This window comes from Podarcis raffonei, chromosome 1 (genome assembly GCF_027172205.1).
Source record: "Podarcis raffonei isolate rPodRaf1 chromosome 1, rPodRaf1.pri, whole genome shotgun sequence".
Taxonomy (NCBI): Eukaryota; Metazoa; Chordata; class Lepidosauria; order Squamata; family Lacertidae; genus Podarcis; species Podarcis raffonei.
This window is the reverse complement of record NC_070602.1, coordinates 3,485,566-3,770,410: the sequence shown is the minus strand read 5'-3', so window position 1 is coordinate 3,770,410 and position 284,845 is coordinate 3,485,566. Positions and strand designations below refer to the sequence as shown.

The 284,845-nt window shown below is 47.6% G+C and overlaps 4 protein-coding genes and 1 non-coding gene across 27 annotated transcripts in view; 4 read left to right on the top strand and 1 right to left on the bottom strand.

Annotated features, from left to right (window-relative positions):
* Positions 1–112,319, top strand: part of NIN (ninein) — a 131,843-nt gene extending 19,524 nt beyond the window's left edge. For 2 of the 17 annotated variants that reach the window (XM_053385893.1, XM_053385977.1), the window contains 28 exons: positions 5,199–5,405; positions 20,574–20,655; positions 33,056–33,225; positions 52,958–52,997; positions 55,842–56,029; positions 57,855–58,001; positions 59,358–59,525; positions 60,812–60,948; positions 62,906–63,046; positions 63,700–63,874; positions 66,971–67,081; positions 67,798–67,887; positions 69,537–69,669; positions 70,900–71,021; positions 72,623–73,146; positions 74,709–76,727; positions 79,483–79,608; positions 81,128–81,197; positions 82,412–82,615; positions 84,754–84,855; positions 86,009–86,131; positions 87,637–87,750; positions 88,962–89,144; positions 90,063–90,212; positions 93,306–93,407; positions 99,029–99,223; positions 107,423–107,536; positions 108,429–112,319. In XM_053385893.1, coding sequence (XP_053241868.1) covers positions 5,220–5,405; positions 20,574–20,655; positions 33,056–33,225; positions 52,958–52,997; positions 55,842–56,029; positions 57,855–58,001; positions 59,358–59,525; positions 60,812–60,948; positions 62,906–63,046; positions 63,700–63,874; positions 66,971–67,081; positions 67,798–67,887; positions 69,537–69,669; positions 70,900–71,021; positions 72,623–73,146; positions 74,709–76,727; positions 79,483–79,608; positions 81,128–81,197; positions 82,412–82,615; positions 84,754–84,855; positions 86,009–86,131; positions 87,637–87,750; positions 88,962–89,144; positions 90,063–90,212; positions 93,306–93,407; positions 99,029–99,223; positions 107,423–107,536; positions 108,429–108,638 — 6,126 coding nt within the window. In that variant the 5' untranslated portion in view covers positions 5,199–5,219 and the 3' untranslated portion in view covers positions 108,639–112,319. Of the gene's footprint in view, positions 1–5,198; positions 5,406–20,573; positions 20,656–33,055; positions 33,226–52,957; positions 52,998–55,841; positions 56,030–57,854; positions 58,002–59,357; positions 59,526–60,811; positions 60,949–62,905; positions 63,047–63,699; positions 63,875–66,970; positions 67,082–67,797; positions 67,888–69,536; positions 69,670–70,899; positions 71,022–72,622; positions 73,147–74,708; positions 76,728–79,482; positions 79,609–81,127; positions 81,198–82,411; positions 82,616–84,753; positions 84,856–86,008; positions 86,132–87,636; positions 87,751–88,961; positions 89,145–90,062; positions 90,213–93,305; positions 93,408–95,960; positions 96,022–99,028; positions 99,225–102,073; positions 102,681–107,422; positions 107,537–108,428 lie in introns of those variants that run through there. The other 15 variants (XM_053387018.1, XM_053387099.1, XM_053386241.1 and 12 more) reach the window with 14 other exon arrangements.
* On the top strand, positions 105,187–105,256 carry TRNAT-UGU (transfer RNA threonine (anticodon UGU)). The gene has a single exon. It is a non-coding gene; the product is annotated as a tRNA-Thr (tRNA).
* A 4,236-nt stretch (positions 112,320–116,555) lies between the features above and the next one.
* SAV1 (salvador family WW domain containing protein 1) lies at positions 116,556–128,545 on the top strand. Of its 3 annotated transcripts, none has more exons than XM_053387892.1 (5): positions 116,556–116,682; positions 120,401–120,847; positions 125,045–125,315; positions 126,274–126,417; positions 127,830–128,545. In XM_053387892.1, the coding sequence occupies exons 1-5, from the start codon at positions 116,589–116,591 to the stop codon at positions 128,032–128,034; spliced, it is 1,161 nt and encodes a 386-aa protein (XP_053243867.1). In that variant the 5' UTR covers positions 116,556–116,588; the 3' UTR covers positions 128,035–128,545. The 3 variants fall into 3 exon arrangements, with proteins under 3 accessions (XP_053243867.1, XP_053244051.1, XP_053243958.1); XM_053387983.1 differs by having other exon boundaries at positions 116,559–116,647; XM_053388076.1 differs by lacking the exon at positions 126,274–126,417.
* Positions 128,546–130,995: 2,450 nt separating this feature from the next.
* On the bottom strand, positions 130,996–183,863 carry ATL1 (atlastin GTPase 1). 4 transcript variants are annotated; one of them, XM_053387503.1, is made up of 14 exons: positions 183,676–183,863; positions 180,172–180,402; positions 160,881–161,128; positions 156,397–156,531; positions 153,443–153,547; positions 152,629–152,679; positions 150,421–150,477; positions 148,268–148,360; positions 146,109–146,247; positions 144,348–144,475; positions 143,052–143,108; positions 140,382–140,453; positions 137,361–137,834; positions 130,996–131,853 (listed from the first exon to the last, which is right to left on the bottom strand). In XM_053387503.1, the coding sequence occupies exons 2-14, from the start codon at positions 180,281–180,283 to the stop codon at positions 131,740–131,742; spliced, it is 1,785 nt and encodes a 594-aa protein (XP_053243478.1). In that variant the 5' UTR covers positions 180,284–180,402; positions 183,676–183,863; the 3' UTR covers positions 130,996–131,739. The 4 variants fall into 4 exon arrangements, with proteins under 4 accessions (XP_053243478.1, XP_053243561.1, XP_053243648.1 ...); XM_053387586.1 differs by having other exon boundaries at positions 137,403–137,834; positions 183,676–183,862; XM_053387673.1 differs by lacking the exons at positions 180,172–180,402; positions 183,676–183,863 and adding an exon at positions 169,251–169,409.
* An 86-nt stretch (positions 183,864–183,949) lies between these two features.
* On the top strand, positions 183,950–280,439 carry MAP4K5 (mitogen-activated protein kinase kinase kinase kinase 5). Of its 2 annotated transcripts, XM_053387354.1 has the most exons (33): positions 183,950–184,100; positions 192,406–192,701; positions 219,598–219,655; positions 231,677–231,767; positions 232,497–232,561; positions 232,832–232,887; positions 236,030–236,077; positions 236,172–236,214; positions 236,680–236,752; positions 239,159–239,290; positions 240,335–240,397; positions 243,504–243,585; positions 245,280–245,396; positions 245,655–245,733; positions 248,658–248,716; positions 250,358–250,425; positions 258,952–258,996; positions 260,536–260,578; positions 261,284–261,494; positions 263,364–263,461; positions 264,055–264,096; positions 266,031–266,115; positions 266,217–266,296; positions 267,885–267,945; positions 268,259–268,373; positions 270,004–270,062; positions 271,434–271,537; positions 272,817–272,994; positions 273,263–273,331; positions 274,234–274,326; positions 276,193–276,263; positions 278,076–278,131; positions 278,760–280,439. In XM_053387354.1, the coding sequence occupies exons 2-33, from the start codon at positions 192,594–192,596 to the stop codon at positions 278,845–278,847; spliced, it is 2,640 nt and encodes an 879-aa protein (XP_053243329.1). In that variant the 5' UTR covers positions 183,950–184,100; positions 192,406–192,593; the 3' UTR covers positions 278,848–280,439. The 2 variants fall into 2 exon arrangements, with proteins under 2 accessions (XP_053243329.1, XP_053243400.1); XM_053387425.1 differs by lacking the exon at positions 258,952–258,996.
* The last annotated feature ends 4,406 nt before the right edge of the window (positions 280,440–284,845 follow it).

Genomic DNA, 284,845 nt, shown 5'->3' with positions numbered 1-284,845 from the left:
CCTGATCCACTGAAGACCTGTTTTTAATTCTGCATGCATTTCAAGGCTTGCCTCTCCCCACCCCTCGATCTTATGGTTAATTTTGACCAGTTTGTCTCTTTATTGTATCCTTTCCATCTTGTTGTGCACTGCTTAATAATAATAATATTATAATTTATTATTTATACCCCACCCATCTGGCTAAGATTCCTCAGCCACTCTGGGCGGCTCCCAACAAAATATTAAAAATAGAATGGAACATTAAAAACTTCCCTAAACAGGGCTGCCTTCAAATGTGTTCTAAACGTCAGATAGCTGCTTATTTCCTTGACATCTGATGGGAGGGTGTTCCACAGGGCGGACGCACTACCGAGAAGGTCCTCTGTCTGGTTCCCTGTAACCTCACTTCTAGCAGGGAGGGAACCGCCAGAAGGCCCTCGGCGCTGGATCTCAGTGTCTGGGCTGAACGATGGGCTTAGAGGCCAAGGGGTTAAGTGGTACATAAACTGTTGTAATAGGTAGAATGTATAACCTGCATTTTTCTATCCCGGAACCCAAAACAGCAGTCATGTCCTCTCCAGGAGGAGCTGCAGACCAGCTTAGCTTTAGCAAGGGAGCTGCATCATGAGCTTTTGGACCGGGGTAGGTAACCTAAGGCCCGCGGGCCAGATGCGGCCCAATCGCCTTCACAATCAGGCCGCGGATGGTCCGGGAATCAGCATGTTTTTACATGAGTAGTTACAGGTGGTAGCTGTGTTGGTCTGCCATAGTCGAAACAAAATAAAAAAAATTCCTTCCAGTAGCACCTTAGAGACCAACTAAGTTTGTCCTTCGTATGAGTTTTCGTGTGCATGCTGGGTTATTTGTGGGGCCTGCCTGGTGTTTTTACGTGAGTAGAATGTGTGCTTTTACAGTGGATGCTCGGGTCGCGAACGTGATCTGTGCGGGATGCACGTTCGCAACCCGCAGCGTTCGCATCCCGCAGCGTTGCATCTGCACACGCACATGTCGCGATTCGGCGCTTCTGCGCATGTGCAAAGCGCATTTTAGTGCTTCTGCACATGTGTGAGCACTGAAACCCAGAAGTAACCCGTTCTGGTACTTCCGGGTCTGGCGCGGTGCACAACCCAAAAACGCACAACCTGAAGCGTCTGTAACTCGAGGTATAACTGTATTTAAAATGCATCTATGGGTTTTTGTGGGGCATAGGAATTCGCTCATATCTTTTTTTCAAAATATAGTCCGGCCCCCCACCCTGATTATACCAGCCACCAAGGACTTACCATCCTGTTGAGATCCAGGGAATGTCTTGATGCAGGTAGCGGCTAGTAGTTAGGAGGGGGCTGGTTCTGCTTTTGTCGGAGCAGGTCAGGTGGAAAAAGTTTCCTGCCGCTACTCTCAAGTTCTTGCAAATGTAGAATGGGTATTAGGTGGTACCTGTGAGAGTGCCACTTCTTCAGATAGTGGATAACTTTTGGAAGCAGCCCTGTAAGCATGTTCCTAGTAATTGTTTAAAGCATTTGTGCCTCACCCTTTAGCCCCAAAAGACTCCTAGGGTGCGGCTTGCAAAAGTCAGCAGTAAGACAGCCCCTGCCCTCAGATATGCAGTCGAAGAAGACATGACACAGCGGCATGGGTGGTGCTGTGGGTTAAACCACAGAGCCTAGGGCTTGCTGATCAGAAGGTCGGCGGTTCGAATCCCCACGACGGGGTGAGCTCCCATTGCTCGGTCCCTGCTCCTGCCAACTTAGCAGTTCAAAAGCACGTCAAAGTGCAAGTAGATAAATAGGAACCGCTCTGGCGGGGAAGGTAAACAGTGTTTCCGTGCGCTGCTCTGGTTCACCAGAAGTGGCTTAGTCATGCTGGCCACATGACCTGGAAGCTGTACGCTGGCTCCCTCGGCCAATAAAGCGAGATGAGCACCACAACCCCAGAATTGTCCATGACTGGACCTAACGGTCAGGGGTCCCTTTACCTTTAAGACATGACACACGAGGCAAAAGAGGTGGGAGGGAGAAGGAAGAAAAAACACACTCAGGTACCAGTGACCATTCTTATAGCAAAGATACATAGTTCCATGTGTGCAGTTTTTGGTTGTCTAGAATAGCAACCTACCCACCCATCAGAAGAATCTGCACCCCTATCAGATCTGAGAGTGGGTGGCAATCTCTGCACCAGGGAGACAGGGCTGTTTACATTTTTCCCCCCAGACAACTGACTAAGAAAATGTGGAAATATACAGGGTAACAGAGTCTGGAACAGCTGGGCTCTTGATATGTTCTTAGTTTATCAGTGTCTTTCAGCTTTTGAGAAAACCATGCTTCTGATCCAGTAAGAAGCTAGGACCCTGGTGCTGGGGGGAAAGTTGCTCTCTGGTAATCCATCCTGCCACAATTTCTGCAGAACTGAAACGCTCATGGGAATAGCTAAAGTTCTGGTGCAAACGCCAGTTGTGAGGCTTGGCTTCTCTGTCTCGTCTCTTTAGAAGCGTCTTTCTAAAACTGCCTGGAGCTTGTTTGTTCCTGCAAGTCAGGTTGTTTTTCTCCTTCCTAATACCCTTTGACAAAGCATTACCTCAAGCTCCCAGGGGTTTGGTGGGGCTCTGGGGAGCCTCGCACCTCGCCTGGGCCATTTGTCTGTAGTGAAACTAAGTCGAGCTGCTCCTTGATGAATGGAGGCGGTGTAAGCAAAGGGACTGTTTACGTTGCGGCACTGGAGGCCGGCTTGCATCTGTTCCCCAGTGGCCCCTGCGTGTGTTCGCTGAGCAAGATTACAGGAGCATGTATGCGCTGCTCTGAGAACATGCGAGGAGCTCTGCTGGATCCAACTGGGGGCTGATCCAGTCTAGCAGCCTCTTCTCTCAACCAGATGCCCAAGGGGAAGCAAGGAAGCGGGACCCGGGCACAAGAGCAACCTTCTCTTCAAACCGGTTTTGGATGATATATCTATATAAATCCCAGCTGCAAACTTCCTTCCAACTCTGCAGTTATATGATGCATTTGCTGTATGTCTTGGAATCGTGAGAAGTTTACAGCAAAACAAGGTTCTTTTTTAAAATAATAATTTTTATTGGTTTTAACATATAAATTATAAAATGTACCACGAAACTTATCACTTATACATTCTTTTTTGACTTCCATCAGCACCTCTGATCCACCGTTTTATCCACTTCTTATACATTTCTTTATATTACCTTTAAATCTTTTAACAAATTATCCTTCCCCTTATCTGTTTTTGCAATACTTCCAATAATACTCCTCACAGAACTTCTTGCAAACCTACAAACGTCGTCTGATCTTCACAAATACTTTTCAAATAGTCCGTAAATTTACTCCAGTCTTCCGTGAATTTCTGATCCCGCCGGTTTCGAATTCTTCCTGTTAGTTTATCTAATTCTGCATAGTCCATTAACTTCATCCTCCATTCTTCAGTCGTCAGTAATACAGCAAAACAAGTTCCTAACTCTCATAGTTGCAGACATTAAAAAAAGCATTTGGGGAGGCCAGGTGCAAAGGCTGTGGTGCTGATGAGGTGGAGTTTCTGTGCTCTGTAGACTGGCTTTCCTTTCTAGCCAGTTTTAACGCATCCATCAGCTGTGCATCCTTTGTTGAATATGGGGAAACTGAGCCTGGGATGGAAAGCAAAACCTGGGCCTTTGAGGACCCCATCATCATTATTCCAACAGGTAGTTTAGAGAAATGCTCAAAGGAGGTGAACGGAGGAAGGGGAGGGAGCCTGCACAGAAAGAGGCGAGGGAGAGATAAGAGATTTCTTACTGGGCTGTGTGCTATCTGCTGTCCTGGAGCTTACTTTTGATCTGGAAGCTGCTGGGGGACATTATTTCTTCATGGAGACATTTCAGGTTTTGTTGTTGGCAATTAAGATTGTTTTTTCCTGGAGCCGAACTGCACAATGGAGGGATTCCTTTGCCAGAGGAGGCCAGCCGTTCTGCAATTCAGATAAGCCTGGCAATAGATGGAGGCAGAGTCGGTGCCTGGCTGCAAGGCAATTAAAACTGGACCCGCCGTTGAGAGCAGCACTGTGGAATCCCAGAGTTGGAAGGGATAAATGTATATCTGCCAAAACTATGAGATATAATGTGGATCTGAAGTTTGCAAGGACAGTTTCTGGGAGTGGACCTGAAACCACAGTTTGCAAACCTTCTGTTTGGTGTCTCATCAGAACTGGCAAACTACGATCACTGTCAAGGATCTTGTTGTTTAGTCGTTTAGTCGTGTCCAATTCTTCGTGACCCCCTGGACCAGAGCACGCCAGGCACTCCTGTCTTCCACTGCCTCCCGCAGTTTGGTCAAACTCATGCTGGTAGCTTCAAGAACACTGTCCAACCATCTCGTCCTCTGTCGTCCCCTTCTCCTTGCGCCCTCCATCTTTCCCAACATCAGGGTCTTTTCCAGGGAGTCTTCTCTTCTCATGAGGTAGCCAAAGTCTTGGAGCCTCAGCTTCAGGATCTGTCCTTCCAGTGAGCACTCAGGGCTGATTTCCTTAAGAATGGATACGTTTGATCTTCTTGCAGTCCATGGGACTCTCAAGAGTCTCCTCCAGCACCATAATTCAAAAGCATCCATTCTTCGGCGATCAGCCTTCTTTATGGTCCAGCAAGGATAGTTTGCTGGAATTCTTGGGCAAAGTGGGGAGGGGGAACCCCAGAAACCGCAGTCTGCTTCTACACCTGGAACACATAGCTTGGTGTACAAACTGCAGTTAGGGCAACCATGGTTTGGTGTTAAAAGGTAAAGGGACCCCTGACCATTAGGTCCAGTTGTGGCCGACTCTGGGGTTGCAGTGCTCATCTCGCTTTACTGGCCGAGGGAGCCAGCGTACAGCTTCCGGGTCATGTGCCCAGCATGACTGAGCCACTTCTGGCGAACCAGAGCAGTTCAAGGAAATGCTGTTTACCTTCCCGCCGGAGTGGTACCTATTTATCTACTTGTACTTTGACGTGCTTTCGAACTGCTAGGTTGGCAGAAGCAGGGACCGAGCAATGGAAGCTCACTCCGTCGCGGGGATTCGAACCGCCAACCTTCTGATCGGCAAGTCCTAAGCTCTGTGGTTTAACCCACAGCGCCACCTGCGTCCCATTGGTTATGTCTCAACAAAACTATGGTTGCAAGAGAGAGAGATGCATTATCTTCAACATCTCTGGAGTCCTTGCAAGAGTAACTAACTATTTGTGGTGTTCTTCTGTCTCCCTTCGACAGTTGAGCGCAGTGGGCTATGGGATGGATGAAGCTGAGCAGGACCAGTCTGAAGCCCGCCTCAAAGAGCTCTTCGACAGCTTTGACATCACCGGCACTGGCTCCCTGGGCCACGAGGAGCTGACCGAGCTCTGCCACGTCCTGCAACTGGAAACGGTGGCCCCGGGGGCGCTGCAGCAGACACTTCTGCAGGGCGATCTCCTGAGCCGGGTAAGAGAGGCAGATGGTTTGGGTGCTGAGAGGACATGCTCAGGAAAAGGGAACCGTGGGGAGATCGGGAGAAAAGGGTAAGGGCAGGGTGGAAGGGTGGGAGCAGGCCAGAGACGACTAGAGGAAGCTGAGGGAGAAGAATCCATGTGGGAGTAAAGAGAGACAGTCAGCTGAGCTATGTCTGAGGGCCCAGAGGACCAGAAAATCCTAGAATTACAGTTAAGGACTTAATTCGTTCTGGAGGTCTGTTCTTAACCTGAAACTGTTCTTAACCTGAGGTACCACTTTAGCTAATGGGGCCTTCTGTTGTCACTGCGCGATTTCTGTTCTCATCCTGAAGCAAAGTACTATTAACCCGATGTACTATTTGTGGGTTAGCGGAGTCTGTAACCTGAAGCGTCTGTAACCCGAGGTACCACTGTATAGAGTAAGAAGGGACCTGGGGGGTCATTTTTAAGCAGAGGGCCAGTCCACTGTCCCTCAGACCTTAAGGGGGGCCAGACTGTATTTTGGAAATAAAAAATGAATGAATTCCTATGCCCCACAAAGAACCCAGAGATGCATTTTAAATAAAAGGACACATTCTACTCATGTAAAAACACACTGATTCCCAGACCGTCTGCGGGCCAGATTTAGAAGGTGATTGGGCCGGATCCGGCTCCCCAGGCCTTAGGTTGCCTCCCCATGATCTATCACAACCCCGCTGCAATGCAATGCAGGAATCTCAACTAGATCATCCATGACAGGTGGCCATTCAACCTCTCCTTAAAAACCTCCAGAGACTTTCTGAGGCATTCTGAAGGTTGAACAGCTCTTGCCATCAGAAAGTTATTCCTAAGGTTTATTTGGAATCTCCTTTCTTGTAACTTGAATCCACTGGTTCAAGTCCTACCCTCCAGAGCAGGAGAAAACAAGCTTGCTCCATCTTTCACGTGACAGTCCTTCGTCTGTTTCAAGATGGACCAAAGCGAGGATCACAGGTTGGGTTGGAGTTGTTGGACTCCAACTCCCATCAGCCCTGGCGAGTGTGGCCAGTGGTCACAGATGGTGGGTGTTGGAGTTGAAGAACATCGGGGGGGGGGGCACAAGGTTGGCGATTCCTTGCCTAGCCTGGTGTGAAAAAGGGATGCCTTAGTCAGGCAGGGCAAGAGGTCTCAAAGGTAATTATTACAGTGGTTTGCTACCTTCCTTGAGTCATGGAACAGAAGATTGTAGCATGCGTGGGGTTCCCAGGTGGTCCCCTATCCAGACCCAGACCACCATATCTGCAGCAAGTGCAGATATACCACTGCTCATCTTCCTAGGTCCTTGAGATACATAGCCCTTTCATAAACTCCTCCCTTTTTCATTATCTGTATTTTAATAATTCTTTTTATATGTATAGTCTCCTAGTTACAGGTAGGTAGCCGTGTTGGTCTGCCTTAGTCGAAACAAGTAATAATAATTAAATTCCTTCCAGTAGCACCTTAGAGACCAACTAAGTTTGTTACTGGTATGAGCTTTCGTGTGCATGCACACTTCTTCAGATAGTATATTCTCCTATTAGAGTTAAATTACTTTTAAATGATTCTCTTTTATATGTTTTTAGCTCTTCATATTTTATCTGCTTACTTTAATTTGCATAAGCTGCCTTGAGTCCTGTTCTGGGGAAAAGGCGGGTTATAAATAGCAAATAATAATTATAGTAATACTAATACAGTGGTACCTCGGGTTAAGTACTTAATTCGTTCCGGAGGTAGGTTCTTAACCTGAAACTGTTCTTAACCTGAAGCACCACTTTAGCTAATGGGGCCTCCCACTGCCGCCGCCACACGATTTCTGTTCTCATCCTGAAGCCAAGTTCTTAACCTGAAGCACTATTTCTGGGTTAGTGGAGTCTGTAACCTGAAGCGTATGTAACCCGAGGTACCACTATAATAATAATAATAATAAACCGTTACACAGGCACTTCATCTGTCCTAACGATGGTCACTTTTGCTGTCATTAGACGAAAACTATCTTAAAACCAATTCAGATCATGGCCCATGGAACTTTTGTTATTTGTCCCTCAATATTCCGTGCAAGGTAATTTCTACCTAATACTGGAATTGCAAAAAATGCTCGTACGATTGCAAAGCGCCACAGTGGCAAGCCTATTATTCCTCCCTCTTGCTATGAATGCAGAACCCCCCAACTTCCCCCAGAACCCCCTTTTCCATCTCTTGCATTGGAATTCTTTTGAAGGTAGCCTCTGCATCTGACACTGTGCGAAGCTCTCCTGGAAGCAGAAATGAGCTTTATTCTGCTTGAAGTGAAGAAAGCCTTCTCCCCCCCCCCAAACTCAAGGACAGGGAGGGAAGTGTTAGAAGCCAGCTCTTTCTCCCAAGAGAAGAAGATTCCCCCATCTTTAAGGGTGTGTGCGGACTTCCATTGTGCGGGGGGGGGGATATGGGGGGGAACCTGGTGGAAAATAATGAGCAGCTTGAAACGGGATGCTTTATTGTGCTAATAAGAAGACTCACTCGCAGAAAACCTTCCTTCTCAAATTGGGTACCCGAGTCTTCTCTGCACAGCATCAAACGGAGCCACCGACCTGAAGTTCAATTAGCCCCTGACTGCGGTGGGGGCAGAACAAGGCAAACTCGCTATGCAGAAGTTGTCCCATTCTGGCTGTGGCTCCTTTTGATTTGCATGTACGGCTGTTCTTTGACTTCTCCAATTATGGCTCCTGGGCTCGATGTTTTCTCAGCACCGCCACGTGACTGTAGCTTACCTACTCAGGTGGGGTGGAAAAGACCTTTTTTTAATAATATTTTTTATTAATTTTAACATATAAATTATAAAATGTACCACAAAACTTATCACTTATACAATCTTTTTAGACTTCCGTCAGCACCTCTGATGATCCACCGTTTTCACCACTTCTTATGCATTTCTTAATTTTATATTGCCTTTACATCTCTTAACAAATCATCCTCTACCTTGTCCATTTTTGCAATAATTCCAATAACACTCCTCACAAAACTTCTTGCAAACCTATAAACGTCGTCTGATCTTCACAATTACTTTCCAAATAGCCTGTAAATTTACTCCGGTCTTCTGTGAATTTCTGGTCTCGCCTGTTTCGAATCCTTCCTGTATCTAGTTCTGCATAGTCCATTAACTTCATCCTCCATTCTTCAATCATCGGTAACTCTTCTTGCTTCCATTTTTGGGCCCAAAAAGGGGGTGGAAAAGACCCAAAAAAAGGGATGGAAAAGAAAATGTGGGTTTCCTTCCGTCTCTCTTATGCCCCCTTGCCATGCTGCCCCATGGCTCTATAGGGAAGGGCCTTAGTTGGGTTGGGAGAGCAGGTGCTTTCGGAAGGCCCCTGGTTCAAATCCTGCTTCACCAAAGGCTGCTGCCGGTCAGCGCTGATGATTAATAATAATAATAATAATAATAATAATAATAATAATAAATTTTATTTATACCCAGCCTTTCCCGGTTCAGAAAACCGGGCTCAGGGCAGCCAACAACAAATTTAAAACACTTAATTGTAGAAGCAGCATAAAATACAGTATGAAAACATGAATAACAATAAAATTAAAAGTTCAGTAATCAATTTGGGGGAAATCCATCCAATAAGCATTAGATAGTCCCCAGGGCTAGCTGGCTGAATTGGTCCTACTTGGGCCAGCGAGAAGGCCAGAGGAGAATGAGCTGTGGGGTCTCAGAGCGGGTGATCTTCATAAAAGGGGAGGGGGAGGGAAGGGAAGGGAAATAAAAGATCAGGCTGAATTCAAATTAAAGGCCAGGCGGAATAGCTCTGTCTTACAGGCCCTGCGGAAGGAGATCAAGTCCTGCAGGGCCCTAGTCTCATGGGACAGAGCATTCCACCAGGTCGGAGCCATCACTGAGAAGGCCCTGGTGGAGAATAGTCTGACTTCCTTAGGGCCCGGGACCTCTAAACTATGGTTCTTCATGGACCTTAAGGTCCTCTGCGGGGCAGACCAGGAGAGGCGGTCCCGTAAATATGAGAGCCCTGAGGAGAATTGCTCAGCTAAACATCACGATATTGTTATATCATGATGTCTGAAATGAGGATGTAGCTATGAAGAGGCAAACAAGGTAATGTCCTGGCAACTGTTACTACTTAGGGGTCTAAAAGTTACACATTTTACTTACCTTTAACACATTGTTACAACTGTTATTTTATAGTACAGTGGTACCTCTGATTACGAACGGGATCCGTTCTGGAGGCCCAGCCGCGTCCCGCAAACTTCAAAACTGGAGGCGCCCTTCTGCACACGCATGCAAAGCGCTTCTGCGCATGTGTGCGCTGCGAAACCGAGAAGTATACACTTCTGGGTTTGCCACGTTCACAAACCCAAGTTTACGTATCCAGAGGGATACGTAAGCAGAGGTACGACTGTACAGAACAACAGGGGCAGCAGGAATCATGAGAAATGATGACCAGCTCCACAGTTTCTCCCATATTGCAATTTTTTACATCACACACACATTTTGATTCACAATATATCACCCTGGCAAATATTATGAAATGTTATCACAGTGTGTGGACTTCAGACCGATTTTGGACTATGGATCAATACATCACCTGGCCCTAGATCCTCATTATATTTACTCAGAGGTTGGTCTGCTGAATTCAGTGGGGTTTACTCTAAAGTAGGGGCTCAGCTACACTTCCGCTTATCCAGCCTCTTTCCCCGGGGCGAAACCCACTTTTTTCCCGCTGAATTGGAGCAAATCTCAATTGGTTTTCTGCAGACTGGTGCTTGCTCCAATTCAGCTGCAAAAAGCAGGTTTCCCCAAGGACAGAGTTGGGACAAACTGAAAACCTCTTGGCCCCATGCGTTTTAGGCATAGGACAGACAAGCCCTAAGTGGATTTAGGATTGCAGCCTCTGTTGGGAGTAGATTGGACACCCTTGCATTTACTTTCTCCTGCTTTACAACCTAAACATCGCCTTCTGCGTTATCAATTTTTAAAAACCACGAGACTCGCAGAGTTCTCTGTAGGTTCAGAAGCTGAGCGCGACATCAAAAGCACTTTGAAAAGAACATTAAAAATGTAACTTGACGAGGAGGGTTTCAGGTTTCTTCGCTCTCATCTCGGTTTTCCCTACCACACAGCACCTGAAATCCTAATCCAGCCAGTGTGGTCTGCAGTTGACTGTCCTGCCCGGCCAAATCTGGCAGGCAGATAGTTGTTTACTCACTGGACATAGCAGACTGTTGTCTGGCGAGTGTCAGCTGACCTGTGGGTCACGTGACCTCCTTTGGTTGAAGCTTAGACCACTAGAAGGTCCTCTAGTCCAGGGGTCGGCAACCTAAGGCCCGGGGGCTGGATCCTGCCCAATCGTCTTCTAAATCTATCCCGCGGATGGTCTGGGAATCAGTGTGTTTTTACATGAGTAGAATGTGTCCTTTTATTTAAAATGCATCTCTGGATTATTTGTGGGGCATAGGAATTCGTTCATTTCTCCCCCAAAAATATAGTCCAGCCCCCCACAAGGTCTGAGGGACAGTAGACCGACCCCCTGCTGAAAAAGTTTGCTGACCCCTGTCTAGTCTGTAGTCTACCATTCTCCAGTAAATCTGTTTTATAACTCTAGTTTTCTTTGCCCCAAGCTGCATAGATTTCCCCCAGATTGGTTGCTGCATATTGGAGGAACCACTGGCATTGCAAAGAAGTTTGATCCCTGCCCACTGCCAGTTTTAGAAACAGGAAGATGCATTCAAATAGGGAAGGAGCCTTAAGACCTCTTTGCAAATTACATTTCCCCCGGTGTGATTGCTATTATCAAAAGGAAAGATGTAATACCCTATGTGGAAAATGGTACAAGTTTAGGACTATTAAAGGTAAAGGTACCCCTGCCCATACGGGCCAGTCTTGACAGACTCTAGGGTTGTGCGCCCATCCCACTTAAGAGGCCGGGGGCCAGCGCTGTCCGGAGACACTTCCGGGTCACGTGGCCAGCGTGACATCGCTGCTCTGGCGAGCCAGAGCCGCACACGGAAACGCCGTTTACCTTCCCGCTAGTAAGCGGTCCCTATTTATCTACTTGCACCTGGGGGTGCTTTCGAACTGCTAGGTTGGCAGGCGCTGGGACCGAGCAGCGGGAGCGCACCCCGCCACGGGGATTCGAACCGCCGACCTTTCGATCGGCAAGCCCTAGGCGCTGAGGCTTTTACCCACAGCGCCACCCGTGTCCCCTTAGGACTATTAGAAGCTGCCTTATACTAGCTCAGTATGGTCTGCACTAACCGGAAGCGATTCTCCAAGGGTTCAGGCAGAAGATATTCCCAGGTGCTTTACTGTTGGACTACAGTCTTTCCCGTTTGGAAGGACTTAAGAGCAGGGGGCAGCAAGGCCCATGGGCGGTTGTTTGACCAGCCCACAAGCCAGCCCCAAACCTAGCTGCCCACTCGCACGCTGCGCTAAACTGGCACGGCACAGATACTCACTTCTGCGGCACCAGAAATCGCGTCTGCACAGACACAGACACTGAAAATCACAGGCGTGCATGCTCACACATGCGATCCAGCCCAGGCAAGATAAACCTTTGCCAACCCCTGACTTAAGAGTTGTTGCTGTTTAGTCGTTTAGTCGAGTCCGACTCTTCGTGACCCCCTGGACCAGAGCACACCAGGCACTTCTGTCTTCCACTGCCTCCCGCAGTTTGGTCAAACTCATGCTGGTAGCTTCGAGAACACTGTCCCACCATCTCGTCCTCTGTCGTCCCCTTCTCCTTGTGCCCTCCATCTTTCCCAACATCAGGGTCTTTTCCAGGGAGTCTTCTCTTCTCATGAGGTGGCCAAAGTCTTGGAGCCTCAGCTTCAGGATCTGTCCTTCCAGTGAGCACTCAGGGCTGATTTCCTTCAGAATAGAGAGGTTTGATCTTCTTGCAGTCCATGGGACTCTCAAGAGTCTCCTCCAGCACCAGAATTCAAAAGCATCCATTCTTTGGCGATCAGCCTTCTTGATGGTCCAGCTCTCACTTCCATACATCACTACTGGGAAAACCAGACTTAAGAGTCTAGCTTTCCAAATAAACTTTTGGCGAGTCTTGCTTCAGACTGACCACAAATGAGGGCGCTTTCATGCGGTACGGCCAAGCTAGCAGGCCCATCATGTACATCCAAGTTGTGCCACTGAAGACAAACACAGAATCTTTTTGCATTTCTGAGCAGCGGATCCCAACAGCACATGTTTCCCCTGGGGAGTAGCGATGCTACTGCGCCATCGTTCATCCGACCTTGCCTTGCTGAATTGTGGCATTCATTCATTCTCTCTCTCTCTCTCTCTCTCTCTCTCTCTCTCTCTTTCCCTTTCCGAACTTGATTTAAACTCACTGCTCCTAATCTCCCTTTTCAGCGCCGGTCACGGTAAAATTGCTTCGTGCGACGCAAACCCTGGCCATCTGTTCTGGCTGCAGCTGCTGCTCCAAGACTGTAGTTAAAACCCTAAAGCAGAAATCACCACTTTCTCCACCTCCTCCTCCTTCCCATCGCCGCCTCCAAAATGAGGAACCTTCTGCATGCTCTTTCCTTTCTCTTTGTCAACACAACTTGTACAACTTCAGTCCGGTTCCACAATCAACAGTGACTTGGCAAAAGCGGGGGCACTTATGGGGCGGGGAGGGGGGAGGAAATGAATCAGCCTGCCTCCGAGGCTTCTGGGAGGAGGTTCCTGCTGCAGCCTCCTTTGAGGACAATGAGTGTTTTGTTGAAGACAAACAATATGCCCAGATCTGAGCATCTCTCATTGATTGACAGGATGTAATGCTATCAGGATCTTAAGGTTCCCCTTGATGAATACTGGGGGAGTTATAGGCACGGTGCTTGTTTGCTTCCTTCCTTCGGTGGTCGATTAAATCAATCTCTTCTTGTTGATTAAAATGTTCCAGCAGATGAAAGGGGATCAGACCGCAATAGCAGAGCTCGCAATTTGCATCTAGAAGGCTCCATGTTCAATCATTGTCATCTTCAGTTTTTGTGGGGGTTTTTAAAGAGATTTTGGGGTAGCTGAGTCTGCTGCCAGTCAGAGTGGGCATTCTAGGCTTGATGGGGCAGAGGTCGGACCCTGCAACAAGACAGCTTTGTATGGATCATATGACCCAGAGGTTCTAACATCCCAAGCCTATAAGTGGTAGAAGGGCAGTCCTGACCCAGAGCTCTCTGGATGATGTTGAATTTCAATGGACAATGGCTAGGAACGATGGGAGTTTGGCTAGCAATGTGTTGAGGTGCTGCAGGCTGTTGGTATGTTGTATTTTTAGTAAAGGGGAAAATACTAGATGTTGTTGTTGTTATTTAGTCGTTTAGTCGTGTCCGACTCTTCGTGACCCCCTGGACCAGAGCATGCCAGGCGCTCCTGTCTTCCACTGCCTCCCGCAGTTTGGTCAAACTCATGCAGGTAGCTTCAAGAACACTGTCCCACCATCTCGTCCTCTGCCATCCCCTTCTCCTTGTGCCCCCCATCTTTCCCAACATCAGGATCTTTTCCAGGGAGTCTTCTCTTCTCATGAGGTAGCCAAAGTCTTGAAGCCTCAGCTTCATGATCTGTCCTTCCAGTGAGCACTCAGGGCTGATTTCCTTCAGAATGGAGAGGTTGGATCTTCTTGCAGTCCATGGGACTCTCCAGAGTCTCCTCCAGCACCAGAATTCAAAAGCATCCATTCTTCAGCGATCAGCCTTCTTTATGGTCCAGCTCTCACTTCCGTACATCACTACAGGGAAAACCAGTAGTGTTTCCTTTACTGCCAATCCATTGGCATGTTAGCTGCGATTCCTGCTTTTCAGGGGGTTGGACTAGATGACCCTCGGAGTCCCTTGCAACCATTCTATGATTCTATGATCTTCCAAGCATAAGAAGCAAGTCTGCTTATAGAGGGAGAGGGCCTCTCCCTAGTCAGCTCCTAAAACTGATCTGTGCCCCTGTGCTTGTGGGCGATCAAGATGAAGCAATAGTGATAATGCTGGCCAACTTTGCAGGTTTGTTGTGATGGGTTAACAAGATAACCTGTTGAAGTTCTGTAGATCCCCGGTAGCGCTTTGTGGCCGGTTTGCGTGGGCTGCAGTTTTAAGTATTCTGTGTTTTATTAGCTGTGACAGTTGGTTTTATTGCTGATTGGATTTCTGAAATATTGTCGGCGCTCTGAGTGGGCCTTCTTGATTAAATGGCACGTAAATCGCAGAGCAGCTAAATCGCGGGTGTACCTGATTTCCTCCGTCAAACGTTGGCAGGTGTGCCGCCGTGATATATTTTGAAGAGCCGGTGCATTGTGGGGGGAACTGGGGGGGGGATGGAAGGCCTCGTGATAATTGCAATGCGCTCATCTCTCTCTCTCCCTCCTCTGCCAGTCGAACTCCTTTAGCTTAAATGTCAAGGCGTTTTTTTTTAATCAGGGGGAAATTTCCTCCTCGCTGCAAACTGCCCTTTTTGTGGAGAGCGCTTTGCAATATTTGTAGGATGAATGGCAGCAATTAATGTGCAAATGAGACCCTCTGTCTAAAGTTTCCTGGCTGAGCAGGTTTTCTGAGGCTGCTTTTAATTACTGCTTGTGATAACGGGCCAGCGAGGTCTCTATTGCTAGATGGCAACAGCCTGATACAGAGAAAACAATGATGGGCTCTGGGGTGGGGTGGGGAGCGAGAGCGAGGGAGCAAAGAAATGCTTACATATTTTGGGGCTCAACATCAAAAAAATGAAGATCATGGCCAATGGTCCCATCAACTCCTGGCAAATAGAAGGGGAAGAAATGGAGGCAGTGAGAGATTTGACTTTCTTGGGCTCCATGATCACTGCAGATGGTGACAGCAGCCACAAAATTAAAAGACGCCTGTTTCTTGGGAGAAAGGCGATGGCAAACCTAGACAGCATCTTAAAAAGCAGAGACATCACCTTGCCAACAAAGGTCCGTGTAGTTAAAGCTATGGTTTTCCCAGTAGTGATGTATGGAAGTGAGAGCTGGACCATAAAGAAGGCTGATCACCAAAGAATGGATGCTTTTGAATTCTGGTGCTGGAGGAGACTCTTGAGAGTCCCATGGACTGCAAGAAGATCAAACCTCTCCATTCTGAAGGAAATCAGCCCTGAGTGCTCACTGGAAGGACAGATCCTGAAGCTGAGGCTCCAAGACTTTGGCCACCTCATGAGAAGAGAAGACTCCCTGGAAAAGACCCTGATGTTGGGAAAGATGGAGGGCACAAGGAGAAGGGGACGACAGAGGACGAGATGGTGGGACAGTGTTCTCGAAGCTGCCAGCATGAGTTTGACCAAACTGCGGGAGGCAGTGGAGAACAGAAGTGCCTGGCGTGCTCTGGTCCATGGGGTCACGAAGAGTCGGACACGACTAAATGACTAAACAACAACAACAACACCCCCCTGTGTAGGTGGGAAGACCACTAACAGAGGCGACGAGGTCACTTGTGACACATTAAAAAAAATAATTATTACGGCATAAGAGCTTCCACAAAGTAGAACCCGCTTCCATCAGTTGAGTGCTGCTTGGAGCCCCCCTCCCCTTTGAGTTAATAGACTTTTCACAGAGAATCTCTATATTCTAATAGTCTCTCAAACCTTTCAATTAATAACTGGCTGCCACGTACCTACGGGACCGCCTCTCCTGGTCTGCCCCGCGGGAGGACCTTAAGGTCCACAAATGACAACACTTTGGAGGTCCCAAGTCTCAAGGTGGTTAGGTTGGTCTCAACTAGGGCCAGGGCCTTTTCAGTACTGGCCCCAACCTGATGGAATGCTCTGTCACAAGAGACCAGGGTCCTGCAGGACTTGACATCTTTCCGCAGGGCCTGCAAGACAGAGCTGTTCCGTCTGGCCTTTGGTTTGGGCTCAGTCTGACCCTTATGTTTCCCTCCCCTTATGGTCTATTTTAAAATGAGGCTGCATTTTAAATTGCATTTTAACCTGTATTTTAAATTGGTTTTTTCTTTTTCTTTTTCTCCCCCCCCCATTTTGTTTTTACTGTGATTTTATTGGTGTTAGCCGCCCTGAAGCCGGCTCTGGCCAGGGAGGGCGGGGTATAAATAAAAATTTTTATTATTATTATTATAGTTACTGTATATAACTTTGGGTACCTCCAAATGGGCTTTGATTGTGGGATCGGGGTTCTTCATGCATATGGGCTTTTCAAAGCAACCACACGACCATTGTTAGCTTCAAGATGCCAGCCTGTATCATAGAATCCTAGAATATTAGAGATGGATGGGACCCCCAGTTGCATCTAGTCCACCCTCTGCAATGCAGGAGTCTCAGCTAAAGCATCTATGACAGATGGCCACCCAACTTCTGCTTAAAAACCTCCAAGGAAGGAGAGTCCCATCCTGCCTAATGTAATCCAGATTTATTATTCCTGAGGAAATTTTTCATAAGTTTTTTTAAAAAAACCTGTCGCCATCAACCCATTTGTCAAAATGGCCTGTTTTGCAGGATTAAGCCCCCATCCTGAAGACCTATTGTACATCTTCTTGTTGTTTTTAAATTTAATTTTATTTAACATAATTATTACAAAATACAAGCAAAATACTACAAATACATACATACATATATATTTCAGATAAGCACACATATATAAAAAAGAACAAAAAAGGAAGAAGGAAGAAGAAAAAATAAGAAGAAAAATTGGAAGAAGAAGAAAGGTTGGAAGAATTTCTTCCAAATTTATTCTACAAATATCTCGATAATAAAATTTCATTGACTGACTTCCATCACTTACACTGCCCTTACTATATACATTATATACACAGAAAAACAGATACAATTTTGCTTAAAATGTATATAGACCTATTGTACATCTTGAATGGTTTGGGGAAACACTTAGGAACTCATACGTTTAATCAGTTTGTCAGTTCACGATATCTTATATCAGCAAGGAGATTCCTTCCTACCAGAATGAACGCAAAGACATAATAATAATAATAATAATAATAATAATAATAATAATATTTTATTATTTATACCCCGCCCATCTGGCTGGGTTTCCCCAGCCACTGTGGGTGGCTCCCAGCAGAATATTAAAAAGACGATAAAACATCAGACATTCCCTAAACAGGACTGCCTACATAAAGCGTGTACAGCTTTCTACAGGACTAAATCACTTCCAGCAGCCAAGCTGAGCTTTCTGGATAATTCCTAATCTCTGGGAGTCTCCAAAATCTACTCTAGGGGCTAATTTAATGTGACACTATTAGCAGACCCCTCCATCTCTATGAATTTTGTTTGACGCCATGGACAAGAACTCATCCCCCTCCATCCCATAAACTTGTCCAGTCCCCTTTTAAAGCTGCCCAGGACCGCGACCTCCAGTGCTGCAAATTCCATAAATTAACTCTGCATTGTGTGAATAAGGGCCCCCTTTTGTCTGCCCTGAATGTGCTGTTAATCAATTTCATTTAGCCTCTCTATCTAGTCTATGGAGCATAACAGAGCAAGTGCAGAATTCTGCTTCATTTTTAACAAGTTACAATAGAAGTGGAGCGAGATCTAATTATTTCAGGAGGAAAAAGGGAAAGTATGAACGGATGATTAGTAATTTATTTCAAGTATTTTTATTCCACTCTTTAGCCAAGAAAGGGGGGAGGCTTCCAGAAGGCATAACAGATATCAGTAATAAGACACTTGCTGCCATTGGGCTAATGATCTAAAAGACATGGCACCAAAGGAAAAGGTTTTAGGAGGGAGAAGGAAAACACGGGCACTTGCTCTTAATCTTACAACCACCAGAAGGACTGGAAACATAGTCTCTGTCCCAAGAGACTAGGGCCCTGCAGGACTTGACATCTTTCCGCAGGGCCTGCAAGACAGAGCTGTTCCGCCTGGCCTTTGCTTTGGGCTCAGTCTGACCCTTATGTTTCCCTCCCCTTATGGTCTTGATTTATTGGCTACTTTTAAAATGAGGCTGCATTTTAAATTGCATTTTAACCTGTAATTTAAATTGGTCGTCCCCCCCGCCCCGTTATGTTTTTATTGTAATTTTACTGGTGTTAGCCGCCCTGAGCCCAGCTCTGGCCAGGGAGGGCGGGGTATAAATAAATAATATTATTATTATTATTATTATTATTATTATTATTATTATTATTATTATTACAGTGGTATCTCAGGTTACAGACGCTTCAGGTTACAGACTCCGCTAACCCAGAAATAGTGCTTCAGGTCAAGAACTTTGCTTCAGGATGAGAACAGAAATTGTGCTGCGGCAGCAGCAGGAGGCCCCATTAGCTAAAGTGGTGCTTCGGGTTAAGAACAGTTTCAGGTTAAGAACGGACCTCCGGAACGAATTAAGTACTTAACCCGAGGTACCACTGTATTATTATTATTTTATTATTATTAATATTATTATTTGTCCTGGTGACTGTGGGGCATTGCAGATTGCTCCTGCCAGAGGAACATAAGAGAAGTCCGCTGGATCAGGCCAGCTCTACAATTCTATGCTTTTATTACTGCAATGGTTGTTTCCATGTTGCTTATGGAGAGATTGCTAGGGCACCAGTCTCCATAGCGCCCCGGGGCCCAACAGGGCAGCACAGCTTTCAGCTGCCGCTATGCTAGAGCTGGCAATCTCCAGCGAGCAAAGTGATTCATTCATTCGGAATAAACTTGAAGCTTGCCTGGGCAGGGCTTTTGATAACTCTTTGAAGAAGAAGAAGTGGAGCTCAGGGAGGGGTGGGGAGGAAAGTCCTTGGGGAAAAGCACATAAATATGTAACCCGAGCAAGAGGATTTCAGGTTGCTTCAACCCCGTCTTGCTTTCCGCCCCTCCAGAACCTGAAATTCTAAGCTGGACAGCATGGTTTGCAAAATAATAATAATAATGGTGTTAGTTAAAGCAGGGGAGGGAGAGGAGGTGAAAAAATTAGAGGCTTTGGGAACATGGGGTGCTGGAACTGTGAGAGCTGAACTACAGTGTCTGGAATTCTTTGGGGGAAAAGGTCCTTTAAAGGTTTGATGTGGAGGCAACCACACTTGTTTCAGCTGCAGGAGGCTATCATAGCTGCAAATCTGGAACAGAAGAAAACCATTGTTTTAGACGACTTAGTCAGCGTGCATTGTGCCGTACAGAGAACGAGAGGGCAGATGCCTGCCCCAATGAGCTTACAATTCAAAATTTGACGCAGATGAAACAGTGGAAGAAGGGGAGGCCGATGCAAGCAGGGGAGTAAGGTCTAGCAGTGGTTTGGTTGCATATGTTTAGGCCCCATCTGCTTATTGTTGTTGTTTAGTCATGTCCAACTCTTCGCGACCCCATGGACAGGAGCACGCCATGCACTCCTGTCTTCCCCTGCCTCCCGCAGTCTGGTCAAACTCATGTTTGTAGCTTCGAGAACACTGTCCCACCATCTCGTCCTCTGTCGTCCCCTTCTCCTTGTGCCCTCCATCTTTCCCAACATCAGGATCTTTTCCAGGGAGTCTTCTCTTCTCATGAGGTGGCCAAAGTCTTGGAGCCTCAGCTTCAGGATCTGTCCTTCCAGTGAGCACTCAGGGCTGATTTCCTTCAGAATGGAGAGGTTTAATCTTTTTGCAGTCCATGGGACTCTCAAGAGTCTCCTCCAGCACCAGAATTCAAAAGCATCCATTCTTCGGCGATCAGCCTTCTTTATGATCACTGCCTTGCCGTGGCGAAGGGGCTTGAATAACTCAGAGAAGCTATGAACTATGCCGTGCAGGGCACTCAAGATGAACAGGTCATAGTGGAGAGTTTTGACCAAACGTGATCCACCTGGAGCAGGAACCGGCAAGCCACTCCAGTATCCCTGCCATAAAACTCCATGGACAAAGACAACAGGCCCCATCTGCACTAGCTATTTAAAGCAGTATCATACCACTTTGAGCAGTCAGGACTTCTCCCAAAGAATCCTGGGACCTGTAGTTTGTTACAGGTCCTGAGAGTTGCTAGGAGAGCCCTGTTCTTCCCAAAGTGCTTGAGCTCCGTGACAGCGTGGCACAGTGGTGCCTTTGCAGTGGACATCCTTTGGCTGGCTCAGGGTGGTGGATCTGGGAAGTATTGGAATATAAGCATGGGGAGGTAATGCGGGAAAAGGCCACAGGATGCTTTGAAGGTCAGGCCAAGGCACTATTTGCTAGATCTGGGTGCATATTACACTGCAAAGGTTTGTCCAGACTGAGTTGCTGAAAACATTGTTTTTTCTGTCCTTTTTTTTTTAAAAAGGTCCACTTTGACCAGTTTAAAGAAGCCCTCATCCTCATCTTGTCCAGGACATTAACGAATGAAGAGTCCTTCCAAGAACCAGGTAAGAACCAGATCACTGATAGGCTTGGATTCTGGCAACAGTAAGGGAAGTGGATTGCGGAAAGCATGACGGAGCTCAGATCCATGTCTGAAGGTGTTCCAGAGCTTCTCGGTTTACACTGTTTTGCTCTAAACTCAGGGGCCTCGCTTTAGGCATCTTCCCGCCCCAGCAACAGTGCAGAGTTTCCTAAACTTGGGTCCCCAGCTGTTGTTGGACTACAACCCCCATCATCCCTAACTGGAAGGACCTATGGTCAGGGATGATGGGAATTATAATCTAAAAACAGCTGAGGTCCGAAAACAGCTGGGAAACACTGCTCTTGAGTTATTTTTGCAGCACATCCTGAGCCAGGCTCTCGATTTGTCTAGTTCAGGGTTACCTACACTGGCAGGCAGCAGCTCTCAGGGGTTTCAGACCAAGCCCTGCCTGGACATGCTGCCAGGATTTGAATACTTCTGCATGCAAAGCAGGTGATTAACCTATTGAGTCCCACCCTTCCTCCAAGCAGCATACCTGGGAGAGTGCTCTCTTGCTCCTAAAATAGCTACCCAGGTGTACCAAGCCTGGCCACCGTTCACAATGACAGGAATGTGCACAGAGGATTTTCTTCTGCCCATTTCCCAGGGCTACAGGCGCATGTCTGTGCTTGCAAAGCAAACATTTTTTAAAACCGACTTGGTTTAGTCACGCAAAACAAATACTTCACTGCAGGGTAACTAAAGGAGACATCGCCGACAAGAGGCACTGAGGCAAAAAATCCGGAGTTCCTGCAGCTTCTGTTTCTTTTCTATTTTCCATCTAACTTGCCGATGCATTTAGGGGGAAAAAGAGATGGAACTTCTGCAACTTTTAGTGAAGACGTGCAGAGATGGGCGGCCTGTTTGGCAAGGCTTGGGAGGGGGTGATGCCAAACTCTCGGTGGTGGGTGATTTGTCTATCCATTGAGGTTCTGGTCATCCTACCAGCTAGAGCAGAGGTCAGCAAACTTTTTCAGCAGAGGGCCGGTCCACTGTCCCTTAGACCTTGTGGGGGGCCGGGCTATATTTAGGAAAAAAATAATGAACGAATTCCTATGCCCCATAAATAACCTAGAGATGCATTTTAAATAAAAGCACACATTCTGCTCATATAAGAACACCAGGCAGGCCCCACAAATAACCCAGAGATGCATTTTAAATAAAAGGACACATTCTACTCATGTAAAAACACGCTGATTCCCGGACCGTCCGTGGGCCAGATTGAGAAGGCGATTGGGCCAGATCTGGCCCCCGGGCTTTAGGTTGCCAACCCATGAGCTAGAGCAATGATAGGGAGTCTCTGGCCCACGGTCCTAATTTGCATCTCAAGGTTGCTTTCTTCAAGGTACATCCTCCTGCCCTACAGTTGGTGTCCCTATAAGATGTGAGCTGTGGGGCAGGTGTGGCGGCACCTGCGTAGCCCCGAGTCCTTTCCCTGAGTGGTTCAATTTCAGGGGGTGCTGTTGGCGGTTGGCCGATGTGCCTCTGGGTACCAGGAGAGGGCTGTCTAAGGACATCTTGGAGGCGTTTGGTTGGTCACTGTGGGAAATGGGTTGCCAGCCTAGAGACATGTTTCAGGCCTTTTAAACCATGACTGTGGCAATTGATTTCCATCATTTTCCTGTGCTTTTTTTTAAAAAAAAGGACAATGTGATTTTATTTAATGATTTAAGGCTGCAGTCCTAACTCCATTTCCCTGGGGGCAAACCCCATTTAAGTCAATAGGGCTGACTCCCGAGTAGACGTGGTTAGGATTGTGCCATAATTGTCTGTTTGTTTGTGTGCATTTATGTGTTGCCCTGGGAGTAGCCATTGCTGTTGTTTTTTGAATGAAACGATTGAAGAATAATGAAACACAAAGCTGGTCTCTGGCTTCCTGCCTTGGAACAAAACCCCGGAACTGTTTACATCTCGCTGGTGTAATTGGTTCTTAAAAGTTTGTAAACCACTTGGAAGCCTATTTGGGCATTAAGTGGTGTATATTTATTTTATTGCTATCATTTATTATTACGTTAATATCCCACCTCTTCTCAAAGTGTACCTTGGTCTCCCAGGTCCCAGTCCAGCATTTTAACCAATGTTATTGTTGTTGTTTAGTCGTTTAATCGTGTCCGACTCTTCATGACCCCCTGGACCAGAGCACGCCAGGCACTCCTGTCTTCCACTGCCTCCCGCAGTTTGGTCAAACTCATGCTGGTAGCTTCGAGAACACTGTCTAACCATCTCGTCCTCCGTCGTCCCCTTCTCCTTGTGTTCTCCATCTATCCCAACATCAGGGTCTTTTCCAGGGAGTCTTCTCTTCTCATGAGGTGGCCAAAGTATTGGAGTCTCAGCTTCAGGATCTGTCCTTCCAGTGAGCACTCAGGGCTGATTTCCTTCAGAATGGAGAGGTTGGATCTTCTTGCTGTCCATGGGACTCTCCAGAGTCTCCTCCAGCACCATAATTCAAAAGCATCAATTCTTTGGCGATCAGCCTTCTTGATGGTCCAGCTCTCACTTCCATACATCACTAGTGGGAAAACCATGGCTTTAACTATACGGACCTTTGTTGGCAAGGTGATGCCTCTGCTTTTTAAGATGCTGTCTAGGTTTGTCATTGCTTTTCTCCCAAGAAGCAGGTGTCTTTTCATTTCGTGACTGCTGTCACCCTCTGCAGTTCACTTCAGGATGCGAACGGGGCTCCGGAACGGATCCCATTCGCATCCAGAGGTACCACTGTACATGTGAAAAGGATCTAGGGGACTTAGTGGACCACAAGCTTAACATGAGTGTGATGCTGCAGCAAAAAAAGCTAATGCCATTCTAGGCTGTATCAACAGAAGTCTAGTGTCAAGGAAAGTCATAGTTCTGCTTGATTCTGTCTTGGTCAGACCACACCTGGAGTACTGAGTCCAATTCTGGTCTCCGCAGTTTAAGAAGGATGTTGAGAAGCTGGAAGGTGGGCAGAGGTGGGTGACCAGGATGATCAAGGGTCTGGAAACGAAGCCTTGTGAGGAACGGTTGAGGGAATCGAGGATGTTTAGCCTGGAAAAGAGGAGACTGAGAGGAGATAAGATAGCCATCTTCAAATAATTCTATGATTCTATGAGACCCCTGCGGGCAAGGGAGGGGAGGTCGATTTTGGTCTCTGTGATGTCAGGAGCCTGAGAGGTGGGAAGGAGGAGATGGTAGCTTTGCCCAGGGCCGGATTTAGGTTTGATGAGGCCCTGAGCTACTGAAGGTAATGGGGCCCTTTATCTGCCCAGCTGTCCTTTGTCAACAACAAATTTTCACTGTTTTTTGTGTTGAATATATGCTATATGGTCATTTGTGGACCTAATAGGTATCTCAAGCCATTTGCACATAACAGTCCATGCAGAATGTAGGCACCCTATACAGTGGTACCTCTGGTTGCGAACAGGATATGTTCCGGAGGCCCGTTCACAACATGAAAAGAGCGCAACCCGCAGCAGCGTGTCTGCGCACGCACGGGTTGCGATTCCTCGCTTCTGTGCATGGACATGATGTCATTTTGCGCGTCTGCGCATGCACGAGCGGCGAAACCCGGAAGTAACCCTTTCCGGTACTTCTGGGTCGCTGCGGGATGTATCCTGAAGGAATGTAACATGAAGAGGGCGTAACATAAGGTATGACTGTATATAGAAATGAGCAAAGCAGTGATATATGAGGGAGCAGGCCAGCAGGCGGGGCCCATGACTTACATCATAGGAGCCTACACAACACAAAACACTGTTGCTGGATGTAGGTTTTATTTTATTTGTTTTTTATCTTATATTTTGGAAATGTACAGCCAGGTTTTTTTCCTCTTTAAATTTTTCGGGGGGAGCCCCAAGAGAGTGGGGCCCTAAGCTAGAGCCTGTTTAGCTTATATGTAAATCCGGCACTGGCTTTGCCCGCTGGCCAGATCCAGCTCCTCTTTGAATTTCTGTTTTTTTCTCTACAATTGAGAGGTATACAAATAAACAGATTGCCAAGATTGCTGCACAACGCTCAAATCTAGCAGGTTCCCACCCTGGGCAGGGCTCTGTGGCCCATCAAGGGGAATTATGTTGGCTCACTGAGGAGCCAAGGCTTGCACCCTGCAAGTATGGGGCAGAAGGTACTAGAAGGGAATTCATGCAACTCCTGTTTGTTCTTCAGAGCCAGGCCAGAAACAGCCCCTCAAGTGGCGCTGAAGAATTTGGAACTGACGGGCCTTCAATACTGCATGGAATGTGAAAAACCCTAGGTGTGGTTACTCCCAGAATCACAATTGCATGCCAAATCTTTAATATTCAATGCTGTATTGTTTTTAACACTCGATTGGGAGCTGCCCAGAGTGACTGGGGAAACTCAGCCAGATGAGCGGGGTATAAACAATAAATTAATGTTATTGTTATTGTTATTATTAACACAACATCACACTAGCGGCAGAAGAACACCTCTCAGTTTGGTCCAGAAATAATCCCATTTGACTGATCGCTTGGCAGGATGTACACTGTTAAGAGATAACCCCAGTCAATCTGGATTATTTTTGGACCATGAGGTCTGTGGTTGCGTCTGGCGTCCCGACACAAAGAGGGGCTCACTTTCCCTCCTTGACAGGGATGGCAGCAGCTAGACCTGGACTGAGGCCTCTTGTGCCCGTTCCCAGAGGGCAGGAAAAAAGGTAAGAAACAAAACAAAACTAGGAACTCAGGTCAAGACAGAAGCGACGGAGCAGCCCTGATCATTCAAAACATGACAAAAAATGTGACTATGTATTTAGGAAGAAGGCCCTGGGATATCTAGGTAGAGAAAGACAAGGCAAATTCAGTAACAGAGGTCCTGGAGGCTGTTTATTGAACCAAAGCCTTTGGTTCTGTTATTACTTATTTTATTATACTAATATTAGTGTGGTGTATGCTGAGAAAGGTCCATTTAGTTAAAGCCATGGTTTTCCCAGTAGTGATGTATGGAAGTGAGAGCTGGACCATAAAGAAGGCTGATCGCCGAAGAATGGGTGCTTTTGAATTCTGGTGCTGGAGGAGACTCTGGAGAGTCCCATGGACTGCAAGAAGATCACACCTCTCCATTCTGAAGGAAATCAGCCCTGAGTGCTCACCGGAAGGACAGATCCTGAAGCTGAGGCTCCAGTACTTTGGCCACCTCATGAGAAGAGAAGACTCCCTGGAAAAGACCCTGATGCTGGGAAAGATGGAGGGCAGAAGGAGAAGGAGACGACAAAGGACGAGATGGTGGGACAGTGTTCTCGAAGCTACAAACATGAGTTTGACCAAACTGCGGGAGGCAGTGGAAGACAGGAGTGCCTGGCGTGCTCTGGTCCATGGGGTCACGAAGAGGCGGACACGACTAAATGACTAAAGAACAACACCAAAAGGATAACATGCTATGTTAAAAAAAGAGACTGAAACACAAACTTGCCCCTTGTGTCCTTTGACATTACAATCATGCCATTTATTTAAAAATAAAGGAAAAAACACCTTAGCACCCTAAGGTGGGTGTGTATTTCAGAAGCACACACTCGCAGCCTTCAGAAATCGAGTCACTTTCAGGTTTTATTACAATCCGCCGGCCTACAGGTTTTGTTAAATAAATAATCAGAAATCAAGAGCGTCTCTATTCCACAGACACACATCCCCGCTCAAATCTGAGTTGTGTGTATATGTGCAAAGAAAGTCAATATGAGGTTTCTTTTCCCCCCTTGCAGAGAAGCCTTGCATCTGATGTCGATACATAACAAAGCATAGCCCCTGGCGATGGCTGGTTGTGGGGGGGCCAGCAGTTGGGCTGGCAGGGGAGGGGGCAGGTTACAGCTCTCCGCCTGCTGATTCCCTTCATTGAATGGAGTCAGCCGCAGCATCTGCAGGATCCACAGCAGCCCAGGGCCTCCGATATCCAGAGCGCTCCCCCCATTTTTTAATGGCTGCAGACTTTGGCTTGAGCCATAAAAATTCATGCATAGCCAACGGCATGGAGGTTGCCTTCAATGGACCTCTCTTCTCTTCCTTCCAGACTTGCTCAGGAGGCTGAAGAGGCAAGAGGTTTGTGTGTGTGTGTAGAAAATGATCTTATTTATTTATTTATTTAGCTGTTCGGTTCCAATTACGCGTTGCTTTCCGTAACATATCTCGAAGCGATCTTGCAGCAAAAAGCAACAGCGAGCGCCATTCCATACGTCAACAAAACCAAAACTGCAATTTTGAAATCCACCGCAGATACAGACTGGAGGAGATAGTTGTTTGTATTTATTGATATCTTTCTAAGGTTTCGTGCCTGTCCTTCACCGACGGACTGCAGCAATTAAAAACGAGGGAAAGAATTCCAGACGAAAGCAGCGCAGTAGAGATTAAACAAAAGAGAAGAGCTGGCCCCACAAAAACCCCTTAATAAGGTGTGAGCATGGCTACCAGCTTGGATATTATTTAAAAGGGGGATCAGGAAAGCTCATGAAGGATAAGGATACTAGCTATAGTGGTTGTGTTAGGAAGCTGCCTCATATTACGAGTCAAGCCATTGGGCATATCGAGCTCAGGGCTGTCTGCACGGACTGGCAGCCTCTCCCAGTGGTACCTGGAGATGTCGGGGATTGAACCTGGAAACTTTTGTATAATAATAATAATATGGGATAATATGGGACGGGGCGATATGGGATTGGGGGGACAACTCCCATCTCTTGCGGGGGCGCAATTAGTGCCAGCACCGTCCGTTAAGAGTTTGGGTGTAATCTTCGACACCTCCCTTTCCATGGAGGCACAGATTGCAGCTATAAGAAAGGTGGCATTTTTCCATCTCCGCCAAGCTAAGCAGTTGGCTCCTTACCTCTCTCGCCCTGACCTAGCCACTGTGATCCACGTGACGGTCACCTCCAGACTGGATTATTGTAACTCGCTCTACGTGGGGCTGCCCTTGAGACTGACCCAAAAACTCCAGCGGGTGCAGAATGCTGCAGCAAGACTCCTTACGAGGTCTTCGCTGCGAGATCACATTCATCCGGTGCTATACCAGCTGCACTGGCTCCCGGTGGAGTACAGGATCAGGTTTAAGGTGCTGGTTTTAACCTTTAAAGCCCTATACGGCCTAGGACCCTCGTACCTATGGGACCACCTCTCCTGGTATGTCCCACGGAGGACCTTACGGTCTTCAAACAAAAACATCTTGAAGGTCCCAGGCCACAGAGAAGTTAGGCTGGCCTCAACCAGAGCCAGGGCTTTTTCGGCTGTGGCCCCGATCTGGTGGAACGCTCTGTCACAAGAGACTAGGGCCCTACGGGACTTGACATCTTTCCGCAGGGCCTGCAAGACAGAGCTGTTCCACCAGGCCTTTGGCCAGGGCACAACCTGACTCCCTCCTATGGCAATCTTCGCGGAGCTCTGGCCCAATGGTTGCCAGTGGCTTGAATTAATTAATTTTATAATGAATGATTTTAGAGTGTTGTTTAAGCTGTACTTTTGTACTGTTTTATTGTTGTTAGCCGCCCTGAGCCCGGCTTTGGCTGGGGAGGGCGGGATATAAATAAAATTTATTATTATTATTATTAATTAATTAATAATCATAATAATATTTATTTATTTACACCAGGCTTCCTCAACCTCGGCCCTCCAGATGTTTTTGAGACTACAATTCCCATGATCCCTGACCACTGATCCTGCTAGCTAGGGATCATGGGAGTTGTAGGCCAAAAACATCTGGAGGGCCAAGGTTGAGGAAGCCTGATTTATAGCCCGCCCATCTGGCTGGGTTTCCCCAGCCACTCCAACAAAAAATTAAAAATACATTAAAACATCAGTCATTAAAAACTTTCCGAAACAGGGCTGCCTTCAGATGCCTTCTGAACGTCAGATAGTTGTTTATTTCTTTGACATCTGGTGGGAGGGCGTTCCACAGGGCGGGCGCCACCACCGAGAAGGCCCACTGCCTGGTTCCCTGTAACTTTGCTTCTCACAATGAGGGAACCGCCAGAAGGCCCTCGGCGCTGGACCTCAATGTCTGGGCTAGACAATGGGGGTGGAGACGCTCCTTTGGGTATACTGCACCGAGGCTATTTAGGGTTTTAAAGGTCAGCACCAACACTTTGAATTGTGCTTGGAAACATATAATAATAATAATAATAATAATAATAATAATAATAATAATAATAATTTATTTATACCCCGCCCATCTGGGCGGCTTCCAACTGAATATTAAAAACAATACAGCATCAGACATTAAAAACTTCCCTAAATAGTTGTCTTTTGTTGTCAGTTGTCAGTTGTCTTTTAAAAGTAAAATAGTTGTTTATTGCCTTGAAATCTGCTGGGAGGGCGTTCCACAGGGCGGGCGCCACTACCAAGAAGGCCCTCTGCCTGGTTCCCTGTAGCTTTGCTTCTCGCAATGAGGGAACCACCAGAAGGCCCTCAGCGCTGGACCTCAGTGTCTGGGCTCAGCAATGGGGGTGGAGACGCTCCTTCAGGTATACAGGATATATATACAGAGATGTATAAAAGAGGGTGCTCCACCTCTGAGCCACAGCACTTCCCCTGACGGTTATGCCTCCTCTGTCAAGTCAAATGACATCATTCTTGCACTTGGCTCCTGCTTTCGGGCTTCTCCGAGGTATCTGGCCACTAGGAGATCAGGATGCTGGACTACACGGGTCATTGGTCTGATCCAGCGCAAGATTTCTCCTTTTGCAGTTGACCACTTCAAATTGTAGCGTGGGGCTTCTGTGAGTCAGTGCTCTTCTGTGGGGATGAGTGGAAGGAAGCCAGCGTGTCAGGGAGAATATAAGAGCAGCAGGATTTTTCTTCCTGTCTTCTAGCTTTATCTGGAAAGGTGTGTGCAGGTGTGGGCATTCAGTCACCTGGCTTACTAGTCATACATGTGGCTTGCTAGCAGTACATGGGTAAAGGGATCTAGGAGTCTTAGTGGATCACAAGCTGGACATGAGTCAACAGTGTGATGCTGCAGCAAAAAAAGCTAATGCTATTCTAGGCTGCATCAACAGAAGTCTAGTGTCCAGATCAAGGGAAGTAATAGTCCCATTCTAATCTGCCTTGGTCAGACCACACCTGGAATACTGTGTCCAGTCCTGGGTGCCACAATTTAAGAAGGATGTTGACAAGCTGGAAGGTGTGCAGAGGAGGGCAATTAACATGATCAAGGGTCTAGAAGCCAAGCCTTATGAGGAACAGTTGAAGGAGCTGGGTATGTTTAGCCTGGAGAAGAGAAGACTGAGAGGAGAGATGATAGCCATCTTCAAATACAGTGGTACCTCAGGTTACATACGCTTCAGGTTACAGACTCCGCTAACCCAGAAATAGTGCTTCAGGTTAAGAAGGTTGCTTCAGGATGAGAACAGAAATCGTGCTCCAGCGGCGCGGCGGCAGCAGGAGGAGGCCCCATTAGCTAAAGTGGCGCTTCAGGTTAAGAACAGTTTCAGGTTAAGAACGGACCTCCGGAACGAATTAAGTACTTAACCCAAGGTACCACTGTATCTAGAGGCTGTCACATGGAAGATGGCACAGGCTTGTTTTTTCCTGCTCTGGAGGGCAGGACTCGAACCCGTGGCTTCAAATTACAAGAAAGGAGATTCCGACTATGATTCTATGTGGACCCCCACTTGTAATCTGAACAGGTGCAGGCAAACCCATTCCTTCAATAGTTTGCGTTGCAGTATCTTTAAAGTTGTTGTCACAAGGGGATGCTGGCATAGCTGAGCAGGACTTCCTTTGTTGCTTTGGCTGAAGAAAACCTGGGCTAAGTAATAATAATAATAATAATAATAATAATAATAATAATAATAATTTATTATTTATACCCCGCCCATCTGGCTGGGCCTCCCCAGCCACTCTGGGCGGCTTCCATAAAAACCAAAAATACACTAAAATATCACACGTTAAAAACTTCCCTGAACAGGGCTGCCTTAAGATGTCTTCTGAATGTCAGGTAGTTGTTTATCGCTTTGACATCTGCTGGAAGGGCGTTCCACAGGGCGGGCGCCACTACCGAGAAGGCCCTCTGCCTGGTTCCCTGTAGCTTTGCTTCTCGCAATGAGGGAACCGCCAGAAGGCCCTCAGCACTGGACCTCAGCGTCCGGGCAGAATGATGAGGGTGGAGACGCTCCTTCAGGTATACTGAACCGAGTCTCGCAAGGAGGTCTGTTGTCACAGTGCCCTGGCAATTCCCCCCAGATCTCTCCTGGCACAGGACACACACACGTACACACACCATGGTGGGTTAGCTTCTCTCTGCTTTGGAGAAATCTAATTGCGCTTTGCTGTGATGAAATAACCCCCCCACCCCAATTTTTCAAGGCAAAGCAAGAAAATGAACGGGCCATAGAGAATCTACCAGAGCTAACATGGCAGAGAGATTCTGTAGGCTACCAATTGCCAGCAGCCCAGCTTTAATGGTGATGATAAGGTTTGCTTTTGTTCTTCTGGGTCTTATTTAATCAGCCTGTCTCGTTTCTGATTTTCCCTATCTGCGCACTTCATCGTATGGCTTTCATGTCCAGGCTCCAGCTGCAGGAAATCTTGTTAAAATTGCCTTGTTCAAACACCCGCACGCCCGCCTGCGTTCCCCAGGGTTTGCAATATGCATGGATGGGGTGCAAGTCCGGGGAAGTCGGGGAGGGGGGATAGAGAGAGGATATCAAAGGGTTCCTGGTCCTGTGTATTTTATAATTCATTGCATAGCTAAGCTGCCGAATACATTTGCACTAACAAGCTCGGAGAGGGAATTTGTATAAAAGGGATCGCCACGGCGACACTGGAGGTGCTCTCAGTCTGCGCTTCCAAAGGATTTCTCGGAGTATTCTAATATGTGCCCCGTCTTTCTGTCTCCTCATCTCATGCTGCTGAATCCTTGCAATTTTACGATCGGTTTATTTTTTGCTCTTTGGAGAGGCCCCAGAATAAAACCATTCTTAAAAACATCGGATTTCAACAAAAAGCCTAGCGGGGAGGAAATCAGGTTGTAGCCACAACAGCATGAAGGGCCAATAACAAGGCCTGGCTAAATAAAAACACCTTCGCCTGATGCCAAAAAGATGTTGGCTCCGGGGAGATGGTCACATTTCTCCCGCGGTTTCTTGCAAGTGAGGTCAGGCATACGATGGTGCAGAAAAGTAGCCTAGTTGGTCAAAGGGCTTGTTTGGTAAACAGGAAATCCTGGGTTCAGATCCCGTTGGTGTCTGTTGGTTGGTTTGGGCTTAGCTCAGCTCAGTTTGGAAGCACCTGCTTTGCATTGCAGTGTAGCCTTATTAGACTTTACCGATTGGTGGGGTCTGCGTTGCTCCTGGACGGGAGGAAGGAAGTCAAATGACACCAAGGTCTGGTTCAGAGAAAGAGTTTATTCTGCTCTCCGGATAGCAGAAGGCACTTGCGCGGTCAGTCCATAGCAAGTCCAAAGAAATGAGAGATTCCATGCAGTATATATATCCTCCAGGCACCCTCTCCCCGCTTCCCCAGGAATCCAGCCACGTGAGCTTATACACGTAAGTTGACATCACAGATGTTCCTGTTCCTGTACTCTTGACCATAAAAGGGTGTTCGTGTTCCTGTATTCCTTATCTTGGGGTAAGAAGGTCACCAACTCGAAGAGCACTCCTGGCACCGTTCCCAGGGAGCTGACAAGGTCTGTGCGTCAGTGTGGTCAGGATGTAAGATAAGACCCAGATGTGTCATCTTTGCTCCACTTTGGAACTGACAAGGCCATTCATTAGGAGTCACAGACTGATAAAGGAGAGAGCTTTGTTTATACAGCTGGGTTCCTGTTATACATTTGCTCAAGAGCTCAAGTTAATGTTTTTTAGCTAATGCACCCTTATAGAAGGAAAAATGGGATTTTGGGGCCCGTTTCAGACTGACTGCACAGTCAGATTTTAGATTTGGGAAACCCATTCCTTCAGCAGAAGTTGCACAATTCAGTTCCTGGCATCTTCAGGTACGACTGGGAATGTCTGCTGCCTGCAGCCCTGGAGAGCAACTGCCAGTCCGTGCCTGCATTACTGAACTAAGTGGACCCAATGGCTTGACACAGTATAAGGCAGCTTCCTCTGTTCCTAGAGGAATACGAAAACTCTTGCATCACTCCCAGGGCAGGGGCATCTCTTCCTGGAGAGATTATCATATTTTTTGCTCTATAAGACGCACCAGACCACAAGACGCACCTAGTTTAAGGAGGGGGAAAATAAGAAAAAAAATATTCTGAATCTCAGAAGCCAGAACAGCAAGAGGGATCGCTGCGCAGCGAAAGCAGCAATCCCTCTTGCTGTTCTGGCTTCTGGGAAAGCTGCGCAGCCTGCATTCGCTCCATAAGACGCACACACATTTCCCCTTACTTTTTAGGAGGGAAAAAGCGAGTCTTATAGAGCAAAAAATACGCTACCTAATGTCTCGGATTCTGTCTCTTGCTTGCAGATTCTTCCCCAGAAGCCCAGCCCAAATACATCAAAGGTGGGAAGCGCTATGGGAGGCGATCTCTGCCGGAGTTTCAGAAATCCGTGGAGGACTTTGCGGAGGTGACGGTGATTGAGCCTCTGAATGAGGAAGCCCAGCCATCTTGCATCTCCAACAATGACTGCGAGGAGGTAAAGGATTTTAATAGCAACCTTGGTGGATAAAGAGAGTCGAGATGGGAGCTCAGATTGAAAGAGGGAGTGTGTGTGTGTGTCCCTGTCCCTGTGTGCATTTAAGGTAGTTTATGGTCTCCATAAACTTAAACTCTTAAGCTGAGGCTCCAAGACTTTGGCCACCTCATGAGAAGAGAAGACTCCCTGGAAAAGACCCTGATGTTGGGAAGATGAAGGGCACAAGGAGAAGGGGACGACAGAGGACGAGATGGTGGGACAGTGTTCTCGAAGCTACCAGCATGAGTTTGACCAAACTGCGGGAGGCAGTGGAAGACAGGAGTGCCTGGCGTGCTCTGGTCCAGGGGGTCACGAAGAGTCGGACACGACTAAACGACTAAACAACAACAACAACATGGTCTCCAATTGTTGTGTCAAGTTTATCACCCTGTTGACAGAACTATATTTAAATCCCCTGGAGACATGCCTCTTTATATGGGGGTTTGCTTGTTTCTGACATGATTGGTCTTGAGCAAAAGCATATAGAAGAGGCTGCCTCACTAGGGGAATCATATAAATGTAGTGTTGGAAGGGACCCCAAAGGCCATCTAGTCCAACCCCCTATAATGCAGGGAGGACTGAGAATTACTCCTGACAAGCATGTGTGAAGCCAGCTGTTTTCGTTCTTATTTATTTATTGAATTTATATACCGTCCTATACATGGAAGTCTCAAGGCGGTTTACAAAAAGATCACATTATATAAAATCAGAATAAAAACAAGAACCCAATAATACACACACACACACACACACACACACACACACCGCAAAAAAGAGCCACATTTTAAAAGGGTATAGGATGTTGATCAGGTCAACCAAAGGCCTGGTTAAAAAGGAACATTTTTGCATGGCGCCTAAAGCTGTATAATGAAGGCGCCAGGAAAACTTCCCTGGGGAGAGCATCCCACAGACGGGGAGCCACTGCAGAGAAGGCCCCGTTCTTGTGTTCCCACCCTCCAGACCTCTTAAGGAGGAGGCACACGAAGGAGGGCCTCAGAAGATAATCTCAGGGTCCGGGTAGGTTCATATGGAAAGAGGCGGTCCTTGAGTTCCCAAGTTCTGTAGCCTTTTTCTGCACACCAGATGTCTGTGTTGGAGAACGGACCTTGCAAAAGTGCTGTCATATTTCAATCAATCCTCCCCCCCCCCCATTTGCCCCGGTGTTGGTCCTGATGGGATAAGGCAGGCTCAGAAATTTCAGAACCATGGAGAGCTCCAACTGAGCAAGTTGCTCCAACAAAGGCCTCTGCTTGTCCCACCTCCTGTCTGCCAGGCTCCACAATCCTTGGCTCCCAGGCCTCCCACCCCTGTACTTCTTACGCTGCCACACCAGTGAGATGCTGTGGGAGGCATCTGCTTCCCCAAGATCGGAGGAAGGTGCCCACGAGAGTCCTGGTTTTCCCCTGGCAGTGTGGGAGATGGTTCTGTGGACTCCTTTCTGTCCGCTCCAGGCTCTGTGACCTCCTGATCTCCAAGAGCCTCAGTCTGATCCTCGGCCAGTGACTACAGCCTCTGACTCTGTGTCCTGCTTGCTGCTGGACTCTGGACTCGCGACACCGTCCCATGTGCCCACTGCGCCCTCTCTTGATGAGTGACAACCTTGGTTAGTGACTCCACAGCGGGAGGCATCTAGGGCAAAGGGGGCACCTTCAGCCCTGGCATGTGAGCAGGATGCTGCGTTCCCCAGAATTGTTACAATATCTGCTCACTGCCAGGATCTTCAAAAAGCAAACACCCTGTACTCTTGGCTGCTGATTGTGCTTTCCACAGTGCAGTCATTTGTGTGTGTGTTCCCTCTTGCATGCTGATACCTCGTCCCCTTTCCCACTGCTGTGTGGTCCCAAGTCCTTCACCTTGTTGCCATCTTCCAGTCTCCCACGACAGAACTTGTGTTGAATCTTGTCTGCAGAGGTTCCTTTTTAACAAAGGGCAGAAATAATAATAATTTATTATTTGTACCCCGCCCATCTGGCTGGGTTTCCCCAGCCACTCTGGGCGGCTTCCAACAAAAATATACATCGAAATGTCACACTTTAAAACCTTCACTGAACAGGGCTGCCTTCAGATGTTATCTAAATGTCAGGTAGTTGTTTATCTCTTTGACATCTGGTGGGAGGGCGTTCCACCGGGCGGGCGCCACTACCGAGAAGGCCCTCTGTCTGGTTCCCGGTAGCTTTGCTTCTCGCAGTGAGGGAATGGCCAGAAGGCCCTCAGCACTGGACCTCAGCGTCCGGGCAGAATGATGGGGGTGGAGATGCTCCTTCAGGTATACTGGACCAAGGCCGTTTAGGGCTTTAAAGGTCAACACAGAAAGGTCTGTTGTTGTTGTTGTTTGCTCAAAGAGCAACAGAGCTGGGTCTTCCCCATCATGTTACAGTCAGTTTTTCTTTCTAACGCCCAAGTGAAATGCCAGCTGTCATGACAAGTGGCAGGAACAGAAGAAAGGCCTTCTGGACCACGCCAATGGCCCACCAAGTCCAGCCTCCTGTTGTCAGGAGTGCATACAGGAGCCAGGCCCTGTGACCAATAGGACTTTGCAGGACTGGGGCCTTCCTAAGTTTGTTCTGAAGAGGCAAGGTGAAGGGATATAAGGTCAGCATTTCCCTTTGGCTCTTTGCCACAGCAACATGCTTCCTGCCATGCGCATTCTGAGCTGAGCAGCAGAGCTACTGTTGGAAGAGCAGAAAGGGCTTGAGGATCTGAGAAAGCGGAAATACATTCCCCAGTCTTTGGAGAATTCAGTTGGTATCTCTTCATCATAGGTGTCCATCTTTGGGGCCAGGGGGAACCTTTGCAAACCAGAGGAACTGTTGTGGATGCCACTTGTGAGTTGCAGCTATGCCCTTCACAGATCTAACCTAACCCCTGCCAAAAAATCTCCCCCCACTATGTGAGTAAAGTTGGCAAAAAGAGATTTCTCTTGGCTAAAGTAGCTCATGTGTTTGTTTACTGAGATGCCAGGACAAGAAAATTGGTGCGATTGCGCCTGGGGGCTGGAGGGTGTTCTGCGCACATTGACACATTTAGACCATGTTGGCTGGGGCTGAGAGTCCCAGCTTCTGAATCAGTGAAAGCTGGTAATTGAGTTGTGGATGGGACTGGCCTTGGTGCCTGATAAGAAAGTGTCATTTTGATGAGGAGGAGGAGATTTCTTCCAGCTCCCTCAGTATGGCCTGATAAGCGCTGTGCACGAGATCAATCGCTGGAAATAAATGTGGTGTGAGATCACTGGCCTGGATAGCTTTGCTGGAAAGTGGAGCAGAGGACAGGTGTCCCACAAGCCATGTGCCTTGCTGCTGAACATGTGAGCGGAATCGCATTTGCACATGCATGTAACTGCTTGATGTTGCAGGCCCCAGGGGGTTTGCTTGCAGGTGTGAGCAAGCCTTGAGGATTGCCTGACCTTGAGTTGACACCTCTTTATGACTTTTGTTTCATTGGGCTAATTTCATTGGACTGTGAATGCCTTGACACAAAAGGCGTTGAAGAAACAACACAATCCCTTTTAAAACTGGTGTATCTGAAAATAAAGGGCTGTTAGCATCATTGCTGCGCCCAAGGCATTTTTCCTCTCTTTTATGGACTTAAATTTCTATACCACTTAATTACAATCATCTCTAAGTGGTATAGTTTAGATTTAGGTCAGGGGTGTCCAAACCTTTTTCAAAGAGGGCCAGATTTGATGAAGTGAACGTATGTGTTGACCTTTTTAAAGGATTAAAGTTGTTCAGCTTTTTTAAGGATTTTACCCCAGGAAATAAACTGCCACAGGGGCTGGATTAAACCAACCGGTGGGCCGGATTAGGACCCCGAAATGGACTTTGGACATGCCTGATTTAGGTAGTGGTTTCCCTCCCTCCCTCCCTCTCCCCCCCCCATCTATCTATCTATTGGGAGACATTCTGCACAGAAACATGTTTGTACCTTTAAGAACAGTTTTCTGTAAGGTCTGGGCTGATTGGGTACAGCTGGCCATGACTACAAAAGGAGAAAAGCTTTGCTGTTTGTTGTTTTGAAATAAAGTCCTTATTTAATTTGGTTTTACACCGGTCTCATGGTGTCACAATCTTCTGTCATTTGCCACCAGAGGAAAATCCCCCTCTAACACTATCATCTATCTATCATCTATCTCAACTCACCAAAATCCAGTCCTGAACATGGTTGTGTTTTGAGACCCCCATATCTCGGCTAGTCTTTGGGCCTTCAGATGAGAGATGAGTTGTGGCCAAGTGGTCTTTCCAACACTGAGGGGTATCCATCGTGCTCTTTCTGCTTCGATGAAGATTTGTGCTTGCCCAGTGCTAATCTACTCCTCCTCAAATCTGATCTGGAAGATTGGGGAACCCACAGAACAGATTTCAGGGTCATGTGGGGAGAGGAGAAGGGGAGGAAGTTCTACTGCGCAAGTGTGAATCCTGGCATTGATGGCGCAAGTTATTTAGCACTCCATCGGACGCAGTCCACTGACTCCCCCTCTGTGCCCCTCCAGTTTGGCATATTCCTTCCTCTCCGAAGCTGATCTTGTGTAAGCGGCCTTTGCCAACCAGCGGGGTCTCCGAACAAGCCCTTGTAAAACTGGGTGAACAAGCCGGTTCTTACAGCTGTGCCCTCGATAATGGATTTTCTTCCCAACACGGAGAGACTAATCCATCTCCCCGGCAGGCCCTGTGGACTGCGCTGACCTTGGAATTAATGGTGAGACGCCTCCCAGAGGGATGCTCAAACCGGGAGCCCTGCGCTCTGAATTTTATTCCTCTCTCTATTAGTTGTAAAAATGGGTGTAAAAGGTTAGTCAATTAACAAGGCCAGTCAATTAAGGGAATTGGTTGGCGGCCCTGTTCCTCCCCCAAACCCAGCAGGCTGGTGCCAAGCGATTCCCCCTTTCGCCCGGCGAGGATTTATTAAGTGCCTAATGAGATCTCATCAATACGTCGTCGAAAGGTCCCTATGTTTCTTCCTCCCCAAATTTCATTTGGACGTTTTTAGACAAAGCGGCTGAAAATGTGCTGATCCCCCTTCTGTGAGTGATGGAGGATTGGGAGAGATAAGCGCCCTTTGGAGGAGAGAGTCTGTTTATTATTATTTTTATTATTATTTGTTTGTTTGTTTGTTTGTTTGTTTGTTTATACCCCGCCCATCTGAATAGGTTTCTCCAGCCACTCTGGGCAGCTTCCAACAAATATAAAAGCATAATAAAACACAGAACATTTAAAACTTTCCTATACAGGGTTCCAATGTCTTCTAAAAGTTGTATAGTTATTTATTTCCTTGTCATCTGATGGGAGAGCATTCCATGGGGTTCTAATAATCAATCTATTTAGCAATATGCAGGTAGCTGCTGTCTCCAGAATTTGAGTGGGCAGGTCCTTGGGGAGAGATGTCATTGAGCAGGAAAGGGCCGTATCTCGGTGTTGGAGCAGCTGCTCTGCATGTAGAAGGATGTAGACCATCTTTAGCATCTTCAAGTAGGACAGGGAGGGATACCTGCATGAAATCTTGGGAAACTTCTGCCAGTTGGTGCAGACAGTAGTGAGCTACATGGACCAATTATCTGACTTAGTGTGAGGCAACATTAGGGTTTCAAAAAGTGAAAATCCAGATTTTTTGCAAGATCTCTTAAAAAGTTTTTGAGCTATTTTTTTTTTTAGGAAATTCACCCAAAAATCAACACTGGGTTGCCATATGGCTGGGTTTTCCCAAACATTTTTACCGATTTTTGAAAATTCTGCCCAGACGCTATTTCCGACGGACGAATCTCAGATATGTCTGGGAAATTCTGGACTTATGGCAGCCCTAGGCAACATCCATATTAAGGGGCATCATGGACAGGCCAATGGTGATGAAGGTACTTCCCAAACAAATGTTTCCCTTACCCAACTGGTGTGCAGAAGGAAACACATCACCGGCCGTGCCAGTATAGATTATTCAAACCCATAATGCCGCGCTACCAGGGCTGGCTCAATATATTTTGCTGCCTGAGGCAGAATCAGAAATAGCAGCCCTCGTTACTCCATCCTGGGGATTAGGATCCAAGGCTGGCCAGGTTAATTTGGCCCCTGAGGCAGGAAATCCCACAAGAACATCTCCTTGTCCCTGAAAGTAAACATGGAATAGAAAAGAATAAGTGTCCGTTCATGACACCAGAAATCTTAGTCTAACAATAGGGCCGGCTCTGCGATGAAAGCAGATCTGACATTACTATGGGAGTTAATGTTAACCCTAGATGGAGTAAGTTGGCCTGGGGAGGCTGCCTGGAAAGGGTGCAAGTTGCGGAACTCCTCTAAAGTAACTGGGTTTCATTCATCATTCTGGAGGGCCCCCAAACACTGCAGTTGTGTGGGGAACAGCCGAGAAGAAAAAAGACCTTGGCGATGGACAGTTGCGGGTCCTTCTCTGCAAGAGGACCAAAGCAGAAAGGGAAGTTTCTCAGCAGAGAGGTAGAGTTGTATTCCTTGAAAATTGTATGCCGTTTTGGGGAGGCAATTGGACGTTGAAGCTTGAGGTCTAACGTTGATGTTGGCCAGTTGGCAGCTTCTGTGAATGACTCATTGGAAGTCCTTTGCGAATGCGATGCTCTTCTGGATATCCACCATCTATGAAAAATGACTTCATTCATAGGATGTTTCCAAGTGGACAAGTCCAAAATCCCTTGGGGAATGTATTAATTAAGGAGGCAGGTTTTCCTTTTAGTTGGGAACTCTCCACTTGCCCATCCATAGTAAGGTAAAGGGTAAAGGGACCCCTGACCATTAGGTCCAGTTGTGACCGACTCTGGGGTTGCGGCACTCATCTCACTTTATTGGCCGAGGGAGCCGGCGTACAGCCTCTGGGTCATGAGGTCAGCATGACTAAGCCGCTTCTGGCGAACCAGAGCAGCGCACGGAAACGCCGTTTACCTTCCCACCAGAGCGGTACCTATTTATTTACTTGCACTGGTGTGCTTTCGAACTGCTAGGTTGGCAGGAGCTGGGACCGAACAACGGGAGCTCACCCCGTCACGGGGATTCAAACCGCCAACCTTCTGATCGGCAAGTCCTAGGCTCTGTGGTTTAACCCACAGCACCACCCACACCCCGTTCTCAAGTAGACAAGCACAAAATACCTTGGGGAATGGATTAATTAAGGCGGCGGGTTTTCCTTTCAGTTGGGAACTCTCCACTTGCCCATCCATAGTAGTATTGTTCAATTTCTTTCTCAGCATTTTACTACAGTAGTTGGGTGCCCTAGGAACGATTTAACCATTGGGTCTACTCACATTGGGAACATCCCAATATTTTCCCTGTTTTGGGGGGGTCTCCATGCTGGGACATGGGTGGTGCTGTTATCTAAACAACAGAGCCTAGGGCTTACCGATCAGAAGGTCGGCGGTTCGAATCGCCGCAATGGGTTGAGCTCCCGTTGCTCAGTCCCTGCTCCTGCCAGCCTAGCAGTTCGAAAGCACACCAGTGCAAGTAGATAAATAGGTACCACTCCAGCAGGAAGGTAAACGGCGTTTCCGTGCGCTGCTCTGGTTTCGCCAGAAGCGGCTTAGTCCTGCAGACCACATGACCCAGAAGCTGTACATCGGCTCCCTCGGCCAGTAAAGTGAGATGAGCGCCGCAACCCCAGAGTCAGTCACGACTGGACTTAACTGTCAGGAGTCCTTTACCTTTTTTTTAATGCTGGCTTTAATTGCAAAAAGAGAGCAGACCCCTAATCCGTTCATGCCAGGACAAAACAGAACAGCCTCCGATTTTGAAGTCCGCTCTTTTCTGTTCCCTCTTGGCATTATTAGCAGCTGTTCTGAACCGTCGCTCACTTTTTCCTTCTCCCAGGATGCAGGATTATTTTCTGGGCTCTGTGCATGCTTGGCTTAGAAAAATAAATCGAGATTCCTTGCCAAGAAAACAACATTCTGCAGTACATGGAAGCAATGCTCGTTAAGGAAATATTTGCATATGTTTGCTTATTTCTGATATTGACTCTGGATCCATGTGCAGTGGTAAAAAGGTAAAGGGACCCCTGACCGTTAGGTCCAATCGTGGCCGACTCTGGGGTTGCAGCGCTCATCTCGCTTTACTGGCCAAGGGAGCCGGCGTACAGCTTCCGTGTCATGTGGCCAGCATGACTAAGCCGCTTCTGGCGAACCAGAGCAGCGCACGGAAACGCCGTTTACCTTCCCGCCGGAGCGGTACCTATTTATCTACTTGCACTTTGACGTGCTTTTGAACTGCTAGGTTGGCAGGAGCAGGGACCGAGCAACAGGAGCTCACCTCGTCATTGCGGGGATTCAAACTGCCGACCTTCTGATCAGCAAGTCCTAGGCTTTGTGGTTTAACCCACAGCGCCACCTGCGTCCCTCATGTGCAGTGGTGCTCTAGCACAATTCCCGATCATTTCCATTCCTCTGGCATAGAGAAAGATGCTGTCTCTGAATGGGAAGGTTAGCTATGCTCTGCCTCCTCCATTGTGCCTCAAAATATCAGTTGCTGAGACGTGTGTGTTGTGTTCGAATCCTGCTTCCAGGCTTCCCACAGGCATCTCATTGGCCATTGTGAGAATGGGGTGCTGGACTAGATGGGCCCCTGGTCTGATCCAGCAGCCTCTTCTTACATTGAAGGTTTTATTTGAGGGTGTTAAGTTGTCATTATGGGATGGGTGGGGCAGCCAGAGTGTGACTTGCTAGGCACCAGTGGCAACTAAGGGCTGTTCACATGTTCCGTTCGACTGTATAATCCAAGTACACAATAGTTGAGCTGTACACTTGTACGCTTATTCACATGTAATGTTCTTTTCCCCCTATCCAGTCGTACCTTGGTTTTCGAACAGCTTAGTTCTCGAACCCTTTTGGCTCCCGAACGCCACAAACCCGGAAATGGCTGTTCCGGTTTGTGAACTGTTTTTGGAAGCCAAACGTCCGACAGGGATTCCGATTGGCTGCAGGAGTTTCCTGCAGCCAATCAGAAGCCGCGCTTTGGTTTCTGAATGTTTTGGAAGTCAAACAGACTTCCGAGCAGATTCCGTTCAACTTCCAAGGTACGACTGTATAATTTTTATTGAATTTCCAAATTTTTACAAATTAAATAGTTACATTGTTTCAACTAGTGTCTTCCTTATATTAAGAATGCTGCAAACCCGGAAGTAGGCGTTTTGGTTTGTGAACTTTGCCTTGGAAGCAGAACATGTTGAGTGTGTTCCATTTGTAAATTGAGTCCCCCGCTGCTATGGGAAAGCACGCCTTGGTTTAAGAATGCTTTGGTTTAAGAACGGATTTCTGGAATGGATTAAGTTCGTAAACCAAGGTACCACTGTATTGTTGTTATTAATTAATGTTAAATACTATTTATAAACTTATTCATACATTTTTTTAAAAGCAAAGTGGTGTGCAACATAGAATATATGAAACCTAACAAGGACAATAAATCAATATAAAGCCATAAAACAGGATACCAAATCCCCAAAGTATGTCACTGGTCCTGTTGCAGTGTAAGAATATTGTAAGAAATCAATATTTTAGTGTGGCAACACCCACATTTTGGAGCTCCTTACCTACTGACATAACTATACCCTTTTTGTCTTGAAACTTCTTGTTGTTGTTGCAAGCCTTCCACACTTAGAGAATTCTGGCATGTCTTCCAATCACTTTTGCTCACTCCGGATTTCAGCTTTTTGCAATGTTTTTACATACTTGCTTTCAGCTTTCTCTTACCGGTCATTTTAATGTTGGCGGCTTTCTTTGTAAGCCACTTAGAGGATTTATTGCAAGCAAGCAGCATCTAAGCTCTGCCATGAAAAAAAGAAACAAACAAAAGCAAATTTGCACAGTCCAGCAAGAGGAACAGCCCAGCGCACGTGCCTCCAGGCCTGCCACTCGAACCGATAACCGGGCTCTTGATTTATCGCAGGGCCTCCCCCCCAAAAAACATGTGTGTTTGTGCTGTGAGACAAAGTCCACTGGGGGTGAGCTCCCCAGCCCCACCCCGGCCGCTTTTAATTGACAATATATATTCCTGTAGAGAAGAAAAGGTCCGTCTTCCGGCAGCAGATGGCCGGGTGGGAGCTGGGAGGGTGAGGAGATTTCTCTGGGCGAGAATGCCGAGCTGCAGATGCTTCCACGGGTCTTGAGCCTGGTCATTGTGCAACTTGGAGGCCATCTGTTCTTCCAGGCAGCGAGGGCTGGGCGTCTATCGGAATAATGCGCTCCTGGAATCCAGGGCGGCGGAGCTAGTAATGCACGTGACCTTCATCCAGCTGCAGAACAACGGCCATCTGGGCCAGGATACCTGGAGTGGCAACAGAGCCCCTGGAAGCGCCCCCTTTTGTCTCCCGGCCGACGGCTTGCCTTCTGGGGCGCCATTTTGGGGTGGCTTGACCTCTCGCCTCGTTTGCCTCCTCTTCACAATGGGCTCTTGTCTTGAGCCTGGGCTATGGTAATGAGGATGTGTGTGTGTGTGTGGAGCTAAGCCAGCCAAGGAGGTTGGTGTCTGGATACAATTGGGGGCCCTTAATCTGAGCGGGCTTAGAGGGGATGCTTGCAGAAGCAACTGGATTGCCATTGGGAGAGCTTTGATGGCCAGCTCTGCTCCCGGCAATTGGCCGTCAGAATTAAACCAAAGTAAAATTACACACTTCATTTGAATAGGAAGAGGTACATTAAAAGTATAGTAAGTTGCCCCTCTTGTGACTGTTGCCTAACGTGACTATTAAATTGCATGTTGTGTTAGAATTGTTCAAAGCCAAGCTTGTAATAATATATCTATGCAAATATTGTGAATTTTAAAAATTAGAAATTTGAGGGGAGTGATTAATTTGGACGTTCCTGGAAGAAATTGAAATTAGTGCCTACGCAGCTGTATTCTGCACTTTTGACTGCAGATCAGATTGGTGAACCATTGCCTTTTACTGCTCCAGCCCAATGAGGCATTTATTTTGTAGTTTTTGTATGGGAAAAGCTTGAGAACTGGGATTTTCATTAAAACAATGTCAAATAAATAAATAAATAAATAAATAAATAAATAAATAAATAAATAAATAAATAACTAACCGAAGTTGGCAGGTGCTCACAGAATCTTTCTGCAGGTTCTGGATTTTCGGAATGTTTTTGCGGGTTTTTTTGAGAATGGCCTTTTTGTGGTAGGGGGCGGAGAAACGTTGTGCAAAAAGGCCTCACGGGGTTTTTTTGTATTTCTCCCCTGGTTTCCCCTGCCCCCTCCAATTCTCCTTAAAACTTTTGTGGCTGTTTGTAAGGTGTATGATGATGATGATGATGATGATTAATTATTATTAGTCTCCGCTGTGTTCCCTTTCCCTAAACCTTCAACAGTTGCATCCTCCTAAGGTTAGAGGACAAAGAATCTTATCTAGGGAGGGAATTCTAATAAACTGGGCTACACCCCACAGGGTTTATTTGGAAAGATACTATAGCATTTGTAATAAAAGTGAAACATATACAGTCATACCTCAGGTTAAAGTTGCGCTTCGCGGTGACCTGGAAGTAACAGGACATGTCACTTCTGGGATTCGCCGCTCACGCATGCGCAGACGCTCAAAATGACGTCACACGCATGCGCAGACACGGTGAATCGCGACCCGCAGACAAGGGTTGCGTTCGCTTCAGGATGCGAACAGGGCTTCGGAACGGATCCCATTCGCATCCAGAGGTACCACTGTATATATACATACACTGTGATCATACATTTATATGCACTCTTTCAGAAATTATTGCTTGTGAAGCCATTTTAATTGGTTTGCTGAGAGGCACAGCATCTATTTTCCATGCAAAATGTCCCTGCTTCAATTCCCATCATCTCCAAGAAGGACCAGGAGAGCCCTGAGCTGCTGCCTGTCAGTGTAGACAGTCCTGAGCTAGACGGACTCTGTGGTCCGACTCTGTGTACAGCAGCTTCCTAAGTTCCTTGTTATGCATTGCTACTATTGCAGATCCATATAAACCATACCCAGCCATGTATATACACATATATTTCAGAACAGCGCCTTAGAAGCAACTGGTGTAGGTGAAAACCAGCTGAATCATCTGCTCTCTTGACTTCTACACACCCACATATTTTTGCGCTTTGTGCGCACCTATGTGACTTCCAGCCCATACCCTTCAACTGTTCCCATGTGGGAAGGTGCAACCATTGCCTGCCATCTCCCTATGCATACAAGTTGCCATCGCAGGCAGAATTTGAACCTGGTGTCACTGCTCAGGGGCCCAGCTGTAATAATAATAATAATAATAATTTATTATTTGTACCCCGCCCATCTGGCTGGGTTTCCCCAGCCACTCTGGGCTGCTTCCATAGAAAGCAAAAATACACTAAAACATCACAGATTAAAAACTTCCCTGAAGAGGGCTGCCTTAAGATGTCTTCTGAATGTCAGGTAGTTGTTTATCGCTTTGACATCTGATGGGAGGGTGTTCCACAGGGCGGGCGCCACTACCGAGAAGGCCCTCTGCCTGGTTCCCTGTAGCTTTGCTTCTTGCAATGAGGGAACCGCCAGAAGGCCCTCAGTGCTGGACCTCAGCGTCCGGGCAGAACGATGGGGGTGGAGACGCTCCTTCAGGTATACCGGGCCGAGGCCGTTTAGGGCTTTAAAGGTCAACACCAGCACTTTGAATTGTGCTCGGAAACGTACTGGGAGCCAAGACCGATGTTATGTGGTCTCGGCGGCCACCCCCAGTCACCAGTCTAGCTGCCGCATTCTGGATTAGTTGTAGTTTCCAAGTCACCTTCAAAGGTAGCCCCACGTAGAGCGCATTGCAGTAGTCCAAGCGGGAGATAACTAGAGCATGCACCACTCTGGAGAGACAATCCGCGGGCAGGTAGGGTCTCAGCCTGCATACCAGGTGGAGTTGGTAGACAGCTGCCCTGGATACAGAATTGATCTGCGTCTCCATGGACAGCTGTGAGTCCAAAATGACTCCCAGGCTGCGCACCTGGTCCTTCAGGGGCACAGTTACCCTATTCAGGACCAGGGAGTCCCCCACACCAGCCCGCCCCCTGTCCCCCAAAAACAGTACTTCTGTCTTGTCAGGATTCAACTTCAATCCATTAGCCGCCATCCATCCTGTGTAATAATAATAATAATAATAATAATAATAATAATAATAATAATATTTATATCCCACCCTCCCCGGCCAGAGCCGGGCTCAGCACGGCTAACACCAATAAAATCTCAGTAAAAACATAATAGGGGGAAAAGAGAGGAAGGAGAAAAAAACCAATTTAAAATACAAGTTAAAATTCAATTTAAAATGCAGCCTCATTTTAAAGTAGCCAATAAATCAAGACCATAAGGGGGGAGGGAAACATAAGGTGGGACGGAGTCCAAACCAAAGGCAGGCGGAACAGCTCCGTCTTGCAGGCCCTGTGGAAAGATGTCAAGTCCCATAGGTCCCTGGTCTCTTGGGACAGAGCGTTCCACCAAGTCGGGGCCAGTACTGAAAAGGCCCTGGCCCTAGTTGAGACCAGTCTAACCACCTTATGTTGTCATCCGCGGGACATACCAGGAGAGGCGGTCCCGTAGGTACGTGGGTCCTAGGCCACATAGGGCTTTAAATGTCAAAACCAGCACCTTAAACCTGACCCTGTACTCCACCGGGATCCAGTGCCGCCCAGGCAGTGCGCATATTCTGCAGCTCTTTGCAAACATGCTGCTGCTGTGTTCTGTCTAGGCTGGATAAATGGATTGTTTACTCCAGAGGCTGCCAGTCCCTTTTGGGCTTGTGGAAACCTCTAGATTTTGAGTGAGTGCTATGGATGCGACTCCACATCTGGCTCCTTCTCTCACTTCTTCCATGAGCACAGCCAGGATTTTTTAAATTGGGAGAAACGCCCCCCCCCCACAGGACATTACGGGGGGCAGGCTTCTGTTAGGGCAGCAGAACCTCAGTTAATTGAGTATTTTTAACGCTTTTCAAGACTTCTTGAGGATTTGAGGGGCAGCTGCTCCCACCCTTGGCTACTCCCATGCTCCTTCCCCAGTGAATTCTCCTCCCACCAGAAAAAGTATATACATGTAATGTAAAGGTAAAGGGACCCCTGACCATTAGGTCCAGTCGTGACCGACTCTGGGGTTGCAGCGCTCATCTCGCTTTACTGGCCGAGTGAGCCGGCGTACAGCTTCCGGGTCATGTGGCCAGCATGACTAAGCCACTTCTGGCGAACCAGAGCAGCGCACGGAAACGCCGTTTACCTTCCCGCCGGAGTGGTACCTATTTATCTACTTGCACTTTGACGTGTTTTCGAACTGCTAGGTTGGCAGGAGCAGGGACCGAACAACGGGAGCTCACCCCGTCGCGGGGATTCGAACCGCCAACCTTCTGATCGGCAAGTTTAACCCACAGCGCCACCCACGTCCCTATATACATGTACATCCCCCTTTTTCACGCAATCTTGTGAAAGATGGAGCCAGCAGAATTAATCTGAGCCTTTTCCAGGGAGAAAAATGTATCCATGTTCACTCAAGGATGTCATGGGGTCCCAAATACCATGCTGGGCAGCCCCATATTAAAGGATTTGTTTGTTTTGAACCACAGTGGACAATGCCATATGGAAGCTTCTCTCTGTGTGTGCTCATTTTTACTCCCAGTTTCACCTTGTTCATGAAATGAAAAGCAAACGTCCCTCGTTCCTTTTTGTCTGGTGCCAGAAAGAGTTGCTTGCATTCTTCCTTTCTGCATTTCCAGACATTTTTTTTTTATCATCACAGGTCATTTGAGGGAAACGAGAAACCAGTTCTCCCTAATTCCTTAATTCCACTGCCTCTAAAGCAGAGCAGGCTGATCGACACAATGTTTAGCAAATCTTTAGGCTGCTTAAAAAAATTATTATTAGGATTCTTTGTGAACTTGGTTGGCCAAATCAGCCCCCAGTTTCTGCGCTCAAATCTGTGACCTTGGAGAGAGCGTGTGTGGTTTTTTTGCAAAACCCTCTGTGCATTCAGTGCGTCAGGCATCAGACAGTCACATGTTGTGTTTACATTTTACTTCCTGGACAGATGAGGGGAGGCTGAGCTATCTCCTGGAAATACCCCCCCCCCATTTGAAAGCAATGGAATTTGGTAGGTTTGCTCTGTGTCAGGGCCCAGGTTCCATGCCAGGAATAAATTAATTAAAAAGTTCTGGAAGAACATGGTTAAAAAATATACTGCTTCACGAACTGTAATCTTGGTGCATGTTTAAGTGTTTCCAAAATCAGCCCCTTGAGGCGAACCCCAAAGTCACTGGGAAATCATTGTGAAAACCTGTGAAAACCTATGACCTGCCCTCTGGGATTGTCCCTGAGATGAAATCAGGAGTGGACCTCAGTCAGGTACACACCCTCCCTCGATGCAGGTGGGAGTTGGTGCCTGGAGAGCCAGCATTTTGGGAGGAAATTATGCCTGACGAGTTCCCATTGGGGAGCTTGTGGGCTGTGCTATAATCAGTGATGGAGTTTTGCGTGTTCCAGGCATCCCTGGTGGTTGGACAGGGAATGTGCTGTCTGAAATTCTGGAGAGTGGCTGCCAATCAGCACAGACAATACTGCTCTTAGAATATAATAATAACGATGATGATGATGATGATGTTATTATTTATACCCCGCCCACTCTGGGCAGCTTCCAACACAATATTAAAATACAGTAATGCATCAAACATTAAAAGCTTCCCTAATAATTTTATTAAATAAAAAAATTCCTTCCAGTAGCACCTTAGAGACCAACTAAGTTTGTTATTGGTATGAGCTTTCGTGTGCATGCACACTTCTTCAGATATGAAAGCTCATACCGGTAACAAACTTAGTTGGCCTCTAAGGTGCTACTGGAAGGATTTTATTATTATTATTGTTTTGTTTCGACTACGGCAGACCAACACGGCTACCTACCTGTAAATAAATTTGTTATTTATACCCCACCCATCTGGCTGGGTTTCCCCAGCCACTCTGGGCGGCTTCCAACAAAATATTAAAAACACAATACAGCATTAAACATTAAAAACTTCCCTAAACAGGGCTGCCTTCAGATGTCTTCTAAAAGTCAGATAGTTGTTTATTGCATTGACATCTGACGGGAGGGTGTTCCACAAGGCGGGCACCACCACCAAGAAGGCCCTCTGCCTGGTTCCCTGTAACTTCACTTCTCGCAGTGAAGGAAGCGCCAGAAGGCCTTCGAAGCTGGACCTCCATGTCTGGGCTGAATGATGGAGGTGGATCTCAGCCCAAGACCTGTGTACTTCCCTGCTTGAGTTTGGGGTCTCCCTCACCCCCCCCCACTTCCCAATCTTTCAGATTATGGAGCAGGAGCATGCAACAGGAGTTCTGAAAAATAGAGTGACCTAATCCAGTTTCCATGGCTACTCCAGTAGATTAATTGCATTTTTAGCCGTAATCTGAATGAGAAGCATTATTATTTTCGTGACGCCAGAGCTTTTGCCAAGCGCTCGGTGGCTCTGCTTTCAAATGCATCAGTCACATGAATGCAATTTTTAAAAAAATGAGCATCTTTTAAACGGAGGAATGTTAACGGCCAATTCCGCCCTTTTGGAAGCTTGAGTCTGGGTTGTGTGTGTGTGGTTATTGTGGGGGGGGGGCGGGTTGCAGCTTTGTATAAATAAGGAGTGAATTGTTCCGTGAGCGGCTGAGGGGGTGGATCTCCCAGTGGAGGAAAGGGGATGTTGTATCAGTTCAAAAACGCGTATGAACTGCTTTGATGCACATTTTAAAAATAAACCAGCCATTATCGTTGCCTGGCACTTGGAGAGAGGGGAGGAGCCGCCGCTGCCTGATTCCTACAGTAGCTAAAAGTGTTGTGCATGGAAAGACAGATGTTTAGCCGGAGGAGAGAGACGCAAGCTGGTGTGTCCTTGGAATGACACCGATTCTGGCTTCCTAGATATAGGCAAGGGGTTCCTCCTTGTCCTCATCCCCCTGCCCTGGGCGCTGCTCATCGCTGGGTAAATCCATGCGGCTGTGCAGGGAGGTTTTGAGGCCTCTACCTCTGCCCATTTTCTAGAAGAATCACAGAATCCTAGAGCTGCAAAGGTACCCTGAGGGTCATCTAGTCCAACCCCCTGCCGTCGCAGCTGAGAAGAAGCTCCAAGTTGCTGCAAACAGCGTGTGATTGTGCAGGGAGGGAGGCATGTTTCAAGCACTTGGAACGCTGTGATTTCAGTAAATATTTCAACTCCCCCTGCAAGGTTTGTTGTAGTTGTTTAGTTGTTTAGTCGTGTCCGCCTCTTTGTGACCCCCTGGACCAGAGCACACCAGGCACTCCTGTCTTCCACTGCCTCCCGCAGATTGGTCAAACTCATGCTGGTAGCTTCGAGAACACTGTCCCACCATCTCGTCCTCTGTCATCCCCTTCTCCTTGTGCCCTCCGTCTTTCCCAACATCAGGGTTTTTTCCAGGGAGTCTTCTCTTCTCCTGAGGTGGCCAAAGTCTTGGAGCCTCAGCTTCAGGATCTGTCCTTCCAGTGAGCACTCAGGGCTGATTTCCTTCAGAATGGAGAGGTTTGATCTTCTTGCAGTCCATGGGACTCTCAAGAGTCTCCTCCAGCACCATAATTCTAAAGCAGCCATTCTTTGGTGATCAGCCTTCTTTATGGTCCAGCTCTCACTTCCATACATCACCACTGGGAAAACCATAGCTTTAACTATACAGACCTTTGTTGGCAAGGTGATGTCTCTGCTTTTTAAGATGCTGTCTTGATTTGACTCTCAAGAGTCTCCTCCAGCACCATAATTCAAAAGCATCAAGGTAGCTACCCTGCAGGGTAGACCAGTACATTTGTTCCTTTCCGTCATACAGGATGGCAGAGATGGGAAGCTGGTTATTCTGCTGCATTTGTGTAACAAGGAACTGGGGACCCCTCGGGAACCCCTTCTTCATTGTTATAAATGGCCCCAAGAGTAGAGGGGGACAATTGACACTGGAAAATAAGGGTTGGGGGGTGGACTTCGTTGGACTGGTCATGTTGTGTGGATGCCTGATGATCGTCTTCCAAAGCAACTACTCTATTCCGAACTTAAAAATGGAAAACGTAATGCTGGTGGTCAACAAAAGAGGTTTACAGACTCTCTCAAGGCAAATCTTTAAAAATGTAGTATAAACACTAACAACTGAGAAACACTGGCCTGCGAGCGCTCCAGTTGGAGAACAGCCTTTTCCAAAGGTGTCATGGGCTTTGAAGACACTCGAACTCAGGACTCAAGGGAGAAACGTGCTAAGAGGAAGGCACGCTTGGCAAATCCACGCCATGATCAACTCTCACCAGGAAACCTATGTCCCCACTGTGGAAGGATGTGTGGATCCAGAATTGGCCTCCACAGTCACTTACGGACTCATTGTTAAAACCGTGTTTATGGAAGACAATCTTACTCGGCTACAAGTGATCGCCAAAGAAGAAGAAGAAGAAGGCATAGGCCTTCCCCTCCCAGGACCACAAAAAAGGGTAGTCACTCCCAGCACTGGGGTGGAATTTTTTTGTGGTCAGGAGCTGTCAAATACATGGAGGCAGTCACCTGAGCACATAATACCTGTCTGCAGGGCCGGATTTAGGTTTGATGCGGCCCTAAGCTACTGAAGGTAATGGGGCCCTTTATATGTCCAGCTGTCCTTTGTCAACAACAAATTGTCACTGGTTTTTCTGTTGAATATTTGCTATATGGTAATTTATTTGCATTACAGTGGACGCTCCGGTTGCGAATGTGATCCATGCGGGAGGCACGTTCGCAACCCGCAGTGTTCACAACCTGCAGCGCCGCATCTGCACACACGCAGGTCACAATTCAGCGCTTCTGTGCATGCACGATTTAGCACTTCTGCGCATGCACAAAGTGCCAAAACCCGGAGGTAATCCGTTCCGGTACTTCCGGGTTCGGCGTGGTGCACAACCTGAAAACGCACAACATGAAGTGTCTGTAACCTGAGGTATGACTATACAGTCATACCTCAAGATAAATACGCTTCAGGATAAGTATTTTCGTGTTGCGCTCTGTGGCGACCCGGAAGTAGCGGAGCGCGTTACTTCCAGGTTTTGCCACTCGCTCATGCACAGACGGACAAAATGACGTCACACGCATGCGTGGAAGCGGCGAAACGCGACCCACACACATGCAGACGCACTGTCGTGTCTTACATTCTGTTCAGGATGCGAACGGGGCTCTGGAACAGATCCCATTCACATCCTGAGGTACCCCTGTACTTTCTATGGAAAAGCGCACCTTGGTTTTGGAACTCTTTGGTTTTGGAACAGACTTCCTGAACGGATTAATTTTGAGAACCAAGATACCACTGTAGATAGAAAGGAGCAAAGCAGTGATATTTGAGGGAGCAGGCTAGCAGGCGGGGCTATGACTTACATCATAGGAGCCTACACAACACAAAACACTGTTGCTGTATGTAGGTTTTATTTTATTTGTTTTTTATCTTATATTTTGGAAATGCACATCCAGTTATTTTTTCCTTTTAATTTTTTGGGGACCCCCAAGAGAGTGGGCCCCTAAGCTATAGCTTGTTTAGCTTATACGTAAATCCGGCACTGCCTGTCTGGCTTCTAAAACATCTTCTGCAATAAATCTACTAGTCCCTAAGGTGTCAAAATCAGACTCTTGATTGGTTTTGTTGTTCTGGGCTAACAATGGGGTTTCCCCATCCTTCAGACTATCCACACCTGCATTTGAAAGAGGAAACTGATTTCTGTTTCTCTCTCTCTCTCTCTCTCTCTCTCTCAGCACTGGAGATCCCAAGACAGCGAAGAGTATGAGGCGGAAGGTAAGAGAGGAAGGCGGTAGCCCCTCTGCGGATCTTGTCTTAATTCATGGAGTTAGGGAGAAGGTGTTTCCCTCCTCCTAAGTTGATAAATACAAATAAGTGTTTTAAGTATAATGGACTCTATAGCGAGGGCAGCTATAGAGTGAGAAATGAATGGGTTTTTTTAGTGCTCTTGCGCTTTCAAATCAGAGCTGCAAAACGGGCAACTAGCACACTCTCGCTGTTTCAAAATGTGGGATTTCGGATCAGAATGCCAACGTTTCTGCTGGGTTTGCCATTTAAATTGGGTTCCAGCATTTCCACAGGGATAGGAGCCAACCCAGAAGTCGCCCTGCCTTCAAATTGTATTTATTCATTCATGTGCCTTGTTTCTGCCTCTCTCCCTCTCTCTCTCTCTCTCTCTCTCTCTCTCACACACACACACACACACACACACACACAACCACCCCCCCGCATCATGCTTTATTTCCCAACATGCTCTTGGGTTGCTTCCACATACTAACGCTTGCTGTATAGATTTTTATGGAGAGCTCTGATCTGTCCCAAGACATTAGCTGCCTTGAGCGGCTTCGCCACGTGGTCTCCAGAATTTCTTTTGCAAACTCGCAAGGGATGCCAGAGTGCAAAGCTCAGAATCAGGCTCCAGTGCAGAGTTCAGCCCTAGGTTCCTCTCTCTGAGCAAGGGAGGGTGGAGAGAAATATATTAGAATCAATTCCGTTGTTGCTAGACAAACAGATATTTTCTTCCTTTCTTTCATATCAAGGCAGTGTTGTTAATCTCTTTGGGGAGGGGTGAAATCCACACTAGAACTATAAAACCCTACAGGCTGTGAGTGAGCTTTCACGTTCTCCAGAACTCTCCGAAAAGAGAGAAGAAAAATAAAGCAAGTTTTTGGGAGAGGACACGACAGAGCTTCAGTCTGCACTTCATTATAGTCTCAGGGTGATGGCAGAAGTACTTTGCAAACTAATTAAATTAATGCAAGCTTCTCCAACCTGGTCCAGATGTTTTGGACTACAAATCCCAGCTGGCTGGGGCTTATGGGATTTGTAGTCCAGAACATCTGGAGAGCACCAGATTTGCAAAACTGAGTTAGAGTAGACCTGGAGTAAATAACCTCCGTTTGCAGGGAGGCCTACTGAGGCAAAAAAGCAGCAGCCACGCTTCTGAAGATATAAAAGCCAGAACTTATTTGAATTAGTCTCTGATGCTAGTCAGAACTTGCACATCCTGTTTCTGGGATTCCCTCCCCAAAGATGTTCTGCGGGCACCAACGATGCTTTCGTTTAGGCTCCCGACAAAACATGCTTTTCTTCATCCGGCAACATTGATTTCAGTAGATCAAGCAGTTATAATAATAATAAATAATAAAATTTTATTTATATCCCGCCCTCCCCAGCCGAAGCCGGGCCCAGAGCGGCTAACAGCAGTAAAATAATACAGGATTCTAAAATCAATTCATTATAAAATCAGTTCAAATCAAATTGATGGCAACCATTGGGCTAGAGTTCTGTAAAGAATTACCGAAGGAGGGGGTCAGGCTGTGCCTTGGCCAAAGGCCTGGTGGAACAGCTCCGTCTTGCAGGCCCTGCGGAAAGATGTCAAGTCCCACAGGGCCCTAGTCTCTTGTGACAGAGCGTTCCACCAGATCGGGGCCACAGCCGAAAAAGCCCTGGCTCTGGTTGAGGCCAGCCTAACCTCCCTGTGGCCTGGGACCTTCAGGATGTTTTTGTTTGAAGACCGTAAGTTCCTCTGTGGGACATACCAGGAGAGGCGGTTCCCTAGGTACGAGGGTCCTAGGGCGTATAGGGCTTTAAAGGTTAAAACCAGCACCTTAAACCTGATCCTGTACTCCACCGGGAGCCAGTGTAGCTGGTATAACACCGGGTGAATGTGAACCCGTGGCGAGGACCCTATAAGGAGTCTCGCCACAGCATACTGCACCCCCTGGAGTTTCTGGGTCAGTCTCAAGGGCAGCCCCACGTAGAGCGAGTTACAATAATCCAGCGAGTTACGAATCTCCCTCATGGATTTGCCTTCTGCTTTCAGCAACTAGTGCTCTGCTTTTGGTCCCTTACCTTTCCCGCCCCGATGTGGCCACAGTGATCCATGCGACGGTCACGTCCAGGCTTGACTACTGTAATTCGCTCTACGCGGGGCTGCCCTTGAAGCTGTCTCAGAAACTCCAGCGGGTGCAAAATGCTGCGGCGTGGCTCCTCACGGGGTCTCTGCCATGGGATCATATTCACCCAGTGCTTTTCCAGCTGCACTGGCTCCCGGTAGAGTACGGGGTCAGATTTAAGGTGCTGATTTTGACCTTTAAAGCCCTTCACGGCCTAGGACCCTCGTACCTACAGGACCACCTCTCCCAGTATGCCCCACGGAGGACCTTAAGGTCCATAAATAGCAACACCCTAGAGGTCCCGGGCCATAAGGAAGTCAGATTAGCCTCAAACAGAGCCAGGGCCTTTTCAACACTGGCCCCACCCTGGTGGAACGCTCTGTCTCATGAGGCCAGGGCCCTGCAGGATCTGATTTCTTTCCACAGGGTCTGTAAGACAGAGTTGTTCCGCCTGGCCTTTGGCTTGGAGTCAATTTGATTCCCTCCCCCTCTTTCCCCGGTCTTGGCTGGGGAAGGCGGGGTATAAATAATTTATTATTATTATTATTATTATTATTATTATTATTATTATTATTCTTATTATTATTATGCAACAATTCTTCTTAAGATATGTTTTGAAAACTTCCTGTTGTTGTTGTTGTTGTTTTGTTATTATTATTATTTTCTTCTTAACCGTGTTTCTTTTTCAAGACAACCTTATTCTTCTTTTTCCCCCTATAAGGTCAGTTGAGATTCTGGAATCCCGACGACCTGAATGCCTCCCCAAACATCTCCCCCACTCAAGACTGGATAGAGGAGAAGCTGCACGAGGTCTGCGAGAGCCTAGGCATCTCCAGAGACGGGCATCTCAGCAGGAAGAAGCTGGTCTCCATTTGCAAACAGTACGGCTTGCAGAATGTTGACATGCAGGTACCCATTCTGAGCACCTTCCCCTTCTTCTCAATTCAGGCTGGCTGCCATGGCTGCAGATATAATAATAATAATAATAGTAATACAGTGGTGCCTCGCAAGACGAAATTAATTCGTTCCACAAGTTTTTTCTTCTTGCGAGTTTTTCGTCTTGCGAAGCACGGTTTCCCATAGGAATGCATTGAAAATCAATCAATGTGTTCCTATGGAAACCGCCTTCAGACCAGGTCCGGGGACAGTCTGTCCCCTGACCTCTTCTGAAGGCTGGGGGGGGGGACAAGGGCTTTTCTTCCCACCGCCAGCCTTCAGAAGGCTGTTCTGAAGGCTGGCGGTGGGAAGAAATCCCTTCTCCCCACCTCCCGCCCCGCAAGCTCCGGGGACAGGAGGGCTTTGCTGCCGACCGCCAGCATTTTAAAAGCCCCCGGGACAGCGGAGACTTCTCCGCTGTACCGGGGCAATCTTAAAATGCTGGCGGGCGGCAGCAAAGCCTTCGCTGCCGACCCCCAGCATTTTAAAAGCCCCCAGGACAGCAGAGGTCTTCTGAAGGCAGGCGGTGGGCGAAAGTCTTTGCTCCCCCCCCCCCCCGCCTGCCTTCAAAAGCTGTCCGGGATAGCGGAGAAACGCGCTGCGCTTCTCCGCTATCCTGGGAAGGCAGGCGGGGGGGAGCAAAGACTTTTGCCCCCCGCCGGCCTTCAGAAGAGGTCCAGGACCTCTTCTGAAGGCCGGCGGGGGGCAAAAGACTTTGCTCCCAACGGCCAGCATTTTAAAAGCGGTCCGGGATAGCGGGAAAGTGCAGCGCGCTTCCCTGCTATCCCGGACCGCTTTTAAAATGCTGGCGGTGGGGAACAAAGCCTTTCGGCCCCCGCCGGCCTTCCTGGACCTCTTCTGAAGGCCGGAGGGGGGCGAAAGGCTTTGCTCCCCACCGCCAGCATTTAAAAGAGGTCCCCGGAGATTTCCCTATGGGCTTTCTTCTTGCGAAGCAAGCCCATAGGGAAATTCGTCTTGTGGAACGACTCAAAAACGGAAAACTCTTTCGTCTTGCGAGTTTTTCGTTTTGCGAGGCGTTCGTCTTGCGAGGCACCACTGTAATAGTAATTTATTTATACCCCACCCTCCCCGGCCAGAGCCGGGCTCAGGGCAGCTAACACCAATAAAATCACAGTAAAAACATGATAGGAGGAAAAGGGGGGGCAATTTAAAATACAGGTTAAAATGCAATTTAAAATGCAGCCTCATTTATAAAGCTAAAGGTGAAGGGACCCCTGACCATTAGGTCCGGTCGTAACCGGCTCTGGGGTTGCGGCGCTCATCTTGCTTTACTGGCCAAGGGAGCCGGCGTACAGCTTCTGGGTCATGTGGCCAGCATGACTAAGCCGCTTCTGGCAAACCAGAGCAGCACACGGAAACGCCGTTTACCTTTCCGCCGGAATGGTACCTATTTATCTACTTGCACTTGTGACGTGCTTTCGAACTGCTAGGTTGGCAGGAGCAGGGACCGAGCAACGGGAGCTCACCCCGTCGCGGGGATTTGAACCGCCAACCTTCTGATTGGCAAGCCCTAGGCTCTGTGGTTTAACCCACAGCGCCACTCGCGTCCCATTATAGTAGCCGATAAATCAAGACCATAAGGGGAGGGAAACATAAGGGTCAGACTGAGTCCAAACCAAAGGCCAGGCGGAACAGCTCTGTCTTGCAGGCCCTGCGGAAAGATGTCAAGTCCCGCAGGGCCCTAGTCTCATGAGACAGAGCGTTCCACCAAGTCGGGGCCAGTAGTGGTTCTCCCCTTTTTCTGCTCTATCTGAGGGTGTATTTTGATTCTTCTCAGGTGGCAGAGGACGTCTTCCGAAACCTCGAGCACGACAGCACGATGAGCATCGAAGACTTTTTCTACGGCTTCTTCAAAATTGGGAAGCCTCTCCCGCCTTCAGCTTCGACTCCCTACAGACAACTCAAGCGCCATCTCTCCATGCAGGTGAGAAACCTCAGGTGTACTCCCCCCTCCCCACCCCCATCTCAATTGTCTAAAATCAGTTGGATTTCACAAGGGTGGAAGAACGAGGAAATCCCAACGAAAAAACAATGGCAAGAAAAACTGGTGAGCTATGCGGAGTTGGCAAAGTTAACGTATAAATTATGTGAGAAGTGTAGCGTTCCCAAAGGAAGGAAGGATTGGACTCTGATTAATAGAATACACATGAGGCTTGACCAGCAAGACTCTGGGAGGAGGTGCTGATAATAATTCCTGTCCGCCCCTCGGCCCAGGTCATTTTATTCACAAAAGAACTTTTTACACAGTGTTTGTAAGAACCAATCAGATTTCCTCTGAGCATTTCAAAACCACCACGTGGGACAAAGTCAGATCAGAAGAAATTCTTTTAACCACAAAGAAACTATTTCCTACTTGAGCATGCATATGTGTTGTTGTTTAGTCGTTGAGTCGTATCCGACTCTTCGTGACCCCCTGGACCAGAACACGCCAGGCACTCCTGTCTTCCACTGCCTCCTGCAGTTTGGTCAGACTCATGTTTGTAACTTCGAGAACACTGTCCCACCATCTCGTCCTCTGTCATCCCCTTCTCCTTGTGCCCTCCATCTTTCCCAACATCAGGGTCTTTTCGAGAGAGTCTTCTCTTCTCTTATGAGGTGGCCAAAGTCTTGGAGCCTCAGCTTCAGGATCTGTCCTTCCAGTGAGCACTCAGGGCTGATTTCCTTCAGAATGGATAGGTTTGATCTTCTTGCAGTCCATGGGACTCTCAAGAGTCTCCTCCAGCACCAGAATTCAAAAGCATCAATTCTTCGGCGATCAGCTTCCTTTATGGTCCAGCTCTCACTTCCATACATCACTACTGGGAAAACCAGAGCTTTTACTATACGGACCTTTGTTGGCAAGGTCCAACTACAAAGAAACTATTTCCTACTTGAGCATGCATAGTAGTCCAGAGTAAATAAAATAGGAATATAATTATTTGGAAATTGGAATAGGAAATAATTGTTTGGGGTTTTTAAAAAAAAAAACAAAACCAGAATATATGTACTGCTTGATTGCATTAAAAAATCCAAGTGGTTGTCAGGAAATATTAAAGTTATACCTCTGCTACGTCTCCTCCGTCAAAAACAATTCCCTTCATTGAGAAATCTAGCATGTTAGGAAGCAGAATTCCAGACCAGTCTTCTCCCTGACATGCCAGTTTTCTAGGTGGAATGGAATTTTGGGGGGCTGGAATTTCAGCACAACCGATTATTGCAGGGGGCTGGACTAGATGACTCTAGAGATCCCTTCCAGCTCTACATTCCTGTGGTTCTCTTTCTCTCTCTCTCCCATTCTCAGTCCTTCGATGAATGCGGGAGGCGGACCACCACGCCTTCGGCCATGACAAGCACCATCGGCTTCCGTGTTTTCTCCAGCCTGGATGACGGAATGGGCTACGCGGACGTAGAGCAGATCCTTGACGCCTGGCATGAAGAAGGAATCGAGAACAGCCATGAGATCCTGAAGGTAAGCGCTTCTACTGCCTCTTGGCCACCGGGGCACGCTGTGCTGGTCCCAGGGGGTTACCGTGCGGCGTGGTCCGAGTCCAGTCCGAGGTCGAGGGTATGGTATGGAGGCTGTCCATCAGGCTGAAGCTGGGTCCAAGGCAAGGAGTCAGGTGAGGTCAGGAACTCTGGCAGAAGAGTAGGACAGGGTGCCAGCAGGAACAGGTTACCAACAATGTTGCTCCCGCAACCTGCGACTGGGGCTGGCCAGCTTTTATCTGCCCCGAGGCATAGGGCGGCCGCGGTCCACAGGTGACTCGCCTCTCCTGGCCTGGAGGCGAGCACTCCTCCTGCAGGAACTGAGTTCCCTCCGCCTCTCTGCCCTGAGCCTCTGCAGCTCAGGAGAGGCTGGAGGGTTACCGGACCCAGAGGCAACCTCAGCTTCCCCTGACGGGGCTGAGAGTGGAGCACCTGCAGGCAATGGGTCCTCCATCACCTCAGGAGCCAGAGCGGATTCAGCTGGTGCCTGCACCTGAGGATCCAGTACAGGTGAGGACCCTTCAGGCTCAAGCCCCAGCCCCGGTTCAGCCGGTCCTGGAGGCGGGGAATCCTGTGCAGGCTGGGATTCCTCAGGTTCAGCCTCTGAATCCGATCCCAGGCCATCACACATGCCCAAAACGGTGAATTCAATGCGGCGACGGCTGCCTTGGCGCTTCCACATTTTATTGTATATCACTATATAACACCCAAGATAACTGGGTGGAAACCTGAAAACTACCGTATTTTTCGCTGTATAAGACACACTTTTCCCCTCCTAAAAAGTAAGGGAAATGTGTGTGCGTCTTATGGAGCGAATGCAGGCGGGAGGCTCTGCTCAGCGCTCCCTTTACAGAGCCGTGTGGAGTGTGTGTGCGGCTCTTGGGGGCTTTGCCCTTCTCCCTCCTCGAGGAAAAGCCCCCAAGAGCTGAACACACACTCTGTGCACTCTTTAAAGGGAGCGTGGCTCTTGGCGGAGCCTTAGCCACGCGCAGCCTCTCCCGGGCAGGGGATGAAGGCTCCCCTTTTCCGGGAGAGGCTGTGCGCGGCTATCCCATAAGCCAGGACAGCGAGTGGGATTGCTGCGCAGCGATCCCGCTGGCTGTCCTGGCTTCTGGGATTCAGAATATTTTTTTTCTTGTTTTCCTCTTCCAAAAACTAGTTGCGTCCTATGGTCCGGTGCGTCTTATAGAGCGGAAAATACGATAATCAGCCAAAAGAAGACGCAGCTTCTTAACTGATGGGGAATTCTTTCCTCTTGCTTTCTGGCAGGCCTTGGACTTCAACCTGGATGGAAGAATTAACCTGACGGAGTTGACTCTCGCCCTGGAAAATGAACTTCTCATAACAAAGAACGGGATATACCAAGCTGTGCTGGCCAGCTTCAAAACAGAGATCCGGCATTTAATGTAAGTTTGTAATTTTTGAAGAATATGTCCTTTTATGTTTCTGGACCCACCCACATTTTCAGATAGAATCATAGAATCAAAGAATTGTAGAGTTGGAAGGGACCTTCTGGTCAATGTGGGAATCTTTTTGCCCCATGTGGGGCTCAAACCCACAACCCTGCGATTAAGAGACTTACACTCTACCAACCAAGCTATCCAGCACAGTTGTCCCATTCATTCAAGGCTTTCCCCCTTGTGCAATGGAACCTGTCCTTCCTCTTCTCCTGTCTGTCTCTCCCAAATCTGTCTGGGGGTTCCCACAAGTCTCAGAGCAGAATTGGGGTGGGGGCATATGTGGAGAGGACAAGCAGGGGAATTTCTGCTGCAGAAGTGAGATCCCATATGCAAATGGCATGACTTTTTTAATAATAATAATAATAATAATAATAATAATAATAATAATAATATGTTATTCTTTTTTCCATATAGAAAGTTACATTTGTTACTCAACAACTATATTCCAATTCAACAAAACGAATGACTTCCCACTCGCCCAACACCGAAATTTATAACTCAAATTACATACAAATTCGGTCTCGCCTTTTCTAATTTCATCCTCTCTAACATGTTTCTTAATATATTCTGCAATTTTCTTACACTTCAAGCCCCACTGTGGTCTTTGCAGTTGGGAAATAACTTTTATGTAGACTAGAAAGGGCTTCCAGTTTTCTTTAAAAGATTCCAAATTTGTATCTCTTATCGGTGGCGTCAGTTTTGCCATCTCTGCTTATTCCAAGATTTTCACAGCCCAGAGGGAGACTCTGAAAAAGCAAGTGCCTTTGCTCTAGACTGCCTGCGCTCAAAGGCAACTTAAGCAAAAGTCTTGAAAAGTTTGTAGAAGCTACAATTGCCAGAAGGAACGGTCCCCAAGTTCCTTTGGGGGAAGCCAGGTGTTCTCATTGAATTGTGGCTGCGGCAGCCCAGTCAGATGGGTGGAGTACAAATAATAAAGTTGTTGTTGTTATGCGTCTGTGACCCTTGTGAGTTTGTGAAAGAGACGAGGCTTGAACCCAGAGTTTCCTGATCCACAACTCAGTCTCTTCGCTACTTTTTCTTTGGTGATCCCCCGTAGCCGAGTAAAATTGTCTTCCATAAACACAGTTTTAACAGTGAGTCCCTAAGTGACTGTGGAGGCCAATTCTGGATCCACACGTCCTTCCACAGTGGGGACATAGGTTTCTGGGTGGGAGTTGATCACGGTGTGGATTTGCCAAGCATGCCTTCCTCTTAGCACGTTTCTCCCTTGCGTCCTGAGTTCGAGTGTCTTCAAAGCCCATGACACCTTTGGTCAAGGCTGTTCTCCAACTGGAGCACTCGCAGGCCAGTGTTTCCCATTTGTCGGTGGTCATACTACCTTTTTTAAGATTTGCCAGTCTTTGAACTCCTTGCCACTCAAACTATTTGATTATTTAGAATTGGCAAAAATGACACAGAAAATAAGAAATCAAAAAGACATAAAGTTTAACAAAGAATGGAATAAATTTATGACATATATGGAAACAGAGGTAAAAAATCTAAAAATCACAGTAGGTGTGACGTAACACTTGTGATGTAAAGAGTTTTTTAAGGAAAAGAAACTGCAGATAAAAAATCATATAATATATTCTGAAACCGAGATGAAGGGAAGTCAATTAGTGTGTGTTATTTAGCAAATGTAACCTAATTTGTTGGTATTTTATGTTAGGAGATGTTTTTTCTTTTGTTTTCTTTATTATTATTTCTCTTTTTTTATGTATTTCTTTTTTGTGTGTATGTGTTATGTATGTTTTTTTTCGTTTGTTTTAATGTTTGATGTAGCAAAACGAATTAAAATCAATTTTTTTAAAAAAAGAACTCCTTGCCACTAATACAGGCCCAGCTGGGGTCAGGCAGGCCAGGATCCCAGTCTGATAATGCAGAACTTTTTTCCCTTTCCTAGGGAGCAAGTGGACCAAGAAGCCCGAGAGAAGGAGAAGCTCCGTTTGGACTTGGAGAAGGCGGAGAAATGGAAACTGTTCATGACCTCCGAGGTGGATGAGCGGCACTCTGCCATCGAGCGCCAAAATGAATACAACCTGAGGTAGCTTGCCCTTCTCCATTCACAGCATCTCAGTCACTTAAGGGTCCCTAAGACCTACTGGGAACATAGAAGCAGAAACTTCTATGTGTGCCAGTGTGGTGTAGTGGTTAAGAGCGGTAGCCTCGTAATCTGGTGAACCAGGTTCGATTCCCTGCTCCTCCACATGCAGCTGCTGGGTGACCTTGGGCCAGTCACACTTCTCTGAAGTCTCTCAGCCCCACTCACCTCACAGAGTGTTTATTGTGGGGGAGGAAGGGAAAGGAGAATGTGAGCCGCTTTGAGACTCTTCCGGGTAGTGATAAAGCGGGATATCAAAGCCAAACTCCTCCACTCCTCCTCCAAACTGGCCAGGCTGGGCAACTGGAGGGCCATCAATGGGCAGCTTCATTGAGCTGGTCCCGTTTCTGATCTGCTTTTGGCACATGCTCAGAATATCCATGGGAGTGGGTGAGAACTCCTTGTGTTTAGCCTGAGAGGAAACAGACACGAAAGCCGTCGTGTTGAATGGGAGGTGTGGAACGAGCTTGTATCCCGCTCCTCCCGAGGAGTCAAGTGACAAAGGAGATTCCGACTCAACTTCAGGAACCAGGCCGCTGGTCCCTGGTGAGCCGAGGGCTTGATCCTCAGCAACCTCTCTCGATCTGTGTGTGCAGCAAGCTGGAAGAGGAGTACAAGGAGAGGGTGGCAGCGCTCAAGAGCGAGCTGCAGAGAGAGCGGGAGCAGATCCAGCAGCAGGCCAGCAAGCAGCAAGCCGACCTGGAGGAGGAGATGGCGAAGCTGAGGACCGAGGAGAACGACTTGCGGGACTGCCTGGCTCTGACACTGAAGGTGAGCGGGGAGGGCGTCAGAGGAGAGGCTTCGCAGGAGACACGGTGCCTGGCCAACCCACGTTCCTCATTCTCAATAAAGTCAGTGGGTCCTGTGATCCAAGGGCTTTTTTTCAACAGGGACTCGCCAGAACTTGGCACCTCTCAGGTGGGCATCTTTGCCATTCTAAGAGAAAGAGGGAGGCATTCACGGTGAATTCCGGCATCTCTCTCTCTCTTTATATAGAAAAATAGCACTGACTATGCCACTCATGCACAGGGACACGGGTGGCGCTGTGGGTTAAACCACAGAGCCTAGGACTTGCCGATCAGAAGGTCGGCGGTTCGAATCCCAGCGACGGGGTGAGCTCCCGTTGCTCGGTCCCTGCTCCTGCCAACCTAGCAGTTCGAAAGCACATCAAAGTACAAGTAGATAAATAGGTACCGCTCCGGCGGGAAGGTAAACGGCGTTTCCATGCACTGCTCAGGTTCACCAGAAGCGGCTTAGTCATGTTGGCCACATGACCCAGAAAAGCTGTACGCCGGCTCCCTCGGCCAATAAAGCGAGATGAGCACCACAACCCCAGAGTCGGCCACGACTGGACCTAATGGTCAGGGGTCCTTTACCCTTTACTTTTTATGCCACTCATGCGCTCTTTTGCGTCTGCATTTATAACCAAGAATCTGCAAACCTACTCCCAAAACGCTGGTTAAAAGTACCGCATTTTTCGCTCCATAAGACGCACTTTTTCCCTCCTAAAAAGTAAGGGGAAATGTGTGTGCGTCTTATGGAGTGAATGCAGGCTGCGCAACTATCCCAGAAGCCAGAACAGCAGGAGCGAGAGCTGTGCAGCGCTTCTGGGTCACTGGCTTCCCAGCGAAGCAGGAGGGATGGAAAGGAGCCCGTATGGAGCCCCTTCCGTCCCTCATCCTGCTTCGCTGAGAAGCCAGCGACCCAGAAGCGCTGCACAGCTCTCGCTCTCGCTCTGCTGGCTTCAGCGATAGCTGTTCAGCTTGCTCTGGCTTTTCAGGGAGGGGGGAGAAGAGACGGAGGGCAGCCCGTCAGTCCCTTCTCCCACCTCCTGGAAAAGCCAGCAAGAGCCGCCCTATCTTTAAAGAGCCGTGCCGAGCGAGCATGTCTGCGGCTCTTGCTGGCTTTTCTTGTTTTCCTCCTCTAAAAACTAGGTGCGTCTTATGGTCGGGTGCGTCTTATAGAGCGAAAAATACGGTAGGTTGCCAGAGTTAAAGGAGAGTTCAGGAGGTAGTTGGGTGGTAGAGCGTCTGCCGTTATAAGATAACAAGGGAGGCGTTCGTGGTGAGTTCCGGGGCCTCTTTTTCTAGAAAAATAGCATTAGGTGCAGCTGGGGCTCGTCCACCTGGGAAGGAAGCCCGTCTAGGAGAAGGAACACTCTGGTCCTCGACCTCTGCTGCCTTGTGGGACATCTTTGGGAGCTGAAAAAGTTAAGGAGTAAAGCCCACACAAATCTGGATTGGAGTCCCTAAAACAGTTGGGAATGGAGCCTTGCACGTCTCCTTGTGGCAAATCCTGCAGCCAAGCTGGGCCCAAACCTCTTGCTCTGCTTTCCTTTGGAACACATCACCGAGGTCAAGATGGAGGCAGCCCAGGACCTCCAGACACACTTGCCCAGGCTGGCACACGAGGGAGGGCACTTCAGTGCTGCTAACATCAGTTTAACTTCACCCCTCGGAGGCACATTGTCTCGTGGGACAGACGGATGCCAATCATATTTGTTGTACCCTGACAAGACCGAAGTACTGTTTTGGGGGGACAGGGGGCGGGTGGGTGGGTGTGGGGGATGCCCTGGTCCTGAATGGGGTAACTGTGCCCCCGAAGGACCAGGTGCGCAGCCTGGGAGTCATTTTGGACACAGCTGTCCATGGAGGTGCAGGCCAATTCTGTGTCCTGGGCAGCTGTTTATCAGCTCCATCTGGTATGCAGAATGAGACCCTCCCTGCCCGTGGACTGTCTCACCAGAGTGGTGCATGCTCTGGTTATCTCCCGGTTGGACTACTGCAATGCGCTCTACATGCGGCTACCTTTGAAGGTGACCCAGAAAATACAACTAATCCAGAATGCGGCAGCTAGACTGGTGACTGGGGGCAGCCGCCGGGTCCACATAACACTCTAAGAGATCTGCATTGTCTCCCAGTACGTTTCCGAGCACAATTCAAAGTGTTGGTGCTGACCTTGAAAGCCTAAACGGCCTCGGGCCTGTATACCTGAAGGAGCGTCTCCACCCCCATCGTTCAGCCCAGACACTGAGATCCAGCTCTGAGGGCCTTCTGGCGGTTCCCTCATTGCGAGAAGTGAGGTTACAGGGAACCAGGCAGAGGGCCTTCTCGGTGGTGGCGCCTGCCCTGTGGAACGCCCTCCCACCAGATGTCAAAGAGAACAACTACTACCAGACATCTGAAGGCAGCCCTGTTCAGGGAAGTTTTTAATATTTAATGCTGTATTGTTTTTAACACTACTCCCCGGAGTAGCTGGGGAAACTCAGCCAGACGGGCGGGGTATAAATAATAAATAATAAATAATTAACAAATAACAAATAACAAATAACAAATAACAAATAATAAATAATAAATAATAAATAATAAATAATAAATAATAAATAATAAATAATAAATTATTGTTATTATTATTATTATTATTATTATTATTATCCCACCTTTTTTCTCTCCAAGGAGCTCACACGGTTCTCTCACCCTCCTCATTTTAATTCCCACAACAGCCTCGCAAGGTAGGTTAGGTTGAGAGACAGCTGCTGGCCCCCAGACTCACCCAGTGAGCTTTCCTTGACTGACTGACTGACTGACTGACTGATTGATTGATTGACTGACTGGTAAACTGCTTACTGCCAAAATAGCTTTCTAGGTAGTTTACAGGACTAAAAACCAGTTTCGCAAAAAAAATTGAGCTATAAATGCCGATAATTAAAACCCGCAAGAAAATAATCCCATTTTAAAAGGGCGCAGTCACTGAATCAGGCGCTTTGGGTTGGTTGCCTTCACCACATATCTAGAAAACCTTCCCTGTTCTGTTTACCGTTTTGCAGTACGGCTCTCAGCCTCTTTATTTCCTTTGGCTTTTCCTTAGGAGAACAGCCGCTTGGAGAACGAACTCCAGGAAACCGGAGAGAAGCTACTGAAATACGAGGGCACCATCAGCAAACTGCAGAAGAACTGGGAGAATGTCCTAGCGGAGAAGGTAGGCTGGGCCTTCCGACCCAACGGGGCGCTGGCCCGAAAAGGTTTGGGGACCACTCTTATGGAGGAAGAGGGTGGTGACAAAGTGTTATTTGACTCTAGGTTTTTTTTTATTGATTTTAACATATAAATTGTAAAATATACCACAAAACTTATCACTTATATAATCTTTTTAGACTTCCATCAGCACCTCTGATGATCCACTGTTTTAACCACTTCTTATGCATTTCTTAACTTTATATTGCCTTTACATCTCTTAACAAATCATCCTCCCCTTCTCCATTTTTACAATACTTCCAATAATACGCCTCACAAAACTTCTTGCAAACCTACAAACGTCGTCTGATCTTCACAAATACTTTTCAAATAGTCCGTAAATTTACTCCAGTCTTCCGTGAATTTCTGGTCCCGCCGGTTTCGAATCCTTCCTGTTAGTTTATCTAATTCTGCATAGTCCATTAACTTCATCCTCCATTCTTCAATCGTCGGTAATTCTTCTTGCTTCCATTTTTGGACCAGTAATATTCTTCCTGCTGTTATTGCATATAAAAAGAGCTTAAATTCCTTTCTATTTATATCACTCCCCACAATGCCCAGTAAAAATGCTTCTGGTTTCTTTATGAATGTATATTTCAACATTTTTTTCATCTCATTATAAATCATCTCCCAGAAGCATTTCACCTTTTTACATTCCCACCACTTGTTCTTTGGCTCTAGTATGGCGATCTCGATCCTGGCAGCGCAGAGTTCTTCCTCCAAGAGGAGCGGCTGATGCAGATGAAGAATACGTACGAACAGCAGTGCAGGGTAAGTGAAGGAGGTCTGGCCCAGGGGGTCCATTGTCAACATGCAGAGGGCCGAGAGGCCAGCTGGCAAGCCCAGCTCGGACGTCTCTTTCCAGTAAGTTTCCAAGCACAATTCAAAGTGTTGGCGCTGATCTTGAAAGCCCTAAACAGCCTCAATCCAGTATACCTGAAGGAGCGTCTCCACCCCCATCGTTCAGCCCGGACACTGAGATCCAGTGCTGAGGGCCTTCTGGCGGTTCTCTCATTGCGAGAAGTGAGGTTACAGGGAACTAGACAGGAGGGCCTTCTCGGTAGTGGCACCCGCCCTGTGGAACGCCCTCCCTTCAGATGCGAAGGAAATAAGCAGCTATCTTCTTTTAAAAAGACATCTGAAGGCAGCCCTGTTTAGGGAAGTTTTTAATATTTAATTGCTGTATTGTTTTTAACACTCGATTGGAAGCCAACCGGAGTGGCTGGGGAAACCCAGCCAGATGGGCAGCGTATAAATTATTATTATTGTTATTATTATTATTATTATTATTATTATTAGCCCATGCTCCAACGTAAATCAGCAACCCGGACTTTAAAAGCCAGGGCATGCAATTAGCAGAGTGTGGTTCACACACAGAAGTAGGTGTGAGGCGTAAGTCATGCTACAGTTAAAGGTAAAGGGACCCCTGACCATTAGGTTCAGTCGTGGCCAACTCTTGGGTTGTGGCGCTCATCTTGCTTTATTGGCCAAGGGAGCTGGCGTACAGCTTCCAGGTCATGTGGCCAGCATGACTAAGCCGCTTCTGGCAAACCAGAGCAGCGCACGGAAATGCTAGTTACCTTTCCGCTGGAGCAGTACCTATTTATCTACTTGCACTTTGACGTGCTTTCGAACTGCTAGGTTGGCAGGAGCAGGGACTGAGCAACGGGAGATCACCCCATTGCGGGGATTCGAACCGTCGACCTTCTGATCGGCAAGTCCTAGTCTCTGTGGTTTAAGCCACAGCGCCACCCGCGTCCCTGTGGCAACACTAAAAGGTAAAGGGACCCCTGACCATTAGGTCCAGTCATGGCCAACTCTGGGGTTGCGGCGCTCCTCTCACCTTATTGGCCAAGGGAGCCGGTGTACAGCTTCCAGGTCAGGTGGCCAGCATGACTAAGCTGCTTCCGGCGAACCAGAGCAGCGCACGGAAACGCCGTTTACCTTCCCGCCAGAGCGGTACCTATTTATCTACTTGCAGTTTGACGTGCTTTCGAACTGCTAGGTTGGCAGGAGCAGGGACCGAGCAACGGGAGCTCACCCCGTTGCGGGGATTCGAACCACCGACCTTCTGATTGGCAAGTCCTAGGCTCTGTGGTTTAACCCACAGCGCCACCTGCGTCCCAGTTACAGATTTATTAAACATAAATCAGAACAAAGAAACATGTCGTCTCTCTCTCATGTCGCGAAAGCAAACGCTGTACGCAAACGGAAGTTCCCGGCATGCTGTGCTGGAATGTAAACAGCCAGGTGACACACAACAGTCTCATGTCTGTTCCTTAAGGTGGAACGGAATTCTCAACATCCTTAAGTCTGGCCCAGAAGGGGTACATAAGTACTAAGAGATTGCCATTGAAGTCCTGCGTTTGTGTGCCCTGAGTTTGGCTGTAGCGCCGCAACGTCTGTTTTGCTATGCCCAGGAACTCCAAGACCAAATCGATGAGCTTCAGTCTCAGCTGGAAGAGTACCAGGGTCAAGGCAGAGTCGCCCGGACTCCTCTGAAAGCCTCTCTCTACGAGGAGCTGGACGATGGCGGGACAGAGGGCACTCAAGGTAAAGTGATGATCAGCTGTGGGGAGAGGAGGAGGGGTCTTGGTTTAACTGCCCTCGGGGTCCTCGGAGCCGTCATTCCGTAGATGTTTGCAGATGTTCCTTAGACATTCGGAATACTGAATGGCGTGTAAATGCCAGAGATAATCAAGAGCCAGCAAAATAGAAGCCTTGCTAGGAGGGAGCGTAATAAAGGTTGGCTCGGGTTGAGAGGATGCATTGCCCAATCAGAAGCAAGAGAAGAGCGCTCCCATGGGAGCCATGAAGGGTCGTAGATCAGTTTCAGAGCATTGGTTTTGAATGCAGGTCCCAGGTTTGATCCCACGCTTCTCCAGATGGGGCTGGGAATAGATTCTGCAAAAATGGAAGGCTGCTGGAAGTGAACTAGCGGCCTCACTTGTGGGGTGCCTCAGGGTTCTGTCCTCTCCCCCATGCTTTTCAACATCTACATGCAGCTGCTGGGAGAGATCATCAGGGGGTTTGGGTTGGGTGTTCATCAGTATGCGGATGATACCCAGCTCTACCTCTCTTTTAAATCAGAACCAGTGAAGGTCCTGTGTGAGTGCCTGGAGGCGGTTGGAGGATGGATGGTGGCTAATGGAGTGAGGCTGAATCCTGACAAGACAGAAGTACTGTTTTGGGGGGACAGGAGGCGGGCAGGTGTGGAGGATTCCCTGGTCCTGAATGGGGTAACTGTGCCCCTGAAGGACCAGGTGTGCAGCCTGGGAGTCATTTTGGACTCACAGCTGTCCATGGAGGTGCAGGTCAATTCTGTGTCCAGGGCAGCTGTCTACCAGCTCCATCTGGTACGCAGGCTGAGACCCTACCTGCCTGCGGACTGTCTCGCCAGTGTGGTGCATCCTCTGGTTATCTCCCGCTTGGACCACTGCAATGCGCTCTATGTGGGGCTACCTTTGAAGGTGACCCAGAAACTACAACTAATCCAGAACGCGGCAGCTAGACTGGTGAATGGGAGCGGCCGCCGAGACCATGTAACACCGGTCTTGAAAGACCTACATTGGCTCCCAGGGAAGCTTTTAATGTTTGATGTATTAAAGTATTTTAATACTTTTTTGGAAGCCACCCATAGTGGCTGGGTAAGCCCAGCCAGATGGGTGGGGTATAAATAATAAATTATTATTATTATTATTATTATTATTATTATTATTAAGGGCAAACGTTGCGTAGAAAATCAAGAAGGCCTGCATTTCTCTTGCTGATTTTGCATTTTAGGACCCGGTTCTGAAGACTGCAACCCACTAAATATGAGCATAGAAGCCGAAATGGCTATCGAGCAATTGAAAGATCAGCATCAACAGGACCTTTGCAGCTTGCAAGAGGAGCTTCAGAACAGGGTAAGCTGACCTCTTCCCCCGCCCCCCATTTGAAGAGCAGGGTCTGTATCAAAGGCCTTAATCCGTGTTTGCTCAGGACGCTTCTGAGGGGGTTGGTCCGGGTTCATTGTGGTGGTGGAGCCAGTGTGGTGTAGTGGTTAAGAGCGGTAGTCTTGTAATCTGGGGAACCGGGTTCGCGTCTCCACTCCTCCACATGCAGCTGCTGGGTGACCTTGGGCCAGTCACACTTCTCTGAAGTCTCTCAGCCCCACTGTTTGTTGTGGGGGAGGAAGGGAAAGGAGAATGTTAGCCGCTTTGAGACTCCTGAAGGGGAGTGAAAGGCGGGATATCAAATCCAAACTCTTCTTCTTCCACTCCCAGCCCTGGAGTGCTGTTTATAGCCATCCCACTTCCACTTTCATTTTGCTGCCTCTCACAATTTGTACAAAAAATAATTGTCCGTTAACATGGAAACACGCGAGCCAAAACTGCAAACAGTATTCCAGACTTCCCCCCAGATGAGATCTTTGTTGAGCAGCCAACCTGATTTTCTTGCCCAAAGCTGGCCTGGAAATTAGATTTATCTCCTGATTTTATTGAGCAAATCCTTCTGATTTGCTTGCAGGTTAGTTAAGCGACAATTGAGCAGGCATGTTATTATATCCCTTTGGCTCAATTGAGCCTAATGACTCCCCTCCGTCTCGCCTACCGGTTTACAAAATTAAATTTTGCATCTTTGCATTTCACTTCCTTTCGTATACTTGTTACATTGTAACCTAACATATTAAATTCCTCATCCTGAATAGCTAGCAATGTCTTACAGGACTTCAGATCACACTGCTAATGATGTTAATTGCTTACAGTTGTCTTTCAAATATAATATAAATTTATTCCAGTCTTTTTGGGACACTTGATCTCACTGGATCCAGATTCTTCCTGTCAGTTTTGCCAGTTCTGCAAAGTCCATCATCTTCATCTGTCACTCTTCTTTCGTTGGTACTTCATGTTGTTTCCATTTTTGGGCTAACAAAATTCTTGCTGCAGTAGTTGCATATAAGAACAATTTTTTATCTTGTCTCGGTAACTCTTTACCCACTATACCCAGTAAAAAAGCTTCTGGTTTTTTTAAATAAAAGTGTTTTTAAACATTTTCTTTAACTCATTATATATCATTTCCCAGGAAGCTTTTACCTCTTTTAAAAAATTTCTTTTACTCATTATAGATCATTTCCCAGAAAGCTTTTACCTCTTTTAAAAAATTTCTTTTACTCATTATATATCATTTCCCAGAAAGCTTTTACCTCTTTTAAAAAATTTCTTTTACTCATTATATATCATTTCCCAGAAAGCTTTTACCTCTTTTAAAAAATTTCTTTTACTCATTATATATCATTTCCCAGAAAGCTTTTACCTCTTTTAAAAAATTTCTTTTACTCATTATATATCATTTCCCAGAAAGCTTTTACCTCTTTTTAAAAATTTCTTTTACTCATTATATATCATTTCCCAGAAAGCTTTTACCTCTTTGCATGTCCACCACATATGGAAAAAGTACCCTCCTTTTCTTTACATTTCCAACATTCATTTTTTGCTCCTTTCTCTCTCTTCCTCCCTTCCTCCAGCTGTGCCATTACCAGAAGCAGCTGGAGGAGAGCAAGACTCGCTGCGGCCAGGAGCAAGAGATCCTCCAGCAGCATCACGCCCAGGAAAGGCAAGCCTTGGAAGAGCAGGTTGACCGGCTGCAAGCCCAGGTGTCTGAGCTCCAGGAGGAGCTGGAGAGGCTCAGGCAAGAGTGGCAGGAGGCCGACTCACAGCAGAAGGTGGAGACCGGCAGCCTGCAGGCATCCCTGGAGGAAAAGGCCAGCCTGGTGGACCAGTTGAAGCTCCAGCACCAGGAGGAGCTGCAGGCCAGGCTGCAGGAGGCCCGCGAGGGTTTCGGCCGCGAGCGAGAAGAGCTGGTCCAGGCCAGGGTCCGGCTGGAAGAGAAAATGAGAGCCATGGCGCAGACCGTCCAGGAAGAGAAAGCAGAGATGGAGGGCGGTTTCCGCGAGCAGCTGCGGAGGCTGGAGGAGAAGCTAGTCGTGGAGAAGGAGGCACTGCAGCAAGAACTGGCGCGGAAGTATCGGGAGGAACTCGAGGAGGAAAGGTGAGGGGGCTGCGTTAGGGCCCTCGTATCTACGGGGCCGCCTCTCCTGGTCTGCCCTGCAGAGAGCCTTAAAGCCCATGAATAAGCATAGTTTAGAGGTCCCGGGCCCTAAGGAAGTCAGACAATCCTCCACCAGGGCCTTCTCAGTGATGGCTCCGACCTGGTGGAATGCTCTGTCCCATGAGACTATGGCCCTGCAGGATTTAACCTCCTTCCATCGGGCCTGTAAGACAGAGCTATTCCGCCTGGCTTTTAATTTGAATTCAGCCTGATCTTTTATTTCCCTTTCCTTCCCTCCCCTTTTATGAAGATCACCCGCTCTGAGACCCCACAGCTAATTCTCCCCTGGCCTCCTCGCTGGCCCAAATAGGACTAATTCATCCAGCTAGCCCAGGGGATTATCTAATGCTTATTATCCCTAAATTGATTTCTGAATTTTGAATTTTATTGTTATTCATGTTTTTATACTGTATTTTATGCTGCTTTTATAATTAAGTGTTTTAAATTTGTTGTTAGCCTGGTTTTTGAACTGGGAAGGGCAGGGTACAAATAAAAAATTATTATTATTATTATTATTATTATTATTATTATTATTATTATTATTTAATTATTATTAGGTGTTCTGCAGCAGCTGCCTGCCCCTGAGGCTGGCCCAGGGGGGGCAAGCTAACATAGGAACATAAGAAGATCCTGCTGGATCAGGCCAGTGCCCCATCTGGTCCAACATCCTGTGACCAACCAGAACCCAGCAAGCAGGACCCAAGAACAGGAACAGCTCTCCCTTCCTGTGGCTTTGAGCAACTGGGATTCAGAAGCATGGCAGAGCATGGCCATCCTGGCTAGTAGCCATCGATAGCCCTCTCCTTTGTGAATTTGTCCAGTTTTTTTCTAAAGCCATCTAGGTCCTTGGCCATCCTGTGGCCTCCTGTGGCAGTGAGTTCCATAGTTTAACTCTGCACTGTTTGAAGAACTTAAGTTGAACTATGGAACTCACGGCTGAAGGCCACCAACCTCTTAGATGGCTTTAGAAGAAGACTAGAGAAATTCATTGATGACAAGGCCGTCAGTGGCCGCCAGCCATATTGGCTCTGCTTTCTGCTTCCATAGTTGGGGGCAGTGATGCTTATGAATTCCAGCTGCTGGAAACCACAGGGGGGGAGAGTGTTCAAATGCTGCTTGTGGATTTCCCACAAGCTTCTAGTTGGCCACTGTGAGAACCGGATGCTGGACTAGATGGGTTGCTCGCATGACCCAGAAGACATTTCTTGTAATCTTAAGTTGAATTGCCTCCAATATATTGGACTAAGCTGTAAACAAGTCCCCCTCTTGCTACGTTCTTGGTCTTCAGTAGCTGAGGAGTGGATTTAAGAGGAGGCGGGAGGAACAATATTCGAAAGGAGAGAGGATTAAAAATGAAGATACGAGACAAATAAACTGAGTTTGGACCTCCATCTTGGCCTGTGGTCTTCAAAGGCTGAGGCCTAGGGCAGTCAGTGTTCTGCCGCCGCCTGTCCCTCGCTTGGCAGAGGCTTCAGTAATGTGTTGTGTTGACCACCATCCAGGGCAAAAATGGAAAATGAATTTAACGGAAGAGTTTCTCGGATGGAGGAGCAGTTTGCCGTGGACCGACAGGCGCTTGTGAGCAAGTACGGGGAGGCCCTGAAAGGCCTTGAGGAGCGCTACCAGCAGGAGTTGCGCGAGGCCTCTGAGGAGAAATCCCAGTGGGAGTTTGAGAAGGATGAAATGGCCCAAGAAGACGCCGAGACCCAGGAGAGGTGGAAGGAAATGCTGGCGCAGGAGAAAGAGGCTTTGTCGGCCCTCACAGAAGAGAAACAGCTTCTGGAGAAGCATTTTGAGGAGTGTGTGAGCTCTCTGGTCCTGGAGAAGGAGCAGTTGCAGAAGCAGCTGGAGGATGTGACGAAAAGGGAGCGCGAGCTCCACCAGGGACTCCTGCAAAGGCAAGAGGTCCACCAGCAGGAGTTCCAGAAGAGAGGAGACGAAGGAGAAATGTCCAGAGCTCAGGAAGATCAGGAGCTGCTCCTCCAGAAGCTCAAGAGGCAGGAGGCTGAATTCAAGGAGGAGAAAGGCAAGCTGACTTTGAGGCTCGCCACCGTAGAACGCCTGAAGCAGGAGGCGCTCAGCAGAGCGGCTGAAGAGAAGGAGGAGTTGAGGGCCAAAGTCTTGACTCTTGAAGGCAACATTGAAGAGCTCCAGCAGGAGCTGCAATGCCTGTCCAAACTGCAAAGAAATTTAGCTTTTTTGAACAGAGAAGCAGACACGAAGAGGGGCGATTTCCCAGGGCCAGCGAAGCCCCAGGAGCCAAGAGAACTGACGGACTTTCTTTCGGACCAGAGAAAGGACCAAGAACCCTCAGCCGAAGGTGGCTCAGCAACTGTCTCCACAGAGAGGAAGCTTCTGAGAAGCCCAACTCGCTCTCCTAGTTTTATCACACTGGTTCCACAATCGTTGGAAGACTCGCGGTTGCTGATCGTAAGGGACCAAGACGACGCTCAAGTAAAAACGGACAGTGGCGTCAGAGAGTCAGGCAGCCTGGCGATGGAAATTGAAGAGACAATACTAGAAGGACCCATGGAGACGACGCTTGTCTTGGAAAAGGCCTACGAGGAGATCTGGGTGGAGAATGATACCCTCAAGCGGCAGCAGCACCAGCTTCGAGAGCGAATCAGCCTCCTGGAGGCCGAATGTGACCAGGCCACTCTGGACCGGCAAGACATGGCTTCCCAGGTGGAGAAGGAGCTGGAGGAGATCCTCAAGACCATCCCCCAGCCGAACGCCTTGCCCTGCAGAAGTGAGGAGCACGGGGAAAGTCTCGGCCGGGGACAAGCCAGTGTCACAAAACCGCACCCAGATTGCATCGGAGGCAGCAAAAGGCCCTCGGACGGAGCCCCAGAGGCTGAACTCCAAGCTGTGGAGATGGCAGACTACAGAGGGGCAATTGGGACTGAGAAGGCAGAGCTGGAAAACCAGGCGCCAGAGCTTTGGGGTGCAGCCGCCGAGAGAGATGTGAGCTCCAGGGCGCAGAGCAAAGGTTTTCCCGCGCCGGAAGAACTTGAGCTGCAGAACCAGGCCTTGAAAGCCGAGGTGGGCAAGTTGCTTGAGCAGAATGCCAGGCTGGAAGACCACTTGCCCCAGCTGCTGCGTCTGCAGAGCAGGCTGGAGGAGAGCGACCGAGAGAGTCTCACGCTGACGCAGGAGAAGGTGCGGCTGCAGGAGAGGGTGGTGGAGCTGGAAGAAGCCCACGGCCAGATGTCCGCGGAGAACGCCGAGCTACTGAATGCCAACCTGGTCCTGCAGAGCCGGCTGGGCAAGATGGAAGCCTTTGTGGCCACCCTGAAGACCCCGAAATCCGGGCGGCGCCACGGCTGGGGCGAGAACAGAGCCCGGGACGCGGAGACGGAGGCGAAGGGGCTCCTGGAGCTGAACAGGAAGCTCAAGGAAAAGGTGGCGGCCCTGCTGAAGCAGAAGGGGAGCCATACTCAGGAGAGGGAGGATTTGAACGCGGCTCTCTGGGGCTTGCGGAACACCTGCGGCGAGCAGCGGCAGGAGCTGGAGTTCATGAGGTAACCGCGGATCCCGGCCCCCCTCTGCTTTCTGAAACTAACCACCTCTCGCCTCCCTGATTGACTGCCTCCTTGCTGCTTCCACTGACTTTTCTGGACTTCTTGCATTAACCAGTAGATTAACTTTGGCTTAGAAGACCTTGTGTGCCTCCTGGGATTCTAACAGGAACCAATCACTTCTAATGCAGCTTTGAAAAGTGCATGCATGTGTGTTTTAATGCATATCTCAAGTGGTACAGCCCAGAGTGTCGTTTACTTCTTTCGCCCATCAAAGGCTGCTCGAATTTTCCTGATTTCGATATCTGAGTCCCACTTAGTCTGATGCTTCTGTGTTGTGCCTCTCTTAACACCGTACCTCTTCCCTGTCCTCTCCTTTTGGCTCATTATCTCTTTTTAACGTGCCTTAATTGCAGATGGTGGAAGAATGGCATTTGTCTTATTTTTATCCAACAAGATCTCACGCATCTGGGTAAGATCTTGAGATCTCATGCATCTTGGTGAGATCATGGGTGGCGCTGTGGGTTAAACCACAGAGCCCAGGACTTGCCGATCAGAAGGTCGGCGGTTCGAATCCCCGCGACGGGATGAGCTCCTGTTGCTCAGTCCCTGCTCCTGCCAACCTAGCAGTTCGAAAGCACGTCAAAGTGCAAGTAGATAAATAGGTACCGCTCCGGCGGGAAGGTAAACGGCGTTTCCGTGCGCTGCTCTGGTTCGCCAGAAGCGGCTTAGTCATGCTGGCCACAAGACCCGGAAGCTGTACGCCAGCTCCCTCGGCCAATAAAGCGAGATGAGCACCGCAACCCCAGAGTCGGCCACGACTGGACCTAATGGTCAGGGGTCCCTTTACCTTTAATTGCAGCTGGTGGAAGAATGGCATTTATCTCATTTTTATCCAACGAGAGCTCGCGCATCTAAATGCCAGTTACACTTAATGGATGAGTGAATGTTTGGCTCACGGCTAGATCAGTAGGGTTTGTTGTTTTTTCCCTAGGGAAAGCCTGAGGTTTCCTCAAAAGGAAAAGGAAAGTCCACAATGGCATGCAGGCCTCGTTGGAAAGATGTCCTGACCACCATTGCTGATCTTCTCCTGCAATCTGCAGCTGCAGGAGCAACGACTCTTTTTTTAAAAAAAATCATTTTTATTGATTTTCCAATAAAAACAGCCAATCATATCCGCATCATAATCCAATCCAATTCAAAACAATAAACTAAAATTTTAAAAGCGACCAAATTGTAATCCAAATTGTAATTATTAATTTTTCCGGGCTCCCCGTAGTCTGGACCTCTGAAGCATATCTCCAAATCTTCGTTCCTGCCTCTTCTCGTTGTTTTCATATTCCCCACCTTCTGATCTTCACTTTAAAGTTCTCCGTCTCTGGCTACGCGATTCTCAGTCATGTCAAAAATCATATATATCCTTTCATCCATCGAATACAGCTTTATTTGTAAATATATATTTTTTCAACTGTCTATTTTGCAGCATAGCTTCCCCTGACTTCCTTCCAATCTTCCAATCCGGGCTGTTGTCCAAGTTTATCCTTTGAAGTTTAATGACGCAGCAACTCCCAAGTTGTTAAATCACTCCAATCTGGGCTGTAGGAGCAAAGACTCTTAGTCTAGATAAGACGGGGGAGACTTGTCAGTTCAAGGTCCACATACCCTTGTGGGCAACCCTCCTCCAGCGGGCGGGAACAGAGGCAAAAGGGGGGAGCGCATGGCTGTGAGTCTTAGCCTTGCGCCAGGGCTGCATGCCAGTCATGCAACAGTCATAGAATCATAAAATTGTAGCGTTGGAAAGGACCTTGAGGAACATATAGTCCTGTGTTTCCCAAAGTTGGGTCTCCAGCATGTTTGGGACTACAATTCCCATCATCCCTGACCACTATGGATGCTGGGAGTTGTAGTCCCAGATGGGCTGGAGACCCAACTTTGGGGGACCCTGATCTGGTCCAATGTCCTGCAATGCAGGAATATGCAGCTGTCCCGTACGGGGATTGAACCTGCAACCTAGGAATTGTCAGCACCACGCTCTATCCAACTGAGCTAGTCAGAGGTTTCTTTGCATTCACACACACCGCATTATCTCAGTCTCATGACACATTCCAGGCAGGCAAGAGCAATTGAGGAGGGTACAGCTTGGGGGTGACGAGGAACTCTACCTGGGGACAGTCCCTGGGGCTGGATAGGACAATAGAGAGACATGTACTGTATTTTTTGCTCTATAAGACGCACCCGACCATAGGACACACCCTAGTTTTAGAGGGGGAGAACAAGAAAAAAAATATCCTTTCCCTCTGCACAGCGCCCCTTCAGCGAAACGGCAGGAGCAACGGAGCCCCTTCCATTTCTCCTCCCGCTTGGCTGAAGGGGCGCTGCGCAGAGAGGGAAAGCTGCGCAGCACCTCTCCAGCGAAGCGAAGCCAGGAGAGCAAGAGGAATCGGTGCGCACTGACCCCTCTCGCTCTCCTGGCTTCAGCGAAAGCAACACAAAGCCATGGAGCCTGCATTCGCTCCATAAGACACACACACATTTCCCCTTACTTTTTAGGTGGAGGAAAGTGTGTCTTATAGAGCGAAAAATGCGGTAGTTTTCTGTGGAAGGTACTCAGTTTCCTTGCTTAAGGTGAGTCAATCTGTCAAGAATTTCCCCAATGCAGTTAGGAAAATGCTGGGATCATGCTATAAGCAATGCACACTCCAGCACACAAATCCAGGCCGGAGCAACTCACAGGAACTTCTCTATTTTTGCACCCCAGGGGTGAGATGGATCGCCTCCGAGAGGAAAATGCTCTTTTGCGGAACAATATCGCCTTTATGAATGAGGAAGGCAGCATTTGCGACCTGCGCTTGAGAGAGCTTAACGGGTCTCGGGAAGAACTCTGGTAAGTCTCCCCAAACCGGAAGCGAGGAACCAAAAGCGAGGGCGGCCACGTGCAGCCCCCAGCTTAATTTTGCGGGGGGTGGGGGGTGAATGGGAGGTGGCAGATGGCAAGAAGAGTTTTGGCTCTGGCCCCGCCTCCCACTTGTTCTGGCTCCGCCCACATCCATCCCCAAAGGAGGGCAGCCCTGAGGGGAGAAAAGTGACCAGGAAGTGGAAGAATGGACTCTGAACCCAAACAGGTGAAGCTTGCTATTTGTCTTTGGTCTTGTTTAGATGGGTTCTGCATCTTGTCCAATAAATGCCAAAGTGTTGATGGCCTCAGCCAGGGGTCAGCAAACTTACCGCGCCTCGGGCCAGTGTCTCCAGCGCCAATCACCCGGACAGGGGAGTGCGTGCCCATACGCATGCGCACACACTATTTCCGGCACACTTCCCGGTCGGAGGAGTTAATTTGTGGGTGAACATATCAGACGACACAGCGATTCTTCAGACAGCTCTTGTTTACTCACAGGCCAGAACAGAACTGAACTGAAGGGTTCAGCCAGCCTGCTTATACAGTGGTGCCCCGCAAGATGAAAATAATCCGTTCTGCGGGTGCCTTCGTCTTGCAGGGATTTTCGTCTTGCGGAGTACCGCTTATCAGCTGATCAGCTGATAAGCGGTATTTGACAGATAAGCGGTTTAGCGGCTTTTAGCAGCTTAGCGGATTAGCGGATAAGTGGCAATTTACAGATAAGCAGCTTAGCGCCTTTCAGAAAAGGCCAAAAAAAAGGGAGACCACGGGAAAAAATTCGTTTTGCGAGACAGCCCCATAGAAAAATTCGTCTTGCGAAGCGGAAAAAATATCGGAAAGCCCTTTCGTCTTGCGCATTTTTCGTTTAGCGGGGCATTCGTCTAGCGGGGTACCACTGTATAGAGCTCCACTACAACACAACTGTAACCACTTTCTGTAACTATCCAATCACTGAACGTCACTTTCAACCCCCTATTTGCATATGCGGACCTGAGTGAAAACTATCTACAGTATCGCCCTGCTGGCCCAGGGTGAGAACTTCAGTACATAACACGAGGAGCACCAGAAATAGCTTGTGCGCATGTGCACAGGCCTCCTCGGACCCGGATGTGCACTTGAAATAATGCTTGCACATGTGCAAATAACACTTGTGCATGCCCAAATCACACTTGCGCATGCGCACAAGCTATTTCTGGTGCTCCTCCGACCTGGAAGGGGTGGGCAGCAGCGCAGAGCCGGTAAGAACGGGCGGCGGGGGTCGCTGCGGGCCAGATAAATGAGTCCCTCAGGCCTTATCCGGCCCGTGGACCTTAGTTTGGGGACCCCTGGCCTAAGCAATCAGGATTCAGTTTAGCTGCTATGAGATGCTCCTGCTGTTTTCACTGTTATTCATGCTCCTGTCCAAGCTGCCTTTGCGCTCCTGCTCCCTTGCACACGCATGCACACTTATTTAAGGCAAATGACGATGTTGCTGCATATTAAGGAGTAACATTTCTGTTCACCTCAGGCAGCAAATGGAGTCTGTGCAGAAAGAAAAAGTTGCAGTGCAAAAAATGGCCGAGAACCTGAAAAAGCAGGTAAGCCCTTAGCTGAGTCTTCATTTTGTATCTTTGGAAGGAGACACTATAAATCAGTGGTGCTCAAAGAGGGTGGTTCCACCCCGCACCCCCCCCCCGGGGGGACACGCCAAAAACCACAGGGGCGGCAAGGGAGCACTGGAGGTCTTGATGACCATCAGACTATTGCTGTGTCAAGTTCATCGAGTTTGTTGAAACAGATAGAGGTTGAATCCTGACAAGACAGAAGTACTGTTTTGGGGGAACAGGAAGCGGGCAGGTATGGCAGACTCCCTGGTCCTGAATGGGGTAACTGTGCCCCTGAAGGACCAGGTGCGCAGCCTGGGAGTCATTTTGGACTCACAGCTGTCCATGGAGGCGCAAGTCAATTCTGTGTCCAGGGCAGCTGTCTACCAGCTCCCTCTGGTACGCAGGATGAGACCCTCCCTGCCCGCAGACTGTCTCGCCAGAGTGGTGCATGCTCTGGTTATCTCCCGCTTGGACTACTGCAATGCACTCTACGTGGGAGTACCTTTGAAGGTGACCTGGAAACTAGAACTAATCCAGAATGCAGCAGCTGGACTGGTGACTGGGAGCGGCTGCCGAAACCACATAACACCGGTCTGGAAAGACCTCCATTGGCTCCCAGTACGTTTCCGAGCACAATTCAAAGTGTTGGTGCTGACCTTGAAAGCCCTAAACGGCCTCATCCCAGTATACCTGAAGGAGCGTCTCCACCCCCATCATTTTGCCCGGACACTGAGTTCCAGTGCCAAGGGCCTTCTGGCGGTTCCCTCGCTGCAAGAAGCCAAGTTACAGGGAAGCAGGCAGAGGGCCTTCTCAGTAGTGGCACCCACCCTGTAGAACGCCCTCCCACCAGATATCAAAGAGAAAAACAACTACGAGACTTTTAGAAGACATCTGAAGGCAGCCCTGTTTAGGGAAGCTTTTAATGTTTAATAGGTTATTGTATTTTGGTGTTCTGTTGGAAGCCGCCCAGAGTTGCTGGGGAAACCCAGCCAGATGGGCGGGGTATAAATAATAAATTATTATTATTATTATTATTATTATTATTATTATTATTATTATTAATAATAATTGTTACTGGTTTGGATTTGATTAAGTATCTTCCTTAGTGAGTCATGCAAACAGCTGTTGTGTGTGATTTTTTTTTTTTTATGGAGTAGGGTTTCCATGCTGTTGATTTCTTTTCTGGGCTCTTGTTTTCTAATTAGGCCTCTGAACTGAAAGCCCGGAATCAGCAGCTGGAGTTTGAGAACGCAGAGCTTGACCGAAAAACGTCTCCCCAGCAGGTGGATGCTCAAGATCTTAACCAACGGCTGCGCAAGGTCCTTCGGCAGAAAGAGGCGGAGAAGGGTGTGCCGGAGGAGAAGGAAGGCTCCTGGCTCCGGGAGGAACTGGAAAACTGGAAGATCCAGGTATTTTGGTGATTTATAATGAGGTCCTGACAGAGAAAAAAGCAAAGCAACCTTGTAGAGCTATTGATTGTGAAGCACCCATTTGTAAATTTTATTATTCTGTTCCTTCATGATAATCCTGTGGGTAATTTCAGCAGGGATTTGATCTTCTAGAGCTTTTTCTGCGTTCTCTATGGGATGTTGATGGCTGTTTGAGGAATCTCCTTTTTAGGAGCGATCCAGGGGAGCAGCAACTTTTAACAGTGGATCAGTAGGAGAAGTGAAGGCAGCGAGTCCATCATCCCTCTCCCTCTGTGTTTTCAGGGTATTTGAAACCCTGAAGTCGATAGGCTGCTACTTATTATTATTTGATTATTATTATTGCCCTTCGTCTGTGGATCTCAGGGTGGTTCGTTAACAGTTGTCAAGAGGTTTATCACACCTGTCAGCCAATCACCCATTCCCACTACCCTTCTGAGTAATACCCCTCCCCACCCTCTCACTATATATAAGGTCTGGTGACTTCTGTTTCAGTGTATCTGAAGAAGTGTGCATGCACACGAAAGCTCATACCAATAACTAGCTTAGTTGGTCTCTAAGGTGCTACTGGAAGGAATTTTTTTACAGTGGACGCTCGGGTTGCGAACGTGATCCGTGCGGGATGCACGTTTGCAACCCGCAGCGTTTGCAACCTGCAGTGGCGCATCTGCGCACGCACAAGTTGCAATTCGACGCTTCTGCGCATGCGCGACCGACAAAACCCAGAAGTAACCTGTTCCGGTACTTCCGAGTTTCGGCGGTCCGTAACCCCCAAAAACGCAACCTGAAGTGTCTGTAACCCAAGTTATGAGTGTATTCTATTTCTTTACAATGTTTCTGTAAATACAACATACCGTAGTTTCCCCTCTATAACACGCAGATTTTTTCTCCTAAAAAGGAAGGGGAAATGTCTGTGCGTGTTATTGAGCGAATGTGTGGTCCCTGGAGCCGAAAAATCAGGCAAAAATCAAATCGCGCTTCACGGAGAAGGGAAACCTGAAAAGAGGAAGCGACTGATTTCCTGCATTCTGCCTCAGGGTCTTACTGCCCACCCTCCTCTGTTTCGTTGCTGTGTTTGCTGAAACGGAACAAAGAGCAGGGAAAGCCCCTCCCCTCCAGGCAAGCAGAGGGGAAAGCAGAGTGTCGTTCCTTCTAATTCCTCTCTGTGCTCCGGTGCTGCTGGGGGAGAGGGAGAGAAGGGGGGGAGGGAGAGAGGGGGGGGGAGGGAGGGAGGGAGAGAGAGAGAGAGATGGCTGGCTTGGGTGGGGGAAAACTTTTGCCTTTCTTTCCTCCCTCCCGTTAAATCCCTCTCCTGCATTCTTAGCCAGCTGCTTCTCTGCACAACCCTCTCATGTCCCTTCTTTGTTTTTCCTTCGCTCCCCACTTAAAATGTGGTTACAAAGCATAGATCCACATGGATCCTCAGGATCTTTGCATTGGGTCACCCCAAATTCACCATCAGATCACATAGCATGTCCATGGCTACAGCCTGCCCCCCCAAAATCACGCACCCACTGTTGCCTGAGGCTGCAATGGTGCAAAAATGTGGTTACAAAGCATGGATCCACAGGGATTCTCAGGATCTTTGCATTGGGTCACCCCAAATTCACCATCAGATCACATAGCATGTCCATGGCTACAGCCTGCACCAAAAAAATCACGCACCCACTGTTGCCTGGGGCTGCAATGGTGCAAAAAGGTGGTTACAAAGCATGGATCCACAGGAATTCTCAGGATTTTTGCATTGGGTCACCCCAAATTCACCATCAGATCACATGTCTGTGGCCACAGCATGAAGCACAAAAATGATACATCCACTGTTTCATTCAGAATGTTTTTTCCCTTGTTTTCCTCCTCTAAAAACGATGTGCGTGTTATGGTCAGGTGCGTGTTATAGAGCGAAAAATACGGTAAATGGTTCCCAGTCTTTTTTAAAGTCTCTCGTGTCCTTATCTCTAAGTTTTCCAGTTAGCTTTCCCATTTCAGCGTAGTCCATCAGTTTTTCTTGCCATTCTTCTTTAGTTGAACATTTTATACGTGTCTCTTTGTGCGCAATGTATACGTAAACGAGCCATGGGCAGGCTAAGCCATCTTAACTTTTTCTGCTGCTTTGCTCCCAGCCCTCGATGCTGGAGATGGAGCTGTCTCAGCTCAGGGCTCAGGCCCTTGCTCTGGAGCAGGAGAACTACTTTCTCAAGGAAGAGCTGGAAAAGGGAAAGCAGGTAAGCCTTCTCAAGGGTGCAGGAGGGGCAATGGCAGGTGAGGGCATAAACAATAGCTATATACAAACGGAAGTTCCCAGCAAGCTGTGCTGGAGTGTAAAGAGGCATGTGACACACAACAGTCTTAAGATGTACTTAAGATGGAACGGAATATCCTGTGTCATGCGAAGCCGCACAAATAGCTTGTTACCCAGGTAGGAATATTGAATAAGAGCCAAGACCCAGAAATATATAGGTGAAACTCGGAAAATTAGAATATCATGGAAAAGTTCATTTATTTCAGTAATTCAACTTAAAAGGTGAAACTAATATATGAGATAGACTCATGACATGCAAAGCGAGATATGTCAAGCCTTTATTTGTTATAATTGTGATGATTATGGTGAAAACCCCAAATTAACAATCTCAGAAAATTAGAATATTAAATGAAATCAGCAAAACAAGGACTGCAAATAGAGCAATATATTCTAATTTTGCGAGTTTCACCTGTAAAACAAAGTGCCCAATAGGAACCCTAGTTTGTTTTCTGCCGGACAGTGACCACAGAGCGAGTCTGAGTGTACCTAATTTGCACTTCTTGAAACAGGCGGACCGAAACACACCCATCTTTCAAAATTTGCACTTTTCCAAATCTTGCAGTGCTGCCGAGTAATGTGTGCAAAGATAGATATTCCAGAGTGAAGTGGACATAAGATTACATATATGAGTGACCACAACATGCAAAAAAAAATGTGTTTTTTTAGGGGAAATTGCCTTGCCAAAATGCGTGTATTGCTCCAGCTTGCATTAAAAAAGTATAAATTGGAAATTCACACTAAAATGTTGTTGAATTTTCATGAGATTACTTTTTAACGCAATCTGACACTGAATTGTGGAGGACTAAATTTTAAGCTTGGAAAAATGAGAGACACCAAAACTGACATATTTGCCTGGCTCTAAGGGCGATACTATAAATCTAAGCGATTCAAATCCACCAAGGAATGCCCCTGGGTATACGAACCACCCCTGTGCGTTAGGAATATTTACAAGTACTTTTTAAAATGTATAGATTCCCTTGCTGACCATCCTCGTGGTCTGCCATGGCAGCGCAGCCTGGGGAGGGCACAGAGAAGAACCCGGTGCCCCCAGGTTGAAACATATCTGCCTCCCACAGATTCCCAGATGCCCGGACCTCTCTGACCTCCAGAATGAGATTTCCGGCGTCCTTGTGAAAAACGAGAAGCTTTTGAAAGAGAAGGAAGCCCTCAGCGAGGAGCTGAACAGATGTGCGCAGAAGGTGAGAGTTTACAGCAATGCTACATCAAGAGGCAGTGTTGCGTAGTGGTTAGAGTGCTGGGTTGGGGCCTGGGAGACCAGGGTTCAAATCCCCACAAAGCTCTGTGGGTGAGACCTCAGAGCAGCTGCTCACTCTCAGCCTAACCTACATGACAGGGTCATTGCAGCGGAAACTTTGGATAGCTGCTGCCAGTCCGTGTAGAGATGACTGGCTGGGCCAGTGGCCCGGCTCAGCGCAAGGCAGCTCTTTATGCTTCCCATGTGCTCTCTTTATATTATCATCATCTCATCATCAAACCTTTTATTGGCATCACATACAAACATCCATAGTAAATCAGTACAGAATTACCACCTCCCCAATGTCACAGAACATTTGTCAAATGAAAAGAGGCGAAAAAGTCTAACGTTACATTGTAGCCTTATTGGAGTTCACCGATTGGGTCTGCGTTGCTCCCGGACAGGAGGAAGGAAGTCAAATGACACCAAGGTTGGTTCAAAGAAAGAGTTTATTCTGCTCTCCAGATAGCAGAAGGCACTTGCGTGGTCAGTCCACAGCAAGTCCCAAGAAATGAGGCACCCTCTCCCTCCTCCCCTCGGAGCCCAACCACGTCAGCCTATACACGCAGGTTGACATCACATATGTTTCTGCTCTGGTATTCTTAACCATAAAGGGGTATTCCTTCCTGTACTTCTGACCATAAAAGGATTTTCCTGTTCCTACTCTTATCGTGGAGCAAGAAGTCATCATCTCCGAGAACACACTCTGCGCTGTTCCCAGACTGGGTCTGTGCGTTTTTGTGGTCAGGACGTAAGATAAGGCACAGACGTGTCTTCTCTGTTCTACTGGTACAGTGAAGGCCATACTTGCCGTCACAAACTGATAAAGGAGAGGGCTCTGAGCACAGCTTTATACAGCTGGGTTTCGGCTCAAGAGCTCAAGTTAAAGCATTTTAGCTAAGGAAAAATAGGGATTTTGGTGCAGTTTCAAACTGCCTGCACAGTCAGTTTTGGGGTTTGGGAAACCCATTCCTTCAGCATCTCTAGGTCTCCAGGGAGATCAGACGCCTGCAATGTGTTTCTGCGACAAAAAAACAAATAAAGATATTTAGCCACTAATTTGGTGACCTTCTGATTATTCCCCAGTAAAAGAAAATGTATGACCTCCAACTCTGGTTTCCATTTGGGGATGCAGAGTTGATCTAGAAACTGCTGGCGGAGATCAGAATATAGTTTACATTTAAGAACCATATAAGTAGGAGTTTCCAGCAGGTGGTCTTCATATGGACAAATTCTATCTCCTTCCTCCATTCCCGAGAACCTGTCCCAAAGGAGGTTTGATGAGTTTGAATTAAACCTGGCCAGCGAAAATGCCCTTCTTTCTTGAGGGATAAGCAGAAATTCAAGATAGTTATAATTAGTTTCATGTGCCCAAGAAAGTTGAAAGTAAAGAGGAGAACCTGTTTTCTCTGCTGCTGCTGCTGTTAGTTCCTGGCGTTTATATTACAGGTAGCCAAAGTGGCTTTCCTAGAAGATCTCGTCGCTTCCCTGAAGCAGGAGAAGTCATCTCTGGAGCACCAGAATCAGATTCTGAAAACTCAGAAGGCAGCGTCGCAAGACAAGGTGTGTGTTTTGTGGTGTTGTCCTCTCTGAAGTCTCTGAACAGTGTTCCTATCGGCCTACACATCAACAAGAACGCTTCAAAACCTTGAAATGGCTGAGCTGGAATTTACCGGCAAATTTGATTCTGTCCGGTTGGGACTTCATAGGAGTTGTGGGTTTCAGGGTTCCTCCAAACCTGCCCTGTGTTCCTCCCTTGCTAGTTTGGAGATGCAGTAAGTGCCCTGTTGACATCACTGTGATCTTCCACTCTGGCCTTTTCCCCCCCAGATGCAGAATTTTGATGACGCTGTGCAAAATGCCCAGGTGTCCAGGCTCTGGTCCTGAATGGGGTCACTGTGCCCCTGAAGGACCAGGTGCGCGGGCTGGGAGTCATTTTGGACTCACAGCTGTCCATGGAGGCGCAAGTCAATTCTGTATCCAGGGCAGGTGTCTACCAGCTCCACCTGGTACGCAGGCTGAGACCCTCCCTGCCCACAGACTGTCTTGCCAGAGTGGTGCATGCTCTGGTTATCTCCCGCTTGGACTACTGGAATGCGCTCTACGTGGGGCTACCTTTGAAGGTGACCCGGAAACTACAATTAATCCAGAATGCGGCAGCCAGACTGGTGACTGGGGGCGGCCACCGAGACCACATAACACCGGTCTTGAAAGACCTGCATTGGCTCCCAGTACGTTTCCGAGCACAATTCAAAGTGTTGCTGCTGACCTTTAAAGCCCTAAACGGCCTTGGCCCAGTATATCTGAAGAAACGTCTCCACCCCCATCGTTCAGCCCAGATATCTGAGGTCCAGCTCCGAGGGCCTTCTGGGGGTTCCCTCATTGCGAGAAGCAAAGCAGGCAGAGGGCCTTCTTGGTGGTGGCTTCCTCCCTGTGGAACGCCCTCCCATCAGATGTCAAAGAGATAAACAACTACCTGACATTTAGAAGACATCTGAAGGCAGCCCTGTTCAGGGAAGTTTTTAACGTGTGACATCTTAGTGTATTTTTGGTCATTGTGGAAGCCGCTCAGAGTGGCTGGGGAAACCCAGCCAGATGGGCGGGGTACAAATAATAAATTATTATTATTATTATTATTATTATTATTATTATTATTTATTGTCCCTGGCTACAAGAATGAGCCAGGGCGGAACCCGGGCCCTGCCAGCCCTTGTCTCCCTAGCCGTGTGCCACAGGCGCTCTGACCCTGTGCCGTGTGTGCTCTTTGCCATCAGAATCGGGCCCTTGAAGCAGCCGTGCATTCGGCGGGGCTGCAGAGCCAGCAGAAGCAGCTGTGCTGGGGGGACGAAGTGGGTCTCCTGGCCCAGCAGGACCAGCAGCTCTTGAGGCAGGACAACGAGCGTCTCCAGCAAGAGCTCCAGAGCGCCAGCTCAGATCTCGCTCGTTCCAGAGAGAAGGTAAATGGGGAATTCCTTCCAGGTGTGCATGTCGTGCCCGTCCGTCCTCGTATCTAGCTGGTAAATATCTTGCTCGTGGAGGAATAGAGAACCTTTCTCAGACCTTGTGGGGAACTTTCTGGGGGCCACATGCTAGGGGGCACAGGGCCGGAGGCAGAATCTTGATTGGAACCACATGCTGGGGAAACCCGGTGCAAAAAGAGCCTTTAAGCTCTCCTGCCATGCTTGCATTTAACTTGTGGAATTGCAACCAGCTGACCTTCGACCTTGTACGGGTTGGAATTGTGTGTGTTAAATGTAAGATGCAATTGTTGTGGGTTGAAATTGTGTGTGTTAAATGTAAGATGTGATTGTTGTGGGTTGAAATTGTGGGTTGAAATTGTGTGTGCTGAATGTAAGATGCAATTGTTGTGTGTTGAAATTGTGTGTTGAAATTGTGTGTGTTAAATGTGAGATGCGGTTGTTGTGGGTTGAAATTGTGGGTTGAAATTGTGTGTGTTAAATGTAAGATGCAATTGTTGTGGGTTGAAATTGTGTGTGTTAAATGTGAGATGCGGTTGTTGTGGGTTGAAATTGTGTGTGTTAAATGTAAGATGTGATTGTTGTGGGTTGAAATTGTGGGTTGAAATTGTGTGTTAAATGTAAGATGCGATTGTTGTGGGTTGAAACTGTGTGTGTTAAATGTGAGATGCTGTTGTTGTGGGTTGAAATTGTGGGTTGAAATTGTGTGTGTAAGATGTCATTGTGCTATGCATGTGGACACTCCCCATAAAGTCGGCTCATGAAAGCTGGCCATCAGACCAGCCTACAATGCTTTCCTGGTGGGTTTGTCTCCCCTCCACACACACACACACACACACTTACACTTCTCCCAACATCCTTATAAACAGCATGTGATTTGGCCTCTTCTCTTGCCAGATCCGTCAGCTGGAATCCACCATCCTGACCCACAAGCACCTAAAACACCAAAGCCATTTGGGGATTGTGAACGCCATTGAGCAGGAGAAAGCGAGTCTGAAGAGGGAATGTGAGAGGCTTCAGAAGGAGCTGGCCTCAGCCAACTGGAAGGTCAGTTCCAGGCAGTAATAATAATAATAATAATTTTATTATTTGTACCCCAGCTCCTCTGAGCAGCTTGCAACATATACAAAAAGTTCTGGGGTGGCGAATACACCCTTACATTGTTCCCAGGGAACACTCAATTAGTCCGGTCTTCAAATGCATTATCTTGTTCTTTTTTTCCCCAAAATCTGTGCACTCTAAAACAAGTTTTTACTCTGCTGCTTATGTTGACACAGGCCTGTGGCATTTGTGCCAGCTGGGTGACTTCAGAGAAAATAAGCACTCAAGCACACACCCCGTCAAAAACCTATGCATCTCTCTTCCAGTTTCCAATAGTTTTCTGGGCTGGTCACCTGGGGCCGGTCCTTGCTCGCCACAGGCAACTACTTGCTGTTTACAGATTTGTAGGTAGATTCGCCTGGGATAAGGCCGTTGACCTGGGTAGTTAGGTAGCTGAATTCAACCTGAATGTTCTGCAGGTCTTAGTAGACCAGGTATGTCCAAAGTCCTAATCCGGCCCGCCGGTCAGTTGAATCCGGCCCCTGTGGCAGTCAACAACTTTGGTTGGCCCTCATGCATGTTCACTTCATCAAATCAGGCCCTCTTTGAAAAAAGTTTGGGCACCCCTGTGTTGACATGCAGAGGGCCGGGAGGCCAGCTGGCTAGCCCCGGCTGGGCCGTCTCCTTCCAGCCGTCCCACTGAGAAGACCCATCGCCTCTGCTCCGACATAAATCAGCGACCCAGGCTTCAAAGCCAGGGCAGACTATCATCAGATTGAACTGCGCACACAGAATAGGCGTGAGGCTTGTGGAAGCATACTACAACTACAGATTTATTAATCATAAATCAGGGCAAAGAAACATGTTGACTCACTCTCTCGTCTTCTCAGAGAGAACGGGGAAAAACAAAAGCTATACACAACGGAAGTTCCCAGCAAGCTGGTCTGGAATGTAAACAGACATGTGACACGCAACAGCTCCACACGTCTGCTCCTTAAGGGGGAATGGAAATCTCAACACCCTGTAGTAGACCTTTCTAAATGAATGGATGAAATTTAGTGATGTTCCTTAATTTCAAGGGCCCTACTCGAAAGAAGCATTTCTGAATACAGCCCTGCATGTTCTAAGGCAGGATACCTCTGAATATCAGTTGCTCTATAGACGATGAGGGATAGAAAAGTTGAGGGATAGAGAAGACTCTTGTCTTAACACTCCTTGTGAACTTCCTAGAGATTCAGGGAGGAGAGGGCTATTGATGGCTACTAACCATTACGACGGGACGCAGGTGGCACTGTGGGTTAAACCACAGAGCCTAGGGCTTGCCGATCAGAAGGTCGGTGGTTCGAATCCCGGCGACGGGGTGAGCTCCCGTTGCTCGGTCCCTGCTCCTGCCCACCTAGCAGTTCGAAAGCACATCAAAATGCAAGTAGATAAATAGGTACCTCTCTGGCAGGCAGGTAAACGGTGTTTCCGTGTGCTGCTCTGGTTCGCCAGAAGCGGCTTAGTCCTGCTGGCCACATGACCCGGAAGCTGTACGCCGGGTCCCTCGGCCAATAAAGCGAGATGAGCGCCGCAACCCCAGAGTCGGTCATGACTGGACCTAATGGTCAGGGGTCACTTTACCTTTACCTAACCATTACGACTATTCTCTGCCTCCACATTCGGAGTCAGCAGTGCTTCAGGATACCAGTTTCTGGACACTACAGGAGGAGAGAGGGCTCTTGTGCTCAGATTCTGCTTGCTGGTTTCCCCCAGGTAAGCCACTGTGAGACCAGGATGCTAGACTAGACGGGCCGTCTGCCTGATCCAGCAGTGAAGCTCTCTTTTTCTTGCTCTTATGTTCTCGGTTCATGTCTCTGTCGCCATCTTTTGGGATGGGGTGTTCTTTGGCTTCATACCTTACTTTACATGAGCAGTACAGTCGTACCTTTGTTCTCGAATGCCTTGGTACTCGGTTTTGGCTCCTGAATGCCGCAAACCTGGAAGTGAATGTTCTGGTTTGTGAATGTTTTTTGGAAGCCGAACGGCCGACACGGCTTCCAGTTAAGTGCAGGAAGCTCCTGCGGCCAGTCGGAAGCTGCAAGTCCAAACTTAATTCTCTCCTCTTAGGCAAAGATCACAAGACGACCTGGCTGGTAGCCAGATTCTGCACCCAGATTTGTAGGCACAGATCATTCTCTAGAATAAAATAGCTTACGAGGGAAATGCTGAAGTCGCCCTTTGGGGTGCCTCAGGGTCAATTTTTATGGGAGCCCAAATCTCAGTTGTATGGGTGTATGTATACGTCTCAATTTTAACTTATGAGTTATTGCTGCAATCTCCTCTGATTGTATACCGTATTTTTCGCTCCATAAGACGCACTTTTTTCCTCCTAAAAAGTAAGGGGGATGTGAGTGCGTCTTATGGAGCGAATGGCACTGCGCAGAGAGGGATTGCTGCGCAGCGCCTCTCCTGCAAAGTGGGAGGAGGAACGGAGCCCCTTCTGTTCCTCCTCTCGCTTCTCTGAAGGGGCGCTGCACAGCTCTCCTTCAGGACAGGAACGGAGCCCCGCTAGCTGTCCTGGCTTCTGCCTTAACCACACGCAGCCTCTTCTGGGCAGGGGGAGCCTTCATCCCACTGCCCTGAAGAGACTTCAGGCTCTTACTGTTCTGGCTTCTGGGATTCAGAATATTTTTTTTCTTGTTTTCCTCCTCCCAAAACTAGGTGCGTCTTATAGAGTGAAAAAATACGGTATTTTATTTTTATGAAGGCTGTTTTTATTGTGTTATGCGAGCTGGTCTTTGACCGTAATAAATTATCTATCAATCGGAAGCTGCGCCTTGGTTTGCGAACGGTTCTCGGAGTCGAACGGTCTCGCAGAACAGATTCCGTTCCGAGAACCAAGGTACAACTGTACCTCACCCCCCCACACATCAGATCCCTGCAGAGGATCCACAGTGGAGCAACCAGTTTGCTCCAAGAACGTCTCCTCTAGAGCACATGTTGGCTCTTATTGGGAGCTGTCTGGATGCAGGCAAAAATTCTCCTGTAGGCACTTCGGCTATTTTGACGTAAACCGGTCCTCATCTTTCCTAAAACGAGCCTTAAATCCCCCGACAGATCAGCCAGATGAGTTCCCTTGAGCGTGAGCTAGAAGCCGTCAATCTGGAAAACGAAGGCCTACGGAAGAAGCAAGTCAAACGGGACGAACAGGTGATGGAGGTCTGTTTCAGTAGATGGTGCGTTTCTGATGTCAGAAATGAACTGGGAATCGTTTTGCTTGAGGATTTAGGCCAGGGATTTATTTATTTGAGCTTGCAGATCTAAGGGGACTCCAGGGCTGTACAAGATGACGGTCCTTAAGAGATGGATTGTCCCACAACAGAATACATACAGCTAAAGAAGAGGCCTTTGGCTGAGTTTTCCAAAGAGGAATTAACGCACCAGCTTCACATAGACAGAATCAGGGAGGACAGATCTGTCAACAGCTACCAGTGATGATAAATATCTACATTTATTATTATTGTAATAACCTGCAATTTTGTAAGAATATATATTTAGATGAATAAATGATCAAATTAAGTTAATTTGGATCTGCAGAAGATATTCAAAACGAATTTAAGGAACCGCAGAAAGAGGTGAAAGGAAGTAAAGTTTTGAAATGTTAAAATGGTTGTAAAATTAGTGAAATGTATAAAAAAAAATTAAAAGATAAGTATCTACATGTAGAAAGGCAGTACAGTGGAACCTCGGTTTTTGAACTTAATCCTTTCCGGAAGACAATTCAACTTCCAAAAAGTTTGAAAACCAAGGACAAATGGGCTGACCGCAAAGTCAATGGGGGAAAATGAAAAACGGGGCCTGGAAGGCCATTCGGCTTCCGAAAATCGTTCAGAAACGGAAGCATTCACTTCTGGGTTGTCAGCGTTTGGGTTCCGAATTGTTCGGCTTCCGAAGCGTTTGACAACCGAGGTTCCACTGTATATTGGATGCTGTAGCCAAGCAATGAACTAAGACCAGGGCAGAGCTTCAAAGGAGGAAGGAAAATCAGAACACTTCCTGATTTATGGCACCAGTGCCCAGCAAAATGAAGGGGGTCTTGCTAAGACTCTGGTGAGATGGGTTCTGCCAGGGCTTCACCAAGGTCTCTCTGAAGGAAAGACTCGGTTTGAGGGCTGTGAGAGCACTTTGAAGAGGCAAAAGAAAGGACTTATTCACACATCACACAGTTAAACTATGGAACTCCCTCCCACATGAGGGAGTGATGGACCAACCTGGATGGGTTTAAAAGAACATAGGACAAATTCAGGGAGGATAAGGCTATCAATGGTTACTACTGCTACTACTACTACTAATAATAATAATTTTATTATTTATATGCTGCCCATCTGACTAGGTTGTCCTAGCCACTCCAGGTGGCTTCCAACAAAATATTAAAACACAAAAAAACTTCAAACATTAAAAAACCTCCCCATACAGGGCTGCCTTTGGGTGTCTTCTAAAATAAGTCAGATAGATGTTTATTTCCTTTACATCAGAGGGGAGGGCGTTCCACAGGGAGGGCACCACCACCGAGAAGGCCCTGTTCCTGGTTCTCTGTGGCTTCACTTCTCAAAGTGGGGGAGCCGCCAGAAGGCCCCCAAAGCTGGATTTCCATGTCTGGGCTGGGCGATGCGGCTGGAGAAGCTCCTTCAGGTGCTAGTCTTGATGGCTACACTCCACCCCCAACATCAAGGCAAAATGCATCTGAATTCCAGTTCCTGGAAACAGCTGGATCCGGCTCTGATCTGCGGTCCTGATTCAGCTTCCAGGGTTCCCAGCGGCATCTGTTTGGCTACTGGCCAAGCAGGATGCAGCCACTAGGTGTTCCACTGGCCTGATCCTGCTCTTCTTAACTTGAGCTGGTTGCCTTTATCCGGGGGAGATGGCAGAACAAGGAAGACACGGTGAAGTTTTTCAGAAGCCGGATTCTGAGCACAGCATTATGTGTAGAGCACAGCCATCAGGGTTGAGTGGTGGGCAGGGAGGACTAACTTGCGGTTGCTGTTGCACTAGAGCTTCCACCGTGACCAGCTATCAATTCGAATATCCTTTATTAGGCATAGCAAACCACACATTATCAAACAGACACCGTATACAAATGGTGCAAAATACGAGCTCAACGTAACAAGGTTTGTCCCAGTCAGATGTTTAACTCCAGAGAAAATCAACTTGCATCAATAATACAATGCAACACTACCACATCACCGGTCAGTTAAGAACCACTAAATCTCTTTATAATGGCCCAGTCTTTCTACATGGACAGCACTCAAAAATTCAGCCACTATTCAAGTCATTTGATCATTCCTGTCCCAGAGCAGGTCCTGAACCCTTGGTAGCGTAGAATTGAGCCTGTTGAGTTGTAAGGCCTCTAATAAATGTCTTCTGGCATAAATGCCAAAATCACAAGAAAAGAAAATAGGTTCCTGTTTACTACATTTGCAGAGATGCTCTTGTGACCAGCTATCAGGGGCGATGGGAGTTGTAGTTTATCAGGGCTCCCCCATTCCTGACCTGTATGCTATTCTGTTGTGGGCCGTGGACCTGAAAATGATGCTCCATTTGTCTCTTCCCCCACCTCAGCTCTTCTGATTTCTGCGCAATATTCCTTGTCCTTTGGTTCGTCTTCTTGTCCCCCCTGTGCAAACTTCTCCCTTGACTTTCTTACCTCGGAAGCCCCATAACCTTCTCTCTCCCCCTTGTGCTTCCCCCCACTCCTGGCTAACCTGTGCCCAGACCTCGGGGGCTGGAGCTAGCAGAGAGGAGCGCAGTGCTCTGCCTGACGTAGCCGGCGAAGGTAGAGGAAATCTTTTCCCACTGCCATAAGCCCACATGCATGGAGAGAGAGAGAGAGAGAAGGAGTGTGTGAGAGAGAAAGCTCTTCAGCACCATGCCTTTTCTGCCCCTCCATTTACTGTATTTTTCGCTCTATAAGATGCACCAGACCACAAGACGCACCTAGTTTTTGGAGGAGGAAAACAAGAAAAAAATATTCTGAATCTCAGAAGCCAGAACAGCAAGAGGGATCGCTGCGCAGCGAAAGCAGCAATCCCTCTTGCTGTTCTGGCTTCTGGGATAGCTGCGCAGCCTGCATTCGCTCCATAAGACGCACACACATTTCCCCTTACTTTTTAGGAGGGAAAAAGTGAGTCTTATAGAGCAAAAAATACGGTGTAAGAATTAGTATGAAAGACGATTGGTTTGCCTCTTGTGTGAAAGAGCCGCTCTTCATTTTAATGGGCAAAAAGGGCGAAATGGAAGGATATTGGCTGTCATTGTTGATTCTTGTAGGCTCAGAAAGAAAAAGGTTAAGCCTAAGCTTTTAAGTTTGATCTTACAAGGAATACTGGGCAAGCTCTCTTAAACTCAAAACCAGTTTTTTGGGGGAGTGGGAATGAAGAGCGGCTCTGAGATCCCATTTTCTGTTCTTTCATTCTTGGAAATGCCATTTGTGACAATTGCCGTTGGTCATGTTTTTTGCATGCCTTTCTTGGAATGAGCATGTTGACGTTTGCATGTCTGGATTTTCTGAGGTCTCCAGAAAAAGGAAATCCCAGGGGTTTCTGGGCTTCCACACAGAATGCCAGTGAATGTGTGCTTTCTAACGTTGCTGCGATTGAGAAATGCTTCGTGTTTTTAAGTGCAGTGTAATTGCATCTTAAGGGACGCGGGTGGCGCTGTGGGTTAAACCACAGAGCCTAGGACTTGCTGATCAGAAGGTTGGCGGTTCGAATCCCCGCGACGGGATGAGTTCCCGTTGCTCGGTTCCTGCTCCTGCCAACCTAGCAGTTCGAAAGCACATCTAAGTGCAAGTAGATAAACAGGTACCACTCCGGCAGGAAGGTAAACGGCGTTTCCGTGCACTGCTCTGGATCACCAGAAGCTGCTTAGTCATGCTGGCCACATGACCCGGAAGCTGTACGCCGGCTCCCTCGGCCAATAAAGCGAGATGAGCGCTGCAACCCCAGAGTTGGCCACGACTGGACCTAATGGTCAGGGGTCCCTTTACCTTTTCCTTTAATTGCATCTTACCTGCAGGTTTGGTTCCAGGGGTTTTGGGTAGGCACAAAAGCCAAACCCTTACAACCAGCACTGTAGCTAGCAGCAGAATGGAAAGAGAGAATTCCCCCCTTCTCCCAGAGCCCACGTGCAGAGCCAGCCAGCAAGATGAAATGCTTAAAAGCAGACCAGGTGCAAAAAGAGATAGGACAGAGAGAGACAGACAGACACCTGGTCCAAAACCCTGCAGAGCTGCAGGACTTATCCAGGCTTCCTTTGTTTTGTTTTTTGCAAAATTGTTTTTACCAATTTTCCAATTTTTAACAAATCAACCACAAATTGAAGCAAATTTAATTTTAAAAATCCAAAAACTGGCTTCCCACACTCCATTTTTTATATGTCCATAGTTTCCTCTTGTTGTTGCATTATTTTCCCAGTTATTTCTAATTCACATTCCACTCCTTACAATTAGCTTTATATTGCAATAGTTTTTTGTTGTTTTTAATTTATAATCCTTAACTGTCAGCTATCCACTTGCCAATTCCTGCATGATATTTTAACATTTCCAGTATGTACAAGGGAGATTACTCAAGAAATTATCAATCTACAATAAATCAATAATTATGATTTCTAAAGCAAATTCTCCAGGCTTCCTTTTCTAGCCACAGGCCTGCTCTTTAAAACTTCATGTCCGAACAGTTTGTTTTTTGCCCTGGTGCTTTCTCTGCAAACAAAAAACAAAAAAACTCTTTCCTGCTGAATTGGAGCAAATGGCCATCCATGGAATACTCAAATTGCTGATTGTTCTGATTCAGCATTAGAAAGTTTTTTTCTGGGGAAAGTGGGGGGGACGGGGGACACAGAGCTTCAAAGAGCAGACCTGTGACCCCAAAGGCTTGTTACTCATTGTCAAACCAGTCTCCCGCCCAGCGCAAGGAACAGCCAGTGACACTCCTGCAGATGATCTCGGCGATTAAGCAGGGATATTGGTGTTCTGTGTGAACTTATGAGGCACTCTCCCTACCTTGGATCAAATCTACGCTTCCAGGTGCCGTAAGAAAGCTGCAGAGATAGCACAGGATTGTGCGCACCCCGGAAATGATCTCTTTCAGCTTCTGCCTTCTGGGAGAAGGTACAGGCTTATAAAGACTAGGACTAGCCGCCTGAGAAACAGTTTCTATTTAAATGCGATTTTGGCTTTAAATGCAGTTTAAGGTAGTCTCTATGGGAGTATAGGGACACGGGTGGCGCTGTGGGTTAAACCACAGAGCCTAGGGCTTGCTGATCAGAAGGTCGGCGGTTCGAATCCCTGCAACGGGGTGAGCTCCTGTTGCTCGGTCCCTGCTCCTGCCAACCTAGCAGTTCGAAAGCACATCAAAATGCAAGTAGATAAATAGGTACCACTCTGGCGGGAAGGTAAACGGCGTTTCCGTGTGCTGCTCTGGTTCGCCAGAAGCGGCTTAGTCATGCTGGCCACATGACCTGGAAGCTGTATGCCGGCTCCCTCGGCCAGTAAAGCGAGATGAGCGCCGCAACCCCAGAGTCGCCCACGACTGGACCTAATGGTCAGGGGTCCCTTCACCTTCACTATGGGAGTATATTGTATTTAATTATGGGGTATCAGAGTTTTTGGGGGGCTAACCAGGCTGGGATAGCTGGGATCCAGGTTTGCTGGTTTCTGAATGTCTGATGTAGATTTTCGATTTTGTTCTTCCGTATGGGACAATGACAATAAAGATTATCGTATTGTGTCCTTGCGAGGCGTCCTTTAACCCTCTCCCTCCTGCCCCTTTCCTCTCGCGCAGCAGCTGCTACACTCGAGCTCCAGCGTGATGCTTAGCCCGTCGCAGCATCCTCGCGACCTCCAGCAGCAAGGCTGCCCTGTGGTCCCCTGGGAAGAGTACCAGCAGCTCCAGCGCCAGTTCCTGCAGGAGGAGAGGAGGTGCCAGCGCCTGCAGGAGGAGCTCGAAAACCGGCCCTTGGAGACGAACATGCCCCAGGTATGTCCTCCATGCACACACTCTCTCTCTTTCCCCTTCGTGGTCCTGGGGCATAGAGAGCCTTCACCTACAGTAGGCGCCTCTCCATTTCTCCTCTTCTCATCACGGTGACCCTTTTCTCTGTTTATGCCAGTTGCAAACCCCACCCCAGTCTTCCCTAAAATGCTCCGTAGATACTATCCTTCTCTTTGTTGCACCAAGGCATGACTCCCCTGCCTTACTGTGATCAGTGTTTTGTTCGTTTGTTCACTTGCAATATCTGTAGCCGGCTCTTCATTACCAAAAAGGCACCACAGAGTCCCGGGCAACCCGCCGGATTTGTATTTCTGCAAAGTAGGGCAAAGTACTTCTTCACGCAGCGCATGGACTGTGGAACTCTCTCCCACAGGAGGCAATGGGGCCACCCACTTGGGTAGCTTTCAAAGAGGCCCCCACATGTGGTGGGAATGCCCCAAAATCCAACTATTCTGGACAACAGCCATACGAGAAGTATGCAAAATAACTAAGCAAGTTTTAGAAGTTACCCCAGAATTGGCCCTACTAAACATCTTCCAAGACAATAATGGCCACTCACATCACAAAGAACTCATAACCCACCTGCTCTCAGCATCCAGAAACATCATAGCCAGACACTGGAGAGACCTGTCAGGAGTAAGCATGGACCAATTGGACCAAATAGTATGGGAAACAGCCTTACTAGAAAAATTAACCAATAAGCTGAAACTGACATGGGGACAAATAGAAGAAGACGCCTTCACCCCGGTATGGCTCCCCTTTATCACATACACAGCCCAGCAATAGTTCTAGTATACCTGAAGGAGCATCTCCACCCCCATCGTTCAGCCCGGACACTGAGATCCAGCGCCGAGGGCCTTCTGGTGGTTCCCTCACTGTGAGAAATGAGGCCACAGGGAACCAGACAGAGGGCCTTCTCGGTAGTGGCGCCCGTCCTGTGGAACGCCCTCCCATCAGATGTCAAAGAGATAAACAACTACCTGACATTCAGAAGACATCTGAAGGCAGCCCTGTTCAGGGAAGTTTTTAATATTTAACGCTGTACTGTTTTTAATACTTGATTGGGAGCCGCCCAGAGTGGCTGGGGAAACTCAGCCAGATGGCTGGGGTATAAATAATAAATTATTATTATTATTATTATTATTATTATTATTATTATTATTATTTATTATAGTTACAGGTAGGTAGCCATTTTGGTCTGCCGTAGTCGAAACAAAATAAGAATAGAAAAAGTATGCATGCACACAAAAGCTCATACCAATAACAAACTTAGTCGGTCTCTATGGCGCTACTGGAAGGAATTTTTTTATTTTGTTTCGACAGCCCAACAAGATGACCACAAGAATCCACCAACAGCACACAAATCAATATGGCAAACCTGATCCAAAACACTCACCCCACACACACAAAAAAACAAAGTTCACCACAGCCAATCACAGATGAACAATCACACATTGGCCAACCCCAACCTCTCTCACCACCGAAGGAACTCAAGCGAATAGCAAAGAGAACCCGCACAAGCGACACTGACACAAAACCCCACACATACATTAAGTGAAATAGAAACATTGCCACCCAACTCCACCCCCAACCACTATGGCCCCCTCCACCTCTTCCCCCCTTGTCTTCCTAATGTAACGCTCATGTCTCAACCAATGAAACTGATCTGTAGAAAATGCAACTTGGGAAAAGAGACATTGCACATGCTTTTGTAAACCAAGAAATCTTTAATAAAAAATAGGATGGGACATTCGTGGAGGAGGAGGAGGAGGCTATCGGTGGCTACTAGCTAGGCCAGCCATGCTCTTGTCATGGTCCGGTCTACGGGCAATCGAAGTCCTGGCTGAGGACATCGGGACTGGGGGCAAGATGGTGGGGTGGGAGCAGAGTCCAGAAGCCAGGGGTCTGAGGGTCAGGAAGCAGGGAGTCACAAAGTCCAGGGTCCGAGAAGCAAGGAGTCAAGAAGCCGAGGTCCGAGGATCAGGAAGCAAGAAGCCAAACGCAGCAAGCCAGGAAACTGCAGTGTTGCTGTGGCAAAGAGCCGAAGGGAAATGCTGACCTTATATCCCTTCCGGCTCTTGCCACCAGGTGCGGTGAGTTACCAAGCAGCCACACCTGTGAGCCTTGCCTCCCCAGAACAAATTTAGGAAGGCCCCAGTCCTGCGAAGCCCTACTGGTCACAGGGCCCGGCTCCTGCATGCGCTGCTGTCAGCCCTCCCTCCACAGTTGGAGACATCAATACTTCTGAACCCCTATTGGTGGGGAGGGGAGAGTGCTGCTTGTGTGCTTGGATCCTGCTTGCAGGTTTGGCAGAAGAGGCACCTGGTGGGCCACTGTAAGAAGAGGATGCTCAACTAGACGGGCCATTGGCAGGGCCGTCTTGAGCATAGAAGGTACCGTGGTGCGAAGCTCCCTCCAGCGGCACACACACACACACACACACACACCGTTTCCCAGAGTTTTTTAGGGAGGACGGGGCTGCCGGCGGGGCTGGAGGAGGCGGGCAAGCGGCTGGCTGTAGCCATGGACATGCTATGTGATCTAATGACACAGGTGTCGCCCTGCTTGCCCTTTCCGCACAGCTGAGACTAATCTTTAACCGAATGTTCTTTGTGATTCCCCTGCATGTTAAGCTTGCTATTCCCCGGGAGCTGGGCTTGCTGTCCCGTGAATGTTGGGCTTGCTGTCCTTTCCTTATTATCCCCCAGCACTCGCTGATGTGTCTGTCTTGCTGCGATGGCTTAAGTGGCGCTGTTTGTCTGCATTACTAACTGTGACGTGCCGTTTTGCAACAGGCTGTGTGTGAAGCGTGTCCTCCTTGCCTTCTCTCCATAGGCCTTGCTTCCGGAGCAGAGATTGGTTCACGCAGATACGTACAGACGGATCGGTCACCTCTGACTTCCCTTGGCTGCTAAATCCACCTCATTCCTTACTCACAAATACTGGCATAAGCGGAGAAACCCTGGGATCAAATTGCTTTTTCTTTTTTCTTTTTGCTTTGTTTTTTTTTTTAAAAAAAAACAAGTTATTTTAATTTAAAACCTCTCCAGTATTATGTTTTCTTCCCCCTTATTTATTTTTCCTCATAATCTATTTTTGTTTCTTTTTGTGCGTGGGGGAAAAAAAGAGAATCACACGTTGTTGTCTATTTTTTTTCCTTAAATTTCTTATGAATCAATTTTTTTTAAAATTTATTTATGTTATTTAAAAATTGCTTATCCAGGGGAGTTTGGAAAGAGAAAGGTTATTTTTTTGCCCTCAAATTTTATGCTGTAACTATTTTTTGAACAAAAAGGTACAAATTTTTTATATATTGGATTTGAAGGAGAAAATTTGGGTTATTTATACAAAGTTTTGTACAAGATGTATCAATACTTTTTAAGTGGGGAAAGAGCTACACTTTTTTATTTTAATTGGACAAATAAAATACACATTTTAAATATGTGTGTGTCTTCTTCTCTTACTAAACCGGGGGGGGGAGGGGGGGAACCTCCAGTCCAGGGGCTCAATCTGGCCCTCCAGCATAGCTGTCAACTTTTCCCATTTCTTGCGAGGAATCCTATTCGGAATAAGGGAATTTCCCTTTAAAAAAGGGGAAAGTTGACAGCTACGCCCTCCAGGCCCTTGGAATTCTCCTCTGGCCTCCATTTCCAAAATATAGGATAAAAAACAAATAAAATTAAACTTACATGGAGCAACAGTGTTTTGTGTTGTGTAGGCTCCTGAGATGTACCGTATTTTTCGCCCTATAGGACGCACTTTTCCCCCTCCAAAAATGAAGGGGAAATGTGTGTGCGTCCTATGGTGCGAATGCAGGCTTTCGCTGAAGCCTGGAGAGCGAGAGGGGTCGGTGCGCACCGACCCCTCTCGCTCTCCAGGCTTCAGGAGAGCCCCACCGCCAGCCCCACAAGCTCGGGGGACAGCGGGGAGGCGGAACGCTGCCATCCCGCTGTCCCCCGACTTGGCTAGAAGGCTGGCGACGGGGAGAAGCCGGCTCCTCCCCGTCGCCAGCCCCGCAAACTGGGGAGACAGCGGGAGAGGCGCAGCGCGCCCTTCCCGCTGTCCCCCGACTTGGCTAGAAGGCTGGCGGGGGGGAGAAGCCTGCTCCTCCCCGTCGCCAGCCCCGCAAAATCGGGAGATAGCGGGAGAGGCGCAGCGCGCCCTTCCCGCTGTCCCCCGACTTGGCTAGAAGGCTGGCGACGGGGAGAAGCCTGCTCCTCCCCGTCGCCAGCCCCGCAAACTCGGGAGACAGCGGGAGAGGCGCAGCGCGCCATCCCGCTGTCCCCCGACTTGGCTAGAAGGCTGGCGGGGGGGAGAAGCCTGCTCCTCCCCGTCGCCAGCCCCGCAAACTCGGGAGACAGCGGGAGAGGCGCAGCGCACCATCCCACTGTCTCCCGACATGGTTTGGAGGCTGGCGGAGGGCTTCCTCCTCCCCCAGCCCCGCAAGCTCCCAGAGCGATGCCAAAGCTGCGCGCAGCTTCGGCATGGCTCTGGGTCCCGTTCTGGGGGAGGGGGAAGCTCGGGCTTCCCCCGCCCCAGCCCCGCGCCTGGCGGGGGGGGGAAAATAATTTTTTCCCCTTTATTTCCCCCCCCCCCCAAATCTAGGTGCGTCCTATGGACCGGTGCGTCCTATCGTGCGAAAAATACGGTAAGTCATGGGCCCCGCCTGCTCGCCTGCTCCCTAAAACATCACTGGTTTGCTCCTTTCTATATACAGTGGTACCTTGGTTCTCAAACTTACTCCGTTCCGGAAGTCTGTTCCAAAACCAAAGCGTTCCAAAACCAAGGTACGCTTTTGCATAGAAAGTAATGCACAACGGATTAATCCGTTACAGACTTTTAAAAGCAACCCCTAAAACAGCAATTTAACATGAATTTTACTATCTTACCGGTAATTGTATTTTTGTGCAAATGGCTTTAGATACCTGTTAGCTCCTTTGTTGGCCAACAATTACTTTGATAAAATACATATTTTGTTATGTGCAAATGGCTTTAGATACCTATTAGGTCCTTTGCTGGACAAGAAAGGAAGAATGGCAAGCTAAGCTTATGGACTGTGCGGAACTGGCTAAACTGACAGACAGGATACATGAGGGAGACAACACTAATTTCATAAAAGAGTGGGAACCATTTATAAACTGGTTATAAAGTGCGTTACTTCCAGGTTTCGCTGCTCGCACATGCGCAGATGCTCAAAATGACGTCATGCGCGGAAGCGGCAAAACGCAACCCGCGCAGACATGCCATCGAGTCTTACATTCCGTTCAGAATGCGAACGGGGCTCCGGAACACATCCCATTCGCATCCCAAGGTACCACTGTATAAAGATTTTGACTTATTGGCAGATTTTGACTAAACTTTCACAACTGTATAAGAGGCAAAATCAGCAGGGTACAGAATTTGTTTAATGAATCAATACGGAAATACAGGGGAAGCCAAAGAGGGAGGAGGGGAGAAATATGGATATATAAATTATTTAATTAAGATTTATGGAAAATATGTTGTTATAATTTGAAAATTCAATAAAAAATTTATAAAAATAAATATACATATATACCTATTAGGTCCATAAATGACCATATAGCATATATTCAACACCCAAAACGGGGACAATTTGTTGTTGACAAAGGACAGCTGGACATAGAAAAGGCCCCACTACCTTCAGTAGCTGAGGGCCGCATCAAACCTAAATCCAGCCCTGCTCACATGGACAGACGAAGTTCAGATATCTGTGGCCTATGAGGAAACGGATCTTGGGGTCGTGGTGGGGGATAACTAAATGGAAACATCAGCCCCACCTGCTTCAGCTGTGAAAGGCAAATCCCACACCTGGGATTGTAGAAGGAGGAGCTGGAAGGGAACCTGGCGGTCATCTAGTCCAACCCTACACAATGCAGGACTCTCAACCGAAGCCACTGCCTTTATTGTAGCGCCTTCTTGCTGGAAGTGCTGTGGCTCAGTGGTAAGAGCATCTGCTTTGTGTGCAGAAGGTTTCAGGTTCAATCCCTGGCAGGAACTGGAAACTCCCAGTTTCTGGAACCCTGGAGAGTCGCTGCCGATCAGTGTAGGCAGTACTAAGCTAGATGGAGCAGTGCTCTGACTCTGTATAAAGGCAGCTTCCTCTATTCCTTATGGTGCAACCACACCTGGAATACCGTGTGCGGTTCTGATCCCCTCAAAAAGGACATTATAGCTTTGGGGAAAGTACAGGAGAGAGCAACTGAAATCATAGAATTGGAAGACAGACCCCCTAATGTCATCTAGTCCAACCCTCTGCAGTGCAGGAATCACAGCTAAAGAATCCCTTGACAAGCGGCCCTCCAACCTCTGATTACAAGCCTCCCATGAAGGGTGATGGGATGCGGGTGGCGCTGTGGGTTAAACCACAGAAGGTTGGCAGACAAGGTGAGCTCCCGTTGCTCGGTCCCTGCTCCTGCCCACCTAGCAGTTCGAAAGCACGTCAAAGTGCAAGTAGATAAATAGGTACCGCTCCGGCGGGAGGGTAAACGTCGTTTCCGTGCGCTGCTCTGGTTCGCCAGAAGCGGCTTAGTCATGCTGGCCACATGACCTGGAAGCTGTACACCGGCTCCCGCGGCCAGTAAAGCGAGATGAGCACCGCAACCCCAGAGTCGGCCACGACTGGACCTAATGGTCAGGGGTCCCTTTACCTTTATGAAGGGTGATGGGACGCCGACAACAGCATGATAGAGGTTAATAATAATAATAATAATAATAATAATAATAATAATAATAAATTTTATTTATACCCCACCTGCCAGAGCTGGGCTCAGGGCGGCTAACACCAGTAAAATTACAGTAAAAATATAGGGGGGGGGCAAATTTAAAATACAGGTTGAAATGCAATTTAAAATGTAGCCTCATTTTAAAGTAGCAGTAGCTGATAAATCAAGACCATAAGGGGAGGGAAACATAAGGGTCAGACTGAGTCCAAACCAAAGGCCAGGTGGAACAGCTCTGTCTTGCAGGCCCTGCGGAAAGATGTCAAGTCCCTCAGGGCCCTGGTCTCTTGTGACAGAGCGTTCCACCAGGCCGGGGCCAGTACTGAAAAGGCCCTGGCCCTAGTTGAGACCATTCCAACCAACTTGCAACTTGGGACCTCCAAAATATTGTCATTTGTGGACCTTAAGGTCCTCCACGGGGCATACCAGGAGAGGCGGTCCCATAGGTATGTGGGTCCTAGGCTGCATAGGGCTTTAAAGGTTAAAACCAGCACCTTAAACCTGACCCTGTACTCCACCGGGAGCCAGTGCAGTTGTTATAGCACTGGGTGAATGTGCTCCCGCAGCCAGGACCCCGTAAGGAGTCTCACCACGGTATTCTGCACCCGCTGGAGTTTCTGGGTCAGTCTCAAGGGCAGCCCCACGTAGAGCGAATTACAATAACGAAGCCTGGAGGTGACCGCCACATGGATCACTGTGGCCAGAATTATGCATGGTGTAGTTGTTGTTGTTTAGTCGTGTTCGCCTCTTCGTCACCCCCTGGACCAGAGCACGCCAGGCACTCCTGTCTTCCACTGCCCCCCGCAGTTTGGTCAGACTCATGCTGGTAGCTTCAAGAACACTGTCCAACCATCTCGTCCTCTGTCGTCCCCTTCTCCTTGTGCCCTCCATCTTTCCCAGCATCAGGGTCTTTTCCAGGGAGTCTTCTCTTCTCATGAGGTGGCCAAAGTCTTGGAGCCTCAGCTTCAGGATCTGTCCTTCCAGGGAGCACTCAGGGCTGATTTCCTTCAGAATGGAGAGGTTTGATCTTCTTGCAGTCCATGCGACTCTCAAGAGTCTCCTCCAGCACCAGAATTCAAATTCACCTGGAGCAGGAACCGGCAAGCCACACCAGTATCCCTGCCAAGAAAACTCCATGAACAAAGACAACAGGCATATGAAAATACTTACTGTAACTAAATGACCAGTCGCATTGCAAGAGCTCAGTTCTGCCCCCCCATGCCTGTCCACCCCCTAAATTCTGGCTACACCCGTGGAATAGGGTTTGAACTTGGGTGGGTGTTGTTTATTTGGGGTGTGTGTTTTAAATTGCTCTTTTCCTTGTTATTTGTTTTGCAACACAAGAAAATCTTCAATAAAAACTAATTTTGAAAAAAGACCAGTTAATTGCCCTGCAGCCTAGCAGGACTGAGTCTTCATAATGCGCCCTTGTGTTCCATTTTAGGGTGGACAAGAGCATCTGCTCAAAACCATGGAAAAGCGCATGATGGATGTTGAACAGCAGCTGAGGCTGGTGAAGAGGCTGCTCCAAGACAAAGTCAATCAGCTCAAAGAACAGGTGAGCCTTTGCCCTCAATCTGGAGCAGCTAACCTGTGGTTGCAGGATTCTAATTCCCATCATCCCTGACCACTGGTCATGCTGGCTTCTGGGGCTGATGGGAGTTGGAGTCCAGCAACAACTGGAAGGCAAAAGGTTCCCGCTCCTGTTTCAGTCATCGAGTGATGGTTCCTCAACAGCTCAGGGAATCTCCAATATGTGGGATAAATATCAGCTGCAAATAACCAGCATGCTTAGCTCTAGTAAATGCATGAAGGGGTTAAGACCACAGAGTAAGCCATCCTCCCAGGCTTTGCTAGGTCACCCGCCACCCCTCACTTTGGGAGAAAAATTTGGGAAAACTGGGTGCATTGTCGGGGCTGTTTGATCTAAGCCCAGACCGTGTGGCTTTACCAAGTCGTCTTTGTGTTTCTATACAAATAATTTAGAAACATTTTTCAATTTTGAAACTAAGTTTTGCTGCCTGTGTTGTCTTGCTGCTGTATGGAAAAGCATATGAATCTGACCTTTGAAGAGTTAGTAAGTAAAGCATTTTTAACTTACCAAACAGGTGGTCTCTTTCAATGCTAAGGGAAGAAAGGGGAACTTTGGAAAGAAACTTAGAAGGGGACATTGTAAAGTCTAACAAATTATATTTGCACACTTTTCTTTGCTTGCCTCTCATCAAGAGAGTATTTGTCCCAAACCTGGATCTAGAAACATGAGGAATTTCCCTTTTCTTCTTTTAAGATGATTACAACCAAACATTTAAAAAGCGCACAACATGAATATTTCGGGGTTGAGTTGGGATGAGCACCTGGGGTTATGGGGTCAGGGCAGAGCGTTACGGAACACAGATCTCGCTTTTGCACCCTTGGGGAGCAAGCCCTCATTTGCTGCCTGTGTTTTCCAGCTTGCCAAGAACACGAAAGCCGACGAGATGGTGAAGGACCTCTTTGTGGAGAACGCCCAGCTCCTGAAGGCCCTGGAGATGACCGAGCGGAGGCAGAAGACCGTGGAGAAGAAGAACTACTTGCTGGAAGAAAAGATTGCCAACCTTGGCCGGATTGTCAAAAACCTGACCTCGCCCACCTTGGGCTCCGCTGCTCAGTTGGGGTCTTAGCAAAGCCATACCCGCCTGTCTCTGCACAGCTGGGGACGCACTTTACTTAAAGCTGCCTTTTTAAGAATAGTGACAACGGCTGCCCTTTAGTTGTTCCTTCTCTGCCCCAAAGAAACCCCGGTTCTGTTCTCGGGTGCACATTATCCCCACATGCCTTGTGGCGCAATGTTGCTCTACCAGCCCTAGAAGGTGGCCAGACCGAGGCTGATCTTCTCATCAGGTGATTCAGGAAAAGCCAGAGCTCTTAGAGCATCTCGTTTCCTGATCTGATGGGGCAGCGGAGGTGAGAAAACACATGGGACGCGGACAGAGCAGAGAGGACCAGCTGAGGACAAGGGAGATTTGAACCTCAGGCTCTTGGGGATTAAGGGGAGGTCTGGAGATGGATCTCTTCAGGGAATCTCAGGGCCAGGAGCCAAACGTTGACCTCAGGGCACCCAGTTAGCCCACAAGCATCACTGCTCAAAGGGCCACGTTGCTCAGACAGGTGAATCAAGCTTGGAGAACGTTCAATCAAGGGTGGGGAGCCACAGGCCTGGGAACCAATTGCACCCCATCCTTGCCTCTCTAGATGCCCCTCCGGCCACAGCCCCTCCCCAGCCCTGCTCCACACACCAATGGTCTGATTCAGTATAAGGCTGTGAGGTGCCTGTGTGCATCTCAGAGCAAGAGAGAGAGAATATCTCTGGCTTTCATGTGCCTGGAATGTACCTACAGTTGTTGTTGTTTAGTCGTGTCCAACTCTTCATGACCCCCTGGACCAGACCACACCAGGCACTCCTGTCTTCCACTGCCTCCCATAGATTGGTCAAACTCATGCTGGTAGCTTCGAGAACACTGTCCAACCATCTCTGTCGTCCCCTTCTCCTTGTGCCCTCCATCTTTCCCAACATCAGGGTCTTTTCCAGGGAGTCTTCTCTTCTCATGAGGTGGCCAAAGTATTGGAGCCTCAGCTTCAGGATCTGTCCTTCCAGTGAGCACTCAGGGCTGATTTCCTTCAGAATGGAGAGGTTTGATCTTCTTGCAGTCCATGGGACTCTCAAGAGTCTCCTCCCGCACCATAATTCAAAAGCATCCATTCTTCGGCGATCAGCCTTCTTTATGGTCCAGCTCTCACTTCCATACATCACTACTGGGAGTACCTACTTTACATAAGTGTAATGGGTGCATCCAATGCTCTACTCGCTTTTTTGCCTCTGAGACGCCTTGCCCCCTGCCCAAATTGCCCTGCAACCTTTGGGTTGAAAAAGGTTCCCCACCCCTGCCTTTTGGGATTAAGGGGAGCCTACAGGTGGATCTCTTCGCCTCAGACCACCTCCCCAACCCGAAAGTCAGTGTGGCAGAAAGAGGAGAAGCACGTCTTGGGGTTGTGGGATGGTTGTGTGGGCGAGGGGAGATGGTTTCCCACCACAAACAGAAGCCAAGCAGAGGTCCTAAGGCCCTCCTTTCTGCAGGTGGCACCCACAGAATTCTGCAAACTGTTCGGGAGGGGGGAATAACTGATTTGCAGATCGGAAGGGGCATTGCTGGGTGGTCAAAGGCACTTGGTGCATGCAGCCGGTTCCTGCCTCAACCTCCAGAATGTCAGGGAGCCATAGTCTGTATATGGCAGTATCATATCAAATGGACACTCATGAACAGTAGTAGCTCCCGCTTCACAAATAAAGGCTTTATTGAGCCTGTCTGGTTTTTAAGGCATATCTGGCCATTTTTATTCATCTGCCCCAAAGTGAATTGTGATCCCTGCATTGCAGGGAATTGGACTAAATGATTCTCAAGGGTCCCTTCCAACTCTTCAGTTCTGTGAATACCAAAATTCTCAATAACCCGAATTCCATGCACATATTCAAATGAACAGCTGTGAATGCCGTCTCAGGACAGGTGCTTCAGTTAATGTGGTCCGAGTGCTTTAAATGTGTGGTGCGCACCTTGGAGGGCACATTCTCAGCCTTGATTCAGTTCCTGACATTTTCCATGGGTTTCTTCTGCAACATGCCATTGACGCAAAAATAGTGCATTCATAGTGGATTAACATTGGACCATCCGCCCTTCCTCCTGTGTTATTATTTTGCAATGTTTCCCCAGTGTTTTATTGCTGTCTGGGGGGGCACTCTAAAAAGTTACAGGACTGGAGATAAATAAGTATGCCTACCTCCAAAATTCTGCAGGCACAAACAATATCGAAAGCGGGGTTGTGTATAACCGCCCCACTATGGCATCATAAGGGCAAATAAAAATTATGTTAAGTTGTGGGTGAACATATCAGACGACACAGCGATTCTTCAAACAGCTCTTGTTTATTCACAGGCCAGAACAGAACTGAACTGAAGGGTTCAGTCAGCCTGCTTATATAGAGCTCCAGTACAACGTAACTGTAACTATTTTCTAAAACTATCCAATCACTGAACGTCACTTTCGATCCCTTATTTGCATAACTATCTACAGTTTCCCCCTGCTGGCCCAGGGTGAGAACTTCAGTACATAACAAATTATGCCTGCATTCTGGGGAGTTGCTGAGAGTCACGGTTGATCATTGTAGGTCAGGTTAAAGAGTCCCATGATGCAGTCGGGCACCATCAGTCCTGTGGGTTTCCTGGGAAATTTCCCATGCAAATTAGGGGTCCGTTGCATCTGAAAGTTTTCTGGTGACCTAAGTGATCTCACTCAGCCGGTTCATTTTACACATTTTATTTTATGAACAAAGCGGACAACTTCGTAAAACGCCAAGTTTGCCCGATACTGGCGCCTGGTCGTCGTTACTGCCAAAGGTATGGTAATTTTCCGTAGGAAAACAGAGCTCTAAGAGAAGCTTTTCCACCCTCAGGTTGCAGAGAGTCGTTGGCCACCCTGCCGTGGACCGCAGCTTAGAGACAATGAAACTTGAACATGCCTTAACTTGTGCATTTAGCTGTGGCCTCACCTCTGCCGTGTCAACGCCAAAGGGGAATGCTCAGGGAACAGCACACAGATCCTATAGCCATGTAGCTTTGCGTGTGTCCTTTCTTCTGACTTTACGTGAGCACTAAACCTTCTACTGAGTTGCTGCTAGGGAGACGCATCGCCAGCCAGCCGGAGCAGGGAGCCCCCTGGCCCATGTCCAAGGCTTGTTAGTCTATTACCGCACAAGGCAGCTCCACATATTCCTTCTGTACCCTGGAGGATGTGAATGCTGAAACCCACCAGTTGCCTTAATACAGAGACCAGGCACCAGCTGAGATTCCTTACATTGCAGAGGGTTGGACCAGCTGATTCTTGGGGTCCCTCCACAATTCTATTATTCCTCTTCCTGCAATTCAGCTGGTGCATTCCCCTAAGCTGTTTAGAGGGGCAAGTCCCACACACTCCTTGGGGATGCCAGTTTTAGGGGAATCAAGCCATTCACCATCTATGGTTCTTTATTCCCATGACGTGATTGAAACTCTAGGGGCCTGAGAAACAGCCTCGTGGTGAAAAAATGCTCCATAGAGGCTCAGCAAAGTCCCAACCCGAGTCTCTTTTGGAAGCACTGCAAACCTAGTTTTCGTTCACACGGACTATCTTGGGTAGGGTTACCTCTGTGTATTTGGGCTATGCTGGGACTAATTTTAATGGTAACTCTCACGCATGTTTGTTGCCTTGTTATCCCATCCTGAGCCCTTTGGGCAGGCAATAAATATAAATCAATAAAATAAAATGAGGCAAGTGTTGTCATTTTTTGAAAGTGCAGATCCTTTCCGTTTTCAGCCATGGCTGCGTTTCGTTCCATAAAAGTTTGCAAAACGTGTAAAACACCTTGAGCCTTTAACAAACGAACAAAAAAAGTTCAAAATAAAATACGCAAACCGTTTTGCAAAGAAGTGTTGCTGTTTGTAAAACTGCTCGTGCGAAAGGGGAAACCCCTCAAAGAAAGAGGAAGGAGGTCCCAGCCTCTGGCTCAGGGCTATTTATCTCTCTGAGGCTTCCTCTGAGCAAACTTGAAAGCCTCTTTATCACCGTCAGAGCAAGGCAGTCCATCAGTTGCCCCAATGCTCCAGCAGATGATGGTATAGCTCCTGCTCAGGGGGCAGGGGGATGTCTCAGAGTTGCATTCCTCCAAATCCCTTTGTTATAAGAAAAAAACGGCTCCTTTTCCCTTATGGGGTGTCCAAGAGCCCGGATAGAGTCCTCCTGTAGGTTCTCTATCGGTAGGAGAAAATAACAGAGGCCAACCAGAGAATATTGAGAAGCAAAGCAGCTAGTAAGCCTGATCTTTATTAAACTGTTGCAACAGGATCCCCTGCTCACCCCACGCAGGAAAGAAGGAGGAACCCAGAACAAAGGTGTTCCTGCCTTTATATAGACTTTTGAAATTGCCACCCTGTAGTTCAAGACCACCCTTCAAAACATCATACATACATCACAGAAGGAGGCGGGTCTACAGCAGAAATCCTGTCTGCCAGAATACCTGATAATGGTCACTGATTGCTTTACCTGGGCAGCCTGGCCATTCTTTTATGATGGTCAATACTTTAGTTCCTCAATCCAGGTCATAGGCTCACCCTATTCATGCACAAATACCCCCTTAAGACAGGATTTGTGAGCAAAGAGACAATGGAGACAGTGGCAGAGCTTCAATCTCCAGTGGGGGGGAGGGGCGGAGAGCAGATGGGGGCATGGCACGCTGTCTGCAGGGGCATGGTGTGCATCCTGGGGACATGGCGTGCTGCGCGTGGCACGTGTCCTGGAGGTGCGGTGCACCGCCTGCAGGGGTGTGGCGCCCAGTGGTGGGGGGAAGCCATGATGGCACCCCACCAGGATCGTGCCGCCGGGGGTGATACGCTCCCCCCGCACCCCCGTTCCTCCGCCAGTGAATGGGGAGGCTTTTCCCATTTCCTTCCTCACTGCAGAGAATTATTTGAGGTCGCTGGAGGAGTCAAAATGGCTTCAGGATTGCTCTCCTGTACTATTTCAGACATGTGATTTACATACTGATGTATGTATTTACCTTGTACATTTATGAACATATGATTTATATATACTGTGGTACCTCTGGTTGCGAACGGGATCCGTTCCAGAGCCCCGTTCGCAACCTGAAGAGAAAGCAACCCGCGTCTGCGCACGCGCGGGTCGCGATTCACCGCTTCTGTGCATGCGTTTGACGTCATTTTGTGCATCTGCACATGCGCGAGTGGCGAAACCTGGAAGTATAGCTGTCAACTTTTCCCTTTTCTTGCGAGGAATCCTATTCGGAATAAGGGAATTTCCCTTAAAAAACGTTGACAGCTATGCCCGGAAGTAACCCTTTCCGGTACTTCTGGGTTGCCGCGGGACGCAACCTGAAAAGAAAAGAAGCTAAAGTAACAAGAGGTATGTCTGTATGAGATATATATACCGTATTTTTTGCACCATAACACTCACTTTTTTCCTCCTAAAAAGTAAGGGGAAATGTCTGTGCGTGTTATGGAGGGAATGCCTACGGGTGGCATGCCTACGGATTTTCCTCCTCTAAAAACTACGTGCGTGTTGTGGTCGGGTGCGTGTTATAGAGCGAAAAATACGGTATATCTCAGAGACCTTAGAATTCCTACAACACCTTCCACTGCATCACTGCCAGTGCTCAGAGGCATGAAAAACCTCCAAAAGAGAGAGGCTGGGTCTTGCTTTCTTGCCCAGGCTACACTGCGGGCGCTACTCAGAGGTGCAATCCCCCACCGCTCAGCACGGGAACTTTGGCCTGCTCTGTCTCCAGCCTGGGCCGGTTCGCCCCTCCTTAGGCAACCTGGTAGCCCCTGGCTCCCCAGAGGGCCCCCATGTTGATGCTGACCTTGGCGAGGACACCTGCTCCACGTAGCCCACCGCAGCCTAGAACTCCTGGACTCAAGCAATCCTCCAGCCTCAGTCTCCCAAGGAGCTGGGATCACAGGCAGGAGCCACTATGCCCGGCTGGTGCTCTGCAGCTGAACAGCGGGACTACAAAACCCAGATTGCCCATCAGCCAGGAGATGGCAGCAGAAGAAGGCAACGCTGTACTAAATCGATATTCGCATTATTTACAGTGCTAAGAAAAATAGCAGCAACGGTCTAGTTGTTGAAGCCAGGGGAAGGAGTGTAGCTCAGAGGCAAAGCACCGGCTTTGAATGCAGAAGGTCCAAGTTCAATCCCCACCATCTCCAGGTAGCAGCTGCCAGCCTTGACCTGACTTTTTCCCAGGTCCACGTGAATCTCCACCAGGGCAATTGTCTTGCTTGTGTCGTGTTGCATCGTGGGAAGCGGACCCTCTGCGGCTTTGAAAATAGCTCGTGCCCTGGGAACCGAAGGCCAAACTTCCTGGCTTCAGAGACAGCAAAGGACAGGGATGGATAACGGACCTGCAATAAGGAAGAAAGCAAAATGGATAGTTAGCTGTCTCTCTGGAGGTGTGTCGTCTTCTCCAAGGCAAGCTGGTGGGCATTATAACCTGTTTGGGTATTTTAAAAAACAACCTTTTTGTGTTTTCTTGTAGCATTCCAAAGAATGTTTTTCTTGTTGTTTGCTGTCTTTGTTGTTTAGTCGTTTAGTCGTGTCCGACTCTTCCTGACCCCCTGGACCAGAGCAAGCCAGGGACTCCTGTCTTCCACTGCCTCCCGCAGTTTGGTCAAATCCATGCTGGTAGCTTCGAGAACACTGTCCCACCATCTCGTCCTCTGTCGTCCCCTTCTCCTTGTTGCCCTCCATCTTTCCCAACATCAGGGTCTTTTCCAGGGAGTCTTCTCTTCTCATGAGGTGGCCAAAGTATTGGAGCCTCAGCTTCACGATCTGTCCTTCCAGGGAGCACTCAGGGCTGATTTCCTTCAGAATGGAGAGGTTTGATCTTCTTGCAGTCCATGGGACTCTCCAGAGTCTCCTCCAGCACCATAATTCAAAAGCATCAATTCTTCGGCGATCAGCCTTCTTAATGGTCCAGCTCTCACTTCCATACATCACCACTGGGAAAACCATAGCTTGAACTATACAGATCTTTCTTTTCTGTTTCTTGAGATGCTGTCTAGGTTTGTCGTCGCTTTTGCAAATTGCATTGAGGTTGTTTATCTACAATCAAGCGGTGTAATAAAAACAAATGAAAATAAATAAATAACTATTGGAACTGGGCTATTGGTTTGTTTTGTTCTTATAATTTTCTTGGTTTTATTTTCCATTTTATGCTGTACAGTGTGCTGAGATCTTTGGATGAAGGGCAGCACAGAAAGTAAAACTGATGTTTTAATGTGTTTTTAATCTCCTGCTGGAAGCCTCTCAGAGTAACTGGGGAGAACCAGCCAGCTGGGCAGGGTATAAGTAATAAAGTTGTTTTATTTTTATTCATTTTGATTATTATTTTTAAAATTCCTTCCAGTAACTTAGTTGGTCTTTAAGGTGCTACTGGAAGGAAATTTTTTTAATTTTGTTTCGACTACGGCAGACCAACACGGCTCCCTACCTGTAACTACTATCATTATTATTATCATTATCATTAATAATAATATTATTATTATCATCATATTACGGTACGTATATCATATTACGGCACAGTATAACCCAGCAGCAGCAGCTGGGCGCAGAGCAGTCCCCCTCCCTGCCGCGGGGGGCGCTGTTCCGCAGATCCCGCCCTCCTCTCTCGCCGTCCTCTCTGCGCCGCCGCGCCCTCTCCCTCCTCCTCCCTCCTCCTCGGGGCCCCTTTTCGGCGCTGCCTTCCCAGCGGCCCCCGCGCGGGCCAGCCAATCGGGCGGCGCCGGGGCGGTGGGCGTGGCCAGAAAGTTTCCTGGGCTGCCTGAGGGGCTGCGTGAGGCGCTGAGGGGAGACGGAGGAAGGGAGCCGGGAGGGCGTGGCTCTTGGCGCCCCCTCCCCGAAAGGCCCCCACCCGGCGTCTGGACCCCCATGGCGCCCCTCCGGGAGGGGCCCGGCTCCGGGGGCGGCGGCGGCGGCGGCGCGGCGGGCTGAGGGAGGGAGGGGGGAGGGGCGGCGGAGGGGGAGGGGATGCTGTCCCGGAAGAAAACGCGCGCCGAGCTCTCCAAACCGGGCGAGGTGCAGGGCAAGTACGTCATCAAGGAGACCAGCCCTTTGCTCCGCAGTGAGTGCACGAGCCCTTCCTTCCTTCCTCCCCGGGGGGTTGGGGGCGGGGGGGGTCAAATGAACCCGGGGGAGGGGGCGCAATTCAGTACTTAACCCGAGGTACCACTGTATCGACATCACCTGGCCCCACCTGGTCTCCAGAGGGGAAGGGGCTGTCTGGTGGGGGGAGAGGCTGGGTGCCAACTTGATTAAAAGACAGTGGTACCTCGGGTTACAGACGCTTCAGGTTACAGACTCCGCTAACCCAGAAATATTACCTCGGGTTAAGAACTTGGCTTCAGGATGAGAACAGAAATCGTGTGGCGGCAGAGGGAGGCCCCATTAGCTAAATTGGTGCTTCAGGTTAAGAACAGTTTCAGGTTAAGTACGGACCTCCAGAACGAATTAAGTACTTAACCCGAGGTACCACTGTACCGACATCACCTGGCCCCACCTGGTCTCCAGAGGAGAAGGAGCTGTCTGGTGGGGGGAGAGGCTGGGTGCCAACTTGATTAAAATATTATGGGGGGGGGACACAGGTAAGCCCCACCCACCCAGGGCCAGATTTAGGTATGATGAGGCAGCAGCTGGACCTAACGGTCAAGGGTCCCTTTAACTTTAAGGTAGTGAAGGTGATGGGGCCCTTTATATGTCCAGCTGTCCTTTGCCAACAACAAATGGTCACTGTTTTTTGTGTTGAATATATGCTATAGGTCTAGTTACAGGTGGGTAGCCGTGTTGGTCTGTGGTAGTGGAAACAGAAAAATAATTTAAAAATTCCTTCCAATAGCACCGTAAAGGTAAAGGGACCCCTGACCATTAGGTCCAGTCACAGACAACTCTGGGGTTGCGGCGCTCATCTTGCTTTATTGACTGAGGGAGCCAGCGTACAGCTTCCGGGTCATGTGGCCAGCATGATTAAGCCACCGTTTACCTTCCTGCCGGAGTGGTACCTATTTATCTACTTGCACTTTGACGTGCTTTCAAACTGCTAGGTTAGCAGGAGCTGGGACCAAGCAATGGGAGCTCAACGCATTGGGGGGATTCGAACCACCAACCTACTGATTGGCAAGTCCTAGGCTCTGTGGTTTAGACCACAGGGCCACCCGCGTCCCTCCGGTAGCACCTTGGAGACCAACTAAGTTTGTTATTGGTATGAGCTTTCGTATGCATGCAAGAAGTTGGTCTCTAAGGTGCTACTGGAAGGAATATTTATTATTATTATTATTTTGTATATGCTATATGGTAATTTATGGACTTAATAGGCATCTAAAGCCATTTGCACATAACAAGTAGGAGCCTACACAACACAAAACACTGTTGCTGTATGTAGGTTTCACTTTATTTGTTTTTGATCTTATGTTTTGGAAATGTACATCCAGATTTTTTCCCTTTAAATTTTTTTGGGGGGGCCCCAATGGTGTGAGGCCCTAAGCTATAGCTTGTTTAGCTTATACGTAAATCCGGGCACTGACCCCATTCCCACATAATCGGTCTCAAAGATGCACCCCATTTAAATGGTCATGTGCTTTGGGGAGGGCTGGCCCCCCCTCACATATTTTATTTGGGGGTGAAGGGACCTCGGCCCCCAGGAGCCGGCTGCTATAGTTTGGGAGTGTTCTCCCCTCTTCCCAATGAATCATTTTTATTATTGCATTTACACCCCGCTTTTTCCTCCAAGGAGCTCAAGGCGGCATATACCGTATTTTTCGCTCTATAAGACGCACCAGACCACAAGACGCACCTAGTTTTCGGAGGAGGAAAACAAGAAAAAAAATATTCTGAATCTCAGAAGCCAGAACAGCAAGAGGGATCGCTGAGCAGCAAAAGCAGCAATCCCTCTTGCTGTTCTGGCTTCTGGGATAGCTGTGCAGCCTGCATTCGCTCCATAAGACGCACACACATTTTCCCTTACTTTTTAGGAAGGAAAAAGTGAGTCTTATAGAGCAAAAAATACGGTACATGGCGGCATATACACGGTTCTCTCCCCCCCCATTTAATCTCCACAACAACCCTGCGAGGTAGGTGAGGCTGCATCGTAGATGGAAAGCGGAACTTCCCCAGCAGCGACGGCACCAAGGGACCACCTGGCCCAAAAAGCCCCCCCCCCCCCCAGTAGTGCAGGGATGGATGCAGCTGGAGCAGCCATGGCAGGTGGCCACCCAACAGCTGTAGTTCATAAACGTCCAACAGAGGAGAGCTCACCCCCTTCCCATCCTAGGAAACTGTGGACACCCAAGGGCTCTTGAGCCCCCTCCTCCAGTGCAAAGAAAGTATCTATGGCAGGTGACCGTCCAGCCCCTCAGCGCAAAAAAAACTCCCATGAAGGGGTGTGTGCATGAATGACTTCAGTCTGTGGTGGTGGGTGGGTTTATTGTTGGGGGCAGTATAGAGACCAGGGTTTGCACCGGCACTCGGAAGATTCAGGTTGCAACCGTAGCCCTGCTAAATTCAGTGGGGTTTGTTCCCAGGTTAAAGGAGGGTTCTGGTTATCTGCAATGTTCAGCACCTGTTTTGAATGTGTTGCAACGGTTAAAAGGAGTTAGGTATTCTGAACGAGGAAGGAAACTGAAGGTGAACATGTGTATGTGCACACGCACGTAAATGGAAACACAGCCTTGTGGCACCTTAAACCCCACCACACGTATTTATGGCATGAACATTTTGTGGATAGAGCCTGTGCTTTGTGCCTGAAGTGCAATCCTAAATTGGCGCACACAGCTGCAGGCCAGGCAGTGGGGGACAGAGAGGAGGGGAGCAAGATGCAGAAGGGCAGTTTTCCTTCCCTAAAAGCCGAATAGTGAGCATGGTGACACACACATCCTGCCGCTGGAAATCAGAGCCACCTCAGTTGTCACTCCTTTGTTTTTCTGTACTTTTCATCGTAGGTTTGTTTTGCATTTGATTTCCCTCTATTTTTTTCATTACAGTGGTACCTCAGGTTAAGTACTTAATTCGTTCCGGAGGTCCGTACTTAACCTGAAACTGTTCTTAACCTGAAGCACCACTTTAGCTAATGGGGCCTCCTGCTGCCACCACGCCACCAGAGCACGATTTCTGTTCTCATCCTGAAGCAAAGTTCTTAACCTGAAGCACTATTTCTGGGTTAGCGTAGTCTGTAACCTGAAGTGTATGTAACCTGAGGTACCACTGTATTCGTTTACATACATACATACAACCCCAGAGTAATTTGTAACATAGGGCAGGGCTAGCCACATAAGGTGTCCTCCAGGTGTTTCAGACAACAGTGACCATCATTCCTGGCTATTGGCCTTGCTACCTTAGGCTGATGGGAGTTGTAGTTTCCAGCAGCAGGAGATCACCACATTGGTAGCTAATGAAATGGGGTGAAGGAGGTTCCAGGGGGCAGGGATTTTGACAGGGCTGGGAGATCTTTTTTGGGCCAAGGACTTGCCTTACCCTAGTGGAAAGCTATTGGGGACCACATTCTAGTTGTATCCTGAAAATTGCTTGACTACTTTTTGCATATTTGCAAGAAGAGATTTCTTCCGAGATATTTCCCCTCTGCTTTGAAACTGTTCATTTATAGAACTTACTAACCAATTCCTAGATGAAACGCCTCCCAAAGTCAGTGTACAACAAAATCTTGTACAGAGAATTGTTACTACCATGTTTCAATTCTGCCTCTCCCAGACACGTAGTAATTTTTAAAATTCAATGAAATAATGTGCCTACTTTGACCTACTTTCAATTTTTACTGCAATGCTCTGTTGCAGATCTGATGCCTTCATTCATCCGTCATGGTCCAACCATTCCAAGACGAACAGATCTCTGCCTTCTGGACCCGGGTCCTTCTGCCTACGCCGCGGGTGGGGATGGAGCAGTTTCCAGAAACCAGAGCTTCCTTCGGACTCCAGTACAGAGGCCGCCTCACAAGATAGTGAGGCGGGAAAGCAACAGACTCTCTGCCCCTTCCTACCTTGCCAGGAGCCTGGCCGACGTCCCGCGGGAATATGGCGTATCTTCCCAGTCCTTTTTAACAGAGGCAAACTCTGTAACTGAAAACGGCGATGCCGGATCCCGTCACTATTATGACCACCACTTTTATAATGGTCAGAGGCGGCACCAGCTGGCGGATCATGTGCAGGAGGAATATAGATACTATGAACATAACACTGACCTTGCCCAAAGGATGTCACAGAATCAGGGAAGGCATAGTTCAGGCAAGTATCTGAGCTTATTTTCCAGAATTGGCCATTCCGAAGTACAGCTTATGTGTATACATGTGTCATACTGGTGGCAGTAAACAAGGATCTATGTGTGCATAATACCTTTCAGGCTCTCAAGCTGCCTTGAAGAGAGTGGGGCTATTGGTCCATATAGGTCATTATTGTAAGGTGTGGGGCATTTTTCTTCCAAGCAAGTTCCAGAAAGCTCCTTCTGAGAGAGAAACCAAGTTGTCTGCTGACTTCTGAGGCGAGGCCATGGGAGCATTCACAAATGCCTGGTGACCTCTGTGTGTATCTTCTCGAAGGGTAATTCTGTGAACGGTTTTTAAATACAGCCAGAGCAGTGTTTGCAAACTTGCAATTTGCAGGAAAAGGAACGTGGGCGAGAGAGATGGAAAAACACAGGCCTTTTCTATATGCAGTTGAAATGTTGAGTGTTATCTTAGTTTCCTCAGAAAACTGGTGATTTTGTTCTTGAAGAGTGAGGGGGCATTTGGCCTTTGAAGTCGAGTGAGAAGACATCAGATGTTTGCCTTGGAATGTGACTCTTCCTGGGCATGACAGCATTCCGGATCACATTTTTCATGTGGTTTACTTGTGTTTACTGAAGGACGCTCATCAGACAAAGTGAAATTCTTGAGTAGCGCTTGTGGAATCACAGTACTGGGCACAGCATAAAGACTCTCAAGCTCTAAAATGTGGTATTTATGTTGTAAACATAAACAGATTGATATGTAAGCATGTCATACTTTCCCCCAGTTTCCTTGGTTATGAAACGCATTGCAGTCAAGTTGACCATCTTGCGCAGATTGCAGAGCAGGAAAATAAATCTGCAGGCAGGAATGTCAAAACTTTAGGGTTACTGACCTCAAATATGAAACTCCGCTTTTGAGAAGGAGATGCTTTTCTCTCAGAAGGCTTTTTATTATTATTATTATTATTAGAAGAAGAGAGGCTGAGCTCCAAAGAGTTAGAGACTGGTTCTGTGCTGTGGAAAATGAAATGCCTGTGCATCTGACTGTTCTATAATGTTTAATTTTGGTTTGTTTTAGGAATGATACTTGGTGTATATGGGTTATTCAGATTAGCAGGGGGGAATGTCGAGTCTGCAAACCAAATAACCCCTATCTGTTTCCTGTGGCCTCCATTAATCTGCCACCCCACCAAACTCCTGCTGATTGGCAGGAGAGAAGTTTTTGAAGAACATGAGCTCATAGGCGTCTGCTGGTGGGAGTGGCTTGGTTGTGGAAATGGAGTTGGAAGCTGCTAGGCTGCCTGGCTGCCAGCCACCATGGAGTGTACATGATGGCAGAGAGGGGGAAAGCCAAGCCGCAGATGACGCAGCTTCTTGAAGGCCTTCACTTAAAGCAGTTTGTTGGCATGAGAGACAGTAATATGCTCTAGTGAGGTAGCAGGAGGCTGTGCTGGATGGGAGATTTGGGATGCAAGCCCCACATTTAAGGAAAGGAAACTTGCGTCCTTTAGAGGAAGGAGTAGGTTGTTGTGTTTTAGCGTTGGCTGAAGCAATCGTATATGAGCGGGCATCAATTTGGCTTTGACGGCAGCTGAAAAATTATAGGTCTACGCCAAAGAAACACAGAACAGGTTAGAAGTCGATGAGGAAGCAAAGGGAAAGGGCTGCAGCTGGAGTTTGTTAGAAACAGACTGGGGTGTGTAGTGATCCCATTAAAGACATACTTGGGAAAGCGTCTTATCCGGACCCATTGCAATCGGATGCAGCCCCAAAACTGCCTTCTTCATCCTGATTGGTGACCTTTGTTCAGAGAGGGGCAGGGAGAGTGCAAGCCTTTTGGTTCTTCTTGACCACAACTTTCAATACTGTTGGCCAAGCCATGCTCCTGGAGCAGCTCCCGAGTCTGGGAACTTGTGGGCACTTTGTTAAAATGGTTCCATTCCGGCCTCTGAATCTGGTTTCAGAGTGTAACAGTTGGGGATCTACCCCTTGGTGCCTTGGGAGCTTGTTTGTACAGTTCCCCAAAGGTTTATCTTGCCCCTCTGCATGGAGCCACTGGGAGGTGTCATCAGGGTATTTGGAGTGACATGTCAGCTACTATACTGATGATACCCATCGCTGTCTCTTGGTGCATCTGAATCAGGAGAGGCAGTGGAAGTGGAGGTGGTAAGGGGCTGGTTGTGGACCAATAAATTGAAGCTGAATCCAGCCAAGATTGAAGCACAGTCTCTTGCAGGTTCTTGAGCCTAGGAATTTGGGAGATGGCTAGTTCCCTTCAGGGTTGCAGTGCTCTCGGTGGAAAAGGCTATTTCAAGCTACAGTTGGTTCACCATCTCAGAAGCTGCAACTCGTGCAAGATGCAGCAGCAAGGCTGCTGGGAAATATTTCTAGCTGGGTACATACCACACCGGTTTTGGAAGAGAAACCTTAGGAAGAACTTTCTGACAGTAAGAACTGTTTGATAGTGGACTACCTGGGAAGGCAGTGGACTCTCCTTCCGTGGAGGTTTTTAAGCTAGAGGTCCAGGATGCTTGAGCTGTGATCCCTGCATTGCAGGGGGTTAGACTAGGAGACTCTTACGGTCCCTTCCAACTCTACCGTTCTACGAATCTGTGATCTGCATTGGTTGCCAATTCACTACTGACCCCGGTTTAAAGAGGCTAACATTGAAATATGAAGCCCCAAATACAGTGGACCCTCTGGATACAAAATTAATTCGTTCCGGGGGTCCATGCGCACCCTGAAAAACCCATATCCAGAGGCGCCGCTTCTGCGCACACGCACAGCGCGATAGAGCGCTTCTGCGCATGTGTGAGCGGCAAAACCTGGAAAAATACTTCCTGGTTTACCGCTTTCAAAACGTTACTCGAGAGTAACGTAACCCGAGGGTGTACTGTATCTGAAAGAGTGCCTTCTCCCAAATGAACCTGCTTGCCTGTTAAGGTCAGCAGGGAAAGCTCTGTTGGTAGCACTGCTACTCTCTGTCGTTTGAGGGGCAGTAGCACTTGGGAGGGAATGACCTCCCCTCTTATGCCCATCACTCTATGGTTTCCAACAGTTGGTCAAGATGCACCTCTTTACCCAGGCCTTCCCCCCATCTCCATTGCTGTGCACTGTATTCACACGAACCATTCAGGCCTCCTGCTTGTTCACATCAGGGGTGTGGAATGCCAGCTCCGCAAGCCAAATAGTTTTCATCTGCTTCCTCTGGGCCCCTTTATCTTTCTTTCCTCCCCACCATTGAGGGATCATAGCTGAAAAGCAGAGCACATGCTTTGCATGCCGAAAGTCACAGGTTCAGTCCCTGGCATCTCCAGCTGGAAGGACCTGGTAGTGAGTGATGTGCAAGGCATCTGCCTGCATTGAGAGCTGGAAGGTTGCTGCCTGCCAGAGTAGGTGAACCCAGTGGCCTTGAGTCAGTGTAAGACAGCTTGCCATGTTCCCTGGCAGCCTTGCCTCTTAAGCAGGGCTTAATTCATACCTAGAGAATGCCCTCCCACTTCCATAATCTGTCTCTTGATTTTTTGGGAGGCTGGGGCTGAAAACTTGAGGCTTTCATTCCAACATTTGCTCTTGGATGTCCTGGGAAACAGATTACACAATCAAGAACCATCTTTTTTTCTGATAAGCAGCCGTGTTATGCAATAGCTAGGGGTCAAGTGTCTGTGTTTTGTCAGTTTTGAAAACATGGACTACTTCCCAGTTTGAACTTCTTTGAATACTTTTCCTTCAACTGCTTATCCCCTTATCTGGCTTGGCATGTCTGTTATGTTTTGGGGTATGTTTTGATAGTTGCTATCTTCACTCTGCCTTCCATGATACTGAGTCTTCTCATTTAAAAAAGTTCTCTTTGGAGAATAGCCTTCTGTTCTGGGAGGCTGGTGTCTTACGTGTACAAACCTGTGCTGAAATGAGCTGGGATTTAGTAGCCATGTGGCACGGAGGCAGCTACCCAACTCCTTCTGACTTTACTAGCTAACGAACTTCTGCAAGCAAAAGGAGCATGTTGCATAGAAAGCACCAGTGCTCTCTCAAGGCAGGAATGTTTGTGAGAGGAAACGATAAATCTAGGCACTGAGAAGGGGGTGTATTGTGGAATTGATGACAATCTTTTGCTGCTTTTCTGAGGAAAAGAAGTTGTGTAACTTTGCAAGAAGCCTGTTAAATGAGTGTCTGCTTTACTGATGCTGTTGTGGGGTTTTGTTTTTTTCCTCCAGGCATTGGGCGGGTGGCTGCTACATCGCTGGGAAACTTAACAAACCACAGTTCGGAAGATTTACCTCTCCCTCCTGGCTGGTCTGTGGACTGGACTCTTAGAGGAAGGAAGTACTACATAGACCATAACACCAACACAACACACTGGAGTCATCCACTTGAGCGAGAGGGGCTGCCTCCAGGGTGGGAGCGTGTGGAATCAGCTGAGTTTGGTGTGTACTACGTCGATCACATCAATAAAAGAGCACAGTACAAACACCCTTGTGCCCCCAGGTAAGTCATCTGTGGGCTTCCCTTGGGAGTTTCAACCAATGCCTTAGGCTGCAATTCTGTGACCACTTACCTGGGACTTATCCCCATTGAACTCTGTGAGGCCTCTGAATAACCCTGTAAGAGAATGAACCTCAAATGCCTTACTGCTAGCACGCATGAAGGACTTTCACTGGTTTCCAGCTCCTACGGAAGAGTGGAAAAGAACCCAACATCAGATCACCAATCGCAGAACTTTGAGTCTCCATTAGCAAAGTCTGCCAAGGGTAGATGACAGAGCACACAACACATAGGTAGTGCTCAGCACTTGCTCTCTACTTCCATGACAGGCAGTGCAGAGCCATTGTCTGCTTAAATCCTTCCTTTTTCTGGCTTCTCACCTGTTGAGACACACCCCAGAGACATGGCTAATCCCAGACTGGCAGATACAAGAATTTATACTACAAATGCATTGGTGTTAGTCTAAGTGGTGGAATTCGCGAGATTTAGCACACCCACCTTTTAAACATAGATAAGCTTTGTGGCACAGATCTCTCCATCCAAATCTGTTTGATAGACTAAACTCCCAAGTATGGGCATGTGTGCTTTGAAGTTGGCTTTCAGAGTGTCGTCAAGCTGTATTCAGTCAAATGGTTGCACCAGCACTAGCCAGCACAGGGATTCCTTTTAAGACAGTGAGACTTCCCTCCTCTCTTTCCCCCTGCACCCTCCCCAGATCAGCCCTGCCTGGAGAGCTGGGGGAACTCCAATACAACCTTTTGTATCAAAGTATGGGTTGACCCCTGGGCTGCCACTGCTGTGCCTTGCTCCCCATTTCCTAAATCAGGAACACACACATACAAAAAAACTACAGTGGGAATTTGCTCACTCCAAGTTTCTGCACCCCAGCCTAAGAGAGCTGCTGTTGCCATTTTTGGTGTTGAAGTGACTCGAGTTTGATCTTTGCTATATCTCTGTGCAGTGTTCCCCGTTACGATCAACCACCTCCAATGACATATCAGCCACAGCCAGCCGAGAGGAGCCAGACTATCCTTGTGCCTGCGAATCCCTACCACACTGCGGAGATCCCAGATTGGCTGCAGGTTTATGCCAGGGCTCCTGTAAAGTGAGCATTAAGCACTTGTCTTATGAACTTTGATTTTTATTTCTGCCCAGTGGTGGGCAGTTCATTGACTATAAGCCTGTGTTTTTTAAAAATGGAGGCATTTTGTTTGGGACATCTTGAATGTATCCAGAACGTTAAGCTTAAGATTGTGTAGCATCTTAAAAAGAAATGATATACTCTTAATATAATCAGTATTGGCTGGTTATCCAAAGTAGCATAAGAACATAAGACCTCTGGATTAGACCAGAGGTTCATCTTGTCCAGAATCCTGTTCTCACAGTGGCCTGTTTTAAGGTCATGTCCAGAAGATTCCTAGTTATTGTTGGCTACTGGCCAGGAGGGCTCTGCTGTGCCTCCACCGTCAGAGGCAGCAACGCTTCTTAATACCGGTTGCTGGAATCCACAGGAAGGGAGGGAGAATGTCCTTGTGCTCAATAATAATAATAATTTATTATTTGTACCCCGCCCATCTAACCAAAAGATGTCACACATTAAAAACGTCCCTGAACAGGGCTGCCTTCAGATGTATTCTGAATGTCAGGTAGTTGTTTATATCTTTGACATCTGGTGGGAGGACGTTCCACAGGGCGGGCGCCACCACCAAGAAGGCCCTCTGCCTGGTTCCCTGTAGCTTTGCTTCTCACAGTGAGGGAACCGCCAGAAGGCCCTCAGCACTGGACCTCAGCGTCTGGGCAGAATGATGGGGCGGAGACGCTCCTTCAGGTATACTGGGCCAAGGCCGTTTAGGGCTTTAAAGGTCAACACCAACACTTTGAATTGTGCTCGGAAACGTACTGGGAGCCAGTGTAGGTCTTTCAAGACCGGTGTTATGTGGTCTCTGCAGCTGCCCCAGTCACCAGCCTAGCTGCCACATTCTGGATTAGTTGTAGTTTCCGAGTCACCTTCAAAGGTAGCCCCACGTAGAGCGCATTGCAGTGGTCCAAGCGGGAGATAACTAGAGCATGCACCACTCTGGCGAGACAGTCCGTGGGCAGGTAGGGTCTCAGCCTGTGTACCAGATGGAGCTGGTAAACAACTGCCCTGGATACAGAATTGACCTGCACCTCCATGGACAGCTGTGAGTCCAAAATGACTCCCAGGCTATGCACGTGGTCCTTCAGGGGCACAGTTACCCCATTCAGGATCAGGGAGTCCTCCTCACCTGCCTGCCCCTGTCTCCCAAAAACAGTACTTCTGTCTTGTCAGGATTCAACCTGCTTCCAAGTTTTTCTCATGACAGGAGGCTGGATTAGATGGGCCAGGCTCTGATCCAACAGGCTCTTGTTTATTTATTAAATTTGTGCACTGCCCTTCACCCGAAGATCTCAGGGCAGTTTGCAGCATAAAGCTCTCTTTATCTTTATCCGGTGCTCGCCCAGGCGGTTACGTCGTTCTCTTGTCTCTTGCAACAGATACGACCACATCTTGAAGTGGGAGCTCTTCCAGTTGGCTGACCTGGATACATACCAGGGGATGCTGAAGCTGCTTTTCATGAAGGAACTGGAGCGGATAGTGAAGCTGTACGAAGCCTACCGCCAGGCTCTGCTCAGCGAGCTGGAGAACCGCAAGCAGAGGCAGCAGTGGTATGCCCAGCAGCAGCACGGCAAGAACTTCTGAGCTCCTTCCCTTTCGCAGCGGACTCTGAGGGCTCTTGGAATCTTAGGGGACTCTTTAAAAAAAGAAAAGGAAAAATCGTGAACAAGTGCTTTGGTTAAAAAGGCAGCTTCTCTCTTGTTGATCTTGCACCTTTTGTAATTACCTTCTTGTGTATCATGTTTATTGAATACAAAAGATGTTTGTTATATTGTATAAAGAAAGTTAGTTTCTTATTCTGAGAGCCAGTGTGGTGGGAAAATTCAAGAAAAGCCACGTTTTATATTATTATTATTTTGTCTGATAACCATTTTTTCTAGCAACGGTTGTACCTTGGAGAAGAAATTTTATTTTCGAATGATGTCAGTGCAAGAAGCGGCCTGAAAGTTAGATGAAGCCTGTTTGCTGCCTTCCGGCTGCTGATCTTGTGGGCTGCCTTGCCTCCAGGGGAAAAGGAGGTTCTGCTTTTCTGCGGCAGCTCTGTGGCCGCGGACACAGCTTTAATATGCAAAAGGTCCACATGATCTTCCTTTATTGCAAGAATACGGTTCTGTTGGACCCAAGCAATGAATAAACGACTGCCTTATTTTGACTATTGAGCTCATCTTTCTAGTTTGCTGCAGATCCTCTCAGGAGCGTTTTGCCATATGCAGGCTGGCGCAAGTGGGCTGCGTTGACAAGCGACTGGAGAACCGAGCCGCCTGCCTTAGCCATTTGGAGCAAGTCTCACCCTAATCAAACCAGCAAGGAACGATTTTGTGAAAACTTCCAGTGGTAAAGTTGCCTTTGTCTCTCGTTTCACATTTTGATCTTTCATCCTGCAATGTATATGAAACTTCTGTAACATCTGTGTCCTGTAAATCTCAGCAATCAAATAAACTTGTTTTTGTTTATGTGGCTGGAACAAATTTATCTCTGGTTTCCACATGACACTAAGCTGCGGTTGAACGTTGCCTAGTGGCCTAACAATGGTTTAAGTAGCTGCTAACAAAGCAAAGGCTGAAGTCATGGCTTGTTGCTGGCTGATGGACCTTGGCTTGTTTTAAGCGTGGCTTGCCATTATGTGGAAACCCAGTTGCACCCTTACTTAACCATGGTTTGTTGTCCTTGCTCAGATTGCTGCTTGTTGTTGTTCTTTAGTCGTTTAGTCGTGTCCGACTCTTCGTGACCCCCTGGACCAGAGCACGCCAGGCACTCCTGTCTTCCACTGCCTCCCGCAATTTGGTCAGACTCATGCTGGTAGCTTCAAGAACACTGTCCCACCATCTCGTCCTCTGTCATCCCCTTCTCCTTGTTGCCCTCCATCTTTCCCAACATCAGGGTCTTTTCCAAAGAGTCTTCTCTTCTCCTGAGGTGGCCAAAGTCTTGGAGCCTCAGCTTCAGGATCTGTCCTTCCAGTGAGCACTCAGGGCTGATTTCCTTCAGAATGGAGAGGTTGGATCTTCTTGCAGTCCATGGGACTCTCCAGAGTCTCCTCCAGCACCATAATTCAAAAGCATCAATTCTTTGGTGATCAGCCTTCTTTATGGTCCAGCTCTCACTTCCATACATCACTATGGAAAACCATAGCTTGAACTATATGGACCTTTGTCAGCAAGGTGATGTCTTTTTAAGATGTTGTCTAGGTTTGTCATCGCCTTTCTCCCAAGAAGCAGGCGTCTTTTAATTTCGTGGCTGCTGTCACCATCTGCAGTGATCATGGAGCCCAAGAAAGTAAAATCTCTCACTGCCTCCATTTCTTCCCCTTCTATTTGCCAGGAGGTGATGGGACCAGTGGCCATGATCTTTGTTTTTTTAATGTTGAGCTTCAGACCATATTTTGCGCTCTCCTCTTTCACCCTCATTAAAAGGTTCTTTAATTCCGCCTCACTTTCTCCCATCAAGGTTGTGTCATCTGCATATCTGAGGTTGTTGATATTTCTTCTGGAAATCTTAATTCCAGCTTGGGATTCATCCAGCCCAGCCTTTCACATGATGAATTCTGCATATAAGTTTGCTACTAAGGCTCAAGCCAAAAGCAGATTGAAAACAAACCATGGGTTAGTATTGGGGACAAATGAGGCCACTGTTTTGTTACCTACTAGTGTGGCTAGTGCCTGTTAAGGGCAAACAGGCAGAATTGTGGGATTGTTTGGCCAGAACAAACACACATGCTGATCCCATGCTTGGGTGAAGTAATTTGCTTTCTAGCCCTTAAAGTTGGAAGGTTATAGGACAGAACTGACCATGTTCTGGCACAATGAAGCCTATCTTACAAACTTCCCCTTGAAGGCGTACCCTGTAATTCCCTGTTGAAGCTAAATGTACAGGCACTTTACTTTACAAAAGTAATTTGAGCAGAGGCCTGCCACCTTGCAATGAGAATAATATTTGAGCTGTATAAGGACAAGCTCCTTTAACTGCAATTTGCGTTTAGCAGTGCGTGCACTGAAGAATTGAGGACCCTGATCCAAGTATAGTGGTACCTCGGGTTAAGAACTTAATTCGTTCCAGAGGTCTGTTCTTAACCTGAGGTACCACTTTAGCTAATTGGGCCTCCCGCTGCCACCGCACCACGATTTCTGTTCTCATCCTGAAGCAAAGTTCTTAACCCGAGGTGCTATTTCTGGGTCAGCGGAGTCTCTAACCTGAAGCGTCTCTAACCTGAAGCGTCTGTAACCCGAGGTACCACTGTATATCAAGCGGATTTTAGGCTTGCTTTTCTTAAACTCTGGACTCCAAAACTTCTTTTAAAAAGCAACTTGTAATATGTAATAGCTATTCAAAGCTAGAACCTGTTTGTTTTAGTACAGGTGGTTCAAAATACTTTTTGCTCCGGTTGAAGGGTCTATTGCATATACATACAGGTGCTTTCTCCTGATGCTGAAGGAAGTTCTGAAAGATGCAAAAGGTGACAAGATCATGTCCATCTGGTGCTTAGCATGTAATGGGAAGGAGACTGGGTTCAGTTGGGAGTAGGTGATAATGAATTAGGGACAAATGAGGTAATTGTCTTAGGAACCAAACTTTTAATTGACAATTAAATAATAAAAACTTGATACACTCTTTATGCACTAAACAAAAATATATACAGTGAAACTCTCAAATACATGTACAAAAAAAAAAATACTTCCCATCTCTTTTAACATACCATAGCAAAAGAAATATTCTTTGTAGCTTCTGAGAAGGCAGTCTTAAAGTGAATAAATTATCATTCACAGCTGCATGAAGGGAATGGTGTTAAATAAAAACCTCTTGAGTACAAATTTAAATATGTGAATGTGACATGGTGCCTCCTGAATAAGAGCCACATTCCTTTTCAGAATACTGGCCGTTGGGTTAATGGCATGGGAGCTTGGATCCAGAGGAGGCTATGAATGCGTACTGGGGGATTGCAGGATGCCACCACTGCAAAAGGAAGGTAGCAACCACTGCCTTCTCTGGCTCCAAACCTCAGTCTTGAAAAGTCCTGGGCCAGGGCCAAGTGTTCTGGGGAACCGAACCAGTAATTCTGTATCTGCAGCAAAATTAAGTTTTAAGAAAATGAAAGTCATGCTGACTCATTCCCCCTTCAAGCAGGGCATTGTCCAAATTAAAGCAGCCACACTTAAGCCATTGGTACAAGTGAATGGGTTATCTGTTTTCCTCTGTCTTCGTTTCAAAGAGTGGCAGAGTCTCAGACATGGATGCAAAATGATTAACATGTTTCAACGATGTGTTTTCATGCACCTCTGTGGAAAACAGCCGGGTTTACATTGTCTTCTTTTCCGTGCCTTCGGTGGGCTCAGCCTTCTGCGCCGTGGGGAAAGCGTGGTGATACAAATGTCTGTGTGTGGCAGCTGCACTGTAAAGTTTGTACAAAGCCTGCACACAAAAGCACAGAAAGGTTAGTGGAAAGGAGGGGAGTATGTCTTAAAAGATTCAGGGCTCTGGAGGTGCACCTCGATTCTGCAAAAGTGCCAAAAAGTCCTACACTCTCGGCACTGGTGGCAGAATTCAGCTCTCCTTTTTAAAAAAAATATAGTTTCAAGTCTGCATATATATGCTTTAGTGTTTGTGTGTGGCCAGATAATATTGCCAATGGCCAGGGATTCCGGTTTGCTTCGTCCCTGCAACCTTGCTCTTCCTATTGCAAAATAATTAATGCAAAACATGAAAAGGTAAAGGGACCCCTGACCGTTAGGTCCAGTCGCGGACGATTCTGGGGTTGCGGCGCTCATCTCGCTTTATTGGCCGAGGGAGCCGGCATACAGCTTCCGAGTCATGTGGCCATCATGACTAAGCCGCTTCTGGCAAACCAGAGCAGTGCATGGAAACTGCGTTTACCTTCCCGCCGGAGCGGTGCCTATTTATCTACTTGCACTTTGACGTGCTTTCAGACTGCTAGGTTGGCAGGAGCAGGGACCGAGCAACGGGAGCTCACCCCGTCGCGGGGATTCAAACCGCCGACCTTCTGATCAGCAAGCCCTAGGCTCTGTGGTTTAGACCACAACGCCACCCGCGTCCCTATAAAAACATGAAAAAGTGCAACATAAATAGGGCAAAGCGAGCCAATCAATTATATAATCTGCGTAACTTCTGGTAGCTGCAGAATTCTGTCCTTGTTTGAGTTTGGGTTATAACTCACTTAATATTTTCAGCTACGGCATGGAACCTGTTAGCTTGGAGCTCCAGCATCCCGCTGTCTATTTGCATGAGGCGGACTATCACATCGGGCTAGGTCTAAGCTGCTAGAGTTTATTCCTGCCTCTACATGGTCTCCCAGCTGTCACTGTAATTCTAGGTGGGCTTCCCTTCTCAACAGCTTGGGTAGAATACGCCAAGGAAGACAGTGGTTTCCCTTCAGCTAAAGGTAGGCACAGAACATGCCAGCCTAACACCACAGGTGTGGTAGGAGGGAGAGAGAACCTGCCATATTTTAGGATCGAGGCCAAGTCTATGGATCAGACATCTGATACTCTGCGCCACGATTCTCATTTCTGTGAAAACAGAAATGCTGTTTTTGCACAGCAAGCTTCCCCAGATGCACCCAGGGTTCAGTACCGCAAAAAGCCACGATCTCACACAAAGCAGCACACTCAGCAACCGTGAGTTTTTGGATTTCAACTTGAGTGCGACAGCCCTGAAATCAGCAGTGCGAACCTGGTTGTGCTCGTGGCTGAGCCTAGGCTAAGAAAGGAATGCTTTCAGCCTGCCTGAAGCGACATGGCCCACTGCCGTCAGGGTTAGCAAACAAGCAACCTCTTAACTGTGGTGCATAAGCATCTATCAGCGAATCCCAAAGGCAGAAAAAAGAGCTCGAGTGTCCTTAATCTGAACTTGTATTCTTAAAAGTTGTTCCTCTGTCCTCCTGCAATGTCCCTGGTTGTCACATTTTTCTGGGGTTTTCTGCAACAGCGTCTAAATGATTGCTAGAAACTTACCCTGGCACTTGCCAAGCTAACTACCGGGAGTACTAGATTAGCCTTCCGCAACCTGGTGCCGCCTTAATAATTTAGACTACATCTCCCATCAGTCCCAGCAGTTTCAGCTGCTATTACTAGAAGGCACCATGCACATTTATGGTTAACATGGGAAGGGCCTGCTGGGTCAGGCCAATGGCCCACCTAGTCCAGCATCTTGTACTCACAGTGGCCAATCAAACGCCTCTTCCGGCAAACAGTTCTCCCCTCCTGTGGCTTCCAACATTTATAAGCATTGCTGCCTCCAATACACAATTTCAGCTTGGTTTCAGCTACACTACCTGGGAACATCAGTTCCCATTCAACATTGAGCCCACCAGAGAACTTGAGCCCTCCAGGATCAGGCCAGCCAGAAGCTTGTTCAATGCTGCTGAAGGATCATAGGATGCTTTCTTATATACAGAGTCAGAGCACTGTCAAAGTGGCTCTCCAGGCCTTCAGACAGGAGACAAACCCCAGCTTTACCTGGGAACTGGGAACCTGGGGCCTTTTGCATGCAAGCAGAGCCTCTACCACCAAGTTATGGCCCTTACCCAAGGCCTCCTGCCTAGAGTTGCAGGAAGCAATAAGCGAGGCTCTCAAGCCCTGGACAGGTTGCAGAAGATGCACGATGGGGACATGCAATCAACGCCCTGGGCCAAAAATTGTGCAGGAGGCACGTCTTGCAAGCCAGGAAGTCCCGAAGCAAAGCAAGCCTACCTGCCTCCCCTTCCCCACTTGGACAAAGGAGGCAGGAAGTTGAAGCATTTAAGCACCCCAAATAGAGCACAGTTTGCACACACAGACGGACACTGGCAGAAGGGCAGCTGCTGCTACATAAAGAGAAATGGGCTTACCTCATTTGTATTTCCCTGCAGGTAAGGCAGTTGAAGGGGGAAAAAACATAAGGTGAGAGAAAGAAGACATGTGCAGTCTCCTCTAGACCTCTTTCTGCTTAAGGGCATCCTGGCAGACAATTTTGACACTCCTTCCTCCATCCCCTCCCTGCTACCTGAACCCTTGTAAAGAGTCCTGCCATCAGACCAGGTTGCACAGCCTTCATCCAGCCCTGTGCCTTCCGGACAGGGTTCGGACTACAACTCCCATCAGTCACAGCCAGCACAGCCATATGATGCTGTAGCTGCTGGAAGCACAGCTGTGCTGCCTGGGGATGATGGGAGTTGTAGTCCAAACCATGCAGAATGGCACCAGGGTTGAGGGAATGGCTGACTGTGCTGAAAACAAGCCTCCTGGCACAAATTCTGCCACCGTTTTCACTGGAGGTTTACTTTTATTCAGTCTTGTTTTGGATATTTTTTTGTGGTCGCTATAGACTGTCATGGTGATTCCACTTTCGGACATCTGATGCTTCAATTGTCAGGAAAGTCGGGAGACAACAATTTTTCAAATATACACAGATTTTATAAATACTTATATTAGTTCTGGGCAAAGTTTTCTTGTCATTAATTTTGCAGCAGGCGTTGGTGGGCAGGCTTCTTTTTAAAAGTTCATTTTATCTTAGGCATAAATACAATGTGGTTGAGAACTTCTTCTTTTTAATGAGGAGAGGGATAACCCTCCCACACACAATATCAACAATAACCCCGGAGATTGTGTTCTACCATTGCAAAACATTTTTTCCAGGAACACAGACAGAGTTGGTGCAGCTTTTAAAAGGGGGCAAAGAATCTCTTGGCCACCTCTGACTTAAGCCTAAGATGAAAATGCTTAGAAATTTTCTCCCCACCCTCTTTTCAAAATATCTCCCCACCAACTTCCACGGGAGCAGAATGGTGGGGAGGCATTTATTCCAGTTCTAATTTATAACCCACCTTTTCAGGAGCCATGACCAAAAGCACATGAGCAACTGAGCCGCTCTTGGTGTCTGAACTGAAAAGCGTTTTAGAAGCATTTAATAAACATGAGACCTTCTGCATGCAAAGGATGTGCCCCTGACCCATAGCAGCTCCAACCTTTCAGACTGGAGTTTCACCCAGCGCCCCCTGGAGATGCCAGGGACCCAACCAGGGCCTTCTGCATTCAAAGCAGGTGCCCAGCGCTGAGCTACGGTCCTTCTGTTGGCAAGGAGTATTGACTACCACCAGCCACTGGCAGGCAGCTTCTCCTCCATGGATTTGCCTGGTCCCTTTTTTTAAGCCATGCTGCTGGCAACCATCCCAGCCTCCCATGCAGATAAACTGATTCCCCATTCTAGAAGTGCAGCCTCCTTGTGGACATCCTAGTAAATAAGGTTCGCTGGATGACTCCGACGCTCTAAAATTTCTCTGTCCTCTCACTCCTCACCATTCATACTTTTGTCGGCCTCCGCCCTCACCCGTCAAAGCTGAGTTTTCCCCTTGTACTTAAACCTATCTCCCTCCCTTCTTCTTCTTCCTCCTCCTCCTAATCCCTTGGGGAGCTTCCAGATGAACCATTTATTGAGCAGGGAGATTAGACAATGTTGGCTATTCAACGAGCAATTATTCTGATCTGTTTGCAGGGAGGTTAGACAGCGTTTCATCAAAGCAAGTATTGCCCCAGCGCATTCCAGAGTACTTCCCATCACCTTCCTTCCTGCAAAAAAATTCCAATCTTTTGGGGGAAGCGGGTTTGTTACACAAGACTCCCCCCAATCTACTATTTATATTATTGCCTGCCTGTACCGCTGTCCTCTATGCATTCGCGCACCTCTTGGGACGCCATTGCCCAACGTGGCATGGCAGCGCCCAAGATGGAGCAGGAGGCTTTCGTCTACGTTTGAATGCCCTTAAGATGCCATTCTGAAGGTAGATGGAAGACTAAACCTCTGAAGATACCGTCGCCCCATTTGGGGGGACAGTCGCCAAGATGAAGGGAGCGGGTCTCGGCCTATATTTGGATATTGTCAGGTACCATTTGGAATAAAGATGGCAGACGGAACCATGTAAAACTGCACTGATTTTAAAAATGCACCGACTTATTTTGGTTTCTTAGACTTCCCATGCAATGCTGGGCACTTCCCTCTAAAGGTAAAGGTACCCCTGACCGTTAGGTCCAGTCGTGACTGACTCTGGGGTTGCGGCGCTCATCTCGCTTTACTGGCCAAGGGAGCCGGCGTACAGCTTACGGGTCATGTGGCCAGCATGACTAAGCCGCTTCTGGCAAACCAGAGCAGCGCACAGAAACGCCGTTTACCTTCCCGCCAGAGCGGTACGTATTTATCTACTTGCACTTTGACGTGCTTTCAAACTGCTAGGTTGGCAGGAGCAGGGACCGAGCAACGGGAGCTCACCCCATCGCGGGGATTCAAACCGCCGACCTTCTGATCGGCAAGTCCTAGGCTCAGTGGTTTAACCCACAGCGCCACCCGCATCCCTTACTTCTCTCTAGCCAGCTATAAATGTGGAAGCTGAATTTGTTGGTGTGTGACTGAATCCCCCCTGGAAACAGATGCAGCCTGGAAGTGGCCAAAGCTGCCAGTTGCTGGCCAGGGGCAGCCTGTTTTGCTGTCAGGCACTGGGCAAGGAGGAATGGTGGAGATGGCCTCCCCAGCCTGAACCTTCCAGAGAAGAAGGAGACAGTTCAGAATTACAACGGGGGTTTGAGGGAGGTTACAGTTCAGAGGCAGATGAGGGAGAAAAGCTGGGAAATAACGGGAGAGGAGGAAGAAGAAGACGACCAGGGGAGAGACAGCTGACGGACTCAGTGTCTTCAGAAAGCATTCCAGACCCCTTGCTCTCCCAGAACACGGCGTGCCTTGAAAGTAGGAGAGCGGAGGGCTCAGAGGCAAAAGGTGCTTTTCAGCACCGTAGCGATGACTCATGAGAAGCGGGAGGGACGCAGGGAGTGGGGCTTCACTCGGAGGCTGCATTGCTAAGCCTCTCTCTGTGACTATTGAATAAAAAGCAACTGGTAAGACCTCTCCTGCCTTGTCCACTCCTGGCAACCTACCGTGGGGGGGGTTGGATACTCTGACGCCTGACATCTGCTCACCTGGTCCCAGAGCGCTGCGGCCACTTGGTCTATGACGGCGCCCAGCTCCCTGTACTCCCCTGAGTACCTAATGTAGGCCCAGGTGCAGAGGGTGATCAGGGTCAGGCCCATGATCATATTGCACAGGCTGGCTATGATGTCCAAGCCGATGAAGCCGGTCACCCCGGCAATGACGTAGGTGATGAAGATGACCACAAAGAGCGTGGCGGGCGTGCGGGCGGCGTGGAAGATGTTCTTGCTGTCGTTGTGCTTGATGTACTGGACGTAGAGCTCGTCGATCTCGGCTTCCAGCTGCTGGAGGTAGCGGCGGCTGAACTCCTCGCCCCCCATCTTCTTCACGGACCGGAACTGCCGCACCGCCTCCTCCTTCAGCTCCAGGTGTTTGCTCTGGAGGTCGCTGGGCGCCAGGAAGGGCTTGTCGCCTCCACACACCTGCAGGTTCACGGTTTCTGCATTAATTCACAAGGCCCTGAACTACATGGGTCCCAAATATCTAAAGTAGCCTTTCTCAACCTGCGAGTCCCCTGATGTTGTTGAACTACAATTCCCATCACCCTTAGCTAGCAAGGCCAGAGCTCGGGGGTGATGAGAGTTGTAGTCCAATAACATCTGGGGACCCACAGGTTGAGAACCGCTGATCTAAAGGATCGCCCAATTCCTTAAGCTGCACCTCAATAATAATAATATAACATACCCTGCCCATCTAGCTGGGTTTCCCCAGCCACTCTGGGCGGCTCCCAACAGAATATTAAAAAACACGATCAAACATCAAACATTAAAAACTTCCCTAAACAGGGCGTCCTTCAGATGTCTTCTAAAAGTCAGATAGTTGTTTATTTCCTTGACATCTGACGGGAGGGCGTTCCACAGGGAGGGCGCCACTACTGAGAAGGCCCTCTGTCTGGTTCCCTGCAACCTCACTTCTCGCAGGTAGGGAACCACCAGAAGGCCCTTGGAGCTGGACCTCAGTTTCCAGGGTGAACAATGGGGGTGGAGACACTCCTTCAGGTATACTGGGCTGAGGCCGTTTAGGGCTTTAAAGGTCAACACCAACACTTTGAATTGTGCTTAGAAACGTACTGGGAGCCAATGTAGGTGTTATATGGTCTTGGTGGCCACTCCCAGTCATGAATCCAGCTGCCACATTATGGATTAGTTGTAGTTCCCGGGTCACCTTCAAAGGTAGCTCCACGTAGAGTGCATTGCAGTAGTCCAAGCAGGAGATAACCAGAGCATGCACCACTCTAGTGAAGTAGTCCGGGGGCAGATAGGGTCTCAGCCTGTGTACCAGATGGAGCTGATAAACAGCTGCCCTGGACACAGAACTGACCTGCACCTCCATGGACAGCTGTGAGTCTAAAAAGACTCCCAGGCTGTGCACCTGGTCCTTCAGGGGCACAGTGACCCCATTCAGGATCTTCTCATGGGGCGCTTCTGGAGCCTCCCCCACCTGCCCCTGAGCAGAGGCAGATTTAGGGCAGTGCAATCAGTTCTGCCACGCTGGGCACTCAGCCTAGGGGTGCCCCAGGGCCTAGTGTAATGGACCCCAATTAGTTAAGTTCTGCAGGCCCCCTATTCTTGAAAAGCCAAGCCATACACCCCTATATTTGAAAATTCTGATATGGTGACACAAACGCTTGGGACCACCAGTTAGGACCCATTGATGTAGTGAATTGAGCAGAACAGAAGGCGAGAGGCAGGGGAACGCACTGAACTTTGGCCTCACATGGGGCGCTGCTGAAATTTGAAAGACCCAAGTTCACCTGTGCCTTGAGGTTCAGTTGGCCTTCATCAGAGACCCAGCTTGCAGCATAGCAGGCATTCTGCAGTCGTTGCAGCATCCGGGCTATGAAAAGAGGGCATCCCCACATAAGGGGCATTGCAGTAATCGAGGCTCAGGGTTACCCATGCATGGATCTCTGTGGTCAGGCTGCCCCTGTCTAGAAATGGCTGCAGCACTCCTAAGAAATCTCACTTGGGTCTCTGAGAATCCTCCGGAAAAATAATCTCTCAAAGGACCTGTTGGTGGCATTTTACCATTGTACTGTGGAGAGTGTATAACGTCTGGTCTGTGTGTGTGGTTTGGGAGCTGCATGGTCAGGGAAAAAACAATGCTGTCCAGGGTTGTAAAGACTGCAGAAAGAGTAATTGGGTGCACTCTTCCCACCTGGGATCAAATCTATGCTTCCAGGTGCCATAAGAAAGCTGCAGAGATAGCGCAGGATAGTGCGCACCCCGGAAATGATCTCTTTCAGCTTCTGCCTTCTGGAAAAAGGAACGGGGTTATAAAGACTAGGACTAGCCGCCTGAGAAACAGTTTCTATCCAAATGCGATTTTGGTTTTAAACGCAGCGTAAGGTAGTCTCTTCGGGAGTATATTGTATTTAATTATGGGGTATCAGAGTTTTTAGGGGGTTAACCAAACTGGGATAGCAGGCTTGTTGGTTTTTGAATGTCTGATGTAGATTTTTTCAATTTCGTTGTTGTGTATGGGACAATGACAATAAAGATTATCATATCGTAGTGAAAAGAAAGGAACAAGGAGTGCTCTCCAGTTGAGGACCTTAAAAGCTGGGGTAAGAGCTGCTGGACAGTGGACCGGACTCCTTCAGAAGGTGGTGGACTCTTCGTCCTTGGAGGCTTTTAAGCAGAGGCTGGATGGCCACCTGTCAGGGATTCTTCGACCTGTGATTCCTGCATTGCAGGGCTGGACTAAATGACCCCCCGGAACCCCTTCCAGCTCTGTGATTTTGTGACTCTTACGGCCTGCTCCTTCCATGGAGTGAAACCCCACCCAGAATGGGGTTGGGCCATCCTGTTGCGCAATTTGGACTCTCTGCCCGCTGAATCTCGCCCAGTTCTTGCACACAGAGGGCTTTCCCGCGGCCCCTTAGAAGGCATCCACTGCAGCCCAAAGGGGGCCTAGTGGAATCATGGAGGGGCCACGCTCCTTGGTGGAGGACGCAGCATCAGGCTTACCTCTTCCATTCTTTTGTTGTAAGTGTCTTTAGCCGTGGCAACAGCTGCAAGGTTGTTTGCTTCCGCCGTGGCCTGCAAGGGATCAGGAGGAAAGGTCAGAAGAGGGAACCAGAAGAATAAGAGAAGAGTTTGGACTTGATATCCCGCTTTATCACCCGAAGGAGTCTCAAAGCGGCTCGCATTCTCCTTTCCCTTCCTCCCCCACAACAAACACTCTGTGAGGTGAGTGGGGCTGAGAGACTTCAGAGAAGCGTGACTAGCCCAAGGTCACCCAGCAGCTGCATGTGGAGGAGCGGAGACGCGAACCCGGTGCCCCAGATTACGAGTCCACCGCTCTTAACCACTACATCACACTGACACCACCAGGAGGAGGGGAAAGGGTCACTGGGCCCAAGGAAAAAAACGCACCAAGGAGAGGGAGCGGGGAGGAGCATCTTTAAGGGCTCCTCCAAACACCTTTTCCATTGCACATCCACAGTCATTTGCGCTCACGATGGCATCAGGGCAGTGACAACACTCTGCCTGGAAGACATTCCGCTATGGTTCCAATCCGTGCACATCCTGTAGCTTCCTGCTGAAACCCTGTAACTTGGTATACTTCAAATGTCCCAGTTTATTTCTTGCCCCACTTCTGTTTTGGTTTTTGTTGCACTGCTGCAGCACTCTAGCACACACGCGCGCACACACACCCTGGAGCAATGAAGCTTGGGGAAGCATTGCAAAACAATGAAGAAAGTGGGGTTGTGGTAGTGGCCCAAAGGGCCACAATGAATGTGATGGTGTGAACCCCTATAAATCCTTGAATATGTTTCTAATACAGAAGTTATGGTAACCTGTTGCTTAAAGAAACTGTTGATTTTGCAAGTCGCTGTCCCCCACTGGGACAGAAGGACAGTTAATACGTAAATCACGAAAGTACAGTTCATAAACCTGGTGCAAATGGCTACACGTAACACAGGTTTCCTCAACATCAAAAAAACGAAGATCATGACCACTGGGCCCATCACCTCCTGGCAAATAGAAGGGGAAGAAATGGAGGCAGTGAGAGATTTTACTTTCTTGGGCTCCATGATCACTGCAGATGGTGACAGCAGCCACGAAATTAAAAGACGCCTGCTCCTTGGCAGAAAAGCAATGACAAACCTAGACAGCATCTTAAAAAGCAGAGACATCACCTTGCCAACAAAGGTCCGTATAGTTAAAGCTATGGTTTTTCCAGTAGTGATGTATGGAAGTGAGAGCTGGACCATCAAGAAGGCTGATCGCCGAAGAATTGATGCTTTTGAATTCTGGTGCTGGAGGAGACTCTGGAGAGTCCCATGGACTGCAAGAAGATCCAACCTCTCCATTCTGAAGGAAATCAGCCCCGAGTGCTCACTGGAAGGACAGATCCTGAAGCTGAGGCTCCAGTACTTTGGCCACCTCATGAGAAGAGAAGACTCCCTGGAGAAGACCCTGATGATGGGGAAGATGGAGGGCACAAGGAGAAGGGGACGACAGAGGAGGAGATGGTGGGACAGTGTTCTCGAAGCTACCAGCATGAGTTTGACCAAACTGCGGGAGGCAGTGGGAGACAGGAGTGCCTGGCGTGCTCTGGTCCAGGGGGTCACAAAGAGTCGGACACAACTAAACGACTAAACAACAACAACAACACAGGTTTCCAACATGCATACTAACACAATGTAACTGATCACAGTGAATATCAAAGCTTAGTCAACAATGCTTATTGTGCATGTGTATTAAACATGAAATGAGGTAATGATGTGTATGATTGGTGGAAATTGAAATGTTTTGTTTGAAACTTATAAATACCCCTGCCCGGACCCTTGGGCGGGGTTGCAGTTTTGCGAAAAGATTCGACTGTAACCTATTGCTTTGCAATAAACAACAATGGACTCCTAACTCCTCTTGTCTCTGAGTTTTATTGGCGTAACTCAGAAGATAAGCCATTTTCGGCTTACAACAGGATGACATGTGGACCATCCAGCACAAATGCATCTCTTTGTTGTTGTTTAGTCATTTAGTCGTGTCTGACTCTTCGTGACCCCCTGGACCAGAGCACGCCAGGCACATCTGTCTTCCACTGCCTCACGCAGTTTGGTCAAACTCATGCTGCTGGCTTCGAGAACACTGTCCCACCATCTCGTCCTCTGTCGTCCCCTTCTCCTTGTGCCCTCCATCTTTCCCAACATCAGGGTCTTTTCCAGGGAGTCTTCTCTTCTCATGAGGTGGCCAAAGTCTTGGAGCCTCAGCTTCAGGATCTGTCCTTCCAGTGAGCACTCAGGGCTGATTTCCTTCAGAATGGATCGGTTGGATCTTCTTGCAGTCCATGGGACTCTCAAGAGTCTCCTCCAGCACCATAATTCAAAAGCATCCATTCTTCGGCGATCAGCCTTCTTTATGGTCCAGCTCTCACTTCCATACATCACAACTGGGAAAACCATAGCTTTGACTATATGGACCTTTGTTGGCAAGGAAATGCATCTCTAGTGCACAGCTATTGCATCAGTTGTATGTTGCAGGTGGCACCTGTAAAAAAAAACCAACAAACCCCACCACTCGGGAGAGCCCTAACCCACCGTGGAGGGAACAATCCAAGTCGTGCAATGTGAGTAAAAATAAATACACCTCAGTTTGTTTAATAACTGTAATCAGTGCCATGCGATTTACCTGCAGCATCGATTTGGGGTGAGGCAACTCCTCTCCTTGGTAGATCTTTATATAGGCCTGGGTAGAAAACAAGACAAGACAGGACAGGCTGAGTTTATGCATGCACAGAAAAGTCCACAAAGGTCTGTAAAAACTCAGGAAAAGAGGAAGCTCCAACTGGTTGACCTGCAAGGCTACCAGCTTGTGAGGACCAAGAAGCTCACATGACCGAAGTCCTGGCTTGTTGGCTGCAGTGCCTTCCTGTATGCTTCTGGACTCACAGCTGTCCATGGAGGCGCAGGTCAGTTCTGTGTCCAGGGCAGCTGTTTACCAGCTCCACCTGGTACGCAGGCTAAGACCCTCCCTGCCCGCAGACTGTCTTGCCAGAGTGGTGCATGCTTTAGTTATCTCCCGCTTGGACTACTGCAATGCGCTCTACGTGGGGCTACCTTTGAAGGTGACTCGGAAACTGCAATTAATCCAGAATACGGCAGCTAGACTGGTGACTGGGGGCGGCCGCCGAGACCATATAACACCGGTCTTGAAAGACCTATACTGGCTCCCAGTATGTTTCTGAGCACATTTCAAAGTGCTGGTGTTGACCTTTAAAGCCCTAAACGGCCTCGGCCCAGTATACCTGAAGGAGCGTCTCCACCCCCATCATTCTGCCTGGGCACTGAAGTCCAGTGCCGAGGGCCTTCTGGTGGTTCCCTCTCTGCAAGAAGCAAAGTTACAGGGAACCAGGCAGAGGGCCTTCTCGGTAGTGGCACCTGTCCTGTGGAATGCCCTCCCACCAGGTGTCAAAGAGAAGAACAACTACCTGACATTTAGAAGACATCTGAAGGCAGCCCTGTTTAGGGAAGCTTTTAATGTTTAATAGACTATTGTATTTTAATATTCTGTTGGAAGCCGCCCAGAGTGTCTGGGGAAACCCAGCCAGATGGTTGGGGTATAAATAATAAATTAATATCATTATTATTCTATGTTCACCTTCAGGTGCTAGCTTTGACATTTTAGCTCTTTTAAGCCACCAAGGTCCAGGGGTGCTAGACTACAACTCCCATCATCCCTGACAACTGGCCGTGCTGGCAGGGGCTGATGGGAGTTGGAGTCCAACTCCCATCGGAGGGCAGAAGGTTCCCCACCCACTGCTGTATGACCTCCCAACACAGGGGCTACGAAGAAAAAGGCCCTGCCCTCAAGCTTTTTACAAAGGACGCCCTCTTCCTGAGGCCAAAGAGGAAGGAGGTGTCCTGCCCAAGACAGCCCAGCAAGAATGGGGTTCCTGAGTCTGCCTCCTGACACCTTGAGGCTCACCTTGAAATATTCCACCAGGCCTCGGCAGGTGATCTGGTTGCCGTTGATCTCCTTGACGTCCAGGCTCTTGGGGCTGAGCAGCCAAGGGATCAGCACCTTCAGGTTCTTGATGAAGTCCTCGTCTATTTCTGTGGGGGGAAGGCGAGTCAGTGGAAAAAGCAGTCCTCGCAAGCAAGCGGATGATGTCAAACGCTTTGGAGAATGACGTCAATCCCACTGCTTATAAAGAATCTAGTGCTTATGTTACCATCAGCAGCCCGGTGGGTAATAGCCTGGTCCTGGAATTCGTCAAAAGTTCCTATGTGGAAGACATGGTTCGCTAATGTAGGAAACATTGATTTATTTATCGGATTGTCTAGTTAGAAATGTAGTCTGGGGCAAAGCCAAATCAGGCAGTTTTGATGGAGCCAGAAACAGACTAGTCTCCATTTTTTATTTTAACGACAACAATTTTATTATTTGCACCACACCCATCTGACTGGGTTGCCCCAGCCGCTAGGGGAGCCATGCAAGTACTCCTCCCATGTTGTGTTTTATTCTGTATTTTTATGTTGTGAACTGCCCTGAGATCTTCGGATGAAGGGTGGTATACAAGTTTAATGACTATTTTTAATATACAATGATGATGCACGCCTCATTGTGGTTGTGCTATATGGACTCATCTTAAAAACTTGGCTCTATGTAAGTGCATCTCTGTGATTTGCTTTTTTACACGGAATATGTGCCATTTATGGTTCTCTTATTGTTTCTAAGATTATGCATTAGTTTTTCCATCTGTTTGTGATAAAATAATAATAATTATAATAATAATAATAAGTGGCAGGTGCATGTCTGGCTTTGATGCTTTTGTCATTTCAGCACCAGGCAGAGAACTACCATAGATGAGAGGTTAAAGGTAAAGGTAAAGGGACCCCTGACTGTTAAGTCCAGTCGCAGACGACTCTGGGGTTGCAGCGCTCCTCTCTGTTTACTGGCCGAGGGAGCCGGCGTACAGCTTCCAGGTCATGTGGCCAGCATTACTAAGCCGCTTCTAGCGAACCAGAGCAGCGCATGGAAACGCCATTTACCTTCCCGCCGGAGTGGTGGCTATTTATCTACTTGCGCTTTGACGTGCTTTCGAACTGCTAGGTTGGCAGGAGCAGGGACCGAGCAACAGGAGCTCACCCCGTTGCGGGGATTTGAACCGCTGACCTTCGGATTAGCAAGTCCTAGGCTCTGTGGTTTAACCCACAGCACCATCCGCGTCCCTTGCAGAGGAGAGGTTGGTTGCTGCTAAAAATTGTAGGATTTGATTTGATTATGTTTTAACTTTTCTCGTCGGTTCTGGAACTGTTGCTTCGATTGTGTTTGAGATGCAGCTTGGGATCTTACAGTGAAGGGAGGGATACAAATACATTTCAATAAAATAAATCACGGATGACGAAACGGATCAGGCCAGCAGGTCGGAGCCTCATGGCCTTGTAGTCCAAAACTGGAGTCGTAGGGTTGGGAAAGGCCAGCTTAGAGCATAAGCTTGCAGGTGCCCTGACAGGAAGAGAGGAGTTTGCAAGAGCTACAGGGAGTCTAAATGCAAGGGACCCATATCTGGTGTGTGTGTGTGTGTGTGTGGCTGTGGCTGTGGGTGTGTGTGTGTGTGTGGGTGGGTGTGTGTGTGTGTGTGAGAGAGAGAGAGAGAGAGAGAGAGAGAGAGAGAGAGAGAGAGAGAGAGAGACCTGGCACACAGGAGGCAATCGTAGAAATGAAACTTGCAAACGAACCCACCTTTGAGTTTCCCGTCAAAGTTTGGGTTGGTGGCCACTTTCAAGCCCGGGTGAGGTAAGAGGAAGCAGGAGATGTTGGTGAAGCAAGAATGGATGTGTTTCCGGACGTTCTGCAGCTCTTCGTGCTGGTTCCCCGAGACCTGAGAGCAAGTGGGCGGGCGGATTAGCAAGGCCGCTCTTTTGAGGGGGACCAATGGCTTGGGAAGTCATAGACTCGTAGAGCTGGAAAAGGACCCACAAGGGCCATCTGCAAGCAGGAATCACAGCTAAAGAAGTCCTGGCCGGTGGCCATCCAGCCTCTGGGAAAAACCTCCAGTGCAGGAAAGCCCACCACCTCCAGAGGGAGTCCGTTCCCCAGTCGACAGCCTTGCTCCTTTGGAGTGGGGGGGGGGCGCTGCCAAAACGGCCTCAGGCCAGATAGAAAGGTTCCCCACCCCTGGCCTAAAGGCAGGGCCATCTTACGCATAGACCTAAGTGGCGCGGGGTGCCAGGGTGCCAAATTTTGGAGGGCACCACAGGCTGAGTGTCTGGGAAGGAGAGTCAGGGCGTGCTCCCTTCCCCGCTCTGGGGCAGCCCCCTCCCCTCCTCTCAGCCACCCATCAGAGAACGCTGCGTCCGGCTCAGGGAAGCCCCTTCGCGTCCCCTCCCACCAGGGTTGCCTGGGTGCCTGATGGACGCAATCAGGGGCAGGGACGGGGCACCCCTCTCTGGCCACGTCGCTGCCTGCGTGCCTCCCTGCGGAGTCTGCAAGCGGAGCAGGGAAGCGCCCTGTGCAATCCCAGCGCCCAGCGAGAATTTATGTATAGGTTGGGGGGTGGGTTGCCCCTCCAGCAGATATCATGCACATGCAGCCCACTACCAAAATCAGCACAATCACTTTTGTGATTTGTCCCCACAAACCACTTCATCACAGTTTCTTCCTATCTATTCAAAGTGCCTTTGCTGCACAATACCAAATGTAAGAATTCACTGATACGTGTATCTCTGTAATGGCTCACTGGGAAAACTTCAGAAATTCATCTAGACATGTGAGCTCAGCTACTCAGCAGCCCCTCTGCCTGAGTGATAATTCCTGGCCTCCTGATACCTGAGGGCCAGACAGGTAGCCATTCCAGAAATAACAAACCCAGATGAAGACAAAAGGGTGTGATGAACTTGGCTGGGAAACAGGGAAATGTAAATATATTTTTTGTTACACTTGATGGGTGTTTGGTGGAGGGCAAGGAGAACCATGGGGCAGGGTCCAGGATGCTCAGATTACTGCCACCAGACCTCCCCTTTCATGATGTAACCATGATGTAACCATGATGTAGTTTGGGGGGGTGTACCATGGGGATTAGCAGCTAATAAAAGTTTGGGTGCTCTTTTGTTCAGGGCTTCCATTTTGTTCCACCTTGTGGCAGGTGGGAGTCCTGTCGCGACAGTCTTCAATCAAGACCAAGCCTACTGGCTGCTGTTTTGCTCTGGTCCTCCTGGCTGGTGTCCTTGTTTTTTGTCCAAGGGAGCCCTCGGATTTCTCCGCTAACACTGTGGCACAGACTTCCCTAGACGGGGACAGGTAAGGGGCACCGGGCATTTAGAGGGAGGCTTCGCGGGAGGCCATATGGGCTGCGATCCGGGTGCCTCTTACTTACGTGCAGCGCCGAGTGCGTGAGTCAGACCACGCGATGTAAATGAGCCGCACCGAAGTGTCACCCACCCCCTTAAAAAAAGGTTGACAACTCTGGGAAACGGGGGGTGGGTGGGTGCCGGAGAGATATTTGCACTACGGCGCTGGTTATGCTTAAGATGGCCCTGCCTAAAGGCAGAAGGAAATGCTACCACATCCTTCTCCAAACTGGCTGAGAATGCAGCTTTCAAAAGGGGGAGGTCCCCTTTTTGTATCTCTTATCCAGGCCCCGCCCCACCCACATCTAAAGGTTCCCACACAAGGATGCTCCATTCATCGTCACCTGACTGCCCAGCTGAGTCACATGACACACCTGCAATTAACCAGGTGCTGCCTTTTAGCAACAGTTAGTTGCAAGTGTCGTTTGTTCCACATCCCACTTGAATTTGCTCATTATTATTTTTTACTACTTGATGGGATTTAAATTGTTGGGAGTTTTGAGCATTTTTTTTTTAAGCAGGAGAAAACAAAAGCGTTGAATTAAGACCAACCTTGAGGCGCTTTTCCAAAAACCTGGCTCCACCATCTGCCCCGTAGGAAAACTCGTAGGGAAAGCTCCAGTCACGAACAAGGAAAATGAGAGACTGCAAAAGGGACAAAGAGAATTACTCATGTGCAAAGTGAAATAAGTTGCCCCAACTACACAGCCAAGCTCTGTCCCCAACAAAACACTGAATACGCCACCCCAGTCTCTGAACGCTGAAGGACTCTGGGGGGTTCCATCTGCTTCTCCAGGCTTGGTTTCCTTGGAATGAGGGTCAGTGGAGACTGCACTGTCTTTTGGATATATGGCTTTATTTACACACATGTAAAGGTAAAGGTAAAGCACCCCTGGATGGTTAAGTCCAGTCAAAAGCAACTATGGGGTTGCAGCGCTCATCTTGCTTTCAGGCCGAGGGAGCCGGCATTTGTCCACAGACAGCGTTCCGGGTCATGTGGCTAGCAGAACTAAACCACTTCTGGCGCAACAGAACACTGTGATGGAAACCAGAGCACATGGAAATGCCGTTTACCTTCCCGCCGGAGCAGTACCTATTTATCTACTTGCACTGGTGTGCTTTCGAACTGCCAGGTTGGCAGGAGCTGGGAAAGAGGAACGGGAGCTCACTGTGTTGCAAGGATTTGAGCCGCCGACCTTCCGATCAGCAAGCCCAAGAGGCTCAGTGGTTTAGACCACAGCACCACCCTGAGCATAAGACGGAGGGGCTTGCGGCATCAACACCCCAGCACATTTGGTCCAGCCAGTCAAATACTTCCTGTCTCCTCCTGACTGGGACATACTTCCTTTTGCATGTGACTAGAGGTAGGCGTGACCAGGTAACAAAAGGAACAAGGCATGCTACCATCTCTCTCTCTTTGACTTCCTCCGTCGTTGGAGCAGCTTTTTAGCTAGATTTTAGCTGGGATTATTCCCATAATGGATAGGTGCACATGTGTATACTTTGTAACTAAGTCTGCCTTCGGGGATCCAACTGTGAACTGATGATTTGTGAGTAAACTTTCTTCTTGTTACTTATGAATAAGATTGTGGGGCCTTTATTCTTTTAAGAGGGATAAAAGGGAACTTACCAGGAATCTAATAGTGAGAGGCTTAAACAAGCCTGCAACCAGCTATTTGCTATGCGTTGAAAAGGGGAATGTAAACTCTGCTAAGTAAAGGAACTTGCTCCCCTTTATCACGTACACAGCCCAACAAGACAATGACAAAAATCCACCAACAGCATACAAATCAATATGGCTAACCTGATCCAAAACACCCACCCACCCCACTCACCCATGAAAACAAAGACCACCACAGCCAACCACAAATGAACAACCACACCCTAGGCCAACCCCAACCTCTCTCACCACCAAAGGAACACAAGTGAACAGCAGAGAACCTGCACAAGCGACGCTGACACCAAACCCCACATATATTAAGTAAAATAAAAACATTGCCACCCGACGCCACTCCCACCCATCTTCCACATACCCTTCCCCTTTTTCTTCCTAATGTCTCAATAAATGAAACCGATCTGTAAAAAACGTTACTTGGAGAAAAGAGAGAGAGAGAGAGATTGCACATACCATATTTTTTGCTCTATAAGACTCACTTTTTCCCTCCTAAAAAGTAAGGGGAAATGTGTGTGCGTCTTATGGAGCGAATGCAGGCTGCGCAGCTATCCCAGAAGCCAGAACAGCAAGAGGGATTGCTGCTTTCACTGCGCAGCGATCCCTCTTATTGTTCTGGCTTCTGAGATTCAGAATATTTTTTTTCTTGTTTTCCTCCTCCAAAAACTAGGTGCGTCTTGTGGTCTGGTGCGTCTTATAGAGTGAAAAATACGACACTTTCGTAAACTAAGAAAATCTTTAATAAAAATACATATAATGTAAGTAAAGGAACTTGCTAGTGCAAGTTAGAAAGGATATTAATAAACAAATATATCCCCTCCCTGCCTCCCTGAACATTCCCACAGATACTGCCCTCTGCACCATCAAGGTCTCCTCAAACCTGTGGCCCTCCAGAGGTTTTGGGTTATGGCTCCCATATTCCCTGGCAATCGGCCACACAAACTGGGGCTGCTGGGAGCTGGAGCCTGGCTTTTGGATCATTTGCCACCCAGCAACACAGATGAACTGGGGTGCTCCCTGCATCCCCCCTTACCTGAAAGGGCTTCAGGAACGTCTCCTCCATGGCCAGCCTGCCATATTCTGTGAAGAGCTGAAAAAAGAAGCAGACAGGGACAGAAAAGATGAGCTTTTCTTTTGGGAATTATAGAGACAGAACTACCTAAATTGTGTAGAAATGTATTCATGTATGCTACTACAGCAGCAAGAATGCTACTCGCCCCAAAGTGGAAAGAAGCAAAAGTCCCAGTAAAGGAAGAACGGATACATAAACTTATGGAATATGCAGAAATGGCGACACTTACCGGAAGAATAAGAAATCAAGATAACAAACTTTTTTTTATATAAAAGAACAGAAATGGTCTTTTGATTATTTACAGATAAATTGCAAACAGATAAAACATTAGCAGGATTATTGTAATAACCTGCAGTTTTATAAGCGCATATATTTACAATAGATAATTAAATGAGCAAGTAAATGAACTTGGATATGCAGAAGGTATTAAAAGATATTTAAGGAACCACTGAAAGAGGGGGAAGCAACTCAAATTTTGAAATGTTAAATGGACTGTAAAACCAATGAAATGTATAAATTTGAACAGTATATGTATATAAAAAATTCGAGTGAGATGAATGTGTCAGAGAAGGGGCTGTGTTGAAAGGGGGTAGAATTCGACATAGACCAAAGCTGGGAAAGTGGGGGGGGGGGGATGAGGTCTGTTCATGCCATGCGTCTTGCCCCACAGCAGATTTAAGAGGTGTGCAGGAGGCACACAGAAGGGAAGTCCAGTTGCACCACCAGACCTTGTTCTACACACACGCAACTTCATTTTATCCTGCCCTTTGCACTGGAACATTTGTTTCCAAGGTCGGACGGAGTCAAACATTCTTCTCATCATTGCAAGTTCAGCAGGTGATATCCAAGTAAGTCATACTCAAGAGCAGACCCGCAGCAATCAAATGCCCATTTATTTCAGAAGGTCTATCTACTCCAAGTATGACCAACACTGGATAAGTAGTTGTGTCATTGGAAGAGCACCCACCCTCCTTTGAACAATATATTTTAATCTGTAAAGGTAAAGGTAAAGGTAAAGGACCCCTGGACAGTTAAGTCCAGTTGAAATCGACTCTGGGGTTGCGGCACTCATCTCCACTTTCAGGCCAAGGGAGCCAGCGTTTGCCCATAAACAGCTTTCCAGGTCATGTGGCCAGCAGGACTAAACTGCTTCTGGCGCAATGAGACACCGTGGCGGAAACCAGAGCGCATGGAAATACCGTTTACTTTACCTTTACCTTTTTAATCTGTAAAAACAAGGAGTCTTGTGACATCTTATTATAGAAGTTTCTGAAATCATACATGACATGAAGAAAGTGGTAATAATAATAATAGTAATAGTAATAATAATAATTTTTATATACCCCACATATCTGGCTGGGTTTCCCCAGCCACTCTGGGCGGCTCCCAGCCGAATATTAAAAACATAATACAGCATTATGGATGGAATGAACTGCTAAAAACAATAGAAGAAGCACATCAAAACAATATATAAGGTAAAGGTAAAGGTACCCCTGCCCGTTCGGGCCAGTCTTGCCAGACTCTAGGGTTGTGTGCTCATCTCACTCTAGAGGCCGGGAGCCAGCGCTGTCCGCAGACACTTCCGGGTCACGTGGCCAGCGTGACAAGCTGCATCTGGCGAGCCAGCGCAGCACACGGAACGCCATTTACCTTCCCGCTGGTAAGCGGACCCTATTTATCTACCTGCACCCGGGGGTGCTTTTGAACTGCTAGGTTGGCAGGCGCTGGGACCGAACGATGGGAGCGCACCCCGCCGCGGGGATTCGAACCGCCGACCATGCGATCGGCAAGTCCTAGGCGCTGAGGTTTTACCCACAGCGCCACCCGCGTCCCTATAAGAAGCACATCAAAACAATGTATAAAACACATTTAAAAGAGCAGAACCAATAAAACAAAGCAGTAGCAGAATAAAACCAATTTGAGTGTTATTTTAAAGGAGCCTGGAAACAAGTCAAGGACCAGAAACCTCTTTTCCTACAGACAAATGAGAGAGATTCCCAGTGAGGGTCATTCAGTGCCCATTCTGTGCTACTTCTGCCCAAACCCAAACCCCATAAATGGGGGAGGAGAGAGAAAAAGAGAGAGGGAGGGAGAGAAGGAGAGAGAGAGAGAGAGAGAGAGAGAGAGAGAGAGAGAGAGAGAGAGAGAGAGAGAAGAGAGTGATATTACCTGCAAGTGCTGGAGGTCGTCTTCTTGAACATTCTGGGACAAATTGTACACCTGGATGCAAAACAACCCCACAAGCATGTAAGAATGACTGAAAGCAACCCTGGCTTCTCTTTCGTTGCCAGAATTCCACCCCACTATGGCGAGTGGGTGGGTGTCTCCCCCCTGCATGTCATCTTGTGCCTATTTCGCCAGAGTCAGCGATTTTTCAGAAGGGGTGAGGAGAGGCACCCCAACTCAGCTCTATCCACTGAACTATAAACCTTCCCCTAGAAATCAGTTTACTAGACAATCAAGTGTGCCATTAATCATGCTAACCAGCCAGGTTTAGTGACGTCGAAGAACTCTGCTGGAAACGGGAAGAAGAGCGGAAACTGTCACAATTCACAAATTCAGCAAAGGTCAGGAAGGGAAATCAGGAAGGGAAATATGAGCGGTACTCGCCAGCATTGTTTAATTCCGCAAACATTACGTAAAGAGTTACGTTATTTTCTGCATTCTTTTGGGCACGGATTCCCTTCCGCTGAAATGCGCTGGAGTTAATTATGTGATTGCATAACGAATGGCGTTCATTCCAGCCACAGTGGATTGGGAGACCAAACAGGCAGGTTTTAGCAGAAACCAAACTGCAGCCGAGCAGAAACAGCTCTGGTTGCAAGAAACGCAGGACGGGGCAGAAATCACGACCCCCTTGCGTCCCTTACTGGGGCTTAGGGAGGCTGGCGGCTGATTGCATCCTGCTTACTAAGGTCAGCTGGTTGACAGCTATGGTCTTCACTCACAGCCCCCCCCCCGCCATTCCCAACATCGCAGTTACCTGGATGGAGCTGATCATGGTACTAAGAGCAAAGACGGTGGCTGAATCTCGCAGGGTTGACTGGCTGTCAAAGGTCCCCTGAGTGTCCATCAGCAGCACAGCCACCTGCAGGAGACGGAATAATAATAAGAATAATAGTAATAATAATAATAATAATAATAATAATAATAATAATAATAATTTATTATTTGTACTGGTTTCCCCAGCCACTCTGGGCGGCTTCCACAGAGACCAAAAATACACTAATATGTCATATATTAAAAACTTCCCTGAACAGGGCTGCCTTCAGATGTCTTCTGAATGTCAGGTAGTTGTTTATCGCTTTGACATCTGATGGGAGGGCGTTCCACAGGGCGGGCGCCACTACCGAGAAGGCCCTCTGCCTGGTTCCCTGTAGCTTTGCTTCTCGCAATGAGTGAACTGCCAGAAGGCCCTTGGAGATGGACCTCAGTGTCTGGGCTGAACGATGGGGGTGGAGATGCTCCTTCAGGTCTACTGGGCCTTTGAGGCCTTTTAGGGCTTTAAAGGTCAACACCAACACTTTGAATTGTGCTCGGAAACGTACTGGGAGCCACTGTAGGTCTTTCAAGACAGGTGTTATTGGTCTTGGCGGCCGCCCCCAGTCACCAGTCTAGCAGCCACATTCTGGATTAATTGCAGTTTACAGGTCACCTTCAAAGGTAGCCCCACGTAGAGCGCATTGCAGTAGTCCAAGCGGGAGATAACCAGAGCATGCACCACTCTGGTCAGACAGTCCGCGGGCAGGTAGGGTCCCAGTACGTTTGGGAAAAGGGTTTCCAAGATTGTCCTTTATTTATTTAGAGCAGCGGTTCCCAAACTTTTCCAGGCCACTGCCTCCTTGTTTCCATGATCTCATCCCCACTGCCCCCCGCCACCCTACCCTATAAAAAGCATTATACACTGCCGACCTATTCAACAATTTTGGAATGAAACATATGAAGAAATAAAAAAGATGTTCAAAATATCTTTTAGTAAAAAACCAGAGGCATTCCTTTTAGGTATAATCACAAACGATATTCCTGGCAATCAAAGGAAAGTTTTCCTCTATGCGACAACAGCTGCCAGGGTGCTCATTGAAAAATTGGACAGGGGGAAAAATCCCATCAATAAAAGAATGGCAAATCAAATTTTGTGAATATATATATCTGGCAAGATTCGCAGCATTCTTAAGGGGACAATTGGACCAAAAATTAGTAAAAGAATGGGATCGTGTTAAATAATATATGAAAAAACATTGTTCTGGAGTAAGGGTTAAAGAAATTGAAAAATGGTGCAAGAGGTATAAAGATAGAGGTAATCTACACTAGACACAACAATATGGAAAGATTAAAAACCATGAGGTCTCAGAACAAAGGAAGGAAGTCAATATGTGTATATGTACGTAACGATTAGTATGACAATATGGTTTTCTTTGTAGGTGTGATTTTTCTTTTGTTTTCTTTTGTTTTCTTTTTTGTTTTGTTTTTATCTTTGTTTTGCTTTGTCTTGTTTGTTCTGCTTTGTTTTATAATTTATGCTTGTAATCTATTTTTAAAAATAATAGTAGTAGTAGTAGTAATAATAATAATAATAATAATAATAATAATAATAATAATAAAGCATTATGCAGAATATCAGTTTGCATTACCCACTAAGGAAGATAATAACACAATAAAATCCAAACCAATAACAATTAATTGCACATTTCTTCAAAATCCTAAACTATGTGGTTTAATTGATTAAACAAAATGGATGAACTTGGTCCAGTGATACCAGCTTTCCAAAGTCTGAGTCATTTGCATGGGAGAGTACAGTCAAACATAACTATGCACGACTGCTAGTTAGTGCATGAAGGGGTTAAGGACCACAGAGTTGTATTGCTAGATAGACTCAGTTAGGTCATGCCCCCTCTCCTCTGGAGAGGAAGCAAAGTTTCTTTCTATTTCCCGCCCCCCCCCTCTGCAGCATGTAATGAAGAAGAGCGTTTGTAAGCTTGCTCCCAAGCTTATAGCACATGTTTGAAACTATATTCTGTATTTTCTGCCCAAAAGTATTTTGCCTGTGCTTTCCTTGCTGCTGCAAGGAACAATGCATGACAGACCTTGAATCAGTAAGTAAAGCATTTTAAACTTACTTAACAGTGTGTACTCTGCACATTGCAAGAGGGGTAGAAAGAGTCAGCTGCTGTGTTCAGCTGACAGGATAAAAAGATTTAAGAATCTATGTTCCCAATGCTTTACTACTGCTTAACTTTTATTAGTTTAAGACTCTGCTACGGGGGGGGATCTCTGTATGCTAGCCCTGCATTTTGAATCAAGGCACCCAGCCAATTCGTTTGTTGTTCACTCACACATGTGGGTCCACAGGGATAGATATATTTTAATTCCCCCACAATTTGCAATTTTATTCCTCCACAAGAGGTGGTACCACCCACTTTAGGAACCACTGAGGTAGACCAACCAGATCAGCCGAAACGACTGCACGACGATAGCTGTGAATAATAATAATAATAAATAATAAATTTTTATTTATACCCCGCCCTTCCCAGTTCAGAAAACCAGGCTCAGGGCAGCTAACAACAAATTTAAAACACTTCATTGATGCAACAAAAAACAGCATAAAATACAGCATAAAACGTGAATAACAATAAATTCAGAATTCAAAAATCAATTTAGGGGGGAAATCCATCCAATAAACATTAGATGATCACCGGGGCTAGCTGGCTAAATTAGTCCTACTTGGGCCAGTGAGGAAACCAGGGGGGAATTAGCTGTGGGATCCCAGAGCGGGGAATCTTCATAAAAAGGGGAGGGAAGGAAGGGGAATAAAAGATCAGGCTAAGTTCAAATTGAAAGCTGGGCGGAATAGCTCTGTCTTACAGGCCCTGCGGAAGGAGGTTAAATCCTGCAGGGTCCTGGTCTCATGGGACAGAGTAGCACCAAGGAGCTGCCTACCTTGTTCCCGTCAGGCTTGTCCACGAGGAAGACTTCGCTCCAGATCTGGATGCCTGTCGTCTCCCGCTCCGACCCGCCTCTCCAGGAAAAGCCTGTCAGAGGCTCATTGTAGTCGCCAACCCAGTCGGCCAACTCCTGCAAGGTGGAGAGATGGCAAGCGGTAGTTGATTCTGTTGGTTCCCGTAACTGGCGGGCCAAATCAGGCAGAGATTAGTATCCTAGTAAAGGTAAAGAGACATCACCTTGCCAACAAAGGTTCGTATAGTTAAAGCTATGGTTTTCCCAGTAGTGATGTATGGAAGTGAGAGCTGGACCATAAAGAAGGCTGATCGCCAAATAATTGATGCTTTTGAATTCTGGTGCTGGAGGAGACTCTTGAGAGTCCCATGGACTGCAAGAAGATCAAACCTCTCCATTCTGAAGGAAATCAGCCCTGAGTGCTCACTGAAAGGACAGATTGTGAAGCTGAGGCTCCAGTACGTTGGCCACCTCATGAGAAGAGAAGACTCCCTGGAAAAGACCCTGATGCTGGGAAAGATGGAGGGCACAAGGAGAAGGGGACGACGGAGGATGAGATGGTGGGACAGTGTTCTCGAAGCTATGAACATGAGTTTGACCAAACTGCGGGAGACAGTGGAAGACAGGGGGGGCCTGACGTGCTCCGGTCCAGGGGGTCACGAAGAGGTGGACATGACTAAACGACTAAACAACAACAACAAAGGTAAAGGGACCGCTGACCATTAGGTCCAGTCGTGACCGACTCTGGGGTTGCGGCGCTCATCTCACTTTATTGGCCGAGGGAGCCAGCGTACAGCGTCTGGGTCATGTGGCCAGCATGACTAAGCCGCTTCTGGCGAACCAGAGCAGCGCACGGAAACGCCGTTTACCTTCCCGCCAGAGCGGTACCTATTTATCTACTTGCACTTTGATGTGCTTTCAAACTGCTAGGTTTGCAGGAGCAGGGACTGAGCAACGGGAGCTCACCCAGTCGCGGGGATTCGAACCGCCGACCTTCTGATTGGCAAGTCCTAGGCTCTGTGGTTTAACCCACAGCGCCACCCGTGTCCCTTATTAGTATCCCACCTGGAGGCTAAACCAATCTCCCATTTTTGCTACCTGTCAAGAACCTGGCACAGGCCACAAAGCATGGCTGGAGAGTTGCTTTGGCCCAGGTGTGCGTGTGTCACTAGATATGCAAGCCTGCATGAAGGGGTGAGGGAGAGGGACTGCAGGGTGTGTGTCATCATACGGGGCGTTATTTCATGAAAGATTTGCACTAGGAAAAGGATTAGTGTTCGTGCAATGGGATCTCTCCTTCCCATGATCCAAGCCCAGATCTGCTCTGGGGAGCAGCGGATCCCCCAGAATAGATTTAGAGGGAGCACTGGGGAGAATGTCCCGCTGCTCAAGGAAAAATAAGAAATGCCTCCCTTAAAAGGTAAAGGTAAAGGGACCCCACTAGGTCCAGTCATGACCAACTCTGGAGTTGCGGCGCTCATCTTGCTTTACTGGCCTAGGGAGCCGGCGTACAGCTTCCAGGTCATGTGGCCAGCATGACTAAGCCGCTTTTGGCAAACCAGAGCAGCGCACGGAAACGCCGTTTACCTTCCCGCCGGAGCGGTACCTATTTATCTAGTTGCACTTTGATGTGCTTTCGAACTGCTGGGGGGCAGGTGCAGGGACCGAGCAATGGGAGCTCACCCCGTTGTGGGGATTCAAACCGCCAACCTTCTGATCGGCAGGTCCTAGGCTCTGTGGTTTAACCCACAGCGCCACCCGCGTCCCCCCACATTAGTGCTGTCCCAAGTACAATCCATAGGGCTTACTTCGGAGGCTTTTCCAGTGGAAAAGTTGCCCAGGCTAAAAACAATGGTAAAAGCAGGAAGCAGACCAGATCCACCATATTCTTTTAATTGGATTTAATATTGCATCTTTACAGTGCTGTAACGGGTCCTGGGACCTTACAGTGAAAAGATCCTGGTTGGCGTCTCTGTTGCATTTGAATGGCTTTTAGACGTGTGTTCCTGTTCTTTTTGCTTTAAATTGTTTTTATAGATACCTATAATGGCTTAAATAGATGCAAATGTTCCAGCAGCCTCGCTTCAAGTGCACTGTTGTTCTGAGCATGCTTTTATTGCACCGTAAATTGTTCCGGGATGCCATGTGGATATTGATGGGTAAAGGAAATAAATCAATGACAATGAAAACACACACTGCTATTATGGCTGGGAAGCTGGGGCTACACGCAGATCAATAGCTCTCAAGATCTTGGCAGCGTGTTTGCTTAGGGTGCCAAATGTCTGGGGCGTCCCTGGAGCTGTCAGAACAGCCCGCTGTGTTGCATTCTGGACACTGGACAGATCCCCTCGACATCAGGACTGGCCAGACATTTAGGTGAGTTCTGGGACAAGGAGCTGGCCCCTAGCCCACGCCCCCCAGCCCAAAGGAGAGAGCCAGGCATTGCTCCTTACAGCATCTTCCCTGCTTAACACCCAAGTGGCAAGGGCATGGTGTTAGAATTCCTGCTCCATGATTGCAGTCATGGGATTGTTGTCTATCACATGACAGTGTATGTTTTGAATCCACAGAGTGGGAAGTGACGGAGACAGGATGTTTGTGTTACTGTGTTCCGTGAAGTGGGACTATTGTCCTTTCTTCTTTTCTCTTTGCTGTCTTATGCTAGAGAGAGAGGGAGCCATGTTGCAGTGCTCCGTGTGTGTTTATATGTAAATAAAGTAGATTAGCCAAAATGCTGAGTTGCTGAGGTCTGTTACGTGCATGATGTGCAAACTCTGCAGGTCCCTAAGTCGCTGTGATGTTCAGGCTGAAGAAAGCTTTTGAAGCTCCCGAATGAACGACCAGGAGGGAGAGAACATGCCAGTCGGGCATGTGTCTCTGCCAGGGTCCTACTCGAGTGTAGGCTGAACTCCTCACACACAGCTCATGCTTCACCACCACCCCAGCAGGAGAAAGCCTGCAGGAACCATCAGGAGCAAGCCAGTTCACCGGCCTCCCCTTCCCCACCCTCCATTGCCTGGGACCCTTAAAAGGAAGAGTTGTGGTTTCGGTACTTATTCTTGCTCTCTCTTAAATGTTTTAATGTGGAATAGTAATCCTGCTGTCTTTTTGGCAGGAAAACAAACGCATTTTATTGCTTCTGAAATGTTCAGATTTAGCATTATTTTATTGTTGTTATTACGATTACTTTAGTAGTTATTAAATTTAAATGCCACCCTTTATCCAAAGATCGTGGGGTGGTTTACAGTATAAAAGAAATTCAAAATTCAGAGCCTAAGAAAACAAACCAACCCCTCACCAAAATATTATTACTTATTACATTTATTTCATAGCAGCACAGAATCATAGCGTAAAAGGGATCCCAAGGATCATCTAGTCCAACCTCCTGCAATGTAGGAATGCCAGCTAAGGCATCCATGGCATCCATCAAACCTTTGCATTGGTTTATTTCTATTTGCATTTTTCATTTCATTTCATTTATTAGACGCTTTTCCTTGCCACCCTGACTCAAAGTGGCTTACACACATACCACACCCTAACAAACGAGAGTCCAGATACATTCATAAATAAAATCAAGAATTCATTTTAACACGTTAAAGATAAAGGCCAACGGTCTGGTGAAAGAGGAATGTTTTCGCCTGGTGCCTAAAGGAGTGTAGTGAGTGTAGGCGCCAGGCAAGCCTCCCTGGGGAGAACATTCCACGAGCAGGGAGCCACCACAGAAAAGGCCCTCCAGACTGACACAAATTTGCATTTGCACTGTTTGTGAGCCGCCTTGGGGTGCTTTCTTTTCTGCCGAAAGGAGGCGTATGAATAAATAAGAACAGAACATCTGCCCAACCTTGCCTATTGAAACTGAAATACTTTATTGTCACTTGTACAACTTGTATACAGTGAGATTACACGAGCACCCATAGCTGTCAAGCTTCCCTTTTTTTGCGGGAAATTCCTTTATTCCAGTGCCGTTTCCCGCTGCTTCCCACATTGTTAGATATCCCGTAGACTGTCCCCGGGACAGGTAAGGCTGCTGATCCCTTATTTTCAAATCTGAAAGTTGACAGCTATGCGAGCACCCCTCACTCAGCTCTCTTAAATTCCCCTTGTTTACTGACGCACACCCACCAAACCCGAAAGCCAGTTGCCCTGTTGTTATCTTTTCATTCAGCAGCCTAACAGCCCACAGATAGAAGCTGTTCTTTACCCTGTTGGTGCGACTAATCCTGCTTCTATATCTTCTGCCCAAGGGCAGGAGATCAAGATAGTGCCGGCCAGGGTGTGAATCACCCCTGAGAATTTTCCTCACTCTCCTGAGGCAACATTCTTCCGCTATTTCATCCAGCGGATTCACGGGACAGCCCATAATATAATATTGCGAGGGCAGTGGACAGATCCCAAAAGCTGATTTGGTCCTGCCCTTGTGGGGAGGCCCTGAAGACACTGAACGAGGCCATGGAGGGACCACCTACCATGTTGTACATGTATCTAAGCATGAAGTCCATCAGGAACGACTTGCCCTTCCGGAAAGCCCCGGCCACGGAGACGGCCACCACCTCGCGGTCTCGGACGGCTTCCGAAAGCAAGATGCGGTTGAGGGCCTCTTCGTCCAGCTCAAAGGAGTGGTCATCCTTCACAATGAGCACCTGCACCGGGCGGGCCTTCCCGTCGGACTCCTCCTCCTCCGAACTCCACTCGTAATTCTTTTCGGAGAACCCGCCTGTGTCGGGAGAGAGCAGCCCCCAGGGTAGAGCTGAATCAGTACCCTTCAACCACCACCCTCCAGCTCCCATCAGCCCCAGCCATCATGCCCAACAGCCAGGAATCATAAAACCGTACAGTTGCGAGGAACCCTCAAGAATCATCTAGTCCAACCCTCTGCAATTGTCATACACTGGAGGATGGATGGCGGAAGATGGAGGATGGTTGAAGGATGGATGGCGGCTAACAGATTGAGGTTGAATCCTGACAAGACAGAAGTACTGTTCTTGGGGGACAGGGGGCGGGCGGGTGTGGAGGACTCCCTGGTCCTGAATGGGGTAACTGTGCCCCTGAAGGACCAGGTGCGCAGCCTGGGAGTCATTTTGGACTCACAGCTGTCCATGGAGGCACAGGTTAATTCTGTGTCCAGGGCAGCTGTTTACCAGCTCCACCTGGTACGCAGGCTAAGACCCTACCTGCCCGCGGACTGTCTCGCCAGAGTGGTGCATGCTCTGGTTATCTCCCGCTTGGACTACTGCAATGCGCTCTACGTGGGGCTACCTTTGAAGGTGACTCGGAAACTGCAATTAATCCAGAATGCGGCAGCTAGACTGGTGACTGGGAGCGGCCGCCGAGACCACATAACACCGGTCTTGAAAGACCTACAGTGGCTCCCAGTACATTTCCGAGCACAATTCAAAGTGTTGGTGCTGACCTTGAAAGCCCTAAACGGCCTGGGTCCGGTATATCTGAAGGAGCGTCTCCATCCTCATCGTTCTACCCAGACACTGAGGTCCAGTGCCGAGGGCCTTCTGGCGGTTCCCTCCCTGTGTGAAGTGAGGTTACAGGGAACCAGGCAGAGGGCCTTCTCAGTAGTGGCGCCTGCCCTGTGGAACGCCCTCCCATCAGATGTCAAGGCGATAAACAATTATTTTACTTTTAAAAGACAACTGAAGGCGGCCCTGTTTAGGGAAGTTTTTAATGTCTAATGCTGTATTGTTTTTAATATTCAGTTAGAAGCCGCCCAGAAACCCAGCCAGATGGGCGGGGTATAAATTATTATTATTATTATTATTATTATTATTATTATTATTATTATTGACACAATGCAGGAATCTCAACCAGAACATCCTTGACACATGGCCATCCAGCCTCTACTTAAAACCCTGCAGGGAAAGAGCGTTCACCACCTCTCATGGGAGTCTGTTCCACTGTCTAACAACTCTTACTGTCAGAAAGTTATTCCTGATGTTTAGCTTGACTCTCCTTTGTTGAGATTTGTAGCCCAGAACACCTGGGGGAAGGTTCTAGATTCAGGTAGGTAGCCGTGTTGGTCGGACACAGTCAAAATATTTTTAAAAATTAAAAAAATTGTCTAATAGCACCTTAGATACCAACTAAGTTTGCCTTATAGAAACCACCTAGGGACTCGGGTGGCGCTGTGGTCTAAACCACTGAGCCTCTTGGGCTTGCTGATCAGAAGGTCAGTGGTTCGAATCCCCGTGACAGGGTGAGCTCCCATTGCTCAGTCCCTGCTCCTGCCAACCTAGCAGTTCGAAAGCACACCAGTGCGAGTAGATAAATAGGTACCACTGTGGCGGGAAGGTAAACGGAATTTCTGTGCGCTCTGGTTTCCATCACGGTGTCCCGTTACACCCGAAGCAGTTTAGTCCTGCTGGCCACATGACCCGGAAAGCTGTCTGCGGACAAACACTGGCTCCCTTGGCCTGAAAGCAAGATGAGCGCCGCACCCCATAGTCGTCTTTGACTGGACATAACTGTCCAGGGGTCCTTTACCTTTACCTTTAGGAACCACCTAACCCAGGTAGTCTTCCTGTACCAGAAGTGGCTCTCTTGGATCTCAGACAAAGAAGGTCTTTTGCACCAGCTGCTACCTGAACCTTCTTTTAAGGAGAGACGAAAGACTGAGCCCTGGCTATTCTGTATGCAAAGTACATACACACTCTTTTACTGAGCTATGGGCCCCTCCATTCTTGCCATTAAATCTGGTTGCAAACTCACTGTCAATTATCGGTGAATTTGGCAGCATTTTAAGGCTGCTTTTGCACTGCAAGAAACCAGCCCCCGCCCTAGCATGAGCCAGCACAGAAACTGACTTCCAAGAAAGCTATTTCTGGCCCCAACTGATTCTTATTTGCCTGGAAATAAAGGGACTTGGTCCATCACACAACCCAAGATGTGCTTTCAAGCCAATCTGGTCTTCCTTTGCTTTGGCAACATCTTAGGGAATGTCACCTCTGCAATTATATCGCCCATTAAGCTGTTTGGTTTAAAAAGTCATCGGGGAAGTTTTCCTTAAATAATTTAAACAACAACAACAACACACCAAACCTGTATTTATCACATGTGCAATTCGCCACCAAGCTGAACAGAAACTTCAACCATAATAGTTGGGCATCTTTGATTTATTCCATGTATATCCTACCATTTTCTGGCACACAAAGAATCACAGCGTTGGAAGGGACAACAACCTTGCAAGGTAGGTTAGGCCAAGAGGCAACGGAGCTGGCAAAACATTTCCAGTTGATGCCAGCTTCCGGGCAGGAAGGAAATACTGTTTAATCTAAGCTGCCTTCTGGGAATATCGACATTCCATTTTAGCTGCAGCCGTTGCCAAAAGGAAATTAGCTTTGGTGAGATCTTAGCTAGCGTCTGTGGTCAGTGACAGTGAATTCCATCATTAAGTCATATCATCATACAGTTGTAGAGTTGGAAGAGACCACGAGGGTCATCTAGTCCAACCCCCTTAAATGCAGGAATCACAGCTAGACAAAATTAATGGACTACGCAGAAGTGGATAAAATGAAAGGAAGGCTTTGAAACCTGCGGGGCCAGAGATTTACAGAAGACTGGAAGAAGTATATGAACTATCTGAAGAGCAATTGTAATCAACAAATTACGCTTAGTAGGACTACAAGAAGTTTTGTAAGGAGAAATATATGAAACATTACAAAGTAGAAAAAGAATAGAGATATTAGTTATGAGATTTAAATGTAATAGGGAAAGTAAGAAATGTATACTAAGAGATTAGATTGGAAAATTTTCAGATGAGATTGATGGAAGTCAAAAAAAATGTATAAGATGTAAAAGTATGTTTAATTATTGTTGAAAATGATATGTTAAAAAACTAATAAAAAATTATGAAAAAATAAAAATAAAGCGGGATATCAAATCCAAAACTCTTCTTCTCCAAGGAAGAAAAGCTCACCAATTTCTGCGTGAGACTGTTCCACCGTTGAACAGCTCTCACTGACATTCTTCCTTATGTTTATGCCCAAGAAGAGTTTAAGAAGTGTTTGCTGGATCAGGCCAATGGCACATCTAGTCCAGCATCCTCTTCTTACAGTGGCAAACCAGGTGCCTCTGGGAAGCAGGACTTTCCCCTCTCGTGGTTTTTGGCAACAGGTATTCAGAATCAACGCTGCCTTTAACCGTGGAGGCAGAACACAGCTACTGGGACTAGTAGCCATGGGTAGTCTTATGCTCCACGAATCTATCTAATCCTTTTTTAAGGCCATCCGAGCCTTACCTCCTTTTTTTATTATACATTAAGATACCTAGCAATGACAAACTTAGCATCTTAAAAAGCAGAGACATCACCTTGCCAACAAAGGTCCGTATAGTTCAAGCTATGGTTTTCCCAGTAGTGATGTATGGAAGTGAGAGCTGGACCATAAAGAAGGCAGATCATGGAATAATTGATGCTTTTGAATTCTGGTGCTGGAGGAGACTCTTGAGAGTCCCATGGACTGCAAGAAGATCAAACCTCTCCATTCTGAAGGAAATCAGCCCAGAGTGCTCACTGGAAGGACAGATCCTGAAGCTGAGGCTCCAATACTTTGGCCACCTCATGAGAAGAGAAGACTCCCTGGAAAAGACCCTGATGTTGGGAAAGATGGAGGGCACAAGGAGAAGGGGGTGACAGAGGACGAGAGGGTGGGACAGTGTTCTCGAAGCTACCAGCATGAATTTGACCAAACTGCGTGAGGCAGTGGAAGACAGGAGTGCCTGGCGTGCTCTGGTCCAGGGGGTCATGAAGAGTCGGACACGACTAAGCGTCTAAACAACAACAACAAGATACCTACAAACCACCTTGAACTATTTTGAGTTCAAGCAGAGTTTGTTCTACTTCCCTGCAGTATTTAAAGGAAAAGCCTGCAACTCAACCAGACCCTTCTCTCCATCGCAGCTGCATGGCTAAGGCAGGCAGGGAGGGAGGGAGAGCAGTATGGAAGAGCTCTGTCACTCTTCACAGCTGCTCCGGAGGAATTAGCATCGGAGGACTTGCTGCAAAGACAAAATTTGCTTCTTGGGGTTTGCAGTTGCTTGCAAAGTAGAAAAACGTGAGTGAGGCAGGGCTGGGGAAATGGGCAATGGAGGAGTCACTCTAGCATAAAGGCTTTTTTTTTTTTTAGGAGGAAATCATTTTCTAACATTAAAAAAAGATGCACATGACACTCGGCAGCCATATTAAGAAACACGGCTGGTTACAAATAAATCATAACACCTTACACGACGCATTTTTTCCATCCTTGAAGGCACTTCACATACTTGATCTCAGCACTCTCTACAAAAACAGCAGGCCGACATTACTATTTGCAGGTTGCAGATCATAGAATATAATAATAATAATAATAATAATAATAATAATAATAATAATAATTTATTTATACCCCGCCCATCTGGCTAGGTTTCCCCAGCCACTCTGCGCAGCTTCCAACAGAGTATTAAAATACAGTGGTGTGTTAAACATTAAAAGCTTCCCTGAACAGGGCTGCCTTCAGATGTCTTCTAAAAGTCTGGTAGTTGTTGTTCTCTTTGACATCTGATGGGAGGGCGTTCCACAAGGAGGGTGCCACCACCGAGAAGGCCCTCTGCCTGGTTCCCTGTAATGTTGCTTCTCACAGTGAGGGAACCACCAGAAGGCCCTCGGCGCTGGACCTCAGTGTCTGGGCTGAACGATGGGGGTGGAGACGCTCCTTCAGGTAGACTGGACCGAGGCCGTTTAGGGCTTTCAAGGTCAGCACCAACACTTTGGATTGTGCTGTAGAGTTGGAAGGGATCCCCAAAGGGCATCCAGTTCAACCCCATGCACTGAAGGAATCACAGCTAAAGCATCCCTGATAAGACAACCTCTACTGAAAAACATCCACCCACTTCCGAGGCTGTCCTTTCCACAGTTAAACAACTCTTGCCGTTAGAAAGTTCTTCTTAATGTTTAGTCGAGATCTTTCTTGTAATTTCGGTCCATTGGTTGGGGTCCTACCCTCTGGAGCAGCAGAAAACAAGCTTGCTCCATCTTCTATTTTGACAGCCCTTCAGATGTTTGCAGGTGGCTATCATGTCACCTCTCAGTCCATTCTTCTTCAGGCTGAACATACCCAACTCCTTCAGCTGTTCCTCATAGTGATGAGTCGGGTCAAGAGTCTACAAACTGTGCTCCAGGACCTCTCCTGGGGGAAGGCGGATTTGAAAGCAGCTGGGTCTCCAGCCACATGCAGCCTTTGTGGAACATACTGAGGGTGCTCCAGGGTCCATTTTCACTTTGGAGGAGGCTGGAACAGGGAAGACTAACTGATCTGGCCAGCCTTTCACATGATCCAGGCCATAAGGTTGTAGGACAAGGGCAGGGAGACCCACAATAGGCAGGCAGTGACTGCCAGAACTACCCCATGAAAAGGCAGGCAGGCAAGCCAGACTGAGATTGATGGGGCAGTGCCCCATTTGACCTAACCATAGGCTGTATGTACCATTTTTTTAAAAAAAGAAAAGTTCATTTGGCTGCTTTGGACACAGTTAATGTGAACCACCCTGGTCTAAGACGGCAGCTGCATTTAAAAATATATAATACCTTAGCTATTTTCCCAGTGCCTGTTCATGGAAATGTACAGAAATGAGTAATGGTTTCATATGCATTTTTATAAATTGCAAATAGATTTTTTTTTTGGAAAAAATATATATTTTTAAAATTAATAAGGGTGTTTGCCAATTCTGGATGCAGTGAACTAGACTGGTGAACCATATGCAACACTTTAGAATTTTCTTCAGCAACCCACCCCATCCCATTAGGCCTGGGGATTTGCTGTCTGATATTGTTCCCTAGCTGGTAAATCCTGATGAGGGGCGGAAGAGAGAGAGAGGGACTGTTCCAACTTGAAAACACCACAATGGCCTTTCCCCTTCTCCATTCTGCTTCCCCTCCTCTCACCTGGACGGCTCCTCCTCTTCCAATTGCAACACTGCACAGTCACGATGAGTCGCTTAAACTCAACTCACCTTCCCCACTTCGCACTTTGTTCTGCAAGCACAACCAGATAATGAATCTGGAAAGCTATTGGGTGAAAAGGGAGGGGAATCCCCCATAAAGCGTTCCAATAACTGGGTGTGCGCCCCTCTTTTAAGGCAACCCCCACCACATTCCCAGTTCCAAACCCACAATCCCACACACCGGATCTACTCCACATAACGCCCCCGCCCCCCATGCACAGCCCACCATCACCATTTTAATCAGGATTAATTAATGGGACATTTACAACAAGTTCAGTGGTCACCACTATTGATATGGTTTGTAATCTTACCTACAACAGGTATGTGTCATAAGTGTGCATGGGATAAGGGTGTTGTTGTTGTTGATGTTGTTGTTGTTGTTTTAAATGACTGGGTGGCCAAGGCAGGGCTAGAAGATGGCACTGAGTTCCCTAGAACAAGAGACCTCTTTTTTTGTTCCAGCTGCACTGACTCCCAATTCATTCCTGGGCTCAGTCGTCTCAGTCCTGGACTTTACCTTTAAAGCTCTGAATCACGGCTGGGGAAAGTGGTAGCCTCTAGATGCAGCCGGACTCCCACTTCCATCATCCTTGACCGTTGGCCATGCCAGGTGGGGCTGCTGGGAGTTGGAGTCCAAGAACATCAGGTGGGCCACAGCTTCCCCACCCCGATCAATATCCTCCTTACAGCACCCAGAAGAGGAAACAGCACTCCAGAAATGGTCCGACTAGTGCAGAATTAAGTCAAACTCTTGGCCCTCGTGACTCAGAAACAAAGCGTCCCTTAATGCAGCCTTAAAACTGTGTTAGCTGACTCATGTTTGACTTGTAATCAAGTGCAACCTCCAAGACACCCTTCACATGAACACATCAGGCATCCTTCCTCATGTTTGTTGCTTCCTCCCCAAACTTTGAATTGTCTCTGTTGGACCTCTGTTTTCTACTTCGTTCTATCAAGGTCTGTTTTGAGCTTCATCCCAGACTCCTGTGGTGCCAGGTGCTCCTCCCAGTTCTGTGTCATCCGCTAGTTTCACAAGGATTACGCGATGCCCAGAATTTCTACACAAAGCTACCTTATTCCGTTAGCTGGATGGGAAGGCAGCCCACAAAATGCAGCAAATAAACACGTGCATTAAAATTCACCCCCTTTCCTGCTGATTCAACCTCCTAGCAAACACACTCAGCACCACACCTTTTTGGCTTAGGAGAGGCCCATCAGTTCACACATTATCACAACACGCAGACTCCCTGCACAAAACTCCCAAGTCTGGGGAAGGGGGCTTAAAATCTGGTGCCTCCTTGTGCAGGAAGATCACGCCTAAAATTCATGATTTAAAAAGCATCGGGATGCCCCCACTCCTGCAAAAGCAACCATCACACATTATTTTAAACAGGTGGGGGGGGGAGAAACACTACCTTTGGCCACCAAGGAGTGCTAAGGGGCTACTAAAATGCATCTAACAGCCAGACACCTTTTTTTTTTTTTTTTTTTTGCAAGGCCACCGTGTCTCGACCACCGTCTTCCAATTCTGGGTTTGTTTACTTCTGACAAGGAGGAGGTGGAGAAACAATGGCTCCCCGCTCCCCATCCCTTGCATCTCTTTGGCCCCATTGTTCATCCCCTCCTCGCCCCCCCCACTCCCAGCCCCACAATCTGCCGGCCGGCGGGGCTGCATCCATCCATCCTCCCTGCGCCCTGCGCGATGCGCCCCCGGGGTGGAGCCTTGGGGAGCAACATTGGGGATGGGCGCAGGGACTAGCGGCTCCTCCTGGCCTTCCTACCGCGCGCCCCGCTCCAGGATCGCCGGGGAGAGCCGGGGAAGGCCGCAGGAAGCGCGGCCGGGCCAGACCTACCCCAGCTGTTCCGCTCCTTGCGGTGCTTGGCCATGATCGCCGCGCCCGGTGGCGGCGGCTGCGGCTGCCGCGTCGCAGGAAGGCGGTGGGGAGCCTGGGCCGGGCCTGGGGATGCTGCGGCGGCGAGGCGAGGACGAGGACGAGCGCTGCGCCGGCTGCTGCTGCTGCTGCTGCCTGGCGGAGGGAAGCAAGCGGCGCTCAGCTGCGCATCTCCGGCGGGAGGGCGCAGGGAGTGGCGGCGCAATCCGGCTGGGGCGCAACCGCGGCTGGGCGGGGACGGGGCGCCCCCTCCGCCGGCGTCAGCCTCCGCCTGCTTCGGGCGCGCGCGCGCGTCGGAGATCGCGGGGAGGCCGCAGCGCGGGAGCACCTGCAGGCGGCGGCGGAGGCGGCCGCGGCCACGCGCGCGGCGGAGGCGCCGCTCCCGGCGCGCAGCCCGCACTGCAAATGCGCCCAAGCAGCAGCAGCAGCAGCATCGCAGGGCGCGCGGGACCCCTTCCAGGGACGCCCCTTCGGGTACCACGAGAGGCGCTTTGGGTTGTCCCAAGAGCCGGATGCAGCTCGGCTTGGCTTTTGGTTGGGACAAGCCCCTGCCCCGGGCAGCTTACAATCTGCGGTGCGCTGCCCTGCTGGAGAGGGAGGCTGGGGTCAACAGGAAAGGACGCGCGCGCACGTGTGAACGGCACACGCGTGTTTCTGGGAGTGGGGTCCTCTGTAACAGGCGTTGCCCGGACGACAGCCATCTCCGCATCTCTGCAGGTGTGTTAAAGCGCAACAGGAGCTGCGGAGGATGCCGAGGCCAGTTTTGGGTACCGGAAAAGCAGAGGACGCCGCCGTCTCTTAAGGCCGGGAACTCGTTAGGTGACCCAAACCTTCAGGACCAAGGCATGCATGCATTTATGTTGTATACCGCCCTTCATCCGGAGATCCAAGGCGGTTCACAGCAGAAAAAAAAGACAAAATGAGAATACAAAATAAAGTACGCAATAAAACACAAACTGGTGAATGCCACACTTACAACCAGTTCCTTGTCTGGATGGAGTACATCTAGGCTACAGAGAAGGCAGGCAGACAAGTTTCACAGATAGCAAAATATATTTCAATTTCTGTAGTACAGTATGGATCCTATGGTCAAGGGTGCTGGACCAGGTGGGCCTTTTTGGCCTGATCCAGGAGGAAGTTCTGTCTGTCTAGTTAACTGGGTAACTTTGGGCCAGCCACTATCTCTCAGCCTAACCTACCTCACAGGGTTGTTGTGGGAAACAAATGAGGAAGGGGTGAACCAGGCACGCCACTTTGAGCTCCTTTATTTATTTATTATGAATGCAATAAATAAAGAAAATAGTTCAGTGTTGTCTACAATGCCTGGCAGTGGCTCTCCAGGGTCTCAACCTGGATTCTCACCCAATTTTACCTGGAGAGGCCAGGGATTGAACCTGGAGCTTCTGGGTGCAATTAATTGAGATATACCATATTTTTCCGTGTATAATACGCCCTCATGAATAAGACGGCCCCTATTTTGGATGACTAAAAATTAAGAAGGGGCGCGGGTGGCACTGTGGGTTAAACCACAGAGCTTAGGACTTGCTGATCAGAAGGTCAGCGGTTCGACGCAACGGGGTGAGCTACCGTTGCTCGGTCCCTGCCCATGCCAACCTAGCAGTTCGAAAGCACATCAAAGTGCAAGTAGATAAATAGGTACCACTCCGGCGGGAAGGTAAACGGCGTTTCCGTGCGCTGCTCTGGTTCGCCAGAAGTGGCTTAGCCATGCTGGCCACATGATCCGGAAGCTGTACGCCGGCTCCCTCGGCCAGTAAAGCGAGATGAGCGCCGCAACCCCAGAGTCGGCCACGACTGGACCTAATGGTCAGGGGTCCCTTTACCTTTAAAAATTAAGAAAATGGAGGGGATATTGCCCAGAGTTGTTGAGCTTATTTTAGGAGGGGGTTGCAGCAAATCACTCACCCACCTGGCAGACGCTAACACTAACATGTTGCAACAGACTCCTAATGTCTGTCTGTCTCCTCGCTGGCAGAAGCAGCCTATTGCCCGCCCAATTGCTGCAGCAACACCCAATCAACACCACCCCTTGCCGCAGACAAAACCTAGTCTTATACATGGAAAATTACGGTATCTACCCACCGCACTGAATTCAACAGGACTTCCAGGTAGATGTGCAGATGATGGCAACCCTACGAACGCTTCTCTTGGAGTCAGTCCCTTTGGCTTACTTCTGAGTAGACCTGCACAGGATCACACTGTTCCCAGGCTAGCAAAGTGAAGATGGCAATGCCAGAATGGCTCTGCTCTGCTTTCACAGTTGGAGACAGCAATGGTTCTAAATATCACCTGTGAACTGCAAGAGGGGAGAATATTATTGTTCTGTGTTCAAGGGTTTCCAGCAGGCATCCGGTTGGCCGCTGTGAGAACAGGATGCTGGACTGGACGGGTCATTGGCCTGATCCAGCACACTCTTGTTATGTTCTTCATAGGCCTGGATCCGGCCTGTTGCAGCCATGATAGCAGCTCAGGATCTAGCACGTGAGCAGGGCTCAGTGGAAGGATACCAAACCCCTTCAACACGCCAGACAAAGAAGCAGGTCTAGATTGCTGGTCTTACTAGCATAAGAAGATCTGGTCAAGGTCCTACCTAGTCCAGCATCCTGTTCTCACAGTGGCCAGCGATACAATACGATCATCTTTATTGTCATTGTCCCATAGAGAACAACAAAATCGAAAAAATCTACATCAGGCCTTCAAAAACCAGCAAGCCTGCGACTCTCGGGTTGAGGTGCTCATCTCGCTTTACTGGCCGAGGGAACCAGCGTACCGCTTCCGGGTCATGTGGCCAGCATAACTAAGCCGCTTCTGGTGAGCCAGAGCAGTGCACGGAAACGCTGTTTACCTTCCCACCGGAGCGGTACCTATTTATGTACTTGCACTTTGACGTGCTTTCAAACTTCTAGGTTGGCAGGAGCTGGGACCGAGCAACGGGAGCTCACCGCGTCGCGGGGATTCGAACCACCGACCTTCTGATCGGCAAGTCCTAGGCTCTGTGGTTTAACCCACAGCGCCACCCGTGTCCTGAAGAGACTACCTTACACTGCGTTTAAAACCAAAATCGCATTTGGATAGAGGCAGAAGCTGAAAGAGATCATTTCCGGGGTGCGCACTATCCTGCACTATCTGTGCAGCTTTCTTATGACACCTGGAAGCATAGATTTGATCCAAGGTGGGAAGAGTGCACCCAATTATTCTCTCCGCAGTCTTTACAACCCTGGACAGCATTGTTTTTTCCCTGACCGTGCAGCTCCCAAACCACACACACACAGACCCTAAGTTAATACACTCTCAACAGTACAGTGGTAAAACGCCATCGACAGGTCCTTTGAGAGATTATTTTTCCCGAGGATTCTCAACCAGATACCTGCGGGAGGCTCACAAATGGGACCCGAGCATGAGAGCCACTCTCCTCACCTGTGGTCCCCAGCAAGTGGTATTCAGAAGCCTGATCCCATGTAAATTACTTCCCCAGCATATCTACTTAACATGGCAGATGGAAGGGCTTACTGGCAGGCATTAAAAAGGTAAAGGGTAAAGGGACCCCTGACCATTAGGTCCAGTCGTGGCCGACTCTGGGGTTGCGGCGCTCATCTCGCTTTATTGGCCGAGGGAGCCGGTGTACAGCTTCCAGGTCATGTGGCCAGCATGACTAAGCCGCTTCTGGCAAACCAGAGCAGCGCACGGAAACGCCGTGCCGGAGCGGTACCTATTTATCTACTTGCACTTTGACGTGCTTTTGAACTGCTAGGTTGGCAGGGACTGAACAATGGGAGCTCACCCCATCGCGCGGAATCAAGCCGCCAACCTTCTGATTGGCAAGTCCTAGACTCTGTGGTTTAACCCACAGCACCATCCACGTCCCTGCCTTACTGGCAGGCGTTACACTGGTATAGAAAGCCAAAAAGGGGGGTTACGCCATGGGCAGGGGGCGGATGTGCTGGAGGCAGGTTGAGGGGTAAACAAAGCGACTGTATTCCCAGAATAGCCAATGAGTTGCCCTCCAGATGTTGAACTGCAGCTCCCATCTCCCCTGTCTGTTGGCCATGCTGGCTGAGGCTGATGGGAGTTGTAGTCTAACAAGATCTGCAGAACACCACATTGGTCAGCCCTGCTGTACCCTAACTCCCTTCATTCACTGATCCTGTCCACATATCTCAGTGGAGCCTTTGCTATCAAAAATGCTGGTGCAACTGAATTTACAGGAGTTGGGGTTCAGTCCAGTTGCTGCAGGAAACAATCAAAGTCCGCTCACACAAAGGGACATTCTCTCACTCCACCCCACCCATCCTAAAACTGCTCTGGATGGCCTGGGGGAATCCCACACTGGGTGCAGTTGTGTCTATTAACTTCACTGGACCTACTCAGAGTAAGACCAGCATCGAAACAATCAAAGAAAGCATTTTAAGATTTATGCAAAAGATTAGGGTGCTTCATTAAAATGGGTGGGATTCCCTTCCTAACAAACCCTGCTTGCTTTTGCAATAGGGCTTTTCCCCTCCCCTCCCTCCACCAGGTACCCCCAAAGTGGCTCTTGAGGGGTTGGGAGGGCATGGGGTGGAAAAGAGGGGAGGTCAATCCGTCTGGATGCTCGAAGCAGACAGAATGACTGGAAGAGTGCAGTATTCCACCCTCTGTCTGCCTCATTGGCACAATCTTGCGCTTTGCGAGACTTCCGGGTTAGCGCCATCGATAATGGCGGATTCCCTCTGTCTTTGAGGGACCAGCTCCGCGGGATCGGGTCTGACCGCTGTGGTGAAGCGGGGACCCCTCTAAAAATCACAGGCGGGTGAAGCCTGTGAGGGTGGGACTCAGCGGGCACCTTCAGCGCCCCCCCAATCTGCAAAGGAACCCTTTTTCTGGGCTCCGGAGCAAAGTGGGGTGAGCGGCGCGGTGCTGAGAGTGGACTGCTTCTTCCGCGGAGCGAAGCCGCACAGCCGTTATCGGAGAGTGCTGACTTTTTCCTGGGATAATTTGGCTACAAAAAGCAACTACCCGTGAGTAGGAAAAAATTGGATTTAAACGAAGGGAAAGAGCTAATTCGGCACCGAAACGGGGAGGTATAAACAGGAAGTCCGCCTCCCATTTCTTGTATATAGATCAAAGCAAAGAGACTGTGAGCTAAAACTTTGAAATACGTCTTTAAAAGGGCTCAAATCCTAATGTCAAATAGAAGATTCCCCCTCCGGAATGCAGGAGAGGAGGGGAAAAGGCTTGAACTGTATTTTCCTGTAAAAAAGAGAGGAAAAGAAGCTAAAATCCACCGCTTAGACCCTGGGAATGGACTGCCTTTAGACAATGAGAATGCAGTACTGTGAAAGGCACTATTGCTAAACAGAGCGCTTTTGACAACTAACTTTGCAAAAGAGATACAGTGTTTCTGGCTGACTTCTCCTGGTTTTAAAGTAACTTTAAAGTAACTGGAATTGAAACACTCGTGTGTGTTTTTGATGAACTGGGGGACTTAAAAAGGTTATTTTTAAAGCTACAAGATTGACTGTTACTGTGTCCCCCTAGAGGAAGTTGGATATTGCTACAAAAATAACTGGGCCAGGGGAATTTTCCACTTCATAACAAATCCTAGCCGTGGGACTGACCTTGGACTTATCTAGAGTGTTATGGCAGATGGAAAAGAAAAGTCAGAGTTGCCTCAAGAGAAAACAACGAGGTCTGGTAAATATGTTCGCACAGATATTGGGCTACAGAGAAGAGCATCAGCATCTGGCTCTTCTGGAATACCTGGATCATCAGGGGTCGCACCTGTACAAGCGAAGTTAAAAGGAATTAACTGCTTCAGGAATCCACCCAGACTCGAAAGACAGCTGAAGAAGCAAAGGAAATAGCAACTGCCACTGAAGAGAAGATACCACCGATACACAGGGAACTTGACGACTACAGGTTGATGTTTTCTATGATTTAATTGAAGGAGAAACAAACGAATTTGAGGATCAGGGCTGTACCTGAACTTGAGAAAGATAACTTGGCTGACTTTCTTACAAAGGAATTTATAGACTTCTGGCAATTAGACTCGGGGAAGGAAGAATTTAAGATAGTGAGTGCATTTAGGCTTGGAAGAGGAGGAAAGAAGAATAAGGTGAGAGACTGCCTCATTACTCTTCGAACAAAAGAGGAGAGAGACAAAATCTTGAATCTTCACTTCCGAAAGACCTTGGAAATTTACCAGTCAAGTGTGGAGATATTTAAGGACATCCCGAAACATCTTTTGGATCTTAGGTTTAACTACGGAGACCTGGTCGCTTTGCTGAGAAGCAACAGAATCATTTTTAGGTGGGAATTCCCTCAAGGCCTGTCTTTTAAATACAAAGGAAGGAAGATAAAAATAAGATCACCTGACGACAAAGATAGATTCTTGAAAGATCACGGAGAAGATTTACAGAAAGAAGCGGAATCTGGAGAAGAGCCAAGAGCACTGGAAAGAGGAATGCTAATATAGTAAACTTATCTTTTGGATTGCCTGGTTCAGGCCGAAATATTGGGAAATTTTGGAACAAATGGGAGACAAACTGAAATTGCAGAGTTATGAAAAACTAAAAAACAAAGTGCGAGATTGGCTTCATTATTATCAAATAATGGAGGCATACAATTTGGATAAAAAAAATTGGATTCCAGGTGGAAAAATCAAAACTGGAAACAGAACTGTTAGATCCCAAAACTAAGACTTTGTCAAGGATGTATAACTTGCTGTTGAAATGGAATACGCAGGATGAAACGGTGAAATCTGCTATGATTAAGTGGGCTCAAGATGTTGGACATAACATTATGATGGCTGACTGGGAACAGTTATGGACCACAGGTATTAAGTTTACGGCATGTAATGCCTTAAGAGAGAATATTATGAAAATGATATACAGGTGGTACATGACTCCAGTCAAGCTTGCGAAAATCTATCACTTGCCCGATAATAAGTGTTGGAAATGTAAAGAAACTGAAGGTACATTCTTTCACCTTTGGTGGATGTGCCCAAGGATTAAGGCTTTCTGGGAGATGATATATAATGAAATGAAAAAGGTATTTAAATATACCTTCTTGAAGAAACCAGAGGCCTTTCTCCTGGGCATCGTCGGCCAATTGGTGCCAAAGAAGGATAGAACTTTCTTTATGTACGCCATGACAGCAGCAATAATACTTATTGCAAAGTATTGGAAGACACAAGATTTACCCACCCTGGAAGAATGGCAGATGAAGGTCATGGACTATATGGAACTGGCAGAAATGACCGGCAGAATCCGGGACCAGGGAGAAGAGTCGGTGGAAGAAGATTGGAAGAAATTTAAAGACTACCTACAGAAATATTGTAAAATTAATGAATGTTAGAATGATGTTGGATGAAAAGTTATGTGGTTTTTAGCTATAACGCTATAAGGAGTATGAAAAAATGGACTATTAACAGACAAAAATTTAATGTTACAATATTTTAAGATTAAAGATTAGGATAAACAAAGAGGGGAAGGATTTGCTGAACTAACAATTTGAACGGGAATACAAAAAGGGAGGTGTGAGGAGGTCCGGGAAACAAGCAAATGAAAGATAAGTGATGGAAAGATGGAATTGTTTTTTTTAACTATTTTTATTTTGTATTTTTCTTTTTTCTTTTTTCATTTTGTAAAATTCTAATAAATATCTTTAAAAAAAACAACAACAATCTTGTGCTTTGCTTTCTCAGAAGTAAAGGAACAGAGGCATGGGAATCTGGTCCACTCTGGTCTTTGCATGTTAGAGATACAATGCAGCAGCACAAGCAATATGTGTGTGATTGTTTGTGGTTTTCTGGGCAGGCTGTGACAGAAGAAGAAGCCTGTTTTACTGAACCCATGTGCAAGAACAAATTTTATGCTGCTCACCCCAAGAAAGTGACTTCCAAAGGCCACCTGATGGGCAAAGAGTGTTTGTGCGAATTGGCCTGTGGAATGACGTCTCAGAGAGGAATGATTGCCCATCCCTGCTATGTAGCAATGGTTCAAAATCATTTGTACATGAGAGACTTGCAGCAGGATGGGGGAACCTTTTTTCTGCCCAAGGGCTGCATTGCTTTCTGGGCAATCTCCTTGGGGCCACATGCTGTTAGTGGGCGGAACGGAAAACGGGTGGCACAACAAATGTAAATGTTATCTTTGTACAGGAGACTAGTTTGCATACACATTCACACACACCCTTTGTATCCTCCTCCACCCAGGCAAGCAAAAGGCAGTATCAATAATAATAATAATAATGATAATAATAAATTTTATTTATACCCTGCCCTCCCCAGCCAAGGCCGGGCTCAGGGCAGCTAACAACCAATAATAAAAATGAGTTGAATGAATACAACTTAAAAACAAGATTAAAATACAACATTAAAACAATTAAAATGCAGCCTCATCGCAGGAGGAGAAAGGAAGAAGAGGGGGAGGGAATCAAATTGACTCCAAGCCAAAGGCGGAACAACTCTGTCTTACAGGCCCTGCGGAAAGGAATCAGATCCTGCAGGGCCCTGGTCCCATGAGGCAGAGCGTTCCACCAGGCTGGAGCCAATGTTGAAAAGGCCCTGGCTCTGGTTGAGGCTAATCTGACTTCTTTAGGGTCCAGGACCTCTAGGGTGTTGCTATTTATGGACCTTAAGGTCCTCCGTGGGGCATACCAGGAGAGGCGGTCCCGTAGGTACGAGGGTCCAAGGCCGTGAAGGGCTTTAAAGGTCAAAACCAGCACCTTAAATCTGACCCTTTCCTCCACCGGGAGCCAGTGCAGCTGGAAAAGCACTGGGTGAATATGATCCCATGGCAGAGACCCTGTGAGGAGCCTCGCTGCAGCATTCTGCACCCGCTGGAGTTTCTGGGACAGCTTCAAGGGCAGCCCCGCGTAGAGCGAATTACAGTAGTCAAGCCTGGAGGTGACCGTCGCATGGATCACTGTGGCCAGGTCGGGGCGGGAGTTCTAGCCAAAACTAAATAGGATGAGAAGTAGGGTCAGTGATGAGTGTGGCCTGGGGAGAATTCCAAGGGCCAGATTGATCCAGTCCCTGTGCCAGAGGCTCCCCTGGCCTAGAGTTTTAATTTTTTTAAATTACAGTATATTGCTGACACTTCTCCACTGCTGTTTTAAGGTTCATGGAGATTCATATTTCTAATATATGTTTACTTATGATTCCATGACATCACAGCAGCTGAACCAGTAGCATTCCATAGTAAGCAACAGCCCTTTTGTTATCCCATCAAGTAGGTAAAATGTGATCTAATTATCAGCTTCAGTGATAACCCACATAATTGCTTTCTGGGTGGTTGGAGCCTTACATTACATTACAGAACCATTTCCTGTATTTGGCAGGTGGGTTTTTAATGGTTTCTGATGAGAGTACTGATTATATTTGTGGTGGGGATGTATTGCCACAGGCCCTGCAGAGAATGCCACTGCTATATCGGGGGAGCAGCTTATTCTGCTGCTCCCCAACAGCCCCCACCCCCCACTGAGCTAATGCAGGATTTTCTCGGCCACTCACAAACACTCATCACGAGACTAAAAGCACTCATTTCAGTGGTGTTTTTAAAAATATCCGATCCTGCAAGAATCAAGAAAAAAGCTAATATTTGAGCGGTCAGTTGGTTAGTTCCAGCTTCGTACAGAATCATGCCATTATTATTATTATTATTATTATTTGCATTTCATGACCATTTAGTTTCACTGTTATAATCCCCCCCCATGAATATGTCCGTCTGTTGGTATAGACATGCATACATACAGCATATCTGCAAGATGACGGTAGCACTTCATTAATCTGATAAACTGGGCTCTAATCTACTTATGCCAAAATAAATCTGCTACTTTTTAAGCTTCTACAAGTCTGTTTAGAGTGGGAGGTACAGGCAGGAGCATCCGGCGTGCAGATGAGTTACACACAGAGATTAGCCATTTAACTTTATCCGCATTGTAAGTGGAAAGCATAATGGACTTTCTCCTCTCCCCCAACCTTGTGCAGGACAGTTTGTAAGTGGAAACGCACTCATATCAAGCTGGGTAGTCAAAACGGGCTTCCAATCCAAGTAAGTGTTTGTGTGAATACAGAACCAGGGGAGTGGTGTTTATACAGGGCAGAACCACAACGTGCGTTTAAAGCAAGACACATTTAAAGCACATGACGTCACCCAAAGAATCTGGGAACAGCAGTTTCACCCCCACAGAGCTACAATTCCCAGCCCTCTTAACAAACTACAGTTCCCAGGGTTCTTTGGGGAAAGTCATGCATGTTAAATGTGCCCGCGGACTGTCTTGCGAGAGTGGTGCACGCTCTGGTTATCTCTCGCTTGGACTACTGCAATGCGCTTTATGTAGACCCGGAAACTACAACTAATCCAGAATGCGGCAGCTAGACTGGTGATAGCCGCCGAGACCACATAACACTGGTCTTGAAAGACCTACATTGGCTCCCAGTACATTTCCGAGCACAATTCAAAGTGTTGCTTCTGACCTTGAAAGCCCTAAACAGCCTCGGCCCAGGATACCAGAAGGAGCGTCTCCAACCCCATCGTTCTGCTGAGGTCCAGCGCCGAGGGCCTTCTGGCGGTTCCCTCATTGCGAGAAGCAAAGCTACAGGGAACCAGGCAGAGGGCCTTCTCGGTAGTGGCGCCCGCCCTGTGGAACGCCCTCCTAGCAGATGTCAAAGTGATAAACAACTACCTAACATTCAGAAGACATCTTAAGGCAGCCCTGTTCAGGGAAGTTTTTAATGTGTGATATTTTAGTGTATTTTTGGTTTCTGTGGAAGCCACCCAGAGTGGCTGGGGAAACCCAGCCAGATGGGCGGGGTACAAATAATAAATTATTATTATTATTTAAATGCACGGTGTGGCCTTTATATTTGTGAATATAAAACCTTTTGGTGCACAGGTAGTCTTTTCATCATTCCTTCCTGCTGAAGGCCGTGGCCCAAGAAGAGAGAGGAAAATACTTGAGGTCAACCATTGGCTTTTGGCTTCTTGGATCATGGTCTCCGCTTCCTTGAGGTAGGACTTCTGGCGAGAGATGGGTTGCACCTCACAGCAGTTGGCAAGAATGTGTTTGCCAAGAGTCTTGAGAATCTGATCAGGAGAGCTTGAAACTAGATCTTGGGGGGGGGGGGGAGAAAACGATACGAACGACAAAAGAGCACCTGGCACTGGGGGCAGCAGCTTCATTGATGCACAGGAAAGTGAGGTGGTGTTCCAGAAACCCGCTAAAGGGCAAGAAACCAAGGGAAGGAACCAGCTGCAGGAAACAACTCATGGTTTCAGTTGTCTCTACACAAATGCACAGAGTATGGGATGAAGGAATTGAGGGGATGCTCATCAAAGTTGCACATGGCACCAAACTGGGAGGGGTAGCTAATGCCGCAAAAGATAGAATCAGAATTAAAAATGACCTCAACAGATTGGAGACCTGGGCACAAGCTAACAAAATGAATGTCAATAGGGACAAATGTCAGGTTCTGCCCTCAGGAAGAACCAGAAGCACAAATAGAAGGCGGGGGACACCTGGCATACTAGCAGGACATGTGAAAAGGATCTAGGGGTCTTGGGGGACCCCAAGCTGAACATGAGTCCACAGTGTGATGCAGCAGCAAAGAAAGTGAATGCTATTCTTGGCTGCATCAACAGAAGTCTAGTGTCCAGATCAAGGGACGTAATAGTGCCACTCTCTTCTGTCTTGGTCAGACCACACTTGGAATACTGCGTCCAATTCTGGGCACCACAATTTAAGAAGGATGTTGACAAGCTGGAAGGTGTGCAGAGCAGGACAACCAAGATGATCAAGGGTCTGGAAACTAAGCCTGATGAGGAACGGTTGAAGGAGTTGGGGGTGTTTAAGCCTGGAAAAGAAGAGACTGAGAGGAGATATGATAGCCATCTTCAAATATCTTAAGGGCTGCCACATAGAGGAGGGAGTATGCTTGTTTTCTCCTGCTCTGGAGGGTAGGACTCGAACCCATGGCTTCAAGGTACAAGAAAGGAGATTCAGACTAAACATTCAGAAAAAACTTTCTGACAGTAAGAGCTGTTTGGCAGCGCAAGAGACTCCCAGGAGAGGTGGTGGACTCTCTCCTTCCTTGGAGGTTTTTCAGCAGAGGTTGGATGGCCATCTGCCATGGATGCTTTAGCTGAGATTTCTGCATTGCAAGGGGTTGGACTAGATGACCCTCAGGGTCCCTTCCAACTCTTAATATTCTGTGATTCTATAAGAACATAGGAAGAGCATTGCTTCCAGATCAGGCCAACAGTTGCCCTCTCCCCACTGGTGATTCCTGGCATCCGGGGACAAAATGCCTCTGATCCCGGGGCAGCATCCAGCCCTGCAGTTTGTGCCAGATTAATTATCCCAAAGAGGTGTGATCATATGCTTGTGTTTTAAAAAGGGTGGCAACAATTGGTATCCACACACTGAAAGCACTATCTGAAGGAGCGTCTCCACACCCATCGTTCTGCTCGGACACTGAGGTCCAGCGCCAAGGGCCTTCTGGTGCTTCCCTCCCTGTGAGAAGCCAAGTTACAGGGAACCGGGCAGAGGGCCTTCTCGGTGGTGGCACCTGCCCTGTGGAATGCCCTCCAATCAGATGTCAAAGAGATAAACAACTACCTGACATTTAGAAAATATCTTTTTTTTATAAGATATTTATTAAAGTTTTAAAGATTTATATAAAATAAAAAAAACAAAAGAACAAACAAAAACAACAAAAATACATACAAAACACATACAACAAGTATAATTTCAATCCCCTATATTCATAAAACTTACTTTCCCGACCTCCTCATACCTCCCCTTTCTGTATTCCAATCTCTAATTAGTTCAATTCAGCAAATCCTTCCCCTAATTTCTATATAATTTTTGACCTTTCTTTTCTTAATTACATAATCATTACAGCTAAAAACCACTTAATTTCAAAATCCACATCGTTCTAACATTCAATAATTTTACAATGTTTCTTAAGATAGTCCTTAAATTTCTTCCAATCTTCTTCCGCCGTCTCTTTTCCCTGGTCTTGGATTCTGCCGGTCATTTCTGCCAGTCCCAGACATTTAGAAAATATCTGAAGGCAACTCTGTTTCGGGAAGCTTTTAATGTTTGATGCATTACTGTATTTTAATATTTTGTTGGAAGCCGCCCAGAGTGGCTGGGGAAGCCCGGCCAGATGGGCGGGGTATAAATAATAAATTATTAAAATTATTATTATGTATTATTATTACTATGAGCTTGCCCATTGGGCGCATGTGTGCATGAGATATAAAGATTGCCTGCTACTCCTTCTGAGTTAATCTGGAACATTACAAGAACCTGCCAATGGCCCCTCTAGTCCAGGATCCTCACAAGAGCAGTTCTCTCCGGGGTGGTTTCCAGCAACTGGCCTTCCGAAAATGCTTCTGGCACTGGAGGGGGAGCAGAGCCACTGTGGCCAGTAGTAGCCACAGGCAGCTAGCTGCCTTCTCCACAAATTTGTCTCTCCTCCTCTTTTGCAGCCACCCAGGTCAGTGGCCACCGCTGCCTCCTCCTGTGGGGAGGGAGTTCCACAGGTTAACAACGCGCTGCTGCGCGGAGGGGGAAAAAAACAACCACCTTCATTTCCTCTGCCTTGAATCTCCAGGGTTGTCCCCGAGGGAATGGGAGACACTTTCCCCTTTCTCCTTTCCCATAGTTTTAATCCTGTCGCCTGTCACTTTCCCCCAATTAAGCAGCGGCGGCGGCGGCCGTGAATCCGGATCCACCTAGAATCATAGAGTTGGAAGAGACCACAAGGGCCATCGAGTCCAACCCCCTGCCAAGCAGGAAACACCATCAGAGCACTCCTGACATATGGTTGTCAAGCCTCTGCTTAAAGACCTCCAAAGGAGGAGACTCCACCACACTCCTTGGCAGCAAATTCCACTGTCAAACAGCTCTGACTGTCAGGAAGTTCTTCCTAATGCTTAGGTGGAATCTTCTTTCTTGTAGTTTGGATCCATTGCTCCGTGTCCGCTTCTCTGGAGCAGCAGAAAACAACCTTTCTCCCTCCTCTATGTGACATCCTTTTATATATTTGAACATGGCTATCATATCACCCCTTAACCTCCTCTTCTCCAGGCTAAACATGCCCAGCTCCCTTAGCCGTTCCTCATAAGGCATCGTTTCCAGGCCTTTGACCATTTTGGTTGCCCTCCTCTGGACACGTTCCAGTTTGTCAGTGTCCTTCTTGAGCTGTGGTGCCCAGAACTGGACACAGTACTCCAGGTGAGGTCTGACCAGAGCAGAATACAGTGGCACTATTACTTCCCTTGATCTAGATGCTATACTCCTATTGAGGCAGCCCAGAATTGCCTGGCGGGCGAGGGCCGGCCGCGGCTAATCCCTGGGCGGCGTTAATCCGGATTACTTCACGCCGGATTCCTGAATTCGGAGTGGGAAGGAGGAGGAGAGCGCGGGGACCATGGCTCCGCCGAGGCCCGAGGAGGAGGCCGGCTGGGCGGCGGAAGCCCCGCTTCGGGGCGCTGTGGCTCCGCCTCAGCCGGGCGGCTGGCGAGGAGGCCGGGCCGAGGGCGGGACGGGCAGGCGAAGGCGGCACCGGCGGCGGCGGCGGCGGCTGCCTGGGTCTGGCGTGGCCCGGAGAGGGTTCGAGCGGCGGCGGCGGCGGCGTCGGGCGAGGCCGCGCGGACTGAGGAGACCAGGCCGAGCCTGAGGAGACCAGGCCGGAGTCGCGCGGCTGAGGCGGCCCCCGCCCCAAGAGGCCGCCGACCCGCGGCGGGACAAAGAGGGGCCTCCTCCTCCTCCGCCTCCTCCCTCCGAGGCCGGCTGAGAGAGGTAAGGACCCGGGCCGGGCCTGCGCGGGGGGCAGCCGGCCCGGGGAGAAAGGAGCCCATTAGCTGGGGGGAATATTGGGGGGTTCAGAGCCCCCCAACTCGAGGCCCCTCAGGCTTGGGGGTCAGGTAGACTACGAGGCGGAGGGAGGCTCTCCCAGCAGTCTAGACGGGAGGAGGTGGGTGCGGGGAGGCCATTGCCCCCCATTCAGAGATCACAGGCTGACCGGGGTGTGGGGGGTTTTGGGGGGCAGCTGGGACCCCCCCCCTCTGGCCCACTCGAGGTTGCCTGGTGAGGGAAGGGCGTGCGAAAGCGGGCGGGTAGCGAGGCTTCTTGTGCACACGTGTACACGTGTGTTTGTGTGTTTCCTTCACACGCACGCAAGAGAACGGATCTTTTCTGGGGGACCTGCAACAGACGCAGCTGTCTCCAAAACAGAAGGATGCTGCCATTATGGAGAAAGCTTGGAGGGTTTGGGGGACCCAGGAGGGACCTGGGGTGGGTTTGGGGGGTGAGATCCACTCACTTCTGCTGCTCAAGACAAACCCCTGGACTCTGGAAATTTAAATTATAAGTGCCTGTCTTGACCACCAGGTTCTGAGCGGTGGTGCTTTGGGGGGGGCGGGTGCCTAGCAAAAACACCCCCCCAAAAAAACAGACCCTGCAAGCCTGAAGTCTGCCAAGATGGAAAGATGTCTCCCCAAGATGGTTTGGAGTAAGGTGGGGGAAGCCCCCAGCCCCTGCCTTTATCCCTGGAGTTAGGGCTGAATGACTGGCTTGGTGGATTCCCACCCCCTTGAGATCCTTTTGCTCTCTCCTCCATTCCGTCCTGCATGTAGTCACAGTCTCTGGTGGGCTGGATCCGGACAATGGCCTATCTGGTCCAGCACCCTGTCCTCAGGATGGCCAACCTAATGTCTGTGGGAAACCCACAAGCAGGACCTGAGAACCTGAGCTTTTTCCCCTCCTGTAGTTTTTCCAGCAATCTGGTACGGTGGTACCTCGGGTTACATACGCTTCAGGTTACATACGCTTCAGGTTACAGACTCTGCCAACCCAGAAATAGTACCTCGGGTTAAGAACTTTGCTTCAGGATGAGAGCAGAAATCATGCTCCGCCGGCATGGCAGCAGCAGGAGGCCCCATTAGCTAAAGTGGTGCCTCAGGTGCCTCAGTTTCAGGGTAAGAACAGAGCTCCGGAACAAATTAAGTACTTAACCCGAGGCACCACTGTATTCAGAAGCAGAACAGTGGAAGCAGACTAGTGACTAGTAAAGGTAAAGGGACCCCTGTCCATTAGGTTCAGTCGTGACCGACTCGGGTTGCGGCGCTCATCTCGCTTTATTGGCCGAGGGAGCCAGCATACAGCTTCCGGGTCATGTGGCCAGCATGACTAAGCCGCTTCTGGCGAACCAGAGCAGTGCACGGAAACGCTGTTTACCTTCCCGCTGGAGCAGTACCTATTTATCTACTTGCACTGGTGTGCTTTCGAACTGCTAGGTTGGCAGGAGCAGGGACCGAGCAACGGGAGCTCACCCTGTCGCAGGGATTCGAACTGCCAACCTTCTGATCAGCAAGTCCTAGGCTCTGTGGCTTAACCCACAGCGCCACCCGCGTCCCTAGTGACTAGTAGCCATCAACAAATAGCTTTCTCCTCCATCAATTTGCCTTACACCCTTTTAAAGCCATCTAGGTTGGTGGCCATCACTGCCTTCTGTGGGAGCGAATTTCGTAGTTTAAATTGGCACTGCGTAAATAAGTACTTTATTTTATCTGTCCTAAATCTTCCAACATCCAGCTTAATAGGATGCCTGTGAATTCTAGTACTGTGAGAGGGAAGGAAACGCTTATCTCCTTTCACCTTGCCATGCATAATTTTATAGACCTCCATCATATTGCTTCTGACCTGCCTTTTCTCTAAACTTAAACATCCCAAATGCTGCAACTTTTCTTCGTCAGGACGTCGCTCCATACCCTTAATTGTTTGGGTGCCCCTTTTCTGAAGCTCTACAATATCTTTCTCGTGGTGAGGCTACCAGAATTGTAAACAGTATTTGAGATGCGGGAACACTATAGATTTGTATAATGTCATTATGATATCAGCAGTTTAATTTTCAATTCCCTTCCTGATTATTCTTTACATGGAATTTACCTTTTTCATGGGTGCTACACATGGGGTAGACATATTCACTGAGCTTTCTGCCACGACTCCAAGATCTTATTCCTGGTCTGTCACCTCCAGTTTAGACCCCATGAGCATATATGTGAAACAATAATTTTTGGCTCCTATATGTATCTATCCCTGTTTATATTAAATTTCACTTACCATTTTACTTCCTATTCACTCAGCTTGAAGAGGTCCTTTTGGAGCTCCTTGCAATCTCATTTTAACAAGTGACTCCTAACTCTAGATCATTTATGAACCAGTTAAAATGCACAGGTCCCAGTCCTGACCCCTGGGGGACTCCACTTCCTACTTTCCATTCAGAGAACTGTCCCTTTATTCCTGCTGTTTGCTTCCTGCAACTTAGCCAAGTCCTTATCCACAAGATGACTTCTCCTCTTATTCCTTGACTGCTAAGCTTACTCAAGAGCCTTTGGTGAGGTACTTTGTCTAAAGCTTTTTGAAAGTCCAAGTAAACAATGTAAGCCGGATCACCTCTGCTGATATGCTTGCTGACACTCTCAAATAACTAGGTTTGTGAGACAGAAGCTGTGCTGGGTTAGAAAACCCTGGTCTGTACATGTTGGAAGCGCTTAAGGAAAAGTCTGCTGCCACAATTGAAATGCCACAATTTCCAGCACAACCCCTGGTGACAATTAAGTTCCTGATTTTTTGCTTTTTAATCTGCAACCCCAACTGGGCCTGTGCTCTTCTGATGCCATGTGATGTGTTTGAGGAGATCTGACTCCCTCTGATGGAATCTTCCTGGCTCAGAAGCCCGCTCAGGGTCTTCCTGCTATCAAGGGGTTTATCTTCGGCCTCCTGTTTATATGGTTTAGTAAGAGACTGTGCAGGGATTCATGTGAAAGCAATTAGCTTTGTTGCAAACCCCTTTAACAGGAGCAGAGTAAGCTCCGTGCTAAGCGAATCCCAATTCAGCATCCGTGCTGTCTGTGCCAGGCAAAGCTGGAGGCTGCAGCAGCCTCTCTTGGTCAGCCAAGCAAGCAAATGTGAGTTATGTCTGCCCCTTGTATCCAAGCCTGCTTTTGTATTGACTCGTGCCTCCTGATTGCTGGAAATTCAGCTCTGGCTCTGCTCTTGCAAGTTTAATTGGTAAAATCGTCAGCTAAAGCTCTAATTGCCTCTTCAGTGGTGGAAGACCAGGAGGGAAGGCTCTGAAAGTTAAGGGCAGGCACACATTTTTGGTAGGTGGGGGGGTTTTTGGAAGCGATTGCAGTTCAATTGGATTGTGGTCTGTTTGGCTGACAGCGAATGGTTGCTTTTGTTTATTGAATTCTGATTTCTTGCATGCCCTTTTGTGTCTCAAAAAGGTGTCTGTATTGAAGTTTCTGTAATACTCAAATTCGTTTTGATAGGAAAGGCCATTAATAAACTAAAAATGTTTTTGACTTATTCAGTTCTACTTTGTTAGATCTCACCAAGCCTTGTACTGTGCATATATTTTAAAGCCCACCTTTATGGGCTAGAAGCTTCATGTGTTTGTAAAAGCTGAAATTCTCATATTGCTGAATTCTCTGCTGTGCATAAATTCAGCATTCAAGCATCCTGCCATAGCATACTTGGCACCCTGTATTTTGCTATTCTAAAAAGGGAATTTCTGGTGAATTTCTCTTTGATATTAAGCATTCTGAGGGCTGAAATAGATCCTTTGTTATGTCAATAGTTTTCTTTTCTCCTTTTTGGTTACTATTTTTATGGGGAAAACACTTTTTGAACCAAAGCGCAGCAGCCAAATAGTTTCTCCTGCAAAAAAACATTTAGCCTTGGTCACTGTGAGAGATTTTTCCACTGGCAAATGTAGGGCTTCCTCTTGTGGGAGAATCCATAGCAGTCATCATCCTTACGGGTCCTGCCAGCTTGCTCTGCCTCTCCCCTGACTGTTTTGTCTGGCATTTGGAAAAGCAGCAGCTAAAGGTCTTGATTGGAACATGGAGAGTAGGGAAGGCAAACCTGTGGGAGACAGTGTGTGCAAGTGTACATACGCTGTGTTTCATCTCCCCAGTCTTTACTCGAGTGAGCAATCTTACTTTCATATAATATATTTATAAAATATAATTCAAAAATACCACAGATGCACAGCATCTAAACATAAAAACTAATTATTGTAATGAAACATTATCATCCCGGGAGCTACTTACCTAATTGGCATTTGCATTTCTGTTTTATTGGTAAATATGGACATGCACAGGATAATGCATTAATAAGCTTGGCAAAGAGAGAATACTTGGAAGGAATACTGTGTGCTTACCAATATCCCTGTTATATTGTTTCATCTAGTTAATAAGTGATACTCTTAGCTGCTCAGTATTGCTTATTTTATCTGCCTTTATTATATATATTTTTTCTGGGCCTTCAGTAATATCTGTTGCAGCTGAACATAAAAATCAGAAAATGATAAAAGCATCAGATAAACCACTATAAATATAACTTATGGGTGGCTATTTAGACCCCTGTGGCGTGCAATATCTTCTGCCGGTAACTGACAGCTCCTGTGCCTGTTTATTTCCTGGTCGGAGGAAAGACCTATAGGCATGTCAAGGCAGGGATGCAAACATTAAAGACAAGAGCCTTCTGGTTCCTGGGAATCCAGTGATTGTGCATAGCCAATCCCATGCCACTGCCTGCAAGATCAGATCACCATCTGGGGCCGTCTCCCAGTCTTGGTATCTGTTCTCCAGAGAATGCTCTCTCTTCCTCATCTCTCCAGCTATCAAGGGTTATTAGACTTTTCTGCTGTTCAGAACCAGGCAGCGGGCACTCCCCTGTTCTGGGCATTGACTTATTTGTTTGCTTAAGGTGTTTCTGCACTTCTTCCCGCCCCCCAGAGGGGTTTACAATGTAGTGCTTCTTGTGTTTCTGTCTGTGTAAGGCCCAGAGCTGGGTTCCGTCATCCGTCGTTCCATAGGCAGCTTTTAGCGGCCATTGAGCCATTTCCCTATTGCACATTTCCTTGGTGTGTCCAGAAGATCAAAAGATTGCTGTGGCCCAGATGCCCGAGTGGGCATGTAACCTGCCTTGGCACACTGCAGTTGGGATGCTTCTAAGCTGACTGATGATTCTATCCCTGTGCCTTCAGGGAGGGGCTGAACACAGCCAATGCACATGTAAACCTTTTGAAGGGACCTTGATACTGCAGCTGTTACTATTCTTTTTTTTATACATTTTTATTAATTTTTTAACATATCATTTCCAACAATCATTTAACATAACTTCTTATCTTATACAATATTTTAGTCTTCCATCAACAACCTCTGAAGATTTTCCGTTCTTTATCACTTATTCTGCATTTCTTAATTTCTCTATTACTTTTAATTATCATTAACTAATAGTTCTCTTCACAGTCGTCATTGCAATATTTCACATAATCCTCCTTACAGAACTTCTTGCAGCCCTACTAGTGTAATCTGTTTATTACAGTTGCTTTTCAAATAATTCAAATATTTACCCCAGTCTTCTAAGAATCTCTGGTCCCACAGGTTTCGAATCTTTCCTGTTAATTTATCTAATTCTGCATAGTCCATTGCTTTCATTTGCCACTCTTCTTGCTTCCATTTTTGTGCCAGCAGTAGTCTTGCTGCCATTATTGCATATAAAAACAATTTACAGTCCTGTTTGTTAATGTCCTCCCCTACAATGCCAAGTAAAAATGCTTCTGGTTTTTTAATAAATGTATATTTCAACATCTTTTTCATCTCATTATATATAATTTCTCAGAAGTTTTACACTTTTTTACATTTCTGAAGCTGTAATTATTCTCATCCATGTACAGTAATCTTGGGTAGGGCTGCTTTCATTCATGATATCACAGTGTGTGGACAGAAGAAACTGATATGTAGCACCTGCCAGGCTAAGAATCTTGAGTTACATTTAAGAAGGACCCAAGTTCCTAAGAGATGTGCTTGCAGCATTTTATATCAAGAAGATTTGCATCTGTGTAAGAAATAGATGTTATTAAGTAGAGAAATATCAACTCCAGTGTGGGTCAATTGCTATTTACTCTCCCAACGTTATGAGGGATGTTCACAAGTGTCTGCCTTCTCTTGCTCCAGAGGGAGCTCCTTGCAATCTGTCCCTCTGGACAATTAGTATTTTATTGGTCTCATTATGTTCCTGTTTCAATTAGGCTTTGAAAGTGTTCAAGCATCAGCTGGCACACTCTTGAAGTGTGGTTGGTTTGGGGTGCCACATGAGTTCTAGTCACTGGGGGCAAAGTGACCCCCCAAGACAATTTCTTCCTGGAACTAGTAGAAGGATGGGTATATTCCCTTCCAGGGAGTCAGATGTATTCTGAGAGAAGAAAGATGAGCTTATAGATATGAGAAAAATAAACAGAATCAATGATGAACGCAGCAAAATTCACAGAGGGCACAGAGTTTCATTTATACAGACGGAGACTTTGAGTTATGTGGCGCAGAGTTCTAGCTGTTCTTTGGTGCATGTCTTTTTAATTTGGACAAACGAGATGTTGTGATGGAGCCTGGCCTGTGCTCCCAGTCCCCTCGTAAGGCTCTGTTATTTTGGCAGATGAGTTCGGCCTTGTTTGGGCGTGACATGTGGTGTCCCATGATGCTGGAAGTTTAAGTCTCGCCTCAGCTGCGAAAGTGGCATCAGCCCTCTCATTTGCAATATGCAGATAACGCTACTGGCATTGGGTTCTTGTAGTAAGTCACGGGTTTCCAGCCTTTTTGGCCCATGGGCACATTTGCAAACTGGAGAAACTGTGGTGGACACTACTAAATGTACATGCATCCTGTGACCAAGCACACCCCACAGCTACCATAGGATGCTTCTTTCAAGCCTAATCTCTGGGGCAGGGAAGGGAGGGCACCAGGGAAGGCCTCTGTGGGGGTCAGGTTGGTAGCCCATGTCAAGCGTTTGAAATACTATTATTTATTAATTTTATATCCCACCCTTCCTCCCAAAGGAGCCCAAGGCGACACATGCACAGTGGTGCTAAAACAATACAGCTAAAAATAGGAAGCTGAAAACCACTTTAAGGTCTCTAAAACTTTTAAAAGCAAACACATACCCCTCACAGCTAGTAATCTCAAGGTTGCTAGGAACAGTATCTTTGCCATCAAACACCTGGGAGACAGACGCACCTCACCCGGGTGGGCATTGCAGAAACTGCCTCCAAAAAGGCTCTGTCGCGGGTCAGTGCCAACTGGGAAGCAGCCAATGGCAGCACTGCCCTTGCCACTGACTGCCTTCGAAGACAGAACCGTGGGTTAGCTAGCCTGGGTTGGTGAGGCTGTTTTTTGTGGCCTGAGGCCAGGTGAGGGGACCCTCCTCTGCCAGTTACAGACAGCAGGGCATCTGAGGCCCTTCTCTATGTCCCTTCTCCGAGAGGTTTGGAGGGTGGCAATAAGAGAATGGGCCTTTTTTGTGGTCGCCCCCTGTCTGTGGAATGCGCTCCCCAGGGAGGCTTGCCTGGCGCCATCATTACATGTCCTTAGGCACCAGGCAAAAGCCTTCCTCTTTACCCAGGCCTTTAGCTGTTAAATAATATTTGCCCTGTTAAAGCTATCATTATGATTATTTTATTGCTATGCTGTCTGTTATTATGCTTTTTACAGTCAAACCTCGGTTTTCAAACATCTCAGCTGCCGAACACCAAAAACCCGGAAGTGAATGCTTCTGTTTTTGATTGCGCCTTGGAAGTTGAATGGCTTCCAAGGCATGTTTTTCATTTTTTTCCTGTTGACTTTGCAGCCAGCCCCTTGATCCTCAGTTTTAGAACGTTTCGGGAGTTGAACAGACTTCCAGAACCGATTATGTTCAAAAACCGAGGTTCCGCTGTCTTATGTTTTTATTATTGATGCTCTGTAAAATGTGTTCGTAATGTTGTACAGCACCCTCCGACCTTTTGATGTTATCATTGTTACTATTATTATTATTTATTTGATTTATAATAATTGATGGAAAGATCCAACCCATGGGCCACAGTTTTCCAGATTTTTCTCTTGAGCAGGCCCACTGAAGTGAATGGAATCTGTGCACAGCAGGGCTGCTCCATGTTAGCTAGCAGGGATTCCATTTGGATTTTCTGCCTGAGCCACCGGAGTGCCTTGACTACCTTTCAACAAGCTCTCATGAATGTTCCTTTCCCCCCTAAATCTTCTAGGTCTGAAGAAGAGTGGACGGAAGCCATGCCTGCCGCCGGGGGATCACCTCGCTAGGACCTTGCTTGCGTTGCTTCCTCGGTATCGCAAAAGCCAGAAGCAGGGAAGGCAGAGGCGGCTGCACACCATTCCTGTTCCCCCTCGTGGAGGGGGGGCAGGGGGGAGGAAGTGGAGGCTGCATTAACGAACAATGGATCCTCTGGCCCGCTCGAGTGGGGATATTATGCGGCGGAATCCACAGCAAGACTACGAGCTGGTCCAGCGCGTGGGGAGCGGCACGTACGGAGATGTCTACAAGGTGAGAGTCCAAATGCCCAGGCCTTTTCTGCAGCGGTCATTTCCGTTGCAAATTGGGATTTCTCTCTCCCTGCCTCATGTGGCAGCTTGGGCCGCTTTACCTTTAAGGAAGGGCAAAATCGACATACAGTCATACCTCGAGTTGAATGTGCTTCGGGTTGAGCACATTCGAGTTGCGCTCCGCGGCAACCCAGAAGTAACGGAGCATGTTACTTCCGGGTTTCACCGCTCGCGCATGCACAGCCGCTCAAAATGACGTCATGCGCAGAAGTGATGAAACGCGACATGCGCAGACACGCCGTCGCGTCTTGCATTCCGTTCGGGATGCGAACGGGGCTCCGGAACGGATCCCGTTTGCATCCCGAGGTACCACTGTAACTGCTTCTGTGGGGAGAGTCGTGGGCATGGTAGCTGGTCCCTTCGCCCCCCCTTTTGTGTTGGAAGTCGTATTTTCACCAGCCTGCAGAATTGTTGCAATATGCAGATTCAAGCAGCCTTCTTAAATTATACGAATCAACCCTTTCTGTGTGTTGGGTGGGCTTCACCTACCGAACCCCATCAGCGGAAGCCCTGCGTGAGGATTTCTGCTTGTGCAAGAGAGTTGCCCCCTCTCCTCCCCTTCACCTGCCCCCTTTGCCCCCTGAAATTGGCTCAGGGTGGGGTGGGAGAACCCCAGAACAGCAGGTTCAGGGCGGGGGCTCATCACTTCATCTGGCAAGCTGATATGCCTGTGCAGATAGAACATTGGTACACCACACAAGGCTGAATTCCACCCGCTGCTCCCCATTTCTTAATGGGGCTTTTGCTCATTGTTCTCTTCACCCCAACACTGTAAAACAGTTTGAAATGGAGGGAAGGAGAGCAGCGAGAGCACCCTGTGTTCTCTACTTCAAGGGTTCAACATTACAGTGGTACCTTGGTTTAAGAACAGCTTAGTTTATGAACAACTTGGCTTAAGAACTCTGCAAACCCAGAAGGAGGTGTTTTGGCTTGTGAACTTTGCCTTCGAATAAGAACATGTTTCGCTTCCTGTTGAGTGTGTTCCATTTGTAAATTGAGCCTCCCGCTGCTATGGAAAAGCACGCCTTGGTTTAAGAACGCTTTGGTTTAAGAACAGACTTCCGGAACGGATGAAGTTTGTAAACCAAGGTACCACTGTACTTGTTCAGCATTAATTTTGAAACCCTGGCTGTGGCGCAGGTGAGGATTCTTGACTCAGTGCTGATAAATGAGGCTGCTGTTAGAAAGCTGGGATGCTTTTTTCTGACTAGCGAAGAGAGGAGAATCCCCCCATTATTTTTCTTTAAAAAAAGAAAGGTTTGCTGCCTGATTTAGCTCCGAGGAAAGAGTTAGCCTGGTGGACTGGGCAGGTTGGGGGTAGGAAAAGAAGAAACTGGATCTGCAATGGGAGGGGTCAGGGTTATTGGAGTCTGAGATCATCCATGCTTGTCTAAGAAAATTGTGACATCCCTGAAATCTGCTCAATTGCCACAGGTCCCCTTCCATCACTGCAGCGCGATTGACCTCACTTTTGTCTTCTCCTTGTGCCCTTCACTTCTTCATGAGTATACTCATTTGGACTTTTGACTTGATTTTATATGACTAGGTATCGTCCCAAGTTAAATGTGATAGTCAGAGGCTGTGAGGCAAAGTGAAGTGGAGACGTTTAGATGCTCTGAAGAGCAGCGGCAGCAGGGCAGGATACAAGATGGATCCATCCCATGAGTCACAATCCCCTGGGAAGTTCTCCTGCACGAGACCCGAGGGAAGGAGCAGAAGGCTGCTCATCAGGCTTGTGCAGGGGTGAATTTCCCACTGAATAAAGGAGGAGGCATGGTTGTGATTTTTCAACTCTGGCTCCAAATATCTTGGATGTGATCTGGTACACGTTGGACTGTGGTCATAGTGACTGCTGCCCCAAAGATTTGCTCCACAAGCTTTTAATAAACTTGACCTACAACAGTTACAGAAAGGTAGCCATGTTGGTCTGCCATAGTCAAAACAAAAAAATTTTTTTCCTTCCAGTAGCACCTTAAAGACCAACTAAGTTAGTTATTGGTATGAGCTTTCGTGTGCATGCACACTTCTTCAGATACCTGAAGAAGTGTATCTGAAGAAGTGTGCATGCACACGAAAGCTCATACCAAGAACTAACTTAGTTGGTCTTTAAGGTGCTACTGGAAGGAGAAAAAAATTTTTGTCTTGACCTACAAGTCAGCTAAGTGAAGTGCAGCTTTAAACGCTGATTAATTCTGCTTCTTTTATATCATGGGTAGGCAAACTAAGGCCCGGGGACCGGATCCGGCCCAATCGCTTTCTAAATCCGGCCCGCAGACGGGAATCAGCGTGTTTTTACATGAGTGGAATGTGTCCTTTTATTTAAAATGCATCTCTGGGTTATTTGTGGGCCATAGGAATTCGTTCATCCCCCCCCCTTCAAAATATAGTCCGGCCCCCCACAAGGTCTGAGGGACAGTGGACCGGCCCCCTGCTGAAAAAGTTTGCTGACCCCTGTTATATGCTTCAAACTGTTACGGTGTTCTGTAAACAGTCCTTTGGGCTCTGTGAATTCAATGCTTATTGCAGAATTCCGGAATCCTCAGAAATGCAGTTTTCATTTAAAAAAACAAATAAATTACACTACTAACTAAATTTTATAATCCAGCCTTTGGCTCAAGAAACACCAGGGTGGTGAATGAAATAAAACCACCTTTAAAATATCAAGACACTGAAGCAATGAAACACACAAATAAATTCCCATGTGTGCCAGCAGCAGAGTTGGGGGAGAGCAGCTCCTGTAGCCTTAGAAGGCAACAGAACAGGCCTTAGGCCCAGCTGGCAATGCTTCCATAATGGTGAGGTTGCCATTGCTATGTGGCCCCATCCCCTGCCATTCAGATCATGGTGATGATATTGATATTTGTATATTGCCCATCTGACTAGGTTCCCCCAGCTGCTCTGGGTAGCTTCCAGCAAAATATAAAAACAAATTAAAACATCAGCCATTAACAACTTCCCTAAACAGGGCTGCCTTCAGATGTCTTCTAAAAGTCAGGTAGCTGTTTATTTCCTTGACATCTTATGGGAGGGCATTCCACAGGGCGGGCGCCACCACCAAGAAGGCCCTCCGCCTGGTTCCCTGTAACCTCACATCTCGCAGGGAGGGAACCGCCAGAAGGCCCTCAGTGTCTGGGATGAATGATGGGGGTAGAGACGCTCCTCCAGGTATGCTGGGCTGAGGCCATTTAAGATGAGCAGAGGAAGATAATATTGGAGACAGAGAGAGCAGGTTGGGAGGAGCCGGTGATGTGGTTGTTACTGCCCCAAAGGCAGGAGACTTTGGTGTTTGGCACAGCCCCAGAGGCCAACAGATTAGGTCAAGTTATGCAGATAAGTTACAGTTTCGCTTTGTGGGGGGGAACGGGGGGGTGTCCGTTTTTATGTCTTGGCTGATTTTAAAGTCTTTTGGTGTTTTCCATTGTGCTTTTGCTATTGTTGTTATGTGAGATTCTCCTCTTAAAAAGTGGGATAAAAATCGGTTAAATAGATAATTCAGATAAAAGAAATTGGCTTTTCCTTGGCATGGAATTAGGATTTTTGTAGTAAGCACTGCTGCCCTTAATTAATTGGCTACTTTATATGCACTCATTTTAATAAAGGAATCCTTTTTTAATAAAAAGAGTGGTTACATTTTTACTTTGTCAAAAAAGAGGCCCCTGCATCACTTTGGCCTAAGTCAGCCTGAACTTGATTTGATATTAATTCGGTGCACTTATCATTCTATATGAAGAAACATTGTGTTTTAACACATTGGGTGAAGCATTACAAAGTATTAAAAAGCTGCAGAACTCTGGACTAAAAACTGCTGCCTTCTGTATTCCTGACCCTCTCAGAGCAGGTGACTGTATATTTGTCTCTCTCTTGTGGAAATGTGGCATTTATAGGGTCAGATTAAAAGGACACAAGTTGATCCCTAGGTTAAGAATAGCTCACAGGAAGCAGATTAAGGTGCACAGGCATCTTGCAGCATGACTGGAGTTAAGATACGCCCAATTCCAGAGGTGCTTGTTTTGGTTGCTCTAATTCCATTTCCATCTTTGCTCAGGATTGTTCATATGGGCTGCTCTGGTTCTGGAACTGGTATCCAGTGGGACACTGCTGTTAATGCAAAGCCTGATTGCTGCTCCTGAGAAAAATGCACAGTGCTTTCTTACCTTGTGCTGTCCATCGAGGCTTGCAGCATCTCTCCAGGGTCTCAGGCAGCAATAAAATGTGATTTTCCCACAGGAAAGCAGAGCACGCTGGCCAGATGACATTTCTGGTATGCAGAAATGTTGTAGGGATAGGATAGGCAGAATAAGATCCAAGAGAGGCAGTGCGATGAGTGCTTTTCGTGGTATTCTTATTGGTATTGTAAATGTGGTCCTCAGAAAGTTTTCAGAAGAGCAGGATGTCAGTGTCTTCATTAAAAGGTAAAGGGACCCCTGACAGTTAAGTCCAGTCGCGAATGACTCGGGTTGCAGTGCTCATCTTGCTTTACAGGCCAAGGGAGCCAGCGTTTGTCCGCAGACAGTTTTTCCGGGTCATCTGGCCAGCATGACTAAGCCGCTTCTGGCGCAATGGAACACCAAAACTAGAGCAGCGTACGGAAACCCCATTTACCTTCCCGCCGGAGCGGTACCTATTAATCCACTTGCACTTTTAGGCGTGCTTTCAAACTGCTAGGTTGGCAGGAGCTGGGACCGAGCAACGGTAGCTCACTCCATCACAGGGATTCAAACCGCTGACCTTTTGATCGGCAAGCCCAAGGCTCAGTGGTTTAGACCACAGTGCCACCAGCATCCCATGTCTTAATTAAAGCAGGCTGCAATTGATGTAACCTGGCATCATGGCTAAAAGCTGAGAAGTGTTTGGTTCATGTCACCCTGTTGGGTGTGCAGACAGGCTAGGTGGCCACAAAGGCAATTCCTCATTCAGACCCACCATTGCTTTCCCACCATCTGCAGTATGGATATGACAAGGCAAGCGATCCGCTTTGCAGTACTGTTGTAAGGCTTTTTGCCTCTTGGGGAAGGGCTGTAGCTCAGTAGCATAGCACCTGCTTTGCATGCACGAGGTCTCAGATTCAACCCTGGTAGCATCTCCAGGTAGGGCTGGGATCCGTGTTAGAAACTGGGATAGAAAAGCAAGGAGCCAAATGGCTTTTGGGACCTGGGTTGTGGGCGCCAAAGCAGAATGTCTAGTTGCCATTGGGGGTGGGGGATGACAACACTTTTTATTTATTATTTTTATAAGCATGAACTAATACGCAATTCACGTAAGTCACAAATTGTTAATATCATATTTGTTTAGCAGAAATTGTTAATATGTGTTTAATTTGGTGTTTACAATTGTTAGCAAATGGCAGCTTGCTAGTTTCAAGCCCTGGCTGGGAGGGTTCCATACCTGAAAAACTGGAGAGATGCTGCTGTGGTCTGTTTTGAGCTAAGGTGGTCTGACTCTGGGGACAGATTCCTGTGTCCCAGTACTTGAAAATCACCTGCGAAATGCAAAGTATTTGTTAATTCATTGTCCCTAGTCCTGTATTCAAATGTAGGCTGAGGAAGTGGTGTGGTTTATGGATGGGTTTGAGTGCCATGCCTCCCCTCCCAAAGATATGTTTCTCCATATGTCAATCCTGCCCCGTGTTTTCTGGGAATCAAATCAGGCTGAGGCATAGGAAATTACTGAGGAATGTATTTTCAGTGCAGGTGTCTTGGTGCTGAGCCATCACACTCTCAAAGTGTGAAAGGAGCCTCTTTGTTGCAGAGAATGTGTTCTGAAAGGTTTTTTGGATTTGACTCTGCATACATTCATGTTTGCAGGGACAGAGTCATCTTGGCTGGTTCTAAAATCCTCCCTTCATCTTTTAAGCCCGTAGAACCTTGATTTGGATGGGAGCAAAGGTCTTCTGGTTTAAGCCAAGACTGGCCTTCAGAGGCTGAATTATGTTCTTGTGTCCCTGCTGCTATTCCCAGAGGAGGTGCCTGGGACAGCCCCAGTTTTATTATTTATTATATGCATTTGTTGAGTTGCACACCAAAGTGTCTCAAAGTATCTGGACTGATAAAAATAGAAATAATGAAACATAGTAACACCAAATAAGAAAACAGCAGCACAAGGCTCATCTAAAAACATAAAGGGAGCTAAGCTTTCCCATCTCACTTAAAAGGGTGAGCACAAATATAACTAGTTGTCTTCCCAATGAAAAGCCAAAGGCCTGGGTAAGCAAAGTTGTTTTTGCCTGGCACCTAAAAACAGATAGCAATGGCTCCAGGCATGCTTCCCTGAGGAACCTACCATGGAAAAGGCGCATTCTGTGCCACCACCATCCACATCTCCCTCAAGGAGGGCACACAGAAAAAGGGCCTCAGTTGATGACCACAGTGCCAGGGTTCATGTGGAGAGAAGCAGTTCCTTGAGATGTTGGCGGCCCTGAGCCTCCAAACCAGCACTTTGAATTGTGCCTAGAAACTAATTGGTAGCACGTCCAGTTGTGCCAAGATTGGGGCTATAAGCCCAGGTCTACTTGCCTTAGCCAGTGGTCTGGCCACTGAATTCTGCACCAGCTGCAGTTTCTGAGGAGTCTTCAAATGCAATGTATAACCTAGAGGTGACCAGAGCATAGATAACCTAAGTTAGGCTGTCCCTATCCAGCTAGGGGCATACCTGGGTCACCAGCCGAAGCTGATGGAAAACACTCTGTGCCACCTGAGGCTCATGTGACAGTGATGGATCCGGGAGTAACCTCATCCTACGTACCTGCTCCTTCAGAGGGAAGGTAGTGTCACCCAGAACAGTCTGAACCCTGCCCATCCAGTCTAGGGAACCACCCACTAACAGTGCCTTTTTCTTAAATGGATTGAGCTTCCATTTATTGGGTCTCATCCAGCCTTTTACCAAGACCAGCCATTGTTCTACAGCAGGGATGTCCAAAAGGTCGATCGCGATCTACCGGTCGATTGCGGGGTGCCTTTGGTCGATCCTGGTTGATTGCGGGACCCCGACCCCCCCCCCCCAAATGCTCAACCACTCTGGCTCCCTAAAAAAGCTCAGCAACTCTGGTCAGTACAATGGGTATTGTGTTTTTTTAGTGGGAGCAGATTGCAGTCCCTCGGAAGTTGGACATCCCTGTTCTACAGCATCTGCTGCCACACCTGCAGATGTAAAGGAGAATTAGGACTGCATATCATCAGCATATAGGAACACTGGAAGCTGCCTTCAACTGAGCCAGACCATTCTCCCATCTAGTCAGTGGCAGCGGTTCTCGGAGGTTTCAGACTCAGGGACATCCCCAGCCCTACACTGGGCTAGGAGCTAGAGCCTTTGCCCTGACAATGCACGCCATCGAACAGCACGAGGGATAAGATCGAATTCTGCAGCACCCAACACCGAAAGCTCAATGGTCCTGAACACCCTCCCTCTGCTCTACCCTTTGGAGACAGCCATCCAGGTAGGACTGAAACCACCACAAACCAACGCTGCCCACCCCTAATTTGAACTGTCACTCGGGGAGAATGCTGTGGCCGGTAGTATCAAAAGCTGCAGAGAGATCAAGGAGAATTAACAGGGACACTCTCCCCCTGATTTTCTCCTGACAAAGGATATCAAGCAGGGTGACTAAGTCAGCTTCCGTGCCAAGACAGGACCTGAACCTTGATTGAAATAGTTATGGAAAATCAGTCGGGGAAAGAGGTAGGGCAACTGATAACCTGTGGAGAGGGGAAGAGGAATGGGATTGGCGAGCAAAATAAAGGGTGGGAAGCTGCGGTTTATAGATCTGACTTGGTTCCTGCATAGCTTGTTTCTGGGCACATTTTAACTACAAAAGGCAGGTAGGATTCGTACTAGGAGCAGGGAAACAGTCCGGATTTGCTGGCCCTGAAATTAAAACCATTCCCCCCCCGCCCCAAGAAGATCATAGCTGTTCAGAGAAGGGAGAAGCACTTCCCACCAAACATCTAACATGACGGGAGCTGTCTTAGCTGCTTAGTCTCAGTCTCCCGCCCGGCTGCACAGCCAACCTGTCGTCTGTGATTAGAGACTTTACTCTGGAAAACCATGTCACACGCTCATCTTAATGCCTTTCTTTTATCATTGTACTAGCTCTCTGTTGGGTTACTGGGTAGAGTTTAGGTAAGGGGCATCAGGCTTGAGCTTGTCCACACAACGGAGAGTCAGGAGGTTGTTGTTTGAACCCAGGAGCAAGGAAACGCATGCGTTTGGGAGCATGCCTTCTTGCCAGTCGCTTTCAGTACTGGGCTGTGCACAGCTGAGCACATAAGAAGAATCCTGCAGCTGCCTCAGACCAGTTGGCCTTTTAGTCCAGCATCCTGTTTGCATGGTAGCCAACCAGATTCCTTGTGGGAAGAGTGCAAGCAGGACCTGAGCGCAACAGGACCCTGTGGATTGCAGCAACTAGTATTTGTGTTTGCTTGTGTTCCCCAGTAACTGGTATCCAGAGGCTGTGTATCATAATGGAGGTTGCCAGTGGGCTTATATAGTATCTGTTGAGTAACTCAGCATTGGGCCAAGAGACCTCTGGTTTGAGTTCAGGCTAATTTCGATGACCACTCTGAGCCCTAAATGCCTGTTGCTTTTGACCAGAGAGCCGGACCAGCGCCTTTTCTGGACCTAATATAACTGAACATGATGCGTGGGGTGCTGCTTGCCATCACGGTCCTCTAAATCTGGTACTGAGCACAGAAGTCTACTTCCTAAGGAATTCAGTTGATGGTTTGGTGTTGGGTTGGGTTGGGTTGGGTTGGATTAGGTTTTTAATCAGGTTTTTAGCCCTTCTAGTTGCAGAGGTAACACATGCTGTCAGTCACTGCTGGTCGAGGAAATTCTTTTTTTTAAAATAAATGTTTATTGTTTTCCTTATACATACTTTCTTGAAACCTCTGATCGTCCTGATCCCGAATTCTTCCCGTCAGTTTGGCTAACTCTGCGTAGCTCATCATTTTCGTCTGCCACTCCGCAATATTAGGAATTTCTTGCAGTTTCCAATTTTGGGCAAGCATATTTCTTGCCGCTGCTGTGGTGTACAAAAAAAGTCCACTTTCTTAATTTCTTCCCCCATCAAACCCAGCAAGAAGGCTTCTGGTTTTTTGGGAAAGGTGTATTTAAATATTTTCTTAAGTTCATTATAAATTAGTTTCCAAAAGTTCTTAACTTTGTCACAAGTCCCTCACATGTGATAAAAGTCGCCGTCGGCCTCTTTGCATTTCCAACATTTTTTGTCCTTTAGCTGGGTGAGGAAATTCATGTCTACTGTGGAGTTCAGTCCCACACAAGCTATCTGCACAGTCTTTCCTGGAGCAAAGCCAGGGGGCTGAGACCTTGGTGTGACTCTGGGTTGCCATCCCAGTTCAGGCAGAGGCCTCGCTAGGTGTCTGCAGACTTCTCCAAGCCTCAGTTAATCAACTATGTAATAATCAAATGCCGAGAGTGGGTGTGAATATGTGATGCATTGCACAACCCTTTTTGCTGGTGCATAAGTGCAGCTAAGAATAATCAGGTTGCCTCCCCCCCCCCCATCTGCCAGCACGTAGTGCTTTGTGGACTTGCAGATATTTCTGACTTGGTCTTTTGATCTCAGAACTGGCTAGCAAGCACTGTCTCTGCTATCTGCTCCAGGTGATATTCCCATGGCAGCAGGGTTGAGCAGGAGATTCGCCACCCAAGTGTGGCCAGACCGGAATGCTTTGCAGTTCAGTGGCCCCTCCCTGTACGTATCAAGCAGAGGTAGAATGAATTGTGTGCAGAAGCAGACAGAAAGCTGGTATACAGTATTGGTTGGGAGGCTGAGCTAGGAACCAAGAAGCCCATTCTTCAAATCCCCACTCTTAGCAAGAACTCATGTGTCACTTTAACCAAGGTTAGGGCTAACCAGGGTAAGATGCTTGTTAACAAGCCTGGTTAAGGGGGGAACCTAGTTAGCCTTATGCGCAATTAACAGTGCAATGCTCACCATGGCGAAGACCAAGGAGGCTAATTTGTGCTCCAAAGAGGAAAAGGCTGGGAGAAGAAGTGTGCTGCTTAACCATGGATTAGCAGGCGTACTAGGTGTCTGTCTTGGATGCTTTAGTTGATATTCCTGCACTGTACGGGGTTGGACTACATGACCCTCAGGGTCCCATCCAACTCTACAATTTTATGATTCTGTGTGTCTGCCACTCCTGAAATGTCTTAATGGCTGCTGCTCAGATAGTTCAAGAGTCAAATCCTGCTTGCTGGATCTGGAGGGCTGCTAGTTGTTAGTGTTAAATCAGAAGATACCTTCTTTTCATGTTACATTTTGGCTAAGCTGCTAGGATTTTTCAAATCATTTCTGGATGGCTAGGCCAGAGACCTAGATTTGCTTTTGTTGCCTCTGGCTGTCAGAGACAGAAGTTTGCCTGCATTTAAGATACTTAACAAAAAGGCCCGGTGGTTGTCAGGCTCAATATGGAAAAGTTAGAAGAAAGATTCTTCTCCGTTGGGATCTTTTTTTTAAAGCTACATATGCAATTTATCTTTTGGTAACCAGGCTGTTGAGAATGGCATAGTACACAGTATTTGTATCTGTTCCACTTGTGCAGCAGAACCTACACCCCTACGCTTTGTGCGCCCCCTAAATCTATTCTAGGGGTTCTCCTACTCTCCGGAGCAGATTGGGGGGGGAGGGGAGAAGGTCCCCTTGCACTGACAGAACAATTTAGTAGAATACCACCCTTTTTATTATTATTATTATTACTATTATTATTATTCATTAAATTTCTATCCCACCCTTCATCCAAGGATTGCAGGGCAGTTTATAGTACAAAAACATAAAAATATATAACATAGTAACAAACAAAAACAATATGCCCCCACAGTTTAAAAAGGCCATAGATTGTTTAATTAGCCAAATAAATCTTGATTCCCACCCACCCTCTTTTAGGACTCACACAATTAAATACGTGTGCGGGGGGGGGCAGGAAGACTGAAGCTCCCTTGTGGGCTAGTATCACTTGTAGACTTATTTTCAAAGCCAACTTGATGCTAGGTGGTTGTTGTTTTAATTCGTTTATTTAGCTAATTGAAACTGAAATCTAGGTGTTTCACACTGGGTATTAGTTGCCCTGCTGTAGTGTACAACAGTGTTTGTGCAATCATATTGGTGAAAAGCTATACAAAGGGGCTTCTGCTGGGTGGAGCTGAGGCAGCAGTCGGGTACAATTCTCTGGCGTTTGACTAAGCATCTGTTGCATAATGGCTTTGGGTTCGCTCCAAGCATTTCAGTGCTGTATGCACATGGCAGTGGCATGGTTTGTGCAAAGTTTGCAACTCTGCAGCTTATATGTCCTCTTGAAAGATTTTTGTGTGCCACAATGCAAATATAATCCCTCTCAGGGTGGGAAGTCACCACTCCCTGCCCCACATTGGGGTCTTTCCATGACTCCAGCTCACCCCATGAAAGCAAATGTGCTCAGGAAGGAAGAGGAAAGTGAAAGGAAAAGAGCAGCCATTGGAAGATGGCAAGAAAGATGGAAAGCTTAGATGAGAGAAGTGAGCATAGGGAACATTTCTGCTTGGGGTTAATCTTGCCTTTTGTATCAGATTGTAGTAGAAATTTACACTTGCCCACTTACCTTCCTGGCAAAATGTGCAATCTTGCAGGCATAAAACAAATAAGTTTTAGCTCACAAAAAAGGACTAACCCGCCACGTGTACCTGTGTCAGTCGTGTGCGTGAAGCCTTTAAAAGTTTCTTCACCATCAGAGGCAACCAACTTATTAAAGCCCTGCAACACAGCTACAGCCGAGGGCAGCCTTCCCCAACCAAGTGCCCTCCAGTTGTTTTGGAGCACAACTCCCATCGGCCAACTCTCCTCAGCTGGTGGAAGTTGCAGCCCAACACATCTGGAAAGCTTGGCTTAGAGTGGGTGGGAGAGCTCAGTTCTGTTAATCATCTAATGCTCATTCGCCACTGGGCTTTGCTGCCAAACTTGTTCCTCTTGCACCAGCCATGCCCAGCAGGCAGTTATGTAAGGGACCTGAATTCAAACTGCTGGATTTGGGCATTGGCCCCTGCAGGTCTCAGAAAGATAAAGCCTTTCTCTACTCTGCGCAGCTCTTGACGTCAACAAACTACCTGTTGAGGCCTGCAGCTTGCTAGGTGGCAACTAGGTCAGGAGCTACCTGATTATTTTGCTGGAGGGCAAAGTAAGAGTCCCATCAAGGGCTTCTGCACAAAGAAAGGCATGACTTTTGAAAAATTGCAATGCCATAAAAGAGACAGTGTGGGCTTGGATGTGGCAAAGTGGGGCCAGCAGAGGCCAAGGTGGGACCCTCTCTCATTAGTGCACCTGCTTTGTAAATGGGTGTGGATGTCCTTAGTTTCTAGCATCTCTGCTGGTGGGGCTGGGAAACATCTCAGCCAGATCCCTCCTAGAGCTGTTGTTGGGCAGAGTAAGTTGTGCCGAGCTGTTCTGATTCAGCTTCATGGGGTCAGGTCACCGACTCTCCTTGAGCTTCTCAGAGAAAAGGTTCAGATTCAACCCGTACACTTCTCAATGTGGGGCTTAAAGGCTGTTGCTTTGTCATGCTGGAAGTGTAGAATCCCCACTAATCCCACACCTGACACACTTAAGTGGCTCAGTGCCTTACATTGGCTGTCTCCATCCTTGCAACAGCCTTGCATGCTACGTCTCCATCGCTCCTGTTCTGTACGCAGGGAGCTGCAGGGGTTGGGGGAGAGGGAGACTTTGCTGAAGGCTGCAGAATTAGGTCTTGCTAAAGAAAAGAGGAAATCCCAGGACCGGTCAACGCATTTTGGTGTGCTCCCCACCCCCGCCAGTTAATTTGTATGGGTACAATTAGAGATGGAGAAGTCTGTCAGTTTCAGTTTCTCAGTTTTCTTTTCTTTGATTCAGTTCTCCACATTGCTGCATTAGTTTGCTATATTTTTAATGAGAATTTCTTAGCATTTTAGTACACTTGTCTCCTAATACACACATGCTTTAATATATGGAATTATGCAAGCAGTTTCTCCAGCACATTTCTGTGTGTTGTTTCCTGCAATAAATGCATTTTCTACATACTTCCTCCTAATGGACACATTTCTGTATAGGCTTTTCACTTCAAGAATGGCATCACTGAATTTGGGGAAGTGCAAATTTCAAAAGAGAGCCGCATTTCTGTTTGCTTTACTGTTTTGGGAAGTGCAGATTAGATAGGCTCACATTACACTGCAGACCAGATGGCGTTCCGCCCCTACTTTCCCTATTCCTAGGTGAGATCCCCTGGGAAGTTCCCCTCTCCTCTTTCAACCAACTCCCATTGATTTCAGCATGAGATTCTGCCAAAGATCTGTTCTGTCCAGAAAGCCGGTCAGTAAGTACTTTTATTGGGTGCATGGCTCAGAGGAACTCAGGAAACTGCTTTATTCTGAGTCAGACCATTTGGTCCATCTAGCTCAGTCTTGTCTGCACGGGCCGACAGCAGCTCTCCAGAGTTTCCAGATGGTGGATATTACCAGCCTCTCTGGATTGAACCTGGGACCTTCTGCATTCCAAGCGGATGTCCTACCACTGAGCTACGACCCTTCTCCTGTGGCTCAGATCTATCTGCCCTCCACTCCAGAATCCTTAAGCAATTCTACAGGGATCAACTGGTGTGTTATTCTCCCTTCCCAAGTTTTTTTCTGGGCTGGATGGGAGACGGAGGCTCTGCGGTTGGGGAAGACTGGTGTGGAGGGTGAAAAATATTCCATGTGTGTCAGCCCATAGTCTTTGCTAGCTTAGCAGGCTTTGTTGTCCAGGCCTTCAATTCCGAGGTACAGTAGTACCTCGGGTTACATACGCTTCAGGTTACATATGCTTCAGGTTACAGACTCCACTAACCCAGAAATAGTGCTTCAGGTTAAGAACTTTGCTTCAGGATGAGAACAGAAATTGTGCTCCGGCGGCCCGGCGGCAGCAGCAGGAGGCCCCATTAGCTAAAGTGGTGCTTCAGGTTAAGAACAGTTTCAGGTTAAGAACGGACCTCCAGAACGAATTAAGTACTTAACCCGAGGTACCACCGTACTCAGGGCTCAGTCCCGCCACTCGACCTCGACCCAAGGCAGGAGTTGGATGTCTTCCTTTCCAAACATGGCTGGTCTCTGTAAACTGAATGTCACCTGAGAAGGGTTGTGCTGCCTGGAGCCAGTTGATATTCATGCAACTTTTCTCTCTCTCTCCCACTCCTTTGATTTTCTAACCATATTCCTAGTTCAGTCTAGGAGATGCTTGTGCTCTCTCTCTCTCTCTCTCCCCTGCTCTGCCTTCCTCTCCTTCCCGGCCTGGTGTGTTGTGCTGTTTTCAGCTGGTCTTGTAAGTACTGGAATTGTACGTTGGAAAAAGGCAGTCTGCAATCTGGTGGAGCACCTCTGTGCACTGTGTTGGGTGCTTTGCATGTGGAAGGTTTGATACATGGCACCTTCCAGTTAAAAGGGCCAGGTTGCAAGTGATGAAGACCCTGGAGAGCTGCTGGCAGCCAGAAGGGGCTGTGCTGGGCTAGGGGGTTTGATGTGGTGTGAAGGCAGCTTCGTATCTCATAGATTGTGCTAGACTAGTGCAACAAGCTATGGGCCAGAAGACAGCGTTTGGGAAGAAATGCAGGAAATAGCACTGTGTAGGATAGGAATGGTTCGGAGGAGAAAAATCTGCCTTGTCTAGACATGCCCAGCCATCTGGCTGTATCTGCTGGAGATCTGAACTTCTGGAACTGCTAGATGAATTGTTGATGGTCCCCCAAAGCAGAGCCTGTTCTGTTCCTCACCCTCTTCCCACGTGGCTGGCTGCGTTCTCCTTTGCCAAGTTGAACTAGCTGTGTTCTAGGATTTTGTACTTCCGCTTGGTATCATTTTTCCTTTTTTTAAAAATTTTGTCTTTTGTTATTGAATCGTATTTCATGTCATTTTAGCAGTTATTCTGAGTCACCTGGAGAGCTCCTGCTTGGGCTGAAAGGCAGGGCGGAAGTGTTTCTTTCTCCTCCTCTCGTTAACCTTCAGTTGGTGGGTTTTTTTTGTTGTTTGCTGTCATTAACTCAAGAAGACAAACCTGTTTGGGTAGTGTGCAAATCTTGCAGAAGGTCAAGAATTTGGTTCCTGTTCTTCTGTGCCTTTTTAAATAAAATTCTGGACTGCAGTTCCAGAGCAGTGGTGGGGAGAAGTTGGATCTGAATCTGCTGGTAGATCTTGGGGTGGTTTGCAGTAGATCACCAATGATTTCTACACATTTTTCATAGGTTTTCCCATGTTTCCCGTCCACGCTGGTGGCGGCGCTTGCAAGAATGTTCCTGTGCAGTGTTCTCTGCTGCCTCCCTTCACTCACTGTGAAGGGAATTTCTGTACCTGAGGGTGTGAACATTAAAATAAATCATTATTATTATTTTAGTGCAAAAGATCAGAGGTTACCAGGCTTTATCAAGCTCCCCAACATGCAGCGTAGAGACTTATCCCTTTTGGGCGGGGCCGGAGGTGGGGACAGCATGCATTTCTGTTTGGTGAGGGTTTTTGTTTTGTTTTAACGCCTGTGGATACCAGTTCCTGGGGAGCACAAATGGGGAGAGGGCTGCTATTGTGTCCTGGTCCTGCTCACAAGTTTGCCCTCTGTGGGAAACAGGTCCTGACAGGCAGGGGCAAACAAAGGCTAACCAACATCTGGGGCGGGGCAAACCGTTAGCTGCGCATGCATGACGCCGATATGTACGACGCATGGGCGATATGTAGCGACGCCACACATGTGGCGTATGTAAACCAGCACCGCTCGAGCGCTGTACGGACACTGGCAGGATCCTCTGCTCAGGGCAGCAGCCGCGACTGGAGGATCCTCCACATGTGGCTGCGGTGGCACGATGGCTGCTCGCGCCGCCGTGCCTGGGGGTGGTGGGGTGAGTACCCCGTGGGGTGCCTTTTTTTTTTTTATAATGATTTTTTATTACAGATTTTTATAACAACACAAACATATAACAAATACATAAACAAACAAAAAACAAAAACAGAACAAAAAACATGTACCATTTCATATCTTAGTTTCTTATACCTTCCTTCCCCGACTTCCTCATGCCTCCCTTTTCTGTATTCCAAGTTCTTATCAATTACTCAGCAAATCTTCCCTTATTTTAATTAAAATTTAAACTAATCTTCCTTATTCTCCTTGTCTTAACCATTACTGATAGTAACCATTTACTTTCCAGTCCAACATCATTCTAACTTTCATTAATTTTGTAATATTTCTTTAAATAGTCCTTGAACTTTTTCCATTCTTCTTGCGCTGCTTCTCTTCCCTGGTTTCGGATTCTGCTCGTCATTTCTGCCAAGCCCATGTAGTCTATCACCTTCATCTGCCATTCTTCCAGTGTGGGTAAATCTTGCGTCTTCCAGTACTTCGCAATGAGTATTCTAGCTGCTGTTGTAGCATACATAAAGAAAGTTATATCTGTCTTTAACACCCCCTGGCCGACAATACCCAAGAGAAAGGCCTCTGGTTTCTTGGGGAAAGTATATTTAAATACCTTTTTAAGTTCATTATAGATCATTTCCCAGAATGCCTTAATCTTCGGGCACGTCCACCAAAGGTGAAAAAAAGTACCTTCCTTTTCTTTACATTTCCAACATTTGTTATCAGGCGAATGGTAAATCTTTGCAAGCTTGACTGGGGTTATGTACCACCTATATATCATTTTCATAATATTTTCTCTTAAAGCATTACATGCCGTAAATTTCATCCCGGTGGTCCACAACTTTTCCCAATCAGCAAACAAAATATTATGACCAATGTCCTGAGCCCATTTAATCATAGCTGATTTAACCGTTTCATCTTGTGTATTCCATTTCAGCAGCAGATTATACATTTTTGACAAATTCTTGGTACTGGGTTCTAACAATTCTGTCTCCAATTTTGATTTTTCCACCTGGAAGCCTATTTTCCTGTCCAATTTAAACAGTTCATTTATTTGATGGTAGTGCAACCAATCTCTCACCTTCCCTTTTAATTTCTCAAAACTCTGCAATCTCAGTTTGTCCCCTTCCTTTTCCAGAATTTCCCAGTATCTTGGCCACTTCGACTCCATGTTTAACTTTTTAACTGCCTTTGCTTCCATTGGCGATAGCCACCTTGGAGTTTTATTTTCCAGCAAGTCTTTGTATCTGATCCAGACATTTAATAATGCTTTTCTGACAATATGGTTTTTGAAACTTTTGTGTGCTTTAACCTTGTCATACCACAAATATGCATGCCACCCAAAAATGTTATTAAAGCCTTCCAAATCCAAAATGTCTGTGTTTTCAAGAAGCAGCCATTCTTTCAGCCAGCAGAAAGCTGCCGCTTCATAATACAGTTTAAAGTCTGGCAGGGCAAACCCCCCTCTTTCCTTTGAATCCGTTAATATCTTAAATTTAATTCTGGGCTTTTTGCCCTGCCAGACAAATTTAGATATATCTTTTTGCCACTTCTTGAAACAGTCCATTTTATCCATTATTTGCAATGCTTGGAACAAAAACAACATTCTTGGCAATACATTCATTTTTATAACTGCAATTCGACCTAACAAGGAAAGCTTTAAGTTTGACCAAATCTCCAAATCTTTTTTCACTTCTGTCCAGGTTTTTTCATAATTATCTTTAAATAGATTCACATTCTTAGCTGTCATGTTTATACCCAAATATTTCACTTTTTTAACCACAGTCAACCCTGTCTCATTCTGAAACCTTTCTTTTTCAACCTGTGTTAAGTTTTTCTCCAATACCTTTGTCTTTAACTTATTCAATTTAAATCCTGCCAATTGACCAAACTCTTGGATTATTTCCAAAACTCTTTTCGTACTAGCTTCTGGCTCTTGCAATGTAAGTACTAGGTCATCTGCAAATGCTCTCAGTTTGTATTGTTTAGCTCCGACCTGAATCCCTTTAACCAACTGGTCCCTCCTAATCATATTAAGCAAAACCTCCAGGACCGATATAAAAAGTAATGGGGAGATAGGGCACCCCTGTCGTGTCCCTTTTTCAATCTTGAACTCTTCTGTAACTACATTATTTACAATTAGTTTTGCTTTCTGTTCAGAATATATTGCACCTATACCATTCTCAAACCCTTGGCCTACCCCCATCCCCCGGAGGTTCTTCAACATAAAACTCCAAGAAATGTTGTCAAAGGCTTTCTCGGCGTCCACAAATATCAAAACAGCCTTAGTGTTTATATTCACTTCCAACTTTTCCAAAATGTCAATTATATTCCTTACATTATCCGACAAATGCCTTTTCGGGAGAAAGCCTGCTTGGTCCCCATGAATCTCCTCCATCAAAACTCTTTTCAGTCTCTTTGCTAAAATGTCAGCAAAGATTTTGTAATCCACATTCAATAACGAGATGGGTCGGTAGTTTTTAAGTTGGGTCTTTTCAGTCTCTGTCTTTGGTATAAGTGTAATGTAGGCCTCTCTCCACGTGTCGGGTGCCCTTTTCCCCTCCATAATCTCGTTACAGACTTCCTTCAAAGGTTGTATCAACCCTTCCTTCAGAACTTTGTAGTATTTGGAAGTCAGTCCATCCGGTCCTGGGGATTTGCCCAACGTCATACCTTGAATGGCATCTTCTATTTCTTGTGCTGATATCTCCTGGTTCAAAATCGTCTTACTTTCCTGCGAGACCTTTTTCAGCCCATTTTCCTCGAGGAATTGTTGTATATCCATTTCCTTCTGCGGCCCTTGTGTGTAAAGTTGTCTAAAGTAGTTCTGAAAACAGTTCCTAATTTCCGCTGGGTTACTTATGTTCTTTCCTTCCACTTCTATATTTGTTACCGTGTTGAGTTTTTGTCTCTTCTTTATTTGCCAAGCCAATAACTTGCCACATTTGTCAGCAGATTCAAAAGTCTTTTGTCTCATTTGCTTAATTTTCCACTCTAATTCTTGATTCGTCAGTTCCATATATTGTGTTTGATAAAGTTTGATTTCTCTTAAAATCTCTTGTGATTTTGGCTTCAATCTTAGTTTCTTTTCCCCTTCTTTTATCTTTTCCAGAATTTTTTCCTTCCTCTCATTTTGTTTTCTTTTCTTTAATGTATTTTGTTGTATTAGAAACCCTCTGTGGCGTATGTAAACCAGCACCGCTCGAGCGCTGTACGGACACTGGCAGGATCCTCTGCTCAGGGCAGCAGCCGCGACTGGAGGATCCTCCACATGTGGCTGCGGTGGCACGATGGCTGCTCGCGCCGCCGTGCCTGGGGGTGGTGGGGTGAGTACCCCGTGGGGTGCCTTTTTGTCACCCCCCCAGACATGGCACCTGGGGTGCACCCCCCCCCCTGTGATGCCAATGCTGGCAGGATTATGCCCTTGGACTATTCCATCAGGGCTCTCCTTAAGGTCCTAATTGAATTGCATTTGCCCTCTTCTATTTGAAGGACTCCTACAGATACCTTACTATATTTTTATAGCTGCTATTTTAAAATTGTTATTGCTTGCTAAATATGCTATTTTAGTTTCTTTTTTAAAAAAAAGCTTTTTCGCTTCTTCTGTAAATAAATTTGGTCTGTGACAGGAAAAGCCTATATAAGTATTTCCAATAAATACACAAATAAATAGGACATGGGACCACCTGCATGGTCCTCCTAGGGCGTTGTGCCTGGCAACCATTAGGAGCCTAATCCTCCATGAATCTGCCTAAATCCTCTTTTGAAGCCCTCCTTGCCAGAGTGAATTCCATAGCCATAGATGATGAGGATGATTTTATGATTTGAATCCCCGCCCATCTGACTGGCTTGTCTCAGCCACCTGGGTTGTACAGTTATTTATCTCCTTGACATCTGTTGGGAAGGTGGGTGTGACTACCAAGATGGCCCTCTGCCTGGTTCCCTGTAACCTCGCTTCTTGCAGAGAGGGAACCACCAGAAGGCCCTTGGAGCAGGACCACAGTGTCCGGGCAGAACGATGGGGGTGGAGATGCTCCTTCAGGTGTATTGGGCCAATGCCATTTAAGGATGCTCTGCCTTCACAGTTGAAGGCAGCAATCCTTCTGAATCCCAGTTGCTGGAGACCACAGGAGGAGAGAAAGTTCTCTTGTACTCAGATCCTGCTTGCTGGTTTCCCACTGAGGCATCTGGTCAGCCCCTGTGAGAACAGGATGCTGGACTAGATGGGCCGTTGGCCTGATCCAGTTTTTTCTTATGTTCTTACATTTAACTATAGACATACCTTGGGTTACAGACGCTTCGGGTTGCGCGATTTCGGGTTGCGCACTCCTCCGAACCCGGAAGTACCGGAACGGTTACTTCTGGGTTTCGACGCTTTGCACATGCACAGAGGCACTAAATCGCGCTTTGCGCAGAAGTGCCAAATCTCAACCCACGCATGCGCAGATGCGGTGCTGCGGATTGCGAACGTGCTTCCCGCACGGATCATGTTCGCAACCCGAGCATCCACTGTATAGTTTAACCCTGTATGAAACCCACAAGCAGGACTTGAGTGCGCATCAGTCCCCACCATAATCTTGAAATATACATTTGCGGTTTGGGGGAGAGGAAGCAAAATAATGGTCTTTTTCCCCTGTTTGCCTTTTTCCCTCCCCTTCCCACGGGTGTGTGTGTTGTTGCTGTTCCTGCTGTTGTTGTTGTTTCTTTCCTTGAAAAGGAGCAGGGGTGCCAGTTCCAAGAGACAGATCCCTTTAACGGTTGCGAGTCTGTAAAGTCTCTGTTTCGGCTGTGTTTTCTGAAAAGCCCAAACGCCCTCCGCGGCGATAATAATGGAGCCTGTCACGGCTCTGTCTCTCCCAGCTCCAGCTGGGGTGGTTAGGGCACAGAATCCACAATGGCCTCTGACAGAGCTTTAAAAATGAAAAGAACTACAGCTACAAAGGCCGCCGGGGCTCCCTTTTCCCCCCTGGCAGCCAGCGCTGGCTTCATATTTGCTTAACTTGTAGGCACCAAACGCCCAGATGAGTAAGGGAATACCAGTGGGTGGTGAATGACTGCATCTTGGAAATAGTTCCAGGGGTGGCCAGCACCAAGCTGTTTACTCTGCGCCTTCGCACTGGGCCTTTTCGCTTGGTGGCCGTGCAGGGCAGGGGACGGAGTGGAAGGCGCCACAGGCCAGATTTTGGCCAGGGCTGAGAGTGGGTACTAATCTGGAGGGGTGTGTGCCAGCAGTGGGGAAGCCTCCAGCCTGCCAAACTGTTCTAGGCAAGCCTTGGGAGATCCTCGTTGATGTGTTTCAACACAGGAGGGTCTGTGCAGAGCTAGAGCCAGTGTTAGAAACTAGCTAGGCGCCAGGCATGTTTTGCAAGTTGGCACAGGTCCTGTTGTGACCACGTGGAGATCTCTGGAAGCCAGGTTGGCGCCTAGGGAAAGCAAAATTTCACTTAGAGAAGGATCTGAAATATTTCCTTTGAAGCTTGAATTTGTTTTATTCTGGAGTGTTTTATGTGTTGTTTTAATGTGTTGTAAACTGCTGTGAGATTTGTTCTTTAGAATATAAAGCGTTATAGAAATGAAATGAAAAACAGCAACAACAAATCCCTAGGTTTAAGGTGCCGTTTGGCAATTAGATTGTATATTTGAGTTTCTAACACTGGCTAGAGCAGGTTTCCTTTTTTAAGTATGCATTTTATTGATTCTCAGTGTACAGGAAAGAAAAAATAAACAGTACAAAACACAAAGTGCAGATTATCTTTCACAAAATGAAGTTACAGTGCCACACAGAGTTACATCTTATCCAGGAATCAGATCTCTCCATAATGGTACATGTGTCACAGGCAGTTCAGTTAAGGTGGCAAACTTATTAACATAAGCGAGAAACATAAACCAGGTATTCTCAAACTTGCCTTCTTAACCTGACCTCTAACCACCCTGCTATGCTGAGCTAACCTCTCCGGTAACGCCATTTCCCAGACTCTGGCGAAACGGTTTTGTATCGTAAGCCCTAATTGAGCTGCAAATTCCACCCTAGCAGCCACCAATAAAAACGTTGTCAAATCCTTAAAATAACCTCCAGATTGATTTCATTTCCTAATGCGAGGAGAGCCAGTAAGTCCCGAGTTGGTTTCTGGGGACTTAAGGAATGTAGAAAGGGGGGTTATATTGAGTCAGGTCATGTGGTCCATCTAGCTTAGTATTGCCCACACTGACTGGCAGTGGCTCTCTGGGTTTTCAGACAGGGACCTCTCCCAGCCTAACCTGGAGATGCTGGGAATGGAAGCTGGCACCTTCTGCCCACAAAAACAGGTGCTCCACCGGGGGGGGGGGGAGTAAATGAGGATGTAGGGCAGGCACAAGGAACCTGTGGCCCTCCAGATGTTGGAGCTGCGCTTGGTCTTGGCGTGGCGGCAGCGCCCCCTTCTCCATTGGCTGTGTGCTGTTGAGTGGCTTGACCCAAGCGCTCCTTGGCAGCTGGAGGCCACGAGGCTTCTGCTCACCGCCCAGCCGACTTGACGCTTGCTTGGAGTCTGCGTTCCGAAAGCAGCCTTGCTTCTCAATCTTTAAGCGAAGGTGGGGCAAAAGAGAGGCAAGTTATAATAATAATAATAATAATAATGATAATGATGATGATGATGATAATAATAATAATAATAATAATAATAATAATAATAATAATAATATCATCTTTATTGTCATTGCCCCCTCTTGGGGACAACGAAATTACTTGACTGCTCCATAAAAACACTAATTAAACAATACAGTATAGTACAGCAAGGAAGATTAGATGACTTTCAAAGTCCAGGCTTCCCATTCAGGGCCGAGATCGCTCTGGAGAAGAAGCTGTTCTTAAGACGGCTCGTTCTTGTCTTCATCGTCCTGTATCTCCGTCCCGACGGCAGGAGCTCGAAGAGACAGTGACCAGGATGCGATGGATCTTTTACTATGTCCAGTGCCTTCCTATGGCACCTTGTGGCATAAATCTGCTCTAAGGTGGAGAGTGGGCAGCCAACAATGCTCTCTGCTGCCTTAACAACTCTGCACAACCCCATCCTGTCCTGGGTAGTACAGCTTCCGTACCACACACATAAGCCATAAGTGAGCACGTTCTCAATGGCACAGTGATAGAAGGCAAGCAGCAGTTTCTGCGGAAGATGGTTTTTCCTTAGAACTCTCAAAAAGTACAGTCTCTGCTGCGCCCAAAAATCTGAACGTTGTTACCCTCTCCACACAGACCCCATCAATCAAAAGTGGCTGGACATTCGTAGCCCTTGTGGTTTTGTGAAGATGTGTGAGCTACGGAGGAGACAAGGCCATCCATAACCTTCCTTCTCCTCTAAGGAAAAAGCAAATTCTGAACACAGAATTGGTATCTACAGCCACAGGAGGCGCTGTAACTCTCCAAGCGGTTTGACTTCACCCCCAAAGGCACGCTCTTCCATATTGTCTCCTGAGACAGGCAGGTGCCAACCATCAGAAAATGCAAACCAATTTATTATGTAGTCTATCCTGAAAATGGAGGGCACAGAAACAGTAGAAGAGGAGGAGTTTGGATTTGATATCCCGCTTTATCACTACCCGAAGGAGTCTCAAAGCAGCTAACATTCTCCTTTCCCTTCCTCCCCCACAACAAACACTCTGTGAGGTGAGTGGGGCTGAGAGATTTCAGAGAAGTATGACTGGCCCAAGGTCACCCAGCAGCTGCATGTGGAGGAGCGGAGACGCGAACCCGGTTCCCCAGATTATGAGTCCACCGCTCTTAACCACTACACCACACTGGGACGGGGAGCGGTGGCAGAGGGTCTCTAGAAGCAGAGAATCGTAGTCATAGGGGGCTGAAGGAAGGTGATGGGAGGAGGGGTGAAGAGGGGTGCAAGCCAGCAGAAGAATTAAGCAAAATGGGAAGCTGTGTAAATGTGCCTCATTTATTCAGGAGACTGACCTGGGTTTGCATCTACAGTCGTACCTTGGTTCTCAAATGCCTTGGTACTCGAACGTTTTGGCTCCCGAACACCGAAAACTCAGAAGTGCCGTATTTTTCTGTGTATAAGACGCCCCCATGTATAAGACGCTCCCTATTTTTTGAGCCCAAAATTAAGACATAAATAATTGCAATGTTCCGTGTATAAGAAGACCCCCCAATTTCAAACTTAAAAATTTGGAGAAAAATATAGTCTTACACATGGAAAAATACAGCAAGTGTTCTGGTTTTCGAATGTTCTGTGGAACCCGAACGTCCAATGCAACTTCTGTGGCTTCCGCGGCTTTCAGTTGAGTGCAGGAAGCTCCTGCGGCCAATCAGAAGGCGCGCCTTGGTTTTCGAACATTTTCATAAGTCAAACAGACTTCCGGAACGGATTACGTTCGAGAACCAATGTATGACTGTATATAATTTAAATCAGAGGGGAGGAAATGGAATTTAGCTGCAAGCTAAGCTGGAGATGATGCTTCAATGCTCCTGGGCAGGCCTGCACAACTTCTGATTGGCCAGGGCCAGCAGACATTCACTATGGTCTAGCAGGGGCTCCTCACACGATTTGAGCTGGTGGATTCAGGTTGTATAGGCCTGGGAAAAAGGAATGAGATGTCTTATGCTGATAGCCAGTGTGGTCAGGCTAGGACTTGGGAGACCAGGGTTCAAATCCCCACTCAACCATGACGCTCACTGGGTGACCTTGGACCGGTCACTGCCCCTCGGCCTAACCTCCTTCGCAGGATTGTTTGTGGGGATTAAATGAGGAGGGGGAGAACCATGTAAGCCATTCCGAGCTCTTGGGAGAAAAAGGAGGGATATAGATGCAAATAATAGTAGGAGTAAGAAGAAGAAGAAGGCATGGGCACTGTCTTCCTAATACTTGAAAGGACCATGGCTCCATCTACCCCGGACCCACTACAGTATATTCTGCAAACAGTAATGGACGCTAAAGGCAGGCAAGTCAGTGGGCAAATGGAGGGAGAATGTTTTGAGTATCGGTGGTGAGCTGAGCAATCCCCAAAAGTGGCAGGTAGAGAGCTCACACCAGGAGGACAGAATATACAGCTGGAGGGGGAGGTTGTTGATCCTCACCATCTGATTTCAGTGTCCCCCCCCCATTTGGGGGGGGTGTTTGCTCTGTTTTATGGACCCTGGGATCCCAGGATTATGCCCTAAATCTGCCAGCCCAAGCTTGTAGCTTTGCTGTTATCTGTAGCTGTAGAGCAGGCTCCTTGCAACCCCTTTATTTAATTTTATTCATCCTTTTTTGTGTGTAATGTTTTATGTGTGTTTTTTTCACTCTTTTATCACTTGCAAAGGACTGAATGTACCCGGGTTTGGCACAGATATCATGTGCTTCCTGCAGGCAAGGAAGGAAGCAGCTGTCTTCCTGGATTTAGGGTCACCCTCGTCGTCCTTTCACCCTGTTGAGCAGTCAGGGAGGCAGTGGGGGGTGCAGAAGGGGTGGGTGGGGGTGTGACCCTGAAGGCCAGGCTGGGATGTGGAGAGGGGCAGAAGGAAGACAAGAGCAGGAAGGTGCAAGCAGCGGGGGGAGTAGGGAAATAAGACTCTTCTGCATCATTTTTCAACTGAGAGCACATTTGCAAAGCTAAGCAGAGTCCAGTGTGGTTTCAAATTGGATGGGGGACCACATGTTGAGATTCCTGCATTGCAGGGGGTTGGACTAGATGACGCTCGGGATCCCTTCCAACTCTACAATATGAAAATCTCAGCAAACTTATTAAAAACAGAAAAATCAGAGCAGCAGATTTAAAAATGCACAAGCTAATAAGCCAGCAGAGAGCTAGATTGGCTCTAAAGACCATCCAAGAGAGATGAGCAGCAGGAAGGTCAAAAGTCAGAATCTTGCTGGAAGGGAAACGTTTTCTAAGTGATGATGCAAGACCCATAAATAAAGAGATGTTGCGACCTCATGGGGCAGGGAGTTCCATAGGCTGGATGTCACTACGAATCACCGCTTCACTTGCCTTTTCTATAGTGGCCTTGCTTTTTATATGGGTAGCCCCATTTCTGTACGGTACGGACTCGACATCTGCCAGGGAGGTCTATAGCAGTGAGAGCGTAATGTGGTTGTGCATGTGTAGCCACTGTTCTGAGTACAGTACAACCACATCTTACACACGGATTTGGTTCCAAAGGCTCCACACTTAAATGAAAATGCGTACTCTAACCACCTCCATGTGAGCATCCCAGGCACTGGCTCTGGAAGATTAGGGATGTTCACACAAGATTTCAAGGGAACTTGGACAGCTCCATGAGATCTCGCAAGAGCATCCCAGGACCAGAGTGCCGACAAGGCCTTGCCCCCACAAGCAAGATGGAGAGCTTAAAAGCTCTTTGTGTGCCAGGAAAACCCAGAGCAAAAAGAGCTTTTAAGCTCTCTGCCTTGCTTGCATTTAACTTGTGAAGTTTTAACCAGCCGGCCTTTAACTACTGTATTTTTTGCTCTATAAGACTCACTTTTTCCCTCCTAAAAAGTAAGGGGAAATGTGTGTGCATCTTATGGAGTGAATGCAGGCTGCGCAGCTGTCCCAGAAGCCAGAACAGCAAGAGGGATTGCTGCTTTCACTGCGCAGCGATCCCTCTTGCTGTTCTGGCTTCTGAGATTCAGAATATTTTTTTTCTTGTTTTCCTCCTCCAAAAACTAGGTGCGTCTTGCGGTCTGGTACATCTTATAGAGCGAAAAATACGGTACATTGGTTGAAATCACACAAGTTAACTGCACCTAAGATGCACTTGTACTATAGTTGTGGCTTGACTGCCAAAGTTTTAAGTGATGAGGGGCCTGTGCGTGTCCTACAATGTTTTCCTGCTACCTGGCTGTTCATCCCTGCCTCCTTCATCTTTCTAGGTAGCAATTTCCCCAAATGATGCACACAAGCCTCTTGGTTTAACACACTGATTTACATTCCTTTGCACTCTGCTTAAATCTGCTGTCATTCTGTTTTTTCCTAGGCCAGAAATGTGCACAGCGGAGAGTTGGCTGCAGTAAAAATTATCAAGTTAGAACCAGGTGAGCTCTTTCTTTCTTTTCTCTTCTTTTTTTAAAAAAATACTCATTTGTGATGGATTTGTTTCCCTAACAGCCTGCCTATCACACGCTTAGTCCACAGTGCTTTGGGTAGCTTTCCCTTTAAAGGTAAAGGTAAAGGGACCCCTGACCATTAGGTCCAGTCATGGCCGACTCTGGGGTTACGGCGCTCATCTCGCTTTATTGGCCGAGGGAGCCAGCATGACTAAGCCGCTTCTGGCGAACCAGAGCAGCACACGGAAACACCGTTTACTTTCCTGCCGGAGCGGTACCTATTTATCTACTTGTAACCCACCCACCCCCCGTTTATCCCCACAACAGCCCTGTGAAAGTAGGGTAGGGCGGCAGGGGTTTGAACCTGCTTCTCCCTCATCCATCTCCACCGTTCCACAATACTGTGCCACACAGTGAGGCTGGTTGGACTGAGGGGTTTTGTCTTAACCAAGTCGGCTCAAGGGACTCCTGGCTCAGTAGGTAGCTGAACCCAATAACATGCTCAGGTAACAACATACATCTATCAGTTTGTTTGCTCTACCATCCTAGCTCTTTGTGGCTGTCAAATTGGCTGAGTTCCCTCTGCCTGCCTCTCTGTCTCTGTCTCACAGCAAGACTTTGTAGTAGCAATCCATTCTATTCCTATGAAAAGAGGTACGAAAGATCAGGTGCTCAGAGAGATCTTTTGACTCTTAATTCATAGCACAGTCAACAACTTCTGCTTGTTTGGTGTTTATTCTTTGCTAGGTAACAGTCGCAGCTTCATTTGAGCGGGGACTCTCGTTCCTGGGGTGGTTGAATCAATGAATAACAGTACTTCTGAGCATGTGCAGGGTGTATTTCCTTCCCCATTGGGTGGCCCAAACCAGAATACATATGAGCTGTGAATTGGAAGATAAAAATCAAGCCAGGGCAGATACCATTTTGGAAGTTAAACACCAATATGTAAATGCCCGTGTACAATGCAGAATGTAAGAGTCATTCCTTATATCTTGAGTTGCTTTGGCATGCGTCGCCAGTGACCTCGTCTTGCTGTTGCAGGGAACTGTGCAGTTTTCATATTAGGTCTCCTGGGATCTCTGGTGAAACGGCTGGGAGATTCTGGTATTTTAAGATCAAAAGACCTGCCTTAGAATAAGTTCCAGCTATTGGGTGGTGAGCACCCGGCCACCTTCGGTTGCTTGTTGTCCTCCAGTATTTCCTAATCGCATAAGTGGAAGAAGCTCTGTGCGGCTCATAGTCATTGACTTTGTCTAATCGTAATTGTCGTCTGTCCCCCTGCCATCAAATATGCCTTGATTTCATTTTGTGATATAGAGGAGGCAGCTACAAACCGCAAGAAAATGGATGACAAATATTAATACAAGGACAAAATAATTGTAATAGAGACTGTTTTGTGATGGATAAAGATATAACGCAATAGGAAAGGTTTGAGTAAAATCACTGTGAAGGTGAAGGTGGGAAGTCGACTTATGAAACATTGTACAGTGGTACTTTGGGTTAAGTACTTAATTCGTTCCGGAGGTCCGTTCTTAACCTGAAACCTGAAGCACCACTTTAGCTAATGGGGCCTCCTGCTGCTGCCGTGACGCCAGAGCACGATTTCTGTTCTCATCCTGAAGCAAAGTTCTTAACCCGAGGTACTATTTCTGGGTTAGCGGAGTCTGTAACCTGAAGCGTCTGTAACCTGAAGTGTATGTAACCCAAGGTATCACTGTTTTTGATCTGAAGGTTATTGTGAAAACGTTTGGAAAAGAACAATACAGTGGTACCTCAGGTTACATACGCTTCAGGTTACAGACTCCGCTAGCTCAGAAATAGTACCTCAGGTTAAGAACTTTGCTTCAGGATGAGAACAGAAATCGTGTGGCGGCAGCGGGAGGCCCCATTAGCTAAAGTGGTGCTTCAGGTTAAGAACAGTTTTAGGTTAAGAACGGACCTCTGGAACGAATTAAGTACTTAACCCGAGGTACCACTGTACAATAAAAGAACAATACAATAAAGGAGAGAAAAGTAGGCTATACAGCAAAGCTACAAATACTTAGCATTACATACCTTTTGGCGGGAGAAATGGAGGCAGTGAGAGATTTTACTTTCTTGGGCTCCCTGATCACTGCAGATGGCGATAGCAGTCACAAAATTAAAAGACGCCTGCTCCTTGGGAGAAAGGCGATGGCAAACCTAGACAGCATCTTAAAAAGCAGAGACATCACCTTGCCAACAAAGGTCCGTATAGTTAAAGCCATGGTTTTCCCAGTAGTGATGTATGGAAGTGAGAGCTGGACCATAAAGAAGGCTGACTGCCGAAGAATTGATGCTTTTGAACTATGGTGCTGGAGGAGACTCTGGAGAGTCCCATGGACTGCAAGAAGATCAAACTTATCTATTCTTAAGGAAATCAGCCCTGAGTGCTCACTGGAAGGACAGATCCTGAAGCTGAGGCTCCAAGATTTTGGCCACCTCATGACTCCCTGGAAAAGACTCTGATGTTGGGAAAGATTGAGGGCACAAGAAGAAGGGGACGACAGAGGACGAGATGGTGGGACAGTGTTCTTGAAGCTACCAGCATGAGTTTGACCAAACTGCGGGAGGCAGTGGAAGACAGAAGTGCCTGGCGTGCTCTGGTCCAGGGGGTCACGAAGAGTCGGACACGACTAAACGACTAAACAACAACCACCTTTTGGCAGAAAGCACCTCAAAGCTGAAGTTGTAAAGTGTCATAAAATTTTATATGAGTTATACCAAGAATCATGGGCGATCGCTGTCCTGAACTGTTTCCAAAAATTCAGCTGTGAGAGTGGCGGTTGAGTGAGCCCTTTTGACCAGATCACAACACCAGGAGAGACCACCAGATACCCTCAAACTTGTCAGTCTTAGGAAGACCTTTATACCAGCAGTAATCATGGTTGAAAACAAAACCCAAAGCCAGGCGAGCCAAAGGCCATTGGTGCATCTTGCAGAAGTGAATTCCATAAGTTAATTATTCATTGTGCAACAAGCAGTATTAAGAAATAAAATTCCCCCCATAAGATTAATCATGTCTGCAGGAAAAGGACAACATTGAGCCTCAGAGAGTTCATGCATCCGATGAAACAAGTTCTTTCCACAATAAACAGTTTATATACTGTGGCGAGGATCTCTTTCAGCTCATGTAAACAGGGCTGTGTTAGATGCACCCTTTGTCTGCGAATCAACTCCTTAGTTCTTGCTTTCTCATTGAAAGGATTTCCTCCTCCACCCTTTCAGCCAAAAGGGGTCTTCTGGCAGTTCCCTCACTGCAAGAAGCCAAGTTACAGGGAACCAGGCAGAGGGCCTTCTCGGTAGTGGCGCCTGCCCTGTGGAACGCCCTCCCACCAGATGTCAAAGAGAAAAACAACTACCAGACTTATAGGGGACATTTGAAGGAAGTTTTTAATGTTTAACAGACCACTGTATTTTAATACTTTGTTGGAAGCCGCCCAGGGTGGCTGGGGAGACGCAGCCAGATGGCCGGGGTATAAATAATAATAATAATAATAATAATAATAATAATAATAATAATAATAATAATAATAATAATAATAATTATTATTATTATTATTATTATTATTATTATTCCTGCGGCTATCATTTGTTTTCACTGTTTTTAGTCCTGAACTTTAAATTGTTGTAGCCTGGGGCCTGCTGGTGAAGGATGGGTAATAAATTTCATCGTCATCATAATTGTCACCATCCTAGTTTGTCCTGAGCCCACCAACCTCCCCCCCCCCAAATATAATCTTCAGTTGACCTCTGAGGCAGAAACATCTCCTCCACGCCACCCATTGAATTTCTTTCCTCCGCCTTAGACATTCCCAAGGTCTCCTCGCCAGATTCCAGGAGAATAAAACTGGTTTTACAGCCGGAATGTTTTGTGAAGTTTCCGTGATTATGGGACAAAATAAGAGCGAGGCCTGTCAGAGAGGCACGTTGTCTTGTCTGTCTCCTCGCAATCCTACTGCCTGCTGCTGCTGCTAAGCTGACTTTTCTGTCTGGTATTTGAGGTTTTGCATTCAGCTTTTGAGCCACCGCTGCTATTTACAAGTTTCCAGGCCTGCCTTGGAGCCAGGGGTTGCTCTCTTGGGGCTGAGCTGAAGGGCCTGTTTCTCTGCTGCAGGGTTCAGCTGTGGTGACACAGTGAGAAATAGAAGCCCGTGCAGCCAGACAGCCTCATTTATCTGCACAAGCCAGCAACTGCTTGCTGTTTTGCTCACTCTCTTGCATGTGGGATTCAGAACTTCCGTTTTCGGGGTTTGTGGCTTCCAAGCAGACCCAAAGACCTCGTATTTAAATAAAGAAATGCGCAGCGTTTTAACTCGAGCAGAGCTGACACGGTTGGATCCTCCTCCAGCTTATTATTTGCACAGCGCCATCGATGTTCCGGTGTTCCTTGCAGAGTTTCATAGGGACATATAAATGAGTCTCTGCCCCCAAGGAGCTTGCAAGATGAAATAGACAGTGGGAAGGAGAGGCGAACAAAGAGGTACACTGCTCTCGAAGGAACTTGGTTCACTGTAAAATCTCCCATCGGGTGGGAAATGGAGGAAATGCTTTTGAAACTTGGAGGCACTGCAAAGCCTTACGTAGCATGCAACCGTGAGCATTTTAGGGAACGATTGCCCAAGTTCGCACGTTGATCCAGGTCCTCTGAAACGAACCATGTAGCATTGGGGCAGATAGGCGGAGCTACGAAATGGGAAGACTCTGGTTCGAATCTTGCCTCTGCCACCAGATAATATTTGGAAAGCAACCTGCCCACCTTCAGTCCTCCACCTCCAACATAGGGATACTAATATTGTCCTTGCTTACTGGGTGGTTGCAAGTATTGTAGGCGCTGTTCTGTCTTTGGAATGCGCTGGACACTCTGGAGATCTGAAGGTTTGGAGTCAGACCACTGGGGAACCGCCGGCGTTCCTGAACTACAGCTCCCAGCAACCATAAGAGAGGGTCAAAGCTTCACCACCCCTGCTTCAGCCCCACATTGTCTGATGGGGTTTGTAGTTCAAAGCATTTGGAGGGTGCCAGGTTGCTTTGAGGCCTCAGGCAGAGAGAGATTTTCCGCATCGCCCTGCCTACCTGGGTGCCTACCTTAGGAGGAGATGCTAAGGGCTGTGTTTGGGAGTTTATGCCTACAAAGGAGGAGCTTGTCACTTAACGGCATCTCCTTTACTAAGAATGCAACTAATGCTTCCATTATTACTTTGTAAGAAAGCAAATATGCCAGTTCTACAGTTCCTGTTTGGGGTATGTGGCTGACACATTTGGCAGTGCTCTGAATCCGTTTTACATGTGTCCTGAATTATCTAGGTGTTGGCTTGTGCTCAGTTAATAAAAAGTTGGGCAGAAAAGCAGCCTTCTTTCTCCTCCCCCAGTTAAGCTGTGGATGTTGAATTCGAATGTTACCAGCTGTTAACGCTGATTCTGAAATTAGACTAATGGGAATCTTTGCACTGTGCCATGTAACTGGAGCTATGTGCGTTCACTGTGCATATGCCCATCCTGTCCTGAGAATCTCTGCTTTTATTTTATTTTATTTTAAAAAAACAAACCCAGAAGGAATTGTAAAAATAGGATAGCTGTGTGTCACTAGCTTTTTGGCATGAAGCTAGCCCTCAACATTTTAAAAAACACAACGCTCTCGGATTATCTGGAAGCAGAACCAAAAACTCGAAGGCATGAAGCTAGCCTTCAGCCCTCCAAAAACCACGAAAGAAGAATTTGGAAACATAGAGGCAAGAAATGCGAAGCTCCAGCTCATTCCCATTTTTCAGGGTTTGGCTGAGCTTGTTGTATTTGAGGGCAATAGGCTTTTGAATGGGGCCATTGTGCACAGGAAAGCCATTTGTCTGCGTTCTGGCTGGGGGCTCCTCATCTGCTTTCCTAAAAATGACGTACAGATGTTGTTTATGTTCAAAACATACAGCTCAGCGGTGGCCCTGGCTGAGTCCCTCCCCTGATCAAGGACGAGGATGTCAGAAGGTCGTGATCTGCGTGACTTTTGACTTCTTCGGGGGCTTTCCCCATATCTGCTCCTCGTCTGCCTGGGTAGGGTGGAGGGAAGCTGAAGGCCACAGCAAGACTGCGGTCAGGATCCAGTCAGTCAAGACACTGGATGCTGTGCCTGGCAGGGGATCAAAAGCTGTTTTCAGTTTCCCCGCTCCATACTTGTTGACGGTTGCTCTTGTCTTGGTATTTTGCTTTGGACGGCGTTTATAATGGGCGAGAAGCTGGAGACCAGCTTCCTGTTGTTTGCTGGATTGGTGCTGCTGAGTAAAGCCAAGTGGGTAGAAGGGCCCAATTCTTGGGGGCGGAGGAATTGTGGGATGGGCATGAGTGAGAAGAATGCTGCTATTATTATTATTATTATTATTATTATTATTATTATTATTATTACTACTACTACTACAGTGGTACCTCGGGTTACATACGCTTCAGGTTACACACTCCGTTAACCTAGAAATAGTGCTTCAGGTTAAGAACTTTGTTTTTTTATTATTATTATTTTTATTAAAGGATTTTTTTTTAACAACAAAAACATAACAATACAATACAATAAACACAACAAACAAACAAATAAAAAAGCAAGTATAATTTCAAATCTTATTTTCTTGTACCTTACTTCTCCGACTTCCTCATGCTTCCCTTTTCTGTATTCCAATTTCTAATCATTTATTCAGCAAATCTTCCCTTATTTTAATTTAGTTTAATCTTACTTATTCTCCTTATCTTATCCATTACTAATAGTAACCATTTATTTTCTAATCCAACATCATTTTAACTTTCATTAATTTTATAATATTTCTTTAAATAGTCCTTAAATTTTTTCCATTCTTCTTCCGCTGCTTCTCTTCCCTGGTTTCGGATTCTGCTCGTCATCTCCGCCAAGCCCATGTAGTCAATCACCTTCATCTGCCATTCTTCCAGAGTGGGTAGATCTTGTGTCTTCCAGTACTTTGCAATGAGTATTCTTGCTGCTGTTGTAGCATACATAAAAAAGGTTATATCCGTCTTTAACACCCCTTGGCCGACAATACCCAAGAGAAAGGCCTCTGGTTTCTTAGGGAAGGTATATTTTAATACCTTTTTCAGTTCATTATAGATCATTTCCCAGAATGCCTTAGTCTTCGGGCACGTCCACCAGAGGTGAAAGAATGTGCCTTCCTTTTCCTTACATTTCCAACATTTATTGTCAGGCAAATGGTAAATCTTTGCAAGCTTGACTGGGGTTATGTACCACCTATAGATCATCTTCATAATATTTTCTCTTAAGGCATTACATGCCGTAAATTTCATCCCGGTGGTCCACAACTTCTCCCAGTCAGCAAACATAATGTTATGACCAATGTCCTGAGCCCATTTAATCATACTTGATTTAACCGTTTCATCCTGTGTATTCCATTTCAGCAGCAAATTATACATTTTTGACAAATTTCTAGTGCTGGATTCTAACAGTTCAGTCTCCAATTTTGATTTTTCCACCTGGAAGCCAATTTTACTGTCCATTTTAAACACTTCATTTATTTGATGATAGTGCAGCCAATCTCTCACTTTCCCTTTTAATTTCTCAAAACTCTGCAATCTCAGTCTATCCCCTTCCTTTTCCAGAATTTCCCAATATCTTGGCCATTTAGACTCCATATTTAACTTTTTAACTGCCTTAGCTTCCATTGGCGACAACCACCTTGGGGTTTTGTTTTCCAACAGATCTTTATATCTAGTCCAGACATTTAGTAGTGCTTTTCTGACAATATGGTTTTTAAAACCTTTGTGTGCTTTAACCTTGTCATACCACAAATATGCATGCCACCCAAAGATATTATTAAAACCTTCTAAATCCAAGATATCTGTATTTTCAAGAAGTAGCCAATCTCTTAGCCAGCAGAAAGCTGCCGCTTCATAATAAAGTTTAAAGTCTGGCAGGGCAAATCCCCCCCTTTCCTTTGCATCCGTTAGTATCTTAAATTTTATTCTGGGCTTCTTGCCCTGCCAGACAAATTTAGATATATCTTTTTGCCACTTCTTGAAACAATCCGTCTTATCCATTATTTGCAATGCTTGGAACAGAAACAACATTCTTGGCAATACATTCATTTTTATAACCGCAATTCGACCTAACAAGGAAAGCTTCAAATTTGACCAAATCTCCAAATCTTTTTTCACTTCTATCCAAGTTTTTTCATAGTTATCTTTAAATAAGTTCACATTCTTAGCTGTCATATTTATCCCCAAATATTTCACTTTTTTAACCACAGTCAACCCTGTCACATTCTGAAACCTTTCTTTTTCAAACAGTGTTAGATTTTTCTCCAATACCTTAGTCTTTGACTTATTCAATTTGAATCCTGCCACTTGACCAAACTCTTGAATTATTTCCCAAACTCTTTTCGTGCTAGCTTCTGGCTCTTGTAATGTAAGTACCAGGTCATCTGCAAATGCTCTCAATTTATATTGTTTAGCTCCGACCTGAACCCCTTTAACCAACTGGTCCTTCCTAATCATATTTAGCAAAACCTCCAGGACCCAGGTTAAGAACTTTGCTTCAGGATAAGAACAGAAATCGGGCTCCGGCGGTGCGGCGGCAGCAGGAGGCCCCATTAGCTAAAGTGGTGCTTCAGGTTAAGAACAGTTTCAGGTTAAGTACGGACCTCCGGAACGAATTAAGTACTTAACCTGAGGTACCACTGTATTACTATTTGTATCACACCCATCTGACTGAGTTGCCCCAGCCACCCTGGGCAGCTTCCAGAAGAATATACAAAAACAAAACTTCCCTGTACAGGGCTGCTTTCAGATGGGAGGGCGTTTCACGGGGAGGGTGCCACCACCGAGAAGGCCCTCTGCCTGGTTCCCTGTAACCTCACTTCTCGCAGCAAGGGAACTGTCAAAAGGCCCTCGGAGCTGGACCTCAGTGTCCGGGCCGAACGATGGGGGTGGAGACGCTCCTTCAGGTATATTTAAAGGTCAGCACCAGCACTTTGAATTGTGCTTGGAAACATCCAGGGATCCAATGAAGATCCTTTAGGACTGGTGTTATATGGTTCTGGCGGCCACTCCCAGTCCAGCAGTGACATTCTGGATTAGTTGTCGTTTCCGAGTCACCTTCAAAGGTAGCGCCACATAGAGTGCATTGCTGTAGACCAAGCGAGAGATGACTGCCCTGTACCCCCCTGGCAAGACAGGGCACATGCAGGTAGGGTCTCAGATGGAAGTGGTTATGTTGGTGTGAGAAGCCCCTCCTCTTGGTGGGTGCCAGAGCCCTGTTGAAGGTGGAGAGCCGGAGATCTCATGTTGCGCTGAGCTGGAGCATGGACGAAGCACATCCAACCGCATCAAGGCTTAGCACAGGCATAGGCAAACTTGGCCCTCCAGATGTTTTGGGACTACAACTCCCATCATCCCTAGCTAACAGGACCAGTGGTCAGGGATGATGGGAGTTATAGTCCCAAAACATCTGGAGGGCTGAGTTTGCCTATGCCTGGCTTAGCAGGTTGCAAGGGACCATCTCCTGGGTTCTTCTTCTCTCCCTGAGGATGTGCATGCTTTTTCTGCCAGCCAATTTGAAGCTTGGAACGGCTCCTTGCATAACTGGGCTATTCCCTTGTAAAACAGCAGGCAGAGCTGTCGCCCTCAGGCGTCCTAAGAGGCTCCCAGCCCATCTTGCGGGGCCTGAGCACATTCTTTCCGGATTCACTGTGGCGCTTGAGCCCCCGAGGCTGCCAGCCCAGCCCTCTGAAGAGCAGTTCTGTCTTCAGCCAGAGAAAGTAATAAAACGTGGAAAACCAGTAGAGTGGAATTCGTTTAAGGGGAAGAAGTAGCGGTGGAGGGGACTTTTTTTAGCATCCGTCGAGCAGTTGTAGCATTCTGTATTGTATTGATTTGTTAATAATTGCAAACATGTTCTGAGATATATTTAGTTACAGAAAGGTAGCCGTGTTGGTCTGCCATACTCAAAACAAACAAACAAACAAATTTCTTTCCAGTAGCACCTTAAAGACCAACTAAGTTAGTTCTTGGTATGAGCTTTCGTGTGCATGCACACTTCTTCAGATACCTGAAGAAGTGTATCTGAAGAAGTGTGCATGCACACGAAAGCTCATACCAAGAACTAACTTAGTTGGTCTTTAAGGTGCTACTGGAAAGAAATTTGTTTGTTTGTTTGTTTTGAGATATATTTGTCAGGCTTGAGTCTTTTGTCGCTTTGGTTGCCTGAGCAGTCTGCTTTTCATCCACCTAGACCGGGGTGCCAGCCCCTACCCTGCGGCCAGTGGATGAGTAGACCTTGAGCTAGGATGACAAATGCTGGGTTCAAAGCGAGTGCTGTGGTTGCTGGCGCCTCTGGTCACTCCAGTGCCTCAGATAAGATTCACAGTCCCATTGATGGAGAGCGAGAAAATGCACTCACGCACATTTCCCTTTTCCAAAGGATCTGGGTAAAAGTCAGATCCTAGGGGAATTAATCCTTGAAAAGCATAGAGAGTTGAAAGAGGAAGTGGGAAAAAGCAACTCTCTTCCAACTTCCCATGTCACGTCTGTGTACAATTCAAGGGAGAAAAGGGTAACTACCCTCCCCACCGTATGATGAAGAGTTGTTCCTCTGTGATAACACAGAATCATGGAATTGTAGAGTTGGAAAGGACCCTAAGGGTCATCTAGTCCAACCCCCTGCAGTGTAGGAATCTCAGCACATGGTCCCCCATCCTTATGGAAACCATACCAGACCCTGCTTGCTTTTGCAAATGTGCTGGCAGTTTTATTGCTGCACCAATAAATCTACTGCATTAACTGCAGGTGTAAGAGAGCTTGCACACTACATACCAGTGTTTTATGAACTGTGATGTTTAGGGTTATATTTTTTCTGAAGTGTTTCATTGATTGATCAAATTAGTCAGTCAAAATTAGTTTAATTGGTCGATAGCGCTGCTTGTGGAATTTGAATCGGAATCCATGGATTCTGCTGCAAATCAACCTTTTGGGTCGTGGTGTGAATTGGAACATAATTGTCCTTCAGATTTTGCACCTCTCCAAATTTCGCAGGATAGCCCTTGGCTTTAAAAAATGCACCGAAATCCATATTATAGGATCAAAAAAAGGCATATGGGTGCATTGAGGTCAGATACATAGCTAATTATGTATTTTTTTACAAAATACGAATTCTCATGAGGATTTAACAAAAAAATGGTAGATTAATGCAGAGTGGGATTATTATTATTATTATTATTATTATTGGCATGTATTTATTAATAAATACATGCAAAACTAACACAGAGTGGAAATAGACGGATCCATCCTGCTTAGAAAGATGCCTCCAGTTATTTAATCCAGTAGATTAAAAAAATTCAGTTTTTAATATAAGCTCTGCAGGTGTCAAACGCCATCATTGAAGGAGTATTCCCTCCTACCAGAGAGAGAAGGGGGGTTGTCTCTTCCTTGATGTTAGCTGCTCCTGCACACCTTGCAGGACATCATCTAAACCAGCCCTCCCATCTATTTTAGACTGCAACTCCCATCAGCCCCAGCCAGCAAATATGCCTTTCCCACCTTTGGCAATGTTGGGTTTATTTCCCCCTCATATGTTAATATGTGCAGATTTAATTTAATTTAAAAGAGCCAATGTGATGTAGTGGTTCAGAGCGGTAGTCTCGTAATCTGGTGAACCGGGTTCGTGTCTCCGCTCCTTCACATGCAGCTGCTGGGTGACCTTGGGCCAGTCACACTTCTTTGAAGTCTCTCAGCCCCACTCACCTCACAGAGTGTTTGTTGTGGGGGAGGAAGGGAAAGGAGAATGTGAGCCACTTTGAGACTCCTTAAGGGGAGTGAAAGGCGGGATATCAAGTCCAAACTCCTCCTCCTCCTCCTCTTCTTCTTCTTCTTCTTCTTCTTCTTCTTCTTCTTCTTCATTAAGACTCATACAGTCGTTCAGCCAGGCTTCCTCTAACCAGGCAACAGCCCTGGTTAAAGTGAATAACAAATCTGTTTTGTGTTTTTCCCCAGGGGATGACTTTTCGTTGATACAGCAAGAGATCTACATGGTTAAGGAATGCAAGCATCCTAACATCGTAGCTTACTTTGGGAGCTATCTCAGGTAAGGCCTCCCGCATTCTGCTTTGTAGAAACGATTTGCTGTGCCAACTTCCTGCAGGGACCTAAGGTTTTCCTGCACAAGCCCTAGGGAAGTGGCATTCTCCGCTGGTTTTTGAGCTTGCTATCTGCTGCAAGATACGGCGGTCCTACAGTGTCGAAGTCGATGGAACTTAGGTGCTGGGGCTACATAGAGCTGCTTTTTAAAGCTCTGGTGGGACGGAAGTGAAGTACTTCTTCTCACCAAACCTGAAGCACCATATTTTCCAGTCTGCTGTAATTCTGCATTCTATTGGACATGAATCTCTTGGGACATCCCTTATTCCTCAACAGATTTGATCCGTTTCTCTGCGCTTGCATGTTCTGATATTCAGAAGTGTCCGTGCAGTTTGCTGCATGCCCCCCCCCCAAGAAATCAAGGGTTGTGTTTTATGTGATACTTAAAAATCTGCAGAGGGGTTGGGACTTGTTGCTGTGGGTCTTGAACCTTTGATAGCTAACTGTGTAAAAAATGGACCTCCGACCTCAGTTCCTGTCTGTGTAATGGGAATAATGGTGACAAGGTGGCACTTAATCACTACAAAGCGCCTGTTTGAGATGGGTAAGAATTATTAACTACCCTGAGCCTCAGGGACAGGATGGGCTATGAATATCAATGCAATACAAATAAATGTTTTTCGATTCGTTATCAGCATCAGGCATTATTTCTGATAATATCTGCTTAATTTCATAGCCGTGAGAAGCTGTGGATTTGTATGGAGTACTGCGGAGGAGGATCCCTTCAAGATATTTATCATGGTAATTGGCAACCTTATTATTTTATACCATGCCCTTCCTTCAAGGGGTTGGGGTGGGATGCACAACTCTTTTCTTCTCTGTAATTTGGGGCAGAAATTACTGTAAAGTGCTGCATTCCAAAACCTGCTGCAACAGATGAGAAAGCCCTGCTGACTTCCATACTTTAGTCATGCGCCGCATGATGAAGGACATCCTTCTATCAGCCCCACACGGGTCAAGAGCATGCCACCACATCATGCTTCATCATTTTATGTTTGATTTTCCTTTCAGTGACGGGGCCACTGTCGGAGTTCCAGATTGCGTTTGTTTGCAGAGAGACGTTGAAGGTAAGGCACTGCTGGGCAGGTCTTGGGTGACTTTTGGCGTAAGAAGAACGAAGCTGTTTCAGTAGAACTGCAGTCCAAAGTACATGCAGGGGAGCAGGAGAAGATCGCCAATAATAATCTTAGCTAATAAACTGCTCAGTTGTTGTTGTTTAGTCGTTTAGTCGTGTCCGCCTCTTTGTGACCCCCTGGACCAGAGCACGCCAGGCACTTCTGTCTTCCACTGCCTCCCGCAGTTTGGTCAAACTCATGTTTGTAGCTTCGAAAACACTGACCCACCATCTCCTTGTGCCCTCCATCTTTCCCAACATCAGGGTCTTTTCCAGGGAGTCTTCTCATGAGGTGGCCAAAGTCTTGGAGCCTCAGCTTCAGGATCTGTCCTTCCAGTGAGCACTCAGGGCTGATTTCCTTAAGAATGGATAGGTTTGATCTTCTTGCAGTCCATGGGACTCTCAAGAGTCTCCTCCAGCACCATAATTCAAAAGCATCCATTCTTCGGCGATCAGCCTTCTTTATGGTCCAGCTCTCACTTCCGTACATCACTACTGGGAAACCCATAGCTTTAACGATATGGACCTTTGTTGGCAAGGTGATGTCTCTGCTTTTTAAGATCCTGTCTAGGTTTGTCATTGCTCTTCTCCCAAGAAGCAGGCGTCTTTTAATTTCGTGACTGCTGTCATCATCTGCAGTGATCATGGAGCCCAAGAAAGTAAAATCTCTCACCGCCTCCCTCTATTTGCCAGGAGGTGATGGGCCCAGTGGCCATGATCTTAGTTTTTTTGATGTTGAGCTTCAGACCATATTTTGCATTCTCCTCTTTCACTCTCATTAAGAGGTTATTTAATTCTTCCTCACTGCTCAGTACAAATTGTTAAACACCATAGTCTGGCTTTGGGATTTTTAGTTCACTACTTCATATTTCAGTTGGCACTGTGGTCTAAACCACTGAGTCTCTTGGGCTTGCTGATCAGAAGGTTGGTGGTTCGAATCCCCACGACGGGTGAGCTCCCATTGCTCGGTCCCAGCTCCTGCCAGCCTAGCAGTTTGAAAGCATGTCCAGGTGCAAGTAGATAAATAGGTATTGCTGTGGCAGGAAGGTAAACGGCGTTTCTGTGCGCTCTGGTTTCCGTCACGGTGTCCCATTGCTCCAGAAGCGGTTTAGTCCTGCTGGTCACATGACCCAGAAAGCTGTCTGCGGACAAACGCCGGCTCCCTCGGCCTGAAATCAAGATGAGCACCACAACCCCATAGTCGCCTTTGACTGGACTTAACCATCCAAGGGTCCTTTACCTTTACATTTTTACCTTTATAGTGGAGATTGTTGCATATACATAGAATTAATAGAGGTTTCCTGTGTTCAAAGCACTTCACGTGCTTTCTCTCAGAAATCTGCACAACTATCTAATAAGGTAGGTGATCATTTCTTATTTCCACCTTGCAAGTGGAAGAGGATACCCAAAGGCAGTATTTCATGGAACTTTGAAGTGTCAGGCATAGCTCTAATGGCTTTAGCCCAAACGTAGCAGAGTTTTCCTGCACAGCGAAGAAGCTAGTTGAGATGGAAAAGACTAGTCAGCTAGACTCAGAATAACTATTTACAGGATTTATTAAAAGGAAAAATAAAACCAGCAGAGTTTCTGCATACAAAACAAAGCAAAATAAATACTTTCTCTCTCTCTCTCTTAACCATACACAGCACTCCTACTCCTAACACACCCAACACACCAAACTGTGCTAGCAATCCCTAGATAACAGAGTTGAGTGCTGGTCGTTAACCAATCAGAGTAAGTAGTTTCTAGGTCAAGCAGACCTGGGCTTTCTGCCAAGAGTAAATTGACACGGCCTTGAGTTAATTGTGTGAAGCCAGAATCTGTAAGTTTCCCATGAGAACCAATTAACAGAAACTGAACAGTATTTCTCAAATATGGGGCTCCAGCTTCAACTTCCACCATTCCTAGCTAGCAGGACAACAGCTGGGGACCCAAGTTTGAGAAACACCGTCCTAAGATCACAGAGGAAGTGGCCCATCTGCAATTTGAAGTGGAGACTTGGCAGGTCACCTGCTTTGCCACAATGCAACCCCATCTGTCCACAGGAAGGGCTGCCCATTCTCTCTGTTAGCCATGTTATGGGGATGGTCTTTTATCCCACCCAAGCTGAGATTCTGCGGGTGTAAAAGGTTGATCTTTGAATATGCACTCAATTAGAGTCTAAAAGAAGCCCTTCTAAGATGCGGTTTAAGGCTCTGTTCAGAACACTTTTGAAAGAGAGTGTGATAGCTCAATACTGAGACACCTTGCACTAAAAATACCTTCACCCAGAAGCAAATGTTTTTGATATCGCACTCCTGGACCTCCTCTTCACAGCTCCGTTTTATTCTCTGTGGATGAGGCAGAGGACCAGCACATGAGAGCTGCTTTGCTGAACCACATAGGGGAACAGGGACCCCCCCAAATCATGAATCACAATGTCTCCTCCAGCTCTAGTGATTAGAGGAGCAAGGTCATGGACTGTAGAGTTGCAAGGGACCCTGAGGTTCATCTTATCCTGGGTTGTCCAACTGGTAGATCGCCTGGGTGATCGTGGTCATTATGGTGCAAACAAAATCCCTGTCTCCAGCGCTGTCTCCCTCTTTCTGCTGCACTGCCATCCCCTCTTGCCAACCCCCCCAAAAAGCTCAACAACTGTGGCCAACCCCCCCCCCCGAAAACGCAGACTTCTCCCTCCCTCCAATGATGGTGGGTACATCACTGACAGTTATTTTATACTTGGAGTAGATCACAGTCTCTTGGGAGTTGGAAGTGCCTGATCTAATCTAACCCCTTGCAATGCAGCAATCTTTCATGCACCGTGGGACTCGAACGCACAACCCTGAGATTAAAGAGCCTCGTGCTCTACCAACTGAGCTATCCTTCAGACAATAATAACACAAATAAAGCATAGTAATGTGTTTGCATAAGGATTTATTAAAAACATTTTGCATGCACGATCTCAGCAATTCTTTTATAGTGAGGGCAGGTGAATGGGGCTCAGGCGGCAGCCCGTCGTCTCTTGGGGGAATTGGTTCTGGTCACTCTGGCCTTTGATTTCTTAGGCCATCTTGGAGTTCTATCCTCATCTTTGCCGCTGCTGCTTTCTTTTTTAGGGGCTCGATTATTTGCACAAGAAAGGCAAAATGCATCGGGATATTAAGGTAGGTGGTTCCTGAATGGAGCTCTTTCTCCGTTAAAGAAAGGGGGGGTGTTGGTGAGTGACCGTAAACTTAAGGTTTTATTTTTATTTTTCAGGGTGCAAATATTCTGCTGACAGACCATGGGGACATCAAGCTGGGTAAGTTTGCTTCATCTCCTTGACTTCCTTGAGAGAGAGTAAAAACATGTGTAACATTTGCAGAGCAGCGGAGACTGTCTTGAAGGCATCTTTGCTTCAGGCAGTGCAAATGTACCTTCTCTTCTTGAGGTCATGCTCTGCATGGCACAGAAGTCAGATGTGGGTGGGACTGATTGGCTAGCTCCTGTGCCATCTTCAACCCCTAAAGGAATTGTGCAGTTTTTAAAAATTCCCTTTTAATTCAACCTCCAGTTTCACACACTCATCTGCCCCTTCCATTTTGGGTGGGAGCTTGGGAGGCAAGGAGTGAGGCCCCTGTGGCTGGCACTATTGCAAATTTGGCACACATGCCTCTCTTCAGCCTCCCCAACCCCTCCCAAGAGGGCCTACTTAGAGCCTTTTCCTTGGTCTGCGTGAAATGGAACGCCAGCTTCTAGAAAACATCTTCCACTCTTTCTCCCGCAGCTGACTTTGGCGTCGCGGCGAAAATAACGGCCACCATCGCCAAGAGGAAGTCGTTCATCGGCACTCCTTACTGGTAATAAATTCCTTGGGATTATTCAAACAAGGGCCTGTGATGCTGAGCCAGGGTTTCTGGACTGTGCGATGAGGATGCAGAAAGAGGAGTTGAGGATGCAGTGAGTTGGCAGAAACAGACTCAAAGCTATTGAGCTCTTTTCTGACTTCGTCGGCTGGGCATCCCTCTGAGAATCGCCTCTTCCGCTGCTGTTGAATACCTTCTGCCAATTCACTTGAAGGCAGAGGTGGGGACCAAATGCAGCCCTCCAGTCCTCTGTTAAGCCCTTGAGACCCTTCCCAGTGCCTTTGCCAAGCTGGAATCAGTCTTTGAACTATGGGAATGCTGCTTCTTGACAGGGTGGAGGTGTTTGTGTTTGTGTAGCATGGCTGGAGTGTGACCTTAACAGTTGCATCCGTTGCTCTGTCTACTCTTGCATCTGGCCCCATTCAGAATTGGCATGTGACACCCCCCCAAAAAAGTTGTCCATGAGGGAATGTGACACTCAGGTGTCCCACCTGCTTTAACAGCCCATACAAGGTGTCTACACAGGTGAGACAGAACCACACAGATTTCAGCTGCAACAACTTTCAGAAATTGGAAGGTGAATATATATATACACACCTTGGGTTCCTGATTTACATCCTACACTGTTCACAGGAATAGGCAGCTTTTGTCAGCCAAGGAAGCAACCATGAACATGGAAGTAGCACAGATGAGCAACTTGTGAAATGCAGGTTGTTATGTGCAGCTCACTCCTTTAAAAAAAAGAGAGAGAGTTATAAATATCCTGCCTTTACTTTGTTCTGCAAAAGGTAACTTCCTAGTCCTTATGGTGGCAGAAGCCAGGCTGAATTTGCAAGTGCGCCCTCAATAAAATAAAAAAACAATCTGATCTTGCGGTCGGTTGTGCACAAATTGAGGATGGGTGCACCAGGTCTTTCAGCTGGGCTAAGGGTCAAGTCTTCCTTGAAGGAATTGTTCCGAGAAGTAGCTCAGCATTCTCAGAAGTGCAGTCCCCAAAATTCCTTAAGGGAGGCATCAACAGCTCAATCAGTATAGCTGAACGCTGCTGGCTTACCAAAAGCTCCACGAACCCGGTGGGGTGTGTAGGATCCCCTCCCTGCTCTACCCTAGGACTCCTTGAGGTCCACCAGCTGGAGCCAAGCGCAAAGGAGTGACTTACAAAGAAGGTCAGACATGCACTGAGAATTAAGGAAGTGGTGGGAGTTGCTTATTATTATCATTATCATTATTTTATTTTATTTATACTCTGCCTATCTGGCTGGGTTGCCCCAGCCACTTTGAGCAGCTGTTGTTAAACAATTCGGAGACAAAAAACACGGGTGATCTATTGCAAAAGAGATCCACAAAGAACTCCCTGTCTGCCTGCTGCCCGCACCGCAGTCAGCCTCCTCCTTTTGCTGTCTCTCCCAAGTCTGCAGGACCAGGTGGCATGTCTGGCACCTGGTAGGCAGCAGCATGTTTCTGTCAGGCTCCAGTTCTCCAGTCTTCTTTGTCTAGCCCTTAGGACTCTCCCCAGGCCTGCCTCCTCAGGCTACCCTACTCTTTCCAGGGTATGTGCCCTTATTGCTTCTCCTTAAAAAGGGACCCCTGACCATTAGGTCCAGTTGTGACCAACTCTGGGGTTGCGGCGCTCATCTCACTTTATTGGCCAGCATGTGGCCAGCATGACTAAGCCGCTTCTGGTGAACCAGAGCAGCTCACGGAAACGCCGTTTACCTTCCCGCCGGAGTGGTACCTATTTATCTACTTGCATGGTGTGCTTTCGAACTGCTAGGTTGGCAGGAGCTGGGACCGAGCAACAGGAGCTCACCCCATTGCGGGGATTCGAATTGCCGACCTTCTGATTGGCAAGTCCTAGTCTCTGTGGTTTAACCCACAGCGCCACCCGCATCCCTTGCTTCTCCTTAAGGGACTGCAATAATACCTCTTGCTTGCTTGGGGGGTGGGAGGATGCATGTGAGAGTATGTGTTTCTGTAGAAACCTCTACATCCAGCACCCAGTGGCCCACCTGCTTTACAAACACAAGTACCTTTATTGGCATTATGAGTGAAAACATTTCAAAACACTAGGATAAATTTAAAAGGGACAGGGGTGAGGCTGCTGAGGATCACAAGGTACTCGATTGTCCTGCTTCACCCTGTCTATTCCCTAGAGAGGGATGATTAATTAAGAACCCTTTCAGGTAAGATGCTTTATGCCTCTGGCTCTGCCTACCCCTGGCATGCAGCCTCCAGAAGGTTGCCCACGAGAAGATGTGGCCCTGGGGCTGCGAAAGGCTCCCCACGCCTGGGCTGTAAGCACAGGAGGGGCATTTGGGTTCATTCAAAAGCACCAAGGGGAGGTGGAGTAGATCTTGGCTCTTCCTGCTGCCTGACAGCTTTTTTGTTCCCCCCACGAAGGATGGCTCCGGAAGTTGCAGCTGTAGAAAAGAACGGCGGCTACAACCAGCTGTGCGACATCTGGGCAGTGGGCATCACGGCCATCGAGCTTGGAGAGTTGCAGCCACCCATGTTTGATCTTCATCCAATGAGGTCTGTGGACGGGAAGGGCTCCTCTCCTCACACACTCTCTGGCCCTGAAGTAGACGAGTGTTAAAAAGAGCTCTAGTATCTGAGAGCTGGAAGGGACCGTAAAGGTCATTTGTTCCAACCCCCTTGCCAAGGCAGGGAACCCAACACTCCAGCATTCTCAGCGGGTGGTCCTCCCTCCTGCCCCTGCTACAGAACCTTTGGCTGGAGAAAGAGGAGAACCTTCCACCTAGAAGAATATTAGCGCTCTGTAATTTGCTTTTACTGACATGGTCCCCCCCAAAAATAGCCCTATTTCTTTAATTGACAGTTAACACAGTTGGTGTTATTTTTAGATTTTCTATGTTGGTATTTTTTAATTGGTCTGAAAATGGGCAAGCATCATCAAAAGAGGAAACAGATTCATAACACTTCAGTCTTTTGCAAATGCAACATTTATAATATCGACATTTTTAGATGCTTGCTGATACCGTGTTTGCGCGATACTGTGAGCTTCCTGGAGTGGGCTGTGCCCCGAAAGGTAGCTCACAAATAAATGAATCAAGCCTGGCCTGCCTGACTGTTCCACCATCAATTCAGTGTGTGCAATCAGGAAGTTCTTCCTAAACTTTAGGGGTGTTGTGCACTGCAGATCCCATCATCCTCAGCCAGTAGAGCCAATGGTCAGGAAAGATGGGAATTGTAGTACAAACCATCTGGCAGGCGCCTCTTGGTCTACTCCAGTCAAAAACCCCTTTCTTCCCTTACAAATCCTTTCCTTCAGGTAGGTAGCCATGTTGGTCTGACACAGTCTAGATAGATAGATAGATAGATAGATAGATAGATAGTCCAGTTGCACCTTAGAGACCAACTAAGTTTGTTCTGGGTATAAGCTTTCGTGTGCATGCATGGTATCTGAAGAAGTGTGCATGCACACAAAAGCTTATACTCAGAACAAACTTAGTTGGTCTCTAAGGTGCTACGGGACAATTTTTTAATTTATTTCGAATCCTTTCCTTGTACAGCTGTGTTCTGCACTTCTGACGGGGTGGTTTCCTTGTATTTCAGGGCCTTGTTCCTAATGTCCAAAAGCAACTTTCAGCCTCCAAAGCTAAAGGAAAAAACAAAATGGTAAGTCTGGGAGTGCCTTTTTCATTTATTTTTCCCCCAGGGGTCTTGCCCTTGATGGTTTGTGTCTAGTTCCTTTCCATACTAATAGAGGTGCCCTTTGGCTGGTGATGGTGACCCCTGAAGGTGGCTGAAAGAGATGCTTAGAATATTCCATCACATACCCCCAAAAAATGTGGGCTTAAGGGATGGGTGTGGGGAGCAGAAAGAGTTTGACCTGCTGATATTGACTGGCAGCCCCTCAAATTGCCCCTCCCTCCACTCTAGTCATGGGGCAGTACAATCCTTTGATGGTTGCCTTTCTTTTTAACCAAGACCCGGGTGGCGCTGTGGGTTAAACCACAGAGCCTAGGATTTGCCGATCAGAAGGTCGGCGGTTCGAATCCCCGTGACAGGTTGAGCTCCCGTTGCTTGGTCCCTGCTCCTGCCCACCTAGCAGTTCAAAAGCCCGTCAAAGTGCAAGTAGATAAATAAGTACCACTCCGGCGGGAAGGTAAACGGCGTTTCTGTGCGCTGCTCTGGTTCGCCAGAAACGGCTTAGTCATGCTGGCCACATGACCTGGAAGCTGTACGCCGGCTCCCTCGGCCAATAAAGCAAGATTAGCGCCGCAACCCCAGAGTCGGCCACGACTGGACCTAATGGTCAGGGGTCCCTTTACCTTTACCTTTACTTTCTTTTAACCAAAAGGCTCCTCACTGGATCATTTTGGACATCCCCCTCCTTCAGTTCTTTTAGGGTACATGCAAAAGTCGCTTCATGCTGGGCATACCCACCTTTGCTTTGTGCCTGACCAGGCAGAGAGATAGGCAAGAGTGGAAGTATTCTCTGTTGACTTTGGAGGTCTTTAAGCAGAGGCTTGACAACCATATGTCAGGAGTGCTCTGATGGTGTTTCCTGCTTGGCAGGGGGTTGGACTCGATGGCCCTTGTGGTCTCTTCCAACTCTATGATTCTATGACCGTGCCCTGTCCTCCAGCGTACAGCTGGAGGTGTGATTAAGGGGTGAGGGAAAGGGTTTTAGGCCACAAGTTTCTGCTTTCTCGCAGGCCTCCCTCTGCCTCTGCTCAGTCTCCGTTTTTAAGAAGTGATATTTCTCTAGAATAAAGACAAAAGCAATTTCTGAAGTTAGGTTACCTTTCCCTCTGGGAGGTTGATCTGCCCGACATTTCATTTGCCTCCCCCTTATGTCAGTTGCGGTATCGTCATACTGTGTTGCCTCTCCTCGTTGCCTGCGTGTGTTTTTCTAATAGGCTGCAGTTCAGTTGTGATCTCCATGTTAGCCATATTTTCCAGCACCCAGACAGTCAAACCACATTCTTTTGCTACAGATGTTTTTGCCGTTTGCACAACAGTTGCAGTGGCCTTCTATTCTTCCCTTCCCCTTTTTGGCAAAAAATGTAGTTAAAAAAAACAAAACCCAGACAGTTGGGGGGTGGGGGGAACCAACTTCAACTTTTTTCTTAATTCTGCAGCGCTACAAGGGCCAATGTAGCTGGAAGGGGAATGCATAAGACTTAAGAAGAGCTCTGAGGTTGGGTCTGACCAAAGGCCCATGCAGTCATAGAAACATCTAGTGGAACCCCATGCAATGCAGAAATCGCAGCTCAAGAATCCCTGCTTCTAGCCTCTGCTTTAAAAACCTCCAAGGAAGGAGGAGAGTCCCCTCCCCCAACTCCCGAAGGAGTCCATTCCACTATCGAACAGCTCTTGCCATCAGAAAGTTCTTCCTAATGTTTAGTTGGAATCTCTTTTCTTGTAGTTTGAATCCATTGGTTCGTGTCTTGCCCTCTGGAGCAGGAGAAAACAAGCATGTTCCATCTTCCCTTTGACAGCAGTTTGGATAGCTCAACATTTGCAGTGTTGAATTCCATCTTCTATTTCAGATAGAGATGATATAACTCCTATCTTTTGCACTTGCCCCAAATGATCAGTCAACCTCTAATAACCGGAATTAAAAAGAGTACAGCTATGAGTTATCCATGGACCTTTTACCGATTCCTCTTAAGCTACATAAAGGAGATAATATTTCCAGATGATGGTTGAAGCAGTACCTTCAAAGGCAGCCCCACGTAGAGCGCATCGCAGTAGTCCGAGCGCGAGATAACTAGAGCATGCACCACTCTGGCGAGACATTCTGCGGGCAAGGAGGGTCTCAGCCTGCATACCGGATGGAGCAATGCAGGAATGGTCTGTAGATGAAGGCCAGCGTACAAATTCAATAAATAATAATATTTATTCTTCAAATAAAAACATCTTGAAGGTCCCAGGCCACAGAGAAGTTAGGCTGGCCTCAACTCGAGCCAGGGCTTTTTCGGCTGTGGCTCCGACCTGGTGGAACACTCTGTCACAAGAGACTAGGGCCCTGCGGGACTTGACATCTTTCCGCAGGGCCTGCAAGACAGAGCTGTTCCGCCAGGCCTTTGGCCAGGGCACAGCCTGACTCCCTCCCTCGGCAATCTTCGCGGAGCTCTGGCCCAATGGTTGCCAGTGGCGTGAATTTAATTAATTTTATAATGAATGATTTTAGAGTGTTGTTTGTGTTGTACTTTTGTATTGTTTTATTGTTGTTAGCCGCCCTGAGCCCAGCTTCGGCTGGGGAGGGCGGGATATAAATAAAATTTATTATTATTATTATTATTATTATTATTATTATTATTATTATTCAGAAATTGGGATCCTTCATACATTATACCGGCCTTTCTGAACCTGATTCTTTCCAGATGTTCTGAACTACGAGCCCCAGCTAGCATTGCCAGTTTGTCAAGGATGATGGGGGTTGTAGTCTAGAGCATCTGGACGACACCAGGGTGGGGAAGGCTGCATTTATAGGATTGGTGAGGTACAAGATGCAGCGCAGCCACTGCTGCTATTTACGTTGAACTTTGCTTAAGAATGCTTAGTTTATTTTATTGTTGACTTTCCTTTGAATATATGTTTATTTGTGTCATTTATATTTTGTATTTTTATTATATTCATTTTCTTATTGTGCAATGGTTGCCCATTATAAAAAAAAAACTTTGATAATACAGAATCAGAACGTCTTTTAATCACCATGCAGACCCATCACATACGATAAAAGCTGCGGTTTCTCTCTCTTTCTCTCTTTTAGGTCACCGACATTTCACAGTTTTGTGAAAGTAGCACTTACAAAAAACCCAAAGAAGAGGCCCGCGGCTGATAAACTTCTTACTGTAAGCCTGTTTTCTTTCTTTTTTGAAAGATGAGAGTAAAATCTCATCCCCACTAGTGGAGTAAATGTTCTGGCTTTCAGGGTACACTCCAAAGGCCTTGCATACTTCTTTTTTAAATGCTGTAATGCGTGATGAATATCAAAAACTTTCCAGGCATGTAAAAAGCCTCTTGTTTTTACAAAAAACCCCAAAAAACGCCTCTGTGTTAAGATTGTGCTGAGATAATTCCCTCCGCTACTAGATGAATCACGTTTTTTAAGTGTCTTAAAGACTTTAAGCAGACAGACAGACAGACACTAAAATTCCCCAAATTGACCTCTAGTGCAGAGGCTGTCAGAAAAGTGAAGAATTGGGAGATTTTGCCTTGTTTGGATGGAAGGCTAAACCATGTTGCATGTCCTGGACCAGCACTTCTTAAACTTCTGTTGCACTGCAGGCTGCTGTTCTGGGTTGGCATGTGTTTTGGGGACATTTTCTTGCCTTACAGTTGCCGCACGGAGACAGTGCTTGAAAGCCTTTTGATATAAATCTCAGCCTCCTGTGTTTGGTCTGTGCGGTGCTCACAATCCATGCAGGGGAAAAGCTTCAGAGGCAACCTCAGATTTCCACGCACATGGGAAGAGAAACCTTTCTTTGGGGCCTGACTCTGCAGCAAGTCTTGCAGTGCTGAAGAAGCAAGCTGCCTTTTCATTTAAGTTGTAATACGCAAACTTCAGCATGCCTTAGAAATCTTGAAGAAGCCACATGTGATTGCTCCATTTATTTATTTTTAATTAAGTTAGTTAGTTGCTTTCTCTTGCTCAAGGCAACTCCGAGCAACTTACAAACATTAAAACAAAGGTGTAAAATACACTAAAAACATAAAAATTTTATTATTAAAACTAAAGAGGAGCCACTTCATTGCTAATAATAATAATAAAAATATGTTTTTATTTGTATCCCGCCCTCCCTGGCCAAAGCCGGGCTCCGAGCAGCTAACAACAAGTAAAAATAGCACAGTGTACATTTATCCTCACAACCCTGTGAGGCAGGTTAGGCTGAGAGATGGCAACTGGCTCAAGGTCACCCAGTGGGCTGAGTGGCGAGATTCGAACCCTGGTCTCCCAGATCAGAGCCCATCACTCTAACCCCTACACCCCAATGGCTCTCCTAAACACTCGAGGCGCAGCCTGGGGAAAATTCCTGTTCGCAGGGGCAGCTAGCAGACGAAGGATCATAGCTTCATGGTAGGGCTTTGGTTTCTGTGCAGAAAGTCCCTTGTTCACTCCCCAGCTTCTCCAGGGAGCTGAAGAGCCCCTGCTAGCCGGTGCAGACCAACCCTTGCCAAACTGGTGCCCTCCGCAGCTGTGTTGGCGAGGCCTGACGGGAGCCATGGTCCATCTGGAGGGCACCCAGGTAGCATTGGTATAGGCTGGTTTGAACTGGTCAAGGCTGGTTTGTGCTTGTCCAAACCGGTTTGAACAGGTCTAGGTTTGTTTGAATTGGCACAAGCCGGTTTGAACAGTTCCAGACAGCTTCGAGCAGGTCCAGGCCGGTTGGATCAGGTGCAGGTCATTTGAAACTGGACCAAGCTGGTTAGAACAGGTCCAGGGCGGTTGGAACAGGTCTATGTCGCTTGGATCCAGCCCAGGCTGGCATGGACAGGCAAGTCCTGAACTCGCCCTCTCATTCTTTCCATGTATGTATATTTTTAGCATACCTTTGTTGGGCAGCCTGGTCTCTCTCGGTCGCTGGCCGTCGAACTGTTGGACAAAGTGAACAATCCCGACAACCACCCTCATTACGCCGAGGCGGATGATGACGATTTTGAGGTGAGTGAGTCCCTCCTCTGGGCAGTTCCCTCGCCTTTGGGCCTCGCTCTCCCTTGGAACGGGCGAGCCTGGGAGGCCTGCGTAGGTCTTCATTGTGGGGAGCTTACACGAGAGAATGCTCCCTCCGTGGGGGAAAATCCCTTTGCAACTATGAACATGCAGCCATACGGTTATGTGGGGCACCCCATTTCCCGTCAGTGGGCGATGAAGCCTTGCATGTGTCACATCCTCTGATGCCTCCCTTTCTGACTCCTGCAGCCGCACCCAGTTATTCGCCACACCATTCGCTCTACCAACCGGAACGTCAGAGCAGAGAGGACGGCGTCTGAAATCAATTGTGAGCTTCTCTATTTTATTTTATTTTATTTGTTAGCAAAAACATACATCTATACCACGGGTGTCAAACACAAGGCCCGCGGGCCGAATCCGGCCCGCCAGACCTCGCCATGTGGCCCGTGTAGCCGCTTTTTTTTTTTTTACACAAGAAAGCCGCCTCTTCAGCGCATGCGCGGCAGCCTACAAGCCAGAGAACGTCTGCCCTCTAGCGGCGCCAGCCGTTCTACACAGGAAACCTCCACTTTACATGCATTCAGGAAACCTCCACTTTTTTTTATATTGAGCGCATGCCATCCTGTGATGTGACAGATCCAACGGCTGCCTGAACAACCGGCCCTTTGAGGGTGACCAAACTGCTGATGCGGCCCCCCGATGAATTTGAGTTTGACACCCCTGATCTATACATACACTGAATAAGACATAACGGGGGGGTGGGGGGGACACACACAAAAACAAAGGACAAAACAAAAATTCCTTAAAAATCAATAGAAACTAACCTTGCAGTATTTGTTCTTAGCCTGATTTTGGTCTTTTCTTATACATTCTAATATTGTCTGAAAATCTAAGCTTTATTTACTAATATAGTTATATCATGCGAAAACAAAAATTAAGAAAAAAGAAAGAAAGAATGACTAAGTCGATGTAACAGCTTTCACAATAAAAATACCTATGTATTGATAAGTAATACCTTTTCATTTTGTTATATTATTGACTTCCTTCTGCCTCATTACGGTTTCTGTTTGACCGTTCCTGTTTTTACCCTGTATTTAATTGTTTCATCTTCATTTTGGAGTGAAGAGAAAATATTTTACTTCACTTCTCCTCTATTTTAAAGCTAAACGCCTGCCCCCTAATTTAGCACCAGCTTAAGTGTTCATTATTACTTCGGAGTGTGTGTGTGTGTGTGTGTGTGTGTGTGATGATGATGATGATGATGATAAGGACGATTTATTAGTCTCAATAATCCATCTATTGCCAAAAAGGTCTTCAAGAGACTTAGATTTAAAAACTGCCTATCGCCTTCTATGCAAATAGTAGTCTGGGATAAGAACTTGCATCTTTCGGCTGCAAGGTTTGAGTGGGATAGTTGATTCTTTATCTGTATGAAAGAATTTGTAAAAGTGTGTGTGTGTGTGTGTGTGTGTGTGTGTGTGTGTGTGTGTGTGTAGCTATAGACATAGATTCATTCATATGTTTTTAAAATTGTATTTTAATCAACTTGTTTTTCTTATTGGTTGTTAGCCGCCCTGAGCCCGGTCTTGGCTGGGGAGGGCAGGGCATAAATAAAATTTATTATTATTATATAAAATTTAACCAACACCTACAATTCTTTTATACAGTGGATGCTTGGGTTGTGAACATGATCCGTGCGGGATGCACATTCGCAACCCACAGCATTCGCAACCTGCGTCTGCGCACATGTGGGTTGCGATTCGGCGCTTCTGTGCATGCGCAACTGCCAAAACCCGGAAGTAACCCGTTCCGGTACTTCCAGGTTTCGGCGGTCCGCAACCCAAAAAAACGCAACCTGAAGCAGCTGTAACCCGAGGTATGACTGTATATGAAGGCACACACAAGCCTTAGGAAGCTTTGGCAGCACAGTAATAGCAGAACAATACCAGCTCTGTCCATCAAAGGCCTGGCAGGAAAGGTAAATCTTCCCCCAGTGCGAAAAGGATGCCAGCGAAGCCACCAGGTGGTCCTCACTGGAGGAGAGCATTCCAGAGACAGGGATCCAGAAATGAAAAGGATGGAACAAAGTTCTCTGAACTTATTCATTGGCCCAAGAGAACCTTCTAGGCAGGCTGCTCCCTGGGTTGCTCATGAAGTAGTAAAAGCTAAAGGGACCCCTGACCATTAGGTCCAGTCGTGGCCGACTCTGGGGTTGCGGTGCTCATCTCGCTTTACTGGCCGAGGGAGCCGGCGTACAGCTTCCGGGTCATGTGGCCAGCATGACTAAGCCGCTTCTGGCGAACCAGAGCAGCGCACAGAAACGCCGTTTACCTTCCTGCCGGAGCGGTACCTATTTATCTACTTGCACTTTGACGTTCTTTTGAACTGCTAGGTGGGCAGGAGCAGGGACCGAGCAACGGGAACACACCCCGTCGTGGGGATTCAAACCGCTGACCTTCTGATTGGCAAGTCCTAGGCTCTGTGGTTTAACCCACGGCACCCCCTGCGTTCCCATGAAGTAGTAGTTGTGTGCAAAAAAATGCTAGCTCTGCCTCCTGACCTGTGTGCTGCTCTCCTCAAAATCCCTTGACAACGTGTGGTTGATCTGTGTTGTTGCCTCACCTTAAAATGGATTGATTAAAAAATAAATTTATATGCTGCTAAATCATAAAAATATATCAAAGCGCATTACAACATTAAAAAGATAAAAACCATAAAAGAAAAGTGTAAAAAAAAACAACCCCAAATCAATCCAAAAACAATTCAATAGCAAAAATCCTACCATGGTTAAAATCCTCTTTACGTTGCTTCTTCGCCTTCTTGCCTAACTTCTCTTAAAAGCATGCCGTTCCAGATGAAAGAGTTGGTAGTTGATATTCCTTCAAGCAGACACACTCCTTGCTAGTTTCATTTTTGCAGGGGGGTAGTTCTTGGAATCGCAGCCCCTCATAAAAGGTGGCGTTTCAGAAGACAGTGTTTCAAACCGAAAACAAACCCCTCTACATTTTCAGGCATGTTAAGAAGAAGTACTGTTTAATTGTCCGATAATAAAACTTTTTAATAGGCTCTTCTAAGCCACTTTGAGTCCCTGTCAGGGAAGAAGGTGGGGTATAATTAAATATATCATCATCATCTAAGTGGCTTATATTAATAAATTTGAATATTTTTGCTATGCCGGGGGACATTGCAGTTGGAAAAAAAAGCCTTGTAAAAGTTTTGTTTATAAAGTTGTAAATGTCTCATGTCTTTCAGTTGACAAGCTGCAGTTTGAACCGCCGCTAAGGAAAGAAACAGAAGCGCGAGATGAAGTGGTACGGATTTGTTTTATTTTTATTTTTTATTTAGTATTTATTTATACCACTTCATATCTCAATAGAAATCTCTAGATGAGTTCACCACATGCTCCATGCACACATACGTCCCCCAGGGGTTTGCAGAACGCAGATTGGGATCTACTGGTAGATCCCTGGGTGATCTGCAGTAGATTGGCAAAGGGTTTCTGGCTCCCAGTTTTAAGAAGAGCAACGGCAAAGGAGCTTTTCCCACCTGTGCTAAGCTAATGAGATGGAAAAGTTGATCAGGAGTGGCCACCTGCGTGGAAGAACTGGGAGCTCACTTCAGTTTCAGAATGCTCAGAATGAACTCAGAGGCACTCTTGTTCTTTAATTCTAGTTGTTTGTCTTTTGTAGTAGGCTCTGATTGGCAGATTTTGGGATTCTAGTTTAAAAAATTAAACAAATGTAGATCCAGCCAGTCTGAAGTCTGCCCACCCCGATGTATCGTGTTGAACCGTTAATGCCGGTTTGCCCAAAGTGCCACATGAAGTGGAGGGTCTTGCTGAGCTCCCATGGTTGTGTCTGCGCTCCAGTTGAAGCAGGTGGCTGTCCTGCACTTCAAAAGGTTGATAACACCCTCCATTTCCATCACCACTCCTACCACCTACCAGAAGCATCCAGTCTTCTCCCTCCACATTGGGCTGGACACCCGCACAGGTCTTCTCATTCACCTCCTGCGCTGGAGCTCAATTGTTGTTGTTTAGTCGTTTAGTCATGTCCGACTCTTCGTTACCCCATGGACCAGAGCACACCAGGCACTCCTGTCTTCCACTGCCTCCCGCAGTTTGGTCAAACTCATGCTGGTAGCTTCGACAACACTGTCCCACCATCTCATCCTCCGTCGTCCCCTTCTCCTTGTGCCCTCCATCTTTCCCAACATCAGAGTCTTTTCCAGGGAGTCTTCTCTTCTCATGAGGTGGCCAAAGTCTTGGAGCCTCACCTTCATGATCTGTCCTTCCAGTGAGCACTCAGGGCTGATTTCCTTCAGAATGGAGAGGTTTGATCTTCTTGCAGTCCATGGGACTCTCAAGAGTCTCCTCCAGCACCAGAATTCAAAAGCATCAATTCTTCGGCCATCAGCCTTCTTTATGGTCCAGCTCCCACTTCCATACATCACTACTGGGAAAACCATGGCTTTAACTATACGGACCTTTGTTGGCAAGGTGATGTCTCTGCTTTTTAAGATGCTGTCTAGGTTTGCCATCGCCTTTCCCCCAAGGAGCAGGCGTCTTTTAATTTCGTGACTGCTGTCACCGTCTGCAGTGATCTGATACTGGCTTTCAAAGGCCAGATGCATATTTCAGTGTAAATAAGTATAAAAATAATGAAGACTTCAGGGCTCCTAGTTCAAGGTGACGCCAGTGATAGCCTCAAGCCCACCCGTGGCCTTTGGCCATGCGACAGTTGAGGCCTGGCGTTGGGCTGGTCCCCAGTCTGTGCCACGCCTTTCCTCGTGTACATTTCCCAGACCAGAAGCAGAACCGAGCAGATCCAGAAAAGGCTACTCCTGAACCAGAGCCAGGGAATAGGGCCTGAATGTGGATTGTATTATAGTGGGGTGTCCTCATTAGATGTTAGCTGGAGACATTGCTCAACTGAACGTTTTCCCCTCTGTAGGTGGTGGCAGCTGGCGCACACTTCGCTTCGCACTGGAATCCTTTTGTTGATGGCGGAAGCTGCGCCAAGTAAGTATGCCTGGCTCCGTTGTGAATAAATGACCCACTCTCTGCATTTCAAGGTTACCACCCTCTTGGGAGGAAAAAGGGGGGCAGGAACCGGATGATCTGGGCAAGTCAGGCTTTTGAGTCAGTTCTGCAGGACAGACAGGGCCTTTTTAAAAATAAAAATTAAAAAATACGTGTTTACTGAGGGATTTTCCATAAGTAACAAAAGTACCTTTCGTATCTCTGTTTTTAAATCGTAGAATCCTTCATACAAATCCATTGCAGTCAGTTTGAGACATTTTTGTTGCAGGTAATGGGGTGAGGGGGAAAGAGGAGAGAGAATAAAGAGAATATGGACTGAGTTTCTATGTCAGCATCATGTGGATTTTGTTGTTGTTTAGTCGTTTAGTCGTGTCCGACTCTTCGTGACCCCATGGACCAGAGCACGCCAGGCACCTCTGTCCTCCACTACCTCCCGCAGTTTGGTCAAACTCATGCTGGTAACCTCGAAAACACTATCCAACCATCTCGTCCTCTGTCGCCCCCTTCTCCTTGTGCCCTCCATCTTTCCCAGCATCAGTGTCTTCTCCAGGGAGTCTTCTCTTCTCATGAGGTGGCCAAAGTACTGGAGCCTCAGCTTCAGGATCTGTCCTTCCAGTGAGCACTCAGGGCTGATTTCATTAAGAATGGATGCGTTTGATCTTCTTGCAGTCCATGGGACTCTCAAGAGTCTTCTCCAGCACCATAATTCAAAAGCATCAATTCTTTGGCGATCAGCCTTCTTTATGGTCCAGCTCTCACTTCCATACATCACTACTGGGAAAACCATGGCTTTAACTATACGGACCTTTGTTGGCAAGGTGACGTCTCTACTTCTCAAGATGCTGTCTAGGCCTGTCATTGCAAGAGGTCAGCGGGACCCGGGTGTGGTTGGTTGCAGTTGATTGATTGCAGTGTGTTGTGTGTTTTTTGTGGGGGGGCGGAATTGCTGGATTAGGTTAGCCATATTGATTTGTATGTTGTTGGGGAGATCGGTCATTGTCTTGTTGGGCTGTGTATGTGATAAAGGGGAGCCACAGGGGGGTGAAGGCATCCTCCTTTGTCCCCGTGATAGTTTCAGTCAGTCAGTTAGTTAGTTAGTGAGTCAGGGCAGTTTGGTACCAGTGGTCCATATCTGGTTGACGCTCCTAGCTGCTCAGAATAAGTGACATTCATTCTTTGTCAGATAGAAACTTTATTCGCGTTAGCCAATGGCCATAGCAACAATAAAGCATTACAATATACACAGAAGAAAGGAAATTTAGTATAAAAGCGCAGTTTAGGGTCCTGAATCAGCAGTCAGATTGTGGCCCTTATTCTGATTGCCCCTGCTAAGAACCTAGCAACCTTTGCTGTTATCTGCTCCGTTTGGTCTGCCAGGAGAAAGGACACTGTGGCAGTGGTTGTGTGTCCTGGGATGGTCAGTACGAGTGGGGTGATGATCTCGTTCCTCAGGTCTTTGTAGAGAGTGCAAGACGTGAGCCACTGTTTCAGTGCTACCGTCTCCACAGGGCCAAAGGCGTTTCTCATGCGGGATCTTTTGGAATCGGCCCTCAAGTACAGCAGATGGCAAAACGTTCAGTCTTGCGAGTGTGAAAGCACGTCTGTATTTTGGGGTAGTTAGTTGTGGAGCCAGAGAACCAAAATGGGAAGATGGAAATTGATCATACCATGGGCAGAATTTCCTTATAGTGGCCAGGTTGTTCTGATGCTCGATACCTTTTAGACATTGACAAATTAGACTGTTTGCTTTGGTTAGGCCTGTAGTTAGGCCCTTTGTCAAGTGAGTGTGCATTCTTGGGCAGATGTGGCCTTTGTGGGCCTGCCGAGATGCAGGTGGGGGACTTAGCTCTCGCTGGGCTCGGTTGGCAGCATGGCATGGCGACCCTTCCATTTTCTTGCCTCTCCCGTCTGTGCACTTAGGATGTGAGTGTGAACACGTGTGAGTCTCACTGCACCCTGACCATCATGCTCCTCCAGACCAGCTTTGTGGTATGGTCAGCTTTCTGAGAGCTTCACTCAAGCCGTATCTTGGTGTGTGGAGAAAGGGTAGGGGAATCGCTCATGCTGTAGCTTAGATAGATAGATAGATAGATAGATAGATAGATAGATAGATAGATAGATAGATATCTTTATTGTCATTGTCCCATGCAGAACAATGAAATTGAAAAACTACACAAAACTACATAAACCTATATAAAAACTACATAAAACTACTACAAAACTACATAAAACATTCAAAAACCCTAAAAACTCTGAAACCTCATTTTAAAATACACTATACTATAGAGACCCCTTATGCTGCATTTAGAACCAGAATTGCATTTGCGTAGAAACTGTTTCTCACGCGGCTAGTCCTGGCCTTTATAACCCTGTACCTTCTTCCAGAAGGCAGAAGCTGAAAGAGATCATTTCCGGGGTGCGTACTATCCTGCGCTATCTCTGCCGCTTTCTTGTGGCACCTGGAAGCATAGATTTGATCTAAGGTGGGAAGAGTGCACCCAATAATTCTCTCGGCAGTCTTTACAACCCTGGATAGCATTGTTTTTTCCCTGGCCGTGCAGCCCCCAAACCCCACACAGAGACCATAACTTAGATATGGCTGCGCCCCACAAAAGGCCTAATCTGGGGTCTGTGTGATTTCTGATGGGTGCGACAACAGGGGGAATGAACGTTTGAAATAAGTAACTCCCATTGCCTCAGGGTAATGGGCTGGTAGTCTTTGGGCGATGTTAAGTGTGGCTGCAGAATGAGTAGACCGGATCACTGGGCAGAATGTGGCCGGGGAGGTTCTGCTGTTCAAGGCCTGTTTCGTGGCGGGTGGGGCCCCTCTCTTCATCGTGTCTGTCTGTGCAGAGGAGTGCCGTTTGCATTTACTGCCTCAGGCATGCTTAGTGCAGCTGCTCCAGAGTTTATTGAAGCAACAGCTGCCCATCTCAGCTTTCTCCCAACCTGGTTTCCTCCAGATGTTTTGGGCTTCGATTCCTGCTCGGCCCAGCCAGCACAGCTGATGGGAGATATTGTCTGGAACATCTGTAGGGCACTGGGTTGGGGAAGGCCAGGCCATCCCTTTACTGCCTCTGTGATTTTAAATCCCTTAGAACAGTCTGGCGCTAAAAAAAACCCCTGACATAAGCAACTTCGTGGTATTGCATTCCTGCATCTCTCTGCAGCCGCAAAGACCAGCAAGTGTCTTTTGCAAGTCAGGATTCCCCCAGGTTACCATAAGGAAACCTCGAGCGCCGCAAGTTGCTTGTGCTGGAATGTGAAGGAGCCCAGGGAGGCGAAATACCTTTGCCTTAAAAGGCCTTCACTGCTCTGGCTCCCTTGGCCGTACAGCACAACGTGTGTTGCTTTTGGGGGAGCTGTTCCCTGAATGCCTTCCTCTTCCTCCTCCTGGTAAAGGCCTGCTCTCCTTTGGCCAGCCAGCTGTACAGCTGTACAGCTCCACAATAACTCACTAAGCACCATTAATGTACATGGCATTTCTTGCGTAGCAAACCCCCCCACCCCCCATCTCTCTCCTGCTGTTGTAGGAGGAGAAAGAAGCCAGGCTCCCCACCATAAGTGGCTTCGAATTTAATTTTTTACCATGGGGGGAGCACAACTGTGCTGGGGGGAGAGAAAGGACAAATGTGAACAAATGCATTCCTATGTACTTGGGATTCTTTTCATTTGAAGGTCTTTGTGGGTACCCACTTGGCAGATTTCAATTCTGTCTCCCGGTCTTCTCTGGTGTGTGTCCGAACAGGATGCTGGAGTAAGTGGGCCCTCTTTGGCCTGATCCTGCAGCCAGGCTCACCTTATGCTCGCATGTTCTTATCTTCTCTGGTTGTAAATATCCACAGTGGTTTTGTAGGTCCTGCCTTCTGTTGCACTAAGAGGTTTTGCCTTTCCTTTCCCCTCCTCTCTCCCCACTTTTCTTTTCTTTCCTCTTCCCCACCTCCTTTCCTTTTCTACCGTGCTTTTCTCTATGGCCAAAGCTGTTAAATCCTTGCGTGTACAACCAGGCTGGCGTTTTCTGCGGTGGCTTCTAGGACCAAGCAACTGATAAGGAGAGGAGCATGCAGGAAACGCGGGGCTTCTGGCATCGCGTCTGGCATTTGCTGCGGCTTTGGGCGTGATCGGAGCTGGCTCGGGCACAGCTGCATTCCAGGCCCAGATCACCACATCACAGTCACCTGGGCAGACGAAGCCGGGTTCCTCATGGTCCCAAACCCCCAAAGAGAGGGAGCGTATCTGCCCCTCCAGCAGAGGGTCACGTTCTGCTCAGCACCGTAAACAGGAAATGCTTGGGGGTTTTGGAAGCTTGGAAGGCTGGATAATGTCACTGCCATGCAGAAAGAAAAAGGAGCTGTGGCTTTTGGGCCGCTTTCCGTCCTCTTGGGCTCGTCCAGGAAAAACACAGCGCTGATTTATGGCCTCCGTCAAGGGGTCAGCTCTGTGCGAAAGGTCCGTCGTGGCCTGCCAGCCTTCTGCTGGAGGGATATTTGCTTTAAAGCTGCATAAACATAAAGTTGTATGCAGATGATGGTATTGCTCGATGGCTTTCCCCCTGTCTCTCCCCACACTCCCCAAAAATAATTACAGAGGGGGAGAGCTCTCCAGATCTTTTTCCACTCTTGCACATATGAATTTTCCCTTTCTGGGTCTGGCTCTTGATCTGTTTAGCCCAGGGCTGAACCATCCAAGGTTTTCTGGAGAGCTTTTATTCTCCAGCCTGGATATATTTTTACTGGGGAGATCAGGGATTGAACCTGAGGCTGTGTGTGCAAAACATGTTCTCTGCCACTGAGCGATGGGCCCAATCCTTTTGTGGGGGGGGGGGGGAGAGGAGTGCCTATTTCCCCTGTCCCTTCAGGAACATGTTTTTTAAAGCCATTCCTAAATCCTCTTTATTGTGTCTCCACCACCATGACTCTGCCCATTCCCACTCATTGTGGGCCCCAGACCTGGGCTGGTCGCCAGAAATAATGTGGTCGTGGGAGGGCCTAAGAGAACATTAGGAGCATTGTAAGTCAGCGGGAGACGACCTTGACCTGAAGGCAAGAACTTAGAAGACGTTTCAATCGAAGTTACCGGATTTTGCCTTTCAGAGCACTAGTAATCCGGGAGGGTGAGGGAGAGTGCTTGCTCATCTCATTGCTTATTTGTTTAAAACTCTGTGGGTTTTTTATTTAAAAATAAATAAATTCCAAGGCTTTATTGTGACGTTAAAGTAGAAAACATGAAATAAAACAGAGAAGGGGGCATAAAGGAGTACCAAGAAATGAAACCAAAGCAAACCAGGGTTCACAGCTCATAAAGTACATTCTTGTGAGAGACTACACCGTTGAGTTAGACGTCGCAACCCAAAATGGCCTGATACAGAGACGGTACAAAACAAACATTTTGAATACCAAATAAAGCCGTATTTCATCGGTGGATGGAGGGGGAGAGAGAGAGAATCCTTGTGATTCATTTCTGAGCGCAGAAAGTGCTTTGCACTTGAGTAGTTTCAGACTGGCCCTTCCTTGGTGTTCTCTTCCCATCTCTGGAGCCCTGGAGAAGCCATTGTGTGAGGGGCGTCCTCAACTTCCGCTTGGGAGGCAGATGGGCAGGGTTGCTTCCGGAGGAGGCGATGTCAGCCCTTCCCTCTGTGGCTCAGTGGCAGAGCGTTGGATCCGCTTGCAGGAAGCCCCGGGTTCCGCCCCAGGCAGGCCTGGGATTGTCCGCTGCCTGAAGCCCTGGAGAGGCACTTCCAGCCAGAGTAGACCGTACCGGGGTAGACGGACCAAAGGTCTGACTCAGGGTAAGGCAGCTTCCGCTGTTTCTCTCCTCCCTGCAGTGGGGACCTCTGAGCATTAGGTCCAGTCGCAGACGACTCTGGGGTTGCGGCGCTCATCTCGCTTTACTGGCCGAGGGAGCCGGCGTACAGCTTCCAGGTCATGTGGCCAGCATGACTAAGCCGCTTCTGGCGAACCAGAGCAGCGCACAGAAACACCGTTTACCTTTCCGCTGGAGCGGTCCCTATTTATCTACTTGCACTTTGATGTGCTTTCAAACTGCTAGGTTTGCAGGAGCAGGGACCGAGCAACGGGAGCTCACCCCGTCGCGGGAATTCGAACCGCCGACCTTCTGATCGGCAAGTCCTAGGCACTGAGGTTTAACCCACAGCACCACCCGCGTCCCCTCAATAATAATAAACATTTTATTTATACCCCTCCCTACCCAACCAGAGCCGGGCTCAGGGCGGCTAACACCAGTAAGATAACAATAAAACATAACAGGGGAAAGAAGAAGAAAAAACCATTTAAAATACAGGTTAAAATGCAATTTAAAGTGCAACCTCGTTTTCAAAGTAGCCCATGGATCAAAACCGTAAGGGGAGGGAAAACATAAGGGTCAGATTACCTATTGCATTATTGCTGTTGTTTGTAGAGTTGGAAGGGACCCGGAGGATCATCTAGTCCAACCCCCTGCAATGCAAGAATATGCAGCTGTCCCATACGTGGATCGAACCTGCAACCTTGGCATTATCAGCACCATGCTCTAGCCAGCTGAGCTATCCAGACTGCCTCTGTTGCTATTATTAAATTTATAGCTCACCTTTCCTCCAAGGGAGCCTAAGGTGACAAACGTGGTTCTCTAGCTCCCCCTGTTATTTATTTATTTTATTTATTTATTTTACGGTCCAGTATTTCTGAAGGAACGTCTCCACCTCCATCATTCTGCCCGGACTCTGAGGTCCAGCACCGAGGGCCTTCTGGTGGTTCCCTCCCTGCAAGAAGCCAAGTCACAGGGAACCAGGCAGAGGGCCTTCTCGGTGATGGCACCCACCCTGTGGAACGCCCTCCCATCAGATGTCAAAGAGAACAACAACTACCAAACTTTTAGAAGACATCTGAAGGCAGCCCTGTTCAGGGAAGCTTTTAATGTTTGATGTATTACAGTATTTTAATATTTTTTTGGAAGCTGCCCAGAGTGGCTGGGGAAACCCAGCCAGATGGGCGGGGTATAAATAATATATTATTATTATTATTATTATTATTATTATTATTATTATTATTATTATTATTACCTTACAACCGCCCCATGAGGTAGGCTCAGCTGAGAGACAGCAACTGGGCCAAGCTCACCCAGTGAGCTTCATTGCTGAGCGGAGATTCGAACCCTGGACTTTCTGCTCCCAGCCTGGCGCTCTAATTTTCCTAGTGGCAGTTACAAAGATCGCTACACGCCAGGTCACATACTTACTGTATGTCTGCGCGGAGATACAAAATCATGTCAGATGGGTTATGGCTAGGGGACCTTGTCATTATAGGTGCTAAAAATCGTTCTCTTGCTTCATTATATAAGGGGCAGCGCAGGATATAATGCATAAGGTCCTCCACTTCAGGACATCCGGCCTTGACAGATGCAACTATGGATTACAGTAGCATTTTCTTTCTTTAAATCCGTGTTTCTCAAGCCTGGGTTTCTGGCTGTTGCTGGACTACAACTCCCATCATCCCTAGCTAGCAGGGCCCAGTGGTCAGGGATGATAGGAGTTGTAATAATAATAATAATAATAATAATAATAATAATAATAATAATAAATAATTTATTATTTATACCCCGCCCATCTGGCTGAGTTTCCCAAGCCACTCTGGGCGGCTTCCAATCAAATGTTAAAAACAATACAGCGTTGAATATTAAAAACTTCCCTGATCAGAGCTGCCTTCAGATGTCTTTTAAAGATAAGATAGCTGCTTATTTCCTTCACATCTGAAGGGAGGGTGTTCCACAGGGTGGGTGCCACTACTGAGAAGGCCCTCTGCCTGGTTCCCTGTAACCTCACTTCTCGCAATGAGGGAACCGCCAGAAGGCCCTCAGCGCTGGATCTCAGTGTCCGGGCTGGACGATGGGAGTGGAGACGCTCCTTCAGGTATACTGGACCGAGGCCGTTTAGGGCTTTCAAGGTCAGCACCAACACTTTGAATTCTGCTCGGAAACATACTGGGAGCCAATGTAGGTCTTTCAAGACCGGTGTTATATGGTCTCAGCGGCCGCTCCCAGTCACCAGTCTAGCTGCCACCTTCTGGATTAATTGCAGTTTCTGGGTCATCTTCAAAGGTAGCCCCACGTAGAGTGCATTGCAGTAGTCCAAGCGGGAGATAACTAGAGCATGCACCACTCTGGCAAGTAGTCCAACAACAGCCAAGGACCCCAGGTTTGAGAAAGAACTGCTCAGTCAGGCTAAAGAAAGTCAGGCGGGATTAGAGAGCGGTTGTCACGTGGTCTTAAGCCAGCAAAGTGCCACCCAAGACGTCAGGTATGTGAAGAAGCCCTTTGTCATCAGTGCTGATGGTTTTGTACAGAATTTCAGAAGCTTCTGGGGTCTCCTGAGATTGATTTTCCCCATGTAGCTGCTATACAGATCACAGTCCTGGAGTCTAAGCCACAGGTGCTCTTCAGCCCTACTACCCCAGTCTAAATTTTATTTTTTTAAAAAATAAAATAAAATAATTTTATCAACGTTTTATCTAGGGGGCTTCTTACCAAATTTGGCGACGGCCACGAAGATGCTGAGGAGTGAGTGATTTCTTTCTTGACGTTTGACTTTCCTCTCTCTCTCTTTCTCTCTCTCTCTCCTTTGCTACCTAACAGAGTTGGCTTTCTTTAACAATGTCTCAGTCACCCTTGGAGACCCTAAAGGGGCTGTCCAGCCCAGCCTTTCTAAACTGTTCTGCATTCAGAGAGAGTACCTGAGATGTTTAAAGCACTTAGAATCACTGAATTGTAGAGTTGGGAGGGACCGCAAGAGCAATTAAACACAATGTAGAGCAATAAAACACAGTGCAGATCATAAAACAACATAAAAACCAAACACCATTTTTTAAAAATCCGTAGAAGTAAAATGTACTGATTTGGGAAGGCCTAGGGAGAAAAGGAGAGCTTTAATTAAACGTCGAAAATATAACAACGTTTGGACTTGCTTCACTTCTGAGGGAAGAGGGTTCTGGAGAACGTGATGCCTTTTCTGCCTCCACGCACAGAATTTTGGCTCCGGGCAGGAAGCTTCTCAGAGCTTCTCTCGCTTCCCACCTTCAATGCGATGCCGGTGCAATGTTCATTCGGTTTCCGTGTGCAATCCTTTCAAAAAGTGTACCTCGCTTTGCAAAATTCCATGATGCCATCTGCAAAGCTATGAACACATTGTCCCACCAAAAATATGTTCTCCTTCCGATGGCTTTTATTTTTAATTGCCATCTGGCAGAATAAGTCTGAAAAATTGAAGAATGGCAAGGCTGGAGTAATTAGAGGATGTGCTTTCTCTGTGCTTAAAAAACCCCAAAAACAACACCCCGAAATTTTGCATTATACTAACTGCAGTTCTGTCCTGTGCAGAGTTTTCAAACCATGTGTGATGAAGAGAGCAGAATTGTGCGAGTTTACAGATCGCAGGGTTTGTGGGGGCGGCCATATTCAGATTTGGCAAGGGGAGAGGGAAGAGGGGTGGGACAGACAGTCACAGTCCTGATCTCATCACTATGCCTTAGTCCCAGGTGTCTGTAGGGCTTCATGTGCCAAAGAAAAACTAAGATCTTGCAGCCTGTATAAGTCAAGCACATCTTACCCATTGAAGCTGGATTTTGGAAGTTTCAGGGCAGACAGCAACAGAGAGGTCCTTCACGCTGCACATAGTTAAGCTCTGCAGTTTGCTCCCAGAAGATGTAGGGATAGCTGCCAGCACACAGAGAGAGCCTTGTTGGGCAGTCAAGGTGTGCATCTGAAAAACCCCAGAGGGATTTGAGAGGCTGCTCGCATTTTCAGGGCCCTGCAGAAGTGAAACATTTTCTGCTACGTGACAGATATTGACAGGAGGAGAGGGAAAACCCCACCAAGAAGGGTTGTCTTCCACCGTGTGTTTTATCCTGCTGGTTTTCCGCTGTCTTCACTAACATCCCTCCTTTTAAAAGTGACTTTCTGGAACCAGAAGCTCTGGTTTGGGAAAAATGAAATGATAGCCTTGTCAGCCAGCTAACCTTCCTTTTGAAAACCTGCGTGCACATCAAAGCCAGGTGGGAAGGAATACCATTTTTCTTGGCTCTTCTTCTTGTTTCTTTCTAGATCAACGCTGAAAAGGGGAGGACCCCCTCCGCTACCTCCAAAGGTGAGCAAACGCCGCAGCCACATGACGTGTTCCTCCGGGCTGAAATGCTGAAAGTGTGTTCGTGGAGTGTACTGAATTGGTTAGCAAAGAGAGGGGGCAGACCAGTGAGGAAGAACATGGGGCAAAAGAGGGCAGGGGCAGGAGGAGAAGCCGAGCTTTGCTGCATGTGGCATTTCCTCCAGGCCAGCTATCGAGGAAGGCGAGCGCTAGCACATCAGATTGCAAAGCAGCTGCCATCGGCATACTCGACAGCATACTCCATTGGCAGAACTGGTGCTGTTAACGTAACACACATTCTGCATTTCTAAGAACTGGATCTTTTTGTGTGGCGGCACCTAGACTGTGGAACTCCCTGCCTCTTGATACCGTACCCTGTTCAACGCCTGCTGAAAACATCCACGTGTAAAGAAGCCTACCCTGGTGTTTAGAAAGCTGGTGGCAAGCTTAAATCTGTTTGGGGTCTATTGTCGTTTTAAAATTATTCCTTTGGTGCACATTTTTATTTATGATTTAAAATGTAAATCAAGGTTTAAAATATAAATGAAAGGAAAAAAATATTACTTTTAATTTGTCTTACTGATGTGTTTTTGTGCTTTATCTTTTTTGGAAATCACTTTGGTTGGTTGGTTGATTTAACAATCAAGCGCTGCGTAAATGTTCTGAAATCAATCCATCTGCTTCGCTCTCTGTGTCTTCTCGCTCTAGCCCAGGCTCAGTATCTACCAAGAGGAAGGCCTCGTCGATGATGAGAAGTCCCAGACGATCAAGTATTGCCCTGACTCTCTCGGCCAAGCCCCACCGTCTCACCGGAGACAGAGCATCCCAGTGTGCGGGCCTCAGGCAGAACCCTCCCCAATTGGGATGACCAGCAGCGTCAGCAGTCCTGGTTTGCTCACAACCAGGTACAGCGACTTGGGTGAGTACCCTCATCCTGGGAGGGCCACCTGCCCTGCCGCTTGGGGCTGTGTGCAGAATGCACTAAATAATAATAATAAATTTTTATTTATATCCCGCCCTCCCCAGCCAAAGCCGGGCTCAGGGCGGCTAACAACAATAAAACAATACAAAAGTACAACACAAACAACACTCTAAAATCATTCATTATAAAATTAATTAAATTCAAGCCACTGGCCACCATTGGGCCAGAGCTCCGCGAAGATTGCCGAGGGAGGGAGTCAGACTGTGCCCTGGCCAAAGGCCTGGCGGAACAGCTCTGTCTTGCAGGCCCTGCGGAAAGATGTCAAGTCCCGCAGGGCCCTAGTCTCTTGTGACAGAGTGTTCCACCAGGTCGGAGCCACAGCCGAAAAAGCCCTGGCTCTAGTTGAGGCCAGCCTAACTTCTCTGTGGCCTGGGACCTTCAAGATGTTTTTATTTGAAGACCGTAAGTTTCTCTGTGGGGCATACCAGGAGCACCTGAGCACCCCAGTCATTGCAGCCGCCCCACGAGATACCTGGGACTGCGGGGCGAAACGTTAGAGGCAACCTCCACTGGCAGTTTCTGAAGGTGATGGTGCCAAATTAAGACTCTACTCCTTTGTGCTCCCATGCAGTCTGGGGGAGAGGAAGTTGTTGTTTTTTCCCTGTGGGGGGAGCAATGCTTGGTGCCCCATGCCACTGACCTGCAAAAGTCCCATTTCCCTTCAGTCGACCGTGGTTCATTCAGTACAGCTGCACCAGAGTGTAGAAGGAGCTGGCGTTTTCGTTTCTGCTTTTAAGGCAGAAGCTTTTTAAGCAGGCTTCTTAAATCATCTGAAGGGTGCCAACTTGGTGAAGTGTGCTGTAATTAAAAAAAAATATGGTCTACAGTAGAAAAAGACCGGGAGGTCACCATGTAGCATAGCTTGACATTTTGAGGCCCTGGCCAATAGCAAGGTGCCCCAGGCCAGAAGCTGGATTTTGCACCTTTGCCTCCCTAATCTACATTCTACACTCTCCCCACCATTCCATCCTGCCCCATTTTTTTTAAAAGCCCATGGACTGACCTTTAAAGCCCTAAACGGCCTCGGTCCTGTATACCTGAAGGAGCGTCTCCACCCCCATCGTTCAGCCCGGACACTGAGGTCCAGCGCCAAGGGCCTTCTGGTGGTTCCCTCATTGCGAGAAGTGAGGCTACAGGGAACCAGACAGAGGGCCTTCTCGGTAGTGGCACCCGCCCTGTGGAACGCCCTCCCTTCAGATGTGAAGGAAATAAGCAGCTATCCGATCTTTAAAAGACATCTGAAGGCAGCCCTGTTTGGGGAAGTTTTTAATGTTTGATGTTGTTTTGTGTTTTTGATACTTGGTTGGAGGTATGTATACCCCGCCCATCTGCCTGAGTTTCCCCAGCCACTCTGGGTGGCTCCCAATCGAGTGTTAAAAACAATACAGCATTAAATAGTAAAAACTTCCCTAAACAGGGCTGCCTTCAGTTGTCTTTTAAAAGTAAAACAGTTGTTTACTGCCTTGACATCTGAAGGGAAGGCGTTCCACAGGGCAGGCGCCACTACCGAGAAGGCCCTCTGTCTGGTTCCCTGTAACCTCATTTCTCGCAATGAGGGAACCACCAGAAGGCCCTCGGCGCTGTACCTCAGTGTCCAGGCTGAAGGATGGGGGTGGAGACGCTCCTTCAGGTATACTGGACTGAGGCCATTTAGGGCTTTAAAGCTGCTAACAAGCCAGCAAGTAAAAAACAGACTAAGCGTCACCAGTATATCATGTCATATTATATCATTAGCAAGTATATAAAGGCATCTGTATTCTAAAAACAATATGAACGAAGCAGGAACTTAAATTTTTTCTTCTTTAGGCAACGGGGACACTGTACCAAAGCTCGCGGAGGAGAACGCTGACGGCTTGGGCTACGTGCCACAGCTGCCACGGAAAAAGGACAAGCGGGAATATCTGGTGGGTGGTTTTGCACTTGGCTCCCTTGCGTGGCCTCCTTGTGGCTGCACGTTATTGCCTGCCTCCATCAATCTGTACCCAAGAACTGCTTTGGGAATTTAATTAATAGTAGTAATGTTGATGATGATCCTGTACCAGGAGTGGTCATGTGTACCAGAATGTATTATTATTATTATTATTATTATTATTATTATTATTATTATTAATTGTTTTATGTTTTTAAATAATTTTTAATTAGTTTTTTTAACATATCATTTTCAACAGTAATTAAACATACTTTTACATCTTATTCAAATTTTTGACTTCCATCAATCCTGTCTGACAGTATTAATCCTTTCAGACAGTATTATTTATTTTTGTATACTGCCCTGTTCCCGCAGGTCTCAGGGCGGTTAATGTACAGGTAACAAGGACAAGGTAGCCTGATCCAGGCTTGAAAACAGAAAGTTGCACACCGCTTTTGCGAAGCAACCACATAATATGTCAGCTTGGATTTGAATTTCACCCCCATCCCTTTAAGGTGTTGCTCCCAAGGATCAGTGTTTGCCTTCCAACGGTGGTTTGTGATGCTCTTTTTTTCCCCCTTTCCACAGAAGCCAGCAATCAACGGCCTCCCACCGACTCCCAAGGTGCTGGTAAGAAAGCTTTTTGATTGTGTACGAGGAGCTGAAATGGCACGTGTTGAAACTGCTCTGCATGTTGCGCCGTTTTTAGCTTTGCTTAGCCCTGAGAGGAAGGGCCCAGACAGAGACGAATTCTCACTCTGCAGCTCCGAGAGCCAGTGTGGTGTAGTGGTTAGGAGCAGTAGTCTCGTAATCTGGGGAACCGGGTTCGTGTCTCCGCTCCTCCACATGCAGCTGCTGGGTGACCTTGGGCCAGTCACACTTCTCTGAAGTCTCTCAGCCGCACTCACCTCACAGAGTGTTTGTTGTGGGGGAGGAAGGGAAAGGAGAATGTTAGCCGCTTTGAGACTCCTGAAGGGGAGTGAAGGGCGGGATATCAAATCCAAACTCTTCTTCTTCTTCTTCTTCTTCTTCTTCTTCTTCTTCTTCTTCTTCTTCTTCTTCTTCTTCTTCTTCTTCTTCTTCTTCTTTAATGTTAGCCCCCTGCCTTTGAGCCAGGCTCCCATCTCTGTTTCTTTTAACGGAGATCAGGGTTTGCAAAAGCATCTGTGCCCAGGGTCAGCAGCATTGCCTGGCATACTGGGGCATATACTGGGGTCTCCGCAGCACTGCAGGGGCCGTCCCCTTGCCTGCGCCCTCCTCTGTTTCAGCCCCCTGGGACTTCATTGCTTCCTGTTCATGCTTGCATGTGAGCTGGCTTTCCAGAGGCGGGGAGTGCATGCTGTCATGGGCCAGGAGTCGCCACGTTACAATGGTGTTGATGTAGGGAAGCCCCCTTTCCCCCACCTTGAACAGCAGAGGGGTACTAGGTGGGCTCCCAAGGGTTTTACGGTGTTGCTGCCTCCACTTAATAATCCAATTTGCAGGAGAAAAAGATCAGAAGCCAAGATCCTTGTGGGAGCCTGGCTCAAAGGCAGGGGGCTAACAGATTGAGGTTGAATCCTGACAAGACAGAAGTCCTGTTTTGGGGGGACAGGAGGCGGGTGGGTGTGGAGGACTCCCTGGTCCTGAATGGGGTCACTGTGCCCCTGAGGTGCGCAGCCTGGGAGTCATTCTGGACACAGCTGTCCATGGAGGCACAGGTCAATTCTGTGTCCTGGGCAGCTGTCTACCAGCTCCATCTGGCTCGCAGGATGAGACCCTCCCTGCCCGCAGACTGATCGCCAGAGTGGTGCATGCTCTAGTTATCTCTCGCTTGGACTACTGCAATGCGCTCTATGTGGGACTACCTTTGAAGGTGACCCGGGAACTACAACTAATCCAGAATGTGGCAGCCAGACTGGTGACTGGGAGCAGCCGCCGAGACCATATAACACCGGTCTTGAAAGAACTACACTGGCTCCCAGTATGTTTCTGAGCACAATTCAAAGCTCTGCTGCTGACCTTTAAAGCCGTAAACGACTTTGGTCCAGTATACCTGAAGGAGCGTCTCTACCCTCATCATTCTGCCCGGACACTGAGGGCCTTCTGGTGGTTCCCTCGCTGCAAGAAGCCAAGTTACAGGGAACCAGGCAGAGGGCCTTCTCAGTAGTGGCACCTGCCCTGTGGAATGCCCTCCCTTCAGATGTCAAAGAGAAAAACAACTACCAGACTTTTAGAATACATCTGAAGGCAGCCCTGTTTAGGGAAGCTTTTAATGTTTAATAGATGGTTGTATTTTAATATTCTGTTGGAAGCCGCCCAGAGCGGCTGGGGAAACCCAGCCAGATGGGCGGGGTATAAATAATAAATTATTATTATTATTATTATTATTATTATTATTATTATTATTCCCATCCCGGCACAACCGGTCATTTCTCTGGCCTCTGAGACATCCATTGGCCATGGCCCCCTCATCTGCTTTGTTCCTTTGGGTTTTCTAATGGTCAGAGGAACTAGAAACTTGTGTGTTGCATTTACGCCAATGAAGACACCCCGTGGGGTTTTTCCCCTTTTTGCTGTTCCAGATGGGAGCCTGCTTCTCCAAAGTGTTTGACGGCTGCCCTTTGAAGATCAACTGCGCCACATCCTGGATACACCCGGACACGAAAGGTGAGGTTGACTTTCCGTTTTTGAGCCAGGGAGGAATTCACACCCCACCCCAGCTGCGTTTCCGAAGAGGCTAAGCCTGTTTCTCCTCCGCCATGTTCTAGATCAGTATATCATCTTTGGCACGGAGGAAGGCATCTACACTCTGAACCTCAACGAGCTCCATGAAGCCACCATGGAACAGGTAGGGGAGAACTGCTCAGGCCAGCAGGATCCTTCTGGGAGGCCGAGGCCAGGGAGATGGGCAAAGCCCCCTTTCAGGATGGGGGACTAGCTGCTCCTCCTCCGGGGCAGGAGGGCTGGATGGCCATTGTGGGTGGAGCAAAGGGCTCTCTAGTCTTCCCTACTCTAAGTTCCACCATGTTAAGACAGCAGTGGAAAACCTGTGGCCTCCAGGTGCTGCCGGACTCCAACTCCCATCATCTCTGGGTCTTGGCCACACCGCTTGGGGCAGATGGGAGTTGGAGTCCAGCAATACCTGGAGGCCACAGGCTCCTCACCCTGAGAAAAAAGAGCTTCTCCCTAGCTAGTATCTGCAGCCATGTGACTTAAGATCAGCCTTCCCCCAGCCTGTTGCCCTTCACATGAACCACAGCTGCAGCCAGCAGCATGCCATCCTGATGGGAGCTGCAGTCTCTAAAACACGAGTTCCGCTTTTGTTTTACAGGTGAAGCTCGAAAAATTAGAATATCGTGGAAAAGTTCGTTTATTTCAGTAAATCAACTTAAAAGGTGAAACTAATATATGAGATAGACTCATGACATGCAAAGCGAGATATGTCAAGCCTTGATTTGTTATAATTGTGATGATCATGGCATACAGCTGATGAAAACCCCAAATTAACAGTCTCAGAAAATTAGAATATTACATGAAATCAGCAAAACAAAGATTGCAAATAGAGCAATATTGAACCTCTGAGAAGTAGAAGCATGCATATGTACTCAGTACTTGGTTTGGGCCCCTTTTGCATCAATTACTGCTGACAGCACCCATGTCACGCCGCATTGAGGCAGTAATAAAGGCTGGACGTATCTCGCTTTGCATGTCATGGGTCTATCTCATATATTAGTTTCACCTTTTAAGCTGAATTACTGAAATAAATGAACTTTTCCATGATACTCTAATTTTTCGAGTTTCACCTGTACTCATTTAATTTCCCCAGGCCATCCTTTTAAGATACTGTCTGAAAGAGTTTTTATTCTGTTCTGCTGCCCTGCTTTTATTGTGTCTGCTGTTTTTCAATATATTTGGTTCCAATGTGTTGGTTCTCATTGTCTTTAGTTATTCAATATCACCTCGGGAGGTGACGAGGTCCCCCCATACTGGAAGCATTTAAAGAGAGGTCAGGCCGTCCTCCGCAAGGGAGGCTGAGGTTGCATCCTGCATTAGAGAGCCTCCTCTGAGGTGGACTTCGTGGCCTCCAAGTGTCTCCTTCCGACTGTAAATTTCTGTGGTCTGTGAGTCAGCCTGGAAGTGTGAGGGACAGAGAGGGGTTATATAAGCTATGTATATATGAAAATAAAACAGATTAAAACCGAGTGTAACTCTCGAAAGCTTAATAGTAACCTCATGACCCAATGCATACTGATCTGGGTATACACCCCATTCATCACAGCAGGACCTAACTTCTGATTTAACACAAAATCATAGAGTTGGAAGGGACCAGAAAAATTTAACCTGGGAACCTGAATTGCCAGAAACTGCCTTCCACGCTTCCTTTAACGCCTCCCCAGTTTTTCACCCATGGGAATCTCTTCTGCTCCTTTTTCTAGCTGTTTCCGCGGAGATGCACCTGGCTCTACGTGATCAACAATACCTTAATGTCGCTCTCAGGTATGTCAGCTGCTAAAGAAATGCACCGCAAAGCTTAAATGGGGGGTTGCAGGGGAACAGGATATTCTCTTAGGAAATCTTCCCTTTGGTGTGCTGAATTTAGCTTGGCTCACGGTAATGCCACGGAAGTCGTTTTTAATTTGTTTCTTTCTCTTTTGCTCTCTGCAATTTGCTTGGACCTCTCTGGATGTTTGGGGGCTGTCCTTTTTAGAAGGTAACCTTTTCCCACTCTGTATTCTTCGTTTTTATTCAGTATTTGCATTTAATGTTGTGATATGCCAGAGTTTTGAGACAGGCCATGTTTCTGTTGCAGGGAGAACATTCCAGCTCTACTCTCATAACCTAATAGCTTTATTTGAACAAGCCAAAAAAACAGGCCTTGCTGCTCATATTCAGACCCACCGGTTCCCCGACAGAATATTGCCCAGGTAAGCTAGCACTCTCTTACCTCTTGAACCCAGTTTCAGGGCTAGCCGACATAATGCCTTCTAGAAGCTGCAGGGACTACAACTCCCATCAGTCCCAGCCAGTCAAGGATGATGGGAGCTGTAGTGCATCAGTGTCTGGAGAGCACCGCGTTCACCGTCCTGGCCGTAAGTGCGCCTTCCCTTGTTTTTTTATTTATTTAGATAACACAGATTGTAAGCTCTTGGAATAGTTAGGTGTGTGCATGTTTTCCACTATGCAGTAAATCATTTTTAAAAGTCAAGTAAAACTGCAGTTTCAAGAAACAGGAAAACATGGGGCAGAATTCAGTATTGCACTCTAAGAGTTGTTCCATCAGCACAAGGGTTTTGGCTTCCCTGATGGAGTGGTCACCCCTTTCCTCCCCCTCTGTGCTGTCCTGGGCATTTTCCAGAAAGCCACACGCACCCCAGGCAATTTGCAGCGATGTGGGTAAGCCCTGCTACACTAGCAGGAGTTGTTGCACTGGCTCACACTAGCGCAAGTATTCAGTTGAATCCGTCCCCAAGTGCCCAACGTTGTGGTTTGGGCCTCTTCTTACCCCATGAGCCTGCCTGGACATGAAAAAATCTTCTTCCAACAACCCTCACTTAGCTTCAGAGGCAAGTGGCACCTTATCCAAAGAAACCTCATTTCTTGGAGGTTTTTAAGCAGAGGTTCGATAGCCACCAACTTTCAGGGATGCTCTGATACAAAATGCAAAATGCCTTGATAAAGAACAGGATATGAAATCTTGCATGGGGTGGAGAAAGGGAGAAGGGGATTAGACTGTAATGAGAGCTATCAATCATCGCTTCTCATGATAACTGTGTTTTACCTCCGCTGTCAAGAGGCAAGTACCATATTTTTCACTCTATAAGACGCACCAGACCATAAGACCATAGTTTTTGGAGGAGGAAAACAAGAAAAAAAATATTTTGAATCTCAGAAGCCAGAACAACAAGCGGAAACGCTGCGCAGTGCAAACAGCGATCCCTCTTGCTGTTCTGGCTTCTGGGATAGCTGCGCAGCCTGCATTCGCTCCATAAGACGCACACACATTTCCCCTTACTTTTTAGGAAGGAAAAAGTGAGTCTTATAGAGCAAAAAATACAGTATATTGCTAGACACCAGGTGCTGGGGAAGAACAGAGGAAGAATGCCATTGTGCTCATCTCCAGAGGCATCTGGTTGGCCACTCTGGGTAGCAGGAGACTGGACTCAATAGGCCTAAGGCCTGATCCAGCAGCCAGGCTCTTCTTATCCTTGTAGATAAGAAGTCAGATAAAACACGGGAGGTCTGATTTGTGGGGGAAGGGGGGTTACATCAGGAGAGCCCTGCTGGCTCAGGGTCCATGCTTTTGGAAGGTCCTCCAAGGGAACACAAAGACTACCCACTTCCCTCTCGTATGCTTCCCCCGGCTGCTAGGGAGAGGTAGACTGCCTCTATCCATGGAGGGTCTATTTTGGGCCCATTTTGCAAGCTTGGGCAACAGTCACATTGGTTTTGCTCCATCTACATTCCTGTTTATATTCAGCAGGCTGAATACAAAAGTGACATAAGACATAGGCCTAGTTAAACCAACAAACCATTAACAATTAACTCTCATTTCAGGAAATTTGCCTTAACGACAAAGATCCCGGATACAAAAGGGTGCCATAAATGCTGTATAGGTAGGTCTTCCCCTTAAGCTTCTGGAGACAACCTGCTCCCAGCTTTGTGGATCTGCTTGGACCTTCTCTGCCGGGGCATCTGCTCCTCCCTCCCTCCAAAGTTTGTTACCTGCTTATACCCCACCTTCCTTCCATCCTGGAACCCAAAGCAACATATATGTGTTCAGACCCTTGGGCTCTCACTTGTGGGGTGCCTCAGGGTTCCGTCCTCTCCCCTATTCTTTTTAACATCTACATGCAGCCGCTGGGAGAGATCATCAGGGGTTTGGGTGTTCATCAATATGCGGATGATACCCAGCTCTACCTCTCTTTTAAATCCGAACCAGTGAAGGTGATGAAGGTCCTGTGTGAGTGTCTGCAGGCGGTTGGAGGATGGATGGCAGCTAACGGATTGAGGTTGAATCCTGACAAGACAGAAGTACGGTTCTTGGGACTGGTGTGGAGGACTCCCTGGTCCTGAATGGGGTAACTGTGCCCCCGAAGGACCAGGTGCGCAGCCTGGGAGTCATTTTGGACTCACAGCTGTCCATGGAGGCGCAAGTCAATTCTGCATCCAGGGCAGCTGTTTACCAGCTCCACCTGGTACGCAGGCTGAGACCCTCCCTGCCCGCAGACTGTCTTGCCAGAGTGGTGCATGCTCTAGTTATCTCCCACTTGGACTACTGCAATGCGCTCTACATGGGGCTACCTTTGAAAGTGACCCGGAAACGGCAATTAATCTAGAATGCAGCAGCTAGACTGGTGACTGGGAGTGGCCACCAAGACCATATAACACCGGTCCTGAAAGATCTTCATTGGCTCTCAGTAACTTTCTGAGCACAATTCAAAGTGTTGGTGCTGACCTTTAAAGTCTAAACGGCCTCGGCCCAATATACCGGAAGGAGCGTCTCCACTCCCATCCTTCTGCCCGGACAGTGAGTTCCAGTGCCGAGGGCCTTCTGGTGGTTCCCTCGCTGCAAGAAGCCAAGTTACAGGGAACCAGGCAGAGGGCCTTCTCGGTAGTGGCACCAGCCCTCCCATCAGATGCCAAGGCAATAAACAACTGTTTTACTTTCAAAAGACAACTGAAGGCAGCCCTCTTTAGGGAAGTTTTTAATGTCTGATGCTGTATTGTTTTTAATATTTTGTTGGAAGCCACCCAGAGTGGCTGGGGAAACCCAGCCAGATGGGCAGGGTATAAATAAATAATAATAATAATAATTGATACCAAGTAGTATGCAGAAGATTGGGGTGGGGAGTCAGCGTGATGGAGCTGGCCTGTCAAAGCTGAGCCGGCCAAGTGAGTTCTGCTCCCAGCTCGCCCTCTGCGGGAACTGACTCAGTCCTAACCCTTTGGGGTTGTTCCTCTGCTTTTGTGTTCTTCTTCTGCAGTGAGAAATCCCTATACAGGCCACAAATACCTCTGTGGAGCATTGCAGCTGGGGATCGTTTTGCTTCAGTGGTATGAACCGATGCAGAAGTTCATGTTAATAAAGGTGTGTGAGGCCGTTTTTTGCGCGACTTCGTGGTGGCGTTTCATGGGAATGCGTCCGCTGAGGGTGGAACTTAAAGGCTTTCGTGCAAGACATTAAGCAGTTTCAGATCTGGACTGGGAGTCGCATCTGCCGTCCGTTAACTTCTGTGCTTGGTTCAGAGTGTTGATGCTTCTCATCAGAGCCCTAAAAGACCGCTTTGAAGGGGCAGCCAAGACTTGAGGGGCAGGGAGGACCCCTTCACCATTGACCCCTGTGCCCTCCCTGCCAAGGCCCTCCCTGCAGCTCATCATCACACTGTCTCCAACTCCAGCATTTAGAGTATCAGATGAAGGGCTGCCTTTTCAGGAGAGCCTTTTGAAAGTGATCCTGAGTCTTCTATACCTGTATATTTTTATTTTGACGTTGCTTTTCTTCATTTGCATTGCAAGGGGAGTTGGACTAGATCAGGGTTTCCCAAACTTAGGTCTCCAGCAGTTTTGGGACTACAACTCCCATCATCCCTAGCTAGCAGGACCAGTGGGCAGGGATGATGGGAATTGGAGTCTGGAGACCCAAGTTTGGGAAACTCTGGATCCTTTGGCTTCCTCCCAACTCTGCAATTCTGATTCTATAGTGATCTTAATTTACCGTATTTGTCTGTGTATAAGATGCCCCCAATGTATAAGACGACCCCTATTTTTTTTAACCCAAAATTAAGAAATTAGGTTGTTTAGCTTTGGGGGGGGGGCTGGGGGAGGTCACTTCAGCCAATCGCTCACCCGCCTGCCCGCCACTGCCGATCGCTTGCCACAGCCACCGCCGATTGCACACCTTGCTGCAGCCGCCAATTGTCTGCCCGCTCGCAGCCACCAACTGCCCACCCACCCACTTGCCACAGTCACCAGTCGCCTGCCCAATTGCCACAACCACAGCCAATCACCCGCAGGCCTTGCCGCAGCCACCAATCACCCTCCCAATCGCCGCTGCCAATCTCCTGCTCGCTGCTGCCATTAATCACACGTCCCCCCTCTGCATTCACTATCCACGTATAAGACGACACCCAATTTTTGCCTCTTTTTTTTAGCAAAAAGCATCGTCTTATACACAGAAAAATACGGTACTTTTTAAAAAAATGCTGTTGAGTCTTGTCATTGTTTACAGGGTGAGATCTAAATGTTGAAAATAATTTAGATGTCCACTCAGTAAGCAGCCAGATCTCAGAACAGGCCGGTTGCTGTTCAGTCTCATCTTTACCTTCCTTTTGGTGGCCTTGTTCTTTCTTTCCCCCTGCCCCTTCCAGCACTTTGATTTCCCGCTGCCCACCCCCCTGAACGTCTTCGAAATGCTGGTGATCCCAGAGCAGGAGTACCCCATGGTGTGCGTGGCGATCAGCAAGGGAGTCGAACCAAACCAGGTCGTCCAGTTTGAGACAATTAACCTGAACTCCGCTTCTTCGTGGTTTACAGAAACTGGTGCAGGTGAGGCTCCGGCAGACCTGAGTTCAGTTTACTATAAGAGACAATAGGAGTTACTCACAGCGAAAGTGGGGAAGTGCAAGAGGTTGGAGGAGCCAAGTTCTTCTCAGAGGAGGGTTCTGTCACCTGGCAGGCTCCTTTGGGGGAAAGGGCAGCAGAAGAGGTGACATTATAGCGTGGATGGCGAGAGCGCAAAGAGAAGATTCAGGGGAAGAGTTGCATTGGTGGGCTGGATGCAAATGGTTGCTCTCTTCTTCTCCCCTCCATCAAGGTTGCCAACAGCTTGATGCCATTCACGTCACCCAGCTGGAGAGGGACACAGTTCTTGTCTGCTTGGACAGTAAGTAGCAGGAGTTAGAGCTTGCTTTTTCTTCTTCTTTTTTTGAGCTTCGAGGCAGAAAGCAATAGAAAAAGAGGAGGGGACAAAAACAGAATAAACACAATAAAACATAATAATAAGCTAGCTAGGGGTGGTGGGAGTTGTAGTTCAACAACATCTGGGGACCCACAGGTTGAGAAAGGCTGTTTTATAGCGGAGGAAGATGATGGATTTTTAAGGAGCTGGCCGACCTGACTGGCAGAGTCCATGACCAGGAGGAGGAGGAGTATCAGGAAGAATGGATGAAATTTAAAGACTATTTAGCTAAATATGTTAACTTAATTGGAAAAGCTTGCAAATATTAGATAGGCTTAGGATTTAAATATGTAAGGATAGGATTTAAGATGTTTAAAGCTAATTGAGAAAGAATGAAAGATGTTAAGTGATCAAGTTAATTTTTTGAGAAATTCAATTTTGGAAAACTGTTAAAATGATATATAATGAAATTCAACCAATGCTACAAAGATTGGTTTAATTACAAAAAGGGTGTGTGTGTGTTTTAAATTTTTGGAAAATCAATAAAAAAAATTGGGGGGAAAGAGAAAGGCTGTTTTAGAACAAGGCAGCCTGAAAGCAGCATTTAAGCTAAAAACCAGTTTAAAGCATCAGTAGAATTACGCATTAAAACCCTATATAGATCAGTTCCTCAAAACACATAGTTTATTAACATTCCTGTGTTATTATGATAGTGGTGGTGATTTTGCCCTCTGTCGCTGTGGTTCTCCTGCAGCAGCCATTGCATGTATTGTGGGCTGAGTGGCGGCTGCCGTGGGCCCTGGCTCTTCCCACTTCCATATATTTGTTGGGGCAGCCTCTGAGCTGACCCAGCAATCCCGGTTTGGCTCTCGTTTCTCCCTTTTAAGGATTTGTGAAAATTGTGAATCTGCATGGCAAACTGAAGTCGAGCAAGAAGCTGGCCTCCGAACTCAGCTTTGATTTCTGCATTGAATCTGTAGGTGAGCAGAGACCGTCTTCGCCATCGTTTATTGTCTCCCAAGTGCATGCTGTATGTTAACTCGGAGGTGGGGGTCCCTTTTCAAGCCGAGGGCCACATTCCCTTCTGGGCAACCTTCCAGGGGCCAAATGCCAGCGGTGGGTGGGGCCAGGTACCAAATAATAATAATAATAATAAATTTTATTTATATCCTGCCCTCCCCAGCCAAAGCTGGGCTCAGGGCGGCTAACAACAATAAAACAATACAAAAGTACAACACAAACAACACTCTAAAATCATTCATTAAAATTAATGCAGGCGGGGAAACACATGTGAATTCCCTCTTTGTCCTCCACCAGAAGTTTTGTCAGAGTTCAGGGATGCATTCTAGCCAGGCAAAAATCCTCAAGGAGGGTGCCAAGCTGTGGCCGGTGAGAATGTCTGGCCTGGAGAGAGTCTTGGGGGCCAGGTAAAGAAGCCTGGAGGTCCCAAATTCCTGCGGTAGATCGCATGCAACCCCACAGGCTCAGAGTCTGCAAGACACAAGACAGAAAAGAAAGCCCGTAATGACATTCCTCAAATGCCTGGGAGGCTTCCTTGGTGAGAACCAGCCATTGTTATGGCGGGAATGTTCCTCCTGACGGCATGTTTGGGCTCCTGAACACTCAGAGTGTGTGATCAGTGTCCCTCATTGGCTGGAGGCTGGTGGGAGTTGAGGGGGGCAGCCCGTCTGTTGCCATGACCCACTGACCCACTGAGGCTTGTGGTGGAGGCTGCAGACAGAGTTCTCTAGCCAGGGTTACAGCTGTAACCCAGAAGCCAGGGCTCTGTGCTGGCATTGAAAAATCAAGAGGCAACAATTGGGCAATGCCTTGGCACACTTCCTGGCATTGCCAAAGACCAACTGTCTCCAAGACATGTCTCTGGACTCCTTCCCACTATTTAATGGACTTCTCACTCAGCATGTGGGGAGAGCAAGTAGGTCCCTCCCCATACTCAGCAAGACCACCCCGTAAAACAGCCCTGATGGGCCTTGCTTTGTGTCTTGAGGCAGCAATGGCCACAGCCTGGATGGCTTTCAGAGGATTGGACACATTCAGGTTGGAGAAGACCATGCATGGCTTTTAGCCACAATGGCCGTGCTCTGCCTGCAGACCTGGAGGCAGCAATGCTCGTGAATACCAGTTGCAGAAGGTATTCAGGACAGGGCAGTGTTGCTTTTTGTGCTCAGGTTCTGCTTGCCAGTTTCCCATTGAGACATCTGGCCAGCCACTCTGAGAACAGGATGCTGGACTAGATGGGCCCAGGGGCCTGATCCAGAAGGGCTCTTGTTGTTGTTGTTGTTGTTGTTGTTGTTGTTGTTGTTTAGTCGTGTCCGACTCTTCGTGACCCCATGGACCAGAGCACACCAGGCACTCCTGTCTTCCACTGCCTCCCACAGTTTGGTCAAACTCATGCTGGTAGCTTCGAGAACACTGTCCAACCATCTCGTCCTCTGTCGTCCCCTTCTCCTTGTGCCCTCCGTCTTTCCCAGCATCAGGGTCTTTTCCAGGGAGTCTTCTCTTCTCATGAGGTGGCCAATGTATTGGAGCCTCAGCTTCAGGATCTGTCCTTCCAGTGAGCACTCAGGGCTGATTTCCTTCAGAATGGAGAGGTTGGATCTTCTTGCAGTCCATGGGACTCTCAAGAGTCTCCTCCAGCACCATAATTCAAAAGCATCCATTCTTTGGCCATCAGCCTTCTTTATGGGCCAGCTCTCACTTCCGTACATTACTACTGGGAAAACCATAGCTTGAACTATACGGACCTTTGTTGGCAAGGTGATGTCTCTGCTTTTTAAGATGCTGCCTAGGTTTGTCATTCTTACCTTATTGCATCTCTCCCGCAGTGTGCCTTCAGGACAGCGTTCTGGCCTTCTGGAAGCACGGGATGCAAGGGAAAAGCTTTAAGTCTGACGAAGTAAGTCTTGGGTTTGGGGGGGCCCTTGTTTTCCCGGCCTTGCTGCCCTCCGTGGAAGGAACTTGGTTGCTCTGCTGAGAGAGGAACGCCCCTTCTCAGGGAAGGCCAGAGAGGGGAGGGGAGCCCTTGTGGCTCTGTCCTAGTGAAGGGTCATAGTTGGCCCACATTCGGTTAGAAGAATGTTGGGTGCCAGGTGAGGGGAAAGAGCCTTCTCTGGCCAAGATCCTGCGGAGCAACCGACAGTCAGAGTAGAAGGGCAATTGGCCTGACCTGGTGTGAGGTGGCTTCTTGTGGGGATGCCTGATGATCGTCTTCCAAAGCAGCTACTCTATTCCGAACTTAAAAATTGAAAGCATAATGCTGGTGGTCAGCAAAAGAGGTTTAAAGACTGTCTCAAGGCAAATCTAAAAAATGTAGTATAAACACTAACAATTGGGAAACACTGGCCTGCGAGTGCTCCAGTTGGAGAACAGCCTTGACCAAAGATGTCATGGACGCAAGGGAGAAATGTGCTAAGAGGAAGGCATGCTTGGCAAATCCACACCGTGATCATCTCCTGCCGGGAAACCAGTGTCCCCACTGTGGAAGGACATGTGGCCTCCACAGTCACTTACGGACTCACTGTTAAGACCGTGTTTATGGAAGACAATCTTACTTGGCTATGAGGGATCGCCAGAGAAGAAGACATTCTCAAGTATAGCGACTTAAGGGTGGAGGGGCATCAGCAGTCAGGTTTATAGCCCCCAGATCACATCACAGCTATGAAGTCGCTAACAAGCCTTGGTCATTCCCACCATCATGGAGACAATAACAGAATCAGGGAATTGTAGAGTTGCAAGGCACTCCCAAGGGTCATCTAGCTGAACCCCCAAGTAAAAGTGTATGAAGTTGTACAAACGCACTATACAAAGTTGTTGTGAAGTTTATCACAATGATGTAAAGTGCTATTTATTATTATTATTATTCCTCACAGTTGGTTTATATTGTTTTACCAGTACCACTGCCTGCTAACTCTCGTGTAAGGCTTGCCATAACAGCGCAAACAGCATGCTCACTTCATCATGGGAGATACCATTGCCCAGTGGCATAACACCTTCCTAGGCGTATTGTTTGCTGTCTTTGTGTTGAGTCAGGCCATTGGTCCGCCTGGCTCAATATTGTCGACACTGGCTGGCAGCGGTCTTCCTGGCTTTTAGGCAGGGGTCGTCCCCAGCCTCCCCCCAGGATAGCAGCACATAAGCATTCCTATCTAGCTCATTTGGAGAGTGGGAAACATGATATGCACACATTAACTCAGTAATACACCTAACAATAACCCGGTAAGGCAGGCCAGGACAATAACAGCTTGCCTAAGGCCACAATGAGTCTGTGGTTGAAGTGAGATTTGAATTTGGGCTTCCCAGCTCACACGAGAAATTAAATGTAAGATACAACAAATAGCAATGCAACAATAATGTATATGGATAGATTTCTGTTTGGCCTTTAGCACTGGGTGCTGTTGCACTCTGTTCCAGCGCAGAGGCGAGGAAAGAGTGCCTGGGCCTGACACCCATTCCCAGGTGGCTTAAACCAGAGGTGCAGAACCTGGATGGTGTCGGACTCCAGCTCCCTGGACCCCACCCGGCATGGCCCAGAAGTCAGGAATGGTGGGAGCTGGAGCCCAAAAGCATTGAACCATGGTTCAGTAAGCTGCGAAGGTTGCTTCTGGACTAACTCGCTGTGCATTTTGTCAATAGTGACCGGACTATTTGACTCAACCCTCCTCCGCAGTCTTAGCTGGCTCAAGTGTCCCTTTCTCTGCCCCTTTTGCAGGTAACCCAGGAGATCTCAGACGAAACTCGGGTGTTCCGCTTGCTGGGCTCCGACAGGTGAGCTGAGAAGATTTTGACACACTGCACAAATCTTACATTTAGATTTCCAGTCTTTCTGCATTAGAAAACTTCACGGCCACGTTCTTAAAAGAGATGCCTTTTCCCATGTCATGGGACGCATCCAGCAAGACGCCCCCTTGTAGCATGTTAAATAATAATAATAATAATAATTACAGTGGTACCTCCGGTTGCGAACGGGATCCGTTCTGGAGGTCCGGCTGCATCCCAAGGCATTCGCAACCAGAGGACCGCTTTTCCGCATGCGCACGGTGCAGCTTAGCGCTTCTGCACATGCGCATGGTACCTAGAGCGTTTCTGCGCATGCGTGTGCAGCAAAATCTGGAAAAAGACCTCCGGGCTTGCCGCATTCGCATCCCGAAGTTTACGCAACAGAGGGATACGTAAGCGGAGGTACGACTGTATTATTATTATTATTATTATTATTATTATTATTATTATTAAGTCCGATGTTGCATTACAGCTCCCAGCGCCCACGGTGGCTGGTGGCAGTGGGAGTTGTCGCCCAACATCTGGAGGCTGCCAGGCTGGGGAGGCTGTGATGCCAGGGCCCCAGGTGCCCACTTGCAGTGAGCGCTAACTTGCTCGTTCCTCCTCCCTCTCACAGGGTGGTGGTGCTGGAGAGCAGGCCGACCGACAACCCAACGGCCCACAGCAATCTCTACATTTTGGCCGGCCACGAAAACAGTTACTAGGCAACCGAAACCCGACTCGGAACCGCCAGCCAAGGAATACGTCACATAAGGAAGCAGCCCTCAAGGAAATGCTATCCAAGCCGGACTCTCCCTCCCTCCCTCTTGCTCTCTCTCAATGTTTCTCCCTCCCTCTCCCTTTCCTTGACTGTGTCAATATCCAAACGGACCCATTTTTTTAGGAACGAGAGCCAAACGTCGCCTGGGCGTCTTGCAGCTGGGAAGCAGCTGATCTGTCACTTGCCACTGTGTGGTTGGTTATGTTGAGTTTGCTTAATAAAAGCTATGAGGTTAATAAGCCGCTCTGCTTCGTTAGGCCCAGGTGCTTTTGGGGGGGGGCGGATCCCAAATGCGTTCACGGTGCCATGCGGTTCTCGACGCAGACTTCTTTTGTCTTCTGGTTAAAATACCAAGGCTGCCGCTGCCTTCCAATCTTGTGGCAACGCCAACTTTTGAATGCTGGTGGCCGAGATGGAAATCAGGAACATTGAGGCTGGCAGGGAAGGCGGGTGCACTTTTGGGACAACTTCCTACGCAAAGGAATCTTGTCCAAATGATCCGCTTTCAAGAGGTCATCAGCATTCCCGGGATATCGTGGGTTTTCTGTTTTTTAACGCAACTGTTCTCGGTGGGTTTGTAAAATAGACTATTTAATCCTTATTTATTAATCTGCTGCTAGGGTCGTGTGATGTATCCTAACTTCTAGCACATGAAGGTTGCAGAGCAGCTTTTGGGGGGGTTGAGGGAGGGCCCCCCCATCTTTATACAATTGTACAAAGAACCTGGTATTCATTTCACCCTTTTTGCCTCTTAGATGAAGCCCGTCGTCTGAGGGAGGTGTTTATATATAGATAAATATATATATAGGGGGACGCAGGGTGGGAGGAAAGACCTTTTGGCTATTCCTGCAGAAATGCTGTTTTGTACAAGAGTCTTTTGTAGGGGTTTTTGCTTGTGGGATTTGTCGCCAGAGGGAGCGTGTGGCAGAAATGCAAAGCTGTATCTCCGTGAGGAATCAAGGATCCCTAGATTGGCTGGAAAGATAGATTGTGTGTGAGAGAGAGTGTGTGAGGGGAGCGCACAGGTGTGTCATCATCAGGAGCTCCTGAGAATGTACGGAGAAAAAGAGATGAAAGGAAAGCTCATCCAGGACTTGTGGAATCCTGGATCCCCACCCAATGCAGTCCAGGCGTGGTGGAGGTCTCGGTTCAGGCTGGGTTCAAGGCTGATTCCAGAGGCTCCCTGGTCCTTGCAGCTGGGTCCCTGGTGCGAATCATCCCTTTCCCTGCAAACATCCCCCTTTCTGTCGCGACAGATGCCAAACCGGGAGCGCAGGAAGCCACCGACTGGATGAGCCTTTCTAAAACTGCTTTCAGGGGAGAGCTTTTTTTTAACGCTTCACAGACACGTATTTTATTTATACTGTGCCAGAGGAGAAAATGCCATGCCTGGAAGAAAGGAACTAGATTTCCCCCGGACTGGGCGAGTTTCGAAAGGGTCTGTTTTTTAAAAAAAATCCCGGTGGTATAGTATAAATATATATATAAGACGCAGTATTGTCTAATAAATCTGGGGGAATATCCTTTGTTCCATTATCCCTTTCTCCTCTCCGTCCCCCTTTCATCCATTAAAGTATCCCTTTTGCTCCTGATTTTTGTCTGCTTTCATTCATTACGTTTTAGTGGTTCTGCAGAGGAACACGGGGGGGGGGGCATAGCTCTCTCAGCAGAGCAACTGCCTTGCATGCAGGAGGTCCCAGGTGGGGGTCTCTGGCGTCTCCAGGTGGGGCGGGGGGTGTCGTCTGAAATTCTGGACAGCCACTGCCAGTCTGTGTAGGTAATATTGAGTTAGGCGGACGAGTGGCTTGGCTTGCTACAAGGCAGCTATGTTTACAAGGTAACCATTCTGCACTTCCTGCTAATTTGGTAAAGATTTGGATTCCCCCGCCCCCATAAGGAAAAGCTACCACATCAGGGATATTGCATCATTCCAGGGCTTCGTAGAACTGTAGATTTGGAAATGGACCCCGAGGGGCATCTAGTCCAACCCTCCCGCAGTGCAGGAATATGTAGCTGTCCCATACGGGGATCAAACCTGAAACCTTGACCTTGTCAGCTCCACACTCTAGCCAGCTGAGCTATCCAGGCACAATATACCATTGATGGGAAGGTGTGGTTCATTCCCCAGCTAGCAGGGCAACTGGATGTCAGAGCACTGCTCTCCAGATGTTTCAGACTAGTAATAGTAATTTATTATTTGTACCCTGCCCATCTGGCCAGGTTTCCCCAGCCACGCTGGGCAGCTTCTAACAAAGATGAAAAATACACTAAGATGTCACACATTAAAAACTTCCCTGAACAGGGCTGCCTTCAGATGTCTTCTAAATGTCAGGTAGTTGTTTATCTCTTTGACATCTGATGGGAGGGCGTTCCACAGGGCGGGCGCCACCACCGAGAAGGCCCTCTGCCCGGTTCCCTGTAGCTTTGCTTCTTGCAATGAGGGAACCACCAGAAGGCCCTCGGAGCTTGACTACAAATCCCATAGCCAGTGGGAGTTTTAGTCCAGCACAACCCGAGGGCACCAGGTACCTGGCAAAGGCCGGTGTGGAGTTTGGTTACATAAGCGTCCCTGGATACTGGCCGTGCCATCCCTGACATCAAGAATGACAACACTCCCCCTGCCCGTGTCAAAACTGGAGCGTTGCCTGTAAAGATTAAAAGCTATAAAGCAGAGAAGCCCCTGCTCACTCCGGCTCCCCTGTTTTCAAGACCCCAAGGGCTTGTTGGGCACACCGACCCCTCTCTGCCTGACCTGTGGGACTCTTGTCCCTGGGGACACCCATCACCGGCTCTGCTCCACACCTCCTTCAATGGTTTTCATCTAACTAGGTGGTGATTTTTATTGATACAGCAAGAAAAAAAACAAAACACAAATATCAAATTACACACAAGAATAACCATAGACACATAATTTTCTTAGCAAACAATAAAACATATATTGGTCTTAACACTAAAGACCCAACCTCCTATCTATTCCCTATTTCGATTTCATATTACTTATTGCCAACACACACTTTTATCGTAATTAAACTTTTTCTTAACATGTCTTAATTCTTATATCTACCTTGCAGCTATTCCTCGAATAGTTCCTCGAATGCTGCAACAGTGTTTTAACTACTATATTTATATTTCAAATATTCTTTGAAAACCTCCCATTTTGAAACAAATTCCTGTTTTGATTTATTCTTTATTTTTTCTGATAGACAATCTAATTCGGCATACTCTGTCAGCTTTTGGATCCAATCTTGTATAGAGGGGATTTCATTACTCTTCCATTTTGCTGCGATCAAAACTCTTGCTGCCACCGTTGCATATAAAAAGATACCCTTCCTCTTTTGTGGAATATCCAAATCTGTTATTCCCAGGAGGTAGGCCTCTGGTTTTTTTATTGAAAGAGATCTTTAGCAACTTGCTGAGTTTTCCCTGGCAGGAATGCAGCCGTGTGCAAAGCTAGGAATCCTACCTGTTGCCCCGCCTACTTCCTGCCTCTGGCCCCGCCCTCACATGTATGGGTCCTTATGGGGGTGTGGCCTTTGGCCTGAAAAATGTTCCCTATCTAGGGATAGGATTTTGTGCAACAGAAAGGGCTTCGCCTGGTACCTGAAGACTGGCAAAGGTGGTACCAGGTGCATCTCCCTAACAGCAGCATTCTCTAGAAGGACACCACCCCCAGTTGGAGGACGGGCTTTTGAGGGGCTTTTGCTGAAGACCGCAGGGTCCAGGCTGGTTCACTTATTAATCTAATAAAGGGGGAGGGCCAGTTTCTAGCTGATGGGAGTTGTAGACTGAAAACCTCTGGAGGGAACCAGCTTGACAACAGCTGACCTACAGGGAAGGTAGAACCTATTCACTGTGGCCATTGGTGTCCTTCCCCTCGCAGAAGACAGGATCGGGATTCAAGAGGACCTTAACGGAGTGGAGAACTGGGCACAAGCTAACAAAATGAATGTCAACAGGGACAAATGTCAGGTTCTGCCCTTAGGAAGAAGCAGAAGCACAAATTCAAGGTGGGGGACACCTGGCATACTAGCAGTACACGTGAAAAGGATCTAGGGGTCTTGGGGGACCACAAGCTGAACATGAGTCAATCGTGTGATGCAGCAGCAAAAAAAGCGAATGCTATTCTAGGCTGCATCAACAGATGTACAGTGGTACCTCGGGTTACAGACTCCACTAACCCAGAAATATTACCTCGGGTTAAGAACTTTGCTTCAGGATGAGAACAGAAATCGTGCTCCAGCGGCGCAGCAGCAGCGGGAGGCCCCATTAGCTAAAGTGGTGCTTCAGGTTAAGAACAGTTTCAGGTTAAGAACGGACCTTCGGAACGAATTAAGTACTTAACCCGAAGTACCACTGTACAGTGTTCAGTTCAAGGGAAGTAATAGTCCCCTCTCTTCTGCCTTGGTCAGGCCACACTTGGTCAGTCCTGGGCACCACAATTTAAGAAGGGTGCTGACAAGCTGGAAGGTGTGCAGAGGAGGGCGACCAAGATGATCAAGGGCCTGGAAACAAAGCCTGATGAGGAATGGTTGAAGGAGCTGGGTATGTTTAGCCTGGAGAAGAGAAGACTGAAAGGAGATATGAGAGCCATCTTCAAATATCTCAAGGGTTGCCCCATGGAAGAGGGAGCAAGCTTGTTTTCTCCTGCTCCAGATGCGTGGGGTATAAATAAATTATTATTATTATTATTATTATTATTATTATTATTATTATTAGGACCCAAACCAACGGAACCAGATGCACAAATATAGGGTGGGGGACACCTGGCTTACTAGCAGGACATGTGAAAAGGATCTAGGGGTCTTGGTGGACCACAAGCTGAACATGAGCCAGCAGTGTGATGCTGCAGCAAAAAAAGCTAACGCTATTCTAGGCTGCATCAACAGAAGTCTAGTGTCAAAGAAAGTCATAGTTCTGCTTGATTCTGTCTTGGTCAGACCACACCTGGAGTACTGGGTCCAATTCTGGTCTCCGCAGTTTAAGAAGGATGTTGAGAAGCTAGAAGGTGGGAAGAGGAGGGTGGCCAAGATGCTTAAGGGTCTGGAAACCAAGCCTTGTGAGGAACGGTTGAAGGATCTGGCGATGCTTAGCCTGGAGAAGAGAAGATATGATAGCCAGCATCAAATTTCTCAAGGGCTGCCACATAGAGGAGGGAGTATGCTTGTTTTCTCCTGCTCTGGAGGGTACGACTCGAACCCATGGCTTCATGTTACAGGAAAGGAGATTCGGACTAAACATTCGGACTCACAGCTGTCCATGGAGGCGCAGGTTAACTCTGCGTCCAGGGCAGCTGTCTACCAGCTCCATCTGGTGCGCAGGCTGAGACCCTCCCTGCCCGCGGACTGTCTCGCCAGAGTGGTGCATGCTCTAGTTATCTCCCGCTTGGACTACTGCAACGCGCTCTACGTGGGGCTACCTTTGAAGGTGACTCGGAAACTACAACTAATCCAGAATGCGGCAGCTAGACTGGTGACTGGGGGCGGCCGCCGAGACCATATAACACCGGTCTTGAAAGACCTACATTGGCTCCCAGTACGTTTCCGAGCACGATTCAAAGTGTTGGTGCTGACCTTTAAAGCCCTAAACGGCCTCGGTCCTGTATACCTGAAGGAGCGTCTCCACCCCCATCGTTCATCCCGGACACTGAGATCCAGCGCCGAGGGCCTTCTGGCGGTTCCCTCATTGCGAGAAGTGAGGCTACAGGGAACCAGGCAGAGGGCCTTCTCGGTAGTGGCGCCCGCCCTGTGGAACGCCCTCCCATCAGATGTCAAAGAGATAAATAATTACCTGACATTCAGAAGACATCTTAAGGCAGCCCTGTTCAGGGAAGTTTTTAATATGTAACGCTGTACTGTTTTTAACACTGATTGGGAGCCGCCCAGAGTGGCTGGGGAAACTCAGCCAGATGGGCGGGGTATAAATAATAAATTATTATTATTATT

Excerpts from the sequence above, each read along its gene's own strand:
- SAV1 (XM_053387892.1), top strand. The coding sequence starts at position 116,589 with ATGCTGTCCCGGAAGAAAACGCGCGCCGAGCTCTCCAAACCGGGCGAG. Across the intron at positions 116,683-120,400 it reads GACCAGCCCTTTGCTCCGCA|ATCTGATGCCTTCATTCATC; the intron begins GTGAGTGCACGA and ends GCTCTGTTGCAG. Across the intron at positions 120,848-125,044 it reads TCAGGGAAGGCATAGTTCAG|GCATTGGGCGGGTGGCTGCT; the intron begins GCAAGTATCTGA and ends TTTTTCCTCCAG.
- ATL1 (XM_053387503.1), bottom strand. The coding sequence starts at position 180,283 with ATGATCCAAGAAGCCAAAAGCCAATGGTTGACCTCAAGTATTTTCCTC. Across the intron at positions 150,478-152,628 it reads ACGACCTCCAGCACTTGCAG|CTCTTCACAGAATATGGCAG; the intron begins GTAATATCACTC and ends TTCTTTTTTCAG. Across the intron at positions 144,476-146,108 it reads CTTTGACGGGAAACTCAAAG|AAATAGACGAGGACTTCATC; the intron begins GTGGGTTCGTTT and ends TTCCCCCCACAG.
- MAP4K5 (XM_053387354.1), top strand. The coding sequence starts at position 192,594 with ATGGATCCTCTGGCCCGCTCGAGTGGGGATATTATGCGGCGGAATCCA. Across the intron at positions 263,462-264,054 it reads AGGACAAGCGGGAATATCTG|AAGCCAGCAATCAACGGCCT; the intron begins GTGGGTGGTTTT and ends CCCTTTCCACAG. Across the intron at positions 276,264-278,075 it reads AAAGCTTTAAGTCTGACGAA|GTAACCCAGGAGATCTCAGA; the intron begins GTAAGTCTTGGG and ends CCCCTTTTGCAG.